The 288,358-nt window shown below is 41.9% G+C and overlaps 3 protein-coding genes across 8 annotated transcripts; all 3 read right to left on the bottom strand.

The window, feature by feature from the left end:
- Window positions 1-72,571: 72,571 nt before the first annotated feature.
- PSMG1 (proteasome assembly chaperone 1) lies at window positions 72,572-108,194 on the bottom strand. Of its 6 annotated transcripts, none has more exons than XR_011432868.1 (10): window positions 107,937-108,158; window positions 106,561-106,667; window positions 105,261-105,412; window positions 103,451-103,513; window positions 100,636-100,834; window positions 99,616-99,752; window positions 86,604-86,800; window positions 86,093-86,308; window positions 84,658-84,836; window positions 81,527-83,994 (listed from the first exon to the last, which is right to left on the bottom strand). XR_011432868.1 is itself a non-coding variant. In XM_023630163.2 (7 exons), the coding sequence occupies exons 1-7, from the start codon at window positions 108,068-108,070 to the stop codon at window positions 95,329-95,331; spliced, it is 867 nt and encodes a 288-aa protein (XP_023485931.1). In that variant the 5' UTR covers window positions 108,071-108,194; the 3' UTR covers window positions 95,194-95,328. The 6 variants fall into 6 exon arrangements, 1 of the variants encoding a protein (XP_023485931.1); XR_011432869.1 differs by having other exon boundaries at window positions 86,093-86,371; XR_011432872.1 differs by lacking the exons at window positions 81,527-83,994; window positions 86,093-86,308 and adding an exon at window positions 72,572-72,914.
- Window positions 108,195-108,970: 776 nt separating this feature from the next.
- On the bottom strand, window positions 108,971-238,535 carry BRWD1 (bromodomain and WD repeat domain containing 1). Its single transcript, XM_023630166.2, has 42 exons — window positions 237,864-238,535; window positions 237,712-237,770; window positions 237,547-237,576; window positions 237,297-237,356; window positions 214,377-214,527; window positions 212,199-212,297; window positions 211,671-211,831; window positions 210,341-210,562; window positions 199,836-199,936; window positions 198,358-198,428; window positions 196,669-196,769; window positions 195,829-195,869; window positions 194,906-195,004; window positions 192,078-192,228; window positions 191,693-191,827; window positions 187,197-187,325; window positions 186,789-187,014; window positions 182,085-182,270; window positions 177,567-177,750; window positions 173,698-173,791; window positions 169,660-169,791; window positions 162,076-162,170; window positions 159,932-160,121; window positions 158,421-158,546; window positions 158,210-158,317; window positions 155,407-155,531; window positions 154,671-154,753; window positions 151,079-151,190; window positions 150,161-150,222; window positions 142,380-142,535; window positions 142,031-142,151; window positions 140,912-141,037; window positions 139,780-139,852; window positions 138,814-138,855; window positions 136,960-137,106; window positions 135,915-136,067; window positions 133,038-133,204; window positions 128,816-129,042; window positions 126,885-127,052; window positions 124,097-125,008; window positions 122,155-123,075; window positions 108,971-112,302 (listed from the first exon to the last, which is right to left on the bottom strand). Exons 1-42 carry the CDS (start codon window positions 237,910-237,912, stop codon window positions 111,911-111,913), a joined length of 6,987 nt encoding a protein of 2,328 aa, XP_023485934.1. The 5' UTR covers window positions 237,913-238,535; the 3' UTR covers window positions 108,971-111,910.
- A 32,246-nt stretch (window positions 238,536-270,781) lies between these two features.
- HMGN1 (high mobility group nucleosome binding domain 1) lies at window positions 270,782-277,134 on the bottom strand. Its single transcript, XM_023630168.2, has 6 exons — window positions 276,915-277,134; window positions 276,550-276,582; window positions 276,439-276,468; window positions 276,303-276,353; window positions 273,196-273,324; window positions 270,782-271,647 (listed from the first exon to the last, which is right to left on the bottom strand). Exons 1-6 carry the CDS (start codon window positions 276,927-276,929, stop codon window positions 271,600-271,602), a joined length of 306 nt encoding a protein of 101 aa, XP_023485936.1. The 5' UTR covers window positions 276,930-277,134; the 3' UTR covers window positions 270,782-271,599.
- Window positions 277,135-288,358: the final 11,224 nt, after the last annotated feature.

Raw genomic sequence — 288,358 nt, forward strand, 5'->3', positions numbered from 1 at the left:
AATCATTTGCAGAGCCGTGTGGCCATTTATCACATTGCTATCATCTGCTCTGAAGCTCCACACAAGGGAATCTGAAAAAAATACCATGTTCCAGAAAAGGAAAAAATATTCCATCCTCCCCCTCCCCAAGGGAAGCCAGAAACTACATTTGTTTTTCCAAAACACTCATACCAGAGGCGGTACAAGGGGCTGGAGAGATTTCTCATCAAAGGGATTCAAGACAATGACAATTTCCAACATGATTGGAATTGCAACAACAGAAATGACTGCTCTGCTACTCAAAAACTTTTTAATTGCCTTGGCTGATCTCAATCCTTGCTTCCAGTAATTTTATTACCATTATTGGGTTTTTTCCTTTTTTTTTTTTTTTTTTTAGAAAATGTCTCAGTGTGTTTCCAATAGTTGTCATGGAGAGTTGGCAGCACAAAGACAAAATTACTTCAAAGACTCATGTCCTCAAGACAAACACCAAAAAAAAAAATGTTTTGCAGGAGAAAAAGAAAGGAACTTTGACGACCAAAATATTGTGATATGGTCTATAAATTCATTTCTCCCTCTGGCACCCATTTGGATCCTCACCATCTGCCATCACCTACAAATTATTGGCTTTTATTACAATGTTATGATTATACATGACAGCAAATACAAAACTTTAACAAATTAACAAAGCATAATTAACGCCAACTGATAAGTGATTGAAAAGCAGCTGCGAATAGAAGGACTAACGGGCGCGAAAGGCCCCAGGGAGCGCGTCCACAGGCAAATGTTTGCAAACATCTTCGTAAGGAGACTATTTGTCAGTTTGAAGGCACAGGCCAATTACCAATATCAAGAGACATTTCATAACTTCTGAGCAATTGTAGAAGCAATGACTGCTGAATAATTCACAAAGTCACCCAACAAGTACATACAAGTTCCGTGATGCTGGGTGTGAAGACGAAGCATTCTACATTTTTCACAAACATATCCATGCAAAAGACCTCAAAGCATCAGGACCAAATATATATATATATTTGGAGTCAGGTGAAAATTGTGGGGTAGACACATGTACAGTGAACCAGAGAGCACCATGAGGCTACGCTATGGAAACGGATAGAGTTGTGCTCCAAGACTCAGCAAGCTAAATTACTGGAATTACACTTCAGGTAGTACGAGAAAGAAAGCACATAATTCCAAGACCATGTGCTCTTTCTAACGTGATGGAGCTTTGAGAACAGACAGCTAACAGAAGACAAAAGATAGAAAAATCAGTCATGTTTCTGATCATGCATGCCTCCCTTCTTAGGTCTTTCTAATGATTGTGGGAAATACTCAGCCTTCCTTTTCTCATATTTCCACCCTTCCCCTCTTTGGGAGACAAGGGTCCCCAGTAGATTGTACGCCCTTTTGAGGCCCGTCACTGTCTTCTCCTTACTGCCCAGTTCAGCCCTGGTGATCATTCATGCCTATTGTACAATCCCATTTATACCTTTGCTTTCTCTCTTTTCTCTTCCCTCCCTTTTAGATGCTACTGGAACATTTTTCCTTTTCAATATTCTCCTTTTAGAAATTTAGAAGCTTCACCTTTTAAGTCTCATCTGTAATTCTTTTCCTCCTCATTAAGCGCCAAGTTCCACTGGAAAATCGTGAGGGACAAGCAATCAGGAGAAAGAAAGAATATTTAAAAGAAATTTAAAAAAAATAAAGCTACTATCTTGGCAGCCAGAACGTAGCCAAGAAAATCAACCTCATGCAAGCTTACGAGATCTTAATCACATTGATGTGAGGCAATTTGGGAAGTCAGAGACACCCTGCAAAGGAAAGAAATCTTTTCCTCACAACAACACAGGGAGGGTTTGGTTTTACTGAACCGAAACACAACTGCGTGATAATTTTAACCTCTCCCTTGCACGCCTGTCCTCACACCTTTTGGTACACATTGAAGACTCTCAATAACACGAATGGAGGAGCCAGCACACTCCCTTCTGGTTCCTTCCAGCCTAGCTTGGAAATCTCTCTAGAGAATCTGTAATCCCGCCCCATGGCCACCCACTCAACACTCCTTTCCCTCTGTGTTCACCCTACAAAGGGAACTTTTCAGGCGTGGGGTCCTATCAGCAGCCTTGACGAGTTCTCCCCGGGAGGGATGGGTTTCTGGTGAGCCCCCCTCTCTCCTTACCAAGTATATTGGTTTCCTATCGCTGTTGGAATAAATGACCGAAAACACTGTGGCTTAAAACAGCAAAAACTTATTCTCCTACAGTTCTAGAGGTCAGAAATCTGAAATGGGTAACACTGGGCCAAAATCGAGGTGTGAGCAGGGCCGGTTCCTTCTGAAAACTCTAGGGGACAATATATTTCTTTGCCTTCTCCAGCATTCTAGCAGCTGCCTGCATTCCACCGCACCTCCCTCCACCTTCAAAGCCAGCAACGGCAGAATCAAGTCAACATGAGTTGGCACATAGAGGAACCATTTTTGGGTGGTAGGTGTTTTCATGCATGTGATGGTTTCCATTATGATAGAGAGAGTTGAGAGTGAATAATAAATTCATAATAAATGAATATTCACTTATTCATAAATATTACTTAAGGCTTCCATGTGCCAGGCAGTGTGCTCTAGACACTGAGTGGACAGTAGTGAACTGGATAGATAGCATCTCTGACCCAGGAGTCTCGAGTTTTCCGCCAGTATCCGTGAACCTGGCAGGCTGACTCGTTCGGTTGCCAGTAGAGTAAAACCTAGGCCTCTTCACAATTCTTGACAATGTTTTCAAAAAGTATATGTCTTAAGACCTTTATACACAAAATTTTAATTTGGCCTACAGAGTGTGATCAAATGCTGAGAATAACTTTATTAACAAGATATTAATTTTAGAAGCCTTCTCACTGAGTCGAAAAGCAACTGAATCCCAAAGAAATGTAGTAGATACTAATTTACTATCCTTTGATTCAATAAAAAGATTGTTTTCCTATTCCTAGGATGGTTCACCAGTTTGTAGGTTGTCCAGGGTGACAGAGAATGCCTTGTGCCCACATGGGTCCCTCTGCTGGCTAGCACACAGCTGGACCAACTTTCCCATTTTCTCTTGCAGACAGGTGGACGTGTGACTGTTCTGGCCGATGGAACACGGGCAGGAGGAACATGCGCCACTTCCTGATCTGACCCATAAAAATCCCTGTGCAATCCTCCGTACACTCTATTCCCACATCTGCTGGCTGAATGGAGAGGATGCTAACGACCTGGAGAATGGTACGGCCATAAGACAGAAGGAGCCCAGGTCCTTGAATGATGTTGTAGAGCAGACTTCCTCCCCATCAAATTTCCACCCACCACCAACCGGACTTTACATGAGTGAGGAATCGATTCTATTGTACTAAGCCACTAAAATTTTGGGGTTGTTTGTCGCAGAGATTAGCCTATGGTGACTAATCCAAACAGTTTCTGTATCTGAATCTCAGAATTGCCACACACACACACACACACACACACACATGCGTGCGCGCGTACATATGGATAAGTGACTCTGCAGAGCTATGTGGAGAGAAATACCAGAACACGGCTACCATCTATTATCACACTTAATCTTCTCTCTCCCAATCTTGCAGGAGCCTCTAACACAGAGAAATGTCCCAGATTATGTATTATAACTGCTGTTATTTTTAGCAGGTTTACAATGTTTTATAAATTATATATGACCGCTCTTGCTTATGGAAAAATACCATAAAATGCTGCTTATTTCAGAAGGAGGCTCAGATTATCAACAAAGGAGCTAATTCAGCCCTCCTTGTGGATACTGAGAATTCAGTGTCTGTGAGCTTTGTCGGGCTGTGTACGCAACAGAGCAGCCCCTGGCACTTTCTTTATTGATCAAATGGTCTCTTTTACGGAAGCCTCAGTGAGCACATGGCTAAGGAAAGAACACAGCCAGCTCCTCAGTCCCGATGGAAGATCTCGAGCTGCTTTGGTCTTTATTTAAACACCAGTCGAAATTCTCTGAACCAAGACGCCCTCTGTGGCAGGGGAAGAGACTGACCAATGAAATGCATGGTGTCCAGTCCAGCCTCCGCTTTCTCCTTTTCTGACCTGTAGCTATCCAGGGAACACTTCTAAAATGGGATTAATAAAGACGTGATGTGGCAAGTGCTTACGGGAGACACACTACATGGAAAGTGCTGTGCTCGGCACCTAGGAAGACACTGGGTGGGAAGGGCACAGCTCGCTCAGCTGGCCTGCCTCGTAGGGCGACTGTGTTTTGCATTTCTCAAATTCGCAAAGCGTTTCTCAAACATCCCGCCTCGTCCACTCCCAACAGTACTGTGAGGTAGGCAAGGGCTGCTGCCCCATTTTGTGGGTGAAGACACTAAGGTTTGGAAAGCCCAAGGGATCTGCTGAAGGTCAGGCTGCTGGTCGGTGGCAGAGCTGAGACCGAAACGCAGATCTGTTCCACATTCAGTTCAATGTCTCTCCCACGTCACTACACAAATGTGACACTGAATTACAACGGATCCAAGTTACGATCAGTAACAGAAAATGTTCAGAATTTGAGAACCCAATGATTCATAGCTCAACCAACAAAGTCCAACCTCGAGATGAAGTTATCTGTATTGTACACACAGACACACACAGACACACACACAGAGGCACAAGCAATCCTCTCCCCTCACCCCTTGAATTTTCTAGAAAGTTCCCTCCTCTCTTTCCTTTGTGCAGCTCGCGTTTACAGCTGCTCCTGGAGGGAAACCACAGGGTTAAGTCACCAAGTGGCCGTTTCCTCAGGGACGAGGTCACCTACAGGATGACCCTCAGCTGGAATCACTTGTTAATGCACCCCCAGCTCGGTCCTGCTGTGACACCCCTTCTTAGGATTCTGATTCTCCCTTGGAGCACATTACGGCTTGCACACTTGCTGAAAGACACCGATGATGACCATGACGGAGCATTTACAGGGCCCAACACCTTTCTTCCACTGCCCCTCCAGTGCCCCAGAGCAGACTGGAGCCGGCCTGCACTGACCGAGGCAAGCAATAAGTCCATACATGGATGGACCTCAGCTTCCTAATGACGCATGCCCCATGAGGACCAGGACAATGTGGTCCACAGCCTAGAACCTCCAAGAACACTGCACCTCCTAGCACACTGTCTCGGGCAGGATGGAGTTAATGAGGCCCCAGCAAAGGGCCTCACTCTCCTTCTCCTCCCGCCCCACCTCTTCCCAGAGCCTGGGGAAGCCCACCAGGCTGTAGCCCTCCTCCAAGGGAGTTGTCACCACGGCTCTCTATGCCTGATCCCCCATGACCCTACCCGGCCACCCCAACGCTGACAGGCACCTAGGAGTTGGCCTGGCATGAGCCCTCTGACCAGGCACACTGATATGAAGACCCCCAGAAAGACTCCAGCTCTAGGGTGGATGAAGCTGACAGGGCCTGGGGCCCATGGTCTCCCGTCCGTCCCTGTGGCCCCTTCCATCTGCACAGGCATCCCGATGAGTCTCCAGTTCTTCCTGCCCATGGCCCCAAGGAGGGAAGCTCTGGACAGCAGCAGCGATGGAGGCGAGGTGGGCCGGGGACACAGTGACAGCCAAAACGAACGCTCAGCCCTCCAAGGAGTCACCAGATTCCAGAGGAAAAAGACGACTGGGCGTGTGGGAGGCCTCCTGTTCGACACGATAGCCCTGCTCTCTCTGAGGCCTCATTGTCTTTCTTGTCCCCCGTGTTCCTGATCATCAGCCCCGGCAGCAGGGGTAATCTGAGCACGCTCCCTGAGATCCCAGACTGAATGCCCCTCAGCGCCTCTCACAGTCCCTGGGCCACAACCCTTTGCAGCTCGCTCGCCTCATTCTTCATCTATCTCAACCCTCCCTGGCTCACCTTCCATGTGTCTTATTACATCTGCAAAATCTTCGGGCCTCCACCCACCACACAACATGCTTAGAGGGCAGCTTTGTTGCCCTGTGGCATAGCGCTCTGATCCCGCACGCCCACCTCTCCATGCTAGCTCAAGGTGCTCCACTCCCACGCCTCCCCAGCCCCACGTGTGTGGTGCAGAGACAGGAGGAGCTGGTGTACAGGCACCAGGGCTGCAGGATGAAACGTCATGAGCACACAAGGTGGCATTCAGCTTCCATCCTCTGTGCGGGTCAACATTAACCAAGAGCCACCGGCGTAATGTCCAGAGATGGAAGAGAACCGTGGGGGCAACAAGATGAAAGTCAGCACTGAAAATATCGCGGAGGGATTGCGAGTCTTCTGAGAGTGAATGCCTGCTTCTCATTTCTGTCTCACACCAACTACCTTAAAATATTGCACAGCCGTATCCAGAAAGAGCAGAGAGGCATGGACTTAAGAACTGCTGTTGAGCAAGAAATACTTACCTGTAGAACTAAGGATAAGTTAGTTAAAAGAATAAATAAATATATCCACTCCATAATGGACAGAGTGAGGTATGCAATGGCTTTAGCTCTGATAATGAAATGTGGTAAAACTGTAACAAATGGTGCATGATGGGCAGTGTATATGAAAAGCAGAGTAAGCTTTCTGATCGTTACTTGAAAACCGGTGCTGGGAAATAAGAAGAGGAGGAGAAAGAAGAGGTTAATAGTTATTTCAATATTGCTCATGGTAGGGAACCAAAAGACCAGGAGCAAAAGTAAAAGACGACACCATGGGTGTTATATACAGCTATGAGTAAAAGGTAACCATTAGAACAGAAACATAAGCCTTTGGTGGTGGATTAAAGATAGCCTTTTGGTCTTTGCTCCTCCTTCTATTGAGAGGTGGAAAGGAATTGTTTAAATCTCCTTAAATCTGGGCCAGCCTGGGATACCGGTTTAACCAACAGAATGTGGTGAAAGTGACATCCTGAGACTTCTGAGGTTGGGTCCTAAGAAGCCATGTGGTTTCTCCCTTGGCTTCCTTGAGCATGAGGAGCCCTGAGCTACCATGTAAGAAGTCTAACCACCCTGGCAGTGCTTTGCTCAAGAGTCCCAGTTGAGCCCAATCTTCCAGCATCCACTTCAAGTCACCAGACTTGGGAATGAAGCCACCATGAGCCCTCCAGACCAACCCATCCACCAGCTGAATACCACTGAGGGACCTCTGTACCTGCCTCCTGGAAGAGAAGAACCACCCAGCCAAGCCCTGCCCAACCACATGACACAAAATCATGGATTGATGTGAGTTCATGATGTATGTTATCTTTAAGAAATTACACACTGCCTACTGACAAGGCCTAGAAATAATGATGGACCCAGGAGCACTGAGCATCCATAGTGCCATATTGTGGTCTCTAAATCCCATTTTCCACCAAAAAGAACCAGGGCTGCTTGGAGGAATGGCAGATCCCAGGTCTGAGCAGGAAATACACAAGGTAAATCTAAAATTTTGTCATCCAGAAAATAAGGAAGCTACCAAAAATTACCATAGACGTGTCAGAAGAAATCAGGAGTCAATCTGAATAAGCTCCTACTCACCAAAAATGGTACCATTAGAGCATCAGTAAGACTAGTAACTGCAGTAGATTAAATCCGTGAGTTCATAATAGTATTTAAAAGCTCATTGGTCACAGTTGGAAGATGGTATTGAACACATCACTACTTTGAAAATGGATAAAGAAAAAAGATCTGGCATTTATCGTGCCTTGCCTCCACAATACAAATTGTGGGGTGATAAAAGAATTGATGAGAAAAAGGATGCCAATTAATAAACAAAGAATGACCTCATGTCAGCATCGTGAAACTCCTAATGAATTAATCGCTGTAGGCAATGCTAGCCAGCCCTGGCAGTCTAGTGGTTAAGATTCGGTGCTCTCACCCCTGGGGCTCCAGTTCATTTCCTGGTCAGGGAATCACATCACTATCTGTCGGTCATCATACTGTGGCGGCTGTGTGTTGCTGTGATGCTGAAAGCTATGCCACCAGGATGTCAAATACCTGCAGGGTCACCCTTTGTGGACAGGATTCCGTGGAGCTTCCAGACTATACAGACTAGGAAGAAGGGCCTGGCCACCCACATTTGAAAAAAACGGCCACGAACACTCTGTGGACAGCAGCAGAGCGTTGTCTGATAGAGCGCTGGAAGGGGAGAGGATGGCACAAAAAGCCCGGGCAGATTCCGCTCTGCTAGACACAGGCTCCCTACGAGTCGGAATTCACCCATGGCACTAACAACAACGAGGTAACACTAATCACAAGAAAAGAGAGACCCTCAGGTACTTCCCATGCAAGGACTCAAAGACATCGACAAAGTGGTCTTAACACTCCCCAAAACTAGAATCTGATCAAACTTCTAGATCCAACTACAATGAAGAAGGAGACGGAAGGATAGACACACAGGTGAAACAAATCACGGGGACCCCATCAAATTACAGGGCAAATGTGTTGGTTTCTTCGATAAATAAATTACAAGAAAATAAGAGAGACATGGACCAATCCAAACCAACCAACCTTGTTTGGATCCCAATTCAAATTCAAATGAACTGTCAAAAACGAAATAAAATCCACAAGACAATCAAGGAAATGTAAACACACATGTAAATGTCAATATATGGTGATATTAAAAAATTATCACTGGTTTTAGATGGGATAACGGTATTGTGTTTTATTGGTATTATTTTTTTTAAGTTGTTCTTCTTTTCTTATCTTTCAGATACACACTGAAATATTTAGAGGTAAAATTATAGAATTTCTGGAAAATGCTTCAAAATAATTTGGGGTGGGGGGATTAGAAGGTTAGAAGAGACAAGATCGGCCACGTATTGATCATTGTCAGCGCTTCAGGCTCATGACAAACTGCTCTCTGATTTGGTATATGTTTTTAAATTTCCATAATAAAAAGTGTTTAAATCATGCTTCCGAAAAATTTTCAGGGATACAGAAAAATGCTTATGATGCAGTATTACGTAGAAAAAGGCAGGAAAACAAGTCAATACAGCAAGACCCAAGCCATCCAAATCAATATGTTCTGTTCCAAAATGTTCACAGTGGCTATCTTGGCTGGTCAGGTTAGACATAAATTTCATTCCTTACTCGACACTCTAATTTTCCAACGTTCTACAATGGGCACGTACAACTAGGATAATTAGGAAAAACAGATATTTATTTTCTTTCTTTTCCTAAAGATTGGCACCTGAGCTAACAACTTGCCAATCTCTTTTTTTTTTTTTTTTTTTTTTGCTTTTTCTCTCCAAATCCCCCCCAGTAAATAGTTGTATACTTTTTAGTTGTGGGTCCTTCTAGTTGTGGCATGTAGGATGCCGCCTCAACATGGCCTGATGAGTGCTGCCATGTCTGTGCCCAGGATCCGAACCAGCGAAACCCTGGGCCGCCAAGGCAGAGCGCATGAACTTAACCACTCGGCCATGGGGCTGGCTCCTTTATTTTCATTTTTAAAAGTAGAAGAACTATGAGCCATTTGAAGTAATACTCTTGAGTCTTCAGCCATGTGTTTGAGTAACATCCTCTCCAGGAGGGCTCATACCCTCCCACGGTGCATCTCAGAGCTTAACATCCACGTCTGGGGTGAGGTGGTGAGGGGCCGCTCAGTTTTTAACATGAACCGCCATATCATGGAATGAAGGATTTATTTGTGCTTCCAGAATTCCACTCAGTGTTACCAAAGGAATGAAAAAGAAGTCCCATCATTTCATATATTTGACTACCTGAGTGTCCTTGAAGAAACAGAGCCTGTTAAAAAAATTATTAGTAGGTAATCCTTTTTCTAGAAACTTCTGTGCCAGAACTTGGGCATTTTACCTTTTTTGTTTTGGTGAACGATATGGTCCAGAGGATTCCACGCAGTCTTCTAATGCTTTTCTCCAGGCGAAATCAGACTGTCAGTCCTCGCAGCATGGGTGGAACGTGGCTGGCCGTATTGCTCCCGGCGGCCACTCCCTCAGAGACCCTGAGCTGTGCCACCGCCTACAAGCAGGGGATTCATTTTCCAGCGGAGTGTTTGTGTGAAAGGAATTTGTACACCAGTGCCTTCTTAGGAAGCTTTCTTTAAAATCATGTAAAAGGAATGCTGATAGAGATCTGAGCGAGGCTTATGTTACCCACCAGCTTAGAAAGTTCCGGAAAGGTTCGAAATGTCAGCACAGCTATCAGCAGACCTTTTCCACTCCCATGGAGTCACTTATACCCTGGGAGAATCTGGCTGGATATTTTTCTCCATAATCTCTTGGATTTCTTCATGGTTTTGTTTTCTTTTGTTTTTTCTTTTTTTTTTTTTTTTTTCTTTCTCTATCTTGCCTGTGGAAAATTTGACCTTTCTGGTAAAAATCTGAACTTGGGGATTTCTTGGATTTCCTGCTCGGAGATCATCATCCCAACATCTCCACATGGTGTCTGCACATGAGCACCATTCCCGGCGCCTGCACTTCATTCCTTCTCTCTCGGGTGGGTCCCACGTGTCTTCTCCACTCGCAAGGAACCACCGCAGGGTTGTAAGTTCTGTTTCTTTGATGGCAAACTAGAGACACCAAGAGGCTAAAGGACTTGCCGCCGAGGAACTTGGCTCCAAATTTGCTTGCCTTCAGAGCCCCGGCTGGCTCTCCTTTGCGAGGAGCACGGTGCTGAAATGTGCATCCACACTCTCGTGCTCCGACATCCAAGGAGGCCTCCCATTTACCCGCTACATCTTCCCAAACAAGAGGCCGTGGCATCTCCCTGCAGGGCTTCATTTCCCGACCACAGGCACATCTGCTGCGACCACGTCTACCCCGGGAGCGACAGGGGAATGAGTCAAAGTCACAGTACTTGGACCGGCTTTCCAATAAATTTCACAAGATGGAATTGCAATTTACAGAGGTCCCGTATACCGGAATCTAAACTTACCCATGTAGGGGGCAAAGCTAACTGTGAAGTTAGAGGAAAGAAGAGCACTGTTCTTCAGCAAAGTAGAAGAAAAGCTCCAATGACTCACCCACCTCCCTGACTTCACCCAGATACAGAGAAAGAGATGATTCCGGGGACCTAGGACAGAAGCATGGGTTTTTGCACTCCAGCACATGCTATCCTGCCCGCCTCAGGGCTAACAGCAGACAACAGTCCATTCGCTGTTAAGGTCCGGAAGCAAAGTCCGGCCTTCTGAAGCCCCCATTTGAAGAGGAGGGAGTTGAACCTTTCTTTTCTCTTTTGCTGTTTGCAAACCATCTTTCATCACCAGCCATCAGATGTGAGGGGGCAACCACTCAGGCCCCTCCCCCAGAGAGCCTGGAGCAGTGGGCATTCAACACGGAGGGGCAGCTGGGTGGAGGGGGGAGCCCAGAGTCCAGGGCAACGAGGAGCTGGGCACAGGAGAGCAGCTGCTGGGCTGCGGCCAGGCGGCAGTGAGAGAGAGCTCCTTCTCCTTTCTCTTTGCACAGAAGCATTCTGCCTCACTGCGAAAGGTCTGAATAGGTGAAGTCTCCCACAGAGCATCTCAGACTGCAACGTGCACGGGGGTCATCTGGTTCAAATGCAGATGCTGCTTCAGCAGGTGGTGGCGGGGGGGAGGCAGGGGTGGTGGTGGGGGTTGTGCTGAGAATCTGCATGTTAACGACTCAGGGTTGGTATAGACACCACTGGTCCACGAGGAGGACACTTTGAGTAGCAAAGGTTTAGAGCTGGACTGTCCAATATGGTAACACTAGCTACTGTGGCTTTTGAGCCCTTGATATGCTGGCCGGAAATGAGAACTGAAACGTGCTACAAGTGTAAAAAATACTGAGGCCAGCCTGGTGGCCCAGCGGTTAAAGTTTGCCCGTTCCACTTCAGTGGCCCAGGGTTCCCAGGTTCGGATCCCTGGTGCGGACATGGCACTGCTCATCAAGCCATGCTGTGGTAGGCGTCCCACATATAAAGTAGAGGAAGATGGGCACGGATGTTAGCTCAGGGCTAATCTTCCTCAGCAAGAAGAGGAGGATTGGCAGCAGATGTTAGCTCAGGGCTAATCCTCAATAAAAAAATAACACTGGATTTTGATTTAGAATGAAACGATGAATGTCAACATCTCAGTAATTTTTATATTGACTATATGGTGAGATGATAATATTTTGGATGTATTGGGTTAAATAAGCTATATTATTAAAATGAACTTCACTCCTTACTTTTTTTAATGTGGCTATGAGAAAATTTTAGATTACATGAGGGCCCACATTACATTTACATAGGGCAGCACTGATCCACTGGACTCCCAAAGCTTTAAAGCTATAACTCTTGTAAGTATTCTCAAAGACCGTTTTATATCTGCCTCTTTCTTGAGAATTTACACAATTTGTGAGCTTGCCAAAATGGTCTCGTCAACCTACCTCTTCCATCTAGGAAGCAAAAGAAAAGGAGCTAATGGAAGCCACATATTTATCTGCCACAAAATTTCCCCTCACCCCAGCCAAGGCTTCCATTGAATATTATCATGGTGGCCTCTGATGTATCCAATTCCAGGGATCAGAAGCCTGTCCTTGTTAAAATGGCGGTTAAGTCTATTCAACAAAATATTCTCTGAAGCCCAGCTACCATCCTCCTTTCCCATAAAACAACAAAGGTGATTAGAGCCCCAGGCCACATCTCTGCTTGACCAGCACAAGCCAGTCAACCCTTCCTGTCTAATGATAACTTCCCCCCTCCCTTTCTCATTAATGTCTTTCCGCAAAGGTCTTTCTCATTAGCCAACGCTTCTGAAAGAAAAGGGTTGTTTGTGTGAAGCCTCATTAGTTGTAAGACTCCAAAGGATTTTGCAAACAGTTTCCACCAGTGACTTCCAAAGCTTGTGTAACATTTTGTGCAGAATGCGTGGGCCCCTTCCGCGAAGCAGGCGTTTCCAGAAGTGTTTACTTTGCAGAAGTAAGTGTGCACGCTCGCCCTTCCTTTTGAAAGCTTCCGCACGTCCACACGACCGCTGGAGTGTTGAACAGACGGACAGTCCCCTCTCCATGGCTGGCCTGGCCCTCTCCACGCCTGTCCTCTGACGAGCTGCCTTTCTGTGACTTGACACATCTGGATTGACCGTGGCTGTGGTTACGACTGGGTTATTCACAGTCAAGGTACGGACCGGGGCCCAGCCCTCTGAATGGAAGCCATCCAACCAAGTCAACCAAGTTTAAGAACGGAAAGGCCCTAGACGGTCGTGTTATGGGTTGAATTGTGTTCCCAAAAAACACATGTTGCAAACGCCATGCTATAGACTGAATATTTGAGTCCCCCCCCCAAATTCACATATTGACATCCTAACCCCCAGTGTGATGGTAACAGGAGGTAGAACTTTTGGGAGGTGATCAGGTCACGAGGGATGACCCTGAGGAATGGGATCAGTGCCCTTGCAAAAGAGACTCCAGAGAGCTCCTTGCCTCTTCCGCCACATGAGGACACAGCGAGAAGGCGCTGTCTGAGAACCAGAAAGCAGGTCCCACCAGACAAGGAATCTGCCCACGCCTTGATCTTGAACTTCCCAGCCTCCAGAACGGTGAGAAAGAAATTTCTGTTGTTTACGAGCCACCCGGTCTATGGGATTCTGTGATGGCAGCCCAAACAGGCCAAGATGCTCTACTCCTCGGAATGTGACCTCACTGGAGGAGGGTCTTCACGGAGGTCATCAAGTTGAGATGAGGTCATGAGGGAGGACCCTAATCCAATTTGACGGGTGTCCTTATAAAAAGGGGAAATGTGGACACACATCGTGCAGTGATGGGAGCCCTTTTGCCCCGGCATCTCTTCTCAGGTGCACCCTGGGGTTTCCAGCACTGCACGATGTCATGACTGTGTCACTGGCTCAGGGATCACGGTTGATTCTGTGTGTGCCCTCCTCCTTCTTGGTGCTGGGAATGCCCAGGGCAGAGTCTGCTGTCTTTGGCTCTAGGGGGCCGCCGTTCTTTGAAGACAGTTGTTGCTCGTGGTGACTTGAAGGCTGGGTGGGGGTTCTCCTCCAGTCCCTTGAACCAGCAGATTAGAGGTTATCTGATTCCCCACAAGGAGCTGATTCCCAGGCCGGGTTCATGTGGGTCCGAGCCTCTGCCGTCAGCTACGTTTATTTTCCAGTCTCTGTTTTTCCCTCCCTTCCCACACAGGTTTCAGTTTCCTTGCCTTCTGCCTGGTCTTTCTGTCTAAATGTCCCTTGCTTGTGTCCCACACACACCCTTCCTTGTCCTGTCCTCTTAGTAACCCTTCTGTTATTCCGCCATGCCCAGGGCAGACCTATGTATTGCTCCGGTCTCTCACAAACAAAGATCCAAAAGATGTAATTCGAATTCATTCTGCCCCTTTTAAAGGTCTTGTCAAGGGCACTGAGGCCAAGGATGAAGGGGAGAAATTCTGAAAGTTGGTTTTCCAGTTCATTCCATTTCTACACCCACATCTTTTGTGATGACAATGCATGAGAAGCATCAGAAGAGAAGAAAAGAATTCTGGCTCGGAGTCTCTGCTGTGTGACTTGGGGTAAGTCACTTACCACCACAGGATCTCCGTCTCCTTGTCTCTAAAATGAGTGTTAGATTGGATAATGATCTCAGATGTCTCACATTTGAACATCAAAGTTATCATCTTGAATTATTTCACAAGTAGAGCAGGGATTACATAAATCTGAGGTTTGCGATCGACTGTATTAGTCAGCAATTGCCATGATAACACTACCTAATGAACAATCCCAAATCTTCGTGGCTTAGAACAGCAGACATCCACCTCTTGCTCACAGTTCTGCAGGTGAGCTGGGGCAGCTTTGCTCCGAGCTGCAGACAGGGCTCAGTCGACTCCATATATCTCTCCACCTGGGACGCAGGCTAACCTGGCAGCCCCCACAGGGGTTAGGTTCGTCTCATGGTAAATGGCAGGGGCACAGAAGCCAGCCAACCCCCTGAGCACTGCCTGTGTCACATCAGCTCACATTCCGTCAGCCAAAGCAAGTCACGTGGTCCAGGCTAACATCCACATGGGAGGGAAACACCTCACCAGGGACGCTGTGCAAAGGCCGGAGGGAACGAAGAATGGAGAAGAAACCTATTGTCTACCACAGCCAGGCTCTCTGACCCTCTGAATTCCAGGCAAACTTACATGGCCAGGTGTTATGGGTTGAATTGTGTCCCCCCTCAAAAAGATAAATTCGAGCCCTAACACTCCCCAGGAGCTCAGAAGGCGTCCCTATATGAGATAGGGTCTTTACAGAGGTAATCGAGTAAAAGTGAAGTCATTGGGTGTCCCTAATCGTCATCATTGTGAAAAGGGGAAATTTGGACACGGAGGAATATAGAGGGGAGACGACGTGAGGACACAGGGAGAAGACAGCCGCTTACAAGCCAAGGAGAGAGCCTGCGACAGACCCTTCCCGACAGCCTCAGACAGGCCCTGCCCACACCTCTATCTCGGACTCGCAGCCTCCAGGCTGTGACACTGTCCATTTCTAATTATTCAGGCCACTCAGTCTGTGGCACTTTATGACAGCACCCTAGACAACCAATACACCATAGACGCACATTTGTCTGGGGAGAGGGTTCGTAATTTTTATTAGATTCTTGAAAAGGATTCATGATCCACCAACGCAACGCAGCGAACGCTACTGTGAGGGACAGTGACATTGGCTACAGCGAGAAGGCAGGGGCAGCACACTGGCTCCGGGTCCGTCCCCGCTGCCCGGAGGCCTGACGTGGTCCAGGCCCCTCCTAGGACATCTCCAGACACTCGCCCGCCCCAAAGAGGCCCACAGCCCTGGAAGACAGGCTGCCTGGCTCCTCCTCAGTCCTCTTACTTCCAGGGCGGGCCAGGTCTGTTTGTTTCCTTGGGGTTTCGTTTGTCCTTGATCAGGAAGGACCAGGTTAGGGCAAACTAGGGGACAGCTAGAATCTCAGTGGTCGGCACTCACCAACCAGCATATTTTCCGGGGCCCCAGGCCACTGGCCAAAAATCAGTTCAATTAATATCAATTGACCGAATAACCAAGAGGCTAAATTTGCCATATTAACTGACTTTGATGATTTATAGGTTTGAACTTAAGAACTTCAAGAGAAATGTATTAAAAGAGTTAACAAGAGTTCAGCTTCTGGTAATTGAATATATAGAAAAACATATTTCACAATCGCCAACAAAAATTTAGCATTTAGTAGTGAAATTTTTCATATCATGCTGTCATCTAAAAGAAATAAGATTTAGGGGCCAGACCCGTGGCCTAGTGGTTAAGTTTGGCACATTCTGCTTTGGCAGCCTGGGTTCAGTTCCTAGGCAAGGCCCTACACCATTCATCAGTGGCCATGCTGTTGATCACCCATGGGGACCTGCTCTCTGATCTCAGCTCTCTCATTTCCCAGTGCCATCACCGTCCTCTCCTTTTCAGAATCTGCAACAAGACCCTCTTTGTTAATGCATTTCTATCCCATTCTCTGCCTTGCCTACCTGCCTGCCACCTCCAAGAATTGTACTTATGTCCTAATGCGGACGCACTGTGGAAACAAACCCGTTACCTAAGCAACGATGGCTTGGTGGGAAACTTCGAGCACAGTAAAGGTGGGGATGGGGAAGTTTACTAGCAGCAGAGGGACCCACGCGATGGAGAAATTCTGAAGAGGGATCGTAAGACTCTGCCTGCCTGCTTAACAGAAATACGCCCAGAGAAAAAAGCGTGTACAGTGTCGTATAGAGAGGGACTCAGGGTCGGCATAGACACGCCATGCACGGATGCAGCCTCGACGCAGGGAGGCTGGCCCATCGAGGATGCTCAAGGCTGCAGATGTCCCTCTGGGACGTGTCGCACTGGTTAGCCTCCTCATCATTTGTTTTAATTGAGCTGAAATTTGCATAATGCAAGAGTAGCCATTTGCAAGTGAACAATGCAGGGGCATTTAGCACATTCACCATGTCGTGCAACCACCGCCTCTGTCGAGCTCCAAACATTTTCATCACCCCAAATAAAACTCTGTAGCGGTCAAACATGCTCCGCGTTCCCCCTTCCCCCAGCCCCTGGCCAGCACTAATCTGATTTGTCTCTTTGGATTTACATATTCTGCATATTGCACACAAATGGAAATGCACAATAGGTGACCCTTAGCATCTGACTTCTTTGACTAAGCATGACGTTTTCGAGGTTCATCCACATTGTGGCATACATCAGGGCTTGATTCTTTTTTGTGGCTGAATAATATTCCATTGTATGAATAGACCACATTGTGTTTATCCGTTCATCCATTGGACATGTGGGTTCTTTCCACCTTCTGGCTGTTGTGAATAATGCTGCTGTGAGCATTCGTGTACAAGAGTCTGTTAAGTACTGGTTTTCAATTCTTCGGAGTGTATACCCAGGAGCAGAATTGCCCTGCGTGCCCATCATTTTGATTGTACGGCAAACCTTGCTGAGACCTTCTATTGCAGGGTATTCTGGTCATATCTGCTCACATTTTCAGCATTGATCCTGAATCTTTACGGTCAATCAAAGGCCAGCAGACTTGTCCCGTGAGGGCTGGGGAAGTAAATATTTTAGATTTGGGGGGCCTTACGGTCTCTGTTGCAGCTGCTCAGCTCTGCCTCTGCAGCGTGAAGCAACCACAAACAATACATAAAAAGCTTATTGCGCACCAGTAAAACTTCATTCACAGAAGCAGGCGGCAGGCTGGAGTTGGCCCTCAGGCTGCGGTTTGCCAGCCCCGGCTCTAGGACAAGCACAGGGGGACGTGGCCTGCCCCACGCGCTCGGCTCCCCAGGGGACGGACCTCCTTCAGCCGGGAGGGGGTAGGAGAGGTCAGAACACGCGCTCTTTACCGACACGGTTACAGGCACCCTCTCATTTCTATTGCCAGGGAGAGTGACAAGGGAAAGGCACCAGCTCGTGGCAGAAGTGAGTTGAGGCAGCCCCTTAAGAACTTGCTGATCACGGAACATGCGGAATCCTGGGATGTGCCCCTGATCGGAGCAGCCGAGCTGAGCTTCCGGAAAGTTGACTTTCAGGATGAAAGGCTGATGAATACATTGACCACTCGCTGAATGTCTTTCCCAGCATTCATCTTGTCTGAGCTTTATCAAGGGAGGAAGGGTCACCCGAGCTGAGAAACTCATTCATCCAACAAGCATTTATTGAGCCCTTGCTGTATGCAGGCACCATGCTAAGTCTTGAGTATTCAAAATGATGCCTTCCAGGAGGTTTACTTGGGCAATTTGGCTTGGATACTTCCAGTAGCGGGGAGCTCATTACCTGTACAGAGCAGCCTATCCCATGGCTGGACAGTGCTTTGCTTCCTCAGAAATACCGAAACCTCACCAGCATGATTGTACATCTCCCTCCAACAGGCCTAATGTCAACAGGCACCCCCACCACATACAGATTCAAGGAGAACAGACAAAGAACCCTGACTGCAGCCTTTATCCTTTCCGGTGGTTTTAAAAACAAAATCAATTTCATGTTCAACGACTTCCTGAAAAGCTCCATAACTCGGGCAAGGTTGACAATCAAATTCTAAGGAACCGGTTCCCATTAAGAAGAGTGTATATTGGGGCCGGCCTGGTGGCACAGCGGTTAAGTGCCCGCATTCCACTTCGGGAGCCCGGGGTTCATCTGTTCAGATCCCAGGTGCAGACATGGCACCGCTTGGCAAGCCATGCTGTGGCAGGCGTCCCACATAGAAAGTAAAGGAAGATGGGCACGATGTTAGCTCAGGGCCAGTCTTCCTCAGCAAAACGAGGATTGGCAGCAGATGTTAGCTCAGGGCTAATCTTCCTCAAAAAAAAAAAAAAGAAGAAGAGTGTATTTCCCTTCGAGCTCTTCCCATAAACCGCAGCCTCCAAAAATGGCAAACGAGAGTCTGGACAGCACGGAGATGAGAACCGCGGCCCGGGGCAGGCAGGTCTGGCTTTGTCGGGTTGCCCTTGGCCCTCCTTGCTTCAGGAGCCAGGCCGGCATCTCTCGGAGGGGCAAAGCTCCTCTTCGGGTGAGGAGAGCAGTGACTTCGCAGGGCTGCTGCGTGACTGAAGGAGACACACTGTCTGCAGGGCCGCTGGGCTGTGAGCTCCAGCAAGTCAGGGCGCTTCCCCACCCAGCCCTCGCGCTGCACAGACTAGAGTGCAGGCTGGGCGGAGGACACCCCACGGCGACCCGCTCCGAGGAGCCACGGGGGCCAGGAAAAAATTAGAATCTGGGGGAACAGGCAGACCTAGGTCAGAGGCAGGAGAAGAGGGGAGGCCCGCGAATGCAGAAGCCGCTAGAAGCAGGCCGACCGCCCCACCTCTGCAAGAGCGTCCAAGGAAATGCCTGGCTGCGTGGCAGGCTCAGCTCCTCTGCCCGCACGCCCGTGGAGGCTGCGCTCCAGCTGCAGTCGCGTGGGGCTGCAGCCCACCAGTGAGTTACGACCTCAGCGCAGGGGCTGGTGGCCAGCAACCAAGCAAAATGAAACCAGAATAGAGTGTGTCGAAAGGCGTCGCATACGGAGAGGGGTGTTGTGTTAAACTTCTTCAGCAATGTGTGCACATGTCAACATGCGTATGGCATGTATGGACATGGACATAGGCTCGCTCACCTGGACTGGAATCAAAACCATCAACATGCATAGTGCACGTTAAGGGTAAATGCTGTTTGGAGAAACTCTCCCAATTATACACACACATCTGTACATATGTATACATATGTTTTACTAAACTTTTTGAGTTACGCTCAGAAAGGATTAGAAGCCTCTGTTTAATGCATCCTTCAGGAGCTCGCGGAGCCCGAGAGGGGGAAAGCCCGTGGTTCCATTTGGGGACATCGTGCTGTATGGGGAGGGTGAACTAGGCAGGAGAAGCAGAAGGTGGAGCCCACAGCAGGTACTTTACATACAGAGAGTCATGGGATGTCTGTTTATTTCCTAAAGAGACAGGTGCATGAAATTAATCCTAAATGCAGCAATTAAATTCCATGATCAGGGACTGGCCCCATGGCCAAGTCGTTCAAGTTTGGCGCACTCTGCTTCAGCGGTCTGGGTTCACGGGTTTGGATCCCAGTAGCAGATCTACACCGCTCATCAGCCAAGCTGTGGCAGTGACCCACATACAAAATAGAGGAAGATTGGCAGAGACGGTCGCTCAGGGTGAATCTTCCTCAGCAAAAAAAAAAAAAAAAAAATTCCACAATCAATTGACAAATGTGCAAAGGGCTCTAATAGTTACCAAGACTTTCCCAGTTCCACATGCACAAGTTACAAGCAACACTTGTCCTGGAGAAAGATCTGAACTTCCATGAACCCGGCTGTCAGACGCTCGGGAAGTGAAGATGAAAATATCGACCTTTCCAGTTTTCAGCACGAGCTAACAGCACCTGTGGAGGATTATAAACTGCAACAAATCCACTGAAATAGCCCAGAGAATAGAATCCTGATTTTACAACACTTACAAAGGAATCCCAAAGCATATGGGTTTGTGAAAAAAATTTCGAATCTCCAAACAGCCTATCATTGCAGCAAAATATCCCAACCCCAAAACCCCAGGCGGGACCAGCCGTCCCTGGGGGGGACTGGGAGTCCATGGTGAGTGGGGTCCCGGGAGGAGGGCACCAAGGCCCCCCTTTCAACACCAGCCCTTTCATGACGCTGGGCGCTGAGGTTTGGGGCTTTATGTTGCCCCTTTTTGAGACGCTTGATTTTAAATAGGGTCACAAAGCGTGGGCATCCTTTTAAGTTAACTGTTAAGGAAATCAGAATTCCACAGGGGTCCCCCCGTTGAAGGTCAGGCTCAGAACCTCCCGTCGCTCAACACCAACTCCCCTCCTTTCCTCCTCCACACGCTCTGACACTGCCACCCCAGATGGTGATGGTGGCTATGCATCTAGTAGGGTGACCGACTTATCCCCATTTGCTTCGGACTTTTGGGGTTTTAACACTAAAGTCCCCTCTCAAAACCCAGGGCAAATGAGGCAGCTGGTCCCCCTGACCACATGCCAGGACCGTTCAAAGCCCTCCCAACACTTCAGCTCGTGTGACCTAACCACCCATGGGGCAGGGACTCCATCGTCCCCTCTGTTTCAGTTGAACTGAGGGGATGGGACTTGCCTGGGTCTCCCAAGTGGAGTGCAGGGAGCCGGGATTCCGACCCCCGCCTTCCACCCCTCAGTTCGGCTGCCTCCCACCCCGCCCAGCACGGACCCCGCCCCAGCCACAGAGGTCCACACTGGAGGAGCGACAAAGACGGAAGTGGAGGACGACGAAGTGATGGGGCCACAAGCCAAGGGATGCAGGCGGCCTCTAGAAGCTAGAAAAGGCAGGAAGCAGATTCTCCCCGGAGCCCCCAAAAGGAGCCAGTCTGGTGGTGACACCTTGATTTCAGCCCGTGAGCCCCATCTCGGACTTCTGACCTCCAGACTGTAAGGCTGGATGTTTGTGTTAAGACACTAAATTTACGGTAATTTGTTTCAGCAGCCACAGGAAACTGTCCGCAATAGGTTCAACCCTCAAGGATCTTATAATTTAGTAAGAAAAAAGTGTAAGAAACGTTCATGGCAAACATCAAATAATTATTCAAGCCTGCAGCCAGGTGTCCAGCGACCAGCTCCTGTCCACCAGGCACCCTGTGGACAGACAGTGTGAGATAGCGCGCGTTTACAAAGCACTTTCTCCTCTTTAAAACCTCTTTAACATTTGGTAGCTGCTAATTCTCCAAACTGGCACCAACATTCCCATTTTGTTGAGTGAGTTCCAAGGTCGGAGAACTCTCAGGCCAGGTCCAGCCTGTAGATATATTTTGTCTAGCCCACTGAAAAACACAAAATAAAAAAGTTTCAAATTTTAGGGGCCAGCCCCATGGTGGGCGTAGTGGTTAAATTTGTGCACTCTGCTTTAGCAGCCCAGGGTTCGCAGGTTCGGATCCACGGCACAGACCTAGCACTGCTGGTTGAGCCACGCAGTGGCAGCATCCTACATAAAGTAGAGGAAGACTGGCACAGATGTTAGCTCAGGGACAATGTTCCTCAAGCAAAAAGAGAAAGATTGGCAACAGATGTTAGCTCAGGGCCAATCTTCCTCACCAAAAAGAAAAAAGTTTCAAATTTTGAATTAGTTGTCAACACTTAGAATTCTGGAGATTTGATATAAAATAAAGATATTCTGCTTTCCTTAAAATCTTCGGGAGACCTGGCCACACCAAGTTTTCCAGAGTCCTGCCTGCAGCCATCAGTCTGGCTGTGGCCACTCCATCAGCATGGCCAGGCTTTCCGCCCCTGCTCCTCAGGCCTGGCTGCAGGCCCAGCTCCGGGGAAATGGACGAGAGGCTTTCCAGAGAAACGACCTCTTAACTTGGGTATTTTTCTCTCTCCTTCACTGTGTAAGTCCCTTGAAGTGAGGCCTGTATTTGCTCTTAAAATATCATCCAAGGTCCCAGAAGGGCCACTCGGGACCGGAACCGCCTCTGCAGTGACCAGTCTGGCCTTGAGCAGCCCCACAGAGGGATCCCACAGGGGGATCACCCTGTCCACCAGCAGTACCAGCGCATCAGAGCCCTCCTGGCCTGGGGACGCCTTTGCGAAACCGAGGGCCACCCAAGACACAGTGGAAAGTCCCAGAGTTTCCTGAGAAGGAGAGAGGACTGAGCTGTGACGAGATCCTGACTCAGAAAAATTCCTTTCAGGGTGTGTAAGCTTTTATGGAAATGAGACTTCGAGGATACGCTTCAAAGTCCCGGGTGGAAACCCGGGAGCTCTGCGGCTTTGTCCTGGAAGCTGGGAGGGTGCCATTTCACACTTCAATCCAAGCGTAAAAACAAACCCTCGTTCTTCTGTATTCTCGGACCCGGGAGAAGAAAGTGGAAACACCAGCACACCGTGAGGACGAGGGATGGGGACTGGGCCATGGGAGGGAAAGGGGCCCAATACCAGGTGCAGCCTGTCGGGACAGCAGCTGGCCACCCCCGGGCACAGAGTCCCGGCAGCCTTCAGGGGGCTTCCCTTCCTGGCCACGTTGAGGGGGAAGCTGCAAGGGACACCCAGAGTCCTTTGGGCCGCACCACTCACCTGGCAACAGCACAGACACATTCACACAGTGCCACATCCCCGCCGCCAAGGTGAGGTTTCTAGACGGCAGGGACCTCACGGAAGTTCTTTTTATTTTTTATTTTTTCCCTGCTAAGGAAGATTGGCCCTGAGCTAACATCTGTTGCCAATCTTCCTCTTTTTGCTTGAGGATGATTGTTGCTGAGCCAACACCTGTGGCCAATCTTCCTCTATTTTGTATGTGGGATGCCACCACAGCATGGCTGATGACGGGTGTAGGTCCACACCCAGGAACTGAACCTATGAACCCAGACCACTGACATGCAGCATGCCAAACTTAACCACCAGACCACGAGGCTTGCTTTTTTATCAACATCTTACACGGGACTGGGCTCATCATAGAAGCTCCCCCCAGGCCTATAACTGAAGGATTCACTCCTTCCAGAAATATTTATCAAGGGCTGTTGTGTACCAGGCTGGGCATCCAGTGGTGAAGAAGGAGGGAAGGAGGGTGGGAAGGGAGGAGAGAGAGACACAGATGGTGAGAAGAAAGGAGGAGAGGGAAGGAAACGCACAGCACAGTGTGGGCAGCCAGGCAGATGTTCCCGGTAAACAAGCTCTAATTCAAGGGCTCTTAATCGGGAGCCCACAAGACGCCCAATGTGTCTGTGGTCAGAATTCAGGGGCTCCTTAAAAATGCACAGCAAAACAATGATGTTTTGATTCTCACAAATCTCCAACTGAACATTCGTATTTCCTTCCATCGTGAGTGGACACAACAAAGAGCCGAGACAGAACCCAGGACCCCGTCACCGACCAGACACCGCAGAACTTTGACACAACATTACACATCCCAGAAATCTCAGAATAATAGCATTTATCGCAGTCACTACTTTGAAATTAGAGTGGTTATCAGAACTGCTGACAGGTCTTGTAACAAAATGCATTCAAAAGAAGGGCACAAATTGTTTTAATTCGATAACTATGTGTCGATGTAACTGATTTTCTTTGCAAACCAGAATGTTTTATTTTATAGGTTTAAAAACATTATCCTAACGAGGGGTCCGTAGGCTTCACCCAAGGGGTCACGGCACCCGGAGAGGAGAGAACCCCGGCCCTAATCAGAACCCCAGCTCACAGAGCAGAGGACACCCACGGGGACCGCAACCCAGACTGCCCACCCGCAGGTGAGCAAGGTGGACAGAGACTCCAGGAGGGGCTGGAGCAACAGCTGCTTCTTGGGCATCCATCAAAATCTTGGCCATACTCATACTTTATAACAACTAAACTGACTCGAAGCCTTTCTGTGGAGCGGAAATGGCTGGTTACAACACGTTTTATTCTCATATAACAGTTTACAGACAGTATGCAAGCCGTTGCACTAGAACCGCGTAACTGCAAGCCTGGCAGTTTGGATATTTTGCCATTTTTTAAATAAAGCTGAAACTCCAAGAACTGTGCCGTCTTGACCAGCATCACTCAATCCACCCGCCGCGGGTGGAGCAAAGCCTCACAGCCCGGCTGCGGGCATCCTCCGCGCCTGCGTGGGTCGCGCGTGCGCTCTGCGCGGCCCCGCCTTGCAGCGCCGCCGCCTCCTGAGAAGGTAGGCGGATGGGGTACCATGGGACGAGGATGTTTAGCACAAGTGTGCACGTACTTATTGGCCTGGGGGGGGCCGGTCCCTTGGTTTCTCAAAGCACACACCGGGTGCCATTGTTGAGGATGCCATGGAAGCCACGCAAGCACAAATAGCATCAACGAAGGTAACGCTGAGGGAGCTACCCCGCCAGCCACCCACTTCCTCCAGGATACCTGCAAAAATACATGTAAAAGGTCAGAAAGCATTTTCATTTCCTGCCCCATGGCTGCCCTCGGAGTCCTCCTGCTTCTCCAGGTGGGTTCCCCACTAAAACTCGACGCCTGGGTCGGGGGGCCCGCTCCCAGCCCCTGTCACTGGAGAAGACCGGGCTGGCAGCCTGGCGATGGTATCTCCCCGGAAGCCAGCTTCATGTCCGCGCGTCTCTCGGATCTCCCTCTGTAGGGAGTCAGAAAGACATTTTCCTCCCATTTTACAGGTGCAGGAACCGAGAGACTCCACCTTGTGTGGGGGAGCCTGGTTGGCGCCTGCTCCCCATCCTTAGCTCTCACGCCACCCTCACCCGCCCTTGGCTCTGTGTGGGAGAGAGAGCACAGGCTCCTAGGTTTCTGGATGAGTCTGGATTAGCCTTCCTCTGTGCTCCACAGGTGGGATTGTCTGGACATTGAGCCTCAAAGCAGCAAAAACTGCCCTTGGCCCTTTTCCTCTGCTCTCTGACCTCTTAAATCTGCCTCCTATCGCTGGGACTTTCTCGGGGCAATCTCCCCGAATTACTAGTCACAGGATTGCATGGGGTGGAGCTGGAAGGCTTTTGCTTAGGACACCAGGTCCTGTATACGCTGCACACTGTTTTGCAAGCTCGCCTATTTAGCATCTGTCAGTCTCCTGATTGTGTGGGGTAGTACTAGTGGGGCATGACTCAAGGCATCAGGTTGCACAAGCCTTGCTCAGGCAAGATGAGTGAGAATTCCGGAGCACATATTTGCATAAGCGTCTGCATATCATTAGCCATTGGATCAAATCTCTGCTTTCTTGGGAGATTGGACTCGCTGAGCCTCCTAGCGAGGAAATAGTCGACAGCAGCTAAAGTTTCGGGGCGAGGGGCACTGTGAGGTCCCCGACCCAGCCCTGAGGAGCTTGAGCAAGGTCAAAATTTTCCTCAGGACTGCTGGGTGTCTCCGCGTTGAGAATATCGAATGATGTTCTCAGGTGCCAAGCGTAACACGATGGACTATCGGGCACCTACTGGACCCACAGTAGTGGCTGCATTGTTGCCATGGAGCGCCTGGCAGTGGTAGGTGGGAGACAAGCAGGGCTTGACAAAGGGACAACAGACGCTCCCTCCCTGGTGAAGTAGGAGCCCCTACTCCCACCCTCTCTCCCCCACCTGGCCAGTGTCATCTGGCCCAGTGTAAGGGCATGCTTGTTTCACGCAGGTTTGGGACCCTGCCCCAAAGCTCCAGAATCCAGCTCTCCAGTGGAGAGACTGTCACTGAACATTCTGTCTGAACCCGGTGCCAATCCAAATAAGAGTCGAGTCAAAAGGGAAAACAGCTTGACTTTCTTTGCCAGGCAGAGGGAGCAAAGCAAAGGCTAGCACCTTAAGAATTGCTAGCTCCTCATTAAAAAGTGAGTAAGGGTTTTTAAAGGTTGAGGAATGTGGCTGCTTGTAGGGAGGGGGCCCGTGGCCTTGCTGGTCAGCACTTTCCCATTGGCCTGCCTTTGGGGCTGCTTGGAGGGGAAGAGGAGGAGATAAGGGATTCCACAGGTAGGTATCCTTGGCCGTCTGCCTCCATGGTGGAAGGTGGACTCTGGTGCCAGGAAACCGAGGAGCTGGGCCTGGAAAGCTTCAGCTTCTTGATGTTCTCTAGACATCAGTTTCCCTGTAATAGACTTCAAGGACCTGTGATCAGCCACAACTTTAGTGGGAGCCCAGCCTGAGGCCACCAGGCCTTTGAACAATTTGGAACTTCTACAAGCTCAGGGAGTCAGAAGTTAAAGAAACAGATATTTACATATGAGTGTAACTAAAGAAGCAGAGAACAGGGATGTGTGCTTTTGGTTTTAAGCCCATACATGCTGGGTTCAACGCAGGAGAACTGATATCAGTGCCAGTATTAATTAGAAGCCTGTAACAAGACCCGGGGAGCTGCAGCAACAAGCACCCCTGGCTGGATGCCAGCGGCTTATTTCTCAAATAGCAGCATCCCCAGGGACATTGTCAGAAGGCATGCATACACCCCAGTACGTGGCAGACTAACTGAATCAGAATCTCCAGAAGCTAGGCCCAGATGTCTCCCAGGCATCCGAAGCTCGGGACCCCATCATGGACAAGTGGTTCTCAAAGTGGGGTCCCCCTTCCAGCAGCATCAGCACCACCTGGGAGGCTGTTAGGTGTGCAGACTCTCAGGCCCCACCCAGACCTGCTGAATCAGAAACCCTGGGGGTGGTTCCTCCAGGCGACCCTGATGTACCTGAAGTGTGAGAAGCACAGGGAGACCGTGCGCCTCCCAAGGGCATGGGCTGGTCCCAGTCTTGGCTGCTCCAGAGGGAGCTGTCTGCTCCTCCCTGCTCCGGAAGACAGAGCGCAGCTCCCAGGGCAGGTGTGTTTGCCAGGAAGGCTGCTGTGAGGGGAGAGAACCCAACCCCCCTCACTGTTGTTACGCTGTCTTCTTGCAGGCTCTGGTTTGGTCTGTCTTGCTCCAAGGCTCCAAGATCCTGACCAGAGCCTTATGCATTTCACTCAGAGACCCAGGAGGACAAAGTCCAGTGCGGCGTGTGCTTTCTCTACTAGTGTGAAGCATAGAACAGATACCCCATGACTCCACATGCACACGCACGGCCAATTCTAGTGACGGCTCTGAATGAAATTGGGCCCCTTGATGGTCCCCTCCAAGATGACGTGGACATTTGCATTTCTGCTGCCGTCTCGCTTGGTCACTGACATTCATGAAACACGTGGAGCCTTCAGCCTTTGCCATCATCATTCCCATCCACACCCCACCCTGTCCCTCACCCTTCGAAGCCCGGCTCAGGCTCCCCTCGTCCATGAAGCTTCTCTGGCCCTTTGCAGCCCGCGCTGACCTGCCCACTCCCCGCTCATGGACACGCGATGGCCTTTCGTACTTGGCATCTTTGGCCCTCTCCAACTCCTGTCTTATTTCCCCATTGAAAATGCCAGTCTGCTGAGGGGCAGGGATGACCTTCGTTTATTATTCTGTTTTCCTTCTCTCAAATTGTTCAGCACCCAGGAGAGCTGTCATCAAGATGCTCGGTAAGTATATGCCGGATGACTGCGTAAAAGCCTCGTCACAAAAAGCAAGAAACCATATGTCACTGTTGCTGCATGAATGGCTCTCGATTTACACACACACCCTTAGAACCGTTCCAGGAGAGCAGGCATTCGCCCTGAGGCCTAGGAGTGAGCAGTGGGGCCTTGACAAAGACAGGAAGGCAGTGCCACCCCCGAAAACCACACTTCACAGTCGACCTGGCTCCAGAGGCTTCGCACGGGCCCTCTGCACCTGCTCCTATTTACAAAGTATAGAAAGTCCTTGAGCATCAACAGACCTGTGTTCGAGTCCCAGCCTCACCGCTTCTTAATAATATTAACGTAACTATCAACCCACGAGGACCTCAGCCACTCCGCTCTTCTGGCCCACGCTGGAAGAATTTGGCTCTGCACACCCGGGGTCTCCCCTTCCTCAGCCACCCAGTTGGGTTGTGCTGCTCTGGGAGGTATATGAGTTTGGGGATTATGGAGAACTGGAAGAGGGCAGAAGAAGAGCTTCGGGCCTTGGCAAGGAGGCAGGAGAAGATGAGCGTGTGCGAAGCTGCCGTGCCCCAGAGAAGGAGCAATGAGAAGCGTGCTGGAAGCCATCCACTGGAGCTGTTTAATGTCCTTCCAGGGGCACGAATAAAGAATGGCATTTCCTTTGCATGACCTTTGATGGTCCAAGTGTGCCTCTCAAACGTGACAATTCTCAGGCAGAGTCACGGCTTCAGTCAGGTCACAGTGATGACAGTGAGCATTTACTGGAGCTGAGGATGTCGCACGCAATCACCGCCATGGTAGGGACCATGGTCATAACTACGTTCCGGGGGCTCAAGGAAGGCGCAGAGAGATTAAGACGTTGCTCCCGGTCCCACAACTTGTCATGGCAAAGCTGGGGTTTGAACCCATGCCAGTGGCAAGGTCTGTGCTCTCAGACACTCTGGTGTCCCGTCTTCAGGCAGAGATGTGGAACCCAGGAGCCAGCCTACCTCCCCCAGGCAGGCTTCCACCAGGTCCTCATCCCCTTTCCCTGAGAGCAAGGGAAGCAGGTCCAGAACGGAAAGCTTGAGGCCGCCAGCCTTCCAAATCCATCCCCGAGCTGATGTCTGAGGCTCAAATTCGCTCTGATCCCGCCCCACGAGGAGCCAGCCGGGGTCTGGGCCTGAGCAGCGGGGACAGACCCACCCGGGGGTCTGGTGCCAGCGGGGCTCCGCCGCGGAGGGGGCGCAGCGCGCGAGCGGGGATGGAAACCAGCCGGGGCCGCAGGCCCGCCGTCCAGAGGGTCTGCGATTAATTAAGACTGAAGGGAACGCTGAATAACCCTTTTGTGGATCAAAAGCACCCGGCTGGAAATCCAACTGACAGACCCAAGAAACCCGCTGCATGGTTTCTTAGGAGAAAACCGTGAATGCGTCCAGCACTGAAGAGACGCTTTGTCCCCCCGGCTTTCGCGCGAGCCTGGGACTCGGGTTACAAAGCGCCCCGCCGCCCAGTTAGAACAGACGTCGCCTCCTGCAGCGGAGGCTGCCCAGGGGAGGCCGAGCCAGAAACAACACCCGCCAGCTGGAGCCAGAGCCAGGGGGCCCACAACCGCTCTTTCACGAAGTTTCGTTTACCGACAAGGGATGCGCGCGCGCACACACCGCCCCGGGGAAGCGAGGACCGGGCGAGAGCAGAGATCGCGCTGACCCCTCCACCGCGGGGTCCCCCGGAGCCCGTCTCCGTTTAGATTTTTCAGGCATATAAAAGGCAAATGAAAACACGAAGTCCCCCTTCGGTTTGGCAACCTAGGCTGCACGTTGGAATCCCCAGGAGCTTTGAAATCTCCCCCAGGCCTGTGTCCCCGCCGCGGGGTCCTGATGTCCTTGACCTGGGATGAGCCTGGACATCAGGATTTTGAAAACCCTCAGGTGTCTGGGGTTGAAGGGTGTTCCCCGTCAGAAGATACGTCCACCCAGAACCTCAGAATGTGACTTGGTTGGGATACGGGTCTTCACAGGTGGAATTAGGCTCTTTAGATGATCTCATCCCCGATGAGGGTGGGCCTGAAATCCAATGACTAATGTCTTTATAAGAGAAAGAAGAGACACACAGAGACCCCAAGAGAAGGCCATGTGGGGATGGAGGCAGAGACTGGAGTAAGGGGGCCAGAAGCCAAGGAATGCAAGCATTGTGGGAACCACCAGGAGCTGGGAGAGAGGCCTCCAGAAGGAACCAGCCCTGCTGACACCTTTATTTTGGCCTCTGAAACCGTGAGAGAATAAACGTCTGTCATTCAAAGCCACCAGTTTGTGACGCTTGGTTATGGCAGCCCCAGGTCACAGCCCCACCAGGTGATTCTCGCGCAAACTGAGAACCACTGACGAGTCAGGGTGCACGGAGACTGGTGACTGAATATGAAGCCTGGAGAGGCTGGGGGAGGCTGGGGGAGGCTAGGTTGTTGGCTGGATCTAGAACTCTCTGCCCACACCTGTGGCCCCCAAGCCTGGCTGTGCATAGAATGCACTTTGTAAAACACTGGTGTCCGGGCACAGCGGTCTGTGGCAGGCACCTTTTTAAAGCTCCCGAGGTGAATCTAATGTGCAGCCGGGGTTGGCAGCTGCTGCCAAATCTCAAGGCCTGTTGAAAGGTGAGCGTAGCGCATCCACGTGGCGGCCTCTGGTGATCGGGCTCTTCCCCAGCCCAACAAGCACAAGCTGCCAGCTCAGGGCCTTTCTTTGCTTTGCTGAGCTTCCCGCAGCTTTTGCTGAGCTAAGCAGTCTTGACAACTGGAGAGAAAGCTTCTCGACCGGCCACTTCCCTTGGTGGGACCTGGATCCGGAAGGAGTCAAGTTGTTATTTCGTTACTTTGGTTGCTGTTGTTTGGTGGGTTGAGTTTTGTGGGTTTTCTCCTTTGGTTTTTGAGATTCCCCAACAAGTGATGCCAGAAAGCAAACCGGAAATGCCAAGAAAGCAGGTCCAATCCGGTCTCCCAGGAGGTCCATACAGGCAGGTGCCCCACTATCAAATCGAGTCCCACACACTGGGTGTTTAAACAACAGAAACTCACTGTCCCAGGATCTGGAGGCCGGAAGTCTGAGATCAAGGGGTGGGCAGGGTTGGGTCCTCCCGATGGGGAAAGGAATGTCCGTTCCATCCTGTCTCCCAGCTTCTGGGGTTGCTGGCAATCTCCAACATTCCTTGACTTGAGGAAGCATCACCTTGGTCTCTGCCTTCTCTTCACACGGCGTTCTCACCGTGTGCTTGTCTGTGTCCAATTTGCCCCCCGTTTATAAGGACACAATCCTGTTGGATTAGAGACCACCCGAATGACCTCACTTGGACTTGATTACCCCTTTGAAGACCCTGCTCCAAATCAAGTCACATCTCTGGTCCTGGGGGTTAGGATTCCAGCGTATCTTTTGGGGGGACACAGGCAACCCCTAAAAGGCCCCCAAATCACACACCTGCCCTGACCCCAGAGGCTGGCACTGGTCATTTCAGGGCAGAGGAGACCAGGGACCGAGAGGCCTTCCTGAGATGACCAAGGCCTGGAGGCTGTGGCCTGATCCCAGGATGGGCAGAGCGGATGAGTTCGTTCAGGCTTCTTCGCAGGTCCCAGGGCCTCAACCCGAGGCCCTTGCCCCTGGCCTTATCTCAGGGACCTTTGGTACAAAGTGAGGGTGAGAGAAAGAGGGGTACACCTGAGGTCACAATGAGGTGTCAGGGCTCCCTGGCGGGTGTCCCATGACAGGGAAACCTCAAGGAGGGGTTCCTTCCCATGGCAACCCAGGAGGGTGATGCTGTGTCTTTATGAAGAAAAAATATATTCAGTTACAACAGGGCCTAGATTTTAGCTGTCTTTAATAACAACACTCCCCACCTTTTATACTGAAATAAGCTGTTCTTAGCGTTTTTACCAAAAGTAGCTATTTTGATCCTTAAAACAGACCAGACTCAGAAAAAGCAGGTGCTCACTTAAAGGCCATGAGTGGTAATGTTAAACCTGAGGTCTTACTGCTGCTTAGAGACAAAGCCAGGCCCACGCCCCCTGGGTTCTAGAACTTTCTGTACTCCACGCAACACTCACCACACCCCACCTTTTTAGGAAGTTGACTCATGGCTCAGACAGACGCGCTGTGCCTTCCTCTCCTCCCATGCAGACGCAGCCCCTGGACGCTGACCACCCCCCCACTGCCTCTCCCTGTTGCACCCTCTGCCCGTTGTACCGTGCCCAGGGTGGGACCAGGGAGGGCAGTTCCCGGCATCTGGCTGGTTCCCGGGCCACACAGGGGATCTGGGTGTTGGCTAAATTCACTCCCGAATGGGCAGCTACCCTAGGTGGTTACCTGGAAGGTTCAACTTTGTAATTTCTGGGCCTCATAGTTAGTATTATTGCCAGTAAGAATCAAAAGCCGCCTTTAGAGATTAAGAGACAAAAAAACCCAAATCTTCTTAAGCTAAATAAATATTGATTCATAGACGCAAGATGGGCATTATTTATAATAGTAAAAAAATCACTGTGCCAACATTAGGAGCTTGAACAAATACATCAGGGATAAAAATTAATTCCACACATTGACAAAGGAGGCTGTGTTGAAGGAACAGTATAACAAAAAAATTAACACTAGGTGATGTTCAGAATAGACTGCTAAGTAAGAGGAAAGCAGGTCACAGACAGTCACTAGGGTTCCTTCAAGTATGGAAAGATCAACCCCAAACGCTTAGCAGCATATTTAAGTGGCAGAAAATAATGTTGATGTCTTTCCTCTTAATTGATCTATTTTTTAGAATGAACAAACAATACTTTCATAACAAAGTAGCTTGTTTTAAATAAAGTTAAAGGGGGGAAAAAAAAGCTTCCATTCATTTCACTGACCCCCTTGGCTCTGCAGGGCCCCCTCAGTGGAGGAGAATTAGAAACCCAAGACTAGTCAAAAGACAAGCCCCATGGGAGGGGTCTGAGTTAGAAGCATAGCTCTTGAGAGGAAAGCAGAGAAAACCAAGTCCATCACTAGCCTTTCATCCCATCCCAGGATGCTTGGACCCCATGCCGACCAAGTCTCTGACCCTTCCCACCAAGGGGCATGGCCATCCTGGCCTGGAAGACAGCACCCCTTGCTTAGTACCCATCCCCATGAGGCAGCTGGATCACATTTCACCTGAAGCATGCTCAGTTTCTGTGAAAAGAGTGAAGTGTTGGGGGTTGAGGCCAAAGAAAAAGGAAAAAGTTTCCTGTATCTGAGGCTCCCAACCTTGTATGGCCATGTGGTGAAGCCTGTGGGCCCCTTCTCAAAAGAATGTTCTTACATATGTGAAATAAAACACACAGGTTACAAAGGAAGCCAATGATACTGAAAACGCAGCATTATCAAAACAGTCCTTCAGTTCCTGGGATAAAACAGACACGCTCCTTTCACACATTGGCCAACAGTGCCAGCAGCGAGGCTAGTGACACCCGACATTGTGAAGGAGTGACGAGATCAACCCCGTTTCTGGGTATCTGTGACAACTGTACCACAATCTGAAGTTACCTGCGGTTTCTGTCACCACAACGTGACAGGAACTGCTGACACAACTGCCGTCTGGCGCTTGCCCCACAAGGCAAAGAGAGGCCCCCTTTAGTTAGAGAGGTCAGAGGTCAGTGAAAATGAAGATGCAATTTGTTCCCATCCAAATCCAAGTTCACAGATCCTAAGAATGGCTCATCTGGGAGGTCAGCGAGAGGCCCCCCTAAGAGCTGAGACCTGCCCTTGACCATGAGGCCATGAAGACCGAGCACTAGCCCCGTGTGGACAGCGTCTTTGGCAAAGATTCCCACTGTCTGTGCCCCCCACAACCAACTCCAAATGAGGCAGGACAGACCCTCAGGGAGATGGGGACGTCCGACAGGTGCAGCAGGTGGCTTCTCCCCACCGCACCTGCCACTGGGATGGCAAATGAATCAGCCCGCCTTCCGGTCACCCTGAGAAAAACTCAGGAGTTCAAGGGCAGAAGGAAGAGCCTCGAGAGAGCTCTCCTCGCCCCGTCTCGGCCCCCACAGGTCGTAGCCCGGGTGTGGAAATTGACCGACACACACTGGGGCGCTCCTGGTCCCCCGGGTGAGGAGCAGCCCGGTCAAGTCGTTTGGCTGGTGGGCATATGTCCAAGCCCGCGCCACAGGTCTTGTGTGGAGAATCAGCGCGGCAGGGCATCAGCTCCAGACAGACCGAGGCGAACCCCACGTCCGAGGAGCCCAGGATGGCTCCTCGTTTCCTCATTTCATTCTTCAAAAGCCTTCTCAGAGGCTCCTGCCGCGCCCGTTCCTATTTTAGGAGGCTGCTGAACTGCAGGCGCAAGTCATATTTCTGTAAGCAGTTTGGGGCTTTTTTCTTGAATGGAATTGTTTTGCTCAGTTGTTTCACTTCCTCTTTGGGGGTACCAAGGAACGCGAGGTCCCCTGTTCCCGGTATGAGACGTACGTCAGCTTGAGTCTGAGTAAACAAAAAGCGAAGAATAGAGGCTGGCATCATTGTTTGACAAACCGTATGTGAGATTTGGGAAGCTGGCTTGTCATTGTTTCCTTTTGTTTTCTTTTCCAAAGTGCCCACAGAATGCGAGCTGGTCTCTAAGGGGACGTCTGTACCTAGTAATGCGTGGCATCCGTGGCAGGATGGCAGGATGGGCGTCCAAAAGCATGTCTGCCCGCAAAGTCCCACAGCCTCACAGCGGCCAAGCGACACCGAACAGGCAATGAGAGAGTCCGGCTCAGCACTTAGAGCTCTGGGCTTTCTCTGCCCCATCGGGCTTCTGAACCTTCTGACAGCTTTGAGGATGAATAACGAATTCTGCACATAAAGAGAACCACCTCTCGTCTATGAGTTTAAAATATCTCAACATGATTCAAACATAATGTTGCAAAAACATATTTACCCGAAAAAATGCAATGTCATCGATGCAAATGGCGACATCGATTTTTTCCCTAGCCCAGGACAGGCAAACAGCCGTGCTGTCAGCACTGTACACGCAGTCCCAATGTGGAGGCAGGGAAGAATGCAGCGTCCCAGGGAGCTTTAAATGATGAGACCCGTCAACTCCATTAACACGTGGCCTGCGAGGGAGGCGACGCAGGATTTCACACAGACCCTGGTGTCAGTGACCTTCTTTTCTAAGAAGGAGGCCAAATTCTAATCCTCCCTCATTGAGTCCTCATGAGCTTAAAGTAACTGCATTTTTTTAAATCTGTCCCCTTTGGAAATTTCCCAGGCACCTCCGTGTCTGTTGGAAGAGGCCCATTTCATGTCAACCCTGCACTATTCCCATGTCCCCTGATTCTTCTTTGCGACCCAGGGGACACGGGAGTCCCTGTGCCGTGCAGCACAGTGAGATGCAGGGATGGGTGAGCAAAGGGCTAAGAGTGAAGATTTGGGAACCAGGCGGGCCTGGCCCACATCCAGCTCTGCGCCTCCGGCTGAGACCATGGACAATTACTCTGTTTTCTCGGATTAAAGGAGATAATGCATATAAAGCACTTTCCAGCCCAAAAAAGGACTCGGTAACTGTGAATTGTGCACAGTGCTGAATGTCAACACCAGCCCAGGGAAAGGCTGGAAGTGGCCCCAACAGAAGGCAGGATGCTCCCCGAAGCCCCATCGCTGCATGAGACCCGAAAGCCCTCCCCAGACTGGTGAGCTCGCGATGGAGTGGTCCTGCTCCCCTGGCTGAGCCGCCCTCAGAGCTCTTCTTGGCCGGATCTGAGGGTGCTGAGGTTTAAGCCAGCTGCAAAGAAGTAACCACAGACCTTGGTTGCCAGAGAAGTCACTGTCTTTTCCAAGCAGTGAAACCACATATGGAGGCCCTTGGAGCATGTGTAGAGGCTCCAAAGTCGTTCTCTATGCAGAGGCTGCCAACAAAAACGCTTCCCGTCCAGTTACAGGATGGACTCTAAAACCGAGAGAGGAGGTAAGTGAATGCCCAGGACCACCAGCCACGGGGTGACAGCAGATAAAACGAGAGGCTTGAGAGACACGTGGTGAGAAGTGCCCACGAGGAGACTGTGACATCGAATATTAAATTGCAAGGGATCTGAAGCCCAGATAAACACTGTGAGCTAAGATTGGCCGAGGAACGCGTCATTTGCTCTGTTGAAATAGGCGCATTCACATTAGTGCTTATAAACAGGCCTTTTAATAGGGCTTATCCTTTGGGAGAAATTATTAGAATTCAAGAGCTGATTCTTCAGTGTGGCCACAGCGTGAGGAGATGCTGCAAGTGCCTGACTTGAAGTCTTGGGCTCCAGTCCAGGCTCCCAGCAGGGGGTCCAGAGACACCCAGCAGCAAAGCCCACCCAGGTTTAAACTGATTGGAAACAAGACAGAAAACATCTATGGGAAAAAGGAATAAAAGAATATATATACATATATATACACATATGTTTATATGTGTATATACATACATATTATGTTATGTATTTTATACACACATTTTTTTTTTAAGATTGGCACCTCAGCTAACATCTGTTGCCAGTCTTCTTTTTTCTTCTTCTTCTTCTTCTCCCCAAAGCCCCCCAGTACATAGTTGTATATTCTAGTTGCCGGTCCTTCTGGTGCTATGTGGGACGCCACCTCAGCATGGCTTGATGAGCGATGCCATGTCCGTGCCCACGATCTGAACCAGTGAAACCCTGGGCACTGAAGCGGAGCATGAGAACTTAACCACTCAGCCACGGGGCTGGCCCCATACATATTTTTTTTTTTTTAACCACAGACAGACACTGTCTTTCCTGTTATATGGAGCAAACTCTATTGATACAGATTCAAGTGGTCAAAAGAAAGTGTGGAGAACATGGAAGAAATTTCTGCATAAGCGTTCTACTCAACAAGAATGGAAGGTGCAGAGAGAATGGGCTCATTAAGGAAAACCTGGGAACTACACAGAAGTGGAGCGAAGAGTCTAGAGTCACCTATACTGCCACCACTTGAGCCACTGTTCACATTTTTCCATTTTCTTCCAGCCTTTTTTCATTGAATATATTTTTATATTGAATATATTTAAATATTGAATATATCTATTTCAAATGCTATAGATATATTTTTCAAATCCTTATATCATACCATGCCATTGTCCATATTATCACCTACGCTTAGCAATCATCATTTTTACAGCTGTATTCATTCCGCTTCTTTCAAATATTGATTTGAATTTCCTCCTCATAATAATCACAGAGCCAGGAATATCTCTGAGGAGAAAAAATCCATATGCTTCTCAAGCCTGGAACCTTGTCTTATTTGTCTTTATAGTCTCATCAGTACTTGGAGGAAATGAAGGGAAATAAATACATGGATGAATGGATGGAAGATGGATGAATGGTGGATGGATGGATGCTGGATGGATGGATGGATGGATGGATGGATGAATTAAAGGCTTTAGTCATAGGCTTCTTTGGACTCAGAATTCTCAAAAAAATTATTATCTCTCCAGTCAGGATATGGGTCATCTGCTATTTCTGGTGTGACAGCTGAACTTCCTAAATATTTCTTTTTCAGCATAGACTTCACCTACTCTTTTTTGAAAGTGAACTCTTTTCTGGTTTCTGGAGAATCTGGAAGAGGATCCCAACACAAAAATCCATTCATTCCTCCAGCTGACATTTATTAAAGCCCTGTTGTTTGTACTTGTTTGGACCAGGTACAAAAAGGCAAAGGTGAGAAGAAGGCCCTGCTGGTCTCTGGCTGGCTGGGCAGGCCCTGACTCCAGGCAGACGTGTAGGTCAACGCTGGCTCATGAGTGCCCTTCAAGGAGGGAAGCCCATGCTGGCTCTGGTGCTGGAGAACTGAGCTCAGTTCCCACACAGGGGCTCAGGGAGCTGATCTTGGGGCTGTGCCTGATGACTGCGGATGGCACTGCTGGGTGAGGAAGATAATGAGGGCGTTCCAGACAATGAAAAGGTGGCTGTGGACACAAGGTGGGTCCAGAACACACCAGGTGCCTAGTTAGCTGGAGCATGGGCACCGTGCAGGGAGAGGGTGACAAAGGGAAAGGCAGTCAACTGAGGCAAATCCAGGGATTGTCCATGCCAGGCCAAGGCAATGGATCTTCATGCAGGCTGCACTGGGAGCCCACAGAGTCCCAGAGTGCGGTTACGATTGTGGGGCTGCTCCCTCTTGCCCTGTGGAGGCCCTGGGCCAGGAAAAGGAGCTTCTTAAAGGTCAGGTCATGACTTGGCCCCCCAGGTGACCATGCACCAAATGGAAAGAGGCCCCACTGCCCTGGGTCAGTTGCTGCACTTGCTGGAGCAGTGAGAGGGGGTGGGCCCTCCTCCTTAACGGCCGCCATCATGGGAAACCTCCAGGCGACTGAACTCTCTCCTGACATCAGCATCTCTTTCCCGCTTCCTTCCCTCCCACGGCCTTCCTGCTCCTGCACCTGTCTGGGGCTGTCCCTCGGCTCTGTCCTCCTCTCAGAGAACTCAGGCCCCATCCACCTTGTTTCCAGAGGCCTGTCCCCATTCCTGAGGCCTGTCTACTGCCTGTTCCCTCCGCCTGGACAGTTCAGCTCCAAGGTTCCTTGGAGCAGGGCGTTTCGCCGTCGAGGCCAGGAATCCTGCACCTTTGAAAGCCAAATGCACTTTTTCAAAAGATGACCTTTGGCAAGAAACAATTTGTTCCTTTTTCTGTGGCCTTAACAAGATATTAGGGAAGTGAGAGAAACAGTCGGGCAAGGAAGTGGAAACAAACCTCGAGGGGAACCAAACAAGACTCATAAGCCTCAAATTTTAAGCAATACACATGAGTGTGCAGTTTTCCTTTCTTGCAAAAGTGACTGCGGCCCACCTGTGGGCTGGACACCTTCCAGGACAGTAAGGCATGTCCCCTCAGGGTGTCCCAAGTCCACGCAGGACCCATGTCACAACAGTCACGATTAAACATCCTTTCCAAAAACAAAGACAGCTCTGATGTAGGCTCTGAGGACGAAAAGGTCAAGCAGGCCGAAATTGCTGGCATGATTTTGTGAACAATAAACTGCAGGTCACTGTCAGCATTTCAAAGTGCTGATGAAAGAATGGCCTTCCTTTACAGACAAATCAAGATAAAGCCCGCGTTTTCCCCCTGGTGACTTCTCTGCAGAACCCCATCCTATTAACGAGGTTTCCTGCCATTACTCGGGTCGCATTTGCATCTGCTTTTCATCAGAAGCAGAAGTGTCAGCCCTTTTGCACTGGGGCCGGCTGGTCATTATGCCTGGGAGCCGAGCCATCAGTGACAACCGACCACCTCGCCCCCTAATTACGGGGTGCGTGCTAACCGCGCCGGAATGGCCTCAGCGTAACTGGGGTGAAAATCTAATATCACTAGCACGGTCTGGAGATTTTCCACGTTCACCTAAAGGAGGGCTCAGGAACTGAAGTGTCTCTGACATTACACTGCCGTCCAGTCTCCCACACACCTCTTTGCAAAGTGAAAATGATCCGCGGTCAAAGACCTGTCTCCTGTCTGAAACCTACGCAGAAGATCAAAAGCGGCCGCCTGACAGATGGAGGTTTCTGTTAAATTGTACCAACGAAAAGAGAGTTTCGAAGACAGGCCAGCACCGTGCACAGCGTGGCATCTAATTTTTAAATCACAGTTTGGCGTACAGATTCTAGAAAGCCCAACTCTCAACCTGTGTTATCATGGCCCCACGTTGCTGTTCCCACCTTAGGTCTCAGGAAATCTGGAAATTCTCCTGCGTGGTGGCCACCAGAGTCACCGATTAGGGGCCATCATGGCGCACGTTAGCCCCAAATTGGCCTTGGGCTTTCCGGCAGCAGGCGCCACTTAATTATCCTTGGCGTGAACTGACCCAGCACAACGTAGGAAGATATTGTGTGTCAGTTACCCCTAGGAAAAAGACAGGGTCAAAGGTCATCCCAAGAGGAAATTTGGCCCCAGCCCCCGAGGCCTCCCGTCTCTGTCTCCTGGAAACTCACATCTAACAAATCAGACATTAGTGCCATGACCCTGAATGCTGCTCAGCCTCGGAACTCATCCAGTGACACCAGCAAACACTTGGAGCCATTTACTGCTCGGCTACCCAAGGGTAGCCAAAGAGGCAGACAGCAAGAGGAAGAATCGCTTTGCAGGACCTTGGCGGACATTTTATGGGCGTATTTACTTATTGTTGGCATCTTTACGGCTTCCCCCCAAAGACAGTCATTATGGAACAGATGTCTTCACCTTTGGCTGTTCAATAAATAAAAAGGCTTACAAAAATTTTTTTCTAATCTCTTTCAAGCTTCATCTCAATTATCTCAGGGAAAAAAAAATCTCAATCGCATTGACCAGTTCTCTTAAAATAGATTAACTGGCTGTCAGAAAGTTTTCTAAGTTAGACTCAAAAATCACGAGACACATAACCCTAGCCAGAGCAGACACTGGCTTTCTAAAAGGAGTTGACCTTCCCACAAGGATCTGAGAATTTGCCATCAAAATTTTTTGTCTTTGTCAAGGTGGGAGCAGTAGTCTTCCATTGCCTGTAAAGAACGATTTTCCTTCATAACCTGGGGACTTACCCACCCACTGAGGCAGTCACCCACCCCTGCAGGAGAAGTGGCCCCTGATGAATTCATTGGAATGAAGCACCCATCTCTCAGTGAAGAGGATGACTTAGAATTCTTTCACATGCCTACGGCACCTAGTAAGTGCCAAGCATTCACTCACTCATTCTTTCATTCATTAATGCATCCAACAATATTTATTGAGACTTCCTCTGGGCCAGGCATTGTGCTCAGTGCTTTGAATATGGTAGTGGGCAAGACAAGGTCCTGCCCTCATGGAGCTCATGGTCTAGTGACAGAGACCAAATAATATGTAAATATGCACCTAGCATCTCATCAGGTAGTGAAGAAAAATAACAACCTGGAAGTAGACAGAGAACCGTGGACAGGGGGCCAGAGAAAGCCTCTCTTAGGAGGCGATGCTTGAGCAGAGACCCGAATGAAGTGAGGAGAAAAGCCAAACAATATCTGGGAAGAACTTTGCAGGCAAAGGGAATGGAAGTCCTGACCTGGGAACAAGCTTGCTGTGTTTGAGGAGCGTCCAATCAAGAAGGCTTGTGTGACCTCACACCTGTTAGGATGGCTGTTATCAAAAAGACGAGATAATAGGTGTTGGCAAGGATGTGGAGAACATGAAACCCTTGTACACTGTGGGTGGGGGTGTAAATTGGTGCAGCCAACACAAAAAACAGTATGGAGCATCCTCGAAAGATTAAAAATAGAGCTACCATATGTCCAGCCATCCCACTTCTGGGTATCTATCCAAAGGAAACGAAATCATTAACTCAAAAAGCTATCTGCATCCCCATGTTCATTGCAGCGTGATTCACAACAAGCAAGACGTGGAAACAAGCTGAGCATCCATCAGTGGATGAATGGATAAAAAAACGTGAAAATAAAGAACTATACATACAATGGAATATTATTCAGCCATAAAAAAGAAGGAAATCCTGCCATTTGCAACAACATGGATGGACCTTGAGGTCATTATGCTAAGTGAAGTAACTCAGACAGAGAAAGACAAATACTGTATGACGTCCCTCATTTGTGGAATCTAAAAAAACAAACTCATAGATGCAGAGAACAGACTGGTGGTTGCCAGAGGTGTGGGGTGGGGGATTTTGGGTGGAATGAGTGCAGGTGATTGAAAGGTACAAAGTTCCAATTATAAGATGAGTAAGTCCAGAGGATACAATGTACAGCCATGGTGACTGTAGTTACCAGTACTGTATTATGCATCTGAAATTTGCTAAAAGAGTAAATCTTAAAAGTTCTTATCACAAGAAAAAAATGTAACTATGTGAGGTGACGGATGTTAACTAGACTTACTGTGGTGATCATTGTGCAATATATGCAAATATCGAATCATTATGTTGTAGACCTTGGACTAATGCAATGTTCTATGTCAATTATATCTCAATAAAACTGGGGGATAGAAAGCGAGGTGGAGGGTGGCAAGAGATGGAGTGGAAGCAGGTCAGGACGTCTTTGTCGGCCACGGGAGGGAGTTTAGACGTGATTCCTTTGAGGTTTCCCCTTGTCTGTGGTCACAAGCAGTTTTTCTGTCATGCACTTAGACATGGTTTTCTTCATATTTATCTTGCTTCGGGTTTAGAGTCCTTCTGGAATATGTGGTCTGATATCTGTCATCTCTTTTGGAAAATTTTCAATCATTCTCTCTTCAGGTATTACTTCTGCCTCATTTTCTCCCTCTCTCCTTCTGGGACTTCAAATATATGCATGTGAGACCTTTTTTCTGCCTCCTTATGTCTCTGGCTCTTTCCTGCTTTCTTCTCTCTGTGCTTCCTTGTGGATATTTTTCTTGTTCCTGTTCACTAATTTTCTCCTCAGCTTTATCTTATCTGTATGAAACCTTGGGGTCTTAATTTGTTATCCTATTTTTCATTTCCAAGATTTTCTTTTGATTCTCTTTTATGGTTTCTAGTTCTCTGTGAAAATCTTCAATTTGTATTTATTTCCTTGAATATATTAAACATAGTTGTGTTAACTCCACTATCTGGATTCCCCATTGGTATGTTTCTCTTCTTAATTCTCTCTCTCTTTTTTTAAATATCATTGTCTTGTCTCCTGATGCTCAGATTATTTTCATTGAATGCCAGACATTGTGTTTGGAAAACATAGAGATGTAGGAGGGTGTCCCCTTTTTCCGAGAGAAATTGCATTTACTCACGGTAGGCAGCTGTGGGCACCAGCAACCCCTAACCTCCTTCATCCAATCCGGGATTGAAACAACTCAAAGCTGGGCTTCATTTCTTGTGAAGCCCTGTCTATTTCTTGTCCCCCTTTACTTCCAGGCTGTCACCCTATGGGGCCTCCAGTTCCTTGCAGCCCATGAGTCCAATGTTTGTTTTTCTGTCCCCTTGTCCATCAACGGCTCTGATAGCTTCTCATTCTCTTAGCTTCTTTCTTCTTCTGGAAAAAAAAACACCTAGGGGAAATTCTGGCTCCCCTTCCTGTGTTTCGTTCCTCTCCAAGATCTTGGCCCTACATCACTGCCTGGTAACTCTCCAATGACTTCAAATACTTTTCATGTTTTCTTCATTGCTAGCTGTCTCCAGGAGAGGTGGATTTCACTCTATGTGTGTGTGACAGATTGCACGCAAAAATAACTCAAATTCTCCACCCCTCCCTCTATATACACAGACATGCACACACACACACGCGTTATTTATGTTATAAACATGTCCTGTTTTAGTAATAGATTATGCATGTTACAAACGTACAGTGTGTATGCTATTAAGTAGACAGGACGGGAAATGGGTAAATATAAATAAAAGGTTTAATGGTTCCTCTCCTTCCCACTCTGGGGCCTAGGAAGAGTTTGGGGAGGAGTGCTAACTACTGTGGGTCAGGCGGACCCAGGTGGAGGTGGTGAGAAGTGGCTGGATTCATAACGTGTCTGGAAGGTGTCGTTGAAGACTTGCTGGTGAATTGGATGTAGGGTGTAAAGGAAAGAATGGGTCAAGGGTGAATCCGATGTTTGTGGTCCAAGCAGCTGGGTGAACCCAGGTGCTGTGGACTGAGGTGGGAGGACCCGGCTGGGCGGCGGGAGGTGGGGGATGAAGGGGCTGCTGTGCTCAGTGCCTCATTAGAGACCCTGAAACCCAAGTAGGCAGTGGCTTTTCCTCAAAGAATCCTTTTCCACTGACCAAGCTGGAGCTCCCCAGTGACACAGCAAAGGGCTCGTGTCCCTCAAGAGGGCAGGAAAAGAAAGCCAGGGCACCTCCCTCTGATGAAGTTGAACTCGAGAAAGATGTGTCACTTGAATCCCAGCTCTTCCCAAAACCTTCCTTGGGCTCTCCCACCACTTCCCGGCTGTGCTCTCACCAGCTTTAGGAGCTCTGGGCCAACATTTCCCAGTCTGGGTTCTTCAGAATACCAGTTCTGCAGTGAGTTATTATATATTCTGTCTGGAGGAAGAAGAAAAGGAGCAGGAGGAGGAAGGTTTTCATGGCCATGTTTGGGAAGTGCTGTACCAAACATCGTGAACATAGTGAATTTGTTTGTTTACTGCAGGACTTCTTAGAGCCTTTAATGTGCTAATGTGCACTATGACTGTCTAAGAAGGATACAGGGTCTGTGACAGTTCTCAAACATTTTTCTGCACGCCTATGCGTAGCTCATGGAGTAATTTTCTTCTAGTGAACAATTCAGGAGACACTGCTGTAGACCAGGGGTCAGCGACGACAGCCCTCGGGTCAGATCCAGCCGGCCACATGTTTTTGTAGGGCCACCAAGCTTAGTTGTTACATCTTTAAATGGCTAGAAAAAATCAAACGCTATATTTCATGACAGGCTAAAATTATATGCAATTCCAATTTCAGTGTCGCTAATAAAGTTTTCTCGGAACACACCATGCTCACTCACTGACATATCGTCTCCAGCCACTTTCCTTCCGCCACCCGGAGTTGAGTAGCTGAGACAGAGGCTGTATGGTCCATGAAGCTGAAAATATTTACTGTCGGCTCTTTACAGAAGAAGTTTGCCAAGCCCGGCTCTAGACTTCCCACACAACATAGCACTGAAGGGCGTGCTCTCCAGATGATTCTTAAGGCAGTGAAACTACTGGGTCTGAGACCATCGTGACGGACCCTTGTCATTAGACATTCGTCCAAACCCATAGAATGCACAGCACTCAGCGCGAACCCCATGTGAACCGTGGAGTCTGCCCAATGATGATGAATCCATGTCGGCTCATCGATTGTAACAAATGTCCCTTCTGGTGGGGGATGTTGATGATGGGGAGGCTGTGGGGTGTGTGGGAGGAAGGGAAACCTCTGTACTTTTGCTCAATTTTGCTGCAAATAGTCTATTTAAAAAAAAAATACATAGTGTATTGCCACTTGTGTAAAAGGGAAAAAAAGAAATGCACATGTGTGTGCATATATACACAATGCACTTGTATATGTGTTGACTTACACATGCGTCAAATGTGTATGGAAGAAAGGAGGAAAATGGATTGCCTCCAGAGAGGAGAACAGGGCGGCGAGAGGACTCACGCAGAGGGGAGAGCCTCCTGTGGTTTATTGATTTCGAACCACATGAATGTGTTACTGATTAAAATTGTTTAAATTAAAATTGTTGAGAAATGTCTTGCTTTTTGAATATGCACTCTCTTATTCGTATTTCTTCCTCAGTTCTACTCTCCACTCTGAGGGTGGGAACGACGCCCTGTAATTTTCTGTCTTTGGCAGAACCTGGCACCGTTCTGAGCACCAGTCTCTCCGGAGTGGTTTTCTTGCCAAGCATCCAGTATTGATTAGGAGGTGGCATTTTTTAAAGGCCGTTAGGAGGCATGTGGAGAATGGTGGCGGTGAGAATATATCTATTGGGGGAATAGAGCCACTCGGTTACTTGGGATGAGAAAGGTAAGGTCTGCTGAAGGGAGAAATCCCAGCGCCGGATGTGCGTTGGCCCCGTGTGTGCGGTGACTCCATCATTTTTCGTCTAGGAAAGAAATTTAAACTACACGATTGAATCACATGATGCATTAGCCTCAGAGCATTCGACACTGTCAAGTGGGCACCATCCTGACACCCCAGTCTGCGGTTGCTTTGAAAGCGAAATAAGAGCAAGGGAATGAGATAATACAAATTTAAGGCTCCCCTGTCAGTGCTTAAGGAACCATCACGACAGCTTAGGGACACCATCCGATCAGGCCCAGCCCGACAGTGGTGGGGCCCAGGGTGAGAATAAAAATGGAGACCTATAAACCACACAGCTGAATATTTTAAAGTGATATATCAAGGCGACAAACCATTAAATTGTGTTCCAGCCCTCCACGTTGATAAATATACCTTGTAAAATACATGTTGGGTTTTCCAGGTTGAACTGGGAAGTCTGGGACCCCCAGGAGTTCTGGAATACAGTGGCTTGGGAGGAGCTGGCCACTACCCACCGGCCCACAGCCCACCCTCCCGTTCTCCCCGCTTCTCTTGCTCCCACCCGACTCTATCCGCCCCTCAGAAACCTCACGGGCACCTGTGGATGTCCAGCTCACGTGCCTGTCCATCCAGTCTCCTCAGAGCCACTCCACAGCCACTCGGCAGGCTGATGGGCACAGAACCCGCCCCTGCTTCACCCTTGGGAGGGCAGGCCCTGGGGAGAAGCAGTCTTGGGGCAACGAGTGGGAATTCTGGAGTCCCCGGCCCCCAGAGCATGATCTAGAAGAGGGGGTCACGGGCTCAGCCCCACAGACTCCTGGCCCCCTGGGAAGCCAAGGTGGGGCCCTTCCGGTCCAGGCCTCAGGGTAGGACTGACTGTGACGTGAAGTTCAGTTATCATCAATCATAATCGCAGCGACTTCCCCCGGAGCACTCCCTACACGCAGGCCCGCTTGGACATGCTCCCCACACATGACTCGACTTGATAAGAAAGTCTTCTCTCCACGCCGACTGCCAAGTGGCATTTTGTTTGCATCTCAGCAAGACTGTCCCCATGGAGAAGGAGGATTCCCTAAGTTCTAAGCAGAGACAGGTCAGGTGGTCCAGATGCTTCCCTGGGGTCGGGAGGAGCCCCCTTCCCTTGTGGTGAACAAGCTGTGGGTAAGAGAAGAACGTGAGATTGAAAACATCAGAAACCCAGCACCTGCACCACATGCCCCGGGGGGTCATAGGTGGGAGAAGGGAGAGCAGGAGGAAGTGAAAACCTGACCCCTTGCGACCCACACCTCAATGGTTGGAATACAGAGCCTGTAAAAAAATCCAGAAAGATATCTGGGAGCCCAAGAACATCCCAGCAGAGACGAGGGGAGGCTGCAAGCCTCAACTCCAGCTTTCAGTCTCAGAAAAGAAGGAGGAGAAAGAGAAGGATGCCACAGAGATGGGGACTCAGATGAGCCTGAGGAACCATCTGCCTGGCCTGCAGAAACCACGCAGAGGACCAAGCGCCCAGTGAGGGGGTGTAGGTTGGCTGACCGTGCAGGTAGGCTGGAAGAAATCTGGAATGGCAGGGGATGCCTAGAAAAATTTTCCTCCTTGATAAAGAAAGTCGTGTGAGGAAAAATGAGTCTGCCTCTAAACAGGCTGTGTTGAGGTGATGGCTGGAGGAGCAGCAGCCGTCTTTCGACCAAGAGAAGACAAAGCTAAGGAGAAGCCAACTCAAAGAGGGAAGGGATCCCAGTCCTTGATGACATCCCAGAGCCACTGAACCCCAGAAGTGCTGCCTTTGAACTTTACAATGTGGTTTTTTGGTATGTAAGCCTTTTTTTCACTACGATTCTCCATGACTCACAGCCCAAAGCTTCCTAATGACAATGAACCCTTCCCAGCTCCTACGTGGACAGTTTCTTTTTTGCAAAGGGACTTCACATCTTTGTTTTTCCTGGAGAAAGCATAGGGAGGGCAAGCAGATCACCACCAAGCATCAACATGCTTTGTGAGAAGAAATTGTCTCAGCAAGGATGGTTCTTGCAAGAGAGAAAAATCCTTGAAAGTATTGGATGAAACAACGGGCATCCGGGTAGACGGCAGCTCTGATGGAGGCAGCAGGGGAAGAGTAGCGAGGAAAAGAGGAAGAAACAGTGAGGATGCCCCGAGTACGCTGGCTCCTGAACTGAGATGTGTGGCAGACGTTGTGTCTCCTTCAGAATCCCGGCACCAGGATGCCGAGGGAGGCTGAGCAAGCGCAGCAAGCGCTCTGAGCCGCCACGTTTCCATCTCCAAATTGGGAATAATTACAACACTGGCCCTGTCCATGGCACGCGGGTGAAGAGACGTGAAGAGACATGAGTTTTCCCCAGAGCCCAGGGATGCAGAGCTACGATCACCGTCCACACCAACAACCGCCATCTAATAAACCAAGGGCCGTGGGGTGTTACTGCGCCCATCGTGACGAGGACAGCGAGCTGGATGAAGAAGGCTCCTAGTAACTGCTCCCCAACACCAGCTGGCCACGCGCTGTCTTAGAGCCACCCTCCCAGTCATGCCCCTGCCCCCGACCTGGGGTCGTGGGGCTCTTGGGAATGTCCCACCCATTCTGTGAACGAGTCTGGTCAGACGTCCAGTCACCACCACTCGTGCCGGCTGTTTCCTCCCTCGGCACCCCTCCGGGCCCAGGTCCAGGTCCCACTGCAGCCGTCAGGCCCCACCTTCCCCCGAATTCTTTCCTTCCCACCATGTGTGCGAGGCCACACGGGTGGGACGTCTGCACTGCCCGGTGATTGTGCACATTCGGCACTGAGATGCTCTGTTCTAACCTAAGAACTCGTCTCAATATGCACAGCAACATGCCTGAGGGGAACCGGTTAAAAAAAATCCACGTAGACTCCAAACATGGGTTGGTATTCATGCTACAGGGTGTTTGCAAGTGTTTAAAAACACAGTTGGAAAAAAAGCAACCAGCCTTCACAGCCCTTGGTCGGTGAAGCCAACAAGGACGCTCTCCATGGGTTTTGTTTTTAACTTTGCCGTGAAGATGGAAGCAATATTGGGTGCAGCAACTAACTGCAGCTTTCACACTGAATATTTTCTTATATCCCCCAAATTATAAATTCCGTGTTGAATCAGATATCATTCCTTTAGAAAATACCCCTGATTGATACAGAGAAAGAAAATGCACTGCCCAAGAAAATGGAGCCTGGGCAGTGCCCGGCACGTGGAGGATGCTCAAGAAAGATGTGGTGTCAACTGCAACACACAACTACAGTCGTGCACCGCGTAATGACGTGTTGGTCAAAGACGGACCACGTGTACGACGGTGGTCCCTTAAGATCGGCATCCTAGAGCCTAGGTGTGCAGTAGGCTGGACCATCCAGGTTTGTGCAAGCACACTCTACGATGTTCACACAACGACAAAGTCGCCTAACAATGCGTTTCTCACAACGTGTGCCTCTCGTTAAGCGATTCATGACGACAGTGCCACCCTGAGGACAAACGATGGGAGCTACCTGGGGGTACATGGCGCCTGTAAAATTTACAACTAAGTAAGAAAAATAAATAAAACTAATACATGAAGACCGTCCACGGGTCTTGCCATCCACCATCTCCGGCTCTCCAAGAAGACGGATGAGGTGGGCGCAGGAATAGTGCGTGCATTCATTTCATCCCAGCCTCTCTGCGTTTACCAAACGAATAACACACACTGGTCTTGCAAGTTGCACAGGAAAGTCTGCAAAGCGAGAGGGACAAAGAACACCCTTGGACAAAACGCCGCCGCCAAGCTGAAAGGCTAGGCCGTAGGCATGTCTCTATGTGGGTTGAAATCTATTTTCTCCAGGTTCGATGGATTATTATAGCACCCAAAGTTTTCCCAAAAACGTCAGACGAGTTTACCACAGCAATTAAGCTGTCTGCCATCTGCAGGAGGCTTGGCTTAAGGTTTACTGAAGTTAAATATATTTTGAAAAGAAAAAATTAAGACTTTCAATGTTTTGCGTATCAGTCACGCTCTGCAGCTGAGGCCTTGGAGACCCACTTCAGAACCCAAGGAACATTCTGGAATTTCAGAACCCAAGGAACACTCTGAAAATGAATTATTCCTTAAGAAACGCTGTGCCCAATCTCGGGATTGGCAAAGTCAAACGTTTACTAGGAAATTCAGCCAAGCGACAGAGATTAACGCGCTTGATCATCTTCCCAAAGGGCGAGTTATTTTCAGAAAACCAGACTTGAATACGCACCGAATTTCACACTCCGCCCCACAGTTTCTTTAAAGTAAATAAGTGTCTAAAATGATGACAGTAAAACCTGTGGTTTCACATCGTGAGTGTCTGCAAAGTCTCATATTCTCTTGGTGAAATTTCCTGGCAGAAGCAAAGCTTTCCCGAGGAGGGGAGGAGGACGGGCCGTCTGGCTCCTGACTGCACGTGTGTCTGGGAATATTAGGATCATTTTCAACTGCCCATCTTTAGCCCAGAGCTACTTTTTATTCTTTCTTAAGAGAAAAAAACATTCCAAGAAGCGAAAAAGTATAGTCCAATCTTACCCTCTGCGCAAGGGGGCAAAATCAACGCGTCTTCCCCACTTTCCTCCGGGAATGAACCACAGGAGATATGTCTCATCTTCAAGCAGTGCTGTACTGGTAAACCAGCTCTTGAGAGGAAGACCAAAATCCTGATCTGTAGCATTTGCCAATTTCCGTGGTATAAATATTCCTACCGTGGCTCATTTGAAGGCATCCAGAGATTACCACCAGCTCCCCAAATTCCTGAATGTTTAACAATTGGTTCTCAGAAAATGGGATACGCCAGCTTCCGCTTACCAGTCTCTTGAAGAAAAGTATCATTATTGGCCACAACATGCATTATTCGTGCAGTATATGTAGATAGCTCTACCAGGCATTGATAAAGTCGCAATGGAAAAGATAAACAATAGAAATGATCTCTTCCATTAAGAAACTTACAATTGAACAAAAGGAAAAAAACCCACAACAACGAAGGACTCCAAAGACACAGCTGGACAGAGCCCTCTTTTTCTGCTACATCAGTTTGAAATAGTCTCTCCCTTCTGGACACAACTTTTCAGACAGTCAGGGTCTCCAGGAGAGGCCAGGCAGTGCAACCAAGATGGTGCCAGGCATTGAGACCACATGGTTTGGGGATGGGGGGAGAACCAAGCGTGTCCGGCATGGGATCGAGGAGATGTGGAGGAACAAGAAGCACTTTACAAATCCAAGGGCTCCCAAGGGGGGTGTCACTCGAAAGTTTGTACAAGTGATTTTCTCCTGTTGCAAAGCAGTGAACTAGATCTACTGGGTGTGAGCCACAAGGAAGCAGATTCCTGTCCACCCGAGGAAATCTTTCCAAAAACGGGAGACGTAAGTCACGAGACCACAATAATTCATAACTTCTTACTTATAACACTTCAGTCAGTTGATATTATTTCACACACAATCTCTTGTCTAATTCTCCCAAGGACCTCATGACACAGGTATTAGCTATTCCTTCGTAGATGAGGAAACCGAGGCTCGGAGAGGCCACGTAACTTCCCCGAGGTCCTCCACGGCAGAAGCAGAATGCAAACCGCATCTCCTAATTCAAGTGTTTTTTCTCAGAATGATTTTAGAACGTGCCGCGTGGAAAGGCCAACAGCTGGTTAAAGAAGCTGAAGGATGTGCTTCTGCCAGGAGCCCCTGGGCCAGGTACCATCCCAGGCACTGGACTGGGGGTTTGAGCTGGACACAGAGTCCATTCTGTGCTACTTCAGGTTTCTAAATAAGTAAAAGAGTGTTGTCCCAGAGATGGTCATAATTTACCCACTTAGACACCCTGAGGGGGAAACTTAGAGTCAGAAATCATACATATGAATGGAGTTTGCAGACCACCTTGGACATCTTCCCTCTACAGAAGAGGACGGGGTGAGTCTACCAAGGACGGCTCAGAACAAAAGTATCCCGCTCCTGGGGAAATGTCGTGGTAAATGCTCTCTATGTAGTGGCACGTATTTTTCATTCAAAGATCATAGAACATAGCTCGGGGGGAATGATGATGTCTTCCCTGGGGGTTGTTAAGGGTTGTCACAGATGCAAGGAGCTTCCAGATGAAGGTACACACTCCCGTGTCTGCATTGGTCCATCCACCGCCCTCCAACCACCTAAGTCCCCAGGCCTGCCCTTAGCCCGGGGCACAGATACAGGCTCTCGTCGTGGACCCACTGCCCCTGGATTTTCTCCCACAAACAACTATCACTTTGTGGATATAAATTGCAAGCCACAAACTCATCTGTAGACCTCGTCATAAAACCTGAAGACCTTTCAAGTAGTTCTTTAAGCTGCACCCCTAGTTGGGATCATCATGCAGATACTGGACTATTTGAGTTGACCCTGAACCCAAGACGTACCAGGCCAGCTTCACCAGGAGGTCATCTCTGCAGGCCCTGCCTCTCCTTTGACAGTGCCACCCCCTTGGGATGCACAGCTTCCTCTCGGGGGTTGACATTCTTGGCTGGTGAGCGCTGGCAGTCAAGCTTGCCTACAGCCACGCAGCCCGCCGAGCATCACTCCCAGCATCACACTTCAGGGCCTCCCGCAGGCCTGCCCTGCTGCCCAAGGCTTAAGTGTTGAGTGAGTATCTTATTGTCTCAAAGATGACAGGCGTGATCGCCCACAGCTTGGGGAGCTCTGAGCCCTTTCGGACAAGAGGGGGTGAGTGGAAAATGGAACCTTGCCATGAAGGGATTGAATGGCCTCCAAACAACACAGTGGGAACCAACTCAGAAAACCAGAATGTTCTCTACGCACATGTGCAGACCCACAGCTGGCTCCTGGGGGAAACAAGCCCGCACCCCACTCCACCCTGGGCAAGCTTTTCCTTCTCTGTGGATTTGGGCGTCTGGAGGTGGTCCCTTGTGTGACTTTCTCGGGAGGATGGTGGGGCAGGAATGAGCCCCCCACTCAGGCCAGTATGCTATCAATCAATCCAATATTTTCCTCCCCTCCCCCCACCAGGAGAAGGCAGGAGAGCTGTCAGAAAGTCACCGGGCTTTGGGGCCGGGGCAGGTTTCCACCAGCCTTACCCTGACCTTGTCTCCAGCCGGGGCGCACTATGTATCCAGGACGGATGTCTCAGCACTCCTGCGGTGAACTCACCCTGGGCTCAGGGTTCTGGAACCTCAGCCCTCAGGTCTCGAGAGCCCAGCACTGGGGCCGCTGTGGATTCCCTGTGCATAGCACCGCTGCACATGGACCTGCGGGCCCCTCCCCCACAGCAAGCCCCAGGGTCTTTCTCATCCCCAGCTCCTCGGTGGCCCATGCCAGAGGTGATGGTTGGGGATGAAGGATGGAGGCCGGGAACCTCCTCACCACCCACCACGTGTCAGGCCTGATGTGAGGCACTCCTCCTCCAAACATCACCTCCTCTTATAAGCAGTTCTTCCCACTCCCCAGAGAAACTGAGTCCTTGGGCCCCCACGCACTCCCAGCCGATCGTGCATTTGTTGCATTCAATCTTTTTGATGGTTACTGGTTGTGATGGTAAATTTCATGTGTCAACGACTTGGCTAGGCCACAGTGCCCAGGTGTTTGGTCAATCAGTCTAGATGAGGCTGTGAAGGTAATTTTTAGACGTGATTGACATTTAAATCAGTACCCTTTGAGTACTGCAGATTATCCTCCACAATGTGGTGGGCCTCGTCCAATCAGTTGAAGGCCTTAAGAGAAAAAACTGAGTTTTTTTGAGGAAGAAGGAATCCTGCCTCCAGCTGCTTTGGGACTCCAGCTGCCACATCAACCCTTCCATGGGTCTCCGGCCTGCCAGCTTGCCCTGCAAATTTTAGATGTGCAGGTTATAGATCGATGATGATGATGATAGATAGATAGATGGATAGTTGATAGATGATAGAAAGATAGACGATAGATAGATAATAGATACAGAGACATAAAGATAGAGATACACACATCCCATTTGTTCAGTTTCTCTGGAGAACCCCGACTAACACACTACTACACGTATGGGCCTTTCCAAATGTTCTCTGGCTAGTAAGTCATGAAGAGGCGGAAGTTGAGTTTCTTCAGCCTCCATGACCCCCAGCAGTGCCCAGTTGATGGCCCTCAATAAACAAGGTGGATAGACAGAGCCCACGGCCTGGATGGGGACAGGGTGACATGCAGGAGACAGGGAAGTGGAGGTTGACCACCCCAAGAGGGAGGGCCCCCTCCAGCGTTGCATCCAGGTGCCCGGCCGGCCTCACACGTGGTCTGTGGGGAGAAGTTGTTGGTCTACATGTACCCATGGTGGCCGTCCCCACCTCGGCACCCACACCCCACAGGGCCGAGGGCCTGGCTGGCACCAACTGAGAACCTTGACACGCTCGGTGGCATGAACGAGGTCTAGAGGTCATTCGCAAATTGCGGTTAACCACACTCTCCCACAGAGCCAGAATCTTGCAGACGCCTGGCTTGCACACTCTGTCCCAAGACTGAAGCTTCTTGCCGATGGCCAGGAGCATGACTGCTCGGCCTTTCCAGCTTTAAACGTTTCTCCTCCACTGTTGAGGCCCAGCGTCCTTTCTCCCCAAGTCCACTCCATCCTACTGATCTGGGAGGAAACAGCCCCTCCTGGATGACCAGGCTATAAAACTTAAAGTGTGTGAAACATTGGGTGGTGATATGACACCCCAGCGTGCCCGGGGCCCTGAAAGGCACAGCTCACACTGCCCCCCGGGACGTCGTCTAGGCACCTCCTCCAGGCACACGCAGCCGCTCTTGGCTTTTCCCGTCTGAAACCCCAACAGTGGCCCCAGCTCGGTCCCCAGGCCTCAATGCTGGTTCTTCTTGAATCTGCGTCCATTGCACCCGCTGCTGTTCAGACAGAACCACGGAGTCTCGGGCAACAGATGCAAGAGCCACCCCTGCACACGGGTCCCTGCCCCAGTGCAGCCTTGGGACCAGCACGTGGCTTGTCCTATACGTGAGCCGTCGTCCCCCTGCGCCCTCCCATCACCAGCACAGAAGAAACAAGGTCCAGACGAGAAGTACCAATGCCTCTGGCTGTCCAGTGTCCACACAGGCACTACTCAGGGACCCAGCACATCTCAGAGCACGGCGGCCATGAACAAGAGTCCTGACTTGTTGGAAGAGCTTTGTGGGCCAAGTGAAGTGGAGGACTGCGGGGCTGCCAGGCCCCCACAGAGCCGCCCCCTGCTGCCGAGACGAAGCAGCTGATGGGAGAAGTCGGCGCAGACAGACCAGCCGGGAGCAGCCCCTGGGGACAGACAGCGGCCGGTGTGGGTTGCGGGGCGGGAGAGGACCAGGATCTGGAGGGGCGCTCACAGGCCGGGAGTCTCACGTCGGGGCTGCGAAGGTGCTTTCGCCTTGTGGCCTGTTCTCCCCCAGGAGCAATCAGGGCAGCCCCCTCCCTGCTCCCCAATGGCACCTGCATTGCTCGCTGAGGACCACGGGCTGCACAGGGAATTCAGGGGACTCGGGACCCCGGAAAATAGAGGACGGAAAGAAGCAACCACTGTGCAGGCCCAGCCTTGGAGCCTGGAGCCCCAGGATCCCCGGTCACCCTTGCCATCCCCCTTCAGGGACGAGGCCTCGGTGCCGGTGCCGGACGGGGCAGACACAGGCAGCTCTGGGGTCTGACCCCAATGGACCCCAGCAAAGTCTGCCCTCCCCAGGACAGTTAGTTGGGGCTGGCTTCTCCAAGAAGAGAAGAGCCTCAAAGGAAGGGAGAGAGGGACTGGGGGTGAAAGAGGAGGCTGGTGAGCCCCGTGCATGCTGGAAGCTTCCATCTTGCTAAAACTCACCCTCAAAACCCCAGTTAGGCCTTTTATTCAACCCCCAGGAAGACAACACCAACTCGCTGACCATCAGGAGCGAGCGGATCGTCAGGGGCTCAAGAGAAGGAGCGGGAGGGGGCAGGACCAAACGGGGGAGGCTGTGGGCAGCTGGAATGCAGCTCTCACCTGCTTACCTGGGCATCACTGGTTAAAGGCTGCCCAGGGGAGACAGCCCAAGGGGGACAGCCCAGGGGCGCCCTGGGAGCCATTAGCAGGCAGCTCTCCCGGCTCTCTGAAGGGATCCCATAGGGTGCCAGCAGCGTCCGCTCCACAGACTAATGTGGAAATAAACTCCAGATGAAAACCATGCGTGGTGAGCAGTGTGGGGGTCTCTAGGGCAAGAAGCAGTGGGAAGGGGAGGGCGAGACCACAGGGAGGTCAGAGGACATTGTTGTCTCATTTGGAGAAAAGACGAACAAGCAATAAGCTTTAAATATTGAAAGAAAAAAAAAACATGTAGAAGGAGTGGTCTGAATAAGTCAGGGGTGACAGACAAAGGAGGAAATTAGGACGCATACCTTTCAAACCAGCTGCACGCAGGACAGCTACGAGCCAGTTGTCCGGGCCCCTGAGCGGGATCTCGCAAACCTTGACAAGGAGCAGGGGCCATGCTCCGGAGACAGGTGGTGAAGGCTGTGCACAGAGAAGGGCAGGGGACACCCCTCCCCAGAGGGACCTCACAGGACCACGGACACCTGGGCTGGCATGCTCTCCACCTGTGGTCCAGAGTGGTCAAGTTGACCCCCGGGCTGTCCGCTCCCTCACTCCAGAGCACCCCTGAGGGACAAGTCGCCAAGGGCACTTGAGGACTGCAAAGACTTCCTGTTGAATGCCTCCTAAGACACGGTCATTTTTTAACCAACGCCTTAAATGTATTCACATCTTAGACCCAACAATTCTGCTTCCAGAAACTTCCACATCCAGAAACAGTCAGAAAGGTGCTCAAAGATTTATGTGTACAGAGTTCTGTCATAATGTTATTTATAATATTAAAACAAATCCAGCCCACATGTCCAACAGCAGGAGCTTGCTTAGATCGATTATGTGAAGCAATGGAGAGGGAGGGCTGAGCGGGGCAGGAAGGGGCCAAGCCCGCCTCTGGGGAGGCCCAGCAGACCACAGAGCCCACCCTGGCCCGGCGTCCAACAGGCACCCCCCACAGCCCCGTGAGAGCCACTTGACATGTTCAGTTCCATTTTCTCATCTGTAAAATAGAGACAAAAATAACACCTTCCGGTTTTAGTCCTATCTTCCCATTAAATGCTGCTATGAAACCCGGACAGAATCATGGGGGCTCCAAAAAGCCAAGAGCAGCAGACGGATGACAGAACAGAAGGCAGGAATTCGAAGGACCACCCAACCGGTGGGGAGTTTACCATTTCTTTTTCCCACCAGTGGACTGAACTCAACTAGCAGCGTGGACGGGGAGAGCTCCGGGGTCTCCTAAGCCTCGAGAGCATGGGAGAAAGCTCTCTGGGGTTTGCTCTTTTTTTCTTTTCTCCCTCCTCTAGGCCCTGGGCTCCAAGCAATTCCAAGTCCCTGACAGCAACGGGGCTGCAGGCGCTAACACTGAGTGGGAGGGACCAGAAAGCCACACCTGCCTCAGAGCTTTGCAGAGGCTGTTCCCCTGCCTACACTGCCCTTCCCCAGTGTCCCAATGGCTCCCTTCTGGCTTTGTTCAGGTCCCTGAGCAAATGCACTTATTGGAGAAGACATCACTCCTGTGCGGTGTAAAACCAGTCACCACCCCACTGCCACCTGTCTACCCAGAAAGTCTCAATTCCCAACATCCTGAGTCACCTGGGAGCTTTCACTTCCTTGGGCCTGGGCTTTGAATCGGCTGGTCCCAGATGGGGCCCTGGATGTTTCTGAAGCTCCACAGGAGTCTCTGACCTGTATTCAGGTTGCAAACCTCAGGTCCTCCCCTCCCCCTCACCCGTGGGCACTTACCACTCGCTGCCAGATCTGCTTATTGCTTGCTTGTCTATTCTCTGTCCTTCCCACCCGCACGTGAACTCCATGGAGACAAGGAGCCTTGTCTATCTGGTTCTCCTCTGTAGCCCCACAGCTAGAAGGGCTCTAGGACCCAGCAGGCACTTAATAAACTGGCGTTCAGAGAATAAATACGGGGATTGTTGGCATTTTTAAATAAGCACTAATTGCTTTGGTGATAAAAAGTTATTCTAAAATAAAGATTTTAATCTCAAGCTGAGAACAATAATTAAAATAATGAAATCCAAATTAAAGGGTCATTGGGAAATGGACACATTTCTACATTCCGTGTGGCGTCACATATGTAACGTGCATGTCAAGCATGGTGGCAACGTGTAAGGAAAATTATAAAGGCATCCATACCATTTGCTCCGACTCCAGTGAAATAACGGAATAAAGGAGAGAGAGGTTGTGTGAAGATGCTCCAGCAGTGGATTTGGAGGGTAGTGTAACTATTCTGTGTGATACTGTGATGGCAGATACATGTCATCGCGCATTTATCAAAACCCGTAGAAAGTACAAGGCAAAGAGTTACCCTAATGTAAACTATAGACTTTAGTTAATACTAATGTATCAGTATGGGCTCATCGACTGCAACAAACGTAGCACAGGAATGCAAGATGCTAACAACAGGAGGAGCTGTGGGGGGAGCCAGTGAAGGGGCATACGGGAACTCTGCACTTTCTGCTCATTTTTCTGTAAACCTAAAACTGGTCTAAAAAATAAAGTCCATTGATAATTTTTTTTAATTTTTAAGCTACAGCATTGTTTATAAGCATTACCAGCTGGAAACAACTTAACCTAATGCTAGACAAATGATGAGGGACCCACTAAGATGGAATGGTAATGTTAGCATTGCAGAAGGCACGACATGGTTTTTTCCTAACCTCATACATACTGATTTTATTTGAGACTCGAAGCCCCTGAGGAAGGTGGGGTTATCAGCCCTCACTCCCAAAGGAGGCAAAAGGCTCCAGTGGAGAATGGGAGGAGGGTCCCGTGCTGGTCCCCGAAGCCTCAAGGGGCTCGCACCAGGAGCCTGGCTCCAAGTCCATAGCTTTCTCCATTGCACCATATCGCACAAAAAAGGACCATCGAAGTGGATTGTGCTGCTGTGTGAAAAACAAGATAGCGCTGACATATAAGTCAATAAAGCGGGATTCAAGGAGAAAATCTAAACCGAGGCTGGAGGAGATTCTGAAGCTAGAGTGGTGAATAGAGTTCAGTGTTTGTCAGCTTGTTGGTTGAGTCTTATGAAGTTGGTCAAGTTTATGATGACCACCTTTTAAAGATCCAAAGCCAGGCCGGCACTCTGACTAGTGCTGGAAGGCCGACTCGCCAGCAACTTCTCTGTGGTCTTTCTTTTCTTCTCCGTTGAGCACATCCTCACAGGGCTGGCCCTCAGGCATGGGGTCAGGATCCTAACTCAGCAATTCTTCTGCAAGGATCGTGCCTCCCTCGGCGCACGTGCCTCCCCTCCAGGCTGGCACTACTGTACTTGCAGACTTAGATGAAATATTGGATGATGATGAGACTTTGCCAGTCAGAAGGGCTCGCTAAAAATGATTCAGTAGCTGGCAGGGGAAACAGCCTCGTGACTCAGATATGCCTGGCTCTCCCGAGCGGGTCATCTGGGAACACAGCATGGATTTCCATGGAAGCCTGTTGGGGTTCCCCAGGCAATCCGGGAGAAGAACGGAGCTGAGGGTATGCAGCTGCTGGCACTGGCCATGTCTCTGGGTCCTGCCACTTACCTTCGCACGCTAGCAGAGCCGGCAGGAAGGAGCAGTTACAAAGAGGTGGCCATGATGATGTGGAGGGTCACCATCACCCCCCTGTTAAAGATGAGGTCTGAAGCTCAGGGCTGTTCGGTGAGTTACTCAAGGTTACAGGCTTTTGAGCGGAGCAGCTCAGAGCCAAGATCCTCTCCCAGCTCTGGGGGCCTGAGATGCCCACTCTCCCACAGAAGCAGTTTGCCCCTTGCTTTGAGGCCAGCACTGGGTTCCAGAGGCTTGTGAGACCCCCCAGATACCTTACAAGCAACACCGCCCTCAAAAGTTGCACCATGACGTGGCGCTGGAGCAGGGCTGGGGGGTAGCCCTCCTGGCAGCGGGTCGAGGTGTGGATGCCAAGAGACAACTGTCTTCAAAGTCTCTTATGTGTTTCATTGTAAGAAAATGGAACTAACTTGTTTCTGGCAACTTGAGCCCATGTAGACACTTCTTCATGCACCCCCGTCAGCCGATCTGTCAGAAGTAAAGACACTGGAGAAACAGAAGACTCGCCCCGACTTACAGCCAAAAGACGTTGTGATGTGATCCAAAAAACGCACGAAGGGCTCAGACAGCATCGCTCCTGGCTCACGGTCAACCAAGGCGGGGGGCTTCTTTCCCACCCTCGCTGGCAATGACTGCTTTCCCCTGAATTCTTTCCCCCAAATCGTAACAGACCTTTTAAAACACACGCACTCAGGTGCACACAGGCAGCAGATCTGTGTTCCCAGGAGAGCGTGTCCAGTGTGCACGGAGCTGGGTGGGGGCCGTGCCTGCCAGCACCTGCCCCGCTGGGTGACGACTGGCGTGGGAAATGCCAAAATGGAAACTCTAATTAAAGAAAGCCCACCTTAGGTTCCTCAAATAATTTGGGGGCAAAAGTACATGCTAATTCTTTCTCTATTTATGATATTTTTCCATTTGCAAAAGCATCAACAAAGGAAAAGGAAACAGTGCTAAGAACCAACCTTTCCATCTCCAAGGGTCCCTTTTGGAGGGACTCCGCCCAAATAAACCCATGAATCGCCAACCACAGAATAAATGCCAGAGGAACCCAGTGTGTGTGCCTGTGTGTGAGTGTGGGTGTGTGTGCAAGTGTGCATGTGGTGGGGGGAGGGGGAGCCTTAGCCTTCCAGAACTTCCCCCGTCCCTGTTATGGCAGCCAGAACCCATCTATGGTGTGAGGGGCCTGCAGACCACCAGGGGCTCAGGTGGGAAGAGCTGCTCCGGGGCCCAGGGAAGACCCTCTCCCAGCACCATGCGCGCGCACACACACACACAGACACACACAATCATATACGTTCCATTTCACTGTGTTTAAACCATTTCCCCTGCAGGAAAGGGACAGTAGAGGCTGGGGAGAGAATGGAACGGACACTTGCTTTACACTGTGTGTCTCTTTGTGTCTTTTGTACTTGAAAACATTAATGTGTGTGTCCTGAGGGTGAGCTGTTGACTCCTAAGCAATTTTGGCAGAACTTCTTAATCTCCAGCAAAAACCCACTCTCCTTCAGGGTCATACCACACCCTCCCCTCCCCGCCCACCCCCAACACACACACACCACACATACCACACACAACACACACACACAACTGCATACACACACTTCACACATACCACACAACACACACATATCCAACACCCCACACACACACTCCTCACACATACCATATACAACACATACACACACCTCACACACGTTCAGTACATACCTCACACACCACATACAATACACATACACCACATATAACACACACACCCCACACATACACACATCACACATGCACATGCACACATATGCGTGCGTTTGTCAAGGAGGCCTCTTTCACCCCACCCCCACCCCTGCCTCTCAGGACACCTCCACAGCGTTTCTGAACCCAGTTACAGGGCTGGGCTCCCAGCCGAGCAGGTCAGAGTTGGGTCACGATGCCTGCATAATGCCTGTTTGGTCTGGAACGGCCATGCCCTCTAAACCTCCAGGATCCAGTGCCACCTCCAGGCCCCTCTGTGGCACTGTTTCTCAGTTCTGAGTAAAAAGGGAAGGCCCAGCGGTTGGCATCGTGAAAGGGGTCGGGGGAGAGGGGGTGGGGACCTGTGATGTACAAGGAAGGCGCCCACATTTCCTATTAGGACTTAGGGGCTGGGGCTGCCCATTCGAGGTGCTGGCCGGGCCACCAAGACAGTGGAAGTGCCCAGCCACCTGTAATTTAGCTACTCCACCCTACTCGCACAACACATCCTTTACATGCACCTACACACACACAAACATTTATGCACATAGATTTAATTTTTGCCTACTGGTAAAGCATTTGAAAAGATGCTAAACATCATTAGTCATCAGAAAATGCAACCTAAGATCATACACACCCACCAAGATGTTCTTATGAGCAATACCGAGGGTTGCCAAGACCGTGGAGTGACGGGAACCCTCCAGCCCACTCGGAGGGACGTGAGTGGGTCAGTCACTTGGGAAAACTATTTGGCACTAAAGCCCTCTGCACTGCAGTTCCCTCTGGTATACACTCAACACATCCGTGGACACCAAGACCCTGCCCGACCAGGGGAGTGAAATAAGGGCCCAAGGCCCGCCGCCCCTCCGCTGAGCCCTTCACGCTTGCGGGGGACAGTCACGGCACGTGGGCGGGGTGGGAGGTAGGTCACGGAGCCAGGGCTGCTTCCAGGTGCAGTGGCATGTATGGCGGGTGTGGATGGGCCCCTCCACCCTGTGCTTTCTCCAACAGCATCCTCTAAGCAGCAGTTCTCAACCAGGGACAATTTGGCCCCCAGGGGACATCTGGCAATGTCTGGAGATGTCTTTGGTGTGTGCAACTGGGGAAAAGGTGCTACTGGCATCTAGTGGGTGGAGGCCAGGGTGCTGCTCAGCATCCTACAGCGCGCAGGGCAGCCCCCAAAGGAAGGATTATTGGACCAAAATGTCAATAGCATGGTGTTGAGAAAGCCCGCCTTAAATGCTCGACTGTGGAGCAGTGGTGTAAATTATTAGCTTTTAAATAAATGGACGTTTTAGCTAAAAATTGAGAATCAAAAATTAAGTAAAGGAGAACTTTGTTATGATGTAAATGCATTCAGCCTGTATTGAAAAGAACAAAGGTGCCTGAAAATGTGAAGGAAGGAAATCATGTGTTTTCCAGGGCTTAAATGCATCTTTGAAAACTTCCTTTACCGGCGGTGGAGCCGCTCTGTTCTCCAGCTGACACGGCTCCGTCACCTATGGACTTGGGAGCACACCCACATCCAAATGTTTTTATGTGGAACCGTTCAAGGAGGTGAAAATAGAGTTCTACGTATTCTTTTCTCCCCTAAGGGTAATGTCTTATTCAACATTCTTTTTGCCTAATTGGGTAATTTAATTATTTTTAACTCTGAGATTGATGATTAAATGGCCAACATAGTCAAAATGAACTAGTCATATGATCTATTACCGTCAACATTAGCCATGAAAATTGTTTCTACCCACCATGGATTTATTAAACATTTACTTAATATTGCCTAGAATTTGCTGGATGCCATGGGATCACAAAGAAGTACCACATCTCTACAAATGAGGAATTCTATGTATCCATTTTTTGCCAAACGCTTTCTTGATTGTGGCTCTATTCGGGCGTTTCAGAAACACTGAAATTCTGTTGACAAACTGGTTTGTTATTAATCCACATCATTCAAACACAATCCAACTAAATTTCAAAACTTACTCTGGCTGTTCTGCTTTTGAAGAATTAAGTATTATCCTCTGGAAAACAGAGTTTTATAGAAGAAACCAAAACCCAACAGCTCAAAACATCTCAGCAGAAACCAACGTGTGGAGCCAGTACGATGCTCGGTGGCTGCCCCCAGAGTCACTTAGGGAATCAGTGTGGGAGGAAACCTGACCCACTCATCAATAATTTGCTTTCAATTTAAAAAGTAAGACATGTACATCGTAAACTAAAATCCCAAACAGCACCAGAAGGTTTACAATGAAAACGTAGGTCTCCCTCTCGTCTGCTTTCCCAATCACCCCGTGGTCAACAGTGTTTTTGTGTATTCTTTCAGAAGTTCCTTACGCACACAACAAACAAACACATGCATTTTTATAAATTGGGATTGTGCTATATACACATTGTTTTTTCAAGTTGCTTTTTTCTCAATTTTTTTATTGCGGTAAAATACACGTAACATAAAATTTACCATCTTAACCATTTTTAAGCGTAGAGTTCGGTGGCATCAAGTATATTCACATTGTTGTGCAGCCGTCACCACCATCCATGTCCAGAGCTCTTTTCCTCTTGTGACACTGAAACTCTGTCCCTGTTAAATAACTTATTGCTCCTCCCCCAGCCCCTGGCAGCCGCCATTCTACTTTCTGTCCCTATGAATTTGATTATTTTAGATACCTGATGTATTCTTTTTTGTGACTGGCTTATGTCCTCAAGGCTCATCCATATTATCCATGTGTCAGGATCTCCTTCCTTCCTTCCTTTTTGAAGCTGAATAATATTCCATTGCACATATACCACAATTTGCTTATCTGTCCATCCGTCAGTGGACACTTGAGTTGCTTTCCACCTATTAGCTATTGTGAACAATGCTGCTATGAACATGAGTTTATAGATATCTCTTCGAGACCCTTCTTTCAATTCTTTCAGGTGTATACTCAGAAGTGGAATAGCTGGATCATATTACAGTTCTATTTTTAATTTTTTGAGGAACCTCCATGCTGTTTTCACAGCAGCTGCACCAATTTACATTCCCACCAACAGTGCACGAGGGTCCCAATTTCTCCACATGCTCCCCAACACTTGTTATTTTTTCACAGTAACTGTCTTAATGGGTATGAGTTGGTACCTTGTTGTGGTTTTGAGCCGCATTTCCCTAATGATTAGTGATGTTGAGCATCTTTTCATGTGCTTATTGGCCATTTGCACATCTTCTGTTCACATTCTGCGGATTCGAACTTAGTCATATGGCAACATCTGACGACAAGGAAGGCCGGGAGACGCGGCGTAGTTAGACTATGTATTAGCTATCTATCCTGCCTAACAATCTTCCCACTAACTTAGCATCTTAAAACTGAACGTTTCTTATCTCACAGTTTCTGCAGGTCAGGAGCTTGGGCATGGCTCAACTGAGCCCTTTGCAAGGCTGCAATTCAGGCCTTGGCCAGGGCTGCAGTCTCGCCTGCGGATCAGCTGAAGGAGGGTGTGCTTCCAAACTCACTCTGGTTGTTGGCAGAGTTCAGTTCCTTGCAGTTGTTGAAAAGATGCCTTGAATTTCTTGCTGGCTATCCGTCAGAAGCTTCCCTCAGCTCCTAGAAGCCACCCTCAGCTCCTTGTCATATGGAATTTCCTCAAAGCCAACAAGAGAAGGACTCCAGCAACATGGGCGCCACAATCTTATATACACAATTACATACCACAATCATGCATGTCCTTCTACCTTTGACACATTGTATTGGTTTGAAGCAAGTCACATGTCCTGCCCACACTGAAGGGGAGGTGACTCTGTAAGGCCTTGAACATTGGGAGGCAGGGGTTGTAGGCACCCTATTTAGGCCTCCCAAAATTCCACGACAATGGAAGAAAGAAAATAGATTTCAGAGGACAACTAGCTATCAGCCTCCACAACACACTGCAAATATTTTTCTTAGCAGCAGCAAATTGCTAGGTTGAAGATTGGCTTCATATTTTAATTTGCTGATTATTTTGTGGTTGGTACTTTAAATTTCTTTATGGTATTCTTGACATACAGAAGCTTTCAATTTGTGTGAAGTCAGATTTATCAGTATTTTCCTTGTACAGCTTCTGAATTTTGTCATGACTAATGAAGGTCTTCCCCCTCCAAGGTTATATAAAATTCCATCCACGTTGTCTCCTAAGATAACTCATGTCATTATGGCCAAGCATCCCATTTTGAGGGAAATTTTTCTTCACTACGGGAGTAATTTGTTTATATAAACTATTTTGCTGCTGACTTGCATGAAAAGCTATTTGTTCACAATTTTGCCACTCAGTGACTTTTTAAGGGGAAGAAGTGGGATTTCAGCAAATTATTTTCACCCTTTAATATACAGTCCTTAGTATGGCTCTAAGCTAAGCAATAAAATTTCATGGAAAGCTCTTTTTTGGTGCAAAGTCAGCACCGTGCACATGTAGCCAATGATACAGTTTATTCCAGTTCTTCTCGGCCTTTCTTATGCAGGGCATAACTTTTTGTGGTCTCAGATGTTTACCCTCCGAGGTCACTCTCTTGCTGTGTGTTTACTTCCAAATAGAAAATGATGATTGTGTTAACAGAATTCATTCACTTAAAGTCACCTGCCTCTCGAGAGGCTGTCATTGGGAAATCACAGAGAAACACAGCATCCTTCTTTTCCTTCAGCAAATATTTAGTGCACCCCCTTCTCTGGGTAAAGCATCCAGTGCTAAGTGCACAGCTGCTAGAAAAAATTACTTTGAAACATCACCACCAGCTAAGGAAACCTATATTTTAGTTCTACAGATTCTACACTTGTGATAATATTATAATATTCCAGAATTCTTCAGACAACCAAGTAGCATCAAGACCTTCAAAGACAGCCACTAGGGCCCTGGTGGCTGGAGCAGCGAGTGAAAGGATGGAAGGAAGGGACCCATGTCTATGCATCCTTGTATCTGCAACAGTTTTTGAATCTGCAGTTGTCATTATGTCGCCAGGCCCGGAACTGATGCCCGTAAGTGTTTGTGTAGTAGACACAAGTCTCTGCTGATAAACGCAGATGTGTGAGAAACGTGACTCCGTTCACTTCTCCACAGCTCGGCACAACTTCCACCCGTCCAACCCGGGTCCCCTCCACTCTCCCGAGCTGCAGCTGCATCCTAGGGGACTTGCATGGTCCCTGGGTGTTGGGGAGGAGCCTGAGGTCATTTGTCCACGCTCACCCCCGTGAGGTGCCGCATGCCCATGAGTCCTGCTGGGGCCTCCCTCTCCCCACCTTGGGCCTCCAGGGCCCGGCTCTCTCTGGGTGTGTCTCTCTCCCGCCTGCCTCCCCACTCAGTGGCCTGTGCACAGGAGCTCTGTCTGGATATCAGAAGCCCAGACCGGACTCCAGTTTCTCCTTTCTGGGGTCCCATCCCTTTCCTGGAACAACAAAAACTCACCTGAGTGAAGAGTCGGAGGGGCAAAGGGAAGCATGAACTGCTCTCTCCAAATACCAGCCCACCGCACGTGGCAGGCGGACCGACACGCCCCGGGGGGATTCAGACTCAAGAAACAAGCTGGATCCCCAGCCAGTCTGGTGCGGAAAACTCCCTTTTTACAAAGGAAGCCGTAAATTGTTCCCTAACAACGCAAGGCTAAGTAAGCATTGGCTTAGTTAAGTATGATTAAAGCAGCTTTCAGGAGACACTAAAAACTTACTATTTTTATTTATAATATAGGCTGATAGCTTTAACAAAGCAGTAACCACATTAATACTGGTTTAGACAAGAGAGCCTTTTCTTCTCTCTCATACAACAGTCCAATGTAGAGTCTGCATTGGCCAAGACTGGGTCCCTCTGTCTCATTGCTTCACCACTCCCAGGGGGTGGCTTCCGCCATGTCTTCCAAAATGGCTCAGCACCACCTTGTCCGCATGCAAGTCAGTAGAAAGAGGAAAAAGGGAAGGGGCCCCAGAAATAAAACCACATCTACAGACAGCTAATCCTCAACAAAGGAGCTGAGAATACACACCGGAGAAAGGAAGGTCTCTTCAACAAATGGTGTTGGGAAAACTGGACAGCCACATGTAAAAGAATGAAGATAGACCATTCTCTTACGCTATTCTCAAAAATAAGCTCAAAATGGATCAAAGACTTAAAGGTAAGACCTGAAACCATAATACTTCCAGAAGAAAATATAGGCAGTACACTCCTTGACATCAGTCTTAAAATGATCCTTTCAGACACCATGTCTCCTCGGACAAGGGGAACAATAGAAAGAATAAACAAGTGGGACTTCATCAGACTAAAGAGCTTCTACAAGGCAAGGGAAAACAGGATGGAAACAAAAAGACAACCCACCAACTGGGAAAAAATATTTGTAAATCATATATCAAACAAAGGGTTAATCTCCATAATAAATAAAGAACTCACACAACTCAACAACAAAAAATCAAACAACCCGATCAAAAAGTGGGCAGGAGATATGAACAGACATTTCTCCAAAGAAGATATACATATGGCCAACAGGCACATGAAAAGATGCTCAACATCACTGATCATCAGGGAAACGCAAATCAAAGCTACACTAAGATATCACCCTACACCTGTTAGAATGGCTAAAATAATCAAAACAAAAAATAACAAATGTTGGAGAGGTTGTTGAGAAAAAGGAACCCTCGTACACTGCTGGTGGGAATGCAAACTGGTGCGGCCATTGTGGAAAACAGTATAGAGATTTCTCCAAAAAATTAAAAATAGAAATACCTTATGATCCAGCTATCCCACCACTGGGTATTTAGCCAAAGAACTTAAGTCATCAATTCAAAGAGACTTATGCACCCCTATGTTCACTGCAGCATTATTCACAATAGCCAAGACGTGGAAGCAACCCAAGTGCCCATCGACTGATGATTGGATAAAGAAGATATGGTATATATACACAATGGAATACTACTCAGCCATAAAAAATGATAAAATCGTCCCATTCGCAACAACATGAATGGACCTTGAGGGTATTATGTTAAGCGAAATAAGCCAGATAGAGAAAGACAAACTCTGTATGATTCCGCTCATATGTGGAAGATAAACAAACACACGGGCAAAGAGAACAGATTAGGGTTACCAGGGGGAACCTACCAGGGGGAGTCCTATAAGATGACTGACAAATAATAATGTACAACTGAAATTTTACAAGGTTGTAAACTATCATAACCTCAATAAAAAATTTTAAAAATTAGAACACAAAATACAAATTATATTATGATTATCGAATTTTAAATAAAAATTATTTAAATAAATCTACAATGTATATATAAAGGACTCAAAAAAAAAAAAGGAAGGGCGCCCAGTCCCTTGGAGGGCACAACTCAGAAGTTCCATTGAATGCCTCCGTTTACCTCCCCTTGGCCATACCTCGCTGCAAGAGAGGCTGGACAGCGTGGTCCTTACGTAGCCCAAAATTGGGGCTGCTATTACTGTAGAAGATGGGGCAAGTGGATATTAAAGGACACTTAGCAATCTTTGATGCTCTTATATAATCAAACATCTATTTTTTTAATTCTATCCATCCTCAATGCTTAGTTCTATCATCTCCTCCATCATCAGTTTTCTGAACTAACAGGGATTCCTTCTGCCTCCAAAGTTTATCTGTACCACTCGTGTGACAATTAATCTTCAAAGGCCTCCTCCCCACAAGCTCACTTCTGAGTCTCTTCTCCACCCCTAGATGCCTCCAGGGGAGCGAGTGCTCCTTTTCCTGACCAGCTCATTCCATTTCCTGCCAGGAAAAGGGTCTTTTTATTGACCATTTGGCCCACAAACACCTTCCATTACCTACTCAATGCCAATTCAACACACACACTCACACACTCAGATACATACGCACACGCACTCACACATATATATACACTCACGCACTTCTCCACTAATAGACCCCCAGTGTGTCCTGTAAGACCCCACCCGGCACTGGAGTGAGCCATGGATTGGTCTCAATCAGTCGTGGCAATTTCTTTCCTGTTTGCCATCCAGAGGTGGCCACACGACCCAGTTCTGGCCCATGAGACATACGTGGACACTCCCTGCAGAGCCTCCTAGGAAAGCTTTTGCTTTCCTGCACAAAGGGCACAGCCTTGGCTGGCAATGCCCTTCCCCTCTGCCTTTCCCGCTTCCTCCTCTCTTAGCCTGGGAGGAACTTCCAGGAGGCGCAGCTGCCCCTGCAACCACAAGGGGTAAGGCGACCAGCTGGAGACGGCGGAACCCAGAGACTGGTGGGCCAGGTCTTTGCTGAGCCCCTGCAGCAGCCCGAGACCGCCCCACTGCAGGCTTCTCGACTATTATGACCATTCAGTTATTCAGCACTAGAAAGAAACGTGCTATCAAGCCACGGAAGGACATGCTTCTTGTTTATCGCTAAGTGACAGAAGCCAATCTGAAACGACTACATACTGTACGATTCCAACTATACGACGTTCTGGACAAGGCAAAACTATGGAGACAGTGAAGAGATTGGGCGTCTCCAGGGGTTCGGGAGGACGGAGGGATGAAAGGTGGAGCACAGAGGACATGTGGGGCAGTGAAACTGCTCTGTATGACACCACAAGGCTGGATGCACGTCTTTATACGTTTGTCCAAACCCAGAGAATGTACGACACCCAGAGTGAACTGTAATGTAAACCATGGATGCTGGGTGATATGACGCATCAACGCAGGTTCATTGATTGCAGCAAACGCACACTCTGGTGGGGGATGTCGATAATGAGGGAAGTTACGCATGAGCAGGGGCAGGGAGTATATGGGCAGTCTCTGTACCTTCTGCTCATTTCACTGTGAACCTAAAACTGCTCTAAAAACTGCTCTATTCCTTTAAAATATATGCATATATGACTCTTCCTCCCAAGTTGTTTCCCCCTCTGCAGGCAGGTGTTCTGATACTCGCAAACAAACGCCCTTCCACCTGGTGCGATCGGCCACCTGCCTTCTCTCCGCCACTGTGAACTCACAGAGCCCCTCCGATTCCCCTCCCAGCGTGCAGGTCTGGGAGACAACCCGCCTGAGGCCACGAGCCCGCTGCTCCCTTTGGCTGACCCACTCCTCTTCGTGGCCACGGATGGGATGGCCCTGGGTTTTGTGGACAAGAGCTGGGAGCTAGGTTGGCCATGTGCTGCCGACAAGAGCAGACCCGAGAGACCAGACAGCTCCCAAGCTACAGCCCCGGGTCTCCCAGGGCCCCCGAGTCTAAGATGACCCAGGACTTACCTCCCGGCTGAAATCTGAACTCTCTGGCCAAGTGGGCCACCCACCACCAGGATCCACTGGCCAGCCTGCAACTGGTGGCCCAAGAGGTGCTGGCCTTAGTTAAGGGACTGGAACCCCTGGACTGTGGGCCTGAGGGCAGGCAGGAGCTGCTCATCTCCCCCTGCAGGTCCTCAGGGCTCCACACGCAGCCTGGCACCACGTGGGGATTCCCTCAGTGTTCCTTAAACCGTATGAAGCCCCTGTTGAAATCCTGCCATGGCCTCAGCCCACAGAAGAGCACTCTCAGCGGGCCATGTGGCAAACACCAGAGAGAAGGCAGGGCCTGTCACCTTCTGTACGGGACGCGGATTTGGGATGCGGATTCGGCTTCCTGACTCAGCAGAGTCTTTGATGGCTCGCAAGGTGGCCAAGCATGAGGTGGAAAAGCTGGCTGGAAGGAAGCCTGGTAGACGCAGACAATTTATTGCTCCCGGGAGGGCACCTGGAGGGCCAGCTTCTTCAGAGGTGGCCACGGAGAGCACGCGGGTCACATATGGAAACCATATCAGGGGAGGGAGCCGGGCATCTGGAGCCGTGGCCCTGTGAGGGGCTGTGCAATCAGCAAAAGCGGGAAGCCTGGTGAATGGGGCCTGGAAACAGCACGGGCGGGCCCAGGGCTCCTGGACCCAGTGAACCACTTCACAGTCCACTGATTTTTAGGTAAGACACCTTAAAAAGGGACAGTGAAGAAACCCATGCTCTTTGAGTTTTAAGAGATGTCACAGGATAATAAGAGACTCATTCAGACCGATATCCATGAGGATGCGACAGGGCCCAGAACGCCAAGGCCTAAATTCCGGACAGGCAAGGGTGGACAAGGGAAGCGGCAGCATTCTAGGAGAGCAGGACCTTTGGCTCTGCAGTCCCTTTAACTAGTGGCCGTGTCCACTCAGAAGAAACTGAGGCAACAGCTGAGACGTTCAAAATAACACAACATTGAGCTTCTAAAAAATAGGCTTCCCCACAGATCACTGTCTCCTCAGACAACAAAAACTCCCGAATCTTAAGAACATCCGTGTCTCCAGGGCTGAAAGTTCCAGCACCGCTGATAAAGAAGAGCATCTTCCAGAAAAGGGTCACTGTCTCATCTTTGTAATGACTAGCTTAACATGTCAAGAGAAAAATACATTCTTAAAAATATATTTAGGGGCCGGTCCGGGGGTGCAGCGGTTAGGTTCGCACGTTCTGCTTCTCTGCGGCCTGGGGTTCGCAGGTTTGGATCCTAGGTGCAGACACAGCACCGCTTGGCAAAAGCCATGCTGTGGTAGGCATCCCACATATAAAGGAGAGGAAGATGGGCACGGATGTTAGCTCAGGGCCAGTCTTCCTCAGCAAAAAGAGGAGGATTGGCAGCAATTAGCTCAGGGCTAATCTTCCTCAAAAAAAGAAGATAAAAAAGAAATATATATATATATATTTAAAAACAGTAAATAGAGATTTTAAAGGTTTGATGCATACAGACTTTTTTGGTATGTTTTTAATTGCTTACGGGTCCTCGGAGAAAGAGGAACAAAGAGTGTTATTGATATATAGACATATTTAGAAAGAGCAGGTTCTCAACTCCAGGGTGACCAGCTGCAGCAAAGAATCTATGTGTGGCAATACTGCCCCCTTGTGCCCAATTTTTACTAAACTATTTCTGTAAACTGACTACAAAACGGCAAAGCTACCGTCATGACTGTGTCCTCTGCAGTAATGACGACTCCACAGTTTGCACCCCCTTTAACTCTCCGCCCTCCTGAAGGAAGTGTGCAGAGGCGGGACCCCTTCTAAGTGAGGAAAAATTTCCCTTAAGAACACTGCCATCAGATATGCACGATGGGGTTCCCAGTAGGACTTGGGAAAATGGGGGTCACTGTGCGGTGACAAAAGCTTCACTTCCATCCCATTTTTTTTTTAACACTCCCCACAAAGAAGTGAGCTACAGATGCCCGAGGGAGGTGAGATGTAAATCCCTTCCAGCCCATAGAACTTACCTGCTGGATTTTTTGCAGTAACAAGAGACTGCTGTTGGAAGATTTCCAGTGACTTTTAAGACTCTCCGTAAAGGGAAGTTCATTTTTCCCTCTTAATGATGTGTGATCACTGGTACTATCCCGTATTGCCCTTCATCCTAAGTCACCAAATATTGACCCGATTTGACAGGGACTTACTAAGCATCTACTGTGTGCCACACACCGCTGGGGCTCCAGGCCCTCGCTCCTCAGCTGACGTCTTCCCACAGCACCAGCAGCATCACCTGGGAGCTTGCGAGAGAGGCAGCGTCGCAGCCCCACCTGAGGCACTGGGGCTGACTCTATGTTTTGACAAGATCCTCACTGGTTTGCACTAGGGTTTGAGGTGCTGAGCAAGGGTTCTCAGACTCGTCTGGAGGGCAGGGTAACACACACTGCTGGGCCCCACCCCAGGGTGTCTGACTCGGGGGGTCCGAGGTGAAAGCGAGAATTGGCCTGACAAGTCCTGGTGATGCTGGTCTGAGGACCACACTGGTTCTCAAACTTGCCTGCATGTTGGCATTATTTGGGAGTTGTGAACAATGCAGATACCTGGGTCCCACCTCCAGAAACTGGCTTCAGTAGTGTGGTGTGTGGCTTGGGCACTGAGCATTTGAAAAGCTCCCTGGGCGATTCTGATAGGCAGCAAAGTTTGGGAACCCCTGCTCTAAGGGATCAAAAGGGAGACAGTAGAGCTCCTTTATCATCGAGTCTCACTGAGCTCCGTGATTAGTTGATGGAAACATCTTGAGCCCGTGGTAAGGGCACTGCAGGAGCCCACATACATCCTCTTTGAGAGAGAACACAGCATAGCAGGTGTGCGGAGTAGAGGGCAGGTGATGTCTGTCCAGCGGGACAGAATCAGCAGGCTCACCTGAGCTTCCAAGAAGGCTGGGATGTCCTAGGGTAGCGAGCAGACCGTCATGGTGCATGCGAACCCCCACAGCCTCGAGCCGGGGCTGGATTCTATCCCAAGAAAAGCCAGTCGAGGAGCCACATCCGTTCCACGGAAACTGCATTTCAAACCACTCCTCTGAATCTTTGGTTTCCAAGTATCTGAAAGTTGTGGTCCTCACCCTTTTAAGGTGGCAGCTGTACAGGTGGCTCACAGGTGTTACTGCTGCGTTCCTGGAAACGCATCATCACCTGGATCTGTGCAGCCTTTTTTTCCGGAACCGAGGCATAATGGGCAAGGTTTGTTTTCCTGACCAAGAACCCTGCGACAAAGAAATAGATAGGACCAGCACGACATCTCAGAAGAGATGCAGCCAGAACAACCATCCAGCATCACTTGAAACAGCAAGATTCGCCTGCAGTATGGCAGGCTGGGCGGAGGGGTCCTGGACCGAAGGACGGAACGATGCTGTGGACAGGCTCTGAGCTAGCATCAGACGGCCGGCTCTGAGAGTCACCTGTACATTGAGTAAGAACTGTTGCCTGCCTCACCAGGCTGCCGTGGAAAGCACATGGGGACATCTGTGCAAAGACTGTAAATTAGAAAGCACCAATAAAGTGTTTTCTTACCATAAAAAAGACAATTAAGTAAACAGACAATTCTTGAAATACAGCTGTGTGATAAATTTTAACTAAAAATAGTGCAACGCAAACACTGCATCGTTCCTTAATGATTTTTTTCTTAAAATTTAGAAGGGCTTTTTGGGAAATTTTTCAATGCAAGGTGTTTCCAGAAGGTTGTCCAGGAGACTCTGCTTCCGTACTTTTTTCATTCGACAGTATTTTATTGAATGGCGGCTTCGTGCCGACTGAAGCAATGTTTCCTTTATTCTATGTAAATTTCTTTATGACAATAACATTCAAGGTATTTATGGGGAAATAAATACAGAAAGTTCTGTAAAAGAACAAGACCAGTGACTAGGGACGCGCTTATTTTTCTCCTTTTCAAGAAGACATTGAAATGAAAGCACAGGATGTGTAAAAGCCATAATCCCAGAGAAGCAGAGGTGGGGAGTCACCCAGGAGCCCCTCCCTGCATGAAGCTGAGACCACTCATGGTGGAAACGAAGCAGATCAGAATGGTTTTCCAGACTCCCTAGGAGATCCTCATGAAAGGGAATTCTTAGGAACATACTTCACATAGGAGGGATGTGATTTCAGATAAAAGGTCTAAAGAGTGCAACAAGGGGTGGAGGACAGGGGAAGTGGTGAATGCGTGGGTAGATTTCAATGAACACCCATTATATAAAAGGGTGATAATAATGGCCACTGGGTTTTTCAATTTGTGCACATAGACCTGAAATCCCAGTCGATAATCATATAAGTCAGGGGCACAATGAATAGATGAATGTTTTCTAAGATCCACGTATTATCTAGAAGGGTAAAGGTTTTAATTAACTTTAAACAATGATAACTTAATTTGCATGTTGTAATTTCTATGGAAACCACTAGAAGAATAAAAACAGTGTAACTTACAAACCAGTGAATGGAAAAAAATGGAATGACATAGAGAAAAACTCAGCAGATCCCAAAAAAGGCAAAAAACAGAACATTGACAGCACAAAATAAGATGGCAGAAATAACCCAAATATAGCAATTACATTCAGTACAAATGAAGTAAATGCCTCATTTAAAAGGTAAAGATGCCATTTTTTAAATCCAATTGCATATTGTTTACAAGAAACACAAGAGAAAAAATGGATATATACTATGCAAATACTAGCTAAAAGAGAGCTGATGTTGCTAATTAATATTAGTTAAAATATAATTTTAGTGCAAGCAAGGCATTTTTAAAGACAGATAAAATCACAGTGAGACCCGACCTTGGGGCATCCTTTTTTGACCCGGGTGGTCACATGAATGTGGTCACTTTGTGGCAGTGTGTTCAGGGTCAGTGCACGTGTCTGTGTATCAGAAGGGAGGGCTGCTCCGGCCACTCCTGCCTCAAGTCGCATTTCCCTCCCCAAGATGGCTAAAAGAGGACTCTAACTTAAGGTCAGACTTTGTGCTCTGTGAAAGGGCAGAATCTGCTGTGTATCTAAGGCCTGAGGGCTTGGGATCCTAGAATCTCTCCCCTGGGAGCCCCTCAAATGCCTTGTATTACCGCCTGTCTGGCTTTGCCTAATTAAAACTCTCCGGATTTATGTGACAGGTGCATATGGTAATGAAGTACATAAACTCTCAGAAAAGCACCAGAAGTCAGAAGCAGACTTTTCTAATAAGGTGAGACTTAAAATCCCTATTTATTAAAAAAAAAAAATCTTTTTAAAGAGGCATACATACCATAAACGTTCTAGCTCACTGAATTTATAAGGTGATTGAAATATAAGATGACTTCACAAATAGCTTATGGATTGGGCCGCTACCTGACTTGGTTCTATTCTCATTTCATGAGCAGGAAGAGTGAGATCAGAAAAACCAGGGCCTGAACTCTCCTTGCAAGTCCTTGGCATCAAAGCCTCATCAGTAAGCCCCAGCCCCACGTCAGCTCCCCAGGAGCATGAGCAACAGTCATGTGGTCCCGGGTGGAGGGGGCAGGGTCCTTTGTCTAGAACTGCAATACCAACATGTCAAATTAATGCCAATATCAACGTGTTTAATTAATACCAATATCAGCCTCTTTGTATTATAGGTGACTTTGTCTCTACCTGCCTGGAGACACATGAAAATGCTCAGACTTCACAACAAGGACCCTCAGGAAAGCAGCATGGACACCTCAGAGCCTACTGGTTTCAACCTGCTAGGAGGGAGACCCAGGGGTCTTTGGGTCTGAGGTCGCCTGATGGAGGGAACGTAGGGCCAGAGAGGGAGTGCAACCATCCTCTTCCTCCTCTAGTTCGGCCAGAGCCCAGGTACCCAGGAAGGCAAAAAGATGCTACAGAAAAAGCTCTTTGCACAGAACTAACTAAACTCAGGTTCAGATCCTGAGTCTGTCACTTACTGGCTGGTGATGGGCAAGCTACTCCTCTGGTCTGCAGTTTCCTCAGCCATAACAATGAGGAAATGCTTACCTGAGAGAATTGTTATGAGTGTTAAATACACCTGACACACCTAGAGATCGGCTCATAGCAGAAACTTGACTAAAGCAATCTTTCTCCTACTTGCTGATGACGAAGGAAGTGGGTAGACAGACAAACAACCAGCATTTCTGAGAGTCCCAACACCCTTTTGGGGATCTTTCAAGACTGAAAACCACTCCCCTCCCAACCTACCAGCCCTGCCTGCTCTCTATCCCAAAGCTAATGGAACTTTCTGTAATCCTGGAAATGGCCTACATTTCTATTGTCCAAAAGCCACATGGGGCTACTGAGCACTTGAAACGTGGCTAGGGCAACTGAGGAACTGAATTTTTAGTTTCATTCTAAGTAATTTAAATGGAAATAGCCATATGTGACCAGTGGCCACCACACCGGACCGCTCAGTCTTCACAATGTCCACTTGGACACACATGGCTCGTTGGGAAGGTGGGGCTAATTCCAAGCTAGGGCAGCCCAACATGAGTTAAATTAAGCAGCTCATTCAGGGTGACGTCCACACGAAATGCTGGATTCCATGGCTGGGACTGCAGAGTTAAGACGAATATTTATCTTTACACTTTTATAAAGCAAGCAGTCCTGATCGGACATAAACCCAAGCCCCAGTGGAGTCTGTTTTTGATTCCTTGGGTAATTATGTCTAAACCATTTTTTGTTTCTCTCTTCATTGTTTCATATCACACATGCCCCCCTGCACACACACACACGCACACACACAAAACCTCACACGCTCAGTACTTTGATGTTCCAGCCTCCACCATCTGCTCTTCAGCTGGTGGCCAAGGTTGTTCAGAGTGTGGGAGCTGGAGCTGCTGAAAACTGGAACTGCCCTTCTTGTGAAAGCATTCGGGGTGAGTCTGTTAGCCTTGCCTCCTTCTTCAACCCCAGAGCCTGGAAGGCCTTCCAAGACTGGCTTGGGGAAGGGTCTGCTTCTCAGGAACTGGAGCACAGTCATGTGCTGCATAATGATGTTCTGGTCAAGGAAGGGCCACATACAGGATTTTGGTCCCATAAGCTTAGTACCATATTGTCTAGATGTGTAGTAGGCTGCACCACCTAGGTTTGTGTAAATATACTTTGTGATGTTCGCACAACAACGAAGCATCTAAGGACGCATTTGTCAGAACACATCCCCGTCGTCAAGCAATGCATGACTGTAATTACAAGATTTCATTTGCTTTTAGAAGAAACTGGTTATCACTCTGAGTCACTGATGCATTCAGCAAATCCTTTTGGGAGCTGAGCGTCCATAGGCACTGGTGTAGGTGGCAGTGTCTCATGGTGGGCAGCACAGACAGGGTCTCCCCCTTCATGAACTTTCAGTGGGGGAGGCAACAAACAAGTAAACAGATAATAAATTCAAGGTAGTGATGGAGTTATCATGAAAGATCAAGTGGCTGGTGTGATAGAGAATGACTGGGTGGGGCAGGCTCAGGCTGCCATCACAAAATGCCACAGGCTGGGGGCCTGTGAGAGAAGACAAGATCTATTACATAGACCCTTGTAGGCCAGATTAGATTTTTTTTAACAGCTTTATTGAGGTATAATTTACATACCAAAAAAAATTTATCCACGTTAAGTGTATAGGTCGAGTTTTGATAAGCTTATACTCCATCATACAACCACCAACGCAATCAAGTTTTAGGACACTTCCACTACCCTAAGAGTTTCCATCCTGCCCCCTTGCATTCAGTCGAGATCCCGACCCTGCCTCAGGCCAGTGGTCTGCTTTCTGCCTCCATAGTTTGGCCTTTTCTAGAATTTAATAAAAATGGATTCATACAGTGTATAGCCTTTCATGTCCAGCTTCTTTCACTCAGTGTAACATTTTTTAGACTCATCCATGTCCTTGCATGGTCAACAACTTGTTCTCTTCCAATTGCTCAGGAATATTCCATTGTATAAATATACAGCCTCTCACTTGTGCATGCACCAGTTGATGGACATTTGGGTTGTTTCCACTTTTTGGCTATTCTGAATAAAGCTGCTATCACCATTTATGTATAAGTCTTTTTTTTTGGACATACGTTTTTACTACTCTTGGATAGATACCCAGGAGTAGAATTGTGGGGTTGTATGGCAAGCTTAATGTTTACGGTATGTTTAACTATGTAAGAAACTACAAGACTTTATCCAACCATTTTCCATTCCCACCAGCAGTGTTGGAGGGTTCCAATTTCTCCACATTCCTGCCAACACTTGGCATTTTAATTTTAGCTATTCCACTAGATTTGTAGGAGCTTCTCATTTGTGGTCTTCATCTGCACTTCCTGAAGAACAATAATGTTGAGCATCCTTTCATGTGTTTATTGACTGCTCATATATCTTCTTTTGTGAAGTATCTCTTCAAATCATTTGTCCATTTTTTATTGAATTATTTTTATTACTATTATTGAATTGTAAGTGTTCTTCATACAATTCAGTGAATTACCTTGGCACCTTTGTCAAAAATCAGTTGACATCTATGTGCGGACCCAGTTTCAGACTTTCTATTCTGTTCCCTTGATCTACATTTTTACCCTTATGTTGACCCCATACTGTCTCAATTACCACAGGTTTTTGGTAAATCTTGAAATCGAGTCATTTAAGTCCTCCACTTTTGTCCTTCTCTTTCACAATTGTTTTGGCTATTCTTTGCTTCTCCTATAAATTTTCGAATCGGCTTATGGTTTCTACACAAAATCCTGCTGGGATATTTATTGGGATTGTGTTGAATCTATAGACAAATCTGGGGGTAACTCTCATCCTAATAATACTGTGTCTTACAGATGAACATGGTATATCCCTCCATTCTATACAGGATTTAACTTCATTTCTTTCACTAACGTGTTTTAAGCTTCAGAGTAGATTGTTAGTAATATTTTCTTACTATCCACTTAACGTTTGTAAGATCTGTAATGATGTTCCCTCTTTCATTCCTAATTGGTGATTTGTGTTTTCTCTCCATCTAGATAAAGGTTTGTCAATTTTATTGATCTTTGCAAAGAACCAACTTGGTTTCCTTCATTCTCTCTTTTGTTTTTCCTTCTTGTATTTTAGTGATTTCCCTATTGATCTTTATAATTGCCTTCCTTCGACTTATTTGCATTTAATTTTCTCTTCCTTTTTTGCTTCCTAAATTGGAAGCTTAGTTCACTGATTTTAGACCTGTCTTCTTTCATAACATAAGCTCTTAAAGCTATAAATTTTGTTCAAACCACTGGTTTAGCTACATCCCACAAATTTGAGTATATTATGTTCTCATTTTCATTAAGTTTGATACATTTTTTAATTTCTGTTGTGATTTCTTCTTTGACTCATGAGTTATTTAGAAGTGTGTTGTTTACTATCCCCATGTTTTAGGATTTCTCAGCTTTTGCCTGTTATAGATTTCTAAGTTATTTCCATTGTCATCAAAGAGCTTGCTAGGGGGGCCGGCCTGGTGGCATAGTGGTTAAGTGTGTGTGCTCTGCTCCAGCAGCCCGGAGTTCACGGGTTCAGATCCTGGGCACAGACCTATACACTGCTCATCAAGCCACACTGTAGTGGCATCCCACATACAAAATAGAGAAAGATTGGCACAGACGTTAACTTAGGGACAGTCTTCCTCACACACACACACAAAAAACATGCCATGTGTGATAGCAATCTTTTTAAACATATTGACACTTGTTTTCTCATCCAGCACTTGGTTTGTTTTGTGAACATTCCGTGTACATTTGAAAAGAACAGGTGTTCTGGGGCTGTTGGATGAAGTCTTCTATAGAGGTCATTTAGGTCAAGTTAGTTGATAGCGCTCTTCAAGTTTTCTATATTCTTGCTGATTTTTATGGCTACTTGTTCTATCAACTACTGAGAGAAGAGTATTGAAATCTTCAGCTATAATTGTTGATTTTTCCATTCTTTCAATTCTGTCAGTTTTTCCTTCATTTATTTTGGAGCTCTCTTATTAGGTACAAATAAATTTATAATACTTAATTTCTTTCTGTTGTATTGACCCTTTTATTATTATGAAATAGCCCTCTTTGTTTCCAGTAATATTCATTTTCTTAAAGTCTATTTTGTCTTACATTAATAAAAATTACTCCAACTCCCTTCTGATTATGGTTTGTGTGTTTGCATCATATATATATTTTTCCATTCTTTTACTTTAGTCCATTTGTGCTTGAGATATAGATATATGCAGAAAACCTACACATTTTTTATACTTTGGGTGTTCTTCAGTCCTTCTTGTGTCTCTGAGTTACCATCCAAGTTACTATCGATATCATTTCTCTTTAGCTGTTCTTTTAACACAGGTCTGCTGGCAACAAATTCTCTCAGTTTTCTCTTTTTTGTAAATCTAGAAATGGCTTTATTTTTGTCTTCAGTTTTGAAAGACAACTTCACTGGAGGCAGGTTTGTTTTCCCTTTCAGCATTTTGCATATGTCATTAAATGGAACAGAAAGCTACTAAAAAAAAAAACAAACAAACAGGAAATCACTGTTCTTTCATGAAAAGTGCAGTAAAGGCACAAAGTCTCTTGGGTTTTCAGTGTCTTTTGGCTTCTACTGTTTCTATGAGAAGTTAGCAATAAGTCATATCATTCATTGTTCCCTGTATACGAGGTAACATTTTTCTTTTGTTACCTTAAAAACGTTTGGATTTTGACAATTTGACTGTCAGGGGCTTTTCTTTTGTTCTTTGGATTGCACAATTTCTGTCTTTCTATCAAATTCAATGAGTCACTCTTCTGACTTCTCAACTCAGCTCGTGCCGTGAATTTTTCCTTTCAGTTAGTGTGATTTTAAGCTCTAGAATTTCCATTTGCTTTTTCCCATTTCTGTTAAGCTTCCTTACTTGTTTATGCATTGTTAACATATTTTCCTTGAATTCTTTGAACATATTTTTAATAGCAACTTTGAAGTCTTTGCTAGATAGAACCTCTGAGCTCCCTCAGAGTCAGTTTTTGACTAGTTTCCCCCCACCTCCCCTCCCTGAGCTGGGGAAATACTTTTTTCTTTGCATGTCTAGCAATTTTTTAATTTAAAACTAGACCTTGTAGGTTATACATTGTAGCAAGCCTGGATTCTGTTTTATCCTGAGTGTTGCTGGCTTTAGGAGACAACTAACTTGCCTGGACTCAACCTGCAAATCTCACTTTCGATGCACAGCCATTGATATCTTTGCTCATTTTTTTGTTTTAAGTCCGGTCCCTAGAGGTTTCCCCTTCACTTGTATAGTTTTGTCGTCAGGCAATGATTTGGGCAGAGATTATACTCAGACACTTCAAGCCAGTATGTCTTCCACCCTCTGCTGCCCATGCTGTGTGTGGATTGAGGGACGTTTGTGAAAGTGTGGTGAATTCACACATCTCCCAGACTTTCCACTTTTGCTGCACCCCCTGGGGCTCCTGTGTGCCTGCGTCCGTGAGCAGTCAACCAGGGATGTGTGAGAGTTCATCATCTGTGCTCTTCTTCGGCTCTCTCACTTACAAAATCTCACTCTTACATTTCTAGCTGCTCTGTCAACTCCCTGAATCAAATTGGTCACATCCAGCTGCAGGTTTTTACCACCCACGCTGGGTGAGACGGGAATGCCTCCAGGCCAGAAGGCCACAGACCCACCATTCTTACCCAAGGCCATAGCGGTTTTCATGAGTAAATTCTTCTCAAGTTGTTGCCTATCTGGTCACTTCTCAATGGCCTGAAATGATTCTCCTTAATAATTTTGTCAATTTTGCACTTATTTTCTACAGAGGGAAATCACCTGCCTGTCTCACACCACGATTACCAGAAGTAGTCCCTAGATTTTATCCTAAACGGGACAGGAAGCCACTAAAAGGACCCAAGCTACAAACTGGTATGAATTAGCTTTGTAATTTTTTTCTTTTTTTTTTAAAGATTGGTACCTGAGCTAACATCTGTTGCCAATCTTTTTTTTTTTCCTCTTCTCTTTCTCCCCAAAGCCCCCCAGTACATAGTTGTATATTCTAGTTGCAGGTCCTTCTGGTTGTGCTATGTGGGATGCTGCCTCAGCATGGCTTGATGAGCGGTGCTAGGTCCACACCCAGGATCCAAACCGGCGAAACCCTGGCCTGTGAAAGTGGAGTGCGTGAACTTAACCACTCGTCCACGGGGCGGCCCCAGCTTCATATTCTTAAAAGTTCACCCTGACTGCCGTGTGGGAAATCAATTGGTGGACGAGAGTTCCAGTAAGATGCATTTAGAGGCAGGTCACAAGAAACACAACACAATTAGCTAGAACAATAGAAGAGATCTGTTGTCAACTAACTGAAAAGTCCAGAGCTGGGACAGTGCCTTTAGGGCTGGATATTCACAATGTCTTCACGACTGTACTTCCCTTTCTCTGGGACACCACTGGATCTGTCTCGAGCCCTCATGGTGATGAGCTGTCTGTCAGGAGCCTCCAGGCTCCGTGAGTCCTCATTTAGATCCAAAGAGAGGGATTTTCTCTCTCCTCAACCACTGAACAAAAACCCTGGGCTTCCCTCTGATGGGACCAATATGCTCACTCCTGAACCAATCACCACGGCCCAAAGATTTCAATGTACAGATTAGCTTCAGCTGATCAGGAGTGACCCCACCCGAACCCTAGAACTGGGTATTTCTGGGTCCTATGAGAAAAGGGGTACAGCTAAGTCGGGGCTGAGGAGGCAACCCACAAGGCCTGCTCCAAGACACAAAGTGGGGTGGCCCTGATTCCACTCCTCATTACCAGGTGTATTAGTCAGCTCGGGCTGCCATAACAAAACACCACAGACGGGGTGACTTACACCACAGACATTATTTTCTCACCATTCTGCAGGCTGAAGTCCAACATCGAGATGTCAGTGGCATGGCTTTCTGGTGAGAACTGTCTCCTTGTCTTGTAGGAGCCACCTTCTCCCTGTCCCCACGTGGCCTTTGCTCTATGCACAGGTGCAGAGGAAGCAAGCTCTGGCGTCTCCTCTTCTTCTTCCAAGGACACCAGTCTTAGCAGATGAGGGCCCCACCCCTACGACCTCATTTAACCTTACTCAGCCTTAGAAGCCTAGTCTCCAAATACAGTCACTTTGGAGGTTAGAGCTTCAACATGTAAATTGGGCGGGGAGTAGTAGGGGGACACAATTCAGTCCAAAACACCAGACAAGGGGCAGGGCTTTGCACCACCACCTGCTCCCCTCAGTTCTGGGCAGCATTGCTGCAGAAGGCCAGCAAGGAGACTGAACTCCAGCCCCGACGGTTTGCAGTGGACTCCCAGGCCAGCCTGGTAGGGAAAAGAGGAAGAGACAGCCACAGAAACCAGCAATTCTATTAAATATTCCACTCAGCTAAGATTGAAGACTTGGGAAAATAAATCTCTCCCTGGTAATGAAGGATTTAGATAGTGGCTGTCGGCTATGACGCAGATGCAGTGGCCACATCCCAAGAGCTGTTCTTTTAAGCTCCAAAGCATCCATAAGTCAGGAGGAAAAATGGTAATTGAAAATGAAAATAAAACCATATCTAAAAAAATAACTCAATTTTTATCCCAGGGAAGAAGTTATAAATATAACTGAATTTACGCTCCTGCAACGCGGTGTTGGTGCGGCAGCTGGAGGGCTGCTCGCCACGCCGTGGAAACGTGTGTCCTCAGCAGCCTCCGTCTCCCTCTCCGCACCTTCTCCCCATTTCTCCCCAAGTGCTGAACGCCTTATCGGCTTCCCTGACCCCCCGGATGTCTCTCTCTCTCTTTCCTTATCCAGGACTGCCTGCAGGGCAACGGTTCTCCCTCCTTGCGATGGACTGAATCTTTGCGTTCCTCCCAAACTCATATAGTGAAGCCCACTCCCCATTGGGATGCTATTTGGAGATGGGGCCTTTGAGAGGTTATTAGGTCATGAGGGTGGAGCCCTCATGATGGGATTAGTGGCTTATAAGAAGAGACAGGAAAGCTTACTTCCTCTCCCTCTCTCTCTCCATCATATGAGGATACGAGGGGAACACAGCCGTCTGCGAGCCACAAAGAGTCTCACCAGGAACCGAATCAGCTGGCATCTTGATCTTGGACTCCGCAGCCTCCAGAACGTTAAGACACACATTTCTGTTGTTTCAGCCGCCCAGTCTGTGATATTTTGTTAGAGCAGCCTGAGCCGACCAAGACATTCCTCAGCATTTCTCCTCCTCCTGCCCTACACAACCCCCAGTCCTCAGGGGACAGAACTGTCACCCTGTGAGATGTCCACCCAACAGGCTCCTCTTTGGCTGGAGACCTCCAAGCCAAGTAGAGTCGATTCTCATTCTTCTCATTAGTTAGAGTCCATAAAGTCGTCATGAACGCTGAATGAGTGGATACAGAACCATGCTCCTAGGGGAGGCAGGAACATATACACAGCATAATCATATCTCGCATCGATTGTAATCCTCAATCCTAAAAACGACTCATCCAGGCAGATCCTACTTTATTTTACAAAAGAAAAAGCAAACGAGGTTCAGAACCGTTAAATGACTTGCCTGAGGCTGTCCCACTAACAGGTGCCAGAGTTGGGATTCGAACCCCATCCAGCTGGCCCCCAAGCTGGAGCTTCTTACTCTCCACTGCCCTGCCCCTCCCGTCTCCATCCTCTGGTCCTCTGTGTATGAGGCCAAGACAAGAAGGCAGAGTGTCGCCTTGCTCAACCTCAGCTGGAATCATGTGCATCAGGCAACTCAAATTTTTGGCCACTCTGCACACGTCCACACAAATGATGAAAAAATTATCGGGAGTATTGATTTGGAGCTTACAAATAAACTTTAGTGAATAGGTAAATTGGCAAATATGGAATCCGCAAATAATAAGGATTGACTGTACTTTTCTGCTACTGTTACATGTAATAGCATGGAGAAAAATTAGCCTCATGAGCATACCATCCATCATGGGGCTGTTCCCAGGTTTGCCTGTTCAGAACCGGGACTCCAGTGGTCAGATCCAGACATCCACCAGGTTGGGCCCTCAAAGACCACAAACTCCATGAGGACAGAAACTATTTACCTTGCCGGTTGCTGCATTCCGAGTCCCCGGAAGTAGGTATACCCTGACTGGTGGCCAGAGGGAGATGAATGATCAGATTTGGAATCAGTTCTTCAACTTGGGTCTTTACGAAGATGAAACAAAAGATTGGATGGGCATTTCTGAATGCACACGCTGCAATCAGGTCCAAACCAGACGCACTGAAGAATGAAACACAGTGGGTCTTTTTTATAATTCATTGGTGTGGGGGTTTTTTTCCTCCTAATTATAAAAGTAATTCATGTTCAATGTTGAAAAAAATTTTTTTAAGTAAAAGACAAAGAAAACCAGATCCCCACCACCTAAAAACAAGTCCACTAAAATTTAAGCAAACATTCCCCCAGTGTTCTTTGCCCATGGTTTTCTGCAGTTTGACTAAGCCTTGTTTTCTTCGTAGATCCCTGGACCCCATGGTCCCTCCAGCATCCCCTGCTTCCTGCCTCAGAGAACGGATGACACCACAGAGCTCAGAGAACAGGAGTCAGACTGTGGGCATTTCAAGCTCCAAAATGTAAGGCCTTGGCCTAAAGAGGAAGACGGAAATATAAGGTCTGTCTGAGCTGGTCCTTGCTGTCCCCAGAGATGAGATGACAGGGTATCTGGATGAGGAGGGGGAGACAAAGAGCATGATGTTGTTGGGGTCCTCGACTTCTGAAGTCAGGACCGAGATGGTAGGACACCAGGGTTGCAGGGCAGAGGGAGCCTCCCCAGGTAGGGCCCAGCCACGTGTCCACACCCAAAGTTTGTACCAGACATGTTTACAAGTGAACCACAAAAGAAATAGAGTGGGCCTCCGAAGGTAGGAGCAGAAGAAATGCCCCCTGCAGGGTCAGGAAGCCACGTGAAACAGCCGTCACCATCCCTGGACGCCCCAGCGAGCAGAGCACTTTCCACTGCATCCCACGTGGCTGAGGTGGCCCCAAGAGAACAGAGGACATGGATCAGGAAGAAGGCCATGTCCAGAGACACCAGCGAGAAAAGGTGGGGACAAGCCTTCCAGTGGGATGACTTCCCTGAGGCCCTGGCCCTGGGTCAGCCCCTGACATGGAGACACAGCCCAGGGACAGGGCCATCTCTGGATTGATGGAGATTTAGTTCCTGTCGCTGGTGGAATGTGGGCCCAAAAGAGAAACTAAAGCCCAATTACAGCAAAGTAAAGAACGTGCACAACCACTCGGGTCTGGGCACTGAGATCTGCCCCCACCATTCATATATACCTGCGACCTTTTTCCTCGTCAAAGATGCACCACACCTGCACAGTGTCTTCTGATATTTCTAATTCCTCCTCACCGATAAACTCATGGTGATCCTGAACTGCTGGGGCTAAAATTCTGCCTCCAAATCGTAGGAACCCCTGTGGCTTTTCTCCTGTTCTCTGCACGATGCTGGCTTCTGGCTGTAGGGCCCTAAGTCTTACCTGCAGAGAATTCTGATCTTTTTGTGGCTGCACGTTCAGGGCGGAGTCTTCCAGGGCCGAGTTCTAATTCTCTCCCTGTTACAGATATCTTTGCTCCCGCCCAGTGGATTCTCCAAAATCCTGACGGAGCATCACCCTGCCCTTGAAGGCCTTCAGTAGCGGCGATGCCCACAGATCGCTCAGTTTCTAGGTAGACAGTCGACCGGGCCGCACACTCTGTGAAAGTCCAGAGGCAGAGTAGACGGGTGACTGGCGGGGTTGGCTTTTGGACCAGGCAGCCTGTAGCTCAGTTTTGAGGAAAGGGGAGAGGGAAGGTGGGAAAGATGAATTCAATCTAGACCAAGAAGGAGCCTGAATGAGGATCAGACGTTTGGAGTTTATCTGATTAACAACAGGCAGGACTCCCAAGTTGATGTGCTGGGTGTCCTCTGGCGGCACGGTGAGCGGGGACAGCCACGCCCCGAAGCTGATGAAAAGACCCATGTGGTTATGAAATGAGCCTTCTGCTTACCTGAGACCCACTTCTCTACGAAGAGCTAATCTGGGAAGAGGCGATCGAGTATTTGGGAGGAGCTGGACCTGGTGAGCTGGGGTAGCTGGACTGCATCGCGCCCCCAGACACACTATCGTTCCAGAAGTGCCAGAGGAAGGAGGACCAGAGATGGGACAGTAGCTTCAAGGAACACCCGATCTGAAGGTTGACGAGTTCTAGAAGAGGGGAGAAATCAGCGTGTTTGTTGATGGAAGATTAGAATCCGAGGGAGAGAAACAGAAGGAAGATTTAGTCAAAAATCTAAGCAGAGTGTGAGCCAAAAAGCAGAAATGCTTTTGTGGTTATAAATAACATTTACACATTTTTCAATAAAAAGGACTTCATCTCTTAAACATCCAAACATTTCTGTGAACTTGCAGTAATAATTGCACGGTTTTTCATCCTTTTCTCAGGATACCTTTAAAATTCACTGCAGTCATGAAGATTCAGATGTAAATCGCTCTATTTCCTTTGAAATAAATACACCTTGAGCTATTTTGGTATCAGTTTAATATCGCCTTCACAACCTATAGACACGAATATAGGAACAATTTCACATTTAATATTAAGAGACAGAGCAGGCAGCCAAGTTATTAATATGTGGTTCGAATCCAGTACTCCAGCCGTTTGAGAACACGCTGCGGAATTTCTGAGTAATCGCCAGCAGTCTGGCAGCCACATGGCAACCCGGGATGCAGGTTGTTTTGTTACAAACATCAAAGGCTCACATTTGACCTGATGGAGATACCCAGTGTTTGGAGCACTCGCAGAGCAAGACCACCATGCAGAGCTGGACGTCCATGGCGAGAGGCCGTGGAGCTGCCCCGAGCCCAGCCTGGCCTGTGCACCCTGCTGTGGACCTGCACCTCATGGACGGGGGGCAGGGCCCTCAGCCCATTCTGGGGCCTCTGCCCAGCCCCAGTATCTCTTAGAGTTGGAGGCATTCTGGAACCAGTGAGAGAAACCCAACCTCTTCTGGGGCAAGCCCAGAATCCAGCCTGGACCACCAGGCCTGAAGGCAGGGTTTGTCTTGGCTGAGCGGGCTGGCACCAAGTGTTCGCCATCAGTTTATGCCAGGCCTAGCGGGTGACACTGTCTGGATTCTGACTCGATATGGCGGGTGGACATGCCCTGGGACGGCCGCCCAGGCACTTCAGCGGCTTCTGGCTGGGCCTCACCAGGCCCGAGAGGAGTTGACATTCCCAAAAGACAGGCTTCCAAATACCGTTTTGTGTCTAGAGCCCAGTTCTGCTGCCAGTTCTCCGATTTCCAGCGTATCCTGCCCTCAACACCTGCAGAGCTCTGGAGCTGACACATAGCTGAGCCATAGCCCACATGCCCTCTGATTTCCTCTCTGCCATCACTGGAGTCTAGGACCCGGGCCCTTGCTCTGCCCAGGCTCCTGCCCACGGTTTTCAAATGGGCACAGCAGTCTGACAGAGACTTTTGAATTCAGGCAGAGGAGGATGAGTGTCAGGAGGGCCAGGCCCAGAGTTAAGAGCACGGCATCCACAGACGCTTGGGGGATCCCAGCTCGCCAGCCTTGCTGCATGTCAGTCTGGTCTGGCCCAAGGCTGCCGCTCTGCGCCAGGTCCGCCAGCCGTGACCTGAGACGTGGAGGTGTTGAGCTTGAGAAGCAGATTCTTTTGGACCATTCGCCTCCCTACAAGGCTGAGCTCAGGCTCTGGCGGCCACAGGGTTTCTAGTCTTCTGGGTGGTTCCAGCCGTGAGGCCCCAGAACCTCCCATGCCCAGCCTCAGGGCAGGGCAGGGCAGGGCCACAGAAAAAGCAGAGCACAGCACAGAGCGGGGTTTGAATCCACTCCGCACCAGGGGCCAGCTCTGTCCTCCTCAACGTCCACGAGCCATGGTGTCTTCATTTGTAAATCAGGCTCTCCCTCAGCCTGTTTCAAGAATGATTTGAAACGACAGACACAAAACGGTCTAGACACCGTCAAGTACACTGTGTGGATTAAACAAGCACAGTCCCCTCCTCTTCTGGTTAATCACAGTAGCTTCTTTTTAGGATGGAATTCAGGTGAACGCATCTAAACGCACCTACAAATGGCGACGAAGATGGAGAAGGGAGAGGAGGTTTAGTTCACACTCTTTGTCCTTTGTCTAAATAAGTAAAACTGACACTCCTGGATTTTTAAATTATCATTTCACACAAGTAACTACACTGACCTGGCTTCCTGGCAAAGCTTGCCCTCCCACTCTCTCTCATGGACCTGACGCAGTGAAACCAAAGACGGCGCAGATAAATTTGCGGGGAACTTGGGATCGCCTTTGCAAGACGTGTTACCAATCATCAAAATGGCTTGACTTTCCTCTCCCCTCCTTCCCTTTTCTAAGGCTCTAATGAAGAGTGACAGTGCCATGGGACTTCACTAAAGATAAAACAGAACTTGCAGAGAATGCTGAGACAAGGCTCCTATTTGTGGTCGTAATGGGGTTTATTTAAGCAGCGTCAGATAGTTCTTAGTTAAATAGGTCACCAGATAGGGGCTGGTGAGATTTTTCATATTCGAAAATGCTTGTGGGGACCGTATTTAATTTAATGGGAGGGGGTGGACCAAAGATTGGATAACCAGCCCCGAGACAGTCTAAAGTCGGGTTATTAAATCAAGAAGCTACCCAGAATTGGATGGCATGACATGCAAACTGAGTTCCTCCTGTTATTGGAGCCTCTTGACCAAGCCTAATCTATCTGAGCTTTTCTTGAAACCTGACAGGACCATCCCAATTTGGAATCCATGCTGAATGTACTCATCCGTCTTCCCTAAAAAAAGAACAGAATTCCAGGCAGCCATCAATGCAATAACTCTTTCTCTTTTCATCTTTCTGGGTTTTTTTTGAGGAAGATTAGCCCTGCGCTAACATCTGCCGCCAATCCTCCTCTTTTTGCTGAGGAAGACTGGCCCTGAGCTAACATCCATGCCCATCTTCCTCTACTTTGTATGTGGGATGCCTACCACAGCACGGCTTGCCAAGCAGTGCCATGTCCACACCCAGGATCCCAACCAGCGAATCCCGGGCCACCGAAGGAGAACATGGTAACTTAACTGCTACGCCACCGGGCCGGCCCCTCTTTTTGTCTTTCTTGCACATCCTTCTCTCTGCCCCTCTCCCCAGCCCAAATTACAATTGCAAGATTTGAATACAATCCAGAAATCAGTCTCCGTTGGCATTAAAAAGAGAAATCAGAATTATAGGTAACCACTTGTGTTCATTCTGCAGCTTACTTTTCTCCAGAAACCACCACTATTCAAATTAGTGATTTATCAGCATGAATATAATTACAAATTCTATACTTCTAAATTATTAATCCATTACTTTTTTTTCTTTGCTGGGAAAGATTTGCCCTGAGCTAACATCTGTTGCCAATCTTCCCCTCTTTATTTTTTTCTCTCCCCAAAGCCCCAGTACATAGTTGTATATTCTAGTTGCAGGTCCTTCTGGTTGTTCTATGTGAGCTGCCACCACAGCATGGCTACTGATGGACAAGTGGTGCGGTTCCATGCCTGGGAACCAAACCTGGGCCGCCAAAGCAGAGCAGGGCCAAACTTTAACCACCAGGCCATCAGGGCTGGCTCAGTCCACTACTCTTAATTAATCTCAGTGCAAAGTAGGGAATATACAACTCATTCAACCAACCCCCACACTGCTAAATCCAACCGTTAGGCATCGGTCTTCACTTTCCTTGATGTGTCAGCAGCATGAAGCCCAGACAGCAATTCTTCCTGCTTCAAGCACTGTCTTCACAGACTTCCAGGAAACCATGGGCCCCTGCTTCCATCCCACCTTACAGAGCGCCCTTTTCCATCTCCTGTCATCTCCCTGACCACTGACACTACACGGCCTCGAGGCTCATCCCTTGGTCTTGTCTGCACTCATGCCTGGTGATCTCACCCAGGCCCAAGGCACTAAATAGTCCCTTTGCAGATGACTCCCATCTTTAACCTCCAGCTGGGATCTGTCTCTCAAACGCCAGGCTCTATGTCCAACTGCCTACTAAACATCTCCACCTGGATGTCTAGTTGACCTGTCAAACTTATATCCAAAACCACACTGAGTTTCTCTCCCTAGCCTGCAGTATCCCTCATCTTAAAGGATGCAACTCCATTCTTCTAGTTGCTCAGACCACAGACCTGGGATTCATCCTGGCTCCACTCTTTCATACCAACATCCAAACTGTTAGCAAATCCTATGGATCAAATTAATGAGTGGCCAGGAGGGTGGTGTAGATACAAGGGGTGAATGTTATTGGGAGACAGTTCCTCATGGGTCTGCACTTGTTGAAAGTGGAGGTGCTATCTTTTCAACACTGTAGAGCAAACAGTCTTGGAAGATAGTGATCAGGTCTCCCTGAGCAAAGGGCATATGTGCTTAATGTACACTAAAATAATGTCTCCTACAGAAAAAAGGCAGGTTTGCTTGCAGCCACCATAAAAGATTCAGATTCCCTAAGCTCGATGTTCCTCAGCTGTGACACAGACTAACTGCAAGCGTAGCATCCACCTGGACAGGTTCTGCATCATCCTCATGGCGCTTGGGGGACAAGTGGAACTGACGCAGACACGAAGCACTCACTTCTCGCTATGTTGTAATAAAGTCCTTTGTCTCTAACCTGGAAGTCTCATGTCTTATACCACGATCCATGAAATTGTGGCAGGCTTACCTGTAAGTTTGCAAGTCAGCAAAAGCCCAGACCCTTCGCAGTTCTTCACAGTGCTACATTTGGAGCACGGAGTGGAGTATAATTAGATACATAGAAAGCCCTCAGTGTTTTTAAGGGTGTTGTATTTCAAGCACTCATCCTTCTATGGATCAGAAAGCTACTGAGCTGCTAACAAAGGTCACTCCTTTGGGAGTCAGCAAAGCATGTGATGAAAAAAGTACACCTTAGAGACGGGCCAAAAACGAGACTACAGACGCTGTGCCAAAGAACAGAAACTGGGCCACACCAAGGAACAGTTTTCGCTCCCAAGGCAGGGGAGTCTGGCGCTATTTGCCCAATGGAGTATCAGAATTGGTACAGACCAGTAACACTCTTGTGTCCTCGTCTTCACCTTTGCAAATGGAAACATTTCTTGCAGATAGCCTGTCTCTGTCTCACCATCATGCATCGCGTGTGTAGAGAGCTAACAACTTGTCTCTAGTTTGTAGGCTTCTGTAGATGATGCATCTAGCCCTGATTACAAGATCCTGGACTTCAAGCCTGTTATCGTAACTGGATGAGACTTTGGGTGTCCTAGGACTGGGGTGCGCATGTTTTGCACGTAGGAGGGGCATGAGTAATTGTGGTCAGACGTTTGACTGGCAGACTGATTGTATTAATGGCCCCAGTTTGTCATGCCCCCTGTCCGTGCCTTTTGGTGGTGCCCTTCCTTACTACCTGTGGATGTGACCATTGGGGCTACAGCAAACTTGGTACAGAAGCTTGAAAAAGCACTTGCAAGTTTATGTTCCTTCTCTTGCTCCCCTGCAATCACCATAAGAAATGCTCGGGCAGGTCTGAGAACATACCCAGGCTTGCCTGCTAGGGGGAACAAGAGTGACACATGGAAGAAAGCCAAATCATGCCAGCCAAGGCCATCCTAGACCAGCCAGGCCCCAGCCAACTCACATCAGATGCAGGACCATAGATGAAAGAGCCAAGACCAGCCATGCATGGCACAGACTGGCAAGGGCACCCATCCAACTGCAGATTCATGAGAAATGGGTGGTGGGTGCTTTAAGGCTCCAAGTTGAAGCGTAGTTATTAGGCAGTAAAGGCTAATGGACAAGTTTGTAACCATTTTTTCCTTATCTGCCTGGATACTCTGGCCTTAAAATTCAGTACATCTAGCTTTTTATGTCTTCTCATTCTGACAACTGATGGGGTTCTTTTGATTTATACTCTCAAGCGTATGATTTACACACACAAGTGTGTATACGTGGAAATACCACTCTACTTTCTGCATTTAGGAAGACTCTCCGTTCCTTGTCATTAATAACTGTTTCTGATCTGGTCCCTTCTCCAGGAAACTCAATTACCTACATGTTGGGTGCACATTGTCTTGTCACCTTGTGCTTTTTTTTTTTTTTGCTGAGGAAGATTAGCCCTGAGCTAACATCTGTGCCAATCTTCCTCCACTTTATATGGGGGTCACCACCACAGCATGGCTGCCGAGTGGTGTAGGACTGTGCCCAGGATCTAAACTCACAAACCCGGGCTGCCGAAGCAGAGCATGCCAAACTTAACCACTATGCCAGAGGGCCAGCCCCACCTTGTGTTATCTTCCCATTTCTGTCCTGCATCTAAGGACACCACCTCTTTGCTTCTCTACATAACAGCTTTGTATTATATACTATATGTGTATTATACACACTTTAGATTACATACTGTATTTGTTCTGCTTTTACTACTATACAATGCCAATTTTAATTCTAAAGTTAAATTTTTGTTTCTTTCAAAATCCTCTTTTGGGGCCAGCCTGGTGGCAGTGGTTAAGTTTGCGCAATCTGCTTTGGCGGCCCAGGGTTCACAGGTTCAGATCCCAGGTGCAGACCTGGCACCACTGGTCAAGCCATGCTGTGGCAGCATCACACATAAAATAGAGGACGATTGACTCAGATGTTAGCTCAGGGACAATCTTCCTCAGACACACACAAAAAAATCCTTTTTTTCTGCAGTTCTTAAAATTTCCTTTCAGCTAGCATGTTTATCTCATACATTCTCATTTATACTTTTAGAAAAATCAAAAGTTCCTGCTTTTTAAAAAATAGTTGTTTCCTCTATTTTTCAATAGAATGAGCTTCTACTTTTTTTTTTTTTTTTGAGGAAGATTAGCCCTGAGCTAACATCTGCCACCAACCCTCTTCTTTTTGCTGAGGAAGACTGGCCCTGAGCTAACATCTGTGCCCATCTTCCTCTACTTTATATGTGGGACGCCTACCACAGCATGGCTTGCCAAGCAGTGCCATGTCTACACCCAGGATCCGAACCAGCGAACCCTGGGCCGCTGAAGCAGAATGTGCGCACTTAACCACTGCACCACCGGGCCAGCCCCTCTTCTACTGTCTTTTTAATGCTGTTTTCTATCCTTTATGTTGCCAGTTCATTTCAAAGGTCATCCCACGTACACTGTTTCTGCTACTCCCTTTTCAATGGAGAACCTACCCGATCTAAAGTTTGCCTGTAAAAGGGTGTGTGATTCTCTCGCTCTCTTCAAAGTCCACGAGCTCTAAATCTGGCCCCCACACACTCCCACTGCTCACAGTGGGGGCTGTGGTTACGCACACTCCAAACCAAGTTCCTGGTATTCCAGTTTTCACCGTGACTCCACTGCAGATGACCACTCTCCTGACTCCTTAAACTGCTGCTTCTTGCAGGAGGCTTATCCCTGGACAGGCTAAGCCGTCTGTAATTCTCTCCTCACTAAATCAATGAGAAACCACCATCCCCAAGTACCTATGGTTTTCCAGGATCACTCCTGATACAAAACTTCTTCCCCAACTATTCCATTCTTGGCCACATCATACTGCCAAGAATTGTGGTTCTGGAATTGGTGTGAGGCGTACTGAGAAGGAATGGGGAAGGAGAGCCCTGTCGCTCCTCCCTGGCTGCACCACTAAGTCTCTATCTTTGGGATGTGTGTACACAGGTGTGCTATGTGGAAATACCACTCTCCAAGGTCCAGACCCCAAGGGCCCCGAGGGCTCTGCAAACACATTTCTGAATGGATGCATACATTTTTGCAACGAGGAAAACGCTTCCATTTCCAGCACCAGGGCACAGTCACATGCACCAGGCTTCCAGCATTTGGTCATTCAGAGGAAACCAAGCTCACTCAAGAGGAGTTAGCAGAGTGTCCCACCACTCCACCTCCAACCATAACCAAGAACAGTAAATAAACTGAGTCTAGAAGACATAAATGGATAAGCTGTCTAAATCTATAATGTATAATATATAAATGATTCAATAACTAAAAAGGAAGAAAAAGAAGGGAGAGATGAGAAGCATTTCTCGACTCCAGCATTTTAAAATTTATTTTCATTAACGCAGTTTAGTTTGAGGTTTTCTGAAGTCGTATGGCTACTTCGAGTCATGACTCAAGTCACGCTCCAATGATAACATTCTTTCACAGAAGAGCTGGTGATATCCACACAGCTAACCTTGCAAAAGAGCTCGGAAAAGTCTGGATGGAGAGGCTATCTGTCAGATGTTACTGAAAAGAGATGAAATATAAAATCTCTTCCTTTCATTTTGAGCAAATACCGAACTTTGTCACCTTATTGATTTTTATCTACAAAACAAACTGAAAAACTCATAAAATAGAAACTTTCCACATTTTAAGAATCACCAACAGATCAAGTGATAAATATCATACAGAATTTTTACCCCAAAGTAACTATACTTTGCCATGTTAATAAAACCTGTTGTTATCTGTAGTTTTTAAAAATTTTAAATATATTACCTTAAAACATTCTAACAGAACAACACTCCCACCTAGTGGATAAAGAAAAACACCCAGCTTATTTCAGTTGTGAACAGTACCACCATGAAAAAGGAACTAAAACTACAATGAATTCAAAGTAAGTTTATTCTCTTCTTAACACCCTCAGAACACCCCTTTGGAAAAAAGCACCCTACAAAACAGGGCAGCTGCTCCCCTTAAAGGAACGGACGGGTAACACACTTCACAAAACCATTTCTGGAATCATGTGTAAATGTTACTCTGAATCTCATTCGTTGTCATCAATCTCTTCAGTATCTCTGTGCTCTGGGGGATATTCTGGAAGCAGAGAAAAAAGCTCTTAATACAGTGAGACCAAGAATTCAGGTAGAAGCACCATACACACCCCAACCCCACACTCTCAAGACAGGGGGAAGCACGGCACCGCCTGGCACACGCCTGCCTCACCGCTCCTCTTTCAGCAGGTGAAACCCCCTTGCCAAAATGCCAAGGCACCTCCGGCCTCTGAAGGCAGTGTAAGCCCCCGGACGGACCTACCGCCCCAACGTGACCTCTCTCTGCCACGTGAGCTCTCCCGTCCCCCCGCCAACACCATGCTCACCACCGTTCTCCGCAATGCACCCTGAGCTTGTCCCCTTCTGTGTCACACTGCTGCGCTCTGCACATGTCCACCCACGAGGGTTCATGCACCTTTCACACCCCGCTCAAGAGCCCCTTTCCCCGAGGGGCCTCTCCTCACACTAAGCTCTCCCCGCTTGGCTGGCACACAACTGTGCTCTTCTCGGGCGGCCGGGCAGGCCAGTCCCCTGCACCACCCGCAGGTTGTGGCGCTAACATGGCTCCAGAGGGTCCACACAGCGGGCACTCAAGAGAATTCCATTTTGTTGCCCAAATACCACTTTTAGATAGACTGAAACTATAAACTAACTGAGGAGGATGATATCTGGTCACTAAAAAAACTGCACTCCTCAAACAGCCACTTCACCCTCCCACAGCTCACTGTTTAAAGCAAGGAATGAAAAGACTAAAAAACATTACTTAAAACTTCCCCTTCAAAGAAGATTCTTAAAAGCTGAAAGTTGATAAACTCGGACAGATGATGTACAATTCTCAGAACAAGTCCCAGTGTCTTTGGAGCGCCTGTGCACTTCTGGCCATACTACCCCATGAGCAAAACAGCCCCGCCTGCTCTCGATGAGGCGGGAACAGCCAGTCAGCCAGCTACAGAAGCAAACAAGGAATGCAAAGGAACTCAACTTGTCGGAAGGACTACCCGTGACTCCAGCTAACTTGAATTATACTATATTAGTCTAGCTAACTTGAAAGGCGCACTTGAATTATACTATATTAGTCTAGCTAACTTGAAAGGCGCACTTGAATTATACTATATTAGTCTAGCTAACTTGAAAGGCGCACTTGAATTATACTATATTAGTCCAGCTAACTTGAAAGGCGCACTTGAATTATACTATATTAGTCTAGCTAACTTGAAAGGCGCACTTGAATTATACTATATTAGTCTAGCTAACTTGAAAGGCGCGCTTGAATTATACTATATTAGTCTAGCTAACTTGAAAGGCGCGCTTGAATTATACTATATTAGTCTAGCTAACTTGAAAGGCGCGCTTGAATTATACTATATTAGTCCAGCTAACTTGAAAGGCGCGCTTGAATTATACTATATTAGTCCAGCTAACTTGAAAGGCGCGCTTGAATTATACTATATTAGTCTAGCTAACTTGAAAGGCGCACTTGAATTATACTATATTAGTCTAGCTAACTTGAAAGGCGCACTTGAATTATACTATATTAGTCCAGCTAACTTGAATTATACTATATTAGTCTAGCTAACTTGAATTATACTATATTAGTCTAGCTAACTTGAATTATACTATATTAGTCCAGCTAACTTGAATTATACTATATTAGTCTAGCTAACTTGAATTATACTATATTAGTCCAGCTAACTTGAATTATACTATATTAGTCTAGCTAACTTGAATTATACTATATTAGTCTAGCTAACTTGAATTATACTATATTAGTCCAGCTAACTTGAATTATACTATATTAGTCTAGCTAACTTGAATTATACTATATTAGTCTAGCTAACTTGAATTATACTATATTAGTCTAGCTAACTTGAATTATACTATATTAGTCTAGCTAACTTGAATTATACTAGATTAGTCCAGCTAACTTGAATTATACTATATTAGTCCAGCTAACTTGAATTATACTAGATTAGTCCAGCTAACTTGAATTATACTATATTAGTCTAGCTAACTTGAATTATACTATATTAGTCCAGCTAACTTGAATTATACTAGATTAGTCCAGCTAACTTGAATTATACTATATTAGTCTAGCTAACTTGAATTATACTAGATTAGTCCAGCTAACTTGAATTATACTAGATTAGTCCAGCTAACTTGAATTATACTATATTAGTCTAGCTAACTTGAATTATACTATATTAGTCCAGCTAACTTGAATTATACTAGATTAGTCCAGCTAACTTGAATTATACTAGATTAGTCTAGCTAACTTGAATTATACTAGATTAGTCTAGCTAACTTGAATTATACTATATTAGTCTAGCTAACTTGAATTATACTATATTAGTCTAGCTAACTTGAATTATACTATATTAGTCTAGCTAACTTGAATTATACTAGATTAGTCCAGCTAACTTGAATTATACTATATTAGTCCAGCTAACTTGAATTATACTAGATTAGTCCAGCTAACTTGAATTATACTATATTAGTCTAGCTAACTTGAATTATACTATATTAGTCCAGCTAACTTGAATTATACTAGATTAGTCCAGCTAACTTGAATTATACTATATTAGTCTAGCTAACTTGAATTATACTAGATTAGTCCAGCTAACTTGAATTATACTAGATTAGTCCAGCTAACTTGAATTATACTATATTAGTCTAGCTAACTTGAATTATACTATATTAGTCCAGCTAACTTGAATTATACTAGATTAGTCCAGCTAACTTGAATTATACTAGATTAGTCTAGCTAACTTGAATTATACTATATTAGTCTAGCTAACTTGAATTATACTATATTAGTCCAGCTAACTTGAATTATACTAGATTAGTCTAGCTAACTTGAATTATACTAGATTAGTCTAGCTAACTTGAATTATACTATATTAGTCTAGCTAACTTGAATTATACTATATTAGTCTAGCTAACTTGAATTATACTATATTAGTCTAGCTAACTTGAATTATACTAGATTAGTCCAGCTAACTTGAATTATACTATATTAGTCCAGCTAACTTGAATTATACTAGATTAGTCCAGCTAACTTGAATTATACTATATTAGTCTAGCTAACTTGAATTATACTATATTAGTCCAGCTAACTTGAATTATACTAGATTAGTCCAGCTAACTTGAATTATACTATATTAGTCTAGCTAACTTGAATTATACTAGATTAGTCCAGCTAACTTGAATTATACTAGATTAGTCCAGCTAACTTGAATTATACTATATTAGTCTAGCTAACTTGAATTATACTATATTAGTCCAGCTAACTTGAATTATACTAGATTAGTCCAGCTAACTTGAATTATACTAGATTAGTCTAGCTAACTTGAATTATACTATATTAGTCTAGCTAACTTGAATTATACTATATTAGTCTAGCTAACTTGAATTATACTAGATTAGTTTCACAGTTCAAATGGCTGCAGATCTTCCGCATGCCAGGGACGCGATGAACTGGGGACATCAAAATGGAAAAACGCAGTGCGTTCCCACAGAGCTGACAATCTAGCAAGCAAATTTATGAGACTTGTGCAATGAGCTAACTCCAACAGAACTTATCAGAAAAGCCGTCTTAACACTAATGGCCATTCTAGAACAAGAGAGGGCTGTGGAACAAGGTCATTACAACCCTTCCCCTTTAAGGAAGACGTTCTCAAACTGGGAGTCCCAGACTTTCAGCAAATCCCTAGGGAAAGGAGCGCTTCCTAACGCACCTGCAAGCACAGGCAGGACCGTCTGCGGACATGTTCCCACGTGTGTACTTCTGGGGAAAGAGCCACAGACACACACGAACTGAGCGGGGAACGGACTTAGCTCGTCCTCACGTGGTATCTCAACTAACAGACACCTTCATCTAGTCCCATGTAAAATCAAGTGAACACACGTTACAATAATCCGATCCATACTGTGCTCAAAAATGCCTTCCCCAAAATTACCACCTTCCAAATTAATTAGATACAGCAACTTCTTCAACAGGAAAATACTTTCTACATAGACATCTGGGATTTAGATGCACGGCCCTGATCTATCGTGAACAAAACATTGCTTAAGTTACAGAAGCACATCTAGAAGGGAGGGTGACAGTCAAGTTCACACTGCCAGACTAGGGAGCTTTATTTTGAGAAAAAAGGATCTCTCAGTGTCGCCTGGGTTTTAAATTGCTACCACACATTTATGTTTGTCATTAAGCTCATTATAATAACTCGGCTAGGAAGTCAACGAGTTAAACCCTTACCTTAACCAAACCTTTCCAGCTTCTGGAAGAAAGTATAGGCTTAAACGCTTCAACCGTAACTAGGTCCAACTTCATCACGTCGGTGTAACACAAGTACAGCACTGCGGGGATTCCCCACACCTGACAGTAACTGAGAACTAGGAACGGACAGGAAAGAGCATTTAAGGTTCCTATTAAATGACTGTTAAACACCTCGAAATAATAAAGGCTGCTTATAAAAGCAGTCACCTCTGTTGCCTCTTTTAATCAAAGTATTTACTGCCATTTTGAACCATTTATAATGCATATTTTCTATCAAAGCCAGTTTATTCTCCTAAGTAATTTCTCGATTTGCAAAAATTATGTTTACTTTCCTGTGCATTACATGCATTTCCTGAACATACTGCTGAGATACATCTTAAGTAGTTCCAAGATTAAAATGTTGCTGATATAATAAACAAAGCAAATTAAATGTAAATAATAAATATATAATGCATAATGTAAAATATTTAGCCACAATTCTAGTAAACTTAACATTTAAGGGAAAAAAACCCTTTTACTTATTAACAAACAATAATTAATTATATAACATTAACTACTGGAAGGTAAATGACAATCTGATTTTGATTTAGTGCTAAGGTATAATTAGTAACATAAATAAAAATATTAAAGCAACTACCAAGATTCAATATCTGAAACTTCTATTTTGACAATTAAAACATACTTTACCAACCTTTCATACACCAACAATTTACATCTAACACTGGGTTGCACGACGGGTTATCAAAGACCAAAAAGAAAGAGAGCAACTGCGAGGCACAGCCGCCAAGAACTCTGAGCTGCTCTCACATAACTGTGTCTGGACCATTTTAAAACTCAAACCAAATATAATGCACTAGCAACTACAGATACTGAGGATTAACGGCAATACACTGGAATCATCATCAACAAACTACCTCAAAAAGCTCTCTAACAGTCAGGTAACAACTGTCAATAGGCACTAACAAGGTACAACGTAAACGCCACGAACTGTAACCCCACCTGCTGCAGGAAGGTCATGCGCGATATTCGGCTGTTCTAGCAGCGAACAGCACGGAGGCTCTTTGAAATTCTGTGTTTTCAGGGCTTTCAGGAAAGGAGAATGAAGGCTGCTAGTGGATTCTGAAGTTTTATAGTCGGTAACATGTCGACATGTGAGAATAGTTACTTGCATGTTCTTCCTTGGACAAGAGCCAAAAACCTAACAAAATTGATTTCAAATTAAAAAATATATATATGATTTTGTTACAGACTAGAAACGTTCCTCTAGTTGTTTATCTAACACCGCTCACGGTAAGATCATACCTTGCAGGGGTGGGAGTGTCCCTGGAAAAACAGAACACACGCTTTCCTGTCCCCTCACCTAATTCGATCTTGGATCTGCTCCCTTCTGGTTGGGCGACCTTCTCTAAGTCAGGAACCAAGGAGAGCACCACCTACCTAAGGGAGCTGCGATCTGGAGTCAATGCAGTCAGGAACAAAGACGGCCAGAGCAGCTGTTGTAGCAGCCAGCAATGGCATCCACAGCAAACGAGTGGCTCCACTATGAGCCCCTGTCAGACGTCGCGTTTCCTCCCCTCCCACCCGCCGATGATGTCTGCAAATGATTTTTGTGTGTTTCTGTAAGCGCTACTCACAAGCTGTGCTGAGAACAGTGTTACATCAGTCAACGAAGATAATTCCTGTTCTGTAACGCATGTGGTGAAGTGTTTACAAACACTTGTTAGAAAGATGTTTCTCAGACGCCACTTGCAAGCAGTGTTGAGAACAGTGTTATATTAATGAATGGAAGTGACACCCATTCTTTAATGGATATAGCGAAGTGATTAAGATCTCTTCTAATACAGCTATTTCTAAGAATGCTACTTGCAAGCTGCATTCAGACAAGTGTTCTATTGGCAAATGGAAGTGACCCTCTTTCTCTAATGCACGTATTGATGCGTTCAAGAACACTTTAATACAGATGTTTCGAAGAAGGCTACTTGCAAGCTGCATTCACAACAGTGTTATATCAGTGCAAATGATTCTTAAGTTCACTTTTAAGTTACTTTGATTGTAGGCAAGTTTCAATCACGCTAGACTTCAATGCCCCAAGTTTGTATTTCATGGATTTCCAAGGACCCTTCCAGCTTTTAAAATCTATAGTGATGTAAACAAAGAAAGCAGATATTTTTTACAGAAAAAAGTAGATTTTCGGCCACTGCACACTGTTTGAAAATATTTTATGAAGAGAATGACTTCAAATAACAACACAACTGAAGATTTTATATTATGTGCCATAAATGATTTGTAAAACTAATTTCATTATATCCCAGCTTTGTAAATAAACAGGGAAAAGTTAACACCATATATGTTTGTGAGCAGGTACATACCATTTAAGAGCTACAACATTATCCTCCCTATAATACTTATAGTCTGAATCCACAACACTTGACAACTCTGCTAGACTGCGTGTGATTAACAGGATTACGTGGCTGACGTGAACCAAACAGCAGAGAGACCCAAAGAGTGCTCCCAGGGAAAAAACATTGACTAAAAAACTGTGTTTTAGAAATACATAATTGTATATTTTCTCAAGCCTAGAAGAGAAAGTTGTTCCACAGTACAAAAATAATACAATATTTTTGATGTAACAGTCATCCCACATAAATTAAAAAAACAAATACAAACAAGATCTGATGAAAGCTATGGACTCTCTCCCCAGAAAAACGCACATGGGTACACAATATAAAATCAAGTATACAATTATCAGAAGGGTCACAGACCTTCTTAAACAACTAATTTAATAAAATGCATTTAATAACTTGCAATAAATATTTCTAAGTATGCCAATCTGGTTTAAAACAGGTATACACAAAATTTCTTTCCTTTTTTTTTTTAAAGATTGGCACCTGAGCTAACATCTGTTAGCAATCTTCTTTTTTTCGTCTTCTCCCTGAAGCCCCCCAGTACACAGTTGTATATTCTAGTTGTAGGTCCCTCTGGTGGTGGCATGTGGGACAACCGTCTCAACATGGCCTGATGAGCGGTGCCATGTCCATGCCCAGGATCCAAACTGGCAAAACCCTGGGCCACTGAAGCAGAGCACCTGAACTTAACCACTTGGCCACGGGGCCGGCCCCAAAATTTATTTCTAATGAATTTAATGGTAATACCTATATAAAAATATACCGAGGTTTAAGCTGAAATGTTGCTAAGATGTATATAAAAGGCCTACTTCATTTAAAAATAACACAACTGCCGAAATTATGATTATTCTCTAAAATTCCCAGTTGAGTTAAATTCTTCACTGAAAAATTTGTTTTATTGGGCACATACTATGTGCACAATTTTCTCACAAAATGAGGCCTAAATTGATTCATCCTAACGCTAAGAAAATGGATACAGTATTTGGAGTCTGGAGTGCGTGGCAGCTGAGTGCCAAGCGTCTGACTCCAGTTCACCCCTGCTCCTGCCTCGCACCCCACGCTTTTCCAGCCTGCAGCATCAGCACGGCCATTTCTCATCCTCAGCTCTGACCTTGTTCTCTTCCATGCGGGTAGCTTGTTTTTCTTCCAAAAAAAATAAGAAGGTGAATGGAAGAATCCAACTATGTTTTTATGCTTCCAGGACCTACAAACTTTAGCACATTGCTGATTACATTTGCTAAATGAGTTTATTCTTTATATTCTGTAATAAATTCCTACAATATTTTTAAGAAAAAGTGAATACTTCCCCCGCTTCAATATTTGACTACATAGGTTTAATAAAGACACTGACCCCTTAAAAAGTGGCCACTCGTGGCCCTAACAATGTCTGGTCTTCATGTCTCTCTTACCTTTTCCAGCCACTGATACTGCTGATCTTCAGCAACGTAGCAAGTGCACTGACAGAGGAAAACCTGAAAATCACATTCCAAGTCTGCTGTCAGGTCAAATAAATTTTACACACACCCCAAACTGTCACCATATACATAGCATGTGAAGCCTAATAGGACACTTAGAAAACACCTGATTTCTTGAATTTGCTATCGGCTTATTTTCCTTTAAAATATAAAATTTAAGAATCAAGCCACTATTGGTGGTTATTATCAGAATACAGTGCACAATGACAGAGAAACTGGGAGAGCTGGCATGTGAGATACTGAGGTCCACTCCCAGTAAAGACTACCAGGATCCCCTTTATAAAACAGGGATGACACCAGTCCTGCTACCCTTCTGGGGGTCACAGATGGTGAAGACAAACTCAAAATACGCACTCTGTAAAACGTAAGCATTAGATAAACACGAGGTGCTATCAGAGGAAATGATAGAAGCCTGACAGCATCTCAGCCCAGTAGTATCCTACAACAGGCGAAGATGATACCGTCTCAGAAACCAAGTTCCACATGCTCGAAGTGAAATAACGTGCGATGCCACATGCCATAAAAGGATGAGATTCCTGATTATTAATGCTCACGAAATGAGATTATCTGTAGAAGTCAACAAGGTCTTCTCTTAAATACTGCCAGAATCGCTAACAGTTAATTACACCAAGGAAGCACACACGGGAAAACAGGGGCCCAAGGACAGGAGAGAAGAAAAAGACTGGATATATAATTAGCTACACACGTAGGTCCTGAACAACCAAGAGATATCTAACCAATAAATGGTACAACGAGATACAGTAACAGAAACTTCTACTTGACCTTCACAACCTAGTTTAAAGTGAAACCTTTCCACTAAGGAACAGATAAAGAACATGCTTAGTTTCTTTATTGTTTATTTCCTATAAATAGTGGATGTTTATAAAAATCCTTATGTAAACTTAAATAACTTGGGATTACATGTTAGAGAAACAAACTGTAAGTATGGCAAAATCAAATTTTACCGTTTTCTCGGCTAACATTTGGTCCTTGCCTTTTGAAGCAAGCAACACTACAATATTATAGAACTACTGACTTCTTCCATTGTTTGAAACCCTGCCCCGGGCCTTTGCTCAAGCGGTCGGCAGCCGTGGAACAGTACTCCGTCACACGAGCAGATGCGGAGACTCACCTCACCTGCTCGACACCTCATCTGCCTGACTTGTCTCCCAAGTTGCTCAGGACACTGTGTTCTCTGAATGGACCCAAGATTAGGATTAGGACAAACGAATCCAGTGAAATCACTCAGCATCAGCTACAGAATGTCTTTTGTGACTTAAAAAACCAGGACAAACCAGGTTAGGATGAACGCTGGATGTCAACAGAATTGTATTTAGAACGCATAAAGCACTCATTTGTTCAACAAACACTGACTGAGCTTCCAGCAGGTACCAGGCCTTGGCTAACTACTGGTATACAGCAACAAAGAGGACTCCCTGCTCCGTGGAGTGAACACTGGTGCCCGTTTAGAGCTGCCAGCTGAAATAACGGGTTGGATGAGGGCAAGGTTTAAACATGTAAGGTTCATGGTTTGTTTCTAACAAAGTCACTCCAGAATTTCCTAAGAACTTTACCCACACATTGTATATGCCGCATTAATATTTATATAAACAAAGAAGTGGTACCTGCAGACATAATTCCTCAGGCCCAAAGTAGCTACTAAGGAACACGGAATTCAGATGGCGACTATATAAATGACGCCTAAATAACTACTTCTTAAACATGCAAGGTAAGACCCACGTACCGAGGGATTTGATTTTAGATGATAAAACACACAAAACGCCTCTGCGGGGGACAGATGAGTGGTGTCCGTGGTTCTACACCATTCATTCCAGAGCTTAGCACAACCAACTTCTTCCCAGACCCCTGAATTCATGACAAACGATGACAAAAATGCTGTGAAAAACAATTCACATGTTAGTGTTTGGTTCTGCAACTTGCAATTGCTATTCAATAAAAAACAAGTCCAAGTTACTCTCGAATTTTAGAGCTAAAAGAGCCATTGTGCAGAAAAGGAAAGTAAGGCCCTCAAGAAGTTAAAGGCCACGCCAAGTACAGCTGGTATTGGAGCCAGGAATTGAGAAGACAGGTTTACTGACAAACTTCACCATACTCTCACAGTATAACACACTTCTGGAAAATTCTAAGTTAGCAGAACTTTATACAAATGAGTCAGTAGTCATTCACCATGTTCTTTCTATGTTCTACAAGCACCAGGGGTACCTGAGAGGGCAAGAAACCCTAACTGGAGGTCCCGAATGCCCCCCTCAGAGCCTGCAAACCCCCTAAAATTAGACAGGTTTGGGGGCGTCCTTGCACGTGTACATTGGTCTAGCTGAACTCTACTCTGTTCTAACTTTAAGCTGTCAAATGGATTCATATACATAAAGATCTTAGAACTTAAGTGCTCAAAAATGTTAGCAACTATTACCATTATTTTTAGAGTTCTCCTTAGGTTCTCAAAAGGAGTCTGTCAAATCAAAAACATTTAAGAACCACTGCTACAAGCCGGGGGGTGGTCTACAGCCTCCACCTCTGCCCCTCCAAGTCTGGCCAAAACAGGCCCAGGAGCCTAAGGAAAGCTGGATACCTCAACACACTAGAAACAGTTCCTCAGGTTTGTAAGTTCCTGAAGCCAAGAACATTTCCTTTAAATCTTACCTTTGTTTTTCGCTAGGAATGTTCACCCTGAGCTAAGATCTCTGCCAGTCTCCCTCTATTTTGCATGTGGGTCGCTGCCACAGCATGGCCACCAACAAGTGGTGTAGGTCCACACCCAGGAACCAAGCCTGGGCCGCCTAAGCAGAACAAGCCAAACCTAACCACTAGGCCATAGGGCAGGCCCCCTAAGCTTACTTTTTAAGTTTATCAAAAAGACAGACCCACGAGCAAGGACAGATTTTACTCAGATACAAAGTTACTCTGCTACAACTTTTCCTAACAAAGTAACAGACATTTGAAATCTTGCACAACGAAAAAGAAATAAGTAACTTCAGATTTTGCTCTTTTCAACAAAATGCCTGGTCATCAGCATTTCCACTTACCTACTGCATTGTTTCCTATAGCAATTATAAACTTGGAGCAAGGATATTTTTCTAGCAGAGCAACTTCCAGAGATGTTTTTGTCTGTCTTCGAAAGAGCCGCACCTCCCTAACACGAGAAACAAAAGACGAAACTAAAGCAACTTGAACATAATTGGTACCATATTATGATAAAAACAATATTACAAGCATGATTTTGTAACAAGTAAAATGCACACTTTAATTTTGTAAAGAACATAATTATAATCCTAAGAAAACAACGGATTCAGGCAATGATAACTAACGGATGAAACCACCGGATGCAAAGCTCACGGAGACTCTACAACAGAGATCAGGCTGTCAGCATCCCTAAAAGTGCAACAGCTGGGCAGAGGGCGCAACAAGAAACAGCAAGTACCACCTTCAAGGCATTCTCACCTGCCAAACACTGAACCTGAATCTCACCAATCCTCTAGAAGGAGCTTCCATCCACAGGAAAGGCGGGCGATGGACACACGTTAAATGACAACAGGAGGAAACAAGGAGACAAATCCAGAGTGTGGGATACCCTGCAGGACAACCAGTCTCCCCACAGGGTGGCAAGGAGAGGGGCTGCTCCAAGCGCTATAGGAAGCTCAAGAGACAAGACGTCTGAATGCAGTGCGGGCCTTGTCAGGATTCTGATTTACACAAACGCACTCTAAAACGTCAAGTTTGAGACAACTGGATAAATTTGATCATGGACTGGCTATTAAATAGCGTCCAAAAATTATCAATAATTTTGTTGGCGGTGAGAAGAGCATACGTAAGAAAACGGCTACATCGCTTGAGATGCATTCCGAAAAATGTAGAGGTGAAAGGCCACGGTGACAGGGACTCGCTTAGGGGTAGCGGGAGAGAAAAGAATTGTGGCCAAACCTTCGTAATTGTTGACTTTACACGACTGGGTGGCGGTGACGGGTCATTTTACTATTTTCTCCAATTTCTGTGCGTCTGGGAATAAGGCTCCTTACAAACGACATATGTTATCCATCTGCTCCTGACACACAACGCTAATTGAAGCGTGGGGCGGAGAATCAAACAAGTTTTAAGCGAGCTGTCTCAAGTCCGTGACCCGAACACCTGACACACGTGGGGCAGGAAGACAGCCCTGGAGAAGTCACAGTCCGCAGACAGCACCGCAGTCAACCTGAAGCAAGCCGGGAGGCGATCCTTCAAAGAACCTATCGGAGCCCACGCTTCCACCGAAACCGCAGCGGGCCGAGGCCCGGGGAGAGCGGGGCGCGCACGAGGGCCACGCCGGGCCCGTGACCGCCCGCTGCTCCGCTCGGCGGGGCCCGGGCAGCCACCGCAGCCGCAGGCCCGAGCGCGCCGCCGGGGCCCGCGCCCAGCACCTTACCTCTTCCGCGCCAGCTGCCGCCGCACCTCCCTGTCCTCGGGAGTCTCCCTCCTCTCCTCTTCGTCCTCCTCCTCCTCCTCCGTCCCCGCTCGGCACGGTGCCTTCACCACCTCCCCGAAGAAAGTGGCTGCCATGGTCTCCCTCCCGGCCCAACCTCGGCGCCACAGAACGGCGCACGCGCCCCGTGCACTGTCACGCCCCCTGCCCCGGCCCCGCGCACGCGCGCCTAGGCACCGCCCCGCCCCCGAGCCCCTGAGCGTCCCTACACTCCCCACGCCCCTCACGCCCCGCCTCTGAGCACCGCCCCCGCGCCTCTGAGCGTCCCTACACTCCCCACGCCCCTCACGCCCCGCCTCTGAGCACCGCCCCCGCGCCTCTGAGCGTCCCCACCCACACACACCCCGCCCCTCACGCCCCGCCTCTGAGCGCCGCCACGCCCCCTGCCCCGCCCCCGAGTCCCTGAGCGTCCCCACACAGCCCGCCCCTCGCGCCCCGCCTCTGAGCACTGCCACGCCCCCTGCACCGCCCCCGAGCCCCTGAGCGTTCCCACACCCCCCACGCCGCTCGTGCCTCGCCGCTGAGCACCGCCACGCCCCCTGCACCACCCCGGCGCATGCGCCCTCGGCCCGTAAGGCCGCACAAACCCGGGGCGCTTTCTTCCCAGGTGTGAGCTCGGCAGGGAGACCGAGGCGGGATGACTGCGGGCTAGAGAGGCAAGAGGCGAGCTGAGGGCCGGGCCCGCGAGGGGTCCGCGGGGCCTCGGGTCCGGACAGGTAACGGACCCGGGAGTAGGGGCTCGGCCGCCGCTGCCGCAGTCTGTAGCGCTCCGGAACGAGGCCACCCCGCCGCCTTTCCTTCCTTCTCTGCGTGCCTGCTTCCCTTGTCCGGTAGGGGTGACAGGGTGAGCTTGGTTTATTGAGCACCGGCTCCACACCGCGACCGCCCCCAGGTAGGTGCCGGCCCGGGCCCGGCGCGTCCTCGGGACGAGGACAGAGGGCGGATGGACGGGCAGCAAGAAATACAGTGCTTCGTGGTGTTATAAAAGTGAGACCTTTACTCTGGCAATAGGAATTCACATTTCAAAAGCTGATGATTGTCAAGCTGATCTAAAAGACTTTATGAGAATGCAAAAATAGTTGTTTTTTAAAACTTGGCAATTTAAATACAAAATTCGCTTTCGCTTTAAATAGCCTTTCATTAGTAAGCAAAGTATATAATTGTTTTTGAATTGGTTCTCTTTAAAATGTGCTGGAAGACAAAGTTCACAGAGCACTGTTCTAAGCAGGAGAAAAAAGGAAAAATTATACGACAGTTTAAATGACAATGAAAACATCCAGTATTGCAATGAAAAATAAAAATCCATTTACCTAGATTTAGTTGAGCTGAAAAGAGATGGCATGGCTTACATTCTGGAACCCTTTCAATAAATAGTCACAAAGTTAAGGACTAATTTCGGGTCAGGAAGAGCCTCTTGAGATAATCTAAAAAAATCTCAAAATTGCTAGAAACATCTTGTTTTAAGATGTGGAGAAACGATCAAAATCATTTACATAAAATTAGTATTTAGCAATTTTACACACTACTGCAAAATAAAAGATTGGGTTTTGAAGCAAAATGTGAACATTTACATACAAACAATAATAGCAAATTGCCATCGAGTAAGAGCTTAGGAAACTTTGGGTAGGGTTTGTGAGCTAGAATATACAAGATTACCAATGTGATATTTTAAAACTGCGTAAGACTCCTGCGTTAATTGGTTTTATAGAATGACTGAATTGCAGAATAAAAAGGTTGTTTGGGTATCACTTTGTCTTAGTCCTTTTGTTGAATAAAATGTAATTTTTATCAAGATCCTCCGTTTCACAAGTACATTATGAATAAATCATTTCTGGAAAGCTGATTAAAATTATAAATAGGATAATGATAATACATTTGGCTGTGGTTTAAATTCTGCATACATTTCAGAGCGAGAGTTTTACAAGAATGTTAAGTTTTAAACAAATGGTAATTTCATGCGGTTACAACAAATTTAGGCCGAGCACTTAAAAAAAGGCATAAATATTCAAATTAAATACTAAACCGGAAAAGGGATTCCATTATAAAAGGTTGATGCTACACTCTCAAGTGCTGACAGAAATTAACCCCACCACAGTAAATTTTAAATTCAGAATTGAAATCCTCTCATTAAACTGAAATAGTCAAATTTTGCATACAGTAGTCTTGAGACTTAAATATTTTCATTTTATGGTATTTGTTGAGGATATAATATACCCAGTAAGAAATTTCTATGAAATTAAGTGTAAATATGGGGACTGGAAATAAGTTTACACATTTCAGTAGAGATCAAAAATCAAACCCCGTGCACCTAAAAATACTAGCCGTTTATTAGGAATTCTTCCCTTTCTCATCTATACTAGTAACAGGATACTGGTATCAGTGTTTCAAATGGAGTATGCTATACACAGAGCAAAGGACACAGCCTCTGTAGGTTAGAAATATTCTGGCTTATACTAAGAAAAAGAAAAAGACAACAAAAAGCCTTTTTTTAAGCAGACATGCAACCACAAATTTCTTAAGTAATCTAGACACTCGGTCAATCTGTATAACCAAAAAATATGCATTACATTAATCTTTTAATGAAAAATAGAAACCCTCAGGTTTCTCTATTTCACTTTTTCAGATTTACACATGCAAATCATATATTAATATTCACAGATATTTTTAAATGGGAAAGCAACTTGTTCTAACAATTCATTTTTCCAATAGCATGTTACTATATTAAAAAGGTTTGACAGTGCGTTCATTTAATCTGGTGGTTTTAATTTCAACAAATACCTATTAACAACGAATTAAACTTCATTGCAAAGAAATTCTTTAATAGTATCAAGACCAGATTTTCTAAGCCTAGTGAAGGCCACAATGAAACAGCCCAGACATGCTGCCATTCAAGTTTGTTGTGATGAGATTGTAATAAATTTGCTCAAAGTGTTCATAAAGTTCTAACTTTTAAGGTGCTGTAGAGAAACATAAGAGGATGTCACTGTATCATCTAAAAATATGACTGTTTTGATCTTAATTTATACTTTTATCCTAAATGATTAAAACTAAGACCTGCCTCATAATGAGGCACATTTTGGCATCTCTGTAAATGCTGCTACATGAAAGTAAAAATGAGGAAAAGAAGTTGTGATAGTCACATTCATAGCTTTCATAGAAAAATATATATTCCCTGAATAAGTCATATCAAGTGGTCATCATTCAGTATGAATTCCAATATTAAAACAAAATAAGACGTTGATAGGTTTTCTCTATATTGCTCATTCCAACATTCTGCCTCACAAATCGATTATCAACATCCCCATCACTGAATCCCTGGGTCCTTCTAGTTGTTTTTGACCTGTTATAGGGACTGGATCTTGTTAAAAATATCTGCTTCAGTCGAAAGTGAGATAAGCTCAGTGGCACTTACTCTTACAATGTACCTAATGTCTTTTTCTCATTTCAGTAATGATACCATAGTCATGGTGGTCCAAATTTTTATACTCTAATGCAGAACCCTTAAAATTAACAATAGTTTGAGATTTTGAAATTTTTTCAGTCCTTGAAGTTTTTGCTACAGACCCTGTGCACTTCTCAGTATTTTCTTCCTCTATGGAACCAAGAGATTTCTTCAAGGCCCTTCCTTTCTGAAAAGGAATAATCTTAGGACAGGCCATTTGTCTTTTCTTCCCGCCTCTCCACCTACAGGCTTCATGATCTATTTCCTCCTCAGAATTCTCTGTGGTGTGTGTCTGTACCACAGCTGACTGGGAGGAAGTCATCCTCCCACTTTGACCCACTGGATTATGGCTTTTAGAAAATTCCTCAAAAGGTGCCAACAAGGGATTAACTTTACAGCTAGGAGCAGAATGCAACTGCCAGTTGACTTGTGGCCCCTGACTGTTTTCAGTTCCACTTCTACATTTTCATAGTCACTACTGTGCTTTTTCTTTCCAGGATCTGAACCGCCTAAAAAAAAACATCTTGCTATGAATATCTTCTAGCTCTTTTTCACTTTCAGAATTTATGGTTGTATCATCCTCTTTATAAACATTCAGTAATTTTTTCTTAGCCGCAGCAGAAGCATTTCGATGGGGCAGTTTTCTGCTACTCTTCCTAATCCAGACATTTTCTGGTCCTGAAATCGTTTCCTTTAGATTACTCATTATCTTTATTTTATTTGCAGCAACAGTAGCACATCTGCGGGGAACTTTCTCAGGTACCATTTTTGCTTTCAGAGTGTCACTAGGCATTTGCACTGCATCCTTCTGATTATGCATACATGTTCTCATATTTGTATTGGGTTCTCTGTCTCTAGGAACAGATTCTGAAAAACGAGTGAAAGTTCATGTAAATGCAAAAATCTTGTAACACAAGATTTTACTACTAACATTCCTCAGCAGTACATTCCTAAACAGTAACTACTTACATTGCTAAATAAAGAACATTAAGTGATCATCATCAATGATACTACACATTTTTGACATTGATATAACCTTCCATTTCCTTTATCTACAAAAGGAAGTCTTAGGTAGAAGCTAAGGCCCCTCCCACCTGGCATATTTTATAATCTGTAGGGATAAATCACTTAAAAATAGTAGCAGACTTGTAAGAATGGGCTTAAGTACCTTAAGTATCATAAAGCCACTACTCTAAAAGCACTTTTAAAAATCTGAGTTTTAAAAACAGAACCATATATAAATTTTAAGTTTTTGCTATCATTTCTAATACTCTATGTTGAACTACTTTAGAATATTCAATAGGAGTTCTGAAAGTTTTCCTAGAACCTGAACAAGGAAATGCCACCATGACTATGACGACACAGCATCAGCTTTGCTTCAAGATCCTTAAGATTTTAATTCCAACACCAGTATTTCCTTTAGTCAAAAACAAACCCATTAAATTGCTAACTAATAGATAAAATGGAATTGTATATTAGTTTTATATAACTAAAATGTGGTTTTAAGCCTATATTCCTTTTTTTCAAATATTTGAGCATTTTATATAACTGGAATTACTAAATCCTAGTTTCATTATTTTTCAGGTATTTTTTGAGCCAAGTATGTGCAGAGCACACAAAAACTAATTCTGCACGTGTAAGCATAGTTGCTGTAAGGTTCAGGTGCCATGAGAACAGATTCTAGGAACTGAGCCTAGCCTAAGCGCAAGGAAGGCTTCCTTTGAGGAAGTGCTATCCTAGCAGAGAGCTAGAAACTGAAGGGATCCACCATAGGACAGAAAGCACCTGGAGAGGCAAGTCCTTCACGAAGACTCAGGCAATTTTCCACCGTGGCTTGCCATGGATCACACTGGAGTTGTGCTGAAGAGCTGTGTGATGCTGGGCCTACAACCCCACTTTTACCAGCTTAAGTGGACTCAAATCATTTTTACGTCTCAAAGCCAGATTTTCAAATTTCAAATACAAGAATTAGTACTCTTCTAGGACATAAGTACTTCTCGATAAAAATGCACCTGAAGTCTATCAGCCACTGAATGTTAGGCAGGCCTGATCTGTTGGCAATCTAGTCTTACAGTCATTAAGAGTCGATCTAAAACTGTCTTAACGGTACACACATCTTGCTTGGGGGTGAATTTTTAGGACCCTGCCTCAAGTTTCCAGACATGTAGCAGATGTAAGGACAGTCTGTAGATCACTGAAATAACCACACTTGACATCTGAACACTCACTCCCATATCCTTTTCACTACGGATTAGAAAATAAGGGGTTTTGTCGGCTGTCAAGTAATGCTCTAATTCTGTGGCAGTGAAACTACCAACCACCAATCTTAGTAGCTTTTCCTTTTGTGAATGGAGATGTTTGCCTTCTGTCACCAAGGGCAAATGAGTACATGAAAATGGCTTCTGTGGATTAACATGTGTTTGTTAACAACATAGCAAGAATTATGAGGAAAGCCTTCCACCCTCAAAGGAAAGCCCTTGAGATTTTAGTCTATGAAACTCACTTCAAAGGTGTGCTTGTGCTTTCGCTAAGACTATAAGAGTTCTATCAAAATATGTCAGGAACTAGTGTACTAGAAGCAACCCCTCCAAAATACATCAGTCCCTTTTGCCAATTATGTGATTCACATGCTTTTCCAGTGAAATTGTTTCTAAAGATAGTTTTGTTCAATCTAAGTCACCAGGCATTGCAAAAATGGCATCTTAGCAGGCTGAGCTGATCAGCATGGCTGCGCCCCATGCAGCAGAGCCTTCCCCCCTCCTACTTGGGCTCTGTGGAGTCACACGCACACGAAGTTGGGGGAGTGATGTAAAGTGCAGGGTTTTTACCACGTCATAGAAAGTTTTCTTAGGAATTTTTAAATTATGAACTAATGGCTCTGCAAACCACCCGTAGATCCAAAGTGAATCTTTAGCACATTAAATCAATGTTAGGCGAATGCTAGAATATGATTTAATATGCTACAATAGATAAATGAAAACAGTTTTTAAAAATATGAACATTTTTTAGTACATTTGTACTTTATGGTAGGATGAAGATACACTAGTATCACACTCAACTAACCATCCACTTGCATGCTGAAAAACATTAAACAACTGGTTCATTCCCAACAACACAGCCAGTTAGTATAGATAAAGTCCTATTACAACTAAGTATTTGTTGGGCAAAATGATTTAAGTTGCAGCAATTAATTCCTTTTTGATGTAGCGATGGAAGTACCTATAGTGACCATTTAGGAACCTAGTAAGTACTAACTCTAAGACATTTTAATAAATGCTTATTTGTAATCCAAAATAAGGGAAAATAGTTAAGGTTCTACAGAAGAAACTATAATTAGGCTTTTAAAAATGCTTTAAGGAAATTTGAACTTCAAAGAAATAACTATGTCCAGAGGGAGGAGAAATGGGAATAGATTATATTGTGTGTATCAACTCCAATTTGATAAAGTTGTATCTGTAAAGTCTTAGACCATAAAATGGGAATTTCATAGAATAAAGATAAAAACAGAATCTGAGGCAGATAGACAAGTGATAATGTAGGGAATTTAAAAAAAAATACATACATGTAAGTCAGTGTTAATTTTATTACTGAGAACTTGGTAAATTATAAAGTGCTTTATTCTCCTTGAGAAAACTACAAACAGTTTTTAGAAATATATACAGGATAATTCAGAGTTAGAAGTCCAATTTATGTGTTAGGGTACAAGGTTAAAAATCTTGGAGGATACTGGTCTAACAATACATTTGTGAATAGTGTCACGTAATACTAACAAGTCAGTACAATTCCACAAGTCCTACCGTCCCAGATGGTCTTGGGTCAGTCGTGTGTTACAACCGTCACTGAGTGCTTGAGGCATTGTTGCTTTCCTGTAAATGATTCCCTATCTGGGTATGGCGGAAGACCTCATTAGTAGAGTGAAAACCTCTATCTTTAATAGTACTCCATCATAGTTTACCTAGATTACCACTTTAACTCACAAATCACTGTATTCTAAGATGGTCTGTGGTGAACAGAAACTTGGATATAGACATTGCAGTTTTGATTCAAAGCAGTAATCTCTAGCTTCTATATTTTGGGGATTATTCATATTCCAATTATGATACTTCATTATACAAAACTGTTTTCCAAAATCCAAAGTAAACTTCACATCAATGCTAGAAGAGGCATAAAAAATTTTAATCTCATCAGCATTTTAACTGGAGTATTAAAAACAAATTTGAGAATGGAAAATGAGATGAAAGAATGTCAATCGAAATGAAAACAATACGCTAGCCTATTTCGTATACTTTTTAAGTACTGGCATTATTGCTTGCCGTGGTTGGTGGAGAAATCAAATCCAAACAAAGGGAAAACCTTTTAGTTGCAAATCATAACCTCTCTCAAAAAAGCCTTTTTCAGAGCTAGTCTGAGATGTCTTTCTTCATTGTCTGCCCTTCACTGATGAGCAATGAAAAGACCAAAACTCAGGCAGCAAACAGCATTTATCACTGATACCGATCCTTCCTAAAGCCTACGTTTCCAAAAGGATCCCATCAACTGAAGTTTCTTTAGAGAATGACTGTGGTAGGATAAGGTGTTTTCTGTAACTTGCTGGGTTTAACATTTTTCTATTCTTTTCTAGGGGGAGTTAGTTACACTAACAAGTCAACTTCTACAGTATGGCACTGTCAGCTCAAGAGACTGTCAGAAATAATTGCATACTCCAGAGACGTTCTTTGCCTGTTTCCTCACTGCTCCGGTTCAGTGGATGAGTTCAGTTCAGTTCATCTATTAAGTCTCCAGCACACTCAGTGGTGGGCCCCAGAGCCTTCGACCGCTTAGTTTGGCAGCTGCAGCTAATCTAGCTCATCACTACACAGTTTTCTCTCATCTCTAGGAGACAGTTAATCTGTTACAGTCATTCTTAGGATTCTCACAAGATTTGTGATGGCTCTTGCAATTTTCTTCTAAAAATCTGATAAAAGCTCTATGAAGTATGAATTCAGGGATCTCATACTTATCTACTTAATGAACTTTTTTTTTTTTTTAAAGATTTTATTTTTCTCCTTTTTCTCCCCAAAGCCCCCCAGTACATAGTTGTATATTTCGTTGTGGGTCCTTCTAGTTGTGGCATGTGGGACGCTGCCTCAGCGTGGTCTGATGAGCAGTGCCATGTCCGCGCCCAGGATTCGAACCAACGAAACACTGGGCCGCCTGCAGCGGAGCGCGCGAACTTAACCACTCGGCCACGGGGCCAGCCCCTACTTAATGAACTTTTTAAGAGATATTTCAAAGCATCTCAAACTAACCTAGGCAGGATAAGGTACAAGAAGTAAATAACAGGTTTTCAATCTACTTTATTACTTTACTAATGAAAAGCAGCACGATCACAGACAATCCAGTGACACCCCTTTTCATGCACACCTCATGACTCCCTTCAGTTTCCCAATTCATACAACAATGTGTGGCCCTGCACTCTGCCTGCATGAGAAGAAATCACAAATGGATAAAGGATAGGGGGCAGCTTAAGACAAGAGGTAAAGATGAGTTGCATGAGAAATTGATTGCATACTGCAGACCTTACAGAATTAACCAGCTTTAGCTTTTTACTTGGGCTTAAGTAGTTTTAAAAAAAGCCTTTTGTCATTAGAATGACTATATTAAATTTATAATAAAGTAGTAATAAATTACTACTATATATTAAGTAGTAATAAATTATTACTACTTTAGGTAGTAATGGACTCAAAAACGGGCTCCTAGATGGCAATGCTAAGACTCAGATGTGGTAATGAGTTAATTTAGAAAATTAAAGTAGAGATCTTATGTGGGAGTGGAAAACTTCCTTTTGACAGGCTCCAGTATAACAGTTAGACTTTTACAGGTGAACTCAATGTGTACATACAGTGCAAGGACTAAGTATAGAGCAATACAAAAAATTACCTTCGATATATTAAAAATTAAAGATTCCCTTAGCATTCGATACTGTACAAACTCATCATGGGTGGATCCTTTCCCCGTGGAAGCACGGTGGGCAGGGCTGGCTACGGCAATCGGATCAGTCTGTAATTGGGCCTCTCATTTCAGTTAGGTCAGTCAGAATGCCTCTTTCTCTTTCACAGTCCAAATGCCATTAAAGGTTTTAATAAATGATAAAACTTACCTTAAGGTTAACTTTAAAACTAAAGTATGACCAGAAAATATGCTGTAGCACTGGTAATTAAATTCAATGAAACTATCAGTCTTGACAAATAAATACAGAGTCTATAGTTAACTTACGTGCTGCCAAAGATAGAGCCTGCAGATTTGTAGGACCCAAATGTTGTGACTGGTCCCCCTACCCATATCTCCCGCCTTCCATCAAATCCATAAAAGCAATCCTTGAGGAGATGCCAAGTAAGAGTCTTGATATTTTCCTACCAAATTAACAATATATTCAGAACAAGCTTGGCAGATTATGAGGGGCTGGTAAAAATCTCTTAACTTTGAGAATTCCCATGTATCCTTATGCAACATCTATAATTTAAGAAGACAGCTATAAAACCTTTCTTTAAAATGTGAGAAAAGACAACACAGCCCTCACCATTATACTCTTTACACTTCAATCCTTTCCATTAATTCCATTTTGAGCTAAAAGGATTAGCACTTACTAATCTAGTTGTACTAGATTTTTCCACAATGCTCCATCTTCTCCTTAGCCTTGACCAATTTATTTGGTTTGGTCTGTATGTTCCCAAATACTAGAATAGGAGACAGTCTTTAAACTGTTCAGTTGAAAATTCTTAGGGTTTCTGCTTTATTATTCCCTGATATCCACAGCAGAAGTTGAGAGGTATAACTTAAATAATAATCAACAGAAAGTTCTACAATGAAGGTGCTCTGTTGCACTCCATCATACTAGAATAACTGAATATAATTTCCATACAATATAAGAAAACTATTTAGGGACCACTACAAGATACCTGATAAAGTAAATATACTGACTTAATATCAACGAAAAGAACGGCACTGGTATTTCAGCTATAAAAGTGCAAGGCAAAAAGACCTTTTCTAGCCTTGTAGAAGTTACTCAAAAGAATCAACACAACTGAGTAAAAAGGAAAACCAACATTACTGCACACACCTTTAACAATGTTCTTGCATTCTGATACATAAACCTCTCTTTTTTTCAGGTGGCACAATCAAATTCAATTTGTACTAACAGAAGAGGTTAAAATCCTTTCAATTTAGTTTTTAATACCATACAGTGAAGTTAATAAATTCTTTGTTCTGATTATTAAAAAAGGACAGAAGAGGGACAGGGAATGTAGTATGGACCCAGTGTTATTCTAAATAATAATTTTTACTTAAGAGTAATTAACCAGTGGAATGCGAAGGATTTAGTGACGCGTCTTATTTTTACTTTTGGATAGTAGTACCTTCAAACAATATTTTTATTGGTTTGTTTTATGTCTCCTTTTTCCATGTGCACTTCTGGGTTTTGAAGTGCCTTTTCCTAAAACTAAGTACTTTCTCCCTATTTTCTTATTATAAAAGTAATTTCCTTTTTAGGTACAACTCTCCACTATTCAGAAAAAACCTTTTGTGTTGTAACTTAGGAGCTGTAAGTGCTTTATCACTCTTTCCAAGGATTACTAAATTGAGAGAGGATTTAATCAGAGAGTTTCCCCTAAAGCAAAAAAGGGAGAATGATCAACCTAGGAATTATCTGAAAATGGGATAAACTTTTCCTTTTATTCAGAAGTTACTACACATTGTCAGTATACCCTTTTATAATAAGTAGGTTATGAAAAATATGCTTTTTAAACTTCACCTTTTTAAATGTTTGAAATCGTTTTTTTCTAATATGCTTGATAAAATTATTCTTTCAAAGGAATCAAAACTCAAATCTAAACACCTCAAACCTTTTTTAACCATAAATGAATAAAATCATAGGACTTTGGACATACATAACCACAGTAGTCTTTTTTTCACATACACCATTAAGTTACTTCAAGTGCAATGGAAAGCTGTAGCACTTACTTGTGGATCAGTTCACATTCAATGTGTAATCTTTTGTCTTTTTTCACAAGATACACACCGATCCCAAACATACTAAAGTACACCTGTGCATTTAATCCCTGCACGTTTCGCGTAAAGTAGAAAAGAAGTCAAACATGTTCTAGTGCTCAATGTAAACATTTTGAACTATTAATTATTTATTAATTTTCCTTAAAGGTACTTAGGAGTGTGTGTCACATATTCAAAATTAACCTTAGGAATAGCACCATGACCAAAAAAACCCATAAAAATGAGTCTCTAATTCCTTAGTTTTACTTCAGAACTTGAGAAGCTACCACTGTCAACCATGCTTTCAAAGTCACCAGGTCAATTCTTGTTTTTTTCAGATGAAACCAAAATACTGCTTCTATACACCAGGGTCTAACCATTTTGTACAAAATGAAAACAGTAATTGGTTGACCAGCCAATCAACGACCAGTTAATTCAGTCCAAAAGATAAGAATAGTTCTATTGACGAAGCCTAAACGGTCAAAATATCACTTTACCAAAAGAATTTAGGTATTTATGAATGTATTCCATATTTATTTATGGATTTTTTTGGTACCTTTTTGCAGATGATGGTAAACACGGAGTTATAACCCTGAGAATAGATATAAAACAGAGAAGCTTAAGAAGCATTTAAATAAATTAATGGACAAGACATCTATTACCATTTCTTAAAATTAGGGAAGTAAAGAGTATGCCATTAATTTTTTCAGGTCAATAGTTAAGGACAATTATCCTAAATCAATCTGTCTACTATACACTTAACGTGAGCTTTGAGAAGAAGAGCATCATAGCTTTGAAGTGGTGATAGCTCTCTAAACAACCAAAGGAGAGGTAGGTATCCTGCTTATCTAAGTTGGTAATGTCCAAAAACATCCTTTCCCTTACATCAGAATAGAAAGAGAAAGTACCTTCTACCATGTCAAGTGGAACAGATAACTAAAAAGTAACAACGCTTAGGAACATTCTCTAACACTGATATCAGAATCTGATGCTTTTCCTTATCTGCCACCTGAAGGATACAGAGGAGAAAAGGGTTAATTTTGTCTGAAACCAAACAGTTAGGGCCAATAAATAACAAGGTGGGAGTACTGTAACATACACCTTAGCTACAAAATATGTAAACCATTTGAATCAAGTCCATCTTCAGGCACAATCAAGCTAGAAACGGGCACCTATACTGTTTGGAGTAGCACAACCTATCAAGTAAAAATATTTGGCTCAAAAATAAGTGTACTATGGTATTTGATGATGTGACACAAGTTTCACTTTAAAGGGATTCCAAAATTATTTTCCCACAACACTTGACAGTTTCTTAGATTTAAACTAGAGGTCACTCAGAAAGATACACTTAGTTGCCCCAGCAAAGAATGCTTGGGATTGCACATGGCAGCAGTAAGCTAAAACGAAGAGATGAAGAATGACATTGAACTATTTTCCTATATAGATGAGATTTGTGATTGCACTTTTAACAAAACTCAACTCTACAATTTCAATAGAAATTGGGGAAAACTACATATAATTTAAATACTCTTTTAGCCCCGTACACTCTATTAAAGAACACACTTTTCCTAAATCTAAGGCACACAAACTCCTCTATTTCACAGAGTAAGACTATGGAAGACCAAGATTTTGGTTAAATCCCTTATATGGAAACCAGGAGATCTTGGAAAGACAAATTATATAGCATTTTGTTAGTGCACAATTTAAAAAGAAAATGCTAGGACTATGGTCTGGCCTTAGCGGTTTAAAATATACAATCAAAAATATTAAAAAAAAATAATTTACCAGCACTTTATAAATTCAAGTTTATAAAATAAAAGTGATATTTTCCTTAAAAATAAAGAGAGAGAAAGACTCAACAGCATTTGGAAAGAAAACTGGAAACCATTTCAATGAAGATTACTAAATCTGGTATAATGCATTCTACTCAAGTAGCCAGGGAAAGAAAAAAAAAAAGTGGTAGGTACCTTGCCTACTAATCATGGTTACACCTCCCATGATTGTAATTATGCACATAATATTTATGGAGAATCTGTAAACATAGGTCACATAAAATTGTTACACTACAATAGAGCTGGGGTTAGAAACTACCACCTCTTGATGAATTCAGAAAATAACTGTGTGACACTTGCTACCAAGAAAGTAATGCTCATTGGTTTTGATAACCAGGATATTTAGTGTTTAACATATTTCAAAATCTTGCTATATGTAGTTAAATACTGTCAAAGTAGATCTGCCCCCAAAATGAAGCATATTTTGGCACCTGTGCTGAAAGCTGCTACAAAGGCAAGCAAGTGCAAATAAAAATAACAGTCATGATTTAGTCACATTCATAACTTTTCATAGAAAAATATAAATATATTCCCTGAATTGTAGGACACAAATAATTTCAACAGCCAACTTTCACCATAAATTCCAGTCCATTTCCTCTAAATGAACTGGTTTTCCCTCAAGGTCATAAGGTGCAATCATCAAAATCTAACACATTTTCTAAGCTTCTATCATCATCCCCATCATGGTATCTCACGGTCCTTCTACCCTGATTTCTCGTTTTTATTTTTGAACGTCGGAGAACTCTCTTAGATTTTGCATAGTCCAAATCCTCCCAGTCATTATCATCCAAATTTAACCTAGGACGTTTGCTTTGTCTTTGTCGTCTCACAGTTTTAGATATGTTAGCTGTAAAAGTTTTACCTTTTCTAACTACTTTTGCTTTTCCTCTCATTTTCCTCTTTTTGGTTTTTGTATCATCAGTACAGTCAACATCTGATTCAGTTACAGATCCCAAATCTGAATCAGATTTGGGACTAGTGTCAGGTCCACACTTTGAACTCCCTGTTGTTTCAGAAATTTTCACATTTTCCAATTCAGGATGCAGTCTTTTCCTTTTTATTTCCGTCTCGGCTGCTTCCTGAGAATCACGAATAACTTCTGTCTTACTGAAAGGAGCCTTCCCATAGGTCCTGAGTCTTCTGCCATTCCACCTGCGCAGCCCATAATTCAGTTCCTCTTCAAAGTTATTCTCTGCAGTAGTTTTTTGCACCAAAGTTGACTCAGAAGAAAATTTTCTACCAATCTCACCCCCTGGAATATGGCTTTTTGAATCTTCCTCTGAAGACCCAATCATAGAATTCTTTGTTTTAGAAGGTGCAACATTTGTTTTGTGACGAGTGGTGTGCCTGTTCTTGTGTTCTGAATTTAAAATACCTTCGGAGTCCGAGTCTCCATTTAAAGACTGGTGAATACTTTTTGTACTGCCTTCTGAGTCAGCTTCTGGTGGCTTCCTTTCACAGGCATACTGTTCATTTGGCACTTCACAGTTTCCATCTCCCTCAGAATCACTCACTATCTTCTTAGCTGTCATAGATGCAAAATGGAGCCTTTTCCTTCCATTTCTGCTTCTGGTACACACATTTTCTAAACTAACATCTTCCACATCACTCATGAGCTTAATCTTACTGGCAGCGGTGGTTGCACATCTTCGAGGAATCCTTTGGAGACCTGTTTTGGCTTTTGGTGATTTCTTAACCACTTTTGAATTGCTGTCTGAGTCACTGGAACAGACCCTTTTTCTGGAAACTTTTCTGCTTTGTCCATGGTCTTGTGATGTAGAATCTAAAAATTAAAAGTATTCCTTTAATCTTTAATAGAAGAGTAAGTCTAAAGGAATTAAATGTTCAACATTTTAAACAACTAAGTCCAGAATTCTTATTCACCTGGAAGGAGGATGGCAGTGAATGGGGTGGGTTCTTAATACTTTAGAGCAGTGATTTCAGCCTCGGCGTCACTCACCAGTATAACATATTCTCATCAATAATACCCCATGCCTTTCTATCTACGAACACAAAACACTTGACACTCGAGTATTTTATTTACATGAATACAGACTAAACTCTCGTTCCCACTGCACTAAGGTATCCCAACTAATCACTTACTCTCAGCCTCCCTGAAATGTTTCTTAACTTCACAAATTCCAATCACACCAACTACTTTTAAATCTTAGCTTTAGTTGCCTCCTGCTCTTTAATATTTTTCTTCAATTCCCATTTACCAGGAGTACAATCTTAATTCAGCAAGTTATTTCATCTCTCCATGGTCCAGTATCATCAGTAAAATGGCCAATAATAATAGTTCCTATCTCATAAAAGATATGAAGACTAAACTGATTAATAAATGTAAATCATTTAAAAAGACTTCCTGATACGTAGACACAGCTTGGTAACTGTTCTGTTAGCTGCTATTATTACTTACCACATTCTTTTCAACCAGTCCTACCCTTTTCTTTCCTCTTCTCAATCTGTTATCACCACAGCTTACAAATGTGCTTGCCTCTGCTCTTCTTAAACCCATAGCCAATACAATATTCCCATCACCAATACAAGGAAGTGAAATCTTTAGTAGAAATAGTCATTAAGGCCAAGACTTCCTGTTATGTGAATAAAACTTAACGTGCCCGACAAATAGGTAGGCATGCACACAGGAATATAGAGATGCACAGAAAAGACTCACGGAGAATGTGTGGGGTAGAGAAAACAGCTGGCAAAGAGATGTTTCATAGAAAAGAAAAAGCATTGTTTGCTGTAAGGAAAGGACAGTGAGAATAATCAGTGAACCAGGGTTAAACGTTTTGAATTACCTTTCGTAGAACTGCTTGATTTTTGTTTTGTCTTGTCATCGTCTGAATCCACATCAGTTTCAGATACATGATCTGAGAAACACTGGGACCCAGCAATAGGTTCACACTTCAAATTCCCTGAAATCTGGTTTGTTTCCATTTTGTGACATGTGCCATCTTCTCTATCTTGTTCTTCAGATTCAGAGTCCTCTGAATCACTGAAGATCTTTGCTTTTTTAAGGAAAGTAGCGTTCTTGTGACTTGCGTTGTATTTCCTACCAATATATTTTCTTGGTTCAGAATCTGCTTCCTCCTCTTCTTCTGAGATGCGTTCTGCCTTAAGTTTCTGCCCAGACGTTGATGGGCCAGCAGTTCTATCATGTCCATTATCTGAATCATGACTTTTAGAGTCTTCCTCAGAAGACTCTATTTTAAGAAATTTTGTTTTAGAAGTTGCTGGAGTATAGGACTTGTAACCATTAGCATGCCAATTTTTCCGGGCTACCCGTAGATCACTTTCTGACTCTGAATCGCCGTCTTCAGATTCATTGCCAGTACTCTGGGCAGCATGAGAAGTGGACAACGGTGATGCGTGATTTTGATTTTTTAGCTCCTCTTCTTCAATTTCTGACTTTAAGCTCTGATCATCTTCAGAATTATGTAGTAACTTTTTTCTAGCTACGGCAGAAGCATTGCGGTGAGGCAGCTTGCGGCCAGAACAGACACTCTCAGAGCTAGAATTCTCCTCTACGTCACTCATTAACTTTATCTTATTGGCAGCCACAGCAGCACACTTTCGTAGAACTTTCCGGTTATTTCTAGCTCTGGCTTTTAAACTTTCAGCAGTCTCCACTGAATTGTTATCAGAGTCACTTAAATAGACTCTCTTTCGAGTGGCTTTTCGGCCACATCCATTTTCTAAAGAAACAGGACCTAGAAATAAAGTAACAGTAAGATTAAAAAGATCCTCATTTCAACATTTCCTAATGACCTGATTATTTTAGTACTGATGTTCCTTGTTTTTTAATGCTGAACTAGATTTCCTTTCTAAATCCAAAAAGCCTAAAGGATGAAACAGAGAACCCAGAAATAAACCCATGTATATGGTCATTTAATTCATGACAAAGGAGGCAAGAATATACAATGGGGAAAGGACAGTCTCTTCAATAAATGGTGCTGGAAAAATTGGACAGCCACATGCAAAAGAATGAAACTAGACTACTGTCTTACACTATACATAAAAATTAACTCAAAATGGATTAAGACTTGAATGTGAGACCTCAAACCATGAAACTCCTAGAAGGAAGCACAGGCAATGAGCTCCTTGACATCAGTCTTGGTGATGAGGTTTTGGAACTGACTCCAAAAGCAAAGGCAACAAAAGCAAAATAAACAAGTAAGACTACATCAAATTTAAAAAGCTCTGCACAGCAAAGGAAATCATCAACAAAATGAAAAGGCAACCTACCAAATGGGAAAAAATATCTGTAAGTCAAAGAAGACATACAGATGGCCAAGAGGCACATGAGAAGATGCTCAATATCACTAATCATCAGGGAAAGGCAAATCAAAACTACAGTGAGATATCACCTCAACCCTTTTAGAATGGCTATTATCAAAAAGACAAGAAATAACAAGTGTTGGTGAGAATGCAGAAAAAGGGGAACCTTTGTGCACTGTTGGCGGCAATGTAAACTGCTGCAGCCACTATGGAAAACAGTGTGGAGGTTCACCCAAAAAATTAAAAATAGAACTAGCATATGATCCAGAAATTCCACTTCTGGATATTTAGCCAAAGAAACAAAAACTAACTCAGAAAGATATATGCCCTCCCATGTTCACTGCAGCATTATTCATATAGCCAAGATAAGGAAACAACCTAAGTGTCCATCGATGGATGAATGGATAAAGAAGAGGTGGTATAGCTACACAAAGTAATACTGTTCAGTCATAAAAAAAGAATGGAATCTTGCCATTCGAACGACATGGATGGACCTTGAGGGCATTATGCTACGTGAAATAAGTCAGAGAAAGACAAATACCATATGATCTCACTTATAAATGGAAGTCTAAAAAAAAAAACCCAAGCTCTTAAATATAGAGAACAGACTGGAGGGCGGGGGTGAAATGGGTAAAGGAGGTCAAAAGGTACAAAATTCCACTTATAAAATAAATACGTCACAGAGGGGCCAGCCCAGTGGGTAGTGGTTAAGTTCGCATGCTCCACTTCGGCCCACGTTTGTGGATTGAGATCCAAGGCACAGGCCTACACATCGCTCATTAGGCCATGCTGTGGAAGCATCCCACATACTAAACAGAGGAAGACTGGCAGAGATGTTAGCTCAGGGACAATCTTCCTCAAGCAAAAAGAGGAAGATTGGCAACAGACGTTAGTTCAGGGCCAATCTTCCTCACAAAAAAAATTAAATAAATAAGTCATGGGGATGTAATGTACAGCACAATGACTACAGTTAATAATACTGTGCTGCATATTTGAAAGTTGCTAACAGAATAATTCTTAAAAGTCCTCATCACAAGAAAGAAATATTTTTGCTAACTATGTAGAGTGACAGATGGTAACTAGACTTATTGAGGTGATCATTTTGCAATGTATACAAATATTGAATCATTTTGTTGTACACTTGCAACTAACAATGTTATATGTCAATTATAGCTCAATTTAAAAAAAAACAAAAAGCCTAAAGGACATTTAATCATATGTAGACATATTAAATCAATACGCCATTCAATGTTGAGCTTTTGGATCCTCTTGATATACGTTCCTGCGAAGTACCACTGAGTCTCTTACCAGTTTTCCTTTGAGCTGCTCTGGTTCTGGTCACCCTGAGATTGCTGTTTCTGGCCAGCCCACTACGTAAAGAGGGTTCACGAGCTCTTAAACTCTCTTTGCTTTCCTCTGAACTATGTGAAGCTGAAGATGATGAAGAGGTACCTAACGAATCTTCCATTTCGCTTTCTAAGAAAAATAAAGCATCAACAGTTCATTAAATATTCTCCTATGTTTACTACACACACAACAGATATTTCATAACAGACTAAAAAGGAGATTCTTAAAATACTTAGAAGAGAATATGTTTTTAAAAATTGTTTCAAAGAACACCTGATAAAATTTTGGTAATAAAAGGTACATAATCAGCGTTCCAAATCAAGAGTCTCCTCTTATTTCTGAAAGGAACATATTAATCCTGGTTTGCATTCAGAAAATACAGTTTATATACTTTATAAATAAAACCTTCTGTTTAAAAATTTCATTAGCCCCACTATCCACTTCCTTCTGTTATGAGACAGGCACTTCAAGTCCAGCATATCAGGAGACATACTTAACAATTCTCCAGTAGCCCTTCCTAACAGCAGAGTTGTACCGTACATGCTTTCAGCTCAAGAAAGGTCATTTCTACATGTTCCACAAAAAAAAAAAGTATAAAAAGTGAGATAAATAATGTAAATAGTACAGGTCATTTTCCTTCACTATTCTACTTGACGAGTGTTTAGCCCAGTGTGAACACAAGACAGGAAACTCAGATTTCCTGTTCCTTCATCCAGATTCAGTTCTTAACATGTCTAGCACAGAATGAAAACTTCATCAAAATGAGGAGGAATGTATTGTTAAAAGACAAAATTTTGCTCCATAACCCCACTCAGCTCTATGTTAGAGAAGAAAGTGGCTGTGTTAAGAGAATATCATCAGTCACCAAATTGTGTTTCTTCCTTTGAAATTGCTCTGCTGTTTGGCTACTTTGACTGTTTTAACTTTATTCCACTCCCCAGCACTTGGATGCTGTTTCCTGACTCCTCCCCTTCCCTGCATTATTATTACCAAAATGATTAATCTTCCTGGAACAGAAATCATCCTTCGATTCCCTTACTCAATGAGGGACCCAATTAAGTAATCCAAACTCTTCTGTAAGGCGTGCCAGACCTCTAAAACGTGACTGCATTCTACCTATTTGATGCTATTATTTTAAATTACAACAATAATTATACTATCATCATGAGTCACCAAAATCATACAGAAGCACAAACACACCAAAGCTTCATTCACACAATGCTAATAAAGGGATCAGTTATACCACCAAACAGCAATAACATAAACAGTTTAGAATTTACTAGGTCATTGGCTTTAAACTTAGAAGATTACCATGCCCTTTTTTAACTTAAAGAAATACAAAAATGTCAAATTTTACAATCTGGGATATTCATACTGCATTATTTAAAATTTGGAAGATTTAAATTTGCATAAAACGTGGTTGCACCATTTGTAAAGAATTGTTCCTATTTGTTACTTTTGCCTCTTCCGTTGAATTGCAAATTCTGGGGGTTTTTTTTGAAGATCAGCACCTGACCTAACATCTGTTATCAATCTTTTTTTAAATTTTTCGCCTCCTCCTCCTTCTTCTTCTCCCCAAAGTCCCCCCATACACAGCTGTATATTCTAGTTGCAGGTCCTTCTAGTTGTGCTTTGTGGTACACTGTCTCAGCATGGCCTGATAAGCGGTACTAGGTCTGCCTCCAGGATCCAAACCCATGAAACCCTGGGCCAGCAAAGCAGAGCACAAACTTAACCACTCCGCCATGAGGCTGGCCCCAGAATTGTAAATTCTTGAATGCCAAGGCCGTGTCTTCTTTATTTGTTCTTTCCTCTAAACCCATAGTAACTAGCAGTGTTACCCACTTGAGTGCTCAACACTTGAAATGTCAACATAACATTCCACTTCTCACCAGATAATGTAGAGCCATTTGTTAGAGTGACAGGTCTATTTCTTCTCATTCTTTCTGATGATCCTGCTGAATCTGAAGAGTTACCAGATGTAACACCCGAAGAGAGACTAGCACTCATCTTGTGGCTTGCAGAATAAGCAGCCCTACTTGAGGTAGACTGGGTAGGAGAACCTATCAACTCAGGAATTACTTTCGTCTGAGATTTTGACCGCTTCTGCTTGATATTTCTGGTCAAAGATATAAACAAAAGAAACAATATTTAATACAACAGAGAATGTCTAAATAAAAGTGTATTATTACCTAATCTGAGAATAATTTATGATAAGGACATTAAAATATTCATTACTAACAATTTACTCTGGCATGGAAAATTCTCTTACTCTAAATTTGACATCGTTTTATTCCAAACTGGAGTAATGAACAAATGATCCAAGTAACAGAGTTACAGACAATCATGCTGAATACTTTAGGTTCTTTGGATTAAATGTAGAGGGGAACCAACATTTATGTAATACAGGCATTCATTCATATTACAAATTTGAGTCTTAATACGACATGACTTTGTCTCTCATCTCCTGTATCTTCCTAAAGACAGCAGAAAATTAACAGAAGGAATCAACAAAACCTAAACAGAAAACAGACAGGCTAAAAAGAGATCAGAACAAGTTGTTTTTTCCTAAAACAAATCTGTTTACATCCAAGTACCAGTTCACCGTGGCTGGCCCCTGAGCCATGGATTACAGGGAAAGGAATGGATGTTTACTGACAAGATAGTCTGTAGTTTTAAGTTACACATCTGGGTAACAGAAAGATGGAGATAATCCTATTTTTCTTTAAGACAAAAGGATAAAGGAGCTTTTCGACTATCTAAGGCATCTGAGCTTAAAGATAACCACAATTCTTAAAGCACTAATTGTTTATCTATCATAAGAAAATTCAAGCTTGTTATGTCAAAATTGTAACTGCCATCATCTGGAGGGCAGACCCATAAAATACAAAAGAGAATAATTACATACTTATACTTATCATAAACTTGATTTTTAACAGTAGACAAGACAGTAATACCTCAAGAGTGAAAACTTTCCCTTTTTATCCTATGTCTTTCTGAATTGTTAGACTCTTCCCTAGTTCAAAGAAAAAGTAGTTTTTAAAAGTAAACAAAAAAGTTAAAAATTTATACAGTAAGACAAACCCAAACTGAGGGTCATTTATAACATAAATGACCCATACCCTTCAGAAATGTCAATCAAGAAGACAAAGGTGGAAAATAAAATTCCAGATTAAAAGAGACTAAAGAGACAAAGCAACTAAACGCAATGCATGATCTTAATGGGATCTGGATTAGGGAAAAAAATTGTCCTAAGGACATTATTGGGTCAACTGTAGAAATACAAACAAGGTGTGACACGAACCTTGTTCCTAGCAAATCCATACTAAGTATTTAGGGGTAAAGAAAGGAGCATGATGTCAGAAATATCCTTTTCAATGATTTAAAAGAAAAAGCTATTGATAAAGTAACAATAAAGCAAATGTGACATCATGTGAGCAACTGGTGAATCCAAGTAAAAAGTATGCAGCAGTCCTTTGAAATTACTCTTCAACTTTCCTAGAATTCTGAAATTATTTCAAAATGAAAAGTTTTAAAAAAGAGGTGGGGGAGGACTCACATAGTACATTGTAACGTATGTACTTGAATTACAGATCACAAAACAGCTGCACAGGAGTAAATCATTTACCTAATGAGTATGTTTATCTGTTTCAACAAGGCTCTGCTATTCTAATATAGAGGGCAGGAATGCCATGAGGACAACTTCAATAAATCCTCTCACCCAAAAAGCAAAAAAAAAGGTGGAAAATAATCCAAAACAACCATTTCAGAAGTCTAGAAAGTAATCAAAGGCATGTAACAAATTAAAAAGTGTTTATTCAAGATAAACTTCTGAAGCTAAGTAAAAACAGCGGAGCCTTTGGCATTTTTAACTTGAGGCTGCTCCCAGTCATACACACCTCCCAATTCTTGTGACATGAAAGCCTTGAAGACCAGAATTAGCAGGTGGAGGAAGCTGGCCTGATCTGGGAACTCCCCAGAAAAGCTGCATGCCCAAGAGCACTCCAGTAAGGCCAACAGCATGGCTGCCTAAGGCTGTCATACTGGTTAGAGTAAGAGTTAAACCAGAAATTTAAAGGAGAGATCTAGGAAATGAGACACTCATAGGAGTCTTTGAAAAGCTCCAACATCTTCCTGGGAAAGTGGAAGATTCCACATAAATTCAAGAAAGACTGGAGAGAATCCAGTTATCTACTGACCGTTGGCTGACCTTGAGATTCTTTTTTTTTTTTTTTTTTGAGGAAGATTAGCCCTCAGCTAACATCTGCTGCCAATCCTCCTCTTTTTGCTGAGGAAGACTGGCCCTGAGCTAACATCCATGCCCATCCTCCTCTACTTTATATGTGGGATGCCTACCACAGCACGGCTTGCCAAGTGGTGCCACGTCTGCATCCAGGATCCATACCAGCAAACCCCGGGCCACCAAAGTGAAATGTGCGCACTTAACCACTGTGCCACCAGGCTGGCCCGGGACCCAAATGTTGGACTCCAGACTTTTAAATCAATTATAAACATGTTTGAAGAACTAAATGAAATCATGTTTACAGAATTAAAGGAAATTATGACAAATAATATTGATAAAGAGGTAGAAATTATAAAAAATAACCAACTAAAATTTCTGCAGTTTAAAATACAGTAACTGAAATAAATATTCACAAAATGGGCCCAACAGCAGATCTGAGCTGGTACAAGAACCAGTGACCTTGAAAACTGTCAATACAGATTATCTAGTATGAAGAACAGAAAGAAAAACAAGTAAATGAAGAGAGCCTCAGAGAGCCCCAAAAAGAAAGGCACAGGAAAAAAACCTCAAAGAAATAATGGCTGGAAATAACCCAAATTTGATGAAAAACTTTTCTCTACACATCCACAAAACTGGACAAATTCCAAGAAGGAAAAATCCACACCTGCACGGCTCACAATTAGTTGCAAGATAAAGACAAAGGGAAAATCTTGAAAGCAGCAAGAGAAAAACACTTTATGCAGTATGTACAAGGGAGGGAACCTCAATAAGATTAACAGCTGACTTCTCATCAGAAACAAGGGAGGGCAGTGGGATGAAATGCTCAAAATGTCAAATGAAAAACACCATCAAGTAAGAATTCTGTATCCAACACAACTAGTCTTAAAGAAAGAAAGTAGAATCAAGACATTCCCAGATAAACAAAGACTGACAGAATTTACTGCTAGCACATCTGCCTTACAAGAAGTACTAAAAGACTTCAGGCTAAAAAGAAATGACAGCAGATGTTAACTGAAATCCACAAAAATAAAGACCACAGGGGAAAGGCAATTTACGCAGGAAAATATAAATAACAGTATAAATAATTTTTTATTCCTTATTAACTGATTTAAAAGACAACTGCATAAAACATAACAAAGCTGCAATCTGTTTGACAATAATAGCACAAATAATGGGGAAAAGGGAGCTAAACTAGAACAAAATTCTTATAACTATGGGAACTAAATAGTATTCATCTAAGTAGATTGTTCTGAATGGAGATGCACAATGTAATCCCCAGAACAACCATGAAGAAGCCCATCAAGGGCACAGTGCACAGTCAAACTGTACATGGAAACAAAGTGAACATTGAATGACTTCATTTTCGCATTTCCACACTTCAAAATACCTGTAAATTTGATGTTAACGTAAGCTACACAAAGAAGACAGAATATAAATATTAAATTACTGATGAACAGACTAAACCTTGCATTTTATATTTCTTCTTTACAACTAATCCTCTTGTAAAAATAGGGTGCATTATATCTAATTGACATTTTCCCTTACATAATCAAATGTTCAATTGCCATACACAGTAATCATTGTACTCTCTGCATTAAAAAAAAAGTTTCTTATGAAAAAGGTAAATGACACTTTAAATAATTAAGATTTTAAAAACTGATGCTTTTCATCAAACTTACAAATTTATGTAATGGCAAATCAATGCAACAGCTCTACATACACAGAATGCTTTAAAGCCATAAAAAAAATGGCTAGTCTTTTCTGAATATGCTGTACACTAAAATCATTAACAATTTTTAGCATAATAAAACCAAAGAAATAGCACCTGAAATTTTAAAAATTGCACACAAAGCCTACAATAACCAATTCACCTGATACTTCTGTTAGCCTGACTGACACGATTACATTTTCGCCGTCTCTTGAACCTCTGGCTTCTTCGAAGTTTTTCATTGAATTTCTGACCAAGTTTAAAATCAGAGGAGATTTTCTTCATTTTTTCTTCAAATAAGGCTGACAATCTCAAAGTCATACTGTAAATCTGCAAGAATGTGAGAGCAAAACTAGAACTACAAAATATCTTAGAAAATATTTTTATAAAACAAATTGTATAATTACTGAAGCTACTTGCAATCTATTATATCACTGTTACAGATAATGGCTGTTACTTATTTTATCTATTCCCCACTCCTTCTCTTCAGTGATATCTGCAAGAAACAGGCAGTGTCAAACATATACCTCTCAGATGAAAAGAATGTAGTTTTAAATCAAGCAACTCTCTAGAATTGAGGGCTTATGTCTATGTCAGTGGTTCTCAATTGGCTTTTCCCTTTTTCACATGTACATATACAAACCCCCATCATCTCCCCTTCTCCTAAAGTTAAGGTGGGAAGTTGGCTGGTTTGAAGACTGCTATTTAGGCAGCAAAAGAACAGTGTCTCCTTGGGCAACAGAACAAAAGCACTTTTACACCAGTCTGTACTTGTAATTTGACTGCCTTTGGTGCTACTTAGATCTAAATACGAATTACAGACAAAAGGATACCTTGCATCCAGTAGAAGAAAAAAATATAACCTAGAACTTAAATATATGTGAAAAGTTGTGTTTTTAACAATTTTTATAATTAAATAACATCAAATCTTTAAAAGAACAGCAACGTGATCTTCAGTGCCACTAAAAATTACTTCTGGTCTAACTATGTATTTACTGGATGTACTCTTTATTCATCTACAATCATCCCTAAAAATAAGTGTAAAAGTATCGATATCAATAAAATAAAATAAAAAAATATCAATCACTCTAATGCATGGCAGAGGAGGGTGGTGGAAACTATAACACTAGAGAACTTAAAAAAAAAAGTATGTGAGATACATGAATTTCCTATATAATTCATATATACACATACATATGTAAAGTGAATGTAAGTGAAATTTGTAAAACCAGGTACAATTTTTAAGTCATAAGAGAAATGCAAATCAAAACCACAATGATGTAATACTTCATACTCATTAGGATGGCTACAATTTTTAAAAAAAAAAAAGAAGTTGGCAAGGATGTGAAGAAATTGGAATCCTCATATATTGCCAGTGGGAATGCAAAATGGAGCAGCCCTTATGGAATACAGTTCTGTAACATATTCCTGAAAACACTAAAAACAAAATTACCCTATGAAACAGCAATTCCACCCTTAGGTATATACCCAAGGAAACTGAGAGAAAGAACTCTTACAGACACCTTGTATTCCAACATTCATGGCAGAATTAATCACAATAGCTAAAAAGTAGGAATAACTCTAGTGGCAATCAAGGGATGAATGGATAAAACAAAATGTCACATCCACACAATGCAATATGATTCAACCATAAAAATGAATAATGTAGACAGATGCTACAACATGGATGAACCTTTAAGACATTATGCTGAGTGAAATAAGCCAGACACAAAAGGACCAACATTGTATGATTCAACTTATATTACATATCTAGAAAAGGCAAATTCATTGAGATACAAAGTAGATTAGAGCTTACCAAGGGCTGAGGGAAGGGCAGAATATAGTTATTGCTTTATGGTTACAAAGTTTCTGTTTGGAGTGATGAAACAGCTTTGGAAATAGATAGCAGTGATAGCTGAATAACTTTGTGAATATAAGTAATGCCACTAAATTGTACACTTAAAAACTGCTAACATGATAAATTTTATGTTATATATATTTAACCACAATTTTGAAAATTTGAATAATATACCAAAAACCATTAAACTGTACACTTTAAACGGGTGAGTTGTACAATGTATCCTCAAACATGTATTTTAAACAAAAGGGGGGAAAAACTTTTAATTATTCTCTCTAGAAATAAACAGTCTCATAAATGGTGAATATTGACAATAACAGAAGCTTGGAAAAAATGTTAGATTTTAATGTTAAACTGATCCAAAAAGCAATTCAAATATTGAGTGCAACGAAAGAGTTCCCAAATTGAGACAAGAATTAATAAAGCAGGAGGTGGGGTAATAAGTAATGAGGGGAAAGTGAAATTAAGGCAAAATGGTTAATTAGCAGCAATAATTCACTGATGATAGAGAAAGTGCTATAATATCAAGCTTTACTTTTAAAATCTTACTTCTCATTACTGTTCTTTATTTTTAATTACCCAGCACACTGGCTATAATGGGTGCGTTTATGAAAATTCACCGAGAGTACATGAGCACTTTTGTATATTTATTATACTCCAACAAGTTTTGAAAAGTTATCCAATATATAACATTTTCACAAAAATTGAGGAGTGTATTCACTACTTGTGTTCCTAAATAATCAAATAGCTCATGCACTTCTCCTTCAGATCCAAAATATGAGTATGTTGTCAGAAGTCAAACCCTCACTTCAGATTTCCCTTTTCTTACTTTTAATATTGTTCTAGACTTTATCAGTAAGTTTCCCACCACTTTTCAAAATTCCCATATATATGAAAACATAGATTTTTCTCATCCTATATAACAAATCCAAATTTGTTCATTACACTGGTGCCCTCACGCCCATCAACCCTCATTTATTCATAAAACTTTAGGAAAGATAAACATTACTAGTTGTAAGGTAACAACAGCACATATCTGAGCAGTGGCAAAAGCTCTATTCTCAACAGCAAACTTGCTCTACTCACTTATCTTTAGTATTCCAACCTTTGCAAGGAAGTAGAAAATTAGCATCTACACAGATCATGTATACTTTGTTATTTATACACCACTTTAAAAATTACCTTTGATCTTTTGTTCGGTGTATATGCTTTTGCATTGCTAAATATCAACCGGATGTCTTTGCAGAATTCCAAAGGGCTGTCATAATTTCCCGCTTCTAAAGTTTCCCTTACTGTTCCAAAATCCATTGGAGTATCTATAATATCTCGGTAGTCCTAGGTTTTAAAAATAATAATTAGTTCTAAGATTTGATTCCTACTTTTAGAAATATAAATGCATCAGATCTCTAAAATATTCAAAATGACAGAAGAGAAAAAGGTTAGAAGGATATTAAGAATCAGTAATTTTTAAAGAGGTCCAGACATACAGACAAGAAATGTACCAAAATGTTATACTTGGTAGCAAGATATGGAATGGTTTTTATTTCCTTCTTACACTCTTCTGTAATTTCCAAGCTTCCTACAGTAAATTTGTGCTTTATAATCTGACTTTTGGTTTTTACAATCATTTTCCATTCCACTACTGGAGGACCGAAGATAAACACTTCTAATCAACTTACAGTTTTACCGGGGCTGGGCCTACTTAGATAATAAATAGCCACGTAGAATGCTCTCATTATTATGTAACACTGGTTAACTAAGTCTTTTTTTTTTTTGGCAGGGAAGGAGTCGCCCTGAGTTAACATCTGTTGCCAATTTTCCTTTTCTTCCCCCTCCCCAAAGCCCCAGCACATGGTTGTATATCCTAGTTGTGAGTCCTTCTAGTTCATCTATGTGAGCTGCCACCACAGCATGGCAACTGACAGACAGGAGGTGTGGTTCCAGGACCAGAAAATGAACCCAGGCCGCCAAAGCAGTGAGAGCCAAACTTTAACCACTAGGCCATCAGGGCTGGCTCTGGTTAACTAAGTCTTAACGTGAGTCACAGAGGTGTCCATAAATTCAAGAAAATTGCGTATAAAACTCTTCTACAGCTGACTTAGTGGTAAAAGAAGTTAACATAAAGCATAGACATCTTATTCTTTAAAATTTAATTCAAATACCTCTACCCCAATCTCCACTATACAAAACAAGAAAAGCCCCAAACATTCAAATAATGGTAACTTACTGGATATTCAACCAAATCAACAGGTTGTCTAAAAGGTTCAGAATCTTCACACTGAAAAATTAAGTTCACTAATTCCTTACACTGTTTCTTCCAGTTGCTTTCAACATAGTTGACTGCTTTGATACTCCTTTTTTTCCAATCATGGACCTAAAAATATATTCACAACATTAAAACATTTTTCAGTCTTGTAAAATCACACTCTGGTATGGTACAGTATGGTGGTAAAAACGCATCTGAGCTGTTGTCTTCCATATTATGCTATAAGAATGTGGCTACTCTGATCTTCCATGAACTTAGAAAAAATCCACTTTTTTGTAAAAAATCAACAACGTCACATCTGTTACTCTAAAAATATTTTTCATTCCAGCAGTTATCTCCCAAATTTAGAAAACGTTTTCACAGAATGTGAAGTATCACACTGGATAATGTGGTAGGGAGAATAATGGCCCCCAAAGATGTCTACATCCTAATCTCAAGAACCTGTGAATATGTCACTTTACGTGGCAAAACGGACTATGGAGATGTGACTAAAGGTACAATCTTGAGATAAGGAGACGGTCCTGGATTATCAGGGCCTGCCTAATGTCATCACAAGGGTCCTTATAAGAGGGAGGAAGAGGGTTAGTCAGAGACTGGAAGATGATACACTGCTGACTTGACGATGGAAGAAGGGTACCATGAGCTTCCAGAAGCTGGAAAATGCAAAGAAACAGAACCAACCCTAAAATTTCCAGGAAGGAACAGAGCCATGCCAACACTTTGATTTTAGCACAGTGAGACCCATATCAAACTTCTAATCCACAGAACTGTAAAATAATACTTTTATTGTTTAAACCACTAGATTTGTAATTTGCTACAGCAGCCATAGCAAACAAATATTAAAAAGATACTAAACATTTGAGAATCTGTTTAGAAATGAAATTATAAGAAAATGACAATCAGATGCTAATAATTTAAATCTAACTTTTCAATGTTATTTGGGGCAAGCACATTATGAAAATTAATGTGATAAAAAGCTTAAATTTAAGCAGCATTTGGATAAAACATAAAACGTTAACATTTTTAACCATTGTCAGATTAATAACCTTTACTTTTTATTAAGCGACTACATTAGAACTTCAAGAGCTGCTGGTGACACCACAATTCTAACTATCCAATATGAAAAACTTATTTCCATACAACCTTCTGCTTAAACTCTTCTAACAAATCCTCATTATGGAAAAAGGTTGCTACCAAATGCTAGTTAATTTTCCCCTTAAAAGGTCTCATCTTCTTCCCTTCCTCTCCATTCCAAGCAAACACTATCATTGACTAGGTGCTCATCCTTTACTCCTAGATTCTTCCAATGAACTCCTAACTAACTTCCTTTAATGCCTCTCCTCTTATCCCTCAAAATCTATTTATCTATTTTGGCTGTGCAATTGATTCTCTACTTTAAGTTTAAAAGAAATCCTTGGTTATCAGTATCACCATAATCTGCTCCCAACATAACAGCCAAACACAGCCACTTTGCTCACTAGTTCTAAGATTCAACCTCTACCCTAGTCAGGCCAGTGCCCTCACCAGTCCAGCGACATGCCACACATTCCTACTTTTTTGGCTTGGATCATAATATCCCCAGCTTTTTGAATGTCCTCTTCTTACTCCATCTCATTCAGAGAACACAGTTCAAATCAAAACTCTTTACGAAACCTTACCTAACTATCCACCTTTCAGTGGTTTCTCCCCTTTCTCTTATATAGTATTCAATATCTGTATCAACATAACTTTCCAAAGACAACATCTAAAATCTTACGTTGATTTTAAAACAAAGAGTAAGTAAACAAGAAAGGTCAATCAGGCAGATTAACTTACTCTCCTTCTTCCAGAAGATGTTTTAGGAAGATCACTATCATCCTAGGAATAAAATCAGAGCACATTACCTGTTAAAATTCTCATTAGAAATGTAATAATCTTAATAGGTCTCAGGAGGTTATAACTTAGCAAAATCTCAAAAGACAGACTCTATCACAGGATCTTTGTGGCACACAGACTCCAACAAACCAATCATTCTTAATAACCCTTTACATTCCCTAAGAACATGTAGTAATTCCTAAACAAAGCTATAAAAAGTTGCTTCGTGCATGTCTTAAATAGTACATTTAAAGCAGCTTTAAATTTGTATTTTATGTCTATCCAGAAAACCCTAGAAAGAGTCTCCTACAGTTCCTGGATTTCATACTTTATATATTTTCTTATTCTCTAAATCACTTACTAGTATATCCATTTTTATTCCAATATAAATTAGCATGAAAATCAGTGAACTACATAAGAGTTTGTGTAGAAAGTGACACTGTTTTTAAGAATATCCTTCCTACAAAGCTTGATTCCATATGAAGTGAAATTACACATCACTGATCATCTGCCTTACTTACACTTCAATACCATCTTGAGTGAAGGACTTTAGGGGACTGTGAGTAAAGTTCATTAATTGTTAATTACAATTAAATTCAACTTCCAGATACTGGTTTTACCAAAACTATTTCAGAAGTACCTTATAATACACCTTTCTCTATCTAAAATTTGGAAAGAGAACGTATTCTGCACCTGTTATTCACTTAGATATATGTTGTTTATTTGATATCAATTACTGGCTAACACAAATTACCTCATTGACCAGCTAGATAAAAAATACTACCTTTATCAAGAGCCCTATTTTCATAATTTATTGGCATATAGCAAGAATTGACATAGATAACCAGCATTTTCTACTTCACTCATTATTTTTAAGTTACCATTTAAAATTTACAAAAATGATTATAAAATTGACAAACTTCATACCAAATCCTCGGCATTTTGTTCATCATTTTCAGAAGTGTTAGAAAGTTCTGAGATATTTGTACAGTCTTGATTCCTAAAAAACAATTTTTCACTTTTTTAACAGCATGCAGACTTAGTTACTGTTGCTAAAGATTCAAACTACAGGTTAAGATAAAATAGTCCCCAACTACGCATGCCCAATCTCAAGCAGAGGACTATCAGGTTTTCACTCTACCCTCTCTGGAAAGAACTAACCCCCTTAACAATATTGAAACTAAATTTGGGGGTTTTTTTCCAGTTAAGTATGTATGGAAATTAAGCTGGTAATCCACAAATAACATATGTATGGCCTCAACTGGATGAATACAACAATGATTTTTTTCTAAGTATCTCACGAGTAATATTTATGCAGTGAGCCAAGAATATGGTTGATTTGAGAAAAAGGGGAATAGAAAGAAAGAGGAAGTAGAAATTAAAGCATATTATATCTTAACCTCACTATACATACAGAAGAAGAAAGTATGCTAAAGTATGGATATATCTAGGCATGAAGGAGATGAGAATGCGTATGTGATCTTCCTGAAAGAGAACAGAAGAGAGCTCTGGGCAAAAGGTAGTAAGTCCTCCAGACATGGGACAGATTCAACCCAGGAAAGTGAGACAGACTGGAGTTAGTAACTTCATAGTTTGTAGCTGGATAGTGAAAATCATGGCACAGCTTATAAATTATCCTCTCTGACATATGATTCTTTCAAAGAATTTTTATAGCTATGGGAAAATGCATATAAATCACACAGCAAAACTCATTAATTTTAAAGGAGACAGGCAGAGTAATCTGTCCAAAGTCACCCAGAATGTTCACTAGAAGAGACTACGTTATAACTTGGATCTCAATTTCCAGGTCAGTTTTCACCCCACTAATTAGTTCCCAATGCAAGAAAATACGTGGAATATGCACTCTCACAGGATATAATCCAAAACAGATTAAACTGTCATTCATTTACTGAAATCATAATCACAGTAAGGAGTAAAATGTCATTCAAAGTAACACATTAAAAGGGTATAATTCAGACCAAAAAAATTAAGAAAGGATGGCTACAAGAGCATAATATGCAAATACACTTTTTCATAAGAACTATATGAGGTCACTTACTTGATAAATTTTAAAAGTTGGTCAGTTATCTTCTTAGCTGATCTTGCAATTACACTCTCAGGTTCATTAAATGTTCTGGCATTATGTTCTATATATCTCACTTCCCAAATTAATGCAGATAGCCTCCTTCAAAACAAAAAGTAGGCAATTAGGGCTTAGAAAATGAAAAGACAGAAAAGAAACCACATTTAAATATCCAACATATTAAGCCAGCATGACATATTAATTAAACCATAAATGCAAAGTTACAACTAATAACCTTGCAATGCTCTCAACTTGATCATGGTCATAAGCAATTATACTGGATGCTGAACTGCAGAGAACAAATTTAAGGACCAAAAATCTTAACAGATGACATCATCACATCCAGAAAACCAAAAGAGTAACCTTTCATTTTCACAATGCCTATAGATACATTTGAAGCTGTTGAGACTTAATGAAGAAAATGTGTTAAATACCATCACTCCTAAGAGAGTCAATGTCACCGTAAACTGGCAAACTGGTTTTTGATCAAATGCACAATCCAATGTTCAACTACATATAAAATTATACCAACAAGGCGGACTCAAGAAAAAGGTTTTAGTAATGGTAATTTCTTGAAGTAGTTAAATTACAAAAAATAAAATACCATCAATTGAAAAAAAAAAAACCATTTGGAATAGGAAATTTTAGTTATCAGTGCTCTAGAAGCCAGAGGTAAAAAGTTCATAATGCTGTAGAATTAATCTTTCAAAGGCCAAAGTTCAATTAACTAAATTTCATTCTTAAATGGAGCAGCTCAAAAGAGGAATGTTAACATACATTAATAAACAAATACAATTTCTAACTACTTAACACAATTTGTAAGACAGACTACTAAAGATTTAGGAATGAAACATCATACATCGTATTTTTTCTTACCCACCAGGATCTTGCCCTACCTACCCACACGCATGTAGCACAATGTCTTACACAGAGGACCAAGAAATCACTATTATGAAAGAAGAGAATGAAATAGAAAATAATGTTAAACAGCCCCCTCTCCACCAATGTCACTATCAACCAACACTACCTCTGTATACTCTAATTGGTATGGCCAAATATCTTTTCAAACTATTTTTGAAGTAGGTTTCTACCAACCTGTAAAATCGATTAACAAGTCTCATTCGAATTGTGTAAAGATCAGTTGGATAAGCTACCACAGTACAGTACTTCGGATACGTACATAGGTCAACTGGACCTGCAAAAGCTGCTGCTATATCTGTGAGGGCAGACAGAAGAATTTTTATCAATAAATCCATTACCTCTGAGTGATATTTCTCTACAAATCATTCATAAAATAGAGTTACATTTAACACTGCAGGGATAACTAAAAGGTAACAAATAGAAATTGCAGTAAAGAACATAACCAAAATTATGGTACTATTTTAAAACACTTTTATGGAAAAGAAAACTTGAGCATGAAACTTTTCACCCTAAAAAAACTTACCGAGATTCAAAAGTTGATCTATACCACTAATAATTCGTTCACATTCTTCGTCTCTTGATTTCTGACCCCATTCACCATCTTCTGGTTTGTACAGCAATTTCTCTAGCTCATCTGAAGTGACGGAAATACTAGCTCCTAATTCTTCAGGGGGATCAACTATGAATTCCACCAAAAAAAGAACAAAAAGAAAAAAAATCAAATTGAAAAACAAATGTACACAATACTTAAATTCAATTGTCAAAGTTCATCAACAAGACACTAATTGTAAAGGACAAAGCAGTTACTATACAGCAGATAAATCTGACAGACACCACCTAAATCCAATGATTAAAGTTGACACCCCCCAGAGCCACAATGGCCCAGCAGTTAAAGTTCAGTGTGCTACACTTCAGCAGCACGGGTTTGGTTCCTGGGCGCAGAGACACACCACTTGTCTGCCAGTAGCAATGCTGTAACAGCAGCTCACATAGAAGAACCAGAAGTTTTGTACATATACACAACTATGTACTGGAGCTTTGGGGAGAAAAAGGAAGAAAAACAGATGAAGACTGGCAACAGACGTTAGCTTAGGGTGAATCTTTACCTGCAAAATAGAGGAAATACTGGTCACATCAGCGTCATGGTGGAGTGACCACTCATGGTGGAGTGACCTTGCCCGAGAGTCTCTCCCCTCCAACATACAACAAAAAGGAGCAACCATATTCCAACAAAAAATATCCCAATAGCACAGGAATCCTTGGAGATTCACAGCAGTCATAGGACATAGGGCAGAGAGGCTGGAGCCCCCCTCGGAGGAGAAGCTTGAACTGGGAGAGAGAGAACTTCGCTCCCTTCCCTGAAGACTGTGGTCGCTGCCGTGGGAGGTTCCGTGACGGAAGGACTGGGAGAGGGGTTGCGCATGGCAGGATCACCCAGGACTCCCTAGAGCCCTTGCAGCCTAGAGCGAAGCCCTCTAATGGAGCGACAGTTTTCACATGGGGTGACCTCATCAAGCCAAGACTCCAGGACACCAGAGTGCGAGAACTGATTGGGAAACCAGGTCTGCGGGAAAGAGAAAGCACTCTCCACCCCAGCCAGCGCTGTGCCACGCCACCTCAGCTGAAGGCAGAGGGCCCAAAATACGGGGCTCTCAGCCCCCATCTAGTGGTGATAGGCTGTAACTGCAACTGAATAATATCACAATGAGAAAAAATCATTACTTCCAGCATCAGGCAATTCATTAAATTTCCAGACCAGAGGGAAAATAAATACCTAGAATTATGTCCTAAGGACCCAGAAATAAGTAAACTAAACGACAATGAATTCAGAATAGCTATTGTCAGAAAACTCAATGAGGTGAAAGAAAACACAGAGAAACAATTCAACAAGTTCTGGAGATACTTCACAAAAGAGATTGAAACCATAAAGAAGAATCAATCAGAAATAGTAGAGATGAAAAAAAAAGGAAGAGAGAAAACAAAATACAGATTCCCTGAATGCTCATGTGGACACCATAGAGGGGCAAATCAGCATAATCGAAGATAGACATGCAGAATGGCTCCAGACAGAGGACGACAGAGAACTAAGACTAAAACAGAAATGACGAAAATCTCCAAGAAATAGCCAACTCAATGAGGAAATGCAACATAAGAATTATAGGTACCCAAGAAGGTGAAGAGAAGCAGAATGGAGCACAAAGCATGCTCAAAGAAATAAGAGCAGAGAAGTTCCCAAATCTAGGGAATGAGAGAGAAATGTGTGTGGAGGAAGCTTTCAGATCTCCTAGATTTATCAATGTAAAAAGACCTACTGAAAGGCATATAGTAGCAAAACTGGCAAAAATGAATGACAAAGAAAGAATACTCACGGCAGCAAGGCAGAAGAAAATGACCTACAAAGGAACCCCTATCAGACTTTCAGCAGACTTCTCTGCAGAAACCTTACAAGCTAGGAGAGAATGGAATGACATATTCAGAACTATAAAAGATAAAAATCTTCAGCCAAGAATACTCTATCCAGCAAAAATATCCTTCAGATGTGAGGCAGAAATTAAATCTTTCCCAAACAAAAGCTAAGGGACTTCGTAGCCCTGAGACCTCCCCCACAACACGAAATCCTCAAGAAGGCCCTCACACCTAACAAAAGGAAAAAAGGGAGAAAGGGGTGGCAAAACACAGAGGAAGGAGACAGATAGAATCAGAATAGGATAGCAAATACTCAACTACAGCATTAGGATAAAGGGAAGGAAAACACCAAAAAAAAGACAGTCTTGTCACTGTAACCACAAAGTCATAACACAAGTTGGAATAAGATATGAAAATAATAACTTAGGAGGAGAGGAGGAAAGGGACTGATTCAGTTTAGGCTAAGGAAGTAAGAGGCCATCAGAAAATGGACTATGTTATGCACGACATTCTGAATACAAACTTCAGGGTAGCCACTAAACTGAAAAGCAGAACACAGACACAAAAAGTAAATACGGAAAAAAACTAAGAAACACAGCATAAGAAACTGCAGAAGCCAAATGGGTAGACCAAACCACACAGGACAAGAAACAAAGGAAATGCAGGAAAACCAGAAAACGAGTGACAGAATGACAACATTAGGCCCTCATACATCAATAATCACCCTCAACGTAAATGCAGTGAACTCTCCAATAAAAAGACACAGAAGGTCAAGATGGATTACAGAACAAGATCCAACAATTCGTTGTCTCCAGGAAACGCACCTCAGCTCCAATGACAAATACATGCTCAGAGTGAAGGGGTAGAAGACGATACTCCAAGCTAATGGCAAACAAAAGAAAGCAAGTGTCACAATACTTATATAAGACAAAGTAGATTTCAAGATAAGGCAGGTAAACAGAGACAAAGAGGGTCAGTATATAATGATCAAAGGGACGCTTTATCAAGAAACAATGCTTATAAATATCTATGCACCCAACACAGGAGCACCAAAGTTCATAAAGCAACTATTAACAAACCTAAAAGAAGATATCAAAAATAACAGAATAATAGTAGGGGACCTCAACACCCCACTCACATCATTGGACAGATCATCCAGACAGATAATCAACAAGGAAACAGTGGAATTAAACGAAAAGCTAGAACAGTTAGACTTAATAGACATACATAGAACACTTCATCTAAAAACTGCAGAATACACATTCTTCTCAAGTGCTCATGGAACATTCCCAAGGATAGACCATATGTTGGGAAACAAAGCAAGCATCTATAAATTCAAAAAATTGAAACAACAAGCATCTTCTCCGATCATAATGCTATAAAGCTAGAAATTACAAGAAAAAAGGTGAGAAAGGGACAAAGATGTGGAGACTAAGCAATATGCTACTGAAGAAGCAATGGATCATTGAAGAAATTAAAGAAGAAATAAAAAAATATCTGGATAAATGAAAATGATAACACGCCATACCAACTCATATGGGATACAGTAAAAGCTGTATTAAGAGGGAAATTCATCACAATACAGGCACACCTTAACAAACAAGAAAAATCCCAAAATAAGCAATCTCAAATTACACCTAACTGAATTAGAGAAAGAAGAACAAACGTAGCTCAAAGTCAGCAGGAGAGAAACAATAAAAATCACAGAAATAAATGCTATTGAAACAAAAAAGGCATAGAAAGGATCAATGAAACAAAGAGCTAGTTCTTTAAGAAGATAGATAAAATTGATAAGCCCCTAGCCAGACTTACAAAGAAAGGAAGAGAGAAAGCTCAAATAAACAAAATCAGAAATGAAAGAAGACAAGTAACAACAGACTCCACAGAAACACAATGGATTATAAGAGAATACTATGAAAAACTATATGCCAACAAAATGGATAACCTAGAGGAAATGGATAAACTGTTAGACTCTTACAATTTCCCAAAGCTAAGTCAAGAAAAAGCAGACAATCTGAAAAGACAAATCACAAGGAAAGAGATTGAAGCAGCAATCAAAAGCATCCTGAAGAATAAACTCCCAGGACCAGACACCTTTCCTGGGGAATTGTACCAAACTTTCAGAGAGGATTTAATACCTATCCTTTTCAAGCTATCCCAAAAAATTAGGGGGGATGGAACACTTCCTAACACATTCTACGAGGCCAACATCACTCTGATACCAAAGCCTGACAAGGACAACACAAAAAAGGAGAACTACAGGCCAATACTGCTGATGAACATAGATGAAAAAACTCTCAACAAAATTTTGGCAACTTGAATTCAGCAATACATCAAAAGGATCATATACAATGATCAAGTGGGATTCATAGCAGGGACACAGGGATGGTTCAACATCTGCAAATCAATCAACGTGATACACCACATCAACAAATTGAGGAATAAAAACCACACGATCATGTCAATAGATGCAGAGAAAGCATTTGACAAGATCCAACAGCCATTTATGATAAAAACTCAGAACCAAATGGGGATAGAAGGAAATTACCTCAACATAATAAAGGCCATATATGACAAACCCACAGCCAAAAACTGAGCACCATCCCTCTGAAAACAGGAACGAGACAAGGATGCCCTCTATCACCACTCTTATTCAACACAGTACTGGAGGTTTTGGCCAGAGCAATTAGGCAAGAGAAAGGAATAAAAGGAATCCAAATAGGGAGGGAAGAAGTGAAACTCTCGCTGTTTGCAGACAACATGATCTTATATAAAGAAAACCCAAAATAATCCTTTGGAAAACTTTTAGAAATAATCAACAACTACAGCAAAGTTGCAGGGTATAAAATCAACTTACATAAATCAGTAGCATTTCTATACTCTAATAACGAACTAACAGAAAAAGAACTCAAGAACACAATACCATTCACAATCCCAACAAAAAGAATAAAATACCTTGGGGTGAATTTAACTAAGGAAGTGAAAGACCTACACAACGAAAACTACAGGACTTTCCCGAAAAAAAATGGATGATGACTTTAAGAGATGGAAAGACATTCCACGCATATAGATTGGAAGAATAAACATAGTTAAAATGTCCATACTACCTAAAGCAATCTACAGATTCAACACAATCTCAATCAGAATCCCAATGACATTCTTTACAGAAACAGAACAAACAATCCTAAAATTCAAATGGGGCAACAAAAGATGCCAAATTGCTAAAGCAATCCTGAGAAAAAAGAACAAAGGTGGAGGCATCACAATCCTTGACTTCAAAACATACTACAAAGCTACACTAATCAAAACAGCATGGTACTGATACAAAAAAAGGTGCACAGATCAATGGAACAGAACTGAAAGCCCAGAAATAAAACCACACATCTTTGGACAGCTAATCTTTGACAAAAGAGCTGAGGGCATACAATGGAGAAAAGAAAGTCTTTTCAACAAATGGTGCTGGGAAAACTGGACAGCCACATGTAAAAGAATGAAAATTGACCATTCTTTTTCACCATTCACCAAAATAAACTCAAAATGGATCAAAGACCTAAAGCTGAGACCTGAAATCATAAGGCTTCTAGAAGAAAATGTAGGCAGTACACTCTTTGACATCACTATTAAAAGGATCTTTTCGGACACCATGTTTTCTCAGACAAGGGAAACATAGAAAGAATAAACAAATGGGACTTCATCAGACTAAAGAGCTTCTTCAACGCAAATGAAAACAAGACTGAAACAAAAAACCCACTAACTGGGAAGAAATATTTGCAAGTCATACATCCGACAAAGGGTTAATCTCCATAATATATAAAGAACTCACACAACTCAACAACAAAAAATCAAACAGCCCAATCAAACAATGGGCAGGAGACATGAACAGATATTTCTGCAAAGGAGATATACGTATGGCCAACAGGCACATGAAAAGATGCTCAACATCGCTGATCATCAGGGAAATGCAAATCAAAACTACAGTAAGATATAACCTTACACCCATTAGAATGACAAAAATAACTAAAACTAATAGTAACAAATGTTGGAGAGGTTGTGGAGAAAAAGAAACCCTCATACACTGCTGGTGGGAATGCAAACTGGTGCAGCCACTATGGAAAACAGCATGGAGATTCCTCAAAAAATTAAAAATAGAACTACCATACAACCCAGCTATCCCACTAGGGGGATCTATCCAAAGAGCTTCAAGTCAGTAATTCCAAAAGTCCCATGCACCCCAATGTTCACTGCAGCATTATTCACAATAGCCAAGACATGGAAGCAACCTAAGTGCCCATCAACTGATGACTGGATAAAGAAGATGTGGTGTATATATACAATGGAATACTACTCAGCCATAAAAAAGAACAAAATCATCCCATTTGCAACAACATGGATGGAACTTGAGGGAATGAGGTTAAGTGAAATAAACCAGACAGAGAAGAACAATCTCTGTATGACTCCACTCATATGAGGAATTCAAAATGTAGACAAAGAGAACAGATTACTGGTTAGCAGGGAAAGGTGGGGTGGGGAGTGAACACAAAGGGTGAAGGGGTGCACCTACAACACAACTGACAAACAACAATATACAACTGGAATTTCACAATATTGTAACCTATCATTAACTCAACAAAAATTAAAAAAAAAAAATGGTGAGGGTAAAGGACAGAAGTTTTTTCATGTTTTATGGGGCTGGCACAGTGGCACAGTGGTTAAGTTCACAAACTCCACATCGGTGGCCTGGGGTTCACATCCCACGCAAGGACGTACACACCAATCATCAAGCCATGCTGCGGCGGCACCCTACATACAAAATAGAGGAAGAATGACAAAGATGTCAGCTCAGGGACGATCTTCCTCAAGCAAAAAAGAAGCAGATTGGCAACAGATGTTAGCTCAGGATCAATCTTCCTCATTTAAAAAAAGTTTTTGCATGTTTTTATGTTGAATAAACATTAATATAAAAGAAAGCTTGATAGTGAAGAAATGGAAGCAAGAAATACAGAGCACCCCTTCAAAAAGTTTAGCAAGAGGTGGGGCTGGCCCCATGGCCAAGTGGTTAAGTTCATGCTCTCTGCTTTGGCGGTACAGGGTTTCGCCGGTTTGAATCTTGGACACGGACATGGCACTGCTCGTCAAACCATGCTGAGGTAGCATCCCCCATGCCACAACTAGAAGGACCCACAACTAAAAATACACAACTATGTATCAAAGGGCTTTGGGAGAAAAAGGAAAAATTTTTAAAATCTTAAAAAAAAAAAAAGTTTAGCAAGAGGGAACTAATTCAGTAGCTAAAATGTTCAATAAAGCCAACGGAAAGATATTTTAAGGTACAAGAGACAAGTTCAAACTTGAATGCAGAAAGGAGAAAACTAACATTGTTGAAGGGAATAAATTAGGTCTAAGTACCACCAAGTCCAACAGAAGTTAAAAGCAGTGGGATGGCAAGCACGGGAGGAAGGGGCTGGATCTGGAACAGAGACATCTCCCTCTCACAGGAAAGGAACAGACAAGCCTGAGTAAGACAGACCAGTTGAGGTAAAGCAGAAGAGAGATGGAAGTCAAGTTAGTTTTTCTTTGAAGGAAGAACAAGGGTAACAGAGTAAGGATGAGGAGAAGGAAATGGAGGCTATGTGAAGGAAATCAGGAAGTTTAAAGAAGGGTCACATAAGAAATGACATGGGCTACAAAGATACAGCCAGCATCCAGCTCGAAACTTAGGATAAGAATCAATGAACCAGAAACACATAATTCTACTAATTTCTTTTAGTAAAGCTCACTGTTACCATAATAATTTGAAAACATTTCTCAAAAAAATACAAATGCACTCTAAGTACATTAGTAAGATAAAAAATTGAAAACATAAAGGTAAAATATTTTCATTATTTAACAATTACATACCATTATCAGGAATCGGTTCCATGTCCCATGGGCTAAGTTTTTCAATTTCAGTATTGTCCCACCTGTTAAAACCAAAAAAAAGAAAAAAAAAAAAGTCTGGTTAGGCTTTCATCAAGACAAGTGGTGGCTAATAACTAGATATCCACTACAACAGTAAACGAAATGTGAAAATTAATCTCATTGTTGCAATGAAAGTTTAAATATTAACAGTAAAATATTTTTAGAAGGCTACACTATAGGAAAGAAGTGTAAACCTGTAATGGTGGGTTCAAGGACAAAACCAGAAATACTGCATGGCCTACAGCCAGAGTAAGTGAAGAAAAACTCAAAGACAGTGTGAAGGCCTTGAATGCCATGCTTCAGAACGTGGACTTCATTCCACAGCCAATGGAAATAAAGCAGGAAAAAAAAAAAAATCTGTGCTGTATCTCCCCAATCCCCTCACCCTTACATAGTTGTATATCTTAGTTGCAGGTCCTTCTAGTTGTGGGATGTGGGACGCCGCCTCAACGTGGCCTGACGAGCGGTGCCATGTCCGCACCCAGGATCTGAACCCTGGGCTGCCACAGCAGAGCACGCGAACTTAACCACTCGGCCAAGGAGCGAGCCCCAGCACAGATTTTTTTGAACAAGGGAAACTATGTAATATATGCTCCTGAAAAATGATGCACTCTTAGGTTGAGGAAACAGGTGGCTACAGAAATGGTCCCAGGCAAATTAGCAGAACCTGCTCCAAGGGGGGCACTAGTGAAAAGCAAATAACAGGGGCATGCTAGAGAGACACTGCAGAGGTGAAACTGACATGACTTAATGACAAAGTAAATAGTCATTTTTTAACCTGAAACATATTAGTTATTCATTCAATATGCCACAATGAACAAACGTTTGTAGATGATTTATTTTCATCTGCATACAGACCTAACAATGTAACACTGGAAATGACTATCAGGGTACTGTCGCTGATAAGGCTCTTGACTTAGCACCGTTCCAAACCACCAAGCATCATCAATGATAGAACGGAACCTGTCACCTATGAGAGAGATGACGGAGTCTAAGACATTAATTTGCTAACATTAACATTTTTAATTTATAAAAACCGTATCATACAGATAAAAACAGAAATCAAAGTATATTTTTATCTTGAAATTAGCCATCCTTCCCCACTTCCCAGAATCTTCAGTGATAAAATAGATGTAAAAAAAGATACGTTACACTCAGCAATTTATTGTAGAGTATATAACCATATCACATATAGATTAAAAGGGTTTATGACTAGGTTCCGTTGCTTAGTGAATGCAAACACCCACTCCAAAATAAGTTATACCACATTTTACAACATGAAACAAGAACAAAGTTTAACAAAACTCAAAAGCCTTTTACAATAATGTATACTATCAATAAATACTTGTTTAATAATTAAATATACACTTATGAAATATAACATTTCCTAAGGAATAACACAAATTATAAAAGTAACTATGATTAGAATTTAACCCATGATTATTCTAAAGTTGTTCCTATATAAATATCTCCACATAAACAGTGCTCTAATTCTTAAGATCTCATAATAAAAATCAGGTCTAAATGTACCCTCAAAAATGCTTATTTATTATTTAAAAGAATTAAACATCTACGTATTCCATCATCTTGGCATAAGAGAAACGCAAGCAATATGATCTTAGGAGGGCTCCTATACAAACCAAAATAACTAAAACTAATATTTCAACTGAGTTCAGTGATTTTAGATTATACACATTTCTATGTATTCTACAACAATAACACTTCTAGAGAAATGAACTGCATTTGATCTTTTACATATATTACAAAAGAAACAGAGTGCCATAAGAACCCTCTCTCTTCTTTCCCATCCATCCCACTGTTTTCAAAACAAAATCAATAAGGAAAAAAAAAAGTCACTTATCCAGCATTAAGAATTCTTTGGTAGATTAACAATTCCTTCTTCAAGGAAAGTTTTACCGAAACAATATTTCGCCCCTAAGAATGAGAATATTTACATAACAAAATACCACAAATAGTCTTCATTAATAAAGTATGCTTACAGTGAATTCTCCACAAAACTGAAAAAACAATAGCAATATCAGAACTATCAGAGCTACATGTTTGAAGGTTCTTAACATATTTTCAAATTCATGTAAACAAGACTTTTGTATACACTTTCCTTAAAAATCACTAGAAACCCATAAGCCCCTCATCCCGATACCCATCTCTCTACCATTGATAAGATTCTACTTTCAATAGTATTTCATTAATACAGATATCCTAAAACAACACTTCAACTGCAGAAAGAAATCTAAGTTCATTTTTTTCATGAAAAGCATATACTAAAACTTTGATATAATACCATGTTTTCTGTCATGTAAACAACCTAATTTAGCACAAATGTCAATTACAATATTTTTTACAATATTCTTGTAATAATAATAAATCCAGCAGCTTCAATTTGAGAAGCCTAATATAAAAACATATGGTTATAAGAGAGTCAGTTCTCTGATAACAAGAACTCACTTTATATTGTTTTTCTTCCCTATTCATATAATACTAGAAGATACTTTCAGTTTAGACAAAAGTTTCTTCAGTGTAAAACTAAGACTTTAAATTAAAAGGAGCCCTAAAAAACTACTTTTCTCATGGTAAACTGGCCCTCCTATTACATTAAGAATTTTCAAATAAACCTATTTTGACTATTCAAGAGTAGGATAAACACCTGCTGCGTAAAGTTCTCAACATAGTAAAAATAGAAACAAGAAACTTCCTCTAACAGCACTGCTCAAACTTTAGGAAAATAAGTAAGATTTTATGGAGGAGCAAAAATGAATTAATTAGTAAAGAAGATCTGGTACAAAAATTTATCTACCACAAAATAAAACAAAAACTACTAAAATACAAGAGGCAACTGGGAATCCCTCTTTAGAGTTTCGCTGTACAGATTTAAGTTTAAAAAAAATTCTGTATGAACCTGTTGGCAGAACAAAATGACAGCTTCTAACTTACAGATCATGGGGGTTGAAAAAACATAACAGACGGGAAACTTTAAAGTTCTTTGAGTCTTGACTACATGACTTGTTAACTCCCACATATTCCAGCTGTCTCATCTTTATTTTTTTGTGGCTAAATGTTTTTCTTCAAGAAAACTTTCCTTTACCTCTGGTCCCAAAATAACCTTGATTACTTGTGAGAACACTAACTTTAAAAAGAGTCAACTAAGAGCAACCACACTTTCTGACAATCTTTTGTTTCCAACAGAGATGGCTCAGGGAATTTATCTAAAATTTACCTATGTGTAGCACCTGTAGAAAAAGGCAGCAGTAACCAGGAAAATTAATGAGGGCTTAACATCATTTATGAATGTGTGCAAGAGATGACACAGCCTGAGTAAAACTTAATATTTCTAATAAAAGATAAAAGCCAAATAAGCTATCCTAAGTGACTAAAGTCAAACTCAACACATGAGCTCCCCAGATAGCATTACATACTGACAAGCAATATATGACACTTTTCATATATTTTTATATAGTGAGTAATCTATGAAGCAGATGCTACAGTTGCTAACTGACACAATGTCGTCTTGAGATTAGTGCTCTACACAAGTCCAAGCAAGGGAGCCCAGCAGCCCACCTTACATGGGCACCATGAACACAACATTCAAGTGAGTTAGTGCCTACATTGAAGTGATTTTATTTTTTCTGTCCGCCATACACTTCATGGTTATAAAGCATAAGTGTTACATAATTTTATTTTTTTTAAAGGAATGGTTTCCTCAAGTCAACCTGTTTAAGTTTGGGTTGATATGACAGCAAAGGTAAAATATTCTGGAATGCCAGAATATCACCAGTGTGAAACCTGCATTATTTTTCAACTTCCTGATTATTTTACATCATAGGATAATTTTGTGAATTCCACCAGTGTCACATTAAAGATAATGAGAGATAATGCAGTGTGGGGAAGTCTGAAGGAAATAAAAGGTCTACTCTAGCCTATAGTCAATGACTAAGAAAGAATCCTTTCTGAATGTCACATACCCTAAGAACAGAAGAAATGTTGCTTGGCTAAAAAGTCTAAGGAGCAGTAAGTACCAAGCCCTAAGCAAAACATACTTATCACTCACTTATATGTCTTTCCAGAATTTACATGTTTGCATTCACCATAATAAGCAGCACCACAACCAAAAACTTAGACCAATAAAATGAGAGATTAATTTTTCTTTTTTTTTTGAGGAAGATTAGCCCTGAGCTAACTGCCACCAGTAGTACTCTTTTTGCTGAGGAAGACTGGCCCTGAGCTCACATCCGTGCCCATCTTCCTCTACTTTATATGTGGGATGCCTACCACAGCATGGCTGGCCAAGCAGTGCCATGTCCACACCTGGGATCCGAACCTGGGAACCCCGGGCCACCAGAGAGGAACATGCGCACTTAACCTCTGCGCCACTGGGCCAGCCCCAAAAGATTAATTTCTAAGGGTACATAAAACTCAATAAAAACAGACTTACAAGACTGCCAATTCCTCTGTCTTGCTTCATCGTAAAATTGACGCAATACAAGAAAGTCAATAACATCTGGCATGTCATGATATCTAAACAAAAATAAAAGATGATTAAATTACTTGTGAAGCCAGTTATAGTCCAGAGCAACACTGTCCAAAAGAGAAACAATGGGAGGTGCATACACTAATTTTTAATTTTTGACTAGCCTTATTAAAAAAAAGTAAAATGAAACCACTGAAATTTAATAATGTATTTTATTTAACTCAATATATCCTAAAACTGTTGAAAATAACCAATACAAAATAATGAGATATTTTACATTCCTTTTCTTCATACCAAGTCTTCAAAATCCAGTGTGTACAATTCTATCAAACTCAATTCGAAGCAGCCACACTTCAAGTGCTCAACAGCCACTAGTGGCTAATAGCTACCATACAGGTTTAGCAAATTATTTATTCTCAATTTTCTCAAAACAAAAGTAAAAGCAATTTCGCCTACGGCCAGAATTCTTCACTCATTTAAGTGGCATGGAAAAGTGGATAAAACATGTTAACACTTAATTGTTGCTGTAGCACCCCTATTTTTACTTCTAATAGGTTCCCATCTATCAGAACTTCAGCCAACATCTTAGGCTGTCCACAACGTTTTACTATCTACCCTGCAGCTAAATGGAAAAGGCATGCTAATCAGCCAGAGGGAAAAATCTAAATTTCAATAATTCCATGAAAACAATAACACATACCTAATAGAGAAAGATTTGTCGGTAAGTTTTCCAGTTGCGGGATCTATAAATGCTAGTTTGAGGCAACAGAGTGTAGGGGGCCCAACTTCGTATCGTATTCCAACTATTTTGACCAATTCTTGATCCTTTAACAGACATTTTTAAAAGAATATATGTTTAAAATAGTTAAAGCAATTCCTCAAGAATGTAATTCTCACATATTGCTAAATTAAGTCATCACATCAAACCGACAGGTTTAATTGACCATTAATTACAATCATTTTTAAGTTAATTTTCACATTTTTTTGAAGATAGACATTACTACTATTTCTAATATAAGAAATATACTCACATAAGAAAATATACCACAAAAGTATAAAAAGGAACACACAAATCACCAATCAGCTCAGTATCTAAAGACAACCACTGTTGGACAGTTTGAATTTCCTTCTGGCTTTCTTCTCTTCCTAGAGACATATTTTCATTTACATAATTTTGTATTATGCAGATCAAAATGTGTAAGCATTTAATTTATTAAATATTCTTCAAAATCCTGATATTAAAATTTCTACCTAAAACATTTCGATAAATACTTGAGGATCTACCACGTGCCATGACCTATGCCAGGCAGTGGGGATAGGACAGTGAACAGGAGAAAGTCCCTATCATATTGGAGTACCCATCAATAGATGTGCCATAATTAGCCTTCCCCCAGTATCTGTTTCCCTAATACTAGGAATACAAGAAATCATCCATCCATTTATTCATTGCACAAATATGACTGTTATAATGGACCAAAGTGCTAACTACAGTTGATTTTCATTATTCACAGTAGTTATGTTGTACAGAGTCAACTCGAACACTGAATTAGTGAATACTTAACCATTGCTCCTAGAGGAAATACAGGGTTAGGTTGCTACAGGCCTCTGGTCACAACAATGCAGTCACCCAATCAACAGATAATCTTACGTTTATATAATCTTATGTGTTTCTGTTTAAAGATACTTCATTTAACATATGTTATTAACACTGAATTCACAGGCAAAAGTACTACAACTCATGCCCAAACAAAGCGTATCTAAAACACATATTTCCTCCAAAGGTACATCACCACTTTCTTATGCTTAGGAACATAAGAAAGCATTTTAGCACTACATTTGGGGGCCATTTTAAAATACCTAAGTCACTAAAAAAGCACAAAATTGCGAAAAATTTTTAATGTGGCATTAAACAGACCACAGAAGGAAGACTTAATTACAATGAGAGCCTTCAAAACAGAAGGTATCAACCTTGGTCAACCTCAGCTGAGAACATGCTGGTCACACAAATCAAATTTTTTGCAACTTTGTGCATGTCTGCAAGTGACCAGAAAAGCACCCTGAGTATTGATTTCGGGGTTACAAATAACATACAGCAAGTAGGCAAATTCACAAATGTGGAATCAGTGAATAATGAGGATCAACTCTACTTAGGTACACAGTAATAAATGAATTTATTTATGAGACACAAATAAATCCAAACATATCTAAAGCCAAATTCATAGAAATACAGCTACTAAGTTGAATGAGTGTTAAAACTTTGTTAAAAGTTTTTTTCATCTTCCAAGAGTTATTAAAAGTATCAAAAACATTTAAATATATAAAGAAAAAAATAATCAGCTGTGATGCAATTCCACACATAATCACAAGGACACCTTGATGTATTTATTTTCATTAACTACATATCTTTAAATTTTTACTATCATAAACACAAAGAGCATCTCACATCACATTTTCCTCTTAGTAATACATTGTGAAAATTTAACCATCATTCATTCAACAAATATGTTGAAAGCCTCAATTACATGGTGGGCTCTACAGAGTAGTCAATTGTGTGAATGTACCATGGTTTGATTTATTCAATATTGTAGGAAATTGTGGATTTTTTCCAATTTTTTGTTTTTATAAACAGTGACTAAGAATTGCCTTGCACATAGATTTACATGTATTTCTGGTTGTTTCCTAAATTACCAGAAGTAAGATCACTGATTTAAAAAGTCTAAATATTTTTGGTTTCAATTCTAATTGCCAAGATATCCTCTAGAAAGCTTGGACTGTTTCATGTACCCTATCACACCAATCCAAACCACTGTTAACAAAGCAAAACCATTGTTAATCGCTAAATATAAAAAAACATAAACGTAAAAGAAAAATTACAAAATTGGTTAAATACAGGAGAGCTAAAATGTTTTTGTGTTTTGTTTTTTGTTTGGAGAAGAAGACTGTCGCTGAGCTAACATCTGTGCCATCTTCCTCTATTTTGTATGTGGGACACTGCCACAGCATGGCTTGATGAGCAGTGTGTAGGTCTGTGCCCTGGATCCAAACCCACAAACCCCAGGGCCACTGAAGGAGAGCATGCAAACTTGACTACTACACCACCAGGCCAGCCCTTCAAGTTTTTTCCTTATTTTATTATGCATGTGAGGCTGACCTTTTTTCCAACTTATATTTCTTCTTTTGAAAACTTGCACTTCTTTTGAAAATCTGTCCTGGGTATACTTATTTTAAGATTAACAATATATATTACAAAGCTGCCTTCCTGAGGGACTCTAACACACTTAAAGGTGTACACACCAATCAGCAATACACAAAGACTGCCCACTGACAAAGAGAAGTCTTCCTACTGCATCTTAGAGCTTAGCAGTTAAGAGCAGAAATGTTTTAAGTAGAAAATTAAAGGAAAGACAGTAATGAAATACGCCTTCAGTAGTTTAATGGCTTTATAAATAATTTAACAATATATGTGCTAAATATTTAATGATTTAATAATTCCATCATCTTACCCTGAGATCCATTTTTCTCCAAGGCTCCTTGTTAGGGTTCAGTTCATAAATGTTATTTCTTCTGACAGCCTCAATATAAGCTTCATGACCCTGACGAAAATATATTACCTACAGAAGGGAAGTACACGTTTAAAAATAAATAAAAATCTAAGAGTAATATAAATTTTGTTTTATGGTCCATATTTGTGCTTTTAAATTTTATTACTCTCACCTCATCACCCATTTGAGGAACAAAAGGAGACCTTCGAAGTGTGGTATCAGTTATCCAAACTGGAGGATGAAATTCATATAAATGTTCCATATTTGCAAGCTCTCCTGGAGTCACCCTCCTCAAGTTCTGCCAAGCAGAAAAAACAAAGTTTAGAAGAAGACAAAGGGGCAGCATGTACTATTTGACTGAAAAACAAAAGAACCCTCACCATTCAGAATGACTATTTATTGGCATTAGTTCTTAGACAGCATACATATTTGGTTCCTTAAGATACACAGGAATATATCACTTATTTGCATTGTACATCTACCTAGCACTCTCCTAGCATCTCCTGAATTTCTATAGATTCTTTATAACACTTTACATCCTATGGAAGGGGACTAACTTCCAACCTAAATCCTCTTCAGTACACAGCCTGGCCTGCTGGGACTCCTCTGAATTTCACCAGAGTAACGATCACACGGAGTCTCCTCTTGATTTGACATATTAAGACTGGTGATTTTAAAACATGACCATAAATTCTTTAATACTCCTCCTCTTGTTTTCAAAAGGTGGAGCCCAAGTCTCCTCCGCTTGAGTATGAGCTCAACTTGCTCATACTCAAGCGGAATAAAGCAGATAGGACAACGTGCAACTTCTAAACCTGGGTCACAAACAGCATCAGGGCTTTGCCCTTGCTTACACTTTTGGACTTGCTCTTGGGGAAAGTCATCTACCATGTCAGAAAGATACTCAAGCAGCCCTATGGAGAGGCCCAGTGATGAGGAACTGAGGCCACCAGCCAACTGCCATATGAATAAGTTTCAAAGAAGATCATCCAGCCCCATTCAAGCCTTCACACAACTTCAACCCCAGCGAACATGAAGACTGCAACCTTATAAGCCGAAAATCACCTAGCTAGTCAGCTCCCAAATTCCTGATCCATCAAACATGGAAAAATACTGTTTCTGTTTTAAGCAGCTAAGTTTAGGGTGATGTGTTACACAGCAATAGATAACTAATACAAAGAGGGAGCATCTTTAAATAATGACAGCTAGCTACACAACACATGCAGATGCACTGTACATACAATAAAGAATAGGGATACCACAATCAGGAGAAAAGTATGAAGATAAAACACGTCAAATAAAAATGAGAAACATGGCAATAACAGACAAAACAAGAAGAAAGTGCCATAAAATGCCTTAAAGTATATTTTTGGTGTTGAAATTGATGATAAGAGACGATAAGTTATAGTAGGATTCTGAGCAAAATACAGTTTTCTCTTAGCTTCAGATTCAGAAACGTGTAAGCTGCCAAGCACAACTCAGAGCAGACAGAGAAGTTTTAATCATAAAGTACCTTTTCCAAAAATAAGTTTGCATTTTACATTTGATTCCTCATAACCTAACACTGTCAATGAAAAAAAATAAGCCTCCAATTTCCCAAATATTTCTAATTTCTAAATATGGACAGAAACGCCTCCATGATAATGTAGATAAATATTACTTTTAAAGATATACTTTTCTTACCTCTTTTTTAGGCTTATTTTCTTTCTTCCTCTTTCGTCTCCTTTTTGGAGGAGATAAATTCTCAGTAGACATTTCATCCTCTGAACTACTGCAAAATCGGGTAATCCGCCGACGAGATGATGTTCGTAAAGGAGGCTGCAAATTGATGCCTGCATCAGCTGTCCAATCAGAATATCTAGAGGAAGAGTCACTAGAAAAGGAAAACATTTTAAGTTGTACGGGACCAGAATCTAAGCCCTAATACCGAAGTAATCATATAACCTTAAGAGGAGAGAAGGAGAGACAAGGACGAGGAAAGGAAAGGGCCAAGGAAGATTCAACTTGAACATTCTGCCCTATCAACAAATACTGAAAGAACTAAAGATCATGAGAGACAGAGAGACTTTTACTGACACTGGAAATTATGAAAGGATGTAAGCCTGAGGAAGTTTTTTTAAGTATAATACAGATGAGACCTCATGGAAGACAACATCTAGAGCCAACTATTCCTCTTTCAAAAAATGAAGTGTAGTTATAAAAACAGTAGAGATCATGCAGAACCGTAAGAGTAAGAACCCCTCTAACTTGCAGGAGGCTCAGGAACAGAGTATAGAAATTTTAACTGGAATGACAAACCATCAGTTAATACACAGGGAAGCCCAAGAAGACCAGAGCCACACCAAACAGAAAGCTATAACTGGTCAGAGCTTCTTGCCAAGAGGGGGAGTCTCTCTGATATGACAGAAGATCCAACAGAGGGACTAGTCCTAACCGACTCTGAAGCAAAAGCAGAGTCAAACAGGAAACTAGATCTAGAAAACTAGTCCCTGGACCACTTATTAGCTTCAGCAAACACAGAAAAGGATGGTGAGGGTCTCTACAGGGGCCACCACTGGCCAACCACATACCTCTCAGGCTCAAGCCAACAAACACACACATTTCCAAAAGCTATTTATTTTTAAAAAGAGCTGTTTAGGGGCCGGCCCAGCGGTTAAGTTCACACGTTCCACTTCTCAGTGGCCTGGGGTTCACCGGTTCAGATACCAGGTGCGGACATGGCACTGCGTGGCAAAAGCCATGCAGTAGGCGTCCCACATATAAAGTAGAGGAAGATGGGCATGGACGTTAGCTCAGGGCCAGTCTTCCTCAGCAAAAAGAGGAGGATTCACAGTAGTTAGCTCAGGGCTAATCTTCCTCAAAAAATTAAAAAAAAAGAGCTCTTTAAAAAATTTTTAAGAGCATATGCTTTGTATATTCAAGGAAAGTTGAATTAAAAGACAATGACTATAGAGGTAGAAAGGAGAACGGTGATTGCCAGGGTGGGAGGGGTGAAGCGGAGAACTGCTGTTTAATGGGTACACAGTTTTGCAAGACGAAAAGAGTTCTGGAGATTGGTTGCACAACACACTGTGAATGTACTTAATACTATTGAACTGTACGGTTAAAAGTGGTTAAAATGGTCAATTTCATGAAATGTATATTTTACCACAATTTAAAAAAAAAATAAGAGTAGACGTGTTCTAAAACTCACTGCAGCTCCTAATCATAATGGAATAAAGGAAGACAAGAAAGGAAACAGAGAGGACAGTAGAATGGTTTGGACCAGGATAGTATCAATAGAAACAGAAATAATTTGAGCCATATTTAGAAGGGAGAATTTTCTAGACTTGGGGATGGATACGTTGTGAAGAGACACTGATGTCCAGTTTTCTGGCTTGAGCATCTGGCAGACGAAGCTGACATTTACCAAGATGAGAAACAGATGTTAATACCTTGTTCCCATAAAATTTGGATATCAAAATTAAACAAAACATTAGCACGCACAATAACTAATAATAAATATAACAAGTGCCTCACCATACATACTTTGGATACAACTCTTTATAAATGCAGCCCAAGACTAAATGGATATTTTGATACTACACTTGATCTTAGCCAAAGGCCGAGAAGCGATAAAATGGATATTTTGAGTGTGCATACTTTACATTGCTGGCTCAAATGTTTACAGTCAAACAAAAATATCCCAAGTGTTTCTATAGAAACAGCTGTTAATCCAGTTTTCTTCTCCTTTTGAATGTAGTGCATCTTGAATGGCAGTCAAGTACGGCTCCATCCAAGGCTATGACGAAAATGCTTAAAAGATCAAAACAATTAAAAACAGATACCTTGAACTTTCACTGTCACTTTCACTTCTTCTATCACTTTTCCATTCTTCCTCTTCAGAAGAACAAGAACCTTCACTTTGATCACAGGAAGTCTCCTAATATGTGAGGACGAAAAAACTAAAATAAAAATCTTGATCTCTGAGGTTAAATAACACAAGTCAAGAAAAACCAGTTATCCTACTCATCTCAGAAGCAAGCAGATAATCAAGTGATAAAATATAATTAGATAAACTTAAGCAGCAACTGTCTTTACTACATATTTTTTATCAAAGCATAAGGCAATAGAGAATGTTTATGAGACTTAACACTACTACTATTAACAAAAGAAACCGATGCAACGGGCCATTCTCTAAGTTAACAGGTCAATGTAAAGGTTCTCACTGTTCTGGACTTAAGCTATTGTCATATGTGTGTAGCAGTATCTTAACTTTCAATTCCCTAATGAAATGTGATGCTGAGCACCTTTTCATATGCTTATTTGCCATCTGTATGTCTTCTTTGTTGAGGTGTCTGTTAGCTCTTTTGCTGATTTTTAAACTGGGTTTGTTTTCCTATTGAGATAAGGTTTAAAAATATGTAGTGTATTTTGAATACAAGTCCTTTATCAGATATGAGTTTTACAAGTATTTCCTCCCAGTTGTGGCTTGTCTTTTCATTCTCTTAAGATCTTTCCAAGTGCAGTAGATTTTAATTTCAATTAAGTTCAACTTGTTGAGTTTTTCTTTCAGGGATCATGCTTTTCACAGTGTATCTAAAAAGTCATCACCACACCCCCAAGGTCACCTAGATTTTCTTCTATGTTATCTCCCAGCAATTTTATAGTTTTGCGTTTTACATTGGTTTATTTCTGGGTTCCTATTCTGTTCCACTGATCTCTTTCTCTATTCTTTCACCAATACCACATTGTCTTGAAAAGTGTAGATTTATACTGTCTTTGTCAAGTAGTTCAGTCCTCCAACTTCCTTGTTTGTCAGTATTCTATTAACTATTCTGGGTCTTTTTCCTCTCCATATAAACTTTAGAATCACTTTGTCAATATCCACAAAATTTACTTGCTGGAATTTTGATTGGGATTGTGTTGAATCTATAAATGAGGTCAGGAAGAACTGACATTTTTTTAATTGAAGTATAATTGACAAACAACATCATATTAGTTTCAGGTGTACAACATAATGATTTTGTATTCGTATACACTGAAAAATGATCACCACAGTAAGTCTGGTTAACATCTGTCACCTTACATAGTTTTTTTCTTGCTATGAGAACTTTTAAGATTTACTCTCTTAGGAACCTTCAAATATGCAACAGAATATTATTAACTACAGTCATCATGCTGTGCATTACACCCCCATGACTTATTTACGACAGATATTTTGTACCTTTTGACTCCTTTCACACATTTTGCCCAGCCCCAAGAACTGACTTCTTAAAGATATGGAGCAACAGGAACCCTCATTCATTGTTAAGAATGGGGTTTTTTACAAAGCTAAACATAGACTTATAATCACACTCTTCTGTATTTACACAAATGCAGTGAAAAGTTATGTTCTCCAAAAACCTGCATATGGATGTTTATAGCAGTTTTATTCACAAGTGCCAAAACTTGGAAGCAACCAACATGTGCTTCAGTAGGTGAATAGATAAATTAACTGTGGCAAATCCAGACAATGGACTATTACTCAGCACTAAAAAGAAATGAGCTACTGAGCCATGAAAAAACATAGAGGAAACTTAAACTCATATTACTAGAAAGTAACCAATCTAAAAAGGCTACACACTGTATGATCCAACTATATGATATTCTAGAAATGTCAAAACCATGGAAACAGTAGTAAGATCAGTGGTTGTAGTGGCTCAGTAGGAGGGAGGGCAGGAGGGGTGATTAAGTATAGCACAAGGGGTTTTTAGGGCCATGAAACTAGTCTGTATGATAGTGTCATGGTAGATACGTAACATTATGCATTGGTCAAAACCCAGAGAACTGTACAACACAGAACGATCCCTAATGTAAACTACGGAATCTGGTTAATGCTAATGTATAAAAATTGGTTCATCAGCTGTAGCAAATGTACCACACGTCTTCAAAATGTTACTCAGAGGAGAGACTGTGTGCAGGGGAGAGGAAGTTTACGGGAACTTGCTGTACTTACTGTGCAATATTTCTGTAAACCTGAATCTGCTCTAAGACAAAGTCTTTCTTTTTTTTAAGTCAATAAAGGGAAGAGAAGGGAACAAACAACTATCTGATTCCCACAACCCTAATAGTTACAGTCTACTTTAAGTTCTGGTCATGCATACTAGGCAGCCACTTTTAAATTGAGACATGAACTTTTCCTCTAACAGCCATTTACATTAGGTGTATCAATAATGGATAATGAAAATGCCATCGAGAACGAGACCTTGAAAGACCAAATCTCAAGTTTACTTCAGTTGAACAGGCAAAATGCAAAGTCAACATATTCTAAAAGAATATTTCTCAAAATGTAAACTCAGTGATGTTTCAGGAGTACAGATTCCTGGGCCTGTCACACTAGACCTACTGAACAGAAATCTGCTTTTTCTGCTCAAAATGAACTTTGAAAAAAAATCACAGTAATTCAAGAAACTCTTAAAAGCTACTATCTAAGGGCCAATCCCACAGCCTAGTAGTGGCTAAGTTCAGTGTGGTCCGCTTTGGTGGCCTGGGTACATGCCCAGATGCAGACCTACACCACTCCTCAGCGGACATGCTGCAGCAGCATCCCACACACAAAATAGAAGAAGACTGGCACAGATGTTAGCTCAAGGCAAACCCTCCTCATGCAAAAAGAGGAAGATCAGCAACAGATGGTAGCTCAGAGCCAATCTCCCTCAGCCAAAAAAAAAAGGAAAAAAGAAAAAAAAGCTACTATCTGGAAACCAGCCACTCTGTGAAATGTTTAAATGTATTATCTCAACTAACTCTCAAAACACTCCTGTAAATAGAGGTAGGGTTAACATAAAGCTAATGAAACAAGTTTCACAGGCTTTCCATTTAAATTGCCAAGGCCCTATGCCTAAAGAACTTTTGAGTTCTTTTTCGTAAGGAAGGTCCCTAAAATTCAACAAGCTTCAAACCCCACAAAACTTGGACCCATCCTGCCTACGAATTTTGTATCATCTCTCAAGTCCCTATCTGCCCACTACTACCTCTTTATATACAGGGAAACCCAAGGCTAAGAAATGTAAATTATGCCTGGGGGGTCACAGGAGACTAAGTACAAACACTGGAATTAGAAATCAGTCCAGCTCTATCTACTATCAGTGCTTTACAAATCAAAATAGAAGGGAACTAACACATACACACCCAGCCACACACACAGAGACAGCCATCGCCACCACTCTGCAACAACACAGGAGAATGAATTTCACACCACTGTAAGAGGTAAAACAAACTACCACAGCAAGACATTACGATTTATTTTAAAAGGTCAAAGTGATTTAACATCCTACATTGTCTACATGTGTTAGCTTCAAAGTTCCCCATTAACTGAAAATACATCAAATTAACAGCTATAAAGAGAAAAATCGTAAGATTAACACCCCTGATGATTTAAAAAGAGAAAACTTATAATGATTCCTGATTTTTCAAAAAGAACACTTAAGAAAATAAGCATTAGTTATTTCCCTAACATACTCTAGGGACCTAAAATAAAGCATCTTACTTCATGTGAAAATGGGAGGCACATTTCCACCAACAACAGGAATATTGCTCCATTTTCTCCACTACTATTCAATATTGTATGAGAAATATTAAACCATGCAATTAAACTACAGAAATTGATCAGAGGTCTAAAAACTACAAGAGAAGTAGTAAAACTACGTATATGTTTAAATGAGAACACACCTGGAAAACTGCAGAGTTCAATGATAACATTTACTCAAAAATTCAGTTAACACAGCAAGATACGTAAAACATTAAGCCTAGTGAAATCAACAGTCTTCATATATACAAATAATCACTACTTAGAAGATATAATGGCAGAGAAAACCCCACTAACTTAGAAGCCAGGAGAAAATATTTTCTATACATATCAAAGATAAAGAACTAACATACCTAATATATAAAGAACTTTTAAAAATTGAGGGGGGATAAAAGACCAAGAAAATAACCAAAAAAACGATAAATAAAAAAAAAGGGGGCCAGCCCTGCGGCCAAGTGGTTAGGTTCGTGTGCTCCACTTTAGCGGCCCAGGGTTTCACTGGTTCGGATCCCGGGCACGGACATGGCACCGCCTGTCAGGCCACATTGAGGCAGCATTCCACATGCCACAGCTAGAAGGACCCACAACTAAAAGATACAACTAAGTACCAGGGGGATTTGGGGAGAAAATGCAGGAAAAAAAAAACAATCAAAAGACAGACAGACAATGCACAAAAATGAAAAAAAGAGACTCTAAATATATGAAAAGATGTTCAACTTCATGAATAACAGAAACTCAAAATAAAACTACACTGTGAACTAAACCAAAGAAAAAGAAGAAATACCGCATGATTTCACTTACATGAGGTACCCAGAATAGGTAAATTCATAGAGACAGAAAGTAGAAAAGAAGTTACCAGGGGCTGAAGAGAGAGAAAAATAGGGAGTTACTGTTTAATGAGTACAGTTATGCACCCCATGAGGACGCTTCAGTCAATGACAGACTGCAAGTACAACAGTAGCCCCCAAGATCAGTTATCACATAGCCTAGGTGTGTAGTAGGCTATACCATCTGGGTTTGCCTAAGCACACTCCATGATGTTCACACGACGACGACATCACCTAATGACACATTCCTCCGAAAGTATCTCCGTCATTAAGCAACACATGACTATACAGAGTTTCTGTTTGGGAAGATGAAAAAGAGCCAGAAATGTATAGTGATGGATGATTACACACACTGTAAATGTAGTCATGCCACTGAACAGTACACTTAAAAAGTGAAAATAGCAAATTTTATGTTATGTATATATTTTATCACTTTAAAAAAAATAGCCAAAGCATAAAAAATAAAATTACACTAAGATATTATCTCTCACCTATTCATCTGACAAAATTTAGAAAGTATAACACACTCTGTAGGCTAAAGGGTAGAGAAAAATGCACTCTCATACAGCACAGGTAGACAGAAATGCAAGGCGGAAGTCTCCTTTAGGAGTAATTTTTATCACTATCTCATAAAACTCTTACGCATTTATCTTTTGACCCAAAAATCTCACTTCAAGAAATGTATCCCCAAGTTACATCTCCAAGTGTAGAAAAATACATACATAATACAAAAGATTATTCACATAGCATTATTCCTAACAGAAACATCCTAAATGGCCACAACCAGGGGAGTGGTTAAATAAACTGTTAGAATCACACAATTAAGTATGATGCAACTCTTAAAAAAACATAAGCAAGATATTTATAAACTGATAGGGAGTGATTTCAAAAGTATTTTAAGGGAAAAAACCAAGTGCACAAGAGCATCTGCAATATGCCATATTTTGTGTAGAAACGGAGAAATAATATAATATGTACATATCTGATTGAATATATGGGGAAAAACACAGAAAGGATAAACTAGTGAAATGGGTTATCTAGAGAGGATGGGTGGGAATGTTTCTCATAACTACCCAAAATCATTAAGTAAAACATGCTCAATACATTATAAATAAGAAAAGAATAATGTAAAAATAGTCCCACTATATAAAACAAAATTATTTAAATGAACAGTTTTGATGATAATAGATAACATTACTGGATATTAGGCACTGTTTTCAACAATTTACATGATTAATTAATTCACACAACACCTCTGAGGGACACGCTATTAATTACTTTTACAGATATAGGCAGAGGCACAGAAAGGTTACACAACCTGTCAAAGTGGAAGAATTTGGATTTAAACTCAAACCCTATGCCTGACAACTATCCTATTGTTGTATAAAGGAATTAGATGAATTGTTCGTCCACAACCATCAAAGAAGTGAAAAAGACACACTAATTAGGAGAAGATATTTGCAAGTCACAAATCTGATAAAGGTCTTGAATTCAGAAAATATAAAGAACTCTTACAGCAATAAAAAAAGACAACCAGCGGCTGGCCCCATAACTGAGTGATTAAGTGCACGCACTCTGCTTTGGCGGCCCACGGTTTCACCAGTTCAGATTCTAGGAACAGACATGGCACTGCTCGTCAGGCCATGCTGAGGCGGCGTCCCACATAGCACAGCCAGAGGCACTCAAAACTAGAATCTACATCTATGTACTGGAGGCCTTAGAGGAGAAGAATAAGAAAAGAAAAAAAAAAAAGATTGGCAACAGATGTTAGCTCAGGTGCCAATCTTTAATAAAAAAACAGACAAACAAATTGAAAAATGGGCAACAGATTTGCATAGATTTCCCCAAAGATATACAAATAGAAAGTGAGCACATAAACATGTTCAACACCCTTAGTCATTAGGAAAAATGAAATGCAAATAAAAACCAGTGATACGTCACTTTATACCAACTAGGAGAGCTAAAATCAAAAAGACAGACAATAACAAATGTTGACAACGATGTGGAGAAACTGGAACCCTCATACATTACAGACAGGAATATAAAATAGTGCAACCACTTTGGGAAACAATGTAGCAATTCCCCAAAATGCTAAACACAGAGTTACCATATGACTCAACAAATTGACTCCTAGATACAAACACAAATGAACTGAAAACTTATATCCAAACAAAAACCCATACACAAACGTTGATAAGCAGTATTATTCCTAACAGCCAAAAATTGGAAATAAAACAAATGTCCATCAGCTGATAAGTGGATAAACAAAATGTGGTCTATTCATACAATGGTATATTGGGCAATGAAAAAGAATGAAGTTTTGATACATGCTATACGTGGGTCAGCCTTGAAAACATTATGCTAAGTGAAAAAAGCCAGTTACAAATCATATTGTATGATTTCATTGATATGAAAATGTCAGGAACAGGCAAATCCATTGAGACAGAAAGATCAGTGGCTGCCAGGGGCTGGGTGAGGTGGGAAGGTGGAGTAACAGCAAATGAGTTCTGTATAGGGTTTCTTTTTAGAGGTGATGAAAATATTCTGAAATTAAATACTGGTGATGCTGGCACAATTCCACTAATATGCTAAAACCACTGCATTGTATATCTGTATAAATAAATCTCTCAAAACAAAGCTGTTCAAAATTTTTGTTAAAATTCAAAATCTAAAATTTCATCTTAATCTCTACAGAATACTGTATTTTCCCTTAATTTCCAGGTAGATTCAAATTCAAGAATTAAGACAAATTATTTAAGATTATTTAATAGGGGCCAGCCCCGTGGCCAAGTGGTTAAGTTCGTGCATTCTGCTCCAGCAGCCCAGAGTTTTGCAGGTTCGGATCCCAGGCACTGACCTAGACCACTCATCAAGCCACGCTGAGACAGCAGCCCACATGCCACAACTAGAAGGACTCACAAATAAAATAGACAACTATGTACTGGGGGGCTTTGCGGGGAAGAAAGAAAAAGTTTTATAAAATTTTCTTAAAACAAAAAAAATTACTTCATATATTTTAAAGTTATGAAACTCACATGTCTTACAGAGCTTGAAGATTCATTCTCAGAAGATAACTCAAGCCGTCCAAGATTTCTTCTACCATAATTTGGATATTTACGTCTACATGTCCTCTGCCTAGACTGGGACATCATAACAACCGAATCAGACTGAAATATAAAGAAAACACACAGATGAAAATCAACACCTAAATAAGTACAATCTTCAACAAAACAAGCATTCTATCAAATTTCCAAAAAGATTTAAGGCAAAAAATAAAAAAGAGTAATAGTTAAAAACAAAAAGAAAGAAAATATTCTGGAGTGGATAGTATTTTTGCCATATCCTGTTAAATCAACCTCGGTCTTTTTAATTTTAAGATACTCAGAAGAAATGGCTAAATTAGGCACATCAGATCAGTGTTTTCCAAATTAAACTATAAGTTAATTGGTTTACCATGAATAAGATAATAGTAACAATAACCGAAAAAAGACATCACTTCAAAAATATGCATCTCAGAAGTGAAAATATATATTTATACATTATGATGCAGTAACCAACCTTAACGAATATATCACTGTGTGAATATACAGGTATAGAAAAACACCTGAAATAATCCTCAAACATTATCCCTAGTTATTTCCAGGTTTTTGGATGATTTGTTGTTGTCAGTACTTTTCAGTTCTTGAATTTTTTAAATATCATATTTTTAATCAAAACAAATAATCTTTAAAAATCAGCCAAAAAAACGGGTAGACTGAATTTTTTTTTAAAGAGGAGGGGTGTATGCTACTCCTCAAACACCAAAGTCATACATGAAATCAACAGATAAAGTACATCTTTCTTGAATTGATACACAAATCAATTTTTACATTAGCACCATCTGTTTGATAGCAGTGTCTTTTAACATCTCAACGTATCACTGGCTGATTTTAAAATGAATTGTGCTTTCCTTAATTTGTCAGTACTGACTTGTGTTAAAAAAACTCATACTGATGAATTTCACAACTGATAATATATAAACCCAAGTGGACCAAAACAACCACTCTGAAGAACAAGAAAATCAGTCAAAATACGTATTTTTTTAAAATATCAGTTTGAGGGCATTACACACCTAACAAGGCTATGAAGAATTACAGGACCAAGACAAGAAAAAAAGATAAACAATAAAAAGAGCTCTAGAATTTCACTCTAGGCGAGGAACCTGAAAGTTTTAGCAGGGAGCAAACAACTGACAGACTAAACTCATGAGTTAGGCCAACAAAATCGCAATTCAGAGCCTCCTATGTTTAGAACACCCCAGGCTTTGGCTGTTACCCCAAAGGGCTACAGCCTAGACCTATAGGTAAAATACAGAAGAACAGTAATTTCAAGGAACGAAAGCCCATCCTTGTTTGGATTAAGGCAACACAGGCTTGACGGTGGCCCTAGAAGCTTACCAGAAGCAAATTTAAATCTTCTCTGGGAAGAAATAACATCCTAGGCTTTGAATCTCTAACATTTAACATGTAATCAAAAACAAAGGCAACAAAAATAATGTGACTGTAAAAACTGAGAAAAATATCAACAGGGAATGGAAACAGATCCCCTCTGTTGAGGGGAGCAAGACACCAAAACAAGGAAATTACCAGACACAGGTTTTTTAAATAACTATGACTGATTTTCAAGGAATTAAAATAATGAGAACTTTAGCAGAAAACTGAAAACTCTAAAAAAGAACCAAATGAAAATTCTGAACTAAAAGATACAATAACTAAAACAAAGAACACCACAACAGGTTTAACAGCAGATTGTTAGTGTGAACTAACAAAGTGGAATACAGGTCAGAAAAAAGTTCGTAACAGCAGAAAAAAGCCTAAGAAACAAAAGGGAATCGACACTAAATGTCTAGAGTCGGCTGGGTGACACAGTGGTTAAGTGCGCACATTCTGCTTCGGCAGCCTGGGGTTCACCAGTTCAGATCCCGGGTGCAGACATGGCACCACTTGGCAAGCCATGCTGTGGCAGGCGTCCCACGTATAAGGCAGAGGAAGACTGGCGGCAGATATTAGCTCAGGGCTAATCTCCCCGGCCCCCCCACCCCCAAAAAAAACAGTAAATGTCTAATATATAGGTGACTGGAGTCTCAGAAGGAGAGAGAGAAAGTAAAGGATAGAATCATACTACGCAAACACCAGCCAAAAGAAAGCTAGCACAGCTATATTAACATAAAACAGTTTGAAGAATAAACCATTACTAGAGATAAGGGGTGAAAATTCATAATGATAAAAGTTTCAATTCAGTAGGAACATGGGAAATTCTAAATTTGTACATACCCAATGACATAGCTTCGAATTACATGAGCCAACAAGTAGAAACAGAAAAATCTAAGTAGTGAGATTTTAACACATGTCTCACCATAGGTAAGAATGCAACCATTTTGAAACCACATGCGGCATTAATTACAAAAGTTAAATATACATGTATACTATGATCCAACAATTTCACTCCAAGACATATTTCTCAAAAGAAATACATATACAGATATCAAGAGATATGCACAAAATGTTGAAAGCAGTCTGATTCTTAATATTAAAAATATGAAAATGACCCAAATGTCCTTCTAGAATAGGCTGATTAAACAGAAGTATGTTCAAGGGAATACTATACAACAATGAAAATGAATGAACTTCAACTACTCACAACATAGATAAATCTCACAAGGTCAAATGATGAAAGCCAGATACAAAAGATTACATACTGTGGGGTTCCATTCAGATCGGTGTTTCCCAACATTTTTGCATGATTGCTACCCTACAGGAAAACTTCAGACTTTTTCCTAATTCCCCCCCCATGAAATTTTAATACCACAGATATAGTATGTAAGTGTTTATGTACTATGTGTATATCTGTGCCTTGTACATAAAAAGATAAGCATAAAGCTTAGTTTTTTAATTCAATACAGGGTTAACAATAATTAAAATTTTTGAGATAAAAGTTAAATTGAAAATTTTAAAGCTCTTCACATTTAACTTTAACTATTTCTTAATTTTAATGTGATTTAATATACATGGATTGTAATGCATCACATTACATATATAAATTAGAAATTTATGAATACATACCAGCAATATAATCAAGTTTTTAAAAATCTTTCAAAACTTATTTTTCCAGCAAAAGGAAAGCAACTGAAAACACATTAATTTCTTAAAAATTTTAGTAAACTTTTAAATTTTTCACATGAGAAAATATCCTAACTATACCAAAGATACTCATTCAGCTGATCAACATTTTTTCTTCTCAGTACTCGACAACTAAGTTGAATCACTTTTAAATTAAGTAATAAGATAAAAACTATTTTTACTTAATTCTCAAAGCCCAAGTCATATACAAAAGTACTGAGCATCAAGTTTAAACAACAAGGCAGCTGATGGCAGCCAGGCATGATTAAGTAATCTCTCACAATATGACTTCAAGACTGAGTGATCAACTGAGAGAAAACTTTCCAAACACAACCACTTTTCACCACAACATTGTGGCACTAATCTTGCATACATCTTGTGTGCCTTCCATGAATTCAGTGCTAATGCCATTCATGTGATGTTCAAAAAATCCAAATAGAGAAATTAAACACTAAGGAATAAGAATTTCTTGAGTAAGGCTGAGCTTTCACAAACCATTGTAACATCTAAGATTTTCAATAAATGCATGATTTGGATAAACTTCAGGAACAAAGCTAACCAGCAGTTTTAGAAGACAGCTGGTTACCTATGGGAGAAAGGAGAGAGAGAAGTAAAACGCTTTTGATGGGCTAGTCATGTTCTGTTCTTGACCTGAGTGGTCATTAGACAATTTTCCAGAACCCTTTAGCACTGTTAGGCATTAGGCTACTTCCCTAAGTTTTCAAACTACCCTTTCCTAACAGCTGTACAACCTTATGTCTTACTATTTTAAATTCCAAACAGGAGGCTTTAAGCAAGATCTATTATTCAAGTTTGGGTGAAAGTTACTAACATTCTCACTGCTCAAAAAGAAAACTATAAATTTCAGTTTAAGTTCTAATTTGGTCATTGTTAAGAAAACAGAATTTAGGGTACCTTTTGTGAGAGCTGGAGAGTCTTCCTTTTTCTTCCAATTACATAAAGATTTCTTTCCTCTTCACCTTTCTCTATTCTGAAGTCTTCCAACTTCCTACAAATTTAAGTATCCAGTTATATTCGTTACTGAACTGATAAGTAAAGGATACACAGAGGAAAAATTAATCATTATGATTCTAGGAATCATAAGCTTATACACTTCTTAAATTAATACAGAAAACTCCTAAAGATATAACAAAACTTAGGTCAAGCTGTACTTTATGTTAGAAACATAAATAAAATCTCAGCAGCAACTAGGAGGTCCTATTTTTCATATTTAACACAGAAATACTCATTCGTTTGTACTTTGGCCCTATTAAGACCAACTCGAACAAGACCTCACATTACCTACTCAAAAGGTCCCTAGGATTTTCCAAGATTGCCAATTCCTTTCTCTAAAGAAAAAAGCAGAATCCTGTTCCAAACTTATTAAAACTGCATGTTCTATAATTTGTAGAAAACGAGAAATGTTACTAGTTCTTCTACCTATATTTCACTTATATGATACAAAAGAAAGATTATAACGTTACTGTGACCAATTTCAAAAGCAAGGGAACTTCTACTATGAGAAAAGTACTGAAGATCATTTTTCCTTCTCCAGAGTGAAGGAATTCAAGTGACTGAATGCTCTTTTTCTCCAATTAGAATACTGTTGAAAATACATAGCTTTATGTTTTGCATTCAATTTAAAACCTGCTGGACATTTCAAAACTGACATGTTGGCCATGCTCCAAGATATAACTGGACAATCAAATAAGCACAAACGCTGTAAGGGCAAAAACTGATTCTAATGAAATCGTTTTTTTCTGAAGGTTCATCTGCAGCCCACATTCAGATTACAGCGGAACATTATTCTATCCACAGGAAGTTCTGAATCAGACTCAACCCTTCAGTTGTCTATTTCACCAGCTTTATGTGTATTTAAGGAACTCGATAAGGTTTTTCACTTGCAGCCAAATGAAATTCCTAACCCATATCTGTATGCTTCTCTGTTTTGACAATGAAACACTACATACAATTCATTCACAACCGATAACAAAGCAAAGGAACACTCCAGGCTTTCATAAGTATCGTCTTCAACTGTGTGCAATTCCATGCCTAATAAGATGGTCAGCTAAGAAAAGTGATTTTGTAAAAGATCACAGAGTAGATATGCAATTCATTCATTCATTCTTTTAGAATGAATAATTTCTACTATTGTTAGGTTAAGACAAACTACATGACTGAACTCTAGCCCCTAAAAGAATTACCTCTACTGGGAAACAACATTGTGTGCTCACCTTTTTGCACAGTAGGATTATTTATCTTCTCACACTTTGACCTATCACCTAATTTTTCACAATAGATATGTACTATTTTTACAGTCAGAAAACCAATTTTTAATTTCTCTTGACCCTTATCAAATGACAGCCTAATAAACAGTTGTGTAAAATTTGCCATTCCTCCCACTACAAAGATTGTTGTCAAGGGTGCTGACCACTACTACACCACTCAGCATCCCCTTTATAAAATCTCATGTATATTTTAGAATACCACACTAGAAAGAGCTATGCCCTTCTTTAGGAAAATTATATTGTGGCAGACAGCTAGCTGTCTCCTTTTCTTCCTTAGAACAGAATCTCAATTTTTACCTAGCCTCTTTGCTGGCCTAAATAAACTGTACTACCTAGTCTCCTCTGTAGCTAAGCATGGCCGTATGACAACACTCTGGTCAATGAGTTATGAACAAAAATGTCATATGGGAGCATTAAGGCTGCTTAAATGAAGCTCCCTCAACTAAAAATGTGCTTTTTGCCTTCTGCCCCTCTTCCTTCTTCTAGTCTAAATCTCAGCCTCCCTCACAGATGCAGATGTGTGATCGCTAACATACATAAAGCCCAGCTATGTTGGACTTTGAGGTGACCTTAAGATTGGAAGCCACACTCTAAGATGGAAATGAGAAACATGGGAGCCTGAGTCCCTGATTAACTGAGGAACCATGATTCTCGCCTTAAATTATTTCCAGTCTTCCTTTATGTTAAGAGAATAAAGCCTTGTTTAAGAAACCACTCTTCAGGTCTTTCATTCTTGTTCCCTGTTTATTTCCCTTGGTTTTGAAAATGAAAAATATCCCAAAATGACACTTTCAGTTCTCATGACCATGCAACTCAGACACAATATTAAGGCTTAATTTTAGCATAACTACATACACAATGGTGATTCTGTATTTCTCATCTCAATTCCAGATTTTGCTTTTCACTGTTTTATTGTGTGCTTATAAACATTCTCAAATTCATTGTACATTATAAGTATTATCCAATATTACTCCAATCACTGAAACTCTTCTGGCTAAACACATGAAGCAAACACTTCTACAAAATTATCTTTAAGGTATTAGTTATTATAAGACACAAACATGACAGAATGCTGAAATATATTTTAGATATCAATGAAAAACAGTATTTGCTGCCTCTATTTCAGTAACTCAAAAATCAGTCTGTTACAACTCAGCAGCAAGTAACCCCCTACTGCCCAGACTATAATTATGATATACCATTTCCACTAAAAGAAAATAGGGCTGCTTAAGAGAAAAGTGATGTCAGTTCTAGGTTAAGAAATTTACAAGTTGAACCTGTAACACTTGACCATGCCTGAGAGCAGGGATGCTGTGGAATGCTACCATAGTCATTTCAAAAGGACTTAGGAGCTGGGGCTGGCCCCGTGGCCGAGTGGTTAAAGTTTGCGCGCTCCGCTGCAGGCGGCCAGTGTTTCGTTGGTTCGAATCCTGGGCACGGACATGGCACTGCTCATCAAACCACGCTGAGGCAGCGTCCCACATACCACAACTAGAAGAACCCACAACGAAGAATATACAACTATGTACCGGGGGGCTTTGGGGAGAAAAAGGAAAAAATAAAATCTTTAAAAAAAAAAAAAAAATGAAAAAGAAAAAAAAAAAAAAAAGGACTTAGGAGCTAACTTGAAGAGGCTCCTCCTGGCCAGGGATAGAACAATTTAACTATCAATAAGGAATACTAGAAATAAGCTAAATCACAGCAGTGTGATTGATACAGTGAAAAACACAACACATACAAATTGGTCATTGCTGGAGGATGAAAGGGAATAAATCTTTATTTTGAAGGTAAATAAAGCAAAATAATCCAGCCTCTATCCTGTCTTTTAAATATGAACCATACCACTAGATAATCAAATAGAAAATTTCTTTTTCACAAGTATCTACGATAATAAATGACTTCAGAGAGTTGAACTATCACTATTTTATAACCCCTAACGAATTAATGAATCTAGGCAGTGCGCATCAATGCCTGCTAGCATCACAAAGAGAATAGATACTACATGCCTTACAACAGAATTATACCACTTACAAAATAAGTCCTGCAAAAAAACTACAAATATGCCATTTGAGACAATCAGAAATTTAAACACTGATTGGGTATTTGGTTCTACTGAGGTATCGTTTGTTTTTCTAAAGTATGATAACGGCATTGTGGTTATATTTTAAGACAATTCTTTATCTTTTAGAAACAGATACTGACATGCTTTCGGACAAAATGATATTACATCTGGGATTTCTTTCAAAATAGTACTAACGGGAGAAAAATGGGTGTTTGTATAGACGAAACAAGACCAGTTCTGAAAAGATTTACCATAGTAAAAAACGTTAGAACAATTTTGACATTTTCCTACCACAATTAAAATAGATTCTAATCCATTACTAAAATACATTTATATGATTATTTACACAACTAATGGATTAGAAGATGAGTAAATAACCATATAGATATATTTTCATAGATAGAAACAATATTAATAGATATCCTAAAACAAACCTAAATATGCCTAGTGGTACCTCTGGTACAACCACTCTTCGTTTCCAAGCCTGCAGGTCACGTTCTGTAGCAATCTGACTACGTGGAGCATTCTGATGCATCTGACGAACACCTTCAACTTGTCCACTACGACGCAGACCAATATTTGGAGGGGAATGGATGTCTAAGCTTAGTCTTCTAAAACCTAGGGAAAAATGGTCAAGAAGTGATTCCAAAATAAATTTCAATCTAATGCATTTAACAGATAATCAGCATATACATTCCTCCTAATAAGACACAAACCAAAAATAAAGACCTACTGAAAAAACTTTGGAAAAAAGAATCTTAATGTGACTGAGATCAAAGTGTAGAATACAGAACAAACATTAACATAACTATTAACCTCAATTTCCATTTTTTACTAGACTTTCTGAACTCTTTTAATGTACAGGTATTTTCTATTATAATGTTATATTCACAGTCTTAAAAACCTTGTCTTCTTCAAAATTGCATACTAAAAACTGATCTTTCTCGAAAAATTAGCACTTAAGATAGACTCCTCGACCTGTAGTGGCTTTATAACAAGAGCTCTAACAAAAACATTAATTGCGACCTCAAGAGAATCTGAGCCACTAAGGCAGGCAGAGTGGGGTTTTAAAGATTCACAAAAACGCAAAGTGGGGAAATGCTGGCAGCACCTCTAGTGGAGCTGGGTGAGTGGGCGACAGGGCAATGCAGACAACAGTGAACCCTGAGCCTGCAGAGCTAATCACATGGGCACAGGAGACAAGGCAACCTCCCATGAGCCAGAAGTCACAGAGGATGGACACTAGCCTTGAGGGGAGGGAAGAAAGCCCCAAGCAAAATACTTGTTTTCTCAAAACACAGAGTAAAGGGGCTTCTGCTACTAATGCAACAGAGAAATTGGGAGCTATATACTTTCCTGCAGGAGGCTATAAAATTCCATTCCAGCTATGCCAGCTCTCTTTGCCTAGGGTAAAATCCACATGAGTAAATACAACTTCTGCATTCTTCTACATACCACACTCTGTTTACCATTCAAATGTGAACCAATTTGCATTGCACAACAGACTATATTTCACCTACTAACAACAGCACTAAATATCCCTGCTATTAATCCAAACATTTATATTAAAATATGTATCATATGTATAAAAGATATTCATTTTGTCTCTGATTTTCGGCAGTTTTACTATGATGTATTGTAGTCATCTGTTGCTACATAACAAATTGCCCCAAAAGACTGTATTATGATTACATAAAAGAATGTGCATGTTCTTGGAAGACTTAGGATGAAGCATTAAGGGATAAAAGTCACAATGTCTCCAACTCAATCTAAAAAGGTTTAGAAAAAACATACCAGAGAGAAAGAGAGACTGTATGTACACAAAAGGAGACAAATCAAATGTAGCAAAACAATGAATCTAGGTAAAGGGTATATGGGTATCTATTGTGTTATTCCTGCAACTTTACTATAGGATTTTTTTCAAAATAAAACACTGGAAGAAATAAGGTCTTATGCTATAAATTTAAGGGGAAAAAACTTTAATTCCTCATATTAGTTTTTGTTTTTTACAGTCCTAGTCCATAGGCAGCAGGAATTCACCAAAAAATTTTTAAATTCATCTGTACTTAGCTGTAAAGGTCCTTAAAGCTCAGCAAGCCCAAGGGAAAGTAACCAAGCAAAGTAGAAGAAACTCAATTTGCCAAGTCAAATAAGATTTAATGTAACTTGAAAGCTCTTCCTCCATAGACACCTAGAAATGCCTTGTAAAATATAACAAATACCCTTAAATGAATCATCGAACTGGCAAATCACCTTGGGAAACAGGAAACTAAATGAGATCATGAGCTGAAACTATGGCAGCCTGACAAAGTTGTCCAAATCAGTAATCCAAGGGTTTGAGTTTTTACGCCCACATGGAAAAGAAAAATTAGGCCTTGGGCCTGTGTCAGGCACACAGCTCTAAATGAAAAATAGCCCTCCTGCCCCCACAAGCCCTTCCCCCTCCCCAAAAAAAAAGCCTCTCAAATCCTTGCACTGCTATACCCCAAACAAAATTTTAATTCACCTATAGGCATAAGGAGATAATTAGAAAACTTGCCTACGTCTGCCTGAATCCAGATCGGGGCCGGGCGGGGGGACAACACATCTTGCCTGGGAATTCATAAACATAGCCTGTACTTCACCTCAGTTAGGGGTTCAAATTTATATTACTCATGTGGTCCAAAAACTACAAAAAGGGTAAATTAAAGTAAGAAGTGGTCCTGGCAGGGCCTGCATATCCCAATGCCATCTTCCACCAAGATTACTGTGTGTGCAGTGACTACCTGTCTTTGGGCTAGCCTGATTTTTATACCGTTTTGTTCTTTTCAGTAAAGGCAATTTGTCAGATATTTAATCCACTGTTTTATAAAACTTCTTAAAGAGACAAGATCATAGGTTAAACAAAACATTTTACTTATAAAAGGCCCTAGATTAGTGATAACCTTGGGTACCTTACAGAATCATTTGTAAAACCATTCTGGAAAGACAAGCTCTCAACTTTGGCTGTACATCATTCCCACTGACCATTTCCTCCTAAAGATAAACTCATAATCCAAACTAACACATGATGATATATAACAATATAGATTAGGCTACTCAGTGAAATTTCAATAGTAAGAAATATTTTAAACACTGTAAAATACATAACTTAGAGGGAAGAAGAAAGAGAAAATATATCCAAAAAATAGGTATTCAACTTCATTAGTGACTTTTAAAAATTTCAAATTAAGACTGCATTACCATTTGACACCCACTTGAATGGCAAATCAAGAAATCCACCAAATCCTGGAGAAGTGAATCAACAGCACCCTTTATATACTGCTGGTGGGAGTACAAAGTGTACAACCACTGGGGACAATAGATTGACATAATGTATCTATACCCAGCAATTCCACTCCTAGATTAACATTCAAGAGAAATTCTTTCAAATGTATAGAGTACCCACACAAGACTATTAACGTCATTTCTGTTCATGATTAACGTCATTTCTGTTCATGATTAGCAAAATCTCAAAGCTACCCAAAGCCCATAGAATGAATAAATAAAATCAGATATATTCATAATACATAATAGTCAAAATAAATCTGATCTAACAATGGAGCAATCTTAAAAATATAATATTATGCAAAAAGTTAAGTCCCAAATAAATACATAGAACCTAATAACCTTTTTAGAAAGTTTTAAAACAAATGCTTTTTAGTAAGACATAAGAATGTCAAACCTATATTTTTAAAAAGGCAAAGGAAGGACCAACACAAGATTTGGAACAACTGTTCTCTTGGGAGAGGGAAACTGGGGAGGACCACACAAATATATGTAGGTTATTATCATGATTTAATACAAGTAAAAGAGCACCACGTGTGAACAAATGATAAAAACCACGTCACCAACAAAGGATTGACAGACCTAATTCTGTGCACCTAGAATCCAAAACAATGAAGGATATAAAACTTAAAGCATAAGGCACTAATTTTAAAGTCAGCTTTTAAGGAGAATCAACAGAAATTCCAGACATAATAGTCACTACAAGTAAAAATCTAAAGACCAGTTACGTGGCAGACTAGATGAAAGAGATCAAGAGTGACAGGGGAGACAGATCTGAAGAAACTATCCAGAGTACAGCACTGAGTGATAAAGAGATAAGAAAGTAAACTTGGCAAGTATATTTTAAATAGCTTCCCTTTACAAATAAAAGTGTACCTTTCCCAGTTATAAATTAATTTGTTAGAAGTAGATTCCCGTGAAATGAATTATTTTACTATTAGTTGCCATTACAAAATAAAAACTGAGAGTCTACATGAAAGAAAAAACAAATTCTCCAACAGACAAGTAGAAACATTTGGCAAAAAAGAGAAGCTACTGAAAACGTGTGGCCAAGTGCCCTGTGCAGCTGTGATATGGGAGGGATTACCTCTGTGGCACTGCCGGGATTTTAGACTCTCAAAGCTTCTCTCATCTTTCACAGTCATTACTCTTTCATCGGCATAACAACCGCCAGTCTCCTCTAGATTATTTCCACTTAATGTAATTACTATTTCATTCCAGTATCAACTACTTCACCCTGAAAGTTCACTTCGAGCCTTCTGATTCAGTAAGAAATATCAGTACTTGACTCAATTCAGTTTTTTAAAAGGTAAAATGTTTACAGCAAAGGAAACCTAAAAGTGTAGTCTTCCTTTAAAGAACACTTTGCTCTCTACTCTCGTTTACTTAATATGATTTTGTAAATTCTCTTATTTTAGAGCCAAAAAGGTTTCAAGAGCCGTTCATAGTACTTGAAACTCAAACGTCCATTTGTTAATACATCAACTTTATATCTAATAAAGCTACCTCCAGACTACCGCTTGAACTGTAAAAGTACACTGCTTACTTAAAGTGTTTCACATTGCATGTACCTGACAATGACTTTACTTACTCCTCAATTTCAATCCAGTCATATTAAAGCAAAATATTTCCCATCTATTTATTACCTCTTCGAGGTGTTTCTTCCCCATTTGGAAGTCCACTTGGAATAGTATCCTGACCTGCTCCCATTCTCTGATCTTGCTGCTGCTGCAACTCTCTTATCATTCCATCAAGAACACTGGACTCTGGGCTTCGTTCACCATTATCATTGGTTTGTAAGCTTATAATTTGTTCGATTACCTCTCCATCACCTGCAAATTCAATGAATGAATATAAAATCATAATATATATATAATAAGGGGGAAAAAGCACTTTCGGTAGACTACAATTAAAATCACATTAGTAACTGTCAGAGTTCCTGCTTTTAAAAAAATAATTAAAGATATCCTATATATTCATAACTAATTAAATCAGAGAAAAGGTTCAAAACAAAACCTTTCCTTTAGAGTACTAAGTACCACAAAAACCTCCTCAACAGAGCCTCTGAAATCCCTAGAAGTGAACACATGGAAACACCTTTCAGTAGCAGCTTCATTTTGCTGTTTCATACTACCACCCTTCATTTACACAAGATACGTTTTTTAGAATTTTCCAAGGTTATTTCCCAAGGTCCCAGTATTTCCCAAGGTCTCTGACCAGAACAGAGAAACAATGTATGATTTCTGTTGTAGAGGAAAGCAGTAGTATTGGTTCTCTTCTGTCTTAAGAAATAAAAAAGAGAGAATAATACCTTTTAGGCCTTCAACAAACTACAGCTCTAGCTCTCCCCCTGCCCCAAGTATCCTGAGACAGCGTGCACAGTTGAGGGAGCGAGCTACACATGCCTCTTCCACCAAGCTTAAATTACTCTCTCTCTTACATATGCTATTTTAGCATAGCCAGGACCCATAATTCTTCAAGTACAAAACCAGATTTTTTTAAAGTGTCTTTGCTTCTTTATTTTTCAAATAATACATTTTCAGAGACATTTAATAGGTTTAGAGTTAGTGTTAATGGATAAAAAGTGTCAGATGGTTGTGGGGTCTGGAAATAAAACATTAACATTTTCATGCAAACAATTCCTTACATAACCTCCCACCATAATACACATCTTCTTTGAACATTTTATATATGTAACACAGATCATCTTATAAGCCATCAACTTATAAGCATAACCCTAACAAATTGAAATTAATGGAGTATTAAGCAAAAAAGAATGCAAAGATATAACTTGCCTCCATAGTAACAGATCCAGAAACTGAGAAATGCCTTATACTATTTCAGGGGGAAAAAATCCTTCCATCCTACTCCCCGAGTTAGATTCTCTTACATCTCACAAATGGAGATGGATAACATCTCCACTTTACTATGGAAATCAATGGAAAACTTATAAGAAATGGCATAACTCAGATTAACTGTCTTAAAAAATCACTAAAAATTTTGGATCACTAGCGAAAAAGCAGCTAAGAAAGCACGAAGTGGAGCCCTAACCTAAAAAGATAAAAAGATTCTAATGAGAAGTGGGTATAACATAAAATTCCTATGATCACAACATGGAACCAAAGGGAAAACAGCAGAAAAAGAAACTTCTAAACCTCTCCCCTCCGCTCAAGAAACCTAGGTCTATGTACCTTTTCCTTCATGCACAGAACACTTAAATCTAACTTGGCAAATATCATCAGAATGATAACTTTATGTATTTGGCATAATGCAGTCACTATTCAAACATTAAAGGAGGGTCCCACTCATGAAGTCTTAAATGCCACAGGAACTGCCCTCCCACTACCAACTACTACAACACTGGCAAAAATACTATCTGAAACAAGGCCTTGAGACATTGGACAGCAGACTGCACAGGACTGTGATCCCTGAGAGAAGACACCCAGTGGAGTCCAGGCTTTAGACTGCTCCAGGTAACATCCTGGAGGCAGTTTCCAGGTTGCAGAACAATGAGAGGAGAACCCAAATAGCGTCCAGCGGTCTCACTGAGTTGAGGAGACAGTGGTCGGAGCCTGGGAGCAGGGGGGAAGACTAAAATATGTAGGGCTGAATATAAGAGAGGAGTGAATTGCACAGAAAGCTCAGAAATATATAGTGAGGTCCAATCAATTCTTTGACTAAAATGATGCTATGTGCACATATTGGGGAAAAATTGTACCATGCTGTGGGAAAAAATATGAAAAATCAGTAGGCAAAAAAACTCCCAGCACAGGGCTGGAAATAGTTCATGTTCCTGTCAGCCAGACTAAAGACTTTAGAATACACAGTAGAATTGCTTTATACCTGCTTCTAATTTTAACACTTAGAATATTTTTTGAATGTTTGTTCAAAGTAATGAAGAATACAATGACTGCTAGTACTTAGGTGCCATGGCCTGGATTTGCAGTAAGGTGACAAAAGTTTTACCCACTATTGCTTCTGTAGATCATTGCAAATGTCAACATAATAAAAAAGGCAAATAATATTTCTATATTATTATGAAGATAGCTATGATCTCAAAGCCCACAAAAGGTCATGGATAAAATTATGGGTCTGCAAACCACACACTGATAATTCCTGCCCTAGAGCAACCATTAGAAATAAATAAGACAAACAGGTACTACTAAGTAGACATTAGTGGCAATAATATGAAATACTAAAAAATAATTTCTAAGAAGGCAGGAAAAAAATGAAAAGGCACGAAGAACAGAAAGGATAAAGAGAAAACAAATAGCAATATGGTAGAGATTTAAGACTGACCATACTAATAACTGTATTAAATGTAAATGGTCTACATATTCCAATTAAAAGGCTGTCAGATTGGATTGCTGCCTGCAAAAAAACCTGTTTTAATTTAAAGACACAGATCGGTTAGAAGTAAAGAATAGAAAAGATACACCAGGGCAACACTAATCCAAAACGGCTGGATTACTTAATATTAGTATGAAGCAAAGTAACAGTCTTCAAAACAAGAAATACTACCAAGGAAAAAATGGGACATTTTATAACTATTAAAGAATTAATTACAAAAAGGACAATCTGAAATGTGTATGCATCTAAAAATAGAACTTTAAAATACACAAAGCAAAAATTCATAGAACCAGTGGGAGAAATAAGACAAACCCACATGATAATTGAGTATTTCAGCACTCCCTATAACCCCCAAATGGAAAAAAGCCAAATGTCCTTCAACTGTTACTGCATATAGATGAGAGATGATATACCGTACAATGGAGCACTACCTATCAATAAACAGAAACAAACAACTGACATATGTGACAACAGGAATGAATCTCAAAAGCGTCCTGCTAAGTTAAAGAAGCCAGATACAAAAGACTACGTATTGTACAATTCCATTTTTACAAAATTCCTTTAAAAAGTAAAATTAAAGTGACAAAATAGAACAGTCGTTACAAGGAGCAAGGAGAAGGGAAAGAACTGACTTCAAATACATTCCGCCCAAGAAAACTTTTTTGGAGCGCTGGAAATATTCTGTGTCTTGATCATCGTGGTGGTTAAAGGACTACGTAACATTTGTGAAAACTCACTTGAACTGATACTTAAAATTTTGGTGAATTTTGTTCCATGTAAAGTATACCTCAATCAAACTAATAAAAAATTAACATTCAAAACAGTAAACATAGTAATTTACATTAAGCTTTAACCTTAAATATAACTGTTGATTTAGTTTCAGTAAATCAATTCTCATCCAAACAAAATAGAAGCATTTTTTTTCTTTGCTTAATAATATCTGTAGGGAGTTACATTGCTCTGCTATGAACAAATACAAAAAAACAATACAAAACTCTGTACTTGGCTAGGATTAGCAAAGTACAAGATGGGACTGGAACATCCTGTGCCAGCAAGTAAGAAACTGTTCGAGGAATGATGGGGACTTGGGGAAAGGACACAAAACTCAACTTGAAGAGTCTCTCATACTCAAATATAAGGATATCATAACAAAATAAAGACAGCAATGGATTATAACCCACTATATAGCAACTCGTAAGTCCATACTAAAACTTAATGAACTATGTAAATAAAAAGAATAGTAGATGGCCAACTACCAAAATGCAGATTCAATGATGACCGAGTTAGAAAAGAACCATTTTGCAACCTTCATAGTAACAACTGATTCAGGCAAAAATCATAAATGGATCCTAAAACTCGTGGGTAAGGTTTGGTAAGGAACAGGTTATTTATATCATCTCTCACCACAAATCACTTACTAATTACAAAGAGAAAAATAACTTTATAGTAGAGCAACTTGGCAGACACTGCCTTAATCAAGTGTTCCAAGACAACACTACCACTAATTGGACAAAACAGAATCATCAGCATCCTGATATGAAGGAAGGCTACAACATCATTTATGTTATATTCTATCAAAAATGCATAACCAGAACTTAATCAATGACAACTAAATCAAATGTGCAGCCCCAAATTGAAATCTACATCAAGAGAGAACAAAACCTGTAACATGCATTATTAAACAAAATTTGATTACAGACTATAGACTAGATAACAGTACTATATAAGTATTACATGTCCTAATTTTAATAACTGTTTATGATTATGTAAGAAAATATCTTTGTTCTTAGACAATACATATTGAAGTATTTAGGGGTGAACGGACATGAGGTCCAGAACTTAAGTCTCAAATGGTTCGAAACAATAATATGTAGCTAGTGACAGAATGATAAATTAAATACTGGAAAATATCAACACTGATGAATCTGAAAGTATAGTTCTTTGTATTATTCTTTACATTTTTCAAATAAAAAGTTAAAAGAAAAAGACTTTGCTCTTACTTGTTGCCACATAGCCTAGCTGTGGAACCAAATGTTCATCTGCGGAATTCTCTCGGCCTGGCACTAATCTCTGATACTTAGTTGGATGAGGATTTCCATCTACATCTACCAAGAATGGTGGAGGCATAAGATGAGGAGCCTGCTGAGTTTGTTCATCTAACACATAATTATTAGAATCTCTAATCAGTGGTCGATAGTCAGTATGGAAGAACATCTGATCAGGAATCTAGAAAAGGAAAGTTTACAGATTGATATTTTGACATTTATATATGTTAAAGAAAACAAATATTAAACAGCAACTTTATAATTAGAAAAAATAAGGATATCAAATTAATACATCTAACCTATTTTTAAAATATCCCTCCTAACTACTTATTTTACATGCTATATAAAAGTATTAAAAATGACCTTTTCATATGGCTTGCTGCATCCAAAACCAAATATCAAAAGATGCCCATGAGAATCTGTGCAGGCAAAATGCTGTCCATCTTGTGAAAACTTACAGTCAAATACAGCTCCATGTCCTTGTCCTTCAATCTAGGAAACACAGAGGGAGAAAGTTATGACTAATTCTACACAAGTGCTTTTGCTATATAACCTGTTTTCATGTCGACAGCCTGCTACAATATATCACTTCTAAAAAAATACTTAAAAGCAAATTTTGCATTAAGCATGTCAATTGATATTTTCAGAAAATAAAATTCATTTTAGATATCACTAGCCTAGAAAAAAATCTTGAGACATCTTCTAAGAATTAGTTCTCAAAAGGACCAAAGGAAGGATCACAAACCATCCAAAGTAAAGGCTTTCTTCTGACAAGTGAGTGACAAGCAATTTCATAAACTTTTGTTTTAATATATAACAAAAGGCTATTGACTAATAACCTACAAGGCAAATGATTAAAGATTAACAAAGTTTGATATTCATGAACTAAAATCAATACTTTTCTGTAGTTTAACCTTTCTAACACAACAGACCACCATGCAAAATTTGTAAAACTTCAAAGTATCAAGGGTGCATATGTAAATGCCTGCACCTGCAACTACCTTATTTCAACCTGCCACGAATTTCAGGAAGGATGCCCTAAGTGCACAGTGAACACTGTCTTAATGAGATTAAACTGTTTTATTCTTGCTTTTTAGCTGTAAATTATATTAGTTTAGCAGCAATTTATAGTTAAATGAGTTTTGATTAACTCAACGTTGAGCTATGCATATTTGTTGTCTGAGCCTCTAACTTTCCAGTAACTAAACTTTACGACAAGTCTGATCAGTGTTAGAAAAATAATCCACCCTCTAATTGCCAAAACAAACTCACACACATGCCTAAATACCTGCTTGAAAAGTGACACTTCAATACTGCCATATTGCACATGAATGGGTGCCAATTAACAAACTTGGATAAAAATTAAGTTACTGGGATATTTGGGCACTGCTGAATAATACGTATACAAATTTGTATTCTCTCACAACATTTAAAAAAATGTATAAATATATTTCTTCCAATTCTTTGTTAAAACATAGAACACATAAAACACTGTCCTTGGAGGAGCCACCCCCACCACAGCCTGACCTACACCTTCGCCCTTCACATTCCTGCCCTTGGACCTCCAGTCTAAGTAAAGCAGACGTGAACAAGGAGGGAGGAGGAAGAGCCCTCAGCTCCCAAGGTGAAGATGGGAGCAGCTACCGTCCTGTCATACACGTGGACCTAACTGCACCAAGGGCTTAGCTAAGGGAACTTGCTGAGAAGGAAATTTTCCCAAGTGGTCAAACTGATCTAAGCAGAGCAAGCCAGACTTGATTTTTACCTGTAGTCTGAAGAGTCCTACACAATGATTCCTGACAAAATGCAACCTGCAACTGTGCCTGGAGAACAATTCAGTGTCACAATAAAGTTTATTGTGTATTTGATGAAATATTGTTCTGTTAGTAATTTACAGCCCCTATGTAATCTGTCTAGCCTTAAGAGAATCAGGAGCCTCTCAGCTGAGCAGTGAAGAGCTCCATATAAGAGGACAATTTCTGGTGTCTGACGGAAAATAAGATCATCGTTGCCCACTTGAGACTATTCTCAGATTATTCTTTGGCTTAGAGGTTGTTTAGCTTCTTGAGAATCAAAATGAACGACAATCTATTCGCCTCTCTCGCTTCCCCAACAATAACTGGTCTACCCATTGTTATTTTAATCATCATATTTCCAAGTATCATATTCCCCTCATCCAACCGACTAATCAATAATCATCTTATCTCCACTGAACAGTCTCTACTTCTTATTCTACACATTAGTGGAATCCCTCCCATTCGTGGTTGCATTAATCTTCATTCAAAACCTTACCTATAGTCTACATAAAGCCTGAATGTTGATTTGTTCTGATAAGTTAAATTTCAGGATTTAATGTTCTTACTGTGCTTTAATGGATAATTAAGAAGATGGATGTATGAATTTTATGACTACAGAAAAGTTGTTGAAGAAGGCTTGATTCTTTCTCCAATAATTTGACCACACAGATATACAACTTTCAGAGATGCTTAATATCTGCAATTCGGTCATACTATTTCAGTTGCCTTAGTGCATTTAATGTTAATAAATAAAATACTGCAATATAAACTGTTTGTTAAGAAATTGTCCAGAATAAGCACATTGAAATAGAAATTTTAAACTAAAAAAAAACAAACATTGAACACAAGCACTAAGACTGCCTTCAATCAAAGGTCCAAGAACCACTCATCTACAGGCTGCTACTACACTGCCTCTAAAATTAATTACACTTTAAATTCGAACTTAGTATAAACTGCAGAGTAATTATACAAAACATCACAAATGTCAATCAAAAGCCTTAATAACATTCAAACTCTTTTACATAATAATTAACTGACAGTTTATTCCAAGGAAATAATCAGGGTTCTACATAAACAGCCACATACAAGAATATTCAAAGTGTTACTGCTGTGCATACTTTAGAAACGACTTAAATACTCAACAAATTAACTATATAAGTAAGATTCTTCTGAGAAAGGTTGAATTCACAGTCAAAAATACATTTGCAGGGGCTGGCCCAAGGGCATGGTGGTTAGGTTTGCATGCTCCGCTTCGGTGGCCCAGGGTTCAAGGGTTCAGATCCCGAGCACGGACCTACACACCACTCGTCAAGGTATGCTGTGGCGGCATCCCACATACAAAATAGACGAAGACTGGTACAGATGTTAGCTCAGGGCCCATCTTCCTCCCACTTCCCCAAAAAAATAAAAAATAAAAATATATTTGGAAATTCTTAAAAAAATATTTAAGGCTGTGAAAAACATCCTTTACACAAAACGAAGAAAGATTACAAAACTTGCAAGAATGCCAACTAATAAATATGGAAAGAATAATATCATTAGAAACTCTTCAATGGATGTTAGTACTTATAAGTGAATATGAGGAACAAGATATTTACACAGTCTGAAAACAGCTCCTGAAAAAATTAGTTTAACAATTACAAAGAGGAAAAACAACTATTTTATAGTGAGGAAACCTGGCAGATGCTACCTTAACCAAAGTGAAATTATCACCAACAGCAGGACAAATAAATATCATGTGTCTCCTAATATATGGAGGGAACATTATCATTTATGTTTTATTCCATCAAAAAGAAAACGTATAAAAGAATCGACTCATGAGGAAACATCAGACACAACAGAGATCCTCTATAATATTACTTGCCTGTACTCATCAAAAAGTCAAAGGGCAAGAAATAGAAAAAAAGATGGAAAGAGTGCTGAAGACTAAAGAAAACTAGAGACATATTACCACTTAACACATTGTATGAGCCTGAATTAGATTCTGGTCCAAGGGGCTAAAATGCAACTACAAAGGCATTATTATGACAACTGACAAAATTTGAATATAAACCTAGATTAGATAATGCTATTTTATCAATGTTAAATTTGCTGATTTTGTTAACTATATTGTAGTTAGGTATAAGAAATTTTTGTCTTTCTTTTTATTTGAGGAAGATTAGCCCTGAGCTAACATCTGCTGCCAATCCTCCTCCTTTTCCCGAGGAAGACTGGCCCTGAGTTAACATCCGTGCCCATCTTCCTCTACTTTATACGTGGGACGCCTGCCACAGCATGGCTTAACAAACGGTGCATAGGTCCGCACCTGGGATCCAAACCAGCGAACCCTGGGCCATCCAAGCAGAACGTGCGAACTTCACTGCTGCGCCACCAGGCCGGCCCCAGAAATTTTAAAAATATGCAATGGGGGGGCTGGCCCCATGGCCAAGTGGCTGGGTTCACGCACTCCACCACAGGCAGACCAGTTTCGTTGGTTTGGGTCCTGGGCACGGACATGGCACTGCTCATTGGACCACTCTGGGGTGGTGTCCCACATGCCACAACTAGAAGGACCCACAACAAAGAATATACAACTATGTACCGGGGGGCTTTGGGGAGAAAAAGGAAAAAAATAAAAAATAAAAAAATATGCAATGGATCCTAATTTGACTTTAGAATACACACATGCAAAAAGAAAAAAGGCTAGAAAAGCCCAGTGACGTCTGATTCCCTAGATGACTTTGAGTATTATTTACATTTTTATCAAATATTTTAATAAATTTAAATATTCAAAAAGTTGTATATAATTACCATAATTTTGCCAATTTAAACAGACACAGGAACACATTCACACATATACACAAAGCTATGTAGATAACTTTCAAAATCTTTCCCTCATATGAATCAGTTACACAGAGAAGTTCACGTATGTGTATCTGTCAGGTATTTATTAGGCTTTAAGTTCCCTGATTTCTAGAAATATAAACTGCCACAAAACATACAGATCAGTTTCCCGCTAACTTCATAATCCAAATACTGGAAACAAATGCAAGCATGCATGAAGATACATCTCACTTCACTTACCATATTAAAATAATGTTTCATCTTGGTGCCTTTTGTAATATCCCATATAAATATGCTGCCATCGTGTCCTGCAGATAACATAATTCTGGAATCAAAGGGATGTGTCTCCAAAACAAATACTTCATCAGCATGTCCCTTTATTCAATAAAGTCATATAGTTAAGGAGAGCTTGCAAGTTAGAAATTTAAAATTAAAAACCCATATTGTCATAATGTATAAGGGCTTTTAAAAATGCATTGACAGTAATTTATACATTAGTATATATATAAATTTCTGTTCACTTAATATAAAAGAAACATATTTAATGTATTAATTTTATAGCTTCAAAAATAAAATTATAGTTAAAAAAAATCTTGATTTGTTATACTGTACAAACATGACCTACCAGTAAGTTATGAAGCAGCTGTCCGGTATAAGAATTCCACACTTTGAGGACATGATCATTCACAGCTGTGACAACAATACTATCATTCTGATTCCAAGCTATCATTGTTACTTTGGGTTTCATAAACCTTTCCTCTTCGGAAGATAAGTCCCTAAGTAAAAAATACACAAGGTGTAAATTCATTTAGATGCTAGGCTATACAATGTACACAATCCCTCATCAATACAAAAACAACTACAGTAATCCAGTTCATGTGCATATGTTATCTACTCTATAGAGGGTTCCACATATCTGACCCATAATAGATTATCTATAAACAGATAGGGGCAAAACCCAGAGGAGTTGGAGTTCATTTAAAGCAGTTCAGAGACCGAATAAAAGGAAGATTTTAGGACACCACTGCTGCTCATGAAAGCAAAGCTTTTTCTCTCTTTTCAGTTACGTCTTTCTCTCCTTTTCATCCCCAGAAGATAAAAAATTTTAGGAAGACAAAAAGAAGGTAATTCACTTTCATATTCCCAATGTCTACAAAAGTGCCTGACACACCGACACTCAATTTGTTGAACTGTAAATGAGACTGTCGTCATCTCTTTATACTTCCCTATAGACCGTTTCTATGGGTCCCTTGGCAAAAAATGGTCTTGGATGCACATGTCTGCAATGTTTTGCAGCCTTTACAAAAGTGATATGCCAAGTTTCTCTGTAAAATATAGCAGTCAGTAGTAAACAATGGAGAAAGGCCTAACTGCTTCTGAAATCACAGAACACATTCAAAGAAATTATAAACGTATAATAAACTAAATATACACTTTAAAGAAAACAGCTATAAGAATATGGACTAAGCATATATAACAGCTGTCTATGTAAGCATAAGGGAACACACATGAGAAAATAATTCTAACTAGACTGGTTAGCGGAAAGTGTAACCTAAGAGGTGAAATGGAATAAAGGCTAAGACTCCACACTGCACTTTAACCCAAAATGCATTCCCTGTTAAGAACTTTGAATTTATTAATAACCATGTTGAATTCCATCAAGTTGATCAGCCAAGATTAGAACACTAAAACAAATATACCCACCAATTTTACAAACAGAAAATTCTGCTTTTCAAGATTTGCAAGAGGTAAAACTTTAAATGAGAAAAGAACATTTCTATCACGAAGGGAATTAGAGGAAAAATTTCCTCCATGAAGAGAGTATGGTAGCAAGAAACCTAAGCAGTTTTCAGGCTCACTAAGAATTTTTTTATTCAAGTTCTTAGACTAATGCTCCTATTTTGCCTACTAAAAACTGTGCACAGGTGAATGTGATTCAAATTATCTTCACTCCCATTCTCCTTTATTATTTCAAATAATCAAAGACTGAGAAGATTCACTTTCACATTAAGATGGTTTTGAATATCAGATGTAACATTTTTAAATAATGGTAAAGATTTAGTTTGTGAACAAGGATTACCACATTTCCAGTGTATATTCTTTTCCATTCTATACCACAAATCATTCCACAAAAATATTAAAATTTATTTTGAAACCCAATACAATTGTTTGAGCCACAGCAGAGAATATGAATTAATTTCTCCTACAATTACTGAAAATGAGCCAGACATGAGGATTTCCAAAAGACAGTAAGTGTAACATTTCTCAGAAAAACTGATATGAAAAGTATAAATTTTGGAAATAAATTCTAAACTAAAATTTATTACTTTATATTTCTATTACACTGTAACTAAAGTGATAATATTTGCAATGGGCAAAAGAACACTGACATGCCTACTCTAGACCAAGCAGTGTGTTAGAAACTTTTGTTCTATCATTTAAAATTCCCAGTAATACTTAAAGTAGTCTTATTTTCCAAATGATAAAACACATTAATATTAAATAATATTCTCAAAATTATATAGCTATAAACAGTACAGTAGTCCTCTCCTTATCTACAGTTTTGCTTTCCAGTTTCAGTTACCTGCAGTCCAAAAACACAGTACAATAAGACATTTTGAGAGAGACCACATTCACTTAACTTTTATTACAGTATATTGTTTTAACTGCTCTATTTTATTATTGTTGTTGCTAATCTCTTATTCTGTCTAACGTATAAATTAAACTTTATCATAGGTATGTATGTATGGGGAAAAATATAATATATATCAGGCTCAGTACTATCCACAGTTTCAGGCATCCACTGGGGGTCGTGGAACATATCCGCCACAGATAAGGGAGGACTACTGTGAGAGTGATACTTGAGCAAAGGTCTGATTCCAAAATGCGTATTCCTCCCACCACCCGTACTGCCTCCCAATGCAGACTAAACCAAAAACAGCAGTGTATTTCAAATGTGTAACATTTACTTGGGAAGTACTACACTTACCTCAGAAAGGCTCAAAAAAACCTCTGAAACTTTGGAGTGCTGGGGGAGGGGGGCAAGTTGGACAACCCTGCCTTCAAAGAAATTTTACACGCCAAAATTTTAACATGCAAAAAAGGTCACTACAGCCAAGTCAAATTTCCACACTTGACATACAAGAATTATTTTTATAATTGTTTTAAAGTATAGGTGGTTTTAAATGCAACACCTAAGAGGAAGTCAAAGCTTTGGGCAACAATAGAATAAATATGTTGTTCTTTCCTACATAAATGTAAGGATAAATTCCTCTGGACATCGACTTAAGTTCCAATTTATCAGATATGTCGGAGGTAACCATTCACTCAGATCACTGCTCTTTTTAACAGGAGGTGGCTCCAATCCCCCCTGAACAAAGCAATCAACCAAGCAGGCAAAGAGAGATCAAGTACTTACGACGTCCCTACTTAGCTCACTCCATCTCAACTCACCCTGAGATTCTGGTAGCCATATCCAATAAAATGCTTCTCCATTCTAACTGCTCAAATCGCCAGATACGTGCTGTTCCATCTCTGCTACCACTTAAGAACCTTAAAATATTCAGAGAAAGATCTTATACTCACATACATGCCAAGGGCTACAGTTAAAATCACAAGCACAAAAATTTTTAATGTAGCTATCTTCACTGCAGGTAAATCTTTATGTATGAACTCAAAAGATAGGGATTTAGGGCATATCTGAACGGAAAAACTCTGGTTTACTACGATCTGCCTGGCTCTATGAAGTAATGGACATTTCAAACTCAATGACTAGCTTGTCAAATAGATTGAGTTTTGAGAAGACAATGTACAAGTAGTACCTGGAGAGGGAAAAAAACAGGAAGAATTAAAGACATGGGAAAACTAGTAAGAGCTAAAGCTCCATTATAAGCATCTTAACTCTAAACTCAAATTAATTCATGCTGCCCATTATGTGAAAAGCAATCGCTTAACAAGGTAAAGGGTTAAAAACTGCAGTTTAGGAAAGGCATCTGAAAGACACTGGGGACCACAAAGAAGGATATATTTTAGGTGATAATTTCATTGGAGGATACATCACAGTGGTGAATTTAAAAAGACTTTTTTTAACTACTCAAACATAAGGAATTTTGTTATCCTCATACCTAATTTTTCTGTAAATCAAACATTTAGCCAATGGTGAGATAAAGGAGAACTACTTTTGGTCATAGGAACCAACAGCAACTACAATTCTAAAAACTTACTATGTTGCCCCCACCACAAACACTTTTCATTCAATTAATATATTTACTAATAAGTATCTGCAATACACCAAGTGATATATTAGCTATACTAATATGAACCACAGTATATTCGCCTGGAAACACACACACAAATACAAACATACACTTACTCACCGATCACCATTGTTACAAAATTGAATACTATCAACTTTATCCTAAACGAGTGGGGGAAAAAAACAAACACAAAAGTGATCATCTACATAGTTTGTAAACAAACAAAAAAAGCACTCAGTTTTAGAGCTAGAAGCACATTTGGTTTAAAGCAAGAGATCTGTACTTGTGCTGCTTAGCTCTGTCATTTGAACCTGTATTGTATGTTTAAGTGCAAAGAATCTATGAATCTAACAAGACTACTAAGATATAGCTCTTGTCTCAAAGACATATGCAGTAAAAAAAGACTTGCTTCTAAAATTAAAGCTGAATTTACAATTATATCTGTATAAAAACTTATACATGTGGAAAGTGATCAAAATAAAGGTTTAAGCAGCTAAAAACAAGGTATATTCACTCTGATGATTAAGTGCAAAAATTTTTTTTTCTTTAAAAGTGATTTTAAACTGTGTTAACGAAATAACCTCACAGAACTTCCTACAGAAGAAAACATGACCTGACCATTGACCAGCAGTCCAGAATACTGTGTTATCTATATTATACATTAATAGCATTCTCATTCCATGAGTGTGGTTAAGATTAATAGGCCCACTTGAACCTAACCCATGCACATCAACAGTCATAATCCAGATTTTAGATATAAAGCTGAAACAACCACTGCAAAGTGTTAGTAAGCACTGTCAACACGGTGAGTTGTCAATGTCCTTCACCTTTAAGGGCAATTCCTCCTACTTTATGTAAAAATTAGAGTCAATAAAAATTTCCATTAGCAATATTTAACAATGTACCAACAGGAATATTATTAACAATTCATCTACAGAATTTTAAAACATGAATACTTACAGTGTGGCTCTCAAGTTCTGCTATTTTTTCAGGTGCTTCAAAACCCAAAAAATACATTCTGATTACATGATCAGTACTACCTGTGGCTAAAAACATACCACCTGAAATAAAAATGTTAAGGTTTAAAAATCAGTTTATAACAAATATTTGAACAAACCAAATTTCTATATTAAATTAAGCAAGATTTCTTATTCCAAAACTAAGTTTATCTCAACAGATCCATCTTCTAACTCACTACATAAAAACCATTTTAAAATTAATAAAATGCAGTATGATGTGATTTATACTAAGAAATATATATTTGGTCTTCATCCTCATTTCTAGCACAGAGCTCCTAAAAACCTTTGGAATTTCTTAAGTGGTAAGAGCAATAAAGGAATCTTGATATTCTTAAAGCCATTTCAACCACACCAGAGTTTACACAAACAAGGTACCTTTCGAAAGGCACCTAAATATGGGGGTACTGATTGCCAGGGGAACCAATCATGTGATTAGAGGTTTGGAACTTTCAGTCCAACCTGGGGTGACAGGAAGGAGGAGAGAGTTGGATCATAATGAAATCAATCATGCCTATGTAACAAAGTCTTCATATAAACCCAAAAGGATGGGATTCGGAGAGCTTCCTGGTTGGTGAACAAGTGGAGATTAGGGGACAGTGGCATGCCCACAGAGTGTCCCCTCCTACATACTTTATCCTATGCATGTCTTTTATTCAGCTGTTCCCAAATTACATCCTTTTATAATTAACTGGAAATCTAGTAAGTAAAATGTCTGAGTTCTGTGAGGTGCTCTAGCCAATTAATTGACCCCAAAGAGGGGGTTGTGGTAACCTCCAATCTGTAGCCGGTTGGTCAGCACAGGTGACAACCTAGTCTGAAGTTTGCAGGAGGAGGGGACTCTCGTAAGACTGAGCCCTTAACCTGTGATATCTCACCCTACTCTCTAGATACATAGTGTCGGAACTGATTTGAACTGTAGGAAACTCAGCTCGTGTCAGAAAATTGTTTGACAGTGTTAAAAAGAAAAAAAAAATAGAACACACATTGGATGAGGCATTAATAATAAGAAAAATAGTTAATTCAATCTGGAAATATTTACTCTCTCCCTCTGCTTTATTACTTGTGGCAATGACTTCAAGTGCCACTGCTCTAAAAATGCTTCACAAAACGGACTCTGCTTTCTAAACAACTTTACATACCGGAACTTAGCTAAGGAATATAAAGTTCACTTGCTGAAGTTTTCAGACTTTTACGGGGGAAAAAATCTTTGACCTTTAAAAAGAAAGGTTACCACATAAGTTCACTGTGTAAGAAAAGAAAATGGGAAATAATTTCACCAAGATGTGTGGAAAACAAATTTAAACTATCAAAAATATACAGGTTAGCCTATTAAAAGAAAATCACAGTTTGGGCACCTGGCACACTACTCATGTGGACACACCTTAAGCCTCCTCTTCTCTTCTATCTGTCTCTCACATCACTGATTCTAATTACCATTGGAAATCAGAGAAAGGCAGAATGGGGGAGTGAAAGAAGAAAAAGGCTAATTAAATGAAGATCATAGATTAAACCTAATGAAATGAACATAAGTCATTTACCATGTATCTGATAAAAGTTCGTAGCAATAATGTGGCCACTCAATAAAATGCTAAATTGAAACTAAGAAAAAAAATTACTAAAGTTATCTTACCAACACTAAAAGAAGAACAAAGCATTTGAACACCTGGTCTAGGCTTTTCAGTGAACTTCAGGGGACGCGGGCTTCAAAAGAAGATGTTTTAAAATACATTAGTTTAACACATTAACACAATTTAAATTATTGGTTTTAATCTAGTATATTTAAATATTATAAGCATTTCTATAGTACATCATAGTACACCAAATATTTCTACATATGCTATTATAGCTGGATAGATTTTAGAAGACTGTTCAAACCCCACCTTCATACCGATCCTACTACATAGAAGGAGCAGGCCTACCAACCCGCGTTCTGTAACTGAGGGGACTAAAGCTCAGAGAGTGTAAGTGAACCCATCATCAAGGCTACAGAGCAGGCTCTAAAACCACCAGGCTATACCACCAGCCCACAGAAATAGAATGCAAGCCACATGTATACCTTTAAACTTTTTAGTAGCCACATTAAAAATAAAAAGAAATAAAATTAGTTTTATTTCATTTAATCCAATTTATCAAAAAGGTCACATGAACATTAATAAAATTTTCAGGGCTGGCCCTGCAGCCAAGTGGTTAAGTTCACGTATTCTGCTGCGGCAGCCCAGGGTTTCGCTGGTTCAGATCCTGGGCGCAGACATGGCACCACTCGTCAGGCCATGCTGAGGCGGTGTCCCACGTGCCACAACTAGAAGGACCCACAACTAAAATACACTACTATGTACTGGGGGTATTTGGGAAGAAAAGGCAGAAAGAAAAGGAAAAAGAAGAAGACGACTGGCAACATTTGTTAGCTCAGGCGCCAATCTTTAAAAAAAAAGAAATGTAATAAAATTTTAATGAGAACTTTAGATCCTTTCTTTCATATTAAATCTTTGAAATCTTCCAGAGTGTACCAGACACTTATAATACATCTCAATTTGAACAAAGTTTCCATCAACAATACTTGACCTGTATTCAGATTTTAAAAAGATTCACATAAGTTGTTTGAAATATGCTCAAAAGTTAATAACTTTTAAAAGTTACTAACTGACTCAAGTATCAGTTTTTAAATGTAAATTCACAATTCAGTTGACCAATTGCACTAGCCACCTCTAAAGTGCCCAAGAGGCACATGCAGCTAGTCAACAGCACAGGTCTGTAATCCAGGTCTTCTGATTCTTAATGATCCTGCCTAAATTTCTGACTATGTTATCTAATTATACATTTCTAACATTTTTCAAAATGTTTCACATACATACTCTCTCACTTTTTCTTCACAAAAATGTGTCCACTCAGATAGAATAGCTATGCTTCTTTTACACATCCAACCATCTAAACAGTAAACTGCAAACAGTAAATAGTCAATATAGCACATATGCTATATATAATAAAAATTAAGTTCAAAAGTAAAAAGGCAACCACAATACATAATGTAGCAATCAGACTTCATTTCATTAGACTAAATCGTTAACAACATTAAAAAAGAAAACTTATTACACAATTCAAGTCACTTACCTGAATTTCAGGGATTCTAAATCCCACTGCCAAAAGCAAACTGTCCCATCAGCACCAGTAGAAACCATGTATCTTTGAGAGCCCTTGGCCATTGGGCTAAACTAAGAAGCAGTAAAATATACAAATCAGTTTCTTAAACTTCTACTAAAGTTACAGGTTAATTTTCAATGTTAACTTCAATTGACACTTGAAGAAAAACATGAGAAATCCAAAATACAGGTGATACTATTGTAGTGAAAAATTATAACCTATAAAAAAAAGGAAAGGGCTGGCCCCGTGGCCGAGTGGTTAAGTTGGCGCGCTCCGCTGCAGGCGGCCCAGTGTTTCGTTGGTTCGAATCCTGGGCACGGACATGGCACTGCTCATCAAACCACGCTGAGGCAGCATCCCACATGCCACAACTAGAAGGACCCACAACGAAGAATATACAACTACGTACCGGGGGGCTTTGGGGAGAAAAAGGAAAAAATAAAATCTTAAAAAAAAGGAAAGTCTATCGCTGTTAGGGAGTTGTAACGTGATTGATCTCAATAAAAGATTATTTTCAAAATTAACAAAAATTACCAGAAAAACTTTTACAAAGATAAAGTGAAGATCCAGTCCTATCAATATGAAAGCATATCACAGTCTTGATAATTAAAAGTATGGAGTCCAGTACGTACATTGACAGAATGACCAACAGAAAAAATAGGACATCCAAAATGGACCCTAATACAAGATTTAAGTAAGATAAAAGTGTCATCTCAAATCAGTTGGGGAAACAATGGATCACTGCATACTGCAACAATCCAGGAAACTTTCGACTGTACACCAGGATAAATTCCAAGTGGATCAACAATTTAAATATTTTTTTTAAAAATCAGGGGCCGGTCCAGCAGCGCAGCGGTTAAGTTCGCACATTCCGCTTTGGTAGCCCGGGGTTCGCTGGTGTGGATCCCGGTGTAGACAGGGCACCCCTTTGCACACTATGCCATGGCAGGCGTCCCACACATAAAGTAGAGGAAGATGGGCACAGATGTGAGCTCGGGGCCAGTCTTTCTCAGCAAAAAGAGGAGGACTGGCAGCAAATGTTGGCTCAGGGCTAATCTTCCTCTAAAAAAAAACCCCAACAAAATCATTAAAATATTATTAAAAAACACAAGAATTACACTGTAACTTCAGAATAGGGCTGACATTTGTGTTTAATAAAGTACCAACTGTGCTATACAAACAAGCTAGAGAGGAGATCAATTTGGTCCAGAGACATTCAAGAAAGCTGAAAAGATGGAGAAGAAAATACAAAGAACACAAGAAAAACTAGGTAAAGGAATATGAACAAATATAAAAGTGAGAGAGAATACGGGATTTGACAACCGCAAAAAGATCTATATGACTCAAGTGTTCATTTTTGGAAGTGGTGGCCAAATGGGTTAAATGGGTAGAGAATCTGTACCCAATAGCACCAAGTTAAGAGTATTGTAGTTCACAAGAAAAACACTAAGGCAAGCCAAAGATTTCTCTGACAGCAGTCCACAATCCTGATTGAAAGGAAGAGATAAGATGTAACAAAGAGCCAAAATCAATCCAATTAATCTAAGAACCTTAACTGGAAGGCAGTACCCCCATCCTTCCCCCTAAAACGGGGAGGAAAGCCAGAAGAATGAAGCAACACAGCTTGCTGACTCATGAGACATTCTAGACAGAGGAGCTTACTAGCAAATGAAGCCCAGTACTGCCATTACAGAAGAGGAAGAGTTAGGAAGAAGAGATTTTTTGTTAGACATAAACGCTTATTTAGTTCATCATTAAAACATCCCAGAGAGATAGCTTATTATCTGTTTCGTGGTTTTTCCCAAGGTTATACACTTTGTAAGGGAGGTAGGATGTGAACCTATGCCATCTTCGAAGAAGCTTCTTCCAAGCTCCACCTCCTCAAGTGTACAAATAAAGGGTTTTTAAAATGTTGAAAGTGATTATTTACATCTAAGTAGATATATTCCAGAATATGGACTAAAACTGAGTTTTGGAGAATATTCCATTAAAAGTAATAACAAGTTATATTAATAATTGTATAGTCTTGTCAATTAAAATTAAAGCATCATGGTAAAATTTGAATCTTGCATACACAGAGTACTTTAGAAATCCTAAACCTCAACACCTACGGAAGGACAATTTTACTTTCAGTCATCTGAGTTATAACTCAATCAACTCCCCGGATATACAAGGGGTTTGCTGCTCTCTATTTTTTCTCACTGGTATCTTCGGCCATCCCTGGGTTGACACCAACTATTTTCTCTCTAACACCTTTAAAGCATTTTTAAATACCCAGCATGGCAAAAAGTTGTGGGTTTCACGTTTGGGGGGTTTTTTGGCTATGTGTGCTTATTTTTCTCTTCTAAATGAACTTGACGGCATACTAAGTTTCACCAAAACAAAGCAATTGGGATTTCAAAAGTAAGTACACTGACTTGATACCCTAATTTGGAAAAATCTGACATCTTTACAACACTGAATCTTCTGATTCAGGGCACAGTAGACATTTGCACTTATTTAGACCGTTCCCTCCCCCCTCACCCAAGGTTCTGTCATTATTTTTAAGACCTTTCTTCATACAGACTTTCCCCATTTCCTGGTAAGTTTATTCCTACATGCTTGAAGGCTCTTGTTGCTATCACAAATTAAGTTATTTTTCCAATATATTTGCTAATTGGTTATTTGATAGTTTATAGGCAAGTTTTGATTTTAGGACATGGGTCCTATATCTATCCATTTTACTAAGCTCTCAGGAGTCCTAATAGGTTTTAACAGAATTCACCTGTGAATCCTCTGAGCTTGGAGTTTTCTTGAGTTTGTTTTTTTTTTTTTTCTGCCTGACAGGCATTTTTCAACCCTTGAAGCCTCCTTTTTACTGTTCCTACGTACCAACATTTCCTCAAATGCAGTATCACTGACATACAGTATGTTTTATTAATCACCCTCAAAGCTACTCATCAATGACTATAATATGCATTTCTGGATATTAAAAATAATGAGTCTCATTTTTCTAAGATGGGTTAGATGAATCAGGCATAAAGGAAACAGAACTATAATTTACCAAAGTCCCTTTTGGCTTTATGATTCTGTACCACAATCTCACATGTCTACTTTCAAAGCCAAAATGATTTTCTTGAAATCTACACATTCTGAGTAACTATCTAATATATAACATATGCCTAGGAGCATAATAACTTCTACTTTCACAACTTGTTCAGTGACAAAATAAGGAGTCCTTAATGCATGCTGATCCTCTATTTCGCTATTAAAGAATGCATTATTCAAGAGTAGTTAACTGTCTCATGAACTGTTAAAATGCAAATCCTTTCCATGTGCTCACATGTGCATTCCAGACAGAGCTAGTAGAGAGAGTGAGACGGCGGGGGGGGGGGGGGGGGGGGAGAATGTGTGTGCATGGTAAAATCCACACAACATAAAATTCGCCATGTTAACCACTTTAAAATGTACAATTCAGTGGCATTTAGTACATTCACAAGGCTGTGCAGCCATTCTGACTATCTGGTCCCAAAACTATTATTTTATAAGATAAATTGTAACCTATTCAAGGCATGTTCAATTGATTCTCTTGGGTTTTTTAAGCAGGCAACCAAACTGAAAATAAGAATTTTGTCTCTTCCTTTCCAATATTTATACATTTTTGTCCTTTCTTGCCTGGTAGTACTCGCTAATGTTGAACAGCTGCAGTAATAGTATATAGTTCACTTTCCCAAACATTTAATTTTGCAATATTTCAGTCTGCATAAAAGTTGCCAGAAGAGTACAATGAACACTCATTTATTGGTCAGCAAGATTCACTAATCATTAACACTTTGCCGTACTTGCCTCATGCTATAGATGGATAGACATGAACCATCTGAATCTGGACTGCAGACACCATGCTTCAGCCCTACAATACTCAGCATCTCTCTCTAAGAACAGACATTCTCCTAGATAACTATAATACACTAATCAGCACTCAAGAAATTTATTATCAGTACAATACTATTACGTAAGATAAAATTCATATTGAAATTTCCCCCAACTTCTCAAATGTGCTTTATAAGTTTTTTCCTCTCTGCAAGCCAGGACTGAAACCAAGGCTCACACATTACATTTACATTTGTCACATTTTCTTAGTTTCCTTATAAACCAATTCTACCACCTTTTTCTGCCTTTCTTGAAACTAAACTTTTAAAAGATACAGATTTATTTCACAGATTGCTTCAAATTTGGATTTGTCTGACCACTTCATGATGAGATTCAGGTTAAACATTTTTGACAGAAATACTAATAAGTAGAGAAAGAATTTTAACTACAGAACAATGCATTTTATACTTACAGGCCTATTCATATTTTCTTTCTTTGTGCCAGTCTTAGTAAGTGTTTTTCTGAGTATTTACCTGTTTCATCTAAATTTTCTAATTTCCTCTATAAAGTTTTAAAATATCTTTTTTTTTTTTTTTTTGAGGAAGATTAGCCCTGAGCTAACATCTGCCGCCAATCCCCCTCCTTTCGCTGAGGAAGGCTGGCCCTGAGCTAACATCCGCGCCCATCCTCCTCTACTTTATATGTGGGACACCTGCCACAGCATGGCTTAACAAGAAGTGCCATGTCTGCGCCCAGGATCCGAACCAGTGAACCCCAGGCCGCCGAAGCGGAACGTGCACAGTTAACCACTGCGCCACCGGGCCAGCCCCCCAAAAATACCCTCTTTTCAAAGTCTGAAGGGTTTATAGTGGTGCCCCTTTTTCAGATTTGATAATGGTTATTTGTGACATTTCCTTTTTGTTCTTTGATTAATCTCAGTCATATACCAACATTTTCAGTCTTTCAAAGAACTTTTGCCTTTGCTGATCCTCTCTACTGCTATGCTTATTTTTTCTATCCTTAATTTCTGTACTTCCTAACTTCCTCCTTCTCTGTTGTTTCTTGGTATTTTTCTAACTTCCTAAGAAATATATTTGATCACTGAATTTCAGTCTTTCTTTTTTAATATACGCAATGAGGGCTACAAATTCCCCTTTCAGTACAGCTTCAGCTGTGTATTAATTATACTACTGTGTAACAAATTATCCCAAAATTTAGCTACAAAAACAATAAACACTCATCATCTCAGTCTCCAAGGGTTAAGAATTCAGAAACAGCTTAGGTGGGTGGTTCTGGCTCAGGGTCTCAGGAGGTTGCAGTCAAAATCAGGTTGGGCTTAACTGGGGATGGAGGACCTGCTTCCAAAACGGCTGACTCACACAGCTATATTAGAGACTTCAGTTATTTGCTATGAAGACCTTTCCATAGGGCTGCTTGAGTGTCCTATCAACATGAGAGCTGGCTTCCCTTAAGACAAGTGATTCAAGACACTAAGACAGAAGCTTCCATGTGTTCCACTATCTAGCACCGGAAGTCACACTACACCACTTTCCCAACACCCCACAGGTTACACAAGTCAACCCTATTCAACATGGGGACTACCAAGGGGTGTGAGTACCAGGAAGCAAGAATCACTGGGCACCATCTTGGTGGCTGGTTACCAAACTCTATGTCCCACAAGTTATAATATACAATATTTTCATTATTAATCAGTTCAAAATATTTGCTAATTTTTACCGTGATTTCTTCTTTGATGCATGGGTATTTAAAAGTATACTGCTTGGGGCCAGCCCAGTGGCGCAGCAGTTAAGTTCGCACGTTCCACTTCAGCAGCCCAGGGTTCACTGGTTTGGATCCCAGGACCTATGCACCACTTGTCAAGCCATGCTGTGGCAGGTGTCCCACACATACAATAGAGGAAGATGAGCATAGATGTTAGCTCAGGGCTAGTCTTCCTCAGCAAAAAAAAAAAAAAAAAAAAAAAACCCGAAAAAAAAAGGGGAAGGACTGGCAGCAGACGTTAGCTCAGGGCTAATTCTCCTCAAAAGAAAAAAAGGACATTGCTTAATTTAAAAAGTGAGGATTGGGGCTGGCCCCCTGGCCAAGTGGTTAAGTTCGCGCACTCTGCTTCGGTGGCCCAGGGTTTTGCCAGTCTGGATCCTGGGTGCAGACATGGCACCGCTCATCAGGCCATGCTGAGGAGGCATCCCACATGCCACAACCAGAAGGACCCACAACTAAAAATATACAACTATGTACGAGGGGGTTTTGGGGAGAAAAAGGAAAAATAAAATCTTTAAAAATAAGAAAAAATAAAAAAATAAAAAGTGAGGACTGTTCTATTAATTCTGTTAGTAATTTCTGGCTTAAATGCACTATTGTCACAGACTATACTTAGGATTACCTCAGTATTTTCAAATCTGTTGAGAACTTGCTTTCAGGTTTGAAATGTTGACAATATTTACATAATAGACATCCCACTTATGACTGAAAAGAAACGATGCAAATATTATAGGCAATGTTCTAATGTATCATCCAGGTCAAGTTTATTATTTATATTGTTCAAACCTACATTCTTAATGATATAGTTTGTTCTTTTACAGTTACTGAGAGACACAGAGGTGTGAAATCTCCCATTACGATTACGGAGGTCTTTTTTTCCTCATAGGTTCTATTTTTGCTTTATGTATCCTGAGTCTGTGTTACTGAACAGATAAAAATTTAGAACTCGTCTTCCTGTCTAATGAAACCTTTTATCATTATAAATTGTCCCTCTTTATCTCTAAAAATATTATTTGCCTTAAAGCCTATTTAATATTACTGTACCAGCACTAGTCTGCTTATGGTTACATGTTTGCCAAACTTTTTCTATCCTTTACTCTCAGCCTCCCTATACACTTATATTGAAGGAGGGGCTTTGTTTAGTAATTATGTCCAAATTCTTTGTCTCTCATTTGGACCATTCAATGCATTTCCAAATAATACGATTATACTGCCTTTTAATGACTCCTACTATCATCTTAGGACTTTCCCACATTTCTTTTTCTCTCCTTGCCTTTTCAATTTTTTTCACTTTTCCGTATGTCCCCCTCCATTAGCTTGGTAATTATGCATTCTCTTGCTAGTCTTTTAGCTGTTCTTTTAGAGATTACAAAATGTATCTTCGTCTTATTAAAAGTCTAATGTAAATTTATATTTTTCAGTTCTTGAATAATGCAAAGATCTTAGAATAAAGTTACCTCCTCCTGATATACAAGCTATTATTACTATTTGTTATTTTAATTCCATATATATTTTAAAACTCCTAAGATACTAAACCTGTATATAGTCAATGTTTATTTCCAATTATCCACATACTTCTTTTTAATTCTTGCATCTCCAAATCCGGGATCCCATCCCTTCTCTGCCTCAAAAATGCTATTTAGAATTCTCCTTAGTGCTGATCCATTGGTAAAAAATTCTCACTTTGTCTGAAAATGTGTTTACTGCACTTCAATGATATTTTGAACAGGTTCAGAATTCTTGACTGGCAGTTGTTTTCTATTATCACTGTAAAAAGATTACTCCTTTGTCTATCAAGTTCCATTACTTCTACTGAGAAGCCAGCCGTCAGTCTTAAGACTTCTTTATTTTTCCCTCTGGCTACTTGAAGATTTCTCCTTATCTTCGGTTTTAAGTTTTATTGTGATGTTCAGCAGTTGTAGTTTTCTGTACACTTATTCTGCTCAGGGTCCTTACTGTTTCTTCAATCTGTGGCTTTATTTCTTCAGTGAATTAAGCAAAATTCTCAGCTATTATCACTTCAAGTCTAGCTTTTGCTTCATTCTCTTCTCTTCTTCAGGAATTCCAATTACACGCATGGCATATATGTATGTATACTCATGTGGTATCTTTCCAGTATATCCTAACTATCTCTTAAAACTCTTTTCTGTATAATCCAACCTTTATCCCTCTGTGCTTCAATCTATTTTCTTCTGACGTCACTTTATTAATTGTCTCTGACTTCTCCAGTGGTATCTAATCTGCTGTTAAAACCATGGGCTGAATTCTAAATTCTATTTCAATTTTAGAATTTCCTTTTTACTAACTTTCAGTTCTCTGTTGCAATTTTTTCCATTTCTTTTAATTAGCTGAACTTATGTGTAGATAACTCCCAAGATATATCCTCCCTAACCGTAAAAGTCTGTCAAAAGTTCTGCTAAGCTTCTCAGCCACCTCTTATGTGGAACTGACAAATGCCTTCAAAACTCAAGGCTCCTATCTCTGGACCTTCCTCATCTACTGTATCTTGGCTCCACAATTCCTCATTATATTAGTACCTCAGGTATTTTTCACCTTTGTCCAGCTTTTATAGTTGTTGTTAAAAAGGTTAGTCCAAGCCAGCTACTCATTATGTCTTTCATTCCTGAGGAATGTTCACTTGCTACTCTTTTATTTAAACAAAAGGTTCTACTTCTGGTTGAACCTGGCTATGTCTAATACTAACATTCTTAAGAAAGTAAGTATTAAGCGACATTATATAATGCTACCCTTGAGAAAGGTATATTCTAAAATATTGACAGTGATTATTTCTAGAGGGTAAGATTATGGAGGTTTTTTAATTTTCTTATTTGCTATTAACTACTGTATAATTTTTCTGCAAATACTACTACTTGTACTTTTTTTATGAATTAAAAAAACCTTTACTAAAATTAAAAATGGTTTCTATATGCCAGTAACAAGGTAAAGAACAGGAAACAGAATAATTAAAATCATGCATTTGTTTGACTTCGAAATTCAAAGCAACCACTAACAAAGCACAGATGTACCTTCTGATGTATAAAAACTTACTACCACCCAAATAGATTTTTCAGATATATTTAGTAAATGGTAATCACGTGTAGGCTCCCATTACCTAAAAGAATGGGTTTCAGGGAAGACCAGAGCTCCACTTGCATGCTGAAGAACTCCCGAATGGTTTAAAGACAGACACCCTCACAAAGTATAAGTTTTCTTATTTGCTGCTATACCTGTAAGTTTATTATCAAATAAAATGTCAACTGTGGAACACAGCTCGGATGTGAATTAATTTCAAACTATGAAACCTTCCAGAGAACAACATACCCTTTGCCTAAAAACAAACAAGGAAACCAAAAATCTTGCTTAACTTTCAGAATAAAAGACAATCCCAACTATAACTGTCTTCCTTCAAAAATAAGTCTGCAAACTCTATTCTTCAAGAATACTGACCAGAAGAGTTGAAAAAAGCCACTTTTATCACAGAACTTCATACCAAATCTATTTAGAGACCATTTCACATACACCCTGCGTAAATTCACTTAAGAAAATGGAACCACTCTCACAGTTTTAACCAAACTCAAATTGGAGGCACCACTGTGTCTTAAAAAGCTTTACAAATCATTATCTCCTAACAAAAGGTGATTTTCAAAAAACTGCCTGACTGGCACCATTTTCAGTCCTTAATAAACTAATGGATCTAAGGCAGTGATCATCAATGCCTACTACCGAGAGACCACCAGACATTTTACGCCGGGAAGAGCATACACCTCAAGGTAATCAAGCCTCTAGATCAGTGACCTCGAAATTGTGGTCCCTGGAGCAGCAGCAGCAGAACCTGGGAAACTTGTTCTAAACACAAATTCTCAGGGCCCACCTCCACCATTCTGAATCGGAACCTTTGGCTGCAGGGCCTAGCAACCTGTGCTTTAAACAAGGCCTCAAAGTGATTCTCATGCACATTAAATACAACTAGCGCTCTGGATCCAATAACCAATTTACAGGAAACGCGGAGGAACATGTTAATCTACTCCACAAAGACGGAAATGGTAACATCCAAACTGTCGGAACTCCACAGATAAACAACTCAATTCCTTCCACAAACAAACTTCAAGGTGATTTTTTTTTTAAATTGGGCAAAGGGGTGCAATTTGTTTTAAGCTTCTTTTAATCTAGAGCAACCAAGTGTAAGGTGTAGATTTTGTCTGTTTCCTAATTCAAACAACCTAAATAAAATAATGCTATTTATGAGACAATTAGAAATTTGAACATCAAGAAGTATAACATCACATTTTGGTTGTGTTTTTTAAAAAAAGAATCCTTATCTTTTAAAAAGACATACTATATGAAATCTATGATTTGCTTTAGGTACAAGGTGAAGTGGTTGAGGAAGAACTGGCCACGGGTTGATGGTCATACAAGGGTTTATTATATACTATTCTGTTCACTTTGTATATGTTCAAAATTATCCTCCACAATAAAGTGAAAAAAAATTTTTAATATATTTCAGGAAATTTAATCAACTTACCAAAATCCACAAGTTTTAAAGTAGAAAAATTGTTAGCCTATCACCAGTTTGTAACTGACACTCATTCAGTTCGGCCATAAACTTAAAGGAAGTAATAAGACTTCCACCAAGACTTCATATAAAGCTCTAAGTGCATTCGACATTTATTACGGCACCCTTCCAAGGTTCATGGAAGTATGATTAATTATATTTTCTCTTGATTATTAAATTTAAAATACATCATATAGTTACTAAGCATCTTACTATTTCTCATCTCCAAAGAGAAAAGCGTTTTAAAGGAAAATGAGATAATACACAAACATGCACACTAAAGCTAGTTTACCTGTAAAGACGTAATGGATCCCGTGTGTCCTTGGAGCACAGCAACTGGGGCACAAGTTCTCAAGCACCACACTCTAATTATTTTATCACAGCTCCCTGCAGCAATCATTGTATTTTCATAGTTCACTGCCATATCTGAAATTTCTGCAGAATGACCTCTTAATGTAGACAATAAGCGACCATTGTGTGTCGACCAAATCTTCACCAAACAATCATCTGAACCCTAAAAAAAGAAATACACCCAAAAATAAACGTTAATTCAGCAACTCTTCTATATCATTTAAAAGAATACTATTTACATGTCACTCAGATTAAGTATCTGTAACAACTCCTCTCTTTCCAACCATAGAATACTCTGTAAATCATGAATCTTACGGTCAGAACACTTTTGAAATAATAGCTTTTTTTTGAAATCACATGTCAGATACTGTGAAATTTTCATTTCTATGAATTAGAACACAGTATAAATACTATTTTTCCAAAATTCTCTTCCAAGTCACAGTCCAACTAAAATTCATGGCTCACCTATGTCAATGTGCAATGGTTAAATGTCAGGTTAGTGTACATGAAGCTAAATAATTTATGAGTGTTAAGACAGATATATATCTCACAGGCTAAGAAACAAGAGTAAGTGGTAATCCCAAAACCAGCTACAAAATAATAGGACTAGCACCCTCATTTTAAATAACCAGAGTCTCAAATTTATAGTACCAGTAAGCATCCATCCATTCAGCAAATATATGAGTATTTATTTTGAATCTCACAACTGAAAAATTAAACTTCTTACCCATCCTATTTTTCCCTTAAAACATTAAAATGGTAAATTACCATTTTAGTTTTATAATATATATAGTTTTATAATAATTATAAAATATTTCAGTGTTCAAGTAATCAATCAATTTCCCTGGATCAGTGGCTAATTACTGTGAATATGAATCACCTGTAGAGATCTGGATTTTTGCGGGGATTTTTTTGATTTATTTTTGGTTAATACACATATATAAATTAACCTAATTCAGCAGGTCTAGAATGGACTGGAGAAGAAGTATTAGGCATGCATATTTTTAAGCATCCTTGATGATCATGCCCAAGAAGCACTCCTGTAAACCAACATCTCACAAACCCACACAAGGCCTGACAATCTGCATTTGAATCACCTGGGATACTTAATAAACATGCAAATTCATGGGCCCCACACTGGACCTACTGAGTCAAAACTCCTGAGAATGGGAAACATAGAATCTACATGTTTTGTAAGATTTCTTAAATGATTCTGATGCACGCTGAAGTGCTCCAGATGATATCAAATTGAGTTTAAAATATTAACTCACTGTAAAGATTCTATGTCCTGTCCTATCAAATGCTACACAGTAAACAGCTGACAGATGTCCGAGAATCCTTCTGTGCATTTTTATATGCTGATACATAGTTCCTGGAAATGCTGTGCTAAAAGTGGAACACCCTGTGAGTTGTTTTCCTCGATGTATCTCCACTAGGAAATAAAAACAACGAAAATGGTTAAGGGGGAGTCAATACGTAAAACATTAAGAAAAACTCCGAAACAATTTCTAGAGGGTCACAAGATCAATATTTGAGAAATCATGGAACACAAACTTTTTCCCAATTTTATTCCACTATAGTCACTAGTACAGACTTCTTATTACAACAAGATTGGTTTTCACTACTTTTTATTACTTTTAGTAATTATTTTGGGAAAACAAATCTGAAAATTGATACTTGTTACTAACGAAACAACAAACACTACTAGTATTTCCTTTTAAATTTTAATATAGCAGTTACAAAGTTGGTCAAGAAATTAAAAGAATGGTTTGGGTATCTAAAAGGCCAACCTCACTTACCAAGATTGGGTGGGGAACCATAATTCACCGGCATTTCAGGAGGTCTTCCTCTATGAAGAGCAGCAAAGGCAGAGCCCTTCCAAACTGTGTGCCTGCAGTCTTTAAAATGAATTTTAGATACACATAAAATCTTGAAAGTTAACCCCAAGAAAGATTTTATAGAATACTTACGTATATTGTAATAAACTGTTTATTCAAAGTTTTACCAACTAATATACTTTAACAGAAAAGCCCTAGAGGTTTATTAGACTATTTTCTGAAGGAAAAAAAAAAATTAAGACATCTCAGATACAACAACAACTAACATTTGAGTAGCACTTTACAATTTACAAAGTGCTTTCAACATACATTATCTCATTGAATCCTCACAACAACCCTGTGAGGTAGGTATTATCGCCAATTTACAAGAGAGGTAACTGAGGCTCAAAGGTTCCAGGGACCTTTAAAGAGATCCACTGCAAATGATTACTCAAGATGGACCATAAAACCAGATTTTTAACTCAAGTCTCATTCAATGTCAAGTTAAGTTTTTATTTTTCAATGCAGAATTATACCATACAATATTAGTGATAAAAGCTCTTAATCACAACTGAGCCAACTTTCCAAAATTGGAAATTTTTATAAGGAAAACTTTAATTTCTTTGATTTATATGAAAACCCTTGACTTAACTATTTAAATGTTACTGAGTTTTAAAATTAATTTTGGCCAATATTACCATGACTTCAATCTCCTCTGGAAGTACTGAGGAAATTAAATGGCTTTCCTCTTGTTTTAGGATCATAAATAATCCTTTACACAAGAGCACATACATAGGATCTGTTGAGTCTGAACACTAATTCTTAAGTCCCATCCTTCTTTGACCTACCAGCAAATATACTAAGAAAAATTATCTGCCCCCCTCTATAGGAGACAGCAGCAGAACACAGATTATGCTGTGCTACAAATTAGCTTCTTCATAACTTGAAAGAGGAAGGGAAGGAAGGCATCATACTAAACCTCTACTGAGCCTCGGGTGCCCCAAACTAACAGGCATATTATGTTTTACATGAATGAATTCATTACCACTATCATGATCAAAGAGCAGTTACAAGGCATCCTCTCGTGGAACTAGTACAAAACAAACAGAGAAATATGGTCCCTACCCTAGGGCAGCTTGCTGAAGTCTCTTCTAAGGTCTGCCAGTTTTTAAGCAGTGCTCATCACAAAACGACATTGAGCTTGACACAAGTAAAGAAAACAGAGGAAAACAGGCTACCCAGGCAACTACTATAGAACAACCTAAAACAGAATAATTACAAGGTGAATAGGGACACAAAAGAAGGAAGAATATGAACAGTTTCCTGATACAAGCCACAGTGTGGCATGGCCATATAGCACTAAGAAACAACTAAAGCTGACAAACCAGTCTGGCATGGAACCAAGAGGGAGGCTTGTTCTTTCTCAGTCAAGCTTTATACTGGTGGTACGTCTAAGAGGCAGCATCACATCAACAAATCTTATAAATAATCACGAGGGATGAACTTGACGTATGCTCAGGATCAGAAGAGCCAACATTCTTGCCATTAGCAGTTAAGCCACGTTGTATACACAGATCATATCACATACATATACTTAGTCTAAGTGATTTATACCAAGCTAACAGAAAGAGAACAGCAATTCCAAACATTTCACTACCACATAACTTCGCAAAAAAATTAAATTGGTGAAAAAAGAACCATGCAATTATACATTTTTGGTGCTTGTTTTCAAATAGCTACCAAATTTAGAAAATCACTTCCCCTTATAACAAAGGGCTTTCAGAACCTAAATATCAAATGAAATACTTCTGGCATTTAAAGAGTTTATTAGACACATACAATTACATTCAATGAAGTTATAAGTGAGCTACAAAATGGAAAATTAAAAACTCACATTGATAAAACCTCAAACACATCTCAATAAATTCAAGCTTTTTAGCTTAACATCTATACCTTTATCATTTTTTTAAATGCAGAAGGACCCATTAAACACTTATGTAATAAAATTCAATGTCTACGCTAAATGCAGAGAATTTTATAGTCCACAGCATGGTTTATAGTTACATATCACCTTTCTTCCACAATGCTTACATAACTTCACAATTATAATAATTATTAAGCTAGTAATACAAAGCAGAACACTTCTTCAAATTAAGGTACCTTTTGCTGTACGTAGCAAAGACTGCCTTCCTGCACCAAGTAAAGAAGTGACTCTTGAAATACTGGGTGGAATTTCCTTATCCAACATGGGACCGATGCGCTGGCAGATTTGCAACAGATGATCAGGAGCCACATGCTTATTGGACAAGACCTGATTGGAGAGCAAGTTTTAAAAATAACATTGTTTAAAATAGTATCAAAAATATTAAATACTTGGGGATAAGTCTGACAAAACGTGCAAAACACGTACAATTAAAATTATGAAACATTGCTGAGAGAAATTTAATAAGACCTAAATAAACAGTAAACTGATCTATAGATTCAAAGCCATCTCAATCAAAATCCCAGCAGGCTTTTTTTATAGAAATTGACAATTTTTTTCTAAAATTCATAAGCAAATGCAAATGACCTGGAAAAGCCAAAGTAGCTTTGAAAAAGAACAAAGTCAAGAGCTAACAAAACCTAATTTCAGGACCTGTTACATAACGACAACTGATTTTTGACAAAGGTGCAAAAGAGAAAAGATGACCTTTTCAACAAATGGTGCCAAAACAACTGGATATCCATTTGCCAAAGGAAAAATAAATTAACTTTGATCCATACATCGCACCATAAACAAAAATTACCTCAATGCAGATCATAGATCTAAATGTATAATCTAAAACCATAAAACTTTTTATAAAAGAAAACACTGGACAAAATTTTCATGACCTGAAGTTAGGCCAAGATTTCTAACATGACAATAAAAGCACAATCCACAAAAGAACAAATGAATAAATTGGACTTGATCAGGGGGCCAGCCCGGTGGCAGAGCAGTTAAGTTCGCACGTTCTGCTTCTCGGTGGCCCAGGGTTCACCACTTTGGATCAAGGGTGCAGACATGGCACCGCTTGGCACGCCATGCTGTGGCAGGCGTCCCACATATAAAGCAGAGGAAGATGGGCATGGATGTTAGCTCAGGGCCGGTCTTCCTCAGCAAAAAGAGGAGGATTGGCAGCAGTTAGCTCAGGGTTGAGCTTCCTCAAAAAACTAAATAAATAAAAATTAAAAAAATTAAAAAAATAAATTGGACTTGATCAAAACTAAGAACTTCTGTTTTTTCAAAACAGAATGAAAAGACAACCCACAGACTGAAAGAAAATACTTGCAGAGTATGTACCTGATAAAGGACTTGTACCCAGAATATATATAAAGAACTCTCAAAACAATAAAAAAAAAAATCTAACTGATTCTGGCCCAGTGGCATAGAGGTTAGGTTTGTGCACTCTGCTTTGGTGGACCAGGTTGTGCAGGTTTGGATCCCAGGCATGGACCTACACATCACTCATCGAACCATGCTAGCAGGCGTCCCACATACAAAATAGAGGAAGACTGGCACAGATGTTAGCTCAGGGCCCATCTTCCTCATCAAAAAAAAGAAAAAATGTAATTTTTAAAAATAGGCAAAAGATTTGAACAGACACTTCACCAAAGAAGATAAACAAATGGCAAACAAACGCATGAAAGGATGATCAACATCACTGGTAACTGGTGAAATACAAATTAAAACCATAGTATCACTACACACCTATTAGAATGGTTAAAATTAAAAAGACTGACCAGACCAAAATTGGCAAGAATGTGGAGAAACTGCTGGTGGGGACATACAGCACAACCACTTCAGAAAACAGCCAGGCAATTTCCTTAATACATACATCTACCATATTATCCAGCTATTCTACTCCTAGGTATTTACCCAAGAATGAAAGCCTATGTTCATATAAAGGCTTATTCTGAATGTTCTCAAACAGGTTCCTTTTTAAAAGCTCAAAAGCGGACACAATCCAAATGTCCATTAAAAGATGAATGAATACAGACTAATGTATATCTGCACAGTGGAATACTATTCAGCAATGAAAAGAAACAAACTATTAATAACACAATGACAAGGATGAATCTCAAAATAATTATGCTGCAAGAAGCCAAAAGAAAGAGTACAGCACTGTATAACTGCATTTATATAAAACTCCAGAAAATACAACCTAATATACAGCTACAAAGAGCAGATGAGAAGTTGCTGGAAGCAGGCGGAGAAGCAGGAGGAATCACAAAGGGGAAGAGGAAACTTTGCTCACTCTCTTCATTGTGGTGATGGGTTCATGGGTATGACACATCCAGATTTATCAACTGGAATACTATCAATATGTGCAGTTTACTATATGTCAATTATAGCTCAAAAAATAAAACAAAAAGGGTAACGTGTAAGTGTCACTCATGAATATGTCCAATGTTACATTATATGAATCTACTTGGCATCAACTTTGATGCTGCATCCCTAGGGTTTCTCAACAGTGATGTTGCCAGCCTTTGAGGAAGGACAAAACATCACTGTACAGGACTATCCCCACTTGCAGGACATATGGTATCCCTGGTTCCCCTCCATTAATGCCAAGTACTCCCCTTGCCACTCTGACACCAACAATGCCCCACACATTTTCAAACTCCTGAGAAACGCTGCTCCAAAGAAAATTTACAACATGGTTCTAGATCTCACTTTTGGTTCTTAATCATGAATTCAAATAGAACATAAGCCTGGATTCAGTATAAGGTTTTTGTTTATAAGCCCTGATGACAGAAAAGGATAAACATACTATCTTCAGCTTTTCAACATGACTTACATTTCCCATCATGACAGACATTCCAAGGCAAAGCTCAAAAGATATATCAAAGCTCAGGAGACCTCAAGAGTATTTCTTAAAACTAATTAACACGCTGTGCTTCAAAGTGTCAGTATGTAAAAGGCCAGAAACTACTGTAGCTAATTAGCTCATCACAGGAAGGCTGAGGGAGACAGGAGAACTAGAAGGTAATTCCCATAGAACCAAGAAAATTATATATCTAAAAGCTTGTCAGTAATGCAAATCTGAAAACCAAAAGTCCCACTAACTTAACTGCACTGATCAACCTAAACCATATATATAAAAGGTTTAAATATTTAAGATAAAACGATGTTGGGCAACAGCAACATGGCTTCTGGAAAGCGGAAAATCACTCTTTCCTAATAGTTTTGAGAATTTCACTATTCGGGTGGATAGAGAACTTATAGTTACACTGACTTAAAGTTTTGAGGTTACACAACCAAGCCTAGGTAGAAATGGAGACTTGTTTTTGAAGATCAGATATAAAAGCTATGGATAAAAAGAATTTCTCTAGATAGAAACGGTATGGATAGGAAATTTTAAACAGAATGTTTACCAGTGCTACACATATTTTCTCTCTCAAATGATCTGAAAGAACTTTACAAACATGCAGATTCTAGGGCCCAGCCTGATGGCGCAGCAGTTAAGTGCGCACATTCTGCTTCAGCGGCCCAGGGTTCGCCAGCTGGGATCTCAGGTGCAGACATGGCACCGCTAGGCAAGCCATGCTGTGGCAGGTGTCCCACATATAAAGTGGAGGAAGATGGGCATGGATATTAGCTCAGGGCCAGTCTTCCTCAGTAAAAAGAGGAGGATTGGCAGATGTTAGCTCAGGGCTAATCTTCCTCAAAAAAGAAAAATTTGAAAAAATAATAAAATAGTAAGAGGCTTCAACACAGGCAAGTATATTTAGGAAAAGTCCAGATATTATAGGAACATGGATTCCATGCAGAAAATCCCATGAATTTTCTCATAAAGAGAATTACAGATTCATTGCATTTCTAAGGATTCTAACATAACTAACAAATATGGGGATAGGAGAGGTAATTCTAGTTTTGTACAAAATAAGGTACACCTGGAAAATAATGTGGTTCTAAGTCTCAATATAGCAACAAAAAAAGTCAACAGAAAAATGGCTCTGGATTATTGAAAATTAACAGCATAGTGACCAGTAAGTACTGTTCCTTCAGCATTTTCAAGTCCTAGACAGGAATATTAGTAACAGTCTCTATCAGCAACTTCAATGATATACAAGGTCCTCAGGAATCAGGCCAGACTGAAGTTGCTCCAACAGTCAATCTAACATCTTGTTTTTTTGTGGCCATATTAAATGTCAGAAAGTTTATCAGCTAAAATCCTAGGTTCACTCTATTACTATTGCCAAACACTGCTGTGAGCCTCTTCAAGAAGAGGGTAGCAGTTACAGAAAGTGGTAAGGCGGCTTTATATAACCTAATTGGAAAGTTATAGGAGAAAGCAGCTTTTTCTGTAAAGGTTGGGGTGCTGTAATCTAGTCAGGCTCTAGAATGAATATTTAATATCTTTAATATATACATATCTGACCCGTAGCTTTCTCTCAAATTATTTTAAACTACATCTAGAAACCCTGCAATGGGAAAACATACAAGTAAACTATCATATCATATAACAATTCCTATAGAATGAGAAGCACAGTGTGACAGAGAGCCCATTTATACAAAATAAAAAATTTGGTGTCTTCCTTGCTTAAGTAACTCCCCTCAGCTTCTGATGAGATGAATGTTCTTGGCCTCTTTTCTAAGTTTTATCAAGGAGTGAAAGTTTAATAGTCAATGGCAGGATAAATATTCCTATAGCAGTAAGAGGGGGAAAAAAGCTTGACATTCAGTTTATACAAAAGGACCTAGGCAGACAAATGTTCTAGTGTTGGTGTAAACATTCTTCATTTAAAAGTATTTTGGTGGAGTTCAGGAGCTATGTCACAAAAGAGCTTGATACTATAAAGAAGAACCAATTAGAAATACTGGAGATGAAGAACACAATGGAGGAGATTAAGAAAAATCTGGACTCTCTGAACAGTAGGGTCGATAATATGGAAGACAGAATTAGCAATTTGGAGGATAGGAATATAGAAATGTCGCAGACAGAGGAGGAGAGAGAACTAAGACTAAAAAGAAATGAAGAAATTCTCCCAGAATTATCTGACTCAATTAGGAGATGCAACATAAGGGTTATAGGTATACCAGAGAGAGAAGAGAAGGAGAAGGGGGCAGAAGGCCTGTTCAAAGAAATAATGGCTGAGAACTTCCCAAACTTGGGAAGAGAGATGGAACTTCATGTGACAGAAGCCAATAGATCTCCAAATTTTATTAACGCAAGAAGACCAACCCCAAGGCATATAGTAGTGAAGCTAGCAAAAGTCAACGACAAAGAGAAAATACTAAGGGCAGCCAGGCAGAAGAAAATAACTTACAAAGGAACCCCCATAAGGCTATCAGCAGATTTCTCAGGAGATTTGTTACAGGCTAGAAGAGATTGGAATGAAATACGAAATATTCAAAACTCTGAAGGACAAAAACCTGCAGCCAAGAATACTCTACCCAGCGAAAATATCCTTCAAATACAATGGAGAAATAAAAACTTTCCCAGATAAACAAAAGTTAAGGGAGTTCATTGCCACAAAACCTCCTCTTCAAGAAATGCTCAGGAAGTACCTCATACCTGAAAAATCAAAAAAAGGAAAGGGGTTACAAAATCCAGAACAAAGGAGATAAGCAGAAGGACAATAACAGAAAGTAGCAGCTCTCCATCAGAACAGGTTAGCAAAAGTTAAATAAAACATTAAAGATAAACGGAATGGAAACACCAAGAATAAATATAACCTAGTCATTTTAACCACAAACTCACAACACAAAAAAGAAGAGAAAAAAAAAAAATCTGACAATAACAACCTAGAAGGGAAGAGAAAAGGGATGGAACATTTTAATTTAAGGAAATAAGAGGCTATCAGAAAAAGGACTATCTCATCTACGAGATGTGTTATACAAACCACCTGGTAACCACTAAACAAACAACAAGAATAAAGACACAAATTACAAATAAGAAGAAAGCCAATACAGAAATTTACCTACTTGAATTAGGAATCCTAAAATCATGGGACGAGAAACTAAGGAAATGCAAAAGAACGGGAAAACAAGTGATAAAATGGCAGCGGTAGGCCCCTACATTTCAATAATCACTCTAAATGTAAATGGATTGAACTCTCCAATCAAAAGACACAGAGTAGCAGGATGGATCAAAGAACAAGATCCAACAATATGCTGCCTCCAGGAAACACACCTCAGCCCCAAAGACAAACAGAGACTCAAAGTGAAGGGACGGAAGACAATACTCCAAGCTAATAATGAATAAAAGAAAGCAGGCGTTACCATACTTATATCAAACAAAAGTAGACTTCAAAGCAAAACAGATAAAGAAAGACAAAGAGGGGCAGGATATAATGATAAAAGGGAGACTCCACCAAGATGACATAACACTTATAAATATATATGCACCCAACACAGGAGCACCAAAATTTGTAAAGAAACTATTAACAAAACTAAAAGGAGACATCAACAACAATACAATAATAGTAGGGGACCTCAACACCCCATTAACACCAATGGATGGATCATCCAGACAGAAAATCAACAGGGAAATTATAGAATTAAATGAAAAATTAGACCAGATGGACTTAATATATATAGAACACTTCATCCAAAAACAGGTTACACATTCTTCTCAGGCACTCATGGAACATTCTCAAGGACAGACCATATCTTGGGAAACAAAGCAAGCATCAGTAAGTTCAAGAGGGTTGAAATAATATCGAGCATCTTTTCGGATCATAATGCTATGAAACTAGAAATCAACTACAAGAATAAAGCTGGGGAAGGGCCAAAAACGTGGAGACTAAACAACATGCTACTGAATAAACAATGGATTATTGAAGAAATTAAAGAAGCAATCAAATATTATCTGGAGACAAATGAAAATGAAAACACACCATACCAACTTATTTGGTACGCAGCAAAGGCAGTCCTAAGAGGGAAATTCATTGTAATACAGGCTCACCTCAATAAGCAAGAAAAATCTTACATAAACAACCTCAAACAACACCTAACAGAAGTAGAAAAAGAAGAACAAACACAGCCCAAAGTCAGTAGAAGGAGGGAAATAATAAAAATTAGAGCAGAAATAAACGCTAGTGAAACAAAAAAGACAGTAGAAAGGATCAATGAAACAAAGAGTTGGTTCTTTGAAACAATTAACAAAATCGATAAACCCTTAGCCAGACTAAGAAAAAAAGAGAGATGTCTCAAATAAATAAAACTAGAAATGAGAGAGGAGAAATCACAACCAGATACCGAAGAAATACAAAGGATCATAAGAGAATACTATGAAAAACTATATGCCAACAAATTGAACAACCTAGAAGAAATGGATAAATTCCTAGACTCATACAACCTCCCCAAAGTGAATCAGGAAGAAATAGAAAATCTGAATAGACCAATCACAAGTAAAGACATAGAAACAGTAATCAAAAACCTCCCCAAAAATAAGAGTCCAGGACCAGACGGCTTCTCTGGAGAATTCTACCAAACATTTAAAGAAGATTTAATACCTATCCTTCTCAAACTACTCCAGAAAATAGAGGAAGATGGAGCACTCCCTAATACATTCTATGAAGCCAACAGCACCCTGATCACCAAACCTGACAAGGACAACACAAAGAAGGAAAACTACAGGCCAATATCACTGATGAACATAGATGCAAAAATCCTCAACAAAATTTTGGCAAACCGAATACAGCAATACATCAAAAACATTATACACCACGATCAAGTGGGATTTATACCAGGGACACAGGGATGTTCAACATCCCCAAGTCAATCAACGTGATTCACTACATTAACAAAATGAGAAATAAAAGTATTTTGGTGCCAGCCCAGTGGTGCAGCAGTTAAGTTCACATGTTCTGCTTCAGCAGCCCGGGGTTCGCCGGTTCAGATCATGGGTGAGGACAGGGCACTGCCTGGCAAAAGCCATGCTGTGGCAGGCGTCCCACATACAAAGTAGAGGAAGATGGGCACAGATGTTAGCTCAGGGCCAGCCTTCTTCAGCAAAAAGAGGAGGATTGGCAGCAGTTAGCTCAGGGCTAATCTTCCTCAAAAAAAAAAAGTATTTATTTTAATTCAGAAACATTAGTTTTAGCTTCCCAGAGCAGACAGTGATCACCTACCCAACAGCCATTACCTCCCCAGTTTGGCAGAACCTCACTTTTCCAGACTTCTTTATAACTAGGTCATATTACCTAGTTCTGGCCAATGAAACTGAGAAGAAACCTGCTGGGGCAGAGGAACATTCCTGGAAAAATTCTCCTCCCTAATAAAAGAGTCACAGGAAGAACGAACACTTCCCTCCTATCATTTCTAGGATAAGATGGTAAGAGCTCCAAGAGCCATCTAGCAACCACAAAACTGAAAGTTTGAGGGAAAAAAGCCAAAATGTCGAGACTGCCCATACAGAAAGACAAAGACTGAATCTTTCATGACACCGTTACATCACTGCAGCAATCCCAACAACAGCCTTGTAAAGCATCACTATCTATCTTTATCATTTCAGCCACTGCTTCTAAGCAAATGAAATATTCCATAAGCCTATTTTCACGTGCTATACAATCACACAAATCATAACAGCACGCCCACCAACCTGACTATCTGTAGGAAAGTCACCCGCCAACCATCCTGGTAAAGTGAGGCTTGCCTGGAAAATGCTATTAATGCTGACTCCAATACTAAGTGGGGTCATATCCCAAGTCAGCATTTCTATGCAATCTATTAGTATCATTTTCTTCCTCTGTTAGCAAAGGGTGAGCCCTATTTCCAGACTATAAAAGCTTTTCCAAATTACAAATTATTCAGAAGAAAAACAATCTAACATTTCTTATATTCTTGATAGGGAGGTTCTCCTATCATCAGATCACCTGAAAGGAATAAAATACAGAATGCAAAATTCTCAGCAGCTTTATCCATAAATCAGCTGACATCTGAAAAGAAAACACTGAACTTGAGATTTTTTTTGTTGTACCAAATCAAAATAACTGAATTTTATAAGCAGACTATAATCAAAATAAAACTCGTGCAAAGATTAATTAAAGTCTGGAATTAAAGTCTATCTGGAACTTAATGAAGAGTCAAATATTACGGGAAAAAGTCAAACTTTATGTTTCAAAAATCTTGTGAAACAATATGTATTACAAGAGACAAGCACACTTCAAAATGCACATATTTTAAACATGCTACAGCCTACAGAAGATATGAAATAGTAAAATACTTGATTAAATAATTTCAGCCACATGAACATAGTACAGACTGTAGATTTCAACATTAATGCAAAACATCTCCTAGACAGACTTAGTTCATCATTTCATCAAGAGATTTATCATACTCCAAACGACCAAAGGAAAGAGAACCTATTCATTTTAGTTCTATCTTTAAAACAATTCAGAAAACTCAATACAAACATAAAACAAGAGTTTACAAAAATGTTCTGCAAGAACTGTTAGGATCTTAAGATTACAAGAGTCCAACGAAAGCACTGTGCTTGATGCAGATTCAGGTTCAAGGGCTGAGTCCTGCAATGTCTGAAATAAGAAGTAAATACAATTCAAATCATTCAGAACATAAATATTATTTCCCAAATGAATAGGGAATTAAAAGCCAGAAAACACCCACAGGTACACAGGTATCAGTTCAAAGTATAGTTCAGAACTAATTCCTTAGCAGCTTAAAGCATAAGATTGTATATTTAATGACCACCCTAAAATGCTAAAGCTAAAATGCTAAGCAAAGAGAATGTGATAAAACATTTTTAATATATAATAAAACATATTATAAAAGTTCAATCATTAAAATAGTTCAGCCTGTCACAGGAACAGAAAAGAAAGTCCACAGATGAAAGTTAGCAAGAATTTAGTAAATGATAATGACCGAATTCTCTGTGGAGAAAGGAGAGATAAGGCAAACAGTATTTCCAAACTGACCGACAACTCTGAAAAGGCCAGATCCGTACCTCATACCAACAAAATGCTAACATAAACTCCATATAAAGGCCTTAAAAATAAATTATAAACAGACTAGGAAAACACACACGTGAATAGATACATAATATTTGCCTTTTATAATCTTCAAGTACAGAAGAGCTTTAAGGATAACCATAAAGGCAAAACAAAGATTAACAGATATAAAAAAATTAAAAATCCTAAACTTTTGTAAAAACAAAACCTCTGAACAAAACTAAAAAGCAAACTGGGAAAAAGAATTCTAACATGTGAGTCTAAAGAATAACCCAGATATATGGAGAATTCTTACAAAACGGTTAAGACAGACAGCAGTAAAAAAAGAAGTAAAAGATGTCAAACGGCAATTCAGAAAAGATGAATTAACAACAGCCAATAAACAAACTTCCTCAAAAAAATGTCCTAGGCATTTAACTGCAAGGTCAGAGGTTACAAAGGTTTTTAAGGCTAAAAGCAACCGCTCTTTCCTCTGATCTTCACATAACTGGCTTCCTTTGCATCCTTCAGGTCAAATGTTACCCAATAAACAAAAGTTTCCCTTGAGCATCCATCTAAAATAACCTGTACCTCGTAACCCTCTCTTCCCAATCCCGTCTAATTGGTATTCCAGTAACTTCTCGGCAGCTTGTGGTCAGTTTCACCCCTAGGGTGTAAACTCCATGAATACGGGAGCCTCATCCACCTCATCCACGCCAGTATCCTCGGAACTTTAAACATGGTAGGCATTCATTTACTGAATAAGTGCATCATGCATGAGTGAATGAATAAACAACACAAAGTGGGGCCTGCAGCCTGGATCTGCTCCGTATGAATATCACCTCATTCAAGTTACTTGTCTCCTCTGGTTTCATTTCAAAAGGAAAATCATGATACATTCAAGGTAACAGGGTTACTGAGAAAAGAAAATGAGATTATATAGGTTAAAGCTCTTAACTTCTGTGCAGTACTAGACAAAAAATGACTCAAACATTAGCTACTGATACTATTTCATCCATTAGATTGGCAAAGATTAAAAAGATTAACTGGGTAAGAAATCAGTCTCTCTCATTTTTGGTAGTTGAGTTTTAAACTGGCAGAGCTTAAAGAGAACAAATTTATAATAAACATTAAAAACAACCATTTTATTCAATAATTAAGTGTCTAGAAATTTATTACAAGTGACAATTATATAAGATATAGATAAATAAAAGCATAGATTTGTTGTTGTTAGTGCCATGAAGTCAATTCCAACTCCAAGCGACCCTGTGTATGGGAGGGCGGAACCCTGCCTGGTCTTTTTGCACCATCCTCTCACCTTCTGGTGCTCTAACAAACAATGTTCCACTGCTATTCATAGGGTTTTCACGGTCAATTTTTCCAGATGTGGGTGGCCAGGTCCTTCTTCCTAGTCTGTCTTACTGTGGAAGCTCCGCTGAAACCTGTCCTCCATGAATGACCCTACTGGTATTGGAAATCCTGGTGGCATAAACTTTCAGCATCACAGCAACACACAGTCACCAGAGTATGACAACTGACAGATAGATGGTGTGGTTCCCTGCCCGGGAAATGAACCCGGCCAGCAGCAGTGAGAGCAGGAATCTTAACTGTAGACCCCCACGGCAGACTAAATGCATAGATATATAGATCTTATTTTGATATCAATACAATCAGTAATAGAAAAAAACTGGAAACCAAATGTTCAACAAGCAAATCGTCAGACACAATTTTCCAGAGAAATGGAAAGGAACTCACAACATAATTTTTTTAAAGATCTTATTTTTGTTCGAGTATATGCACAAAAAATAAACACTTCTCACTGTAGAGACTTTTCTAGTTCCTCTTTGCTTTTGCATTTTCTAAATATTTCACACTGAACATAAGGACTTTTTATTTAACATTAGGACAATTTTTAGTCACAATTTACAGAGAAAAGATTAATGAATTAATTACATATAACTTGTTGGTTACATTCCTATAGAAAGGCCAGTATCAACATCTTCAAACATTTACTTATAAATATAGGCAAATTTTAAGACTTTAAATTGAGGCTGTCCCAACAAGTTCTCTCTCAAACAAAAGTCTCTCAATTTGGAATCCAGCCTCAAATATAGCAGTGATAATTTAACTAAAGGACACCAGAACAAAGTGAGTAAGGGACTCTCCTGGCCCACAGGAAATGTGACTGACAGTCCTAGCCCTACATCTAACTAGTTATGGAACTTTGGACAAGATACATTCTAAGACTTCGGATTCCACATTTGCAAAAATAACAATAGGTAATACTGTGCGCTTACAATGTACAAAGTACACTTCTATTTTAAGGTTTTGACTAATTCCTCATTACCTTAATAATAGCTAACATTTAATATAGTGATTACTATTTGACACTGTTCTAAGAACTTTATATACACTAACTTACCATACCTCCCAACTATCTTCATTTTAGAGATAAGAAAACACAGACAAAGGCATTAAATAACCTGCCCAGAACCAAAGAGCTAATAAACGGCAGAGCTAAAAATATAAACCCAGGCTGCCTAGTTCCGCAACTCTCCATCATCTCTGAATAACTGTAATCAGCTATACTGCATCTTAAAAATGGCAAGTAATGAGATAATGGAGCGTTTAAGAATTTTAGAGTCGAACTTGTCTCCAGAAGTTTTCTAAGCCACATATCTGCAAACTGATTAAAATATAGAGAATTTTTTTCTAAGCAGTTAGATTCTCACCTCCAAATCTCACTTACCCACCCCATTACAAACACTAAAATGAAAAGCCTCAGCCAAACTCTGAAGCAATACTGCAAACATAATTCATCCTACACTGCTACAGTCATTATATAATTTTAACACAAAAGTTTAGCGTTCAAAATGCGACTTCCCCATTTCTACATAAAAAAGGAAAGGAAGTCAACAATCACTGAAAGATTCTATTTTGTACATTCCTATGAAATGAATTTAGGAGCTTTAAAAAAAGGGATGTATAACGTTCATGTATCTCATGGCCATTCACTGCTAAACATTGTTCTAACTGACCTAAAATGAAGCACACATCTGACAGAGATTTTTAAGAAATCAAAGATGATAGAAAACATCATTTAATAACCAAACTGTTGATGACTGGATCTCAACAAAAAAATATCCTAAGCATTAAACAACACTAATTCTTTCAATAAATATCGAGAGGCTACTACGTGTCAGGAAGTACAATTTGGTATGCCCACAGGTAACTACAAACAGTTATATGTCCTACATAATTTTTAAAGGTTAAAAGTAATCATTTATTCCAACTATTAAAAGGAGATAATGTAAGAAACTATTACTCACTTTGACAATGAGAACAAGCTGGATTAGTTTAGAAATAATTTGTAAACCCATCAGAGCTGAGGAAACAAATCTAAATGAACTACACCCCAGAAACTGATGAGCCTTTCTGTAAACAGAAAAAAAAAGACTCACAGTTCCTTTCATCCCCAGCACAGAGGCAGAAGAACTGACCACAGAAAAAAAACAAGAAAAAACCTACCAAACTTTTCAACTTAACAGCCACCTGTGGGCTGGCATGACTGATTAGAATGCTGAGGAGCCGCAGTCTGAGCCTGCACCCACCCCAAAGCTCTCCCACACCTCCACCGACTTCACAGGGCCAAAAGCTGGATGTGGAGCAGCTGGAGGAGAACCCCTACAATACAAGCGCACTGCAGAGGCCCTCCTAAGGCCAGAGACAGACAACAGAGCAGAAAGCCAAGGGCAGGACTGGCGAGTAAAGAGAACGCTTCAGCAACACAAAAGCTGGCAGGTGCGCTATAAAGGAGAGCAAGATCTTACAAAGTTTTGGAAAGAGAGCAACTCGGCTACAAAGTATAGATTTCTCAAGAATCTCACCAGTGCTCAAATCCAAAACTCTGCTGGAAGGGAAAAATCTTGGTCCCACCCTCAAAACATACAAAGGCTAGGGCAGAGGCCCGTGGCCACGTGGTTAAGTTCAAGCACTCCACTTCCGCAGCCCAGGGTTGGCCAGGTTGGATCCGGGTGCGGACCTACACTCTGCTCATCATGCCATGCTGTGGCGGCATCCCACAAGGAGAAACCAGAATGACTTGCAACTAGGATACACAACTACATACCAGTGCTTTGGGGAGAAAAAAATGAAGAGGAAGAGTGGGAACAGATGTTAGCTCAGGGCCACTCTTCCTTACCAAAAAGCATACGTTAAAAAAAAAAAAAGCGAGTGATGAACTTAATGTAACTAAAGCTGCAACAAAACCCAGAGAAGATCCTATACAAATTACATTGACCCAGCCCCACACACTAACAGCCTGAGAGAAAAAAGAGCACATCCTTTACTGGGGCTAATTACACTACTTCAGCCTCTACTCTTTTAAGACAAAAAGGCCCAGCATATTTCAAAAAATGATGAGATACAACAAGGTAAAATGTGAGAATATCTAATGTGACTCATGGTCAAGAGGGGAAGTAGTCAATCAAAGCAGACCCAGGGACTGCCCAGATGCTGGAAAATGCTCAGCCATTATCTCCTAAAAATATTTCTTCTACTCCATTCTTCTATCCTTCCCATTTGGGACTTTAATTCCACTTTAGACTGTTTGGTATCCTACAGATGCAAGAAGCTCAAAGAGGGCCGGCCCAGTGGTGCAGCGCTTATGTACACATGTTCCACCTCGGCGGCCCAGGGTTCGCCAGTTCAGATCCCGGGTGCAGACACGGCACTGCTTGGCAAGCCATGCTGTGGCAGGCGTCCCACATATAAAACAGAGGAAGATGGGCACAGATGTTAGCTCAGGGCCAGTCTTCCTCAGCAAAAAGAGGAGGATTGGCAGCAGATGTTAGCTCAGGGCTAATCTTCCTCAAAAAAAAAAAAGCAGCAACTCAAAGAATCCCAAACAATGTAAATACAAAGAACTCTACCTGGGTACACGTGGTAGGCAGCTTCTGGAGCTCTCCCCAACCATCCTCACCTCCTGGTATTCACAGCTTGTGAAATCCCCTCCATTTGGGTAAGTTACTTCTTTTTTTTTTTTTTTTTTTTTTTTTTTTAAGATTTTTTTATTTTTTCCTTTTTCTCCCCAAAGCCCCCCGTACATAGTTGTATATTCTTCGTTGTGGGTCCCTCTAGTTGTGGCATGTGGGACGCTGCCTCAGCGTGGTCTGATGAGCAGTGCCATGTCCGCGCCCAGGATCCGAACCAACGAAACACTGGGCCGCCTGCAGCGGAGCGCGCGAACTTAACCACTCGGCCACGGGCCAGCCCCTGGGTAAGTTACTTCTAACCAACAGAATACAGTGACACCAAGGGGATCCCACTTCCAGTACTAGGTTACAAAATATCGTGGTTTCTGTCTTGCTAGCAGACTACTGCCTTCTCAGTTTTCATCTTTTGATGATGAAAGGTGCAATGTTGGAGAGACCAATGTGGCAAGGAACCAAGGGTAGCCAATAGCCAGCTAGGAACTGAGGCTCTCAGTCCAAGAATCCCCTCCAGGAACTGAATCAGCCAAAACCTACGTGAGCTTGGAAACAGATCCTTCCACAGTCAAGCCTTCAGCTGCAACCCCAGGTCTGGCCAGTAGTTTTACTGCAGCCTTGAGAGACTGAGACAAGACTCAGCTCAGCTGTGCCTGGACTCCTGACTTACAGAAATTGTGAGAATGAATCTGTGTTGCTTTAAGCCATGGGTTTTGGGTCGATTTGTTAAGCGGCAGTAGCTAACAACTAGAATACATCACAGTAAAACTGCTGAAAATCAAAGACAAAATGAAAATCTTAAGAAGCAGCCAGAGGGAAAAACACTATCTTGAAAGGCACGATAGTAAGACTGTTGACTTTTCAATATTCATGTGCTGAAAGGGGAAAAAAAAAAACCAACCAGTCAGAACTTCACAGCTAACAAAAACAATCTTCAAAAATAAAGACAGGGGCCAGCCGTGGCCGAGTGGTTAAGTTCACTTGCTCCACTTTGGCGGCCCAGGGTTTTGCCAGTTTGGATCCTGGGCAGGGACATGGACCATTCATCAGGCCACGCTGAGGCAGCATCTCACATAGCACAACCAGAAGGACCTACAACTAGAATATACAACTATGTACTGGGGGGATTTGGGGAGAAAAAGCAGGGAAAAAAACAAGATTGGCAACAGTTCTTAGCTCAGGTGCCAATCTTAAAAATAAAGAAATAAAGACAAAAGGATATTTTCAAACCAAAGAAATAGTAAAAAGTGGGGGCCAGCTCCATGGCCGAGTGGTTAAGTTTGTGCACTCCGCTGCGGCGGCCCAGGGTTTGGATCCTGGCCACGGACATGGCACCACTCGTCAGGCCACGTTGAGGTGGTGTCCCACATCCCACAACTAGACGGACCTGCAACTAAGATATATAACTGTGTATGGGGTCGGGGGTTTGGGGCGATAAAGCAGAAAAAAAAAAAGAAGACTGGCAACAGTTGTTAGCTCAGGTGCCAATCTTTAAAAAAAAAAAAAGAAAAAGTGAAGTAATTGTCAACAAATCTTCATTAAAAGAAATACCAAAATAACTTGTGTGGCCTGAAAAAAAATGATCACACAAAAGAGGCATGAAAAGACAGGAAGAATTAAAATAACAGCACTAAGATCTGTAAAAATTTATAACATATGTAAAAGTAAAACATGATAATGGGCCAAAGGACAGGAAGGTGACAATTAACAGTTCTAACTTCACTTATCTGGGAAAGGGGTAAGTAACTATAGTATATGGTAATACATATTATAATCTCTAGACAATACAAGGACTCTAAGAATAATAAAAGGACACATAACTAAAAAACAATAGGGGGCTAGACCGGTGGTGTAGTGGTTAAGTTTGTGCACTCCACTTCAGTGGCCCAGGGTTCACAGGTTAAGATCCTGGGCACCGACCTACAGACCATTCATCAAGCTGTGCTGTGGCAGTGTCCCACATACAAAGTAGGCAAAAACTGGCACAGATGTTGCTCGGGGCCAATCTCTCTCACAAAAATAAATAAATAACAATAAAGAGAGGCAGGCCCAGTAGCATAGCGGTTAAGTCCGTGTGCTCTGCTTCAGCAGCCTGGGGTCCATGGGTTCGGATCCCGGCAGCAGACCTATGCCATTCATCAAGCCAAGCTACAGCAGCAACCCACATACAAAATGGAGGAAGACTGACACAGATGTTAGCTCAGGTACAATCTTCCTCAAGCAAAAAGGGGAAGATTGGCAACAGATGTTAGCTCAGGGCCAATCCTCCTCACCAAAAATAAACAGAACACTCGATTAAGCCAAAAGAAAGTGAGAGAGGAGAAATAAATAAGAGATAGGACAGATACCTGGTAGACTTAACACAATTATATTTAAATAATTATATTAAATGCAAATGGTTTAAACACTCCAACTAAAAGATTGACTAATAAAACTATAAGCTGTTTACAGGAGACACTTTAAAAATTAGAACATAGGAAGACTAAAGGTAAAAGGACAGAAAAAGATATAATACACCATCACTAATGAAAAGAAAGCTGGGGTGGCTATAGCAATGTGAAGCAAAGTTAGACTTTAGGCAAGAAGTATTATGAGAGAAAGAACATTTCCCAATTTTTAAAAAAGAGTTAAATTATGGAAAGGGCCAAACCACGGAGACAATAAAAACATCAGTGTTTAGGAGGGAGGGATAATTAGGCGGAAAACAGAGGATTTTTAGGGCAGTAAAATTACTCTGTATGATACATACCGCTCGAGATGTGTCATTATACATTTGTCCAAACCCACAGAATGTACAACACCAAGAGTACCTAACATAAATAGAACCCTAATGTGAACTATGGACTTTGGGTGATTACGCTGTCACTATAGGTTTACCAAGTGTAACAAATGTACTACTCTGGTGAAGGATGTTGATAATGAGAGAGACTATAGATTTATGGGGGCAGAGCTATACAGGAAATCTGTTATATTCTACCCAATTTTGCTGTGAACCTAAAACTGCTCTAAAAAAATTTAAGTCTATTAAAAAAAGGGGGATCAATTCAAGAAGAAAACAATTCTGAATTTGTATGTATTTACCCATTATATATAACCAACAACATAATACAGCTCCAAAATAACTGAAAAAAGAGACAAAACTCCACCGTCACAGTTGGAGATTTTAACAATCTTTCCAAGAAACCAATAGAGTAAGATGGCAAACATCTGTAAGGATTTAGATGTTTGAAAGAAAAGTCACAGGACTTTTGTCTCCTAGATGAAAATAACTGTTATGATTAAATAAGCTTAGGAAAACAAAGTAATAACTATTCTCCTTTAAAGTAGCACAGTCAAGGTTAACTGACTCATAGATAGCAACACCACTACCATTTATTCAGCACTGAGCTTTAGAGGCTGCCATTAGTTCTCCATCCCACATTCTGGTCATCCATTAATGCGTAAATTAGTCAGGTATCATTCATTCAGGCATTAAAACTCATAGAGACCGTATTTTGCTGTCTCATGAGACCTTACAATATAAATTAAGTGAAGGGGAAGTCTACATTAATTATGACATCAGTCTATCAGCACTGTTATTAATAAATACTACTGATTATTACTGTGTGCCAGGCACTGTAAAGCCCTATTTTCCCACATAACGTTTACAACAACCCTTTGATACAATTATTATCCTTGTTATAGAGATCAAGAAACTAAGGTAGAGATTAAATAATTTGCTTAAGATTAGAACGTGTAGTACGCAACACAAGTCAGGATTACAGCCCAGCCACCTGGCACCAAAACCCAAGCTTCTAATTTCTTCACTGTTATAGTGCTAGACTATAACTTGTCACCACAGTGACATGATCATTAGGTGTTCCCAAGTTATCAATGAAATGCCTACAGAATGATACATCTCTATAGTCAACTACAAAGAAAATGCAGAATCCATACAGAAAGGAAAGGTCAGCTATGCCCATGATGAAATATCTTTAGAATCTCACAATGACAATGATATAGTAATGGGATTAGTTGCAGTACAGGTGGTAAATACAAACTTGTTTTTGTTTTAAATGGGCAAATAAGTAGTCTTGCTACAAAAAAGGCTCAATGTGAGACTCAACTAAAGTCTATATGGCAGTGCACCCAAGTTCCAAGTCTTGGCTTATAATACTACCTCTACCATAAACTGATTCCTTAATCCAGTAGGGAGCTCAAGATGGTAATACTGCTCTCCCCTTGATTTGGGGAGTTAATTCATAAGGAAGGAAGGTTGATAAATAAGAGACGAAGAAGAAGGTATCAATACATTTGTGCAAGTTACAGTTATTCTGATATAGTAACAAGTTTTGTAATTGCTGAACTACTTTGATAGAATAAAAAGATAACTTACAACAATAAATTTAAAATACTATATTTAGAAGAGAAATTCTTAGATTACACTTAGATCCAAGTTTGCCATCTTGAGGGGACTACAACAATCATATATTTGTAAATATAGTGTGAAACGACTGAAGAAATTTAAGAATATTAAGTGGTTAAGATTAAATTTTCATTACAAATTAAACACGAATCAAAAAGTAAAACTACACTTGTTTCTATAAATATTACTAGATTTCTAAGTAAAACCTCACAGTCTAAGAAAAATGACTTACAACTCTAATAAACCAAATACTGATTTCAACACAAATAACTTCTATGTCTTTTTTTTTTTACACAAAAGGCCTACTCAAACATTATTTAAAAAAAAAAACAAAGGCAATAAATCCCATAATGATAGACTACAATGGAAGGATCTTCTGATTTTTTTTTTCTGGTTAAGGAAGAAACTTACCTGCAAAAACGTATCATGTTATTCAATTACTAAGTGTATCAAATCTCCTTCCCCCTTGTGGGGGGGGTGCGTGTGTGCAAGGCTGTCCCTGAGCTAAGAGCTGTTGCCAATCTTCCTCTTTTTGCTTGAGGAAGACTGCTGCTGAGCCAACATCCAGGCCAATCTTCTTCTATTTTAATGTGGGAAGCCACCACAGCGTGGCCACATCCATGCCCAGGATCCCAAATGAGGAACCTCAGGCTGCCAAAGCAGAGCGCATGAACTCAACCACTACACCACTGGGCTCGCCCCGCTTTTCCCCTTTCTAAATACATCTCTCTTTTACAAATCTAGTCCTTCCCAATTCCCATGCCCAATTCTATAGTTATATTTCCCTCTTCCTCTTTTTCCACCATCAGTAAATCATGAAAATTCCAATTAATTTTTATAAATTCACAGGCCCAACTACTAATGCAAGATTAGGTATTGAGAGATAACTAGTCTCAATTCTTCTAAAAAGTATCAAAAATATTCCTGCTTCCAAAGTACATGCAGGAGTAACAGCATGGTCACAAGCCTAAAATAAACTGTAGCTCTGTAAACAGTGCCATTGGAATCACCTGAAAAGTTTTTAAAAAGAGTGATGTCCAGTCCCACCACAAAAATTGTGATTTAACTGGTCACGGGCAAGGCCTGGCCATCCAGACTTTATGAAGCTCCCCAGATGATTCTGATTCAAGAATGAGAACTACTGAGAAAAAGAAGTTAAACAACACAAGAAAACAACATCATAAGAAAACAACCAGACAAAACCAGAATGTGAAACATTCTACAGCATAACTGACTCAGGCTCTTCAGTAAATCAATGGCACAGGAAAGAAAACTATGCAAGATAAAAAGACACAACATAATTTCACAGCAATGTATGGACCTTGTCTAAAGCCCAATTCAAACTAAACATAAAAAGACATCCAAAAAACAAGAAAAAAAATCTGAATATGGACCAAATATATGTGTCTGTACATACTATCAAGGAATTATGGGTTATTTTATGAACCTGATACTGGCACTGCAGTGGTATAAGAAATGGTTCGTAAATTTTTTTAGAGATGCACTCTGCAGAATTTAGGGATGAAATGCAATGTCTGGGATGTATTTTTAAATACTTCAGCTTATTAACCAACGGAATGAAGGAATGTTTGGAATTTGCTTAAAAACAATACAGCCTAGGGGAGAGAGATAACAGATGCAATATTCGTCGATAATCACTGAAGGCGATAAGGGGTACCTGGTGAATGGTTCATTTCTATTTTTCTATGTTTGAAGATTTCCACTGATTGTTTATAAATTATATCTCAAATAGAAACCAAAGTAAACATAGCAAATTGGTAATGAATTTGTCCATGGTATATGGGGGTTCACTACATTATTCTCATTTGTCTATATCTGAAATACTTAATAAAATATTTTAAAAAGGAGGGCTGGGCCCGTGGCCTAGTGGTTAACTTTGGTCTGCTCCACTTCAGGAGCCCAGGTTCAGTTCCTGGGCACAGACCTACACCACTCATCGGCAGCCATGCTGTGGCGGTGGCCCACGTACGAAAGAGAGGAAGACTGGCAATAGATGTTAGCTCAGGGTGAACCTTTTTCAGCAAAAAAGAGGAAAAGGAGATTTTCTCTAGAAACTAGAAGTTACCCATATACCCTCAACAAAAGAATAATCCTCTTCTGCACAGGCAGCTCATCCTCCACCACTTAGTGTTGGGGGAGAGAGAAAGGTAAAGATGAACAGGATACCCACCAGACAGACCCAATCAGCCATGTGACGAGAAATGACATACGTCATAGCCACATCACAGGGATGTATCACAGAGATTTTGAAAAACTTTAAGCAGAATTTCAAGTAGAGTTTTAAGCCATTCTAACAGCAAAAGCCAAAAAATAAATAAATCTATTTAAAACGTAACTTTTCTGGTAGTTATGCACTACATTTGTTTCAAAATCTAAGCAATGCTCTCTGCAGTAGCCTGACTGCACTGGCACGTCAATAACGTTTTTGTGCTTCACTGAAAACACTATTTTCTCTCATCAACAGAAATAAAACAATAAAACAGAGCAGTTCTTTAAACATTTCCTTGACTTAAATCTCAAAATATCAAACTCAAGAAAACATAAAAACTCTGCCATGATGCAGAATTTTTAAAACTCACTTTCTTGAAAATATTACTCACTTTGAAATGTTTACTTCAAAAAAACTCTAAGGCGGCAAATATTAAAACTGACAATTGAAACAGAACCCTTTGTTATTTTCACCCGACTTTAAGCATTAATATTGAACTGTTCACATACGGAAAACAAATCCCTTTGTTTACTTTCTGTTCTTTTGCTTAGCTCAGGAATGGCGACCATATCCTACCAACTTCTACTTACAGGTACCACAACTGTGATAAAAGACCATTCAGAAGCTCTTCCCGCCCCCCCACCCCCAGCTGTTTTGCTCATACAAGATGATAAATATGGCCTGGCAACTAAAAAAATCCTTTGTCCTAACACACAAACTGGCAAAAATATCTCCCTGAAAAGAGTTTTAACCCACTGAGGACAAACGAGCAGATAAAGCCGAATTACACACTGCCAGGGCAACTACAAAAGTCGACAAAGCACAATAAACAGAGAACTGTAACCTTGCCTAACGTTGCTCCAAAAAGAGAAACTGCACAGTTAGAGCCTCTACTAAGCTATGTCCCGCAAGATCGACATCAAAAGTCATCAAAAAATGTCCGTTTCCCTATCAACAAGCGTTGGGCAGTTTAGAGGAGCAAAAGGACTGGAAGAGTGGCACATTCCCACGACAGCAACATTTTTATTACGCCGCTGACGGAAAAAAATAAAAAATGCTAAAGATAGGAACACTCCTGCACCTTTCCGACGGCGAGGACTCTATTCCCTGGGAAGAAGCGGTGGGAAGGCCTGGGCGGGGCTGGAGGACGGCAGCCAATCAGAGGGCGCGTTACAAGTCGGGTCCGGGAGAACAGCGTCTGAGAGCCGCCCGCCGAGTGGCTGGCGCGCCCCCGCCCGCAAGCACTCGCCCCCGGCTCCGCCACCGGCCGCGCACCTGGGGACCCACCCTGCCTCACCCCGAGGGCTCCACCGCCCCCGCCGCCCCCGCCGCCCCCCCGCGGCCGTGTCCTCCCCGAACCACCCCAGCCGCCCCAAATCCAAAGCAAACCAAACCAAACCTCCCGGGGGCGGGGGGTAGGGGGGTGCCGCTGCCCCGGCGACGCCCCCGAGCGCGGCGAGCTCCCTCCGCCCCACGAGGGGAGCCCCGACCAGGGGGCGGGGGGCGGACGCTGGGAACCCGGGAGGGAGAGGCCAGAGTCTCACCAATTCCTCGTAGCTCCTGCTGTGCTCGTTGCCCTCCCAGTCCAACCTCTTCGGCAGCAGCTGCAAAGACACGGGACGCGCACGAGTGACCACCGCGCGGGGCCGGGGCCGGGGCCGGGGCTGGGACTGGGTGGGGGCGGCGGGCGGGGCGGGACCGGGGGCCGGGCGCGCGGCCCCGGGCAAGGTCGCAGGGGGTCCGGGGACGCGAGGGGACGCGGCGGGGAGGGCGGGGGACGCGGCGAGCACAGACCTGGTACTGCTCCAGCTCCTGCACCAGCACCTGCACCGATGAGACGCGCAGTCAGGGGGCGGGGGTGCACCCGGCCCTCCGCACCCTCCTCCCGCGACCCCCGGCGGCGGCGGGCCGGGCCCGGGGCCCCGCACCTCGGCCGCCGCCGCCCGCGCGCGCACTCACCTGGGCGGCTCTCCGACACGGGCCGGCCGAGAGGTACCGGGCGATGAGGAAGTACAGCTCTGCGGGAAGATGGGGAGACGGGGCTCGGGTCAGGGGGGCGCCGCGGCGGGGGCCGGGGGCGCCGTGGGGAGGGCGCGGGCGGCGCGGCTTACCCGACTCGATGAGGGGCACCGGGCGTCGGGCGGGCGAGGGCTCCGCCATGGCCGGGCGCGGGGCGCGGGGCTGCAGCGAGCGAGGTAAGCGTGTAGGCCGCGCCGAGGCCTGAGCGGGCCGGCGTCCCTCTACCTCAGGCGCGCCGCCGCCGCCATGCCGTGCGCGCCGCCAGACGACGCCTCCGCGCAAGTAGTCCCTCCGCGACCGGAAAAGTAGTCCCTCCGCGGGGGCCGCCGGGCGCCACGGGACGACCAGAGGTCGGGTACCGCCGCGAAAAGGGGGCCTCGCCGCCCGCTCCTCTGCCTCAGGGGCCGCAAGGAGGGGAATCTAGAGGGTAGTCCAAGACCCGGGCCTCGGGGAGGCGGCGAGTGGGGGAGGGGCGCGCGCGTGGCCGGGATCCGTGCGCGCGGTGAGGCGGCCGCCGGCCATTGTGAGGCGGCGGCGCGGCGGACGGCGGCGCGGGGGTGGAGGTCGGGCGGCGCGCCGCGCGGGGGCGGGGGCGGGGGCGGGCCGGGGGCCGCAGTGGGGTGGGGGTGATCCCCGGGCCCCGGCTGGAACGGAACTCCTCGACGCGGAACCGCAGCGCCACGGGTCCGGCGGGGTCGCCGGCCTCGGGCTCCAGAAGGGCCGTGTCACAGACGGCCGCCCGCGGCCCGTGTGTCTGCCCCCACGGAAGGTCGCTCGCTCGCAGGACGCGAGCCCCCGAAGATGAGACTGGCGACACCCACGGAGGAGAACGTCGGCCCGAGAAGCCCTCCGCGGGGAGGGGAGGAGGACGGCGGGGAAGCCGCAGGCTCGGGGAGGCGCGGGGGCTCGGAGGGCACAGCGAACGTTCCCCGAGAGGCTGCGGGGCCTCACGCAGTGGGGAGCGGAGGCGTGAACCAGCCCGGGCCGCGGTCCTGGGGAGACCCCGCAGTCGGGCACAGAGAGGGTTAAAGCAAATGCAGTACCGCGCGGAGGATGTGACCCTCCCCGGTCGCGGAGAGCAGCCCGGAGCCGCGATGACTTAGCCGGATAGGAACAGCGATGGGAGGAAGCGGGCAGTGCAGGCAGGCAGCAGCCCGTTCCAAGGAGGAGAAGCAGGAAACGAGGAAACCGTGTGTCGTCAGCATTCCTTTGGAAGACAGTTGTAGGACTTGAGGTTGGAGCAGTGGACAAGGGCCCAAAAAATTCCATTACATGCCATGCTAGGCTTCTGCCCTAACCGGATTCATTTACTCAGCACATCCGGTGTGTCCTATTCTGAACCCTAAAGTACAGCAGTGAGCAAAGCAAATATCCCTGCCCTCGTGGAGTGTACGTTGTCGTTCTAAGTTTTGCTCAGTGTGATATCCTCCACAGCATGTAGTGGTTCAGATCCCACTGGGATAGGATCAACCCTGAGCTGTCAGATGTGCGACTTAACCTCTGAGCCTCAGGTTTCCTCACCTCTAAACTGTAGGTAATATCGTGCCTACTTGCAGGGTTGTAAGGACTGAATGGGTTGCTATGTGTTCCTAGCATATAGTAAGCGCTATACACATGCTAGCTTTTATAATTATTTACACCAAATAGCAAAAGGTGTTGTATATATTTGTGAGGGGACAAATTCAAACATGTTTGGACGATTGCATCAGTACTGTGATCTCATGTCTGTTAATTCAGCAAACGCTATCAAGTGGTGGAGATAAAAAGATGAATAAGCCACAGCTTTGCCATCAAAGACTTAGTGTGTTTTTAGAGGAAACAGATGTAAGCAAATAATGACAAGATATAGGGCAGAGATGGAAGGGATGTGAAGCTGTCTGTGGCAGAGGAAGATGTCAGAGAAGTTTACGTCTTCCAGACTAAAGTGCCTGCAAAGGGATCCAGGCATGTGAACAGCAAAGAGCCAAGACAATGAAGAACATTTCAAGTTTAAGGAACTCAAGTTTACTGTGACTATTTGGGTGACTTTAGAGGTGTGGATGGGACCCATTAAGTCAGAAGTTAAAATTGGGAGCAACTGAAGGGTTCTAAGCCAGGAAGGATCCATTTTCATTAGGATAGATTTGAGAAAGTTAAGACCTAGAGGCAGGAAAACCACTTAGACCCCTGAAATAGGAAAGAAATGAAGATGCATTAGGGCAATGGTTATGAGGATGGGAAGAAACAAGTTCAGAAATATATAGGAGGTTAAATCAGCAAGATGAAGTGGAATGAGAAGGAAGAGTCACCAAAAAAAACTCAGTTTGTGGCTTAGTAGGTCAAGGTTGTGCCACCAACTGAGACAGAGCGTACAGGCTGTAGCTAAATTGTTAAGATGGATAATGACCTGGAACAACCTGATTATTTGAAGTTACAGCTCCTATGTTCCCATGGACAGTATGATCTGATGCTACAAGATTACCAAAGTTAACAAATGACAAAGACAAGACATAAAGAGAGGAAAAGGTAAGCTTTAAAAGATTGACCAAGGAGTTGGGTATTGCATTTTGTAACAATACCATAAAAGTAAAAGATAGCTGTCAAAAGATGTTACGAGAGTTCGTATCCCAAGCACTGGTTCTCGTCCAAAACTATAGTTCTGGTGTAGGCAGCACGGTAACCATTACCAGAGCTCAGAAATGATGAGTTTTCTTTTGCAAGAGCCTTAGTAGTTCCTTTACAGCCTACTCTGACCTCCGTGACAAATGCTGTTTCTAGATTTGAAATAGAGACTCAAAGATTTCCGACAAGAGGCAGAATATCTTCCCCATTCAATTCTCAAGTGACAGAGACCCAGCTTTGATTCCCACGTATTCTAATGAAGAGGAAAAGGGGACATGCCATCCATCAGCAACTCCATAGGGGTACCTGCCAGCAGTGCTCTCCAAACAAGGCGAGGTTTGCTTTTGGAAAAATGGAAATAACTTGAGTTTCACCACAGGAAAGCTACATGGAGAGCTAAATTATTGAAAAATTGCTTGTTAAACAAAGATCAGAAGATCTTAACGACTGGTGACATCACCTGTAGTGCTGTCACCCATCTCCACCACAAGGGAACTATGATGTTTTAGTCTTTGGCAAGCAACGCCGCTCCTGGATAAACAACACTGATCCTCACAACAGTTCCTAGTCAGGTGCCATTAGTATGCTCCCTTCACAGCTGAGAAAGCTGAGGCCCAGAGAGTTTGAGAAGGGCTCAAAGGCACACAGCCGGGCTGCAAGCCCAGGTGGGACCATGCTGCCTGAGACTGAACACCAGCACTGCAGAATCCCTTCTCCCCTGCCACACTTACAAAGGAGGAAATTAGGGCCTGAAAAGGAGGAGCCTTACACAAGGTCACACAGCTGGAACAGGAGAGAACTGAAATTTGAAAACACATGTCGTAAATTCATGCGTGATCTCATTCATCACAGGAACTCTGAGTTGGGGTCTGTTGTTCTCATTTTAAAGATGAGGAAACAGGCTTAGAAAGTAAGAATTTGTCTAACAGTGAAAAATCTTTTTTAAAAAAATATGTAGAATTCAGTGGGGCCTTCCAAGTCACCACTTAAGAGGCACAGAAGCATTAAGTGTAAAACTCATATCTGGAAATTGGTGAGCAAATCAGTCTGTTTCTGACAATTCACATGGGAGATTGGTCAAAAGTGAGCCTTAAAGAGTAGATTAGGGTCAACTTTGATTTTGAAAAATAAAATAAATCTATGAGCAGTGGAGATCATGCAAGGAAAATTACATACATAATTCAAATTCTAATATCAATATGTTCATGCAAATGTATGTCAACTGAATCTAGGTTCATCCAGCTGTCATCATTGATGCATGCACAGTATCAGCACAGTTCTGAGAGACTTCAGGAAGAAGCAGATGACATTAGATGTACAGAAAATTAATACCACAAAACTGAACACATACATGGAGATGAAACCAAGTGCAAACAAAAAGTTGCATCAGGGGCCAGCCAAGTGGAGCAGTGGTTAAGTGCACACGTTCCACTTCGGCGGCCCGGGGTTCACCAGTTCAGATCCCGGGTGCAGACATGGCACCGCTTGGCAAGTCATGCTGTGGTAGGCATCCTACATATAAAGTAGAGGAAGATGGGCACGGATGTGAGCTCAGGGCCAGTCTTCCTCAAAAAAAAAAGCTTCATTATTTCATTCGTTCCACAAAAATTGCATTGAAGGCCTTCTCTAAGGCAGGCACTACGTGGTGTACACTGCCTCCTGGGCTTTGGTAAAATCAATCCCCTAGAAAAAGAAGAGTTAACAGCTTGATAGATTTCCAGGGGACTTTGAATAAAATGAAGGAAGGGATTGGAGTTTTTTGATGAGCCCACAGGCACTACTAGAGGACCTTGCTCCTGCATCTAATTCCCGAGGCCCCTCCTCCGCCTCCTGGCAGTGTCGTCTTTCCCTCAGGACCTTCTCTTCCCTTTAAGTCTAACCCAACCAGCTGTCCCCTTAATGCTACTTGTCCCTCCCTCCCTCAGCAAATCGTTTCCACATTTATCTCTTCCCTCTTCAGCTCCTGCCTCTCCCTGCCGTTGGCTTCTGTCACCGTGTGTTCCCACATTGCGGCCATTGGCCTGTGTCCATCTCCAGGTCTTAGGAGTTCTTTGAAGTGTTTCTCAGGGTACTGGAGAAAGCGCAGTGTGGTTGGACAAGACTTTGGGAACGTGGGAGCTGGAGTCAGAATACGTGTGTTTGAACACCACCTACTAGTTGAGCAACCTCTCTGTGGCCCAGTGTTTGGTTTTGGTTTTTTATCATCTTTAAAATGGGGATTACAACTAATAGATAACATTCATTGAAAGTTTTTGTATCCTGAACACTGTGCTAAACCATCTACGTGTATTATTTAAGGCTCATGAGATAGCTAGAATGCAGGAGTTGCTTGTGAGCGTTTCCAGAGAGCATGCCTGGCCCGCCCTTTGAACAATGCCTAGCTCACAACATGATGCTGCTATGTAAAAATGATTATTTTTCTCCCCATTCCCTCCCTCACCAAAGAGCCTCCTCAAAGGTCTCCTTGACTCCACACCCATTTCATCCTGTCACTACTTTTAAATTTCCTTAAGTACTACTTGACGTGTTCTCTATTCAAGCCTTTCTCCTTCTCTATCGCCTAAAGCCAAAGTGCTGGCTTTGTTTTTAAAGCTGTGCGGGGGTATTCTGCTCTCTACCCTTCCCACCCCGCTGTGTCTCCAGGAAGGCTGACTGCTCTACAGCAATGGGCTCTCTAGCCCTCTGGCCTCCTCCAGTAGGAGGCCCCAGCGGGAGGTAGAAGGGTGGGAGGAGAGTGGGGTTGGGTTTCTATTTTCCCAGTGCCTTCCTGCCAAGCCACAGGTTGGTGATGGCTGCTGTTCCTCTACTGAAGGCCACAGTTTAAGTGGGACAGCCGGCTCTCCATACAGGCACCTTCTCTGGGTTTTAATGGCCCTACCTCCCCTGGCCCTTCAGGACTTGGGCTTCTCTTCTGAGTCAGATGGGAGCCGTTGAAGGGAGACCATGGTGCTTCACCGTCCCTTGCTGATTTATTTTAACCCTGCCTACACCCTTGTAAATCGTTGTGTCATTAAGTCTCCTCAGTTATCCCAATGGATTATGCCTTCTGTTTTCTTCCAGAACTTAATAGATACTAAGACTGTCCACTCTAACTCTATCCCCTGTGGCTGTCCAGAACACCCCCTCTCCAGTTCCCTCTCCCCTCTGCCCTCCTATTTCTTATCTAGATACATCTTGTTCTCTAGTTTGAAAGGATCCACCTAGTTTCCTAAACTCCTTCCTTCACAAAACTTCTCCTAAGTCATTTCGGCCCTGGTTAGTCTCTTTTCAAAAATCTTAGAATCAACTCTCTTTTAATCATACGTGCAATCCAGCAGTAAGCCCCAAGGAGCTCACCTGCAAAATATAGCTAGAGTCTAAGGACTTCTCACCTGGATGAGCACAACCACCTCCTAAATGTCCTTCTGCTTCTGTCTTCATCCTATTACTACCTGTTCTCCACAGATAGCTGGAGAGATCCTGTAAAACTGAAGTCAGATCTGTTCTCCTTGCTCAAAGCCGTCTGATGGCTCCCATCTGATCCAGAGGAGAAGCCCAAGTCCTATGAGACCCCCATGAGCTGGGCTCCCTGGTACTTCTCTGACCTCTTGTCCCAGCATTTTCCCCTTCTCTCACTCTGCTCCAGCCACATTGGCCACCCTGATGGTCCCCAGACATGCCAGGCACACTGCTGCCTCAGGACATTTGTACTTGCTGTTCCTTCTGCCAGGAAGGCTTTTCCCCTAGAAAACCATGCAGCTCAGTCCCTCACCTCCTTCAAGTCTTGGCTCAGATGTTACATTTGCAGTGAGATCTTCCTTGACTACCCTAAATACAAGTATAACCCACCCTCCCTCTGTACCCCCATTTCCCTTTTCTCCTTCCTGCTTCCTTTTTCTCCACAGCCCTTTTGACCTTCTGACCTACTATAAGATTTGCTCATCTTTGTTTATTGCCTGTGTTCTCCCGCTCTATGAAGGCGGGCAGAGATCTGTGTCTGTCTCACTCCCTGATCTTATCTCTAGAGCTATGAAGCCTCACATATGGTAGATACACAATAAATATTTGTTGGATGTTTAAGGAAAAGCCTCAACCAGACAGTCCCTCAGATCTGAGAGAGTTATGCTGTCAACATTCACTCATAAATCTTTAGGATGGGGTGGTAGTTTAATCAGAGGACAGCCCACAAAAACCTGTTGGCCCATGACATACCTGGAGTCTGGGCCACGCCCGGGTTACAGTGCTGCCGTGAAGACAAGCCAGCGGAGATGGAGTTTGGAAGGCCATGCCTTCTCCCTCTCCATAACTTTCTCCTCTGGGAGAAAGGCCCACCTGGCTTCTCTCAAAAGCAGGAAGAAAGTAGAGCCTCGAGAGAGGAAGGGTGAGTGGAAAGAGGGTGTTCAGGAGCAGGAATGGAGGCTGTTTCAGGGAGAGGACCAGAGCGCTCTAGGGACGGGACACCCTGTCATGCCTTTCCCACGGATGTGGCCTGGCCTCTGCCTCCTCCCTGGCCACACAGCACCCCCGTGTCCTCTGAGGCCAGCCCGCTTCACCTGGCTGCCGGCAGCCTCTGTCCTGAGCCCCCACAGAAGAGAGCACACAGCCCTGGCTTCCCCCAGCCTCTGGTGGTTTCCTCGGGCTTCACTGACTGCCAAGAGGAGGAGACAAAACCGGCCTCGCCTGCGAGGTGAGCCTCTGGAGCTGCTGGCAGGGAGGGGAAACCCCACACGCCCAAGAGGAAGTCTGTACAGAGGAAAGTACAAAGGGTGGCGAGAAATGCAAAGTGGGCGGATGGGGAAGAAGGGAGCGCTCCAAGGTCCCTGTGTCACCTGGCTGCGGAATATTCCCCTTGTGACTGTTTATGCAAGGGCTGAGTGTGAGCTGGGCGCCTAAGGCAAGGCCTTCGCATTTTCTCGGATGACACTGGACTCCTAATTGCAGTAATAACTCCCCTGTTGGCAACCTGGAGAAAACTCCCTGGTTCCTCTTTTTCACTTAGGGGCAAGTCTGGCTGAGAGAGGGTAAAGAAACCCACAGTCTAACACAAAATAGCCGTCCTTAACCAGGCACTTCCTCCCTCGGGGTCTCCATGGAAAGCATGTGTATGGAGGACATGCACATGGGCTGCGAGGGGCCCTTGATTAACCCTGAGCCCATCCGCTGGTGATCGAGGCTCATGGGCACAGAGGATTCTTTGTTCAGACCAGACAGTCTCGGAGACCAAGTGCAGCCCAGAAGTGCCAAAGCAGAGCAGGGGACCCAGGGTCCCAAGAGCCAGAGTGTGCACCCAAGGCTTGGAGAGGCCCATCTTTGCCGAGGCTGGAACTTCTGGAGCTACAGCTTCTACGTCCAGCAGATCTTTCCAGAGAACAAAGGACTTGATCACCCCTTCTCCCCACAGGACCCAGCCTGTACTCTGGGAGAAATGGGCTTTGGTGGGGTTAGACGTGGGTTGGTTTGTTTCCAACAGGCCTTTGGGACAGCAGAGGCCAGCATGTTGACCAGCCAGTGTATTCCTGCTACTTATGCAGAGGAGATAACAAAATCAACACAATCAGAGGTAGTGCAAGAATTATCACAAAGTGGATATGTCCGTTACTATTTTTGTGAGTAGATACATTTTCTATAACAACAACAACAGCTAAAAGATACCATTTCCTGCAACAAGCCTATAAGAAAGGCTCTGCCAAAATCTAACCTTCCAAGATGACAGTGCATTCCACAGAATTTAATCATAAAGCCTTTGCAGAGAACAGAATATGACAGGAAATCATTCAGCAACTCAATTTCATGATGACAAAGTATATAAAATATACAGATTTACCTTGAACCAAATCTTGCTTCCACATGGCTAATGCTTTTTTTTTTTATCTTTTTTAAAATTTTTCCTTCTTCTCCCTAAAGCCCCCGAGTACATAGTTGTGTATTTTAGTTGTAGGTCCTTCTAGTTGAGCTATGTGGGATGCCCCCTCAGCATGCCCTGATGAGCGGAGCCATGTCGGCAGCCACGATCCGAACTGGCAAAACCCTGGGCCACCCAAGCAGAGCTCGCGAACTTAACCACTTGGCCACGGGGCCAGCCCACATGGCTAATGCTTTCTAATTAATAACCTTGAAATTACTAGGATATAAGTTCTTCAGCTTTCTCTTTTGTCTTTATAAAAAAGAGTAACGACAAGCCCACTATTTGAATTCTTTATAATCTTACAACTTTTCCAGGATTCTAATTGCACAGTTGTCTCATTAAGATGGGGATGGATTGACCTGTAGGTATAAAGTTTCCTCAGTGGCAAAGAACACAGATGTAAACTTTGACAGTTACGTAAAGCAGGAGACATAACCTGTCTGCTTGTTCCCAGTCAAGCATAAAGCTATGCCAGAGCCGCCTGCGTTCCCCACAAGAACCCATGGCTGCAGAATATATCACCTGCAACCATCAGCTTCCATCAGGTGCAAGAAGCTCTTTTTCTGCCATTCTCCTGGGTTGTTTTTTTTTTTTTTTGGTGAGGAAGTTTGGTCCTGAGCTAACATCTGTTGCCAATCTTCCTCTCGCTTGAGGAAGATTGTTGCCGAGCTAACATCTGTGCGTCTTCCTCTATATTTATGTGGGATGCTGCCACAGCATGGCTTGATGAGCGGTGCTAGGTCCGCCCCCAGGATCCAAATTTGCAAATCCTGGGCTGCTGAAGCAAAGCGCACAAACTTAACCACTATGCCACCGGGCTGGCCCCATCTCCTGGGTTTTTTTAACCTTTCCGACCCTCATTCCCACCTGACACTTCTGGAGGCTCTATTGTCCAGCCACCAAGTATAAAACACCCCAGTATTTTTCTGAATACATCCTGTAATGCAGCCATCTTGGAGCAGCCACTTTAACACACAATTTTGACCCAAAATACACCATTTTGATAGCCCACAGCAAAATAGACCGTTAGAGTTGCATCATTTTGAAAACCAACCAAGTCATAGATAAAGTAGATCTGTTCATCTGCTCCCTCAGCCCCATTCCAATAGTGAACTGCACCCCATCACCAATTCCTGGGGCATGGGGTGGGGAATAACAGGGAGCCTGGGGTTAAGGGGCAGGGACAGGAACGGGAGGGATGTGGGTGGAGCTGGATTGTGGTTTGTGCAGTCCCTGCTAAAGCTGAATGTATGCATATCCCATGACCCAGCAGCTCCATTTCTCAGGTATACCAACAGAAACGCAGATATGTGTTCATCAAGAGACGTGTGCAAGGATGTTCATAGCAGAGCTACTGCTTATAGCCCCAAATTGGAAACAACCAAATGCCCATCAAGTGTAGAATGGATAGATAAATTGGAGTTTATTCATAATAATGGTAAACTATACAGACGTGGGAATGAATGTACAACATAAATGACTCCCATAAACATAGGGATTGAACCAAAGAAGTCACACATGAAAGGGTACATACTGTATGCCTCCATCGATGGGCAGTTCAAAGCCAGGCAAAACTAGCCTATGGCATTGTAAGTAAGGATAGTGGTTATGCCTGGTGGGGATGGTGACCAGAGGGACGCTTCTGGAGTTCTGGGTATGGGCCAGCAGGTAAACGATGATGCTCGTGAACTCCAGCAGCACCTGGATGCCGTGCACGGCCTGTTGAGTGTTAAGAGGTGATCTGGCTCTGGCTCCGCTCCTGCCTTCCCACTCTGATGCAAAAACACACAGGGAGGAGAATTCTGGGAAATGCAGTTCAGCTCACCAAGTTGGCCTGTTAGAAAGCCACCACGTGGCTGTACTCTTATTAGCTGGCATACCTTGGAGAAAATTTCTTCATCTGAAAAATTTAAATGATAATAATTACTCCTGGACTTTCATAAGAATTAAATGAAATATATATGTTCTAGGCATCATACCTAGAAAATAAGACTCTCAAATTTTTGTTGAATTGGTTCATTGATCCTATTACTAACTTAGACCCTCAAAGAACATGCTTTTGGTTTAAATGTTTCACTCATAAAGTTAATTAGCTCTTTGACATGGTAAAAGAGAATTATTACATAACTGCAAATTTAAGATTAGGGATAACATCATAAATCTTTTTTCCATTTCTGTAGAACAAAATCCCAATGCCGCAAATACAGATACTTAAATTTCATCCCCCCTTATAGCGACTGCTTATTTTAAAAAGCAGATTACAAAACAGAATTCGATGCTCGGTTCCTTTTTTTGTGAAAAAAAAAGTATTTTAGTATTTTATAGAAAATGGCTGTGTGGTCAGACAGCATGGATTTGTCTCTGAGCTCCACCTCGTACCAGCCGAGGGGGCCAGTTCGGTGAACATGGTAACTGTGTTGCTAGTAAAAGCAGAGAGTGATCTTTCTTACCCACCTCATAGGGTCGTCGTATGACGACTTAGAGAATGTAGGTACCTGCTTAAAATAGTTGCTGGCTCACGGCAAGCCCACAGTAAACATGTGCTCATTGTCATCGTTATTGTTCATGTGTAGAGAACAGCCTGACAGCATTTTTAGACCTAAATGCTGGCCTTTGTGGGGGAATGTCAGTGCTGTGTCTTCTTCTTTGAGTTTTTCTGTGTCTTCCAAGTCATGCACAATAAACTTACACGTAATTTTTAAAACAACTGCACCCCAATAAAACCTTTGTCTTTTTTCACAAGCCCTTTCTTTTGACTCCAATTAAAAGGTCCTCAATCTACCTTCTGCTCCTCCACATGTGAATAAATATTTAGAATTAGGGGCCGGCCCTGTGGCCGAGTGGTTAAATTCGCACACTCGGCTTCAGCAGCCCAGGGTTTTGCTGGTTCGGATCCTGGGCGCGGACATGGCACCACTCATCAGGCCCTGCTGAGGCGGCGTCCCACATGACACAACTAGAAGGACCCACAACTAAAATATACAACTATGTACCAGGGGGATTTGGGGAGAAGAAGAAGAAAGCAAATTACACTGAAATATTTAGAATCCTTTCTGTGTTTCCAAGCCTAAGCATGCATGTCACCCTCTCCATAAAGTTTTCTAGCCTTATCTCCTCTTTTGGACTCCTCTTGATTCTCCGTTCAAGAAGAGTGATGACTTATGTCCTAACTCCCAACTGTTAGGTAAATAGTAAACATGCCTTCTGAATAGTTGTACTGTAAAATTCAAACATGATTAGCATAAAGAGAACATTTTCTTCTAGCCAGTAGGTCAGGTCCCCCTGCCAAAATCAACTCGACCTTTTCAACATCTTAATTCAAAGGGCAAATATTTCTCCATGGCTACCTGGTAATCTAAATTTAGATACCTCAGCAAAAGTATCCAGATTTTTAAAGTATTTATTTCAAGATTCCAAATAAATGCAATGCCAAGTTTAGTAATGTCAAAGCACAAGCATAAGTGTTTTATTAACTGAGTGATGTTCTTTTTGTGTTGTTTTGCTTTTTTCCCCCTCAAATTCTTATCTTGAACATTCTCAAGCCTACAGAAAAGTTGAAAGAATGGTACAAAGAAATCTCATATATCCTCCATGTGGTTTATCAGTTGTTAACTTTTTGCCACACTTGCTTATTTTTACTTATTTATTTTACCAAACCATTTGAAATTAAGCTGCACACATCATGACTTTTCACTTCCAACAATTCCATATGTACCCACTAAGAATAAGGACATTGTCCTACATGATCCCAATACCATAACCACACCTGAGAAAATGAACAATAATCTTTCAAGGTTATCTACTAATAAGGGATTACTATGCAGTATGTAGATAACTCCTAAAATGGAACAACAACAAAAAAACCCAATTCAAAAACAGGCAAAGAACTTTAATAGACATTTCTCCAAAGAAGACATTCAGATGGCCAATAAGCACATGAAAAGATGCTCAACGTCACCTATCACTAGAGAAATGCAAATCAAAACTGCAATGAGATACTACCTCACAGCCATTAGGATGGCTACTATCAAAAAAACAGAAAATAACAAGTGTTAGCAAGGATGTAGAGAAATTGGAACCCTGGTGTACGATTGATAGGAATGTACAATGCTACAACCACTATGGAAAACAGTATGGGAGTTCCTCAGAAAAATTAAAAATAGAATTACCATATGATCCAGCAATTCAACTGCTGGGTATATACCCAAAAGAATTGAAAGCAGGAACGTAGCAGCATTATTTTTTTTAAGATTTTATTTTTCCTTTTTCTCCCAAAGCCCCCGGTACAAAGTTGTGTATTTCTAGTTGTGGGTCCTTCTACTTGTAGCATGTGGGATGCCACCTCAGCAGGGCTTAGATGAACAGTGCTGTGTCCGTGCCCAGGATTCGAACTGGCAAAACCCTGGGCCGCCGAAGCAGAGTGCGTGAACTTTACCACTCGGCCACAGGGCCGGCCCCCTCCAGTGGGATTTTTTTTTGCAGAAATTGACAAATTCATTCTAAAATTTATATATAAAATCACAGGAATTAAAATAACAATTAAGCAATTTGTTTAGTTGTTTAATAACAATTTAACAACTAAAAAAATAGTTTGAAAAAAACACAAAGTTGGAGGATTTACATTACTTGATTTTAAGACTTCCCGTAGTAAATTATAGTAACTGAGACAGTGTAGGATTGGTGAAAGGATAGACACAAACAGACAGAATAGAAAGTCCAGAAAGAGACTTGTACAAATATGGCCAATTGATTTCCAACAAAGTGCAAAGGAAATTCGATGGAGAAAGGATAGTCTTTGAAAACAGCGCTGCAACAAGTGGCCGTCCAGATCCTAAAGTACCTCATGCCATATATAAAAACTAACACAAAATGGAGAATAGATCTAAATGTAAAACCTAAAATTATGAAATTTCTAGGAGCCAATCTTCATATTCTTCAGTTAGGCAGATTTCATAGATACCAAAAAATTTAAAATAGCATGATCCACAAAATAAAAACTAGATAAGTCAAACTTTTTATTAGTCATTTATTGCTGCATAACAAATTATCCCAGACCTTAGTGGCTTAAAACAATCCACATCTATTATCTCACCGTATCTATGGATCAGAAATCTGGGTATGGCTTAGCTGGATCTTCTGTCTCAGAGTCTCTCTCAAGGTTGCAATCAAAGTGTTGGCCAGGGTTGGGGTCTCATCTGAAGGCACAACTGGGGACGAAGCCATTCCAGGCTCATGTGGTTTGGGGCAGATTCAGTTCCTGGAGGGCTTTTGGTCTAAGGGCCGTGGTTGCTAGCCAGGTGTTGGCCAGAGGCTGTCCTCAGTTCCTTGACACATGGGTTTCTACAACATGGCTGCTTCCTTCATCAAACTGTGTAAGCCAAGAAGGCAACGGTGTCTACTAGCAAGATAGAAATTACAGTCTTTTGTAACATAATCATAAAGTGATAACCTGTCACCTTTACTGTATTCTATTGGGTAGAAGTATGTCACAGATCTTGGCTACTCTCAAGGAGAGGCGATCACACAAAGGCATGAATACCAAGAGACTAGGATCACCGAGGGCTGTCTTAAAGTCTGCCCTCCTCAGACTGCATCAAAATTAAAGAGCTCTGCACTTTGAAAGACATTGTTAACCAAATGAAAAGACAAGCCACAACCTGAGAGGAAATACTTGTGACACACGTGTGTGATACAGGACTTGTATCCTGAATATATAAAGAACACTTGAAATGTAATAATAAATAATAACCAATTTTAATAATAGACAAAAGAGTGAATAGATACTTCACCGAGGATGGCAAAGAAGTACATAAAAGATGTTTGACATCACTAATCATTAGGAAAATTAAAACTAAAACCACAATGGAAAAAGGCAAAATAGCCCCATTTGCAACAACATGGATGGCCCTTGAGGGTATTATGTCAAGCAAATATGCCAGATAGAGAATGACAAACACTGCATGACATCACTCATATGTGGAAGATAAACCAACACATGGACAAAGAGAACAGATTGGTGGTTACCAGAGGGGAAGGGGGTTGGGGGGTAGGCAAAAGGGTAAACGGGCACCTATATATGGTGATGGACAAAAATTAGACTATTGGTGGTAATCATGATGCAGTCTATACAGAAACTGATAAATAATGTACACCTGAAATTTCACAATGCTATAAACCACTATGACCTCAATAAAATAATAAAAAGAAATTTAAAAAAATACAATGAGATGCCACTACACCCATTATTAGTATGGCTGAAATTAAAAAAAATACTAATTATAACAAATGCTGGCAAGGACGTAAAGCAAATGGAATTCTCACATATTGATGGTTGGAATGCAAAATGGTACAGCCACTTTGAAAAACAGTTTGGCAGTTTCTTATAAAGTTAAACACGCGCTTACATTATGTGTGGAAAACGTTAACTCAGCAGGCCTGGGCTGCTCAAACCCTGAACGTTCCCAGGGCTTCAGGACTGGCCTTAGTCCAGCTCCTGGGAGATGACCTCTGAGCCCTCAGAGTACCTCACCTGATAAGAGTGTCTTTGTGTGCTGGAGGTCTTGGACCCCAGCAGATAGTTTATGCTAATCACCAAGGCCCTTATCTATGATGGACACTCCTTTTTGGGTGCCTAAGGATTTGGGCCATGTTTTACCAACTTGACCTTGGGGCAGCTGAGTTCTGAGAAGCTGAGGTCAGTCACCTGAGTTCTGCCTGCCTACATGACTGACCTCCAATAAAAATCCCGGACATCAAGGCTCAAGTGAGCTTCTTGAGTTGGCAACACTTTGCACATGTTGTCACACATCATTGCTGGGAGAATTAAGGGCTGTCTGTGAGAGTCCACTGGGAGAGGACAACTGGAAGCTTGTGCCTGGTTTCCCCCAGACCCCACCCCGTGCACGTTTTCCCTTTGATGATTTTAATCTGTATCTTTCACTGCAATAAAATAAACCACAAGTGGGGCCAGCCCAGTGGCACAAGGTTTAAGTTCACACATTCCGCTTTGGCAGCCCAGGGTTCCTGGTTTGGATCCTGGCTGTGGACCTACGCACTGCTTGTCAAGCCATGCTGTGGCAGGCGTCCCACATATAAAAAGTAAAGGAAGATGGGGACAGATGTTAGCTCACGGCCAGTCTTCCTCAGCAGAAAGAGGAGGATTGGTGGCAGATGTTAACTCAGGGCTAATCTTCCTCAAAAGTAAATAAATAAATAAATAAACCATCAGTGCAACAGCTTTTCTGAATCCCATGAGTCCTTCTAGTAAATCATCAGGCCTGAGGGTTGTCTTAGGGACCCCCAACACACGGCAGGACCCTGCTATTTCACTCCTAGGTGGAAAAACATGAAAATACATCTTGTCACAGAAACCTATGTGTGAATATTTATAAGGGCCTTGGTGATGAAATCATCAAAAACTGGAAACAACCAACTCAAATGTCCTTCAACTCGTGAATGGATAAACAAATTGTGGTACAACCACGTAACGCAAATAGTACTCAGGAGTAAAAACGAAGGAACTGATGACACACTCAACAACCTGGCCTTATCTCAAAAGCATTATCCTAAGTGAAAGAAGCCAGACTCAACAACCTACATACTTAACAATTCCACACATAGCACTTTTTGCAAAGGCACAACTGTAAGGACAGAGAACAGATTAGTGGTTGACAGAGGCTGGGGGTGGGAGGAGGGGTTAAACACAAAGTAGCATGAAGGAAGCTTTTGGGGGTAATTGAAATATTCTACATCTTGACTGTCATTACATGACTGTGTGTGTTTGTCAAAACTCATCAAGGGGCTGGCCCTGTGGCTGAGTGGTTAAGTTCGCGTGCTCCGCTTCGGCGGCCCAGGGTTTCGCTGGTTTGGATCCTGGGCGTGGACATGGCATGGCTCATCAAGCCATACTGAGGTGGCATCCCACATGCCACAACTAGAAGGACCCACAACTAAAAATATACAACTATGTACTGAGGGGCTTTGGAGAGAAAAAGGAAAAATAAAAATAAAAATAAAAACATCAAACTTTGGCTAACAAGAGTGAATTTTACTATACGTTAATGATGTAATAAACATGATTTTTTAAAAAATAGCAGTGAGACAGACAATAATGTACAACTGAAATTTCACAAGATTGTAACCTATCATTAACTCAATAAAAAATTTAAAAAAAAAATAGCAGTGAGTTGGAAAATTCAGGAAATCAAATAACCTCGACATTAGTCAAAGGATTTTTCTTCTGCCTCTGGGCTGTACCAAATACTTTATTGCATAACATGTTATGGCACTTATTTCATTCTTCTGCTTGGGAGATTTTTTTTTAAAGATTGGCACCTGAGCTAACATCTGCTACCAATCTTCTCTTATTCTTTTTTTCCTTCTTCTTCTCCCCAGAGCACCACCCAGTACATAGTTGTATACTCTAGTTGCAGATCCTTCTAGTTGTGGCATGTGGGACGCCGCCTCAGCATGGCCTGATGAGCAGTGCCATGTCCACGCCCAGGATCCAAACCAGCGAAACCCTGCGCCGCCTAAGGGGAGCACGTGAACTTAACCACTCAGCCACGGGTTGCCCCTGTGAGATTTTTATTTCTTTTTTATACTTTAGCAGATCTGACCCCCTCAAACCTTTTGACTTTTAAATTTGACTCATATAAGAGAATATATGTACTATAGATGTAAGTTATGAAGCCCAATATTAAAACGAACGCACTTGAACCCACCATCCAACTAAAGAATTAGAACCTTATGGACAGTGTTGAAGTTACCCTCCCAATTCTGCACCCCTGTTGGCCCCTAGAGGCACCCACTGGCCTGAACTGTATGTTTATCAGCCATTTGCTTGCTTTTTATAACAAGTTTTATTAGGGACGTGGAATTCCTTCAGTAACATACTGTTTAGTTTCCTTGGTTTTGAGCTTTGTAAAAATGAGATCATCCCATATGTAGATTGTCTCAGTTGGGATGTCTCCAGAAAACAAATGTCCACTCTTATGGTTCAAATGAAAAGACTGTGTTGAAGGAGCTACAAGTTGTGGCCAAAGTTGAGGGAACTGACAAAGAACACTGGGCTCCCACAGACTAGCAGCAGTGGAAGCCATTACCTGCCTAGGTCCGATGGAGCAGGGGACACACCTGTTCCCAGATCCAGTGAGAGCTGGCTCATGGACGAGGAGCTGGAGCTGCAGACCGTCTCGCAGCCACTGCCAAAATTCTTCACTGGAAAAAATACTCCAGCTTCTCTCTCCTCTTGCCCTGTGGTGTCCTGCTGGCGTCTCCCTTTGGAGGAATCTAGCTGGAACCCAGCTGCAAAAAAGGCCCCAGCGCTCCAGTTCATCGGATTCAGCCTCTTGGGACACAGAGCAGAGCAAAGAAAAACACGGTGATCTGGGTGGGCAGATGGAAGCAAACAGAGGAAAACCCATCTATCTTTAGTCAATGTTTTTTCACTCAATACAGTATTGTTTCTTAGGTTCATCCTTGTGTGTGGCTGTGGTTAATTCATTTTTAATTCTTATTTAATAAGCCATTGGGTGGCTACACCACCATTTATTAATCCATTCTCTCGTGGGTGGACCTCTGGGCTTTTTCTAGCTTTTCACTGTTATGAACAATGAATGCTGCTGTGAAGATTTCCAGGATGATGGGAGAAGGGCTTTGCCTGCAACCCAGTCTCATCAAAGGTGGGAAGGTTACTGGGTTTTTTATAACCTTTCCTGGAGCAGAGGTGACCTGATCAGGTCGCCCCACCTCATTCCAGGTGGGATTCATTAGCAGGACAACTGTTTTTGTTTTTCATCGTGGTGAAATATACCATTTTAACACAAAATTTACCATTTTAACCATTTTTAGTGTACAACTCAATGGCATTAAGTGCATTCAAAAGGCAACTGTTTATTTAAAAGTAGTGAAGTTGAACAGTTAGCTGGCACAATTTTTATTTTTTTAATTTTTATTTATATATTTATCCATTTTTTGAGGAAGATCAGCCCTGAGCTAACTTCTGCTGCCGATCCTCCTCTTTTTGCTGAGGAAGACTGGCCCTGAGCTGACATCCGTGCCCATCTTCCTCTACTTTATATGTGGGACGCCTGCCACAGCATGGCCTGACAAGTGGTGCATAGATCCACACCCGGGATCCGAACCGGCAAACCCCAGGCCACCGAAACAGAATGTGGGAACTTAACCACTGTGCCACTGGGCCGACCCCTGGCATAATTTTTAAACTAAGATTTCTCCCACAAATTTTACATACATAATAGGTTCCATTTGTCACCATTTCTTGGTTTATTTATGAGAAAGGTACACACAGTTCTTGGTGGAATTGACTTGAGAATGAGAGTACAAGTGTTTGGGGTTTAAAAAGAAAATCTCCTTAATAGCTTTTATTTTTTTAGAGCAGTTTTAGGTTTACAGCAAAATTGAGGGGAAAGTACAGAGATTTCCCATACATCCCCTGCCCCAACACATGCACGGCCTCCCCCACTATCCACATCCCCACCAGAGTGGCACATTTGTTACAACTGATGAACCTACATTGACAGATCATAATCACCCAAAGCCCATAGTTTACACTGGGGTTCGCTCTTGGTGTTGCACATTCTGTGGCTTTGGACAAATGTATAATGACATGTACCCACCATTATACTATCATACAGAGTAGTTTCATTGCCCTACAAATCCCCTGTGCTCTGCCTGTTCATCCCTCCATTTTTTTTTCCTAAGGGGCCCCCAAAACATCACAGCGGTGATGAATGCAGAGGAGGTCCTGGGCCTATAAAGAAGGATTTGATGAAGTTTATTTAGCCACTGTCCTATGGAGAGACATTGGGTCTAGCAACTTCCACCATCATAAACACTTCTGCCGTTAACATCTTTGTCATTTCCTCCCTGTGCTTTCTCGTGTTTCTTTAGGGTAGGTACTGAAACACGGCATTGCTGGGACATAGGAAATACTGCATTTTAATTTAATAGGTTCTGGTGAATTCCTCAGCCAATTCTTCAAACCTCTAAAATGGTTAGATGAGTGGCATAATGTAGTATTGCAGTCATTTTCCAGAGCCCTGAAGATCTAAAAGCAGGTTTGGGCAGCTCCTTCTAAAACATGTAAGTTAGGTCATGGCTCTCCCAAGCCTGTTTGAGTAACCGGTACAGAAATCTTTCAGATCTTTTAATTCACCCAAGAAGTATTTATTGAATATCTATGATGTGCTGGTGCGGTCCTAAGCTCTAGGGACGAAGAGGTGTGAAACGCAGACAAGTTCCTCCCTTCTCGTCAGGAGTGTGCATTCTCACTGTTGTACACTCAGGATGTTCTGAACAGCACCTGACCCATAATAGCAACTCATCACATGTGTGTTCATGCTGGTCGTGTCTTGAACAAGATAACCTTTCTTGGTTTACTGGTTGAAACAAACAGTTTTCCTATTAATAAGAACCATGTTTTCACCTTTCTAAAAATACACCATCTCCAATTCAGTCCATAATTACAGAAACTCAAAATTGTACCATGTTTATCTGAGAGAAATGAAAACATGTCCACAAAAAACTCTTGGTATCAGAATGTTTACGGCAGCTTTATTTATAACAGTCAAAAAACGGAAACAGCCCAGCTGTCCATCAATAGGAAAATGGGTCAACAAACTGTGGTGTATTCATACATTGGACTCCTACTCAGCAGTAAAAAGGAATGAACAACTGATACATACAATCACATGGATGAATCTCAAAAACATTATTCTGAGAGAAAGAAGCTTGAGACAAGAGCACACACCACATGAGTCCATTGATATGAAGTTCTGCAATAGGCACATCCAATCTATGGTGGGTCAGGCAAGGCTGGAGGTAGGGGCAAGGATGGAGTGGGAAGGCCCATGAGGGACCTCTGCGGTGATGATGATTTTCTATATCTTGATAGGGGTTTGGGTTACACAGGTGTAGCTCATCAATCAGTACAGTTGAGATTTGTGTATTTCCTCAGATGCAAATTTTACCTCAAAAGAAAAAAATAGAACCATAAACAAATATTGAATGCTAATTAATAATGTGCATGCTGAAGTACGAGGGGGAAGTGTACTGATGCCTGCAACTTCCTCTGAAACAAAAGAAAAAAGTAAGATGAATGGACAGGTGGATGGAGGAATGGGTAGACGGGCAGAAAGATGTGGAACAAAGCAAGTTTAGTGAAAACATAAATTGTACAATCCAGGTGGTGGGTACATGGGTGTTCTCTATAAAACGTTTCAACTTTTCTGTATATTTGGAACTTTCATAAGAAAACATGGGGACAAAAACTGTACCACGAATTGGGGAAACTTAACTAATCTTTTATTGGAAGGTTAAAGTTTAGCCAGATAAAACCAAGTTCAAATTCTAGCCGTGCAGTTTTCCAGCTGGTTGCTTAATCTGGTCCACAACAGTTTTCTCATATAATGTGGAGACAACTCCTCTTTTGGAAGGTTTTGTAAGAATCAAATTAGATAATATACTTAAAGCATATTAAAGATGTAGCAGATGAACGAAGAATAGGGGCTTTTATATTATTAGTGACTATAAGGTAAGACTTCAAAGATGATAGCCCTCAATGTGCGCTAGAAAAATCTAAGGAGGCTTCCTAGAAAAGGAGTGATTTTAAAAGAGTAGAATTCAGACAGAGCAAATTGAGGGCATTCCTGGTGGGAGAAAAATCCTGAGGAAAGGCCTAGAAACAAGAATGAGTACATGTAAGCAAGTTTGATGGGGAGAAGATCCTGTATTTTGTTTTTTTCAAGATAAAATAAAAATACCTGCTATACGTGAATCTCCAGATAAAGACTGTTGTTGAGTGATTTAATACGCCCCCAATGAGCAGGGTCTTTAAATCGTAAAGTGAAGACAATTTTCAATTCTGTTGTTTGAGAGTAGCTTTACTGTCTACTGCTTTACAACTTTTCTTGAAACAAATTTCATTCTCTTTATCCTCTTTGCCAAAAGATGCACTGGTCAACCGGACCTGGCAGGAACTGAAGCTTTCGATGAGTCTTTTCTCTAGTGGGGCAAAAACTCCTCCAGGCCAATCTCATCCTAAAGGATTGAAGAAGCTCCCCAGGACAGAGCACTGGGAGGCGGGACCACTCAACACACCCCAAATCTGAGTACTTCTCCCCACTCATCCCCACTGCGCCCACCAAGGTGCGGGTTATCTCCTCTCAGAGCGACTATGCCATGGCCTCCTGCACTGCCTCTCGCTTCCACTCTGGTGGGAAGAATCATGTGTAGTGGGCAGAATCATGGCCTCCAAAGGCGTCCACTTTCTTATCCCCAGGAAGCTTGAATTCGGTACTTTATAGGGCAAAATGGGTTCCGCAGGTGGGATTAAGATAAGGACTTGAGGGTGGGGAGTCCCCAAACTAGTCATGAACTAGTTAAAAAAGTAACCCAATCCCAAAATATCTCCCCTACATCCTGCAGCTGGAGATGTAAAACAAAATTATCTTTGGAGATTCAGATGCCCTTCCTCCTCACCAGCCATGGTAAGCCCTTTCACACGTTTTTGTCAGTCTAAGTGGAAACTGTAGCCCTCTGTGAAAGGGACTTCTTCTTGAAGGGATTTAGAGAAGCGTGAAGGAGGACTGTAAGAGATTGGAATCGACTCTTTTCAAGTGGCCCTCATCTCCTTGAATGCCTCCCAACTCATCCTTGACAACATTTCTGTGGAACCTTGAAGACTTCTTTCCAGAACCTTTCATCCAAAAGGAGCTGTGACAGAGCAGATGGTTGAGACATCCATATTCAAACACAGATGGCACATTACAGTTTCCTAACAAACCGTCTTGAAGAATACCGGTCCTCTTAGCTGCCAAGGCATGGGTCAGCAGTGGGTGACTGCAAGATTTTTTTTCGGAAACTTCCTCAACTTATCAATAAATTGGTGCTGCTGCTGGAGTATGTAACTTCACACCATGTGCAACTCAGTTCAGTGCTCTGAGGAGGGAATCCTGCTCTCCTCAACCCTCACTGCTCCGATTCTTGGCCAGTTCTGGGTGAGGTGAGTGGGGGGGTAGTGATGGGGGTGGGGGTGGGGGGTTGAAATTACTCTAGAGAAGGTCCACAGCTCCAGTTTTGTTCAGGACCCTCAGACCCCATGAGGGATGTGTCCAATTTGTTCTCAAACAGGAACCCCAACCTCTTGACCTTTTTTGAGAATCTTTGGTTCAGCTCTAAACTGAAAAAAACTAATCCTGACTTGGATTTTGTTTTCTCTCCTTGGTTTCAAAAAATTTTCACAAAATTGTTATATGCCTATTTTAACAAATTCAAATCATATAGTCATAAATAAATTTAAAAGTTAAACTCCCTTTTTTTTAATTGTGGTAACATCGGTTTATAACATTATATAAATTTCAAGTGTACATTGTTATATATTTCGATTCCTGTGTAGATTACATCATGTTCACCACCCAAAGATTAATTACCATCCATCACCACACACATGTGCCTAATCACCCCTTTCACCCTCCTCCCTCCCCCTTTCCCTCTGGGAACCACCAATCCAATGTCCGTTTCTATGTGTTCATTTGTTGTTGTTTTTATCTTCTACTTATGAATGAGATCATATGGTATTTGACTTTCTCCCTCTGACTTATTTCATTTAGCATAATGGCCTTGAAGTCCATCCATGTTTTCACAAATGGTCAGATTTCATCATTTCCTATGACTGAGTAGTATTCCATTGTGTATATATTCCACATCTTCTTTATCCATTCCTTCCTTGATGGGCACCTAGGTTGCTTCCAAGTCTTGACTATTGTGAATAATGCTGCGATAGGGGTGCATGTGTCTTTATGCATTGTGTTTTCATGTTCTTTGGAAAAATACTCAGCAGTGGAATAGCTGGGTCATATGGTAGATCTATTCTGAACTTTGTGAGGAATCTCCGTACGGTTTTCCGCAGTGGCTGCACCACTTTGCACTCCCACGAGGAGTATATGAGGGTTCCCTTCTCTCCACATTCTCTCCAACACTTATTGTCTCCTGTCTTGTTAATTATAGCCATTCTGATGGGAGTGAGGTGATATCTCATTGTAGTTTTGATTTGCATTTCCCTGATAGTTAATGATGTCAAACATCTTTTCATTTGCCTGTTGGCCATCCATATATCTTCTTTGGAGAAATGTCTCTTCAGAACTTTTGCCCATTTTTAAATTGCGTTGTTAGATTTTTTGTTTTGAGATGTATGAGTTCTTCGTATATTTTGGATATTAACCCCCATCTGATACATGGTTTGCAAATATCTTCTCCCAATTGTTAAGTTGTCTTTTCATTTTGTTAATGGTTTCCTTTGCTGTGCAGAAGCTCTTTAGTTTGATGTAGTCCCATTTGTTTATTTTTTCTATTGTTTCTCTCGCCCGGTCAGACAGGGTACTTGAAAATATGCTGCTAAGACGGATGTCGAAGAGCATACTGCCTATGTTTTCTTCTAGAAGTTTCATGTCTTACATGTAAGTCTTTAATCCATTTTGAGGTAATTTTTGTGTGTGGTGTAAGATAATGGTCTACTTTCATTCTTTTGCATGTGGCTGTCCAGTTCTCCCAACACAAGTTGTTGAAGAGACTCTCCTTTCTCCATTGTATATTCTTGTCTCCTTTGTTGAAAATTAGCTGTCCGTAGATGTGTGGGTTTATTTCTGGGTTAAATTCCCTTTCTAACCATTGTTCCCCTCGTCTTCAAGTCCCACTCCCTTGGGGATAGCCAGGTTAACAGCTTGCGAGTGCCCTTATTTCACGCTCATAGAAATGTACTTATGACAGGGGAATTATGTTGTGCATATTGTTTTGCAACTGGCATTACTTAACTATGTATTCCGCACCTTCTTCCATGTCAACACATGGAGGTTTGTCATCTTTTTTAGCCAAGAGTTATATCACTATATGGATTGTTGATGATGTACTACAATCTTTTTTGGATATTTGGACACTATTACAAATTATATTACATGGGATGTTCTTGTACATATATCCTTAAGCAATTGTAATTTTCTTATGAGTAGGTTCACAGAAAATAAATTATTAGGTCAAAGGATATATTAGGTTCTCCAGAGAAAAAGAATAGGATGTGTAATATATAGAGAGAAATTTATTTTAAGCAATTGGCTCATGTGATTTGTGGAGATTGGCAATTCCAAAATCTGCAGTTCAAGTCTGAAGGCCATATGATGCACAATTCCCATTTGCTCAGGGGAAGTCAGTCTTTTTGTTCTATCCAAGTCTTCAACTGATTGAATGAGGCCCATCCACATTATGGAGAGCAAGCTCTTTACCCTGAGTCCACCAGTTTAAATGTTAATCTCATCCAAAAACACCTTCACGGAAACATCTAGAGTAATGTTTAACAACGTATATGGGCACCATGGACTAGCTATATTAGCATATAAAATTAACCATCACATGCAAAAATCCTCAACAAAATATTGGCAAACTGAATACAGTAATACATTAAAAGGATCATACACCATGATCGAGTGGGATTTATACAAGGGATACAGGGATGGTTTGCCATCTGCAAATCAATCAATGTGATACACCACATTAACAAAATGAGGAATAAAAACCACATGATCACCTCAATAGATGCAGAGAAAGCATTTGACAAGAACCAACATCCATTTATGATAAAAATGGTGAAAAAATGGGTATAGAAGGAAAGTACCTCAACATAATAAAGGCAATATATGACAAACCCACAGCTCACATCATACTTAATGGGGAAAAAAGCAATCCCTCTGAGAACAGGAATAAGACAAGGGTGTTCACTCTCACCACTCTTATTCAACATAGTACTGGAGGTTCTGGCCAGAGTAATTAGGCAGGAAAAAGAAATAAAATGTATCCAAATTGGGAAGGAAGAAGTGAAACTTTCTCTTGCATGTTTGCAGACAACATGACTTTATACATAGAAAACCCTGAAGAATCTATTGGAAAACTATTAGAAATAATCAACAACTACAGCAAAGTTGCAGGGTACAAAATCAACTTAGAAAAATCAGTTGAATTTCTATACTCTAATAACGAACTAGCAGAAAGAACTCAAGAACACAATCCCATTTACAATGGCAACAAAAAGAATAAAATATCTAGGAATAAATTTAACCAAGGAGATGAAAGACCTATACAATGAAAACTATAAGATGTTACTGAAAGAAATCAGTGATGACATAAAGAAATGGAAGGAGATTCCAGGCACATGAATTGGAAGAATAAACATAGTTAAAATGTCTATACTACCTAAAGCAATCTACAGATTAAATGCAATCCCAATCAGAATCCCAATGACATTCTTCACAGATTTAGAACAAAAAAATCCTTGCTTAGCGGCAACAAAAGACCCTGATTAGCTAAAGGAACCCTGAGAAAAAAGAACAAAGCTGGAGGCATCACAATCTCTGACTTCAAAATATACTACAATGCTATAGTAATCAAAATAGCATGGTACTGGCACAAAAACGCACAGATCAATGGAAGATAATTGAAAGCCCAGAAATAAAACCATACATCTATGGACAGCTAATCTTCAACAAAGGAGCTAAGAACATACAATGGAGAAAAGAAAGTCTCTTCAATAAGCGGTGTTGGGAAAACTGGACAGCCACATGTAAAAGAATGAAAGTAGACCATTATCTTACACCATACACAAAAATTAACTCAAAATGGATTAAAGACTAAGGTAAGACATGAAAACATAAAACTCCTAGAAGAAATTACAGGCAGTACACTCTTTGACATTGGTCTTAGATGGATCTTTTCGAATACCATGTCTACTTGGGCAAGGGAAACAAAAGAAAAAATAAACAAGTGAGACTTCATCAGACTAAAGAGCTTCTGTAAGGCAAAAGAAACCAGGAACAAAACTAAAATACAACCTGCCAACTGGGAGAAAATATTTGCAAATCATCTATCTGACAAGGGGTTAATTTCCAAAATACATAAAGAACTCATACAACTCGATAACAGAAAAACAAACAACCCAATCAAAAAATGGGCAGAGGATATGAACAGACATTTTTCCAGATAAGATATACAGATGGCCAACAGGCAAATGAAAAGATGTTCAACATGACTAATCATCAGGAAATGCAAATCAAAACTACGATGAGATATCACCTTACACCTGTTAGAATGGCTATAATTACCAAGACAAAAAACAACAAACGTTGGAGAGGATGTGGAGAAAAAGGAACCCTCATGCACTGCTGGTGGGAATGCAAACTGGTGCAGCCACTATGGAAAACAGTATGGAGATGTCTCAAAAAGTTAAAAATAGAAATACCATATGACCCAGCTATCCCACTACTGGGTATTTATCCAAAGAACTTGCAATCAACAATTCAAAGAGATTTGTGCACCCCTCTGTCTACTGCAGCATTATTCACAATAGCCAAGACATGGAAGCAACCCAAGTTTCCACTGACTGATGAATGGATAAAGAAGATGTGGTGCGTACACACACACACACACAAACACACACTGGAATACTACTCAGCCATAAAAAAGACAAAATTAGTCCCATTTGCAACATGGATGGAACTTTAGGGTATTATGTTAAGCAAAATAACCCAGACAGAGAAAGACAAACACTGTATGATTTCACTCATATGTGGGAGATAAACAAATGCATGGACAAAGAGAACAGATTAGTGGTTACCAGAAGGGAAGGGGGTTGGGAGGTGGGCAGAAGGGGTAAATGGGCACATATATATAGTGACTGATAAATAATAGTGTACAACTGAAATTTCACAATGTTGTAAACTATTATGACATCAATAAAATTTAAAAAAAATTAACCATCACAAAGGATATGTTCATTTAAAATTTTGAAAAGTACTACCAACTTGCCCTCTAAAAAGGTCATTCCAATTTACACTTCCACTCAGCAAGTGTATAGGCACGCCCTTTAACCCACATCGTTACCAAAATGAACTGTTATCATTCTTTGAAATTTTTACCAATCCATAGGCAAAAGTGGTATCTTTGCTGTTTTTATTTGCACTAATCTCTAATGCAGTTAAAACTATTTTTTATAGAAAATAACAAATGTCGATGAAGACAGTGGGGGGATATCAGAACCCTGGTGCACTGGTCGTAATGTAAAATGGTGCAGCCACTGTGGAAAATGGTATGACAATTCCTCAAAAACTTAAACTTAGATTTGCCATATAATCCAGCAATTCCACTGCTGGGTATTTACCCAAAAGAACTGAAAGCAAGAACGGGAACAGATATTTGTATACTTGTGTACCTAGCAGTATTATTCACAGTAGTCAAAAGTATCCATCAACAGATAAACAAAATGTGGTCTATCCATACAATGGAACATTATTCAGCTTTAAAAGGAAAGAAATTTTGACACATGCCACAATGTGGATGGACCTTGAAGACACTATGCTAAGTAAAATAAGCCAGTCACAAAAGGACAAATACTGTATGATTTTACTTATACAAGGCACTTATGATAGTCAAATCCATAAAGGCAGAAAGCAGAAGGGTGGGTACCAGGAGCTGGGGGGTGGAGGATGGGGAGTTAGTGTCTAGTGGGGACACAGTCTCAGTGGGAGAAGATGAAAAAGCTCTCGAGCTGGATGGTGGTGACAGCCGCACAACAATGTGAATGTGCTCAATGCCGCAGAACTCTACTCTTAAAAATGAAGGAACGTAACTTTTACGTTATGTTTTACCACAATAAAAACCCAACTGTTTTTAAAATTTATGTTTCTTTTGCGAATTGTCTTTTTATACCATTTGCTCCTAGTTTTACTGAGTTCTTCCTCCTATTGACCATAGGAATTCTTTCTGCACTTTGGACAGTTAGCCTTTGTTATACATATTGCAAATATTCTCTCTCAATCTAACATTTCTCAGATATTTGTTTAAATAAAACCATGTAAAAGTTAAAAATATTATGAGATCAAATATTGAGACTTTACCTTTCTGGCTTCTGGATTTATTACTTTGCAGAGAAAGAAAAGTCTTCTCCAGTTCATAATTATAAAACGATTTTACACTTTTCTCTGATAGTTTTAGAGTTTTCCTATATTTGGATTTTTATTTTTATTTTTTTAAAGATTGGCATCTGAGCTAACATCTGTTGCCAATCTTCTTTTTTTTCTTCTTCTTCTCCCCAAATCCCCAGTACATTGCTGTATATTCTAGTTGTGGGTCCTTCTAGTTGTGGCATGTGGGGACACTGCCTCAGCATGGCTTGATGAGCGGTGCCATGTCGGCGCCCAGGATCCGAACCCGTGAAACGCTGGGCCGCCGAAGCAGAGCGCTCGAACTTAACCACTCAGCCAGAGGGCGGGCCCCTGAAACTCTTTTTTGAATGGTCTCTTCCTCAGGGATTTGGAGTGCCACCTTTACTGTAAACATATTAAATGTTTCGGCCTATTCTGTTTCATTGATCTTTTTGTCTGTTTCTGCTCCAAAATCACATTGCCTTTATTACTGTAGTTTCATAGGACCTTTTGATATCTGGTAGGGCAAGTTTCTTCTTATTCATATTATCAAAGAATTCTTGGCTAAATACTCAGGTGTCAGCTATTGAAAATATTATACTTTAAAATGTTCAGTAGATTACAGATAATTTTATATTCATCAACAATATCCATGGAGATTAAAACATAAGGCATTGTGCAGAAAACTCTCCTGACCCACCTAACATTAAACCATAACCATTTTTGATTGTATGGCAAAAAAAAAAAAAAAAAAAAAATTCTTGGCTAGTCTCACAATTCTCTCTTTCTGATGATCCTTAGAATCAGCTTTCCAATTCCTAAGGGAAATTCTACTGGGATTCTGATTGGAATTGCATTACATTTTTAGATAGAAAACAGACACCCTTAAACATTGACTCTTAGGAACACGGTGTCCCTCGTCTGTTCAGTTCTTTTATGTCCTCCAGTCAAGTCTTATATTTTTCTTTGTGGAGAAAAATGCTCATTTTTGCTGCTGACCCAGACCATTTTGAGTCCCAGAAGTTCGGAAGAGCAGTGCGCTCCCCTGCCAAGTACGAGGATCTGTTTATCACGATATCTAAGAGCCCACTTTATTCCTCTTAGCTCAATTGAGGTGTTGAACTTAATATTTTGGCTTCAAAGATAAATGAAATAAGGAGAAATGAAGCAAAAAGTGAGAAATCATGCTGCGACAGTTAAGACTGTCTTTAAATACATTTCTTGTGAAAACCCAAACCAGCACTGGTAGGAATTATAATCTAGCACATTTTAATATGCAGCCACATCCTTACCCAGACACATCCAAGCATGCAAGACTTTCAATGTTTCCTCTCTATGAATCATGCGTAACAGATCAGTGTATTCTAAAATTTTCACACATAACTTGAATTTATTACTAGTCTTCGTATGCAGTTTTCAACTTGAATTTTCTACGGGTAACAAAGTGCTTTCAGAAACAAAATTTAATATTAACATAATTTATAGTTATGAATTAAACCTAAGATGCAAAAGTAATCTTTACAGTAAGGATGTCAGGGAGCACCAAAGGACTTAACAAACGCCATGTTCTAGTAAGAGTCCACAGCCAGATCTTAGGAGCGAGAGTTCTCAACTACAACGCTCAACTTAAAGTTGGTGAGATCAAACGTATTTTCCAAGGCTTTCCTCAACAATATATTGCTGTAAAGGGGGAAAATCCACCAGGAATGTAGTTCTCATAAGCTCTGATAGTCACTGAGGAACAGCATCCTTTATAGGGCACCTTGTGCCAGGCACTGCATTGCTCCTCAGACCCTCCAACACAGGCATTATTGTCACTTCAATTAAGCCCCATGCCCTCTCTCTCACCCCTTCCCCTGCGGGGTGACATTCACCTGCAGTAGAAGGCGGTGCGCCGCGGGAGCAGCAGCTGCTGGCACGCCCTGCTCCCACCTGCAGTGGCACCACGTGGAGAGGATGTCTTGCGCCCCTGTGCTGTTTTCCCTCCTCCCCAGGGCCTTTCAACCATTCATCACATCGTTTCACATTTCCATGTTCTCAGAACATTCAAAACACCCACTTACTCTTTTTAAAGCAACGTGGAATCAGCATCTGCAAGGTAGTATGTTGATTCTAAAGGTGGAAGTAGCCACAGTGTAAAAAAAACCAGCTTCTTGTTAAACTGAATCCGCATCCAACTATAACAAAATGTGTTAAACTTCCAACATAAATTTAGAATTTTTACTATTAATGTAAATATTTGCTTCCTGTGCATTTTGTTCACTTTTAATTTCTTATTTATAGTTATTTGTAAAATATCCATTCTTATTTGCTTCAAAATAATATGGCTGGGCAGGACTGGCAATGGTTTGAGGGCTATCGGGACTGGCTGACCGCAACGTGGGGGTTCAGTGTACTGTCGGGGTTTGGAGTACAGGTAAAATTATCCCGAATAAAAAACAAACAAAACAACTGTAATGGCCAAATTATGGCATAGCCACACGATGAACTATTATTACACAAGTATTAAAACATTTTACAAATAAAGAAAAAATGCAAGCACGTATGAAGAAAATTCACCAACATGTCTAAAATAATTACTTTTAGCTTCTGGGATTAAATGATTTTACTTTATTTTTCAGTTTTTTTCTTAACGTAATCCTAAACTTTCAAGATCTAAAACCAATTTGTTACTGAGTTGCTTCCCATTATCTAAAACTCTTCACCTATTTAAGCCTAAGGTTTTGAAACTTTCGACTGTTTTGCAATTAAGTATTTTTACTGCAAACTCATAGAACACATCTTTAGTATCTGTGTGTAAGGATTAGAAGTAACCTCTATTTTAGTTGTGCAATGCTTGTTTTAATAGGAAAAATGCCTAACAAATTACGTTCACAAAATAAAGCACTGTGCAGTGCTTACAAATGCCACGGAAGTATACTCATTAACACAGACGAAGGCTCTCTGAGAAAGATTACAAAATAGGATGTATAATGACTCCATTTTTGTAAAATCATATAAACACAGAAAAGGATCTGAGGAAAAATGCATCTTTAAATAGTAGTCTAGCAACTGAATAACGGGTTTTTGGCTGGTCTGCATTTTCTGAGTTTTCCCCCGAGTATGAATTGCTCCTGTCCTTAAATCACACACACACTTCTGCTTCACTGGCCCGATCCCCCTAATTCCTGTCCCCACTCCCAAACACTTTTGTACACACTTCCTGCACTCCGCTTCAACAGGATCTTTTCTCCTGGGGCCTCCATGATTATCATGTCTTTGTACTAGGCCCCAGGTTCTGTGCCTTCAGCCCTCTGATTAACCCACATTTGGAAGGTCAAATTCAACCCCTGACAAGCCAAGAGAACACATGGCTCTCGTGAGCTGGTTTTTCTAGTTAACAAACTGCAGATTGGTTTGTCTGCACCACGAGTAGAAAGTGATCTGCCTTGTCCTTTCAGGGTGTCTGCATAGACGTGCAGTCCACATTCTGATCACTCGGTTCTCACTGTTCAGAACTAGTTGTTGAAAGGACAAGAGATTAACTTTTTCTAAGTACTGATCTCAGAAAATATGCGTCAAAGTGGGTTTTTCTTTTTTTAGAGTAATTGTTTTCCTTTGACAGCTGAAGAGAGCATTCTGCTGAGGGTTCATTTTATCACAGAAGGATAAAGCTCAAGGCTAGCATGGAATGGAAGTATTTCCATTCCAATTTTCTCCAGAGAAGCCAATTTCTTTTAAGTATCAATATATAAGTCAAAAAACTCCCTTATACGATTTTTTAGAAAAAATAATACATCTCTTTAAAGGTATTACTAGCAATGAGTTCAGAACAATTGAGAAAACCTGAGTGTAAACATTTATCACCATTCCTAGGGGTGAGAGGGTTGGGCAGCACAAACAAATGGTGCAAGAAGGGTTAGAGGTTAAGACTCGTTAGTTTCCCTCCCATCAGTTTGCTTTTTAGATATCCCTTCTAGCTGCCCCATCACTCTTTGAAATTTTAAGAAAACTATGGGGGCAGGGCCAGTGGCGCAGCGATTAAGTGTGCACCTTTGGCTTCGCGGCCCGGGGTTCCCCGGTTCGGATCCCGGGTGCGGACACGGCACCACTTGGCAAGCCATGCTGTGGCAGGCATCCCACACATAAAGTAGAGGAACATGGGTACGGATGTTAGCTCATGGCCAGTCTTCCTCAGCAGAAATAGGAGGATTGGTGGCAGTTAGCTCAGGGCTAATCTTCCTCAAAAAAAAAAAAAAAAAAAAAAACTATGGAAGAACAAATGTGGACTTTTTTTTTTAATAAGACTTTTTCCTCTTTCTCCCAAAGCCCCCCGGTACATAGTTGTGTTTTAGTCATGGGTCCTTCTAGTTGTGGCATGTGGGATGCCTCCTCAGCATGGCCTGATCAGCAGTGCCATGTCTGCATCCAGGATCTGAACTAACCAAACCGAGGGCTGCCAAAGCAGAGCACGCAACTTAATCACTCGGCCCTGGGGCCGGCCCCTGGAAATTCTTTAAATAAAACTTAAGCCAGAACTTAATTCATCTGCTTCAAGAAATTCTTTCATAATTCAGATTTTATTGGTTGTTTTGAGGATCAGTACACAGACATATTAATCTGTACACAATTCTTAACATACGTACCAAAAATCTAAAAAATCATGTAGTTGTGATTCTTTTCTAAATGGTTATTCCAGTGACTTTCCAGCTTACAATTTGGAGGCAAATTTCCCTTAACAGGATATCAAGTCCAAGGATACCAAGTACCAATATCTTCAAATGCTGACACCTGTAACATCATAAGTCCCACTAATTCACAATTTAATATCATATACACTACAAATTTTCAATCTTTCACAGCACATGACGAAATTACTAGGAAAACTGGACTATCACGACCAAAGATGTTATAGAGTGCACAAAATTCTGACAGGGAGAGCCAAGATCAAGGAGTGGTTTTCTTTAGCAAATACTTCTACCAAAAATAACCTGGGAATAGAAGTAATTTAAAATGTTCAAGACATATTAAATGCACGACTGACTCCAAATTGCCATTTAGTATGCTTTGTATTACAGGATATAAAAACTACCCCCATCTATGGAATGTCGAGCTGATGCCTGAGACAATCAAAGCCTCCCATAGTCAATATCCCACTATTTTCTGGTTGTACCAAAAAATAAACAACCAGCAAATGATTTCACCTCTTAAAAAAAAGCATTTACACTTAAAAAATGGGATGAGGCAGGGTTCCCTCCTTCTTAAAAATGTTTCTAGAGCTACTAAAAAACTTGCATTTACAAAATAGTTGATAAAAATATTCCTCTGGATTGTACAAGAAGGGAGACAGGGACCACTGATAAGACATGGTATATGACATTAATCAGACTTGGCTTCTTTCTCTCCTGCTTCATCAGAGGCTGCACTCTGCAAAGCAAAGAAAAAATAAGGATCAAACATTTGATTTCTCTGTTATTGCTATGATCTTTGAGATCTTCAGCATTTAACAACCTAAGCTTTACTTTATATATATAACTGCTAGGTATTAAGAAGTTGATCCTCATTATTTGTAGATTCTGCACTTGTAAATTGACCTACTCACTAAAATTTTTAACCCCAAATTAATAGCCATGGCACTTTCCAAGGTATGGTGCAGACAGAGCAGCAAAAACTGAGTCGCCCAACATGCACATTCCCAGCTGAGGCTGCTCTGCCTTCCTGTTTCAGCTCTAACACTGTCAACAAGCGCCCTCTCTGCAGCCTGTTTACTACTACACACTTCACATTTGTTTGTTCATGATGCTGACGAGACAAGTGTAGTGTTGTCTAGCACTGCTAAGTGCAAGGTTGTGATGTGCCTTACAGAGAAAACACGTATGTCGGATAGCTTCACTCGGGCATCGGACATGAGTTATCGTGCTGTTTCTGTTGGCCCCGAGTTCAACGCTCATCATCATCATCATCAACAGGAACACACATAAATAACGTAATGTATTGATCTGCTGATGGAAATCTGATTAGTGATGTAGGAATCTAACCCTGTATTTCTCCTAGATGCAACTGTTCAGGCAACCTTAGAGAACATAACCATCATGAATACCAACAATCAACTATAGTTTGATAACACGTATTAGAAAGTCAAATTCTTCCCTTATAACTGGATTAGTAACGTCATCCTAGTTATCACATACTATATGATGTGTGGTTAGAATTAGGAATTAAAAGAAAATTGCAATCTTCACAATTTAGGAATAAGTAGTTGATTATACCTTAAAATTTGATGTGTAAATATAGAAATTTTAAAATTAATACCCTCAATTATTTGTTCTAGTTTAGCCAATATAATGTAAAAAGAGACTTAGCTTAAGAAAAGTTGTTTATCAAAATGTTGCAGCTCATTTTTTAAGAAAAACTCTTTTCCGCATAGTTTAAAAAGACAAAGATTAATGACACCAGTCTTTTTGCTTGATCTAAATTACTACTTAGTCCTAGACAACCAACTACTTCTAGGAAAAATAAACCTTCACTAGAAATGAAAGTGGGACAAATGTGCCAAATGAATGGAATGGATTAAAAAAATATATTAAAGCCAATATTCAGAACATAAAAACAAGACGAGAACATTTGTTTAAACAAAGTCCCAAGGTCATGTGAAAGAAAAAACTTATACCATTTAGTAAATTACACCTTTTAAAAACTCACACCAGGATTACATTAATGAATCCTGTGTATGACATAGACAGTGGATCTGTTACTGCCAAAATTCGAAATATATTAAAATTTCTTGTTCACTTGCTTAAAAAAGGACTATTTACATACATATTTTCAAATATGATCTAATTCGTAAAATAATGTCTATTCACTGAGGATTACTATACAAAACTGTTCAATATTATAAACACTGTCTTATCTGCTACATTAAAGGCATACAATTTATCTCCTGTCCATTCAGCATCAGCCACACACACTGCTGACCTCCTCGTTTTTAGTCTCTCCGTTTTCTGCAGGTAAGTCTTCTTTAGTCTCTTGGTTAGCCACTTCGGCTTGTTTTCCCTTTGCTCCCCTTTTCCCTTTTGTTTGCACTTTTTTGTCTGAAGATTTATCCTATGATAGAGTAAAAGCATATTTTAAATAAAACCTTCACACTTGCCAACATTTTCTGACTTGCTATAGAGACAGCATCCACAACAGTTGCGATGTTAATACTATGTCACACGTCAGCCTGAGTTATGTGACACACCTGTACACGAGACACCTTAAAGTCCACCCCAGGAATCAGGACAACAAAGTACGCTCAGGAGCACTGGGACAGTCGGTGCCTGTCAAGCCTCATTAGCCGTGTGAGGGTTAAGCCTAAAGCCTGCGCCATACCACCTCTCCATCACCCACTCTTCTCCCACGTTCCACAAGACGGAACAAGCGAGGTGAAGAACAGCTGGAGTAATCTCTTCCCACCATAACCCCACCCACCCCCAAACTTCTTTTAAGCTCGACAATAATCCAACTGTCAAATAACCACTGTCCTGACGAGACGTTTCCCCTCACAGTAAGACCATTCACCTGGACAAAGCACCATGCTGTATGGTCAGCTTGACTATTCTGCTACAGTTAATCCCTTGATATCATCTAATGAGTAGCTAAAAGGATCAATTTTGAGTTTATCGTTTTCATTTAGGTGTTTGAAGAATCTGAAAAGCACAGGTATTAGTATGACGATAAAAGAGGTTCAAAACTTAAGCCACTTTAAAGCAATATAGAACAGTATTTTCGGATACCATCCATCAATGGAGAAGCAGAAGCTTGACAAATATTCACGTGTATATCCTGTAAATAAAGAATGTAGCAACAGCTAAATTACGTTGGATTGCCACCGAGTTGTAAAAAAGACCCCTGTAGGTACTGAGCAATACTTGAGTTACATGGCAACAAAGACACACAGGTAGATTTGAGACTTCAATGCTAAGAGGGGTAAAATCAGCGCAATGTACTCTGTACCGCTGGTGGCATTCCACCTAGAAGGACCACGTGACAACTACTATTCAATGTCTTTAACATACTAAGTTATGTGAAATAAACATATTTGGGACAACACTGCTACATATATTGCTACCATAAAGTGTCACAAGCGCTTCTGTACTTAAAAACTTCGTCATCTGATTTCTTCAGCTTTCTAATTTTCTAAGTACTATCACAGTAACAAAAAAATGTAAAACTTTAAAAGTGAAAACAGAATACGCAATAACAACCTGGACGGAACAAATACCACTTTTAACTATTAATAGCTGGAAAGCTGGATGAAACAAATCACCCTGTTTTCCTAAACATAGTTCAATCTTCAAAATATTTACTTCTAATGATATTATTATACAAGTCAGAAGCACACACTGGGATATACATGCTTTGAAAACAGTGACTATTCTGTAACATTATAATCAATACTTCCAACGCTTTACCTTCTGTTTAAGGCTTTAAAATGGATCAATTACGAAGAGAAAAGTGTTAGACAAACTAAAGGGGAAAAAAGCCCCCCCATCCCCCCCTCATCATTTTTCCTTTGGGAAAACGGAACTGACAGGTTTGCTCCTCAAGGAACACTGACATTCTGAAGACTTACCTGCTGGCCTCTCACTGAGAGGAAGAAAAATCCTGATCACATCTGACGTCCCAAACCCAACTGGAGCTAAAATTTGAACTGTTTTCATTAAAAAAAAAAAACTTTAAGGCAGATCAAAACAAAGACAGAGGTAAACAGCAAAAGGAAGAAAAACAAGAGGGAAACAGGCATGGTATTTCAGCTAACTGGTCTATAAAAAAAGCAAAAATAAAAGATGGATAATAGTACACTGCTCACGCCAACATTTTGCAACAAGAGCAGCTATTTTTTTGGCCCTCAAAAACAGTGTGTGAAGTACTTTGTAGGCAGAGAATTACTCGATTATCTTCTCATATGAGAAATTCTAAGCAACGTACTAGGCTGATTCCTCCTTGAACGCTTAAAAAAAAAAAAGACCACACAACAACTTTCTATTAAAGAGAAATTAAGATTTTTACACTCAGCTCTGTACAATGTTTAAAAAAATAAATGGAGAACAAAACCCAGCTTCGATCATGCAGCGCTAAGCTTCCTCCACGCTTTTCAGGAAAGAGATGCTGGTGTTAAAAGATTTTTGGGGGGAGGAGACCTCAAACAGCAAATTCTTACTTAAGCTTTGAGGTAACAGAAATTAACCACACCATGAATTTTCCCCGAAGAACACGAACAGCGCCACATTCACAGAGGGCAGGTTCAACACTAACCCCCCCAAAAAGTTACAAACGATTTATAACTATTTTGCTTTTCCAACTTAAGTTTTCAACCGACAGACACCCAAGCACTCCCTCCCAGAGACCTGCAACGTGAACGATGCAACCAGGAATCTATTCCACAGCAACGCTGCCACCACGCTACTTATGATAAACCAAAATCTGCTAGCACAAGAGGGTTTAGTGAACTCCGGTACACACAATTGCACACAACACGCTTTCAGAACGCCGTTACTTAGGATCTGAGAGCACACCTCTGGATCCACCCGCGCACATAAGATATCACTCCCTACCTTGGCTTGCGGACTTTGCACCCCACACTTTCACGTACCCCTTTCCTCCTGGGCTCAGTCCTAACTTTGCTGTTACCTTGAAAGGAGGAAACGCACGCACGGAGCGGACCAGCCCTAACCACCACGTACCCAACACAAAGAATGGATCTCCTTCGGAAGCTCGCATTAGTAGTATTGCTAGACGTCTTAAGTCTCCTAAATCCTGCAGCAGCATCACCGGCTGACATTAGATTCCCGTAAGCCAGCATGACTGCATCCATTACCTCTTACCCAGAACAGAAACTGTTCACTCAAGTTATTAAAATAGAAATTCTAAATATGTAAGTAAGAGAAAACCTCGACTTTCCAAGACTACGGTATGACACCTAACTTGATTATTTCGAGACACTCAAAGTCCGGATCTCGGTCGCCGGCCGTGGCTCTTTATCAGGAAAGCCCCGCAGCATGGAGGCCACCTCGGTTCCCACGGGCAAGTTGGAAACCTACCTTTCCCGCCACCTTTTTGGGCTTCGTTTCCACTTTTGCAGGCGCGGGTTTCTGCAAGGCAAGGAGGTGGCACTGAGTCTCCTTCCCCGGGAAGGATCCCGCGGGAAGGACACGGGGACGGGGCGGGTTTACTTACAGCCGACAACCTCGCCGATCTCCGCTTGGGCTTGGGGAGAGAAAAGGACAGTGAGCGAACAAGCGCGGCGCTCAGCGCGGACCCCCCCCCGGGGCGCGGGCGGGCTCTTACCTCCTCCTTCGCCGCGCCCTCGGCGGAGCTGACCTGCGGGGGGAAGCACACGGCCGAGTGGGCGCAGCCCGCACACCCTGCGCCCGCCCGCCCGCGAGAACAATGCCCGGCCGCGTGACGTCAGCGGCTTCCCGCCGCCGCCGCCGCGTTCGAATCTCCCACCCGGCTCCTCCGGCCGCCGAACGTTCCAGAACACAGCGCTCCGGCCGCTGTGCGTGCGGCCCCGCCAGCCCGCCCGCCGTAGGTCCCGGGGCGCCTCCCGGGCCCAGCGCCACCGTGGACGCGGCGGGGGCCTGGGGCGCCGCGGCAGGCCGGGGCGGCGAAGGAGGGGGGGGGGGTCGTTGCGGGACCCGGCCGCCGCTCACCTTCCTCTTGGGCATCGTGGCGGCGGGCCGGGCGCGTGCCGGGTGCCTGCGGGCCGCCGCGCGCCGAGAGCCTTCGCGAAGCTGGGCTGCCTGGCCGCTGCCGCTCCTCCCGCCGCCCGATCTGCTGGGACCCGCGGCGGGGGCGGTGGGAGAACCGGATGGAACCGGATTGGGAGCCCGCCCCCTCCTCCCCCCGCGTCCCCCGGCCGCCGGCTCCCCCTCCTCGCCGGCCGGGCCGCCCCCCGCCCCCGCCCATTGGCTGAGGGGTCCACCCCGCCGCGGCCCTCGCCCGGAATAGGTGAGAAGGGCCGTCACTCGACCACTACGCCCCGCCCCCGCTCTCGGCGCCCCCACCCCCTCCCGCTGTCTCGCGGGGCCCCCGACCCAGGCGAGGGGGGCGGGGCCCCAGAGGCCGCTCTCGCCTCACGGTAGTTTGTTTGAAGCCGAGCCGCAAAGTGCGGTCTGCGCGCTGATTGGCGGAGGCCTGCCACGTGATCTCACCCACAACCCTCCTGGATAGCTGGGCTCCCGCCAGCACCCTCAAACCCGAAAGCATCGAATCCCTCCCCTCTAGGGTGAATTGGAATGGAGCATTTATAGTCTCGTAGACTGGGAAGGGACGGACAATGGATTTAAGCACAAGCCAATTTCTCCCACTGCAGTGGGCAAGAAAGGCTATCTAGGGATCCCAATTCCGCAGGCCTGCGGGAAGCGGCCCTAGTGCGCAGGCGCCAGAGCGGAGGTCGTGGGAAGGAAAGCCGGCGCCGGCGCCGGCGCCACTGCGCAGGCGCGGGTCTGTGCGACGCCCCCGGGTTGGTGGTTGGCGGGCGGCCGGGCTCGTCTGCTGGCTTGCTTGGGGTCATCTGTTTGTGTAGTTTTCTTTAGGTTGTCGGTTCTATGAGGGGTCTCAGGAGTGGTGCATTCCTAAGTGCTGGCCCCCATCGTCCCCTCTCGTGTCCTCTCGCAGACCCCGTGCTGGCCGACCTGATGCGCAGAAGTGAAGCGGGAAGCACGCCCACCCAGCTCCAGCCTGTTGTTAACCACGTGCTCACCTGAGCACCTTTTTAAAGTAGCAAAAGGCTCGGCGGCCGGGGGTTCTGAGCTGGGAACCCCGAAACCTGTGAGATCGCAAGTTACCCTGTTTCTTTAATGAAGAAGAAAATTAGATTTAAAAGGCCGAATTGAGTTGGGTTGCTACAGAAAACGTGTTTCATCGGAAAATTGCCAGCTGGACTTCTTGGGGAGGAACAAATGCTGGAGTACTTTTTGAGTCCAAAAGATTGGAAACAGACCAAACGTCCATCATTTGAGAGGCCCAGATAAACTATGATACCTCTACATAGTGGCATACTGAGCTCCTGCAAAAAAGAATGAGGCAGCTGTTTACGTAGGAAGTGAGTTTTGAAAACCACTAGTCAGATTATGTAACTTGATCAATAGCTCAAGTGCCTTACCTTCTCGCTGAAGGAGGTGGGAAATCCTTAGAGTGGATTATAAGACCTTCTGCATTCGGCCCACTTCAGTGATTTTACCGCTGCTTACCCTGTCTCACCTTCCCTGCCTCAGGGCCTTGTCACCTGCTGTTCCACCAGTGCGGCTCTCTCCGTCACCTCCTTCAGGTCTTTGTGCAAATGTCACCTTCTCCATGAGGCCTTTCCTGACTTTCTATTTAAAATTGCAACACCCCCATCTTCGTTCTCTGCCTTGTCTTCCCCATAACGTCCATTGAGCATAAAATTATACGTTTGTTGTATATCTCAGGAAGAATACACAAGAAGGTGGTACAAGTGTTTGCCTCCAGGGAGTACGATAGGGGAAAGTTGGGTAAGATTAAAATTTATCTTTTTCTCTCATCTGCATTTAAAAAAAATTAACATCAGAAGAGTGCCCAAGTTTGTGGCACAAACATATACAGAGTGCCTGCCCTGTGCCAGGCATTATGATAGTCTCTGGGGTAGAGAGACTGCAGACAGGGCACGTATCCCAAAGCCTGGGGGTGGTAGGTTAGTGAGAAGAGCAAGTCCGCAATTTGGCGTGGTAAGGGAAAGGGGAAGCCACAGGCAGGGGGCAGCACATTCCAAGGCCTGCAGACTTAGAATGTTTCTGCCCTCCAGGGCCTTCAAAGGGGCAGGGACGGAGAAGGGACAGTGAAGATTATAGAAAAGAGGCAGGAAAGATTGGAAGGGCAGCCTGCAGAAGGCCTTTGATGCCAGGCGAAGGAGTTTGGCCATTTTCCAAGGATTGGGAGCCGTTGCAAAGTCTTAATCAAGGGAATGGCTGTTGAGAGCTGAACTCACCTCAACCAGATCCTTCTCCCGTAAGAAATGAAGATGCACTAGGCCAGAGGTGACAAACTGGTGGGGTACGGATTTGTTTTTTTAAGCTGCCAACACAAGCATGTGGAGCAACTGGAACTCAGTAGGAAAACTTGCAGCATCTTTTAACAGACACTTAGTCTATGACTCAGTGATTCCACTCCTAGAAATATACCCAACAGAAATGCTTACATCTGTTCACCAGAACACATGAAGTAGAATATTTATAGCTGAACTATTTTTATAGGCCCAAACTGGGAGCAACTTTAAATGAATCTCACTAGCACAGTGTCGAGAGAAAGATGCCAAACCCTGAGGGATACATACTGTGTGCTTCCATTCATATGATGTACAAAGTCAGGCAAAACGAATCTAGTCTGTTGGAAGTCAAGACAGTGGTTCCTGATTGGGGGTGGGGAGCTAGTGACTGGGAGAGTGCACTGAGGACTTAGGGAGCTTGTCATGTTCTGTTTCTTGATCGGGATGTTGACTGCACTGTTGTATTCACTTTGTGAATATTAATTGAGCTCTGCATTTGCATATATATTTCTGGATACATCAATAACACTTTAAAGTTTTTTTTTTTTTTTTTGCCAACATGTCAAAATCAGAGGATTTCACATCCAAATTCAGCTCTTCAACTTCCAGCCGCCTTTGCGCACACATTCCACAGGCAGCACTTGACCTTGTCACTTGTAAGGAGGCATCCTTTCTCCAGTTTGCCAGGGTCCCAGCCCTGCTGATTCGTCTCACCTGTATTTCCTGCCTGGCCTCTAAAGGCATTTCAGCTTGTGATGCTGTGTGTAAGCGTGGGTAATTATAGACACCACCTTTTATATTTCTGTTTATTTTTCGAAAAAATATTTATGTGGTTTGAAATTCCCAAGGTACAAAATAATTTCCAGTGACGTCTCTGTTCCACTTCTGTCACCCCAGATATCTAGTTCTCCCAAGAAGAAACCAATGCTGCTGCTGCTTCTGTATCCTTCTAGAGATTTTTTAGGCATATGCAAACAAATGTGTATATATATATATATTCTTTCTTTCCCTTATATTTTTCTTGCCATTTGGCACTTTGCATTTTTCACTTAATAATGGGGATTATCTCCTACTAGTGCTTTTAAGATTCCTCCTTCTTTTTATTGTTGCATCGTATTCCACTGTCTAGATGTACCAAATATTTTTAAACCAATTCCCTATCGATTAGACATTCAAGTTGTATCCAGTCTTTTGCTCCTACAAAGGATGCTTCAGGGGCTGGCCCAGTGGCACAGCGGTTAAGTGTGCACGTTCCGCTTCTCGGCAGCCCGGGGTTTCCCGGTTCAGATCCCAGGTGCGGACATGGCACTGCTTGGCAAAAGCCATGCTGTAGTAGGCGTCCCATGTATAAAGTAGAGGAAGATGGGCATGGATGTTAGCTCAGGGCCAGTCTTCCTCAGCAAAAAGAGGAGGATTGGTGGCAGTTAGCTCAGGGCTAATCTTCCTCAAAACAAAAAACAAAGGATGCTGCAGTGATTAACCATGTACATATATGTGATTTGGCACACTGTTTCAAACAGCAGAATGTTCTTGCAGACCCCAATGTTGACTTATTTTTAATATAAAGTTCACGCAAAACTTTGAAACTTAAAATGATGTTAAAACATTTGATGCTTAGGGCTTTTAAACAATTATAAAGCCAAAATTAATTTTTCCATCCAAAAATCCTTGCAAAACTAATAAAATTCAAATCAACAGCATTAATATGAAAAATGAGTTTTGCTGAGAGCAAATTCCTGCATGCATATGGTAAAGATTCATATGATCTAAGTGGAGATTGTTCTGGCGCTTTCTCCATCTGCACAATTGACAAGCCATTCACTCAGCCCTTTGTAGTGTGAATTGGTTGTCACGTGATACAGATATTTATGAATTAAAGTTATCTCTGTGCGTTTCCTGTAAAACTTTGGAAAGCTGGTCCTGTTTGGTGCTAAACCTAAACACACACCCAGCACAGGCCCTGAAAATAGGCAGTGCTCGCTCAAAAGTGAGACTGTCGGATGATCACGTGAAAACATAAAATTTAAAACAGTCCCCAAAGAAACCCCAGGGCCTTTGTATACATCCACGCGCGTAGCCTCATCACCACTCCACCCTGAGGTCCACATGCCCCACTTTGGAAAATCCTGCATTGATTCAGGCCGCTTGACTGGTGAGGAGGCGATGGCAGGAACTGGAGAGTGGAGAATCCGGAGCCTCATCTAGGGCAGAACTGGTGGGGAGAGACAGGGTTCAGAGGGAAATCGAGGAGGTGCAATCAATAATTCCAGGCAGCAGTTGGCCGACCCCATGCCAGGCGCTGTCCTATGTGCTGGGGATATAGCGGTGCACACAAGAGTCAAGCTGCCTGTCCTCAGTGGGGCTTTCGTTCTCGTGGGAGAACAACAAAGAAACAAATGAGATACTGTCACACAGTGACCGTGCCTTGGAGGAAGAAAAAGTGTCACAATGTAGAGTGTGCGGAAGGCAAACTGACGGGGCTGCTGTAGACGGGACGGTCAGGGAGGGCCTCTGGGGAGACGCGAAGGGCGAGATGATCTGGGCCTTTGGGGAATCTGAGGGAGGGACCTTCTGCACAGAGGAAACAGTACAAGGGTCCTGAGAGGATCACCTCGGTGCCTTGAAGGAGGGAAATGTGTTGTGGTTAGAAAAGAAAGCAGTGGCCAGGACGTGCAGGGCAGCGAGGAAGCAGTGAAGGGCGGTAGCGGGGACTGATGTCAGTGATCTGGACTCCAGGTAGAGGCCAGGCTGAGAGGTCAGGATGTGAAGGCAGGTTGTTGGGAAGAAGCATAGGAGACCAGAATGGGACATTCTGAAGTTGTCTGGGCAACAGATGGCTAGGATGTTGCCTCTGGGGGTGGAGACCTGTGGAGGGGGAGTTTGAGATATATTTTGGTGAGGGGAACTGACAGGACACTTCGGTGGGTCCAGTGCGAGGGAGAGGAGAGAGACCTTTGGCTATTAGTGACAGAAACCCAAATTAGCGTAAAAATGAGAAAATGGATTATCTCCCACTCTAGAATGTTCTCGACTGGGGGATTCAGCAGCTTAATGTGTTCACACAGTCCCAGGTTCTTTTCTCCCTTTTGTTGTGCCTCTTTCCAAGTTGACTTCATCCTCAGTTTGGAAGTAAAATTCTAGGTGTCGCATCCGGTTTATAGCATCCAGGGAAAGAACGTCTCTTCTCCCAGAATCCTTCAGCCGGTTGGCTTTCCTCATTGACTAGAATCGGGTCACATACAAGGGGAATGGACCACATAGACCAAATCAAGCCCACCCATGGAGTTGGGGGTAGGGACAGGAGTGGAGGGAGTAGATGCCTAAACAACATAAGGGCTCTGTCAGGAAGGTCAAGAGGGGAATTGATGTGGGCTGATAATCATCTGTGTCCACTAGGCTGTGTGGATGGCGAGCCAGGGATACAGGGGGCTTGAGAGGATGTAAATGGGTTTTCTGTTGACATAGTGAGTTTGAAATGCTTAGGGAACATCCAGTATCCAGCAGGCAGTTGGATCTACAGGCCTGGAGCTTTAGGGAAGGATGTAGGTGAAAGAAGACATGTGCAGGTAAGGGCTGAAATGACAGGCAAGTGGATAGGTCAAATAGGGATTGTAAAGTGCCTACTACATTGAAAACTAAGGATGTCACCCATTGTCCTGATGGAGCAGTTTCAGTGAGTGGTAGAGTGGAAACCAGACGGAAGTTATGGAGTTGAAGGGAGGGGAAGACATGGAAACAGTGCCAGACCCTGCTGTGCTGGGCTGTACCTGACTGCATCTCAAGAAGCCCAGTTTCTGGGCCAATTTGTTCATGGGTGAAGATGGAAGATAAACTAGGGTAGGTGTGCGACAGGCCTGTGAGCAAGAGGAGGTGTGAGGGGAGGTGATGTCAGAACACTTGAATGCCTACTGTTCACCACCTTGTTGCACATCCAGGCTGCTGCAGAAGGATGAGACACAAGGGACACAGAGGAGAGCAAAAATACAGGCTCTGATACAGGAGTTCTCCATGGTCACGACGATGAGTGAGTTGGCCAGAAACACCAGAACACAAAGAGGGAGCCAAAAGACCACCAAAAGACATAGAACTCGGCAGGCAGGGTATGTTTCTAGCCTTTATGGATACATGACTTTATAACTGTTATTGGATAAGATTGTTGGAGTTATTATTTTTGCAAGCTTTCCCTTCCAGCAGTCCATAGCACTGATTGTCATTTCAGAAAGAATTCTAAGCCAGTTAGAAATTGGTCACATTATTCATTCCTGTTCTCGAGTGAAGCCTGGCTTTCCAAATATGGAAAGGAAGTGTCTTAGTCTGTTCAGGGCTGCTGTAACAAAAATGTCATAGACTGGGTAGCTTATAAACAACAGAAATCTATTTCTCACAGTTGTGGAGTGTGGGAAGTCCAAGATCAAGGTGCTGGCAGATTCGGTGTCTGGTGAGAGACCACTTCCTAGGTCACAGAAGGCTGTCTTTTCACTGTGTCCTCAGGTGGATGAAAGAGGAAGGCAGCTCCCTGGGGTCTCTTTTATAAGGAAGGGTACTAATCACCTCCCACAGACTGACCCCACCTCCGAATACCATCACATTGGGAGTTAGGTTTCAACTTTTGAATTTTGGGGGAACACAGACATTCAGTCTACAGCAGGAACACTCTCTGCGTCTCTTCCAGCTCACTCAGCTTCTGTGGCTTCAGAAGAGAATCAGCCCCTCGAACGGACAGCCCCTTCATAATATTCCAGACTTGAGCAAAAACAATCTACTGCAGTGTTAAGCGCACTTTTTGTACCCGATTCTTGAAATCACCTGAGAGGGTTCAGGGTTTCCCTGGCTTGTGTAGAAGCAGAGGCAATGGTATAGATGTGTTCAGCTGACACGGTTTGAGGGATGCCCCATTCATAAATCTACAGGAGGAAGCTGTCTCAAGTCTGGTTGGATGTTGCCCCACCTCTGTGGTTAGGAGTGTTGGCCAGAACAACAAAAGCAGAAAAAAAATGTTCTCCTAATGCTACTTTTCTATTTTTCAAAAAAATAAATAAAAAAGGTTTCTCTCTGAATCCTTTCTTAATAGCATTGTAATTGATGAAGAGTTCACTTTGGTGTAATTTTCATTAAGGTAAAAAATAAGGAGAGGGAACATAACGTGACATTTCATTATAGTTAAATGATTATAAAATGTTATTTCCATCTGAATGACTTCTCATTTTCCTTTCCATTCAGAGAAACCAGAGACAGCATAATTAGCAAAAATAGATGAGTCTTACATACTTTTTCATGCTGAGAGAGCTTAAGTGCAATCTGGTTTTATTTTGTGACTTATGGTCTTGATTGTCCCATGGTTTTTCTGTCATCTTCCTTTTGCTAGTATTGATCACATGTGCACACTGTAAAATGCTCTTTGCTCCTTTCAGTGGTGCCAGGCTATGTAGTCAGCTCGGCCTACCACTTGTTTGTGAAATACCATAAATTTAGGTTTGATCTAAAAAAATCTTTCTCGTCATCAAAATGTACCTGTCCTGTTGGCTGGGCCAGCAGAGTTATTCTTGCCATTAATAACGCTAAGTGGGATGAGTGGTCTCAGACTTGTAGATTAGTTTATTTTACTTGTGTGCTTGTCTTGTATACCCTCATAGTCTTGGTGAAACTCAGCGTGGAAAATTCCAGCTCGCTCATCTGAGCCAATCTAAAGGGAAAGGAGAATTGCCTCTTCCAGTGCAACAATAGTGAGTTCCTGGTTGGGGGGAAGCCAGGGGAATCAGTAGGTTGCATTTTTCTCTTGGAAATTTCTAACACCCATTAATAAATCTGGTGTATTTTTCCCTGTGCGTGAGAAGAAAAAAGTGAAGTATATGAAATCCTTTGTTAATCCCCGAGTACTCAACCCCCGCATTAGATCAAACTCCTCTGTATTTAATAGCATCCTGTACAGCATTTTTGAAAAAAGTTTTAAACGGTGCACATACCATCATTATTTCATGCATAATCCTCTTTTATTTTCTATTATTTACTAACAATCTAATGAGCATCCATTAACCCATCATGCACTGTTGGAACAAGGTCATAGACAGTTACCTAGATACACCTATGTGTCCCCTCTAAACGCTTTGCATGATGGCATTTATTTACTGTACTTAGAGTCATTTGTTTTTTTGTTTTGTTTTTTTTTTAAGATTTTATTTTTTCCTTTTTCTCCCCAAAGCCCCCCGGTACATAGTTGTATATTCTTTGTTGTGGGTCCTTCTAGTTGTGGCATGTGGGACGCTGCCTCAGTGTGGTTTGATGAGCAGTGCCATGTCTGTGCCCAGGATTCGAACCAACGAAACACCGGGCCGCCTGCAGTGGAGCGCGCGAACTTAACCGCTTGCCACGGGGCCAGCCCCTATAGTCATTTGTTTAGTTAAGCACCAGGAGAACAAGGACTGGGTACGTTTGGTTCACCATGGCATTACACCCTGCTGATGGTAAAGTGCCTGACACTGAAGGTTTAAAAAATGCCTTAAAAAATTTTATTCTTAAATTTTTAATTGTAGTAAAAAACCATTGCATAAAACTCACCTGCTGTAAGTGTAAAATTCAATGGTTCTTAGTAATCTACAGAGTTTTACAATCATCACCACAATCCAGTTTTAGAACACACAAATCTTCTGGGAAAGATTCCTCCTGTCCATTTCAGCCAGTCTTGGTCACACCCTCAGCCTCAGGCAATCACCGATCTGTTTTCTGTTACTGCAGTTTAAAATCTTCTGATCCTTAAAAAAAAAAATGCTTTAAAGAGAATGAAAAGACAAGCAAGCCACAGACTGGGAGAAAATATTTACAAAGCATATACCAGATAAAGGACTTGTATCCAGAATGAAATCAAAACTCTATACTAAGAAAATAAACAACTCAGTAAAAAAGGAGGCAAAAGATTTGAATAGATGCTTCATCAAGGAAGAGTTAAGAATGACAAGTAAGTACATGAAAACCTGCTCAATGTGAGTCATTAGGGAAATGAAAATATAGAAGAAAACTATAATGAGATACCACTACACACCTATTAGAATCACTAAAAGTTAAAAGACTGACCATACCAACTATCGGCGAGGATGTGGAGGAACTGGACATATATACAACTGGTAGGAATGTAAAATGGTACAACCACCTTGGAAAATAGTTTAGCAGTTTCTTTCTTTCTTTTTTTTTTTTTTTTGAGGAAGATTGGCCCTGAGCTAACATCCATGCCCATCTTCCTCTACTTTATATGTGGGACGCCTACCACAGCCTGGCTTGACAAGTGGTGCCATGTCCGCACCCAGGATCCAAACCGGTGAACCCCAGGCCGCTGAAGTGGAACGTGTGAACTTAACTGCTGTGCCACTGGGCTGGCCCCGTAGCAGTTTCTTAAAAGCCTTTTTTTAAGGTAGGGGAACTGTATCTTCAAAAATGTCAATGTAATAAAAGACAAAGGCAATGGAAATGTTCCACATTAAGGAGGCTAAAGAGACATCAATTAAATGCAATACCTGACCCTGGACTGGATCTTGTACCAGAGGGGGAAAATCTTACAAAGGACATTATTTGGTCAGCTGACAAAATTGGAACACAAATGGCAGATTAGATGAGTGTATTGCATCAATGTTAACTTTACTGAAGTTAATAAATGCACTGTGATTATATAAGAGAATACTCTTAGTGTTATACTGAGAGAGAGAGAACATGATAAAGCAAATAGGATAAAATGTTAAAGTTGGTGAATCTAAGTAAAGGGTGTTGGGTGTTCTTGACACCATTTTTATTTTTTGCAACATTTCTATAGGTTTGAAATTATTTAAAAAATAAAAACTAATGAAAGGTTTATTTAGAAATAAATTTCTGGACATAGTACAAAGTCTGTGAAAATTTGAGATTCAAATGAAGTCTACTGCACTAATAACAATAAGAAGATTAATTTTTAACTTACTGAATTTTGCATATTCAGATGGGCTTAGCATAACAAAGATACTAAAATAAAAACACTTTAAAGGTTATTTGGTTCTAGCAATATATATATATATTTTCTTTTCGAGGAAGATTAGTGCTGAGCTAACTGCTGCCAATCCTCCTCTTATCGCTGAGGAAGACTGGCCCTGAGCTAACATCCATGCCCATCTTCCTCTACTTTATATGTGGGATCACTACCACAGTGTGGCGTGCCAAGTGGTGCCATGTCTGCACCCAGGATCCAAACCAGCGAACCCTGGGCCACCGAAGTGGAATGTGTGCACTTAACTACTGCGCCACCAGGCTGGCACCAATATACACATTTTTAATTGAGGTGAAATTCACGTAACATGCAATTAACCATTTTAAAGTGTATAATTTGATTGCATTTAGTATATTCAAAATGTTGTGTGACCACCATCTAGCAATATTAACAGTGTTGCCTTTAAGGATAATTTAACATTTGCATTTGAAAATTTTGCATAAATGCTTTTTTTAAACATGATATAAAAACACAGCAAAATAGCTGAAATTATGATGTTATATTTTTCTTTGTGAGTAGCTCCTCTCACACACCTACATACATACATGCACACGTGCATGCGTGCACACACACACATAAGAATGCTTAAATATTCAACTGTACTAAAATGTAATATTCCAAGAGATCCTAATACTTCATTCATTGTTAGTGATCTTGGATCTTCAAACAGAGACCAACATATAGAAGTCCAGGTGTCTGACAGCCACTGAGCAATGCCGTGGCTATAAAACTTCAGCATGGGAGATAACGGCCTGTGCTTAGTTTGTGCCAGTCAGTTACAGAGAAAACACCGCAGGTTTTACTTAATTCATTCTGAATATTGCAGTACCCCCAGCACCGAGTGGAAAGATTGTCATTCCGCTCTTTGATTTGACCCTGTATGTGATTATCATCATCTTCATCATGTTCTTCTTCTTCATTTAGTAAAACCAAGTAGGGAAACTGAGCATATCAGTTCCCATTAAATTGTTTCTTCTCTTTGTCCCCTCTGTTTTCACTGTTTTAGGATAGTTGAGGCAATCTTGTTTTCATCTTGCATCAGAGCTGCCTTCTGGGTGTGCCTGAGGAAGCCACCTGTGTTGGCC

Source organism: Equus caballus, chromosome 26 (genome assembly GCF_041296265.1).
Source record: "Equus caballus isolate H_3958 breed thoroughbred chromosome 26, TB-T2T, whole genome shotgun sequence".
Taxonomy (NCBI): domain Eukaryota; kingdom Metazoa; phylum Chordata; class Mammalia; order Perissodactyla; family Equidae; genus Equus; species Equus caballus.

Bases quoted from the DNA above. Each gene is read 5' to 3' on its own strand.
- BRWD1 (XM_023630166.2), bottom strand. From the start codon at position 237,912: ATGGCGGAGCCCTCGCCCGCCCGACGCCCGGTGCCCCTCATCGAGTCG. The intron at 187,326-191,692 runs GTAAGTGAAGTG...TGTGTTTCCTAG, and splicing joins TGAAACATTATTTTAATATG to ATTGAAGGACAAGGACATGG. The intron at 123,076-124,096 runs GTAATTCAAAAC...TTTAATTTTTAG, and splicing joins ATCAAGCAGTTCTACGAAAG to ATTCTACATCACAAGACCAT.
- PSMG1 (XM_023630163.2), bottom strand. From the start codon at position 108,070: ATGGCAGCCACTTTCTTCGGGGAGGTGGTGAAGGCACCGTGCCGAGCG. The intron at 103,514-105,260 runs GTACGTGGGTCT...TGTGATTTTCAG, and splicing joins ATCTAAAATCAAATCCCTCG to GTTTTCCTCTGTCAGTGCAC. The intron at 99,753-100,635 runs GTGGGGTTACAG...GTCCGTTCCTAG, and splicing joins GCATGACCTTCCTGCAGCAG to TTCTCAGTTACTGTCAGGTG.
- HMGN1 (XM_023630168.2), bottom strand. The intron at 276,469-276,549 runs GTAAGAGCCCGC...TCTCTCCCCAAG, and splicing joins AGGGCGCGGCGAAGGAGGAG to CCCAAGCGGAGATCGGCGAG. The intron at 273,325-276,302 runs GTAGGTTTCCAA...ACTCTATCATAG, and splicing joins CCAAAAAGGTGGCGGGAAAG to GATAAATCTTCAGACAAAAA.